This window comes from Drosophila eugracilis, unplaced genomic scaffold (assembly GCF_018153835.1).
Source record: "Drosophila eugracilis isolate 14026-0451.02 unplaced genomic scaffold, ASM1815383v1 contig_47, whole genome shotgun sequence".
NCBI lineage: Eukaryota > Metazoa > Arthropoda > Insecta > Diptera > Drosophilidae > Drosophila > Drosophila eugracilis.
In genome coordinates, this window is record NW_024573338.1 from 3,018,977 (window position 1) to 3,287,148 (window position 268,172).

The following is a 268,172-nucleotide window of genomic DNA, read 5'->3' on the forward strand; positions in this document are numbered from 1 at the left end:
GCTCCAACATACTCGTATATGTATTCCTCACGCAAATAAACACAATTCCTCCTGCCGACACTCGTATTTGTTAGCCGGAGTTTACTTAGTTGGCCCGACATGGGAATTACGGTTCGGTTCGGCTCCTCCAAATGTTTGCCTACTCCAAAGGGAGATGGAGTCTCTAAGAGTACATACATAAGTACGAGTATTATACTGCCCCCTATCTCTATTCAAATGGGAAAGTGTAGCCCAAGGCAATGACAATCAAGTCAAGGAGGATGGGAGAGGGCTGGCATCGATTACCAGGCAAGCAAATTGCAAAATAAATGTACATAATTTGAAAATTGACATTTGCTAATGATAAGCCTCTCTGTCGCTGATGTTGATGCTGAAATATGGCCAGAACTGAGAGCCAAAGAGACAGCTAGCAGCAGATGGTATGAGATGGAATTTCGGGCAGCAGCTGGTGCCTTTTGGGAAAAGGAAGGAAGCTGAATTTTGCAGGCCCTGAAACGGAAATTTTCCTCCAACGGCTCAGAAATTGAAGCTGTTTATGGTAAATTAAACCAATTGAGTGGGATTACGTTTTGCTCACTACAACTTCACCCACAACCGCCCAGTGCGACGCCTGCAAGTGTTTACCAACCGGGTTTCAATTTCATTGTCTGCCCGAGCCTGCGGCTAACGAAATTTATATACACCCATACAATACTGCCATCAAAGCCACAAGGTGTTTATGGGCTTAACTCCGGCTCTGATTTTGCTTATTCAACTGCCTCAGAGATTTGCATGTTCCACGATATTTTGGGGCATGCGACTGAGCAGGCGGATAGAAGACAAATAGCCAGCACGTTGCGGTTCATTTGGCTGTCACAACAAATGCCGAATTGATGCAAATGTAAATGGATATCGTCGAATCCAGGAGAACGCGTTTGCGGAATCTCAAGCAGAAGTCAAAAGATGAATACAAGGTTTCAGGCAACTTGATATACTTTTCGAACTCTTCAGATATTAAAATGAAGCTTAATCTATACATTTTCATGAGACACGTAGTCAGGGAAGGAAGGGTACAATGCTTGTTTGGTAGAAAAGTAACCACATTTTTGTGTATTTTTAAAAAGAAGTCAAAAGATACTTTTATGGTTTTATATTCTCCCAAACTTGGTATGCAACATTTTGCAGCACCAAAAAATAATACAGAAAATAGCATTCCCTTTGAAAAAAGAAATCATTTTTCATTTAACTGCTACCAAAAATAAATATTAGTATAAACTTAAATACTCTTTTGAATGCCAACTAAATATTTGTATTGCCTTTATCTAAGTAAGTACTCTGCAAATACACATGTTAAAGCCCCCTTTACTTCCATCGACGAACTGTTGTTGGCCCTTTTTGAAAAGTGGGCTCATAAATATGGCAGAAAATAAATCGAGTTTTTTTTCAATTGCAGGACTTGGCAAACGATTGGCAATAATAGGAGTTCTCAGAACGAGAGCAAATGCCAGGCAGCATGTCGTCCGCATTGAGAGTGCTTTTCCATGGCATTAGGACAACATTTGGATCTGGCAACTAAGAGCACAAACTAGCACCGCCTGTGGTCATTACCATGACGCTTTTGCAAAGACTTCAGGCCATGTCGGCCACCACAACCAGGACAATATTGGAGGGCAGCAGCATCAACATCGGTGGCGGGACAAAGGAACCCCTGGCAGGCGGCAAACTTCCCGTGCTGGAGGAATCCGCTTCACATGCCCGATATTTGAAATTCATAGCCGATGGGCTCATCGACGAGGGTTTGGGCAGTGCGGTGGGCAGTGGTAGCAGCATTGCCGTATCCGTCGAAGATGTAGTTGCTGGACAGGCACAGGACATTCAGGCGGGCGAAGGATCCACCGACGACGCCGATGGCAGCAGCCATTTGGCATTAGTCTTCGTCAAGTGTTTCATTATTGGTTTCATCATACTGGCCGCCATCCTGGGCAACATGTTGGTGATTGTGTCCGTCATGCGCCACCGGAAATTGCGGTGAGTCCTCCCTGTTGTGGTGGCTTCACCACACATCCGTCGACTGGACATGTGTGCTCATATGTCTAGGTTGACATTGGCTTCATTAATTTCTGGCCCTGAATCAAGTGGTGTTTTTTACCAACCACAGTTTTGGCTTCTCTTTAGTAACATACCTTGCCCTTAAACCATTTTAATCTTTACCTCAGTCTTAAATTTATTCAAACTTTAAACATACGACATTCATAAAGAGAACTTTAAGAATAAGCCTTTGCATATAGCCTTTTATGTCCCCCTTTGTTTTTGAGCAATTGCCTGAGCTGTAACCTGCCACATTGTCCACGAAACGCGGATGTTGTAGCTGTCAAGGACATGACTTAGCCTTCCAGTCGCCCATTTATTTATTTCTTTTTTTTTGTTTGCACCTTCCTGCCGAGCGATTTTGTGCGATTTGACCGCGCTCGGCTTTACGAGTAGCTTACCTCGTTTTTGCGGCCATTAATTTGTCATCATTTATCATATTTTCCATCATTTTTGCGTGTCAAGCGCACAGAACTCATCTTGTCCGCCTTCCGAGCATTTCTAGGGCGTGGATGGTTGGTTTAAGATCCAGTGGCCAAGTTAAATGCTAGATACGTGCGTAATTACATTAGAAATGTTAATAAGGGGGGAGCATAAAAATATTGTTGCCTACTTATGGGGGACGCCGCCATTGGCATTTACTTTATGGGCGGCCATATAATTTGTCAAATTTATGAATTGAGCGCCGCCTCCACATGAGATATGAGCACGTGGGCGGTTGAGGGATTTGAGGTGGAAAGACTACCAAGTAACCTGGTAGCAAAGTATGTACGTGTTTCGGCCGCAAATTCATAAGCTCAGCACCGTTGGCATTTAAAGAACCCAACATAAAGCACTCGGAGCGAGGCGACAATGGTGTAAGGTAACCCCGGGACATTCAATGTCAAGGCGCAGACTATTAAAGCAGTCCCAAGAAAATGGTTCTTCTTCCACTGTCATTGCCGTATTCCTTTTGCCTTGGAACAAAAATGAACGCATACACCTGACATTTGTGGCTGCGACTCAGGAGGATGTGGATGAGGATGAAACTGAGAATCAGAATGAGAATGAGACTGAGGATGGGGCTGAGGCTCATTTAGCCTGCCAGGGACAGGCAATTTGGGACCTGACCCTGACTACGTCTATGCCATGTTGCCGTTTTTATCTCAACTGCCTGTGCCAGCATCTTTTTCATTATTGTTGGGCTCATTGTCATGTGCGTTTTCCGCACCATTTTCACCTTTTCCGCCTCGCTAGGCAGTTTAAATCATCACGGCAAATTAGACTTAATTACGAAACAACATGTATTCCCACTTAGACCCTATGTTACATTTGCCACCATCTCGAATCCTTGTGACCAAGGCGAGTCACATTTTTTTTTGTTAGCTCATGTCCTGGATATGCCATCTCCCTGACATTTTGTGCCTGACTTTTCCGATTAGCCACACTTAACTTAAATTATTCATGTCACCCAAATCGATAAATTGGGTGACAAATTAAAGTCTGGCCCAAGATCAAGTGCAGAAGAAGTTGATGAGTTCTTTTTCCTTTACTTTCCCTATTAACTTGTGCCTGCCAGGATGTCTGTGCTGAAAGTGTCGACTCATAATTGTAATCAAACTTGACACCCATCAACCGAAACGCTTGTTCCCACGCCCACCCACTATGTAATCGGCTTTTGGGTAACGCCTCAATAACATTTTCGTGTTTCGCCTCTGATGCGGGTATTTTGCCTTTGTACTTTGCGGTGCTTTAAGCTTGCCCCTAAAGGGTCGACCTTTCGGAGCGTCTGCGGCTTGCTCAGTTTGTGGTCGTAATTAGGTTTGCGGACGGTGGTTCAATGTCCCAGTGAAATATGACAAAATGGAGAGCGATTCCTAACGAGTTTAATAGATAAAGCTAAACGAATAAAGCGCACAACGCATCTGAAATACACTACTAGATAAGCTAAAAAGTGATGGAAACTATAAAAGCATTCAGCATATATCATCCATGATTGATGCACTTTTAGTTCAGATCAAAAGTTCTTTCATTCGAAAGTTTATCTTGCATATTAAACCGTTTAGTCTGAAAGCAAAACTTTCATTTGAGAAGTTGTGGTGTTGCGAGTCAAGTCCCCGCAGACATTCCGGTTTTAAATTTGTATGCCAACCAACCCATTCGGTTGCGGTTGTATCTCTGGAATGGGGTTATGTACGCCTGATTGTTTGAAAATCAGTTCTGACGGCCGATAAACGCATTTGCTGCTCCACATTGCGTATACGCCGCGTGCACCTAATTGACTTAACGTTTTGCGGTGCCACGCAACGTTGATGATCGCTGGTGGAAGTTGTGGTGGCGTTAAGCTAATTATTAATTAACCCATTAAACAATGAAATCCACTCAGAGTACCGCCATGCCACATTAAACGGCGGTCACACGCGGCGTATGCGCAATGTGCGCCCCAAAAAGTTTTCTCAACTCAAGTTTCGAAAAGGAACGTCTGAGTAGAACGATTAGCGCTGTGAGCTGTGAGTGACTTGAAAGCTTAATGCACAAATTTAATTTGAGAACTTGGCAATCTCGATTCGAATGGCACTCAGGCAATGGCATCCATCTCTTAATGGCTGGCTGTATGGCTTCCTGCTTAGTTTTATCCCAGCTCTTACTCTCTCTCTCTCTCTCTCCATCGCCTTGCAGCATCATTACCAACTACTTTGTGGTCTCTTTGGCCGTCGCCGACATGCTGGTCGCCCTCTGTGCGATGACATTTAATGCTTCCGTCATGATCTCGGGCAAGTGGATGTTTGGATCCGTGATGTGCGATATGTGGAACAGCTTCGACGTCTACTTTTCCACCGCCAGCATCATGCACCTGTGCTGCATATCCGTGGACAGGTGAGTCCCGGCTTACTTTGACATTGCGAACTAATTTAAGTTCCGACTTCTGAAGGCATAAATATATTTTATGAAATCCATTATCTGTTTTACTTTTCCCGCAGATACTACGCCATCGTCCAACCGCTGGACTACCCTCTAATCATGACACAGCGGCGTGTGTTCATTATGCTTCTGATGGTGTGGCTGTCGCCGGCGCTCCTCTCGTTCCTGCCCATCTGCTCCGGATGGTACACAACGACCGAGAACTACAAGTATCTCAAATCGAATCCGCATGTGAGTAGAAACTTAATGCACTAAATTGATCAATTAAATATACTTAAGACTTCATTAAGGCCCCCGCAGATTTGTTTGACTCTGCCTGCATTATTTATTCAATTTTCTTGAACATTAAACTAATAGAAAATTCTAATTTAGTTTAAACGGTATCGACTTTGCCTGCATTTTGCATGGCATCAGCCACGTGGGCGTCCGTGTGGCAGCCTTTGACTTTTCCCCGACCCGCCTCAACGGAAATTGATTTATGTTTGTGTGGCTGAAGCAGTTTTACGCCTTTCAGGCTGCCAGCCGACAGGTAGCATATTTATTACTCCATTTTATTGGTTTCCCCGGCAAATACTTGCCAAGCTCCTAGGCAGTTCTCTCTGATCTAGATATATACATATATATTATATATATATCTTGCCCGTCAGCAGCTGCTACTGCCTCATTCCGTTGCGGTTATCATTGCGCAATAAAATGCTGATGTAGAAATAAATGTCGGTAATTCCATTCCCCGGGTTTTTGTGCGCGTATTGAGGCTGACTTCAGCACACGGGCTGTGCATAATTTTTGGGCTTTCCACCTGGCTGGAGGGTCCTTTTGCATAGCATTAGCTTGCGCGTGGGAGTGGCTTTAATTAGTTTTACTTGTTTATGCTAATAACTGTCAGCAGCACAGGACGCACAGAACGTCCTGGTCGTAAATCTGATTAGATGTCTTCTGGTGGCCTTTTGTCATGCCAACACCGTAATGCACAGTGTAATTGAGTTTTTATTGTCGCACTTGGCATTGCAGTAATCGCATTGCCATCGCCATCGCCATCGCAATTGCCATTGCCATTGCTCATACGCATCGTTGGCCAGGCAGCCGCAGTTGGCAATTGCGGAGCATTACGCTCCATTAGGGTTCCGCATTGTTCCGCGTCCATTTTGATTTATTGATAGTCGCTAATTGAGTTGCCCATCAAATCGGCATTTCCCGATTTCGATGGCAATTTCATCCTTCCAGATATGCGAGTTCAAAGTGAACAAGGCGTACGCCATAGTCAGCTCGTCGATGAGCTTCTGGATCCCCGGCATCGTGATGCTGTCGATGTACTACCGCATTTACCAGGAGGCCGACCGTCAGGAGCGCTTGGTGTACAGGTAACCAGTGGTCGAGTGGCCCATTCATTTGCCCGTTGCCAATTAACGCTAATTACTTGTGTGCCCCGACAGATCCAAGGTGGCCGCCCTGCTGCTCGAGAAGCATCTGCAGATTAGCCAAATTCCCAAGCCGCGACCGAGCATTCAGGTGGAGCAGTCGACCATCTCGACGATGCGGCGGGAACGCAAGGCCGCCCGTACCCTGGGTATCATCATGAGCGCCTTCCTCATCTGTTGGCTGCCGTTCTTCCTCTGGTGCGTATACTTGATGGCTTAAATTAGGCGTAAATATGGCTAATACTCTTAAGCTATGATGTTGGGCAGTTTTTAATTAAGTTTGGGTTATTAATTTAAGCCTTAAACTTATAAAAAGGAATATACTTACGTTTTTTGATCATTTACAATATTTTCCAATATTTAGGATGACTTTTTTAAGGATTTAAGTTGCTTTAAACCGTAACATTAGCTAATTTTAGGTCGAAACTTACGCCTCCTTTCCCTTTAGGTATATCGTCTCCTCGCTGTGCGATAGTTGCATCACCCCGCGCCTCCTCGTTGGCATCCTGTTTTGGATCGGCTACTTCAACTCGGCCCTGAACCCCATTATTTATGCATACTTCAACCGCGACTTCAGGGCCGCCTTCAAGAAGACCCTAAAGGTGAGTTGCGGGCTGGCTATTGAGTAATTTGCATTTATTTTCGACTTCGACATCTTGATGGGACTTTTATTCTATTCAATTTCGCTTTGTTCGGGCATCCAAAAACAAAAAAAAAACTGAATTCTCTGCACCACCTTAGACTTAGTACAGGGCTTCGGCTACTGCTGCTATCGCAAAGGAAAGGGCCACCACCCAATGCACAGAAGCGGCAGCGGCAACCATATCGACGGCAACTGGCAACACGGACGCGGCAACAGCAGCGTCCAACCGAAGAGGGTCACGTTTAGCAATTATTTTGGTAGCTATTGGCATCATGGGTGTACTGAGGAAAAACATCTCCTAAATTGGCCATTCAAATTCTAACTTTTCATATTAAAATATTATAAATATAATGATTTAATATATTTAAAGATATTAAAATACAATTTTTGTTTTTCCCAAAGAGCCTTTAATTCAATTTTTATTTAATTTTTTAAACATTTTTGATATGAACAATCTACAAAGCCAATAAGGGAACCAAGTAGTGTTTTTTCTCAGTACAGCTCTGTGTTCAGCGGAGAGTGTAGAAAGCGTAGCGTTCATATTAGCTGATTGAAATGCTTCATCTACTGGTTGCTAAGCAAGAAAACTAGCTTTTCCATTTAGCCTGAAGAACTGAAAACTCTGCACGTTCTTTGCTCAACTTGCTACTTGCTACATGCCTGCCTGCCATCGCCTGCTCTCTCCCTCTATTTCTGTCACTCTCTATCTTTTTTACTCTTTTGGATGGGTCTTGTACTATAGGCCTGGGTTTGGAGTATGAATAGGTTCTAATGCTTTCAAGGCTTTCTAATCGCTTGAACATTCTGCTTACCACTTAGCATCATATACTACCATCTACTACCATCTCTCTTTCCACGCACAGATGGCGCTAACTGTGCTGATTCGTTGCCTATGGCCCAACAAAAGCTAAGCGCGCCAAAGTATGCAACGAAAAAACAGAAAGCATAAAACGTAATATTTAAATTAAAACTGAAACCTCTTCTATATATATATATATATTCTTGTATGTGTATGCCCACACACTCACACCTACATCTTCTCCACACAAGCGTAAATGCTGATGATGAAATGTTATTCTTTCTCTAAAAATTCTCCCTTTTATGCTGCACACTTTGACACACCAGCAACACAAACACATACACACACAGGCACAGAGGCACATGGACGGGTCCTTGTTCGTCCCTTTTTTTTTAGTACGAATGCGCGGCCTTTCATTTCGTTTAGCATTTTTTGTGTGTGTGTGTGTTTTTTTTGTATTTTTTGCCCTTTCTCCCTTTAGCCTTTGTTTTTTGTGTGAAACCAAATTGTCACAGACATGTGCCGCCACCACACTGCCCACCTACCACCACCCCCTGTCGATTGTCGACCGTCCCACGCGGCGTATGCTTAACCTTTGAGTGCTGTACAGTAGCGAGCTAAAACTCTATTAAATTACATAGTATAATCTAAAGGAAAACAGCAAGGTTATTGTTCTCACTGATAGTTGTTTTTGTACATTTTCTTTTTCTTCAAACCCACAGAGCCTTTTTCCCTACGCCTTCTACTTCTGCCGACGCGGCAGGGGCCGGGATGATGACCGGGATCTGGAGTTCGGTGGTCCCAGCCGTCGGGGAACTAATGGAGCCCGTGCCGGATCCGGTTCCGCTGAGCTGCCCAACTGTGTAAACTCCACGGCTTCGTCGGAGATTCACATGAGCGTGATGCGTGCCCGCCAGTATGCCGTCAATGTCACGCCCACCACAGATGCCCAAATGCAGCAGCTGCATCCACTCTACAGCAACTAAAAACCATGGCGTATACTTGATTTCATCTCCAGTGCTTCACACAAAAACGTCTGTTCATGAGTGCGCAAGTGTTCTCTAACAAAGCAAAAAAAAGAAAAGAAAAACCAGATTGCCAGCTTACAAATAAATTACTCGACAAAAACATATCTCAAAATGGCTGCTAAGAGGGCTAAAATCAAGAATTTAACCACAAATAATAATAGCTAAAGCAAGAACAGCAACGGCAACAGCAACAGCAACAATACGACAATCCCACAGATTAAAGAAAGCCTTCAAGAACAGCAAATTGACGTGCAAAATGAATTGAAATATATAAATAGAAATATTTCGACATACACATTTAGGTGTCATGGAGTCAGGAATTTCATAAAAGAGATGTTTATAATTGCCCATGCAAATAGATATATGAATTGAGTGTTTGATATACGTATATAGAAAGCTAGATGTTAACCCAAATAAAATATGAGATATGCATTGAAATAATACTCAAAGGGAAAAAATGAAAATAAAAGTAGGTAAAGTGCAGGTTGAAGGTCTGGTTGATTAATTCTTTTTAATTTATCTTTTACAGAACGTTTCTGCACTTTATAAATATCCAAATTTAGGTTGAATATCTCACATTTTTGGTTTATTTTATTCGACTAGCGAATAAAGACTGAATATTTATTTCAATTCAGTAACAAGCAGTTTTGTAAATACTCAAAATCCTCAACCAGGTCTTAAATACTGCATTAAATCCCCCACAAATTGAATGTTATTTTATAGCAGAGTTTTCTTATTTGTTTGTATAACTCTGCATTCTGCATTCCTTAAATTGCAGTGACAAAGCTCACTTGATTCGTTCAAAGCATTAAGATAATCGAGTTCATTAAATTAAAATCAATTAAAGACGTCATAATACATAACCAAAGAGATTCATTCGTATAAACTATTTATATATATATATAATATAGAGAAAAACTAAAGCACGACTAACATATCCATTGGGTCTTTAGCCTCAACTTTGATGTTTCCCGACTCTAAGTCCACCACTGTTGTTGTAGTCGAATTAGCGCTATAGAGCTATATATATTATATACGAACTATACCTGTAGCTAAATGCGTATGTGTACCTCACTCTCTCACTCTCTCTCTCTCTCTGTCTCTCTCTCTCTATCAATTAGATGCAACTGACATTCATGGAACTGTTTTGTAATCTTTGGAGGGAGTGTGACTAATTCCTAAAAATGCTATTTATTCTCCTGCCTGGACAATCTTAACGAAGCACAATAAACTAGACTTTCAGACTTAAAGCCTTTTTAGTTAACTTTCGCTTTCGTCTCGAAAAATTAGTTGAGTATGAGATATATAAGAGAAATTATCAGTAACTGCCACGCCCCCCAGCGGCCCATAAATCAAAGGTGGTTCAGTGGAAAGCTGGCTAAAATTGTTTGCCTAAAATATCAAATCGTTGCAAAAAAAGATATATACGTTGTATATATATATATTATGCCGACTTTTTCTTACGATTCACAGTCATTATTTAAAGCGCCGGCTTAAGAGCTCACCGCCGTCGACAAATGAGAATCTCCCCGTCTCTGTCGGCGTGATTACACCTACACCCCTCCCCATTCCCTTCGCTCCTTCTATGGGCGTGTCAATATTTGCTTTATTTAACTCTCGGCACTTTGTTTAAACTGCGGAACGCCCAGGAAAAAGTTGGCAGTCAGCAGCGTTGATAACATTTGAAATGTAGCCAAATATTGTTAACTAAATTAACGTCCAACGATAAGACGTTGAAGTACAAAAAGCGAATGCTCTTTAACAGTTTAACATTTTTGCTTTTAAACTAAAATAACTTAAATATATTTATTTTTGGTTACATAAGCGATATCTTTGTTGCCACAACTGTTTCCAAGTACATTGCACTTTCGTAGGCGGTGCATCAGTTAAACGAGGAAATAAAGCAAACTGAATACAGCTGTGTTAAGATAACGCCATCTATATTTCATTTATATCACTAAATATTATTTCTAAATTTTATTGAAAAATACATTAATCAAACACAGCTGTATAAAAAAACACAAAAATTTCCTTATTTTTAGGTTTCGTATTTCCTCATTTTAATTATACCCCAAATTAGGGTATTTTTTTCGAAAAACTGTGGCACGTGTCTGTAAACCACCTGGATCACAGCAGCAATAACAATCACAACAACAACAACAACAAAATGCCATAATTAACAAAAATACGATTTAGTTTAACCGCAAATTGGCATGTCAACTCATGGGAGCATGTGACTTTGAAATAAAGGCAAACTAAAAAGTTCGCGTTAATGTCGAAAAAGTAAATAATTAAATTATGGCAATTAGGTAAAGCTCACGACGATTACAGTCGCTGGAAAAAGTATGCTGGCGAGTCATTCCATGATGCAATCTCAAGATAAGTTCCCATTACTTTTCCATGGATGACAATGACTTGAGCAACTATTAATTCTGCCAGCGACTGTATTATATGATCTTATATGACTGATTCATTTCATTTTTGACAGTGAATGTTGCTGGTAGAAATACAAAGTACCTAAGATACAACAAACATTACAAAAACAGCTGAAAGAGGCTCAATGTTCAAATGCACTCATAGTAATCGAAAATCGAAGCCAAACAAAAATTAATAATTAAATGTCCAACAGAAACGCCGGGCTAAAGCTTATTTTGTAACAAAAAATACAAACTGAGTGTCTAATAATAAAGGGTAGTCGAATAATTGTTAAATATTGTATGTATTATGCATGTTAATAGAAGTCAATGCATTAAAAAGTGAAAAAATAAAAAGAGAATTTTAAAAGCAAACCACATGAAGGTAATTACAAATTAATGCGAAATTCATATATTCATACGTAACTCGGCCGCATGGCATTAAATAAAAAATACAAATAAATGTGACAACCAGAGGCAAATGTTAATTAACTTGTGAAAAATATTTACAAAACCAAAAACAAAAAACGAACGAAAAAAAAGTAAAAGCTAGCACAGATCTTGTGGTCGATTGTCGGTCAATTTCGGAATTGTACTCAGATACCTTCCAAGTTTCATGAGCAAAAGGAAAACAAAAAGAAAAAGAAAACCCCCTCGACTTAAGTAAATGTTAACATGTGCGTTTTTCAGTGGAAACTATATTAAATTATACATATATATTTATTATACAAAGGGATATGTTTACGGTGTATGCATGTATTGTATATAGTATCTCGATACATATAAATTAATGAAATGAAGCAATTACAATCGTATGGAATAAAAGAATAAAAGTAAAGGTAATAATAAAAAGGTTCAAAACATCATATGTGTTGGCTGCCTTTCATTTTCCCATTTCCCCCCGTTTCCGTTTTCCACGACGTACAACGAACTTCATCCCAGTTCAGGTAGAGATGCGATGGATGATGGCTCGACGGTCTATGGTCGTTATGAGTGATTGTTATTGCTATACGTATCTCTAAACTTTTTCTGTATTAACTGATAGGCATTGTAGACTCTGTTAAATTTATAGCCACCAATATTCGCCAGCGATAAGCCAAGTAAAATATAGAAAGAAAGAGAAAGAAATGTGAATTAGTACAGGAAATGGCAATAAATTTCGATTGCCAATTCACCTTTCTTTCGCCGCCTTGAAGGACTTCTTTCGCTGCTTCAGACACGCCTTGTCTTGGGCGGCATCGGGATTGGGCAGATCGGTTGGCGATATCATGGTTATGTTATCCGGATGGCAGAAGAACGCTATCGAATGACGGCCACGGGCACGAATGTGTTCCTGCTCGGGTATGACCACGCGATGTTGCTGGGGGTAACAATAAAAAAGTAGATTAGACTGGGTTTCATAAATCTGAAAGGCTTAAAGGGGTTAAACCAGTGTGAAATCAATAACAATCAGGAATAAGGCAACAGGGAAAATTGTTTTCCTCAATTTCAGTTGTAAAGTAAAGTATGCTTATCAAAAACAGCTTTTAAACTGATCTAACTTGTTCAACAAATTATTCTTTTGCTTAAAACATTATTCATTCAGCTGTGCCTAAAGCAATAGTTGTGTTTAACAATGATAATGCAACATTTTGAGAGCTATTTTGGTAAAAACAAATAAAACCTAATTTTACTCTAACTTGCTGCCTAGAAAAGTCTGGTATTATAACTTAACATACTTTTTTATCAATGAGCCAGTTTAACTTTCAAACTAGAAACTAACTTCTAAAAACCACACCAACTAGATACTCACCAATGCGGGATATCGCCCCTGTGTCCAGATGTTCAAGATCTCGCCACAATTGACAAGAATGGAGCCGGGAAGATGTCCCACACGGTTCCACTTTTCACTACCTGGCAGCTTCACCTCCAGACCACCCTCCGAGTCCTGGGACAGCAGAGTGAATGTGCCGTAGTCCACATGTGGTGGACACTGGATCACTGCTCCATTGCCCAGCTTGTGCTCAAACAACTGACCATTGGGTCCATCAACCTCGTTAAGGTCGTCTTCGTCGCGGGGATTGTGCTCCGGCCGGAAGTCTGGCTGGTTGGACAGACAGCGCTGGTAGCTGTACTGGCAGCGACCCTTGATCACATCGTTCTGTCCGGGTTCGTCGTCCACTATCGGCGGATAGTAGAGCATGCGCAGGGAGCTCATGTTGTCGTGGTCGCCGGACAGCATGTGAGAGTGCTTTTCAAGGAAGAACGTGTGCGGAATGTCCAGCGAGACGGCCAGCGCCTGCAGGATGAAGCTGGCCAAAGCCTTAAAGTCCGTGGCCAGGGTGCTGATGTGGTCCGCGAATCCTGGCAGCGGCTCTTCGGGCAGATTCTGGGCGTTCAGTGTGCTTATGTTAAAGGCGTGACGCAATTCCGGTGCCTTGCCATCGAAACGCTGCTGTCCACGACTCACATAGCCGTGTTTGTCTCCATCCGTGCGGATGTAATGCTGTCGGACGTCCGGTGGGAGGTCCACAAAGTCATCCAGGTGATCCCAGGCAGTCTTAAGCTGTTCCAAGAGAAGGGAGAATATTAATTCTTATAATTTCTTTTTTTTATAAACTAAACTTATGTAACTTTATAGTTTTTATTGTCAGGTTCTAGTATATAAGAAAGCGTTAACCTTGAAATTCCATTTCTTTTTAATCTCAAGTGATATGGGACCTTGGAACTGAAACTATTTATTAAGTTCAACTTCTATCAAGCTGATATGAAAAGTATATAATAAATTTATATATATATATACTGAGATTTAAGATTTGAAGATTACTGATAACGTTTGACGTAAAATGGAGAATAAAAAACGAAAAAAACATTATCCTTGTTGAATAAATTTGGAGGAATTTGATTTTCAAATTTTATTTCATTTATGATGTTAAAAAGCAAATAACTTACAAATCTTAACTTACCTTCTCATCTGATATGCCATGGTTGACCAGCAGGGCCATGCCCTTCTCGGAGAGAGCTTTCTTCAGCTGGTGACCCACGCGGTTGACCACGGACTTGACCGGCACCTCCTCGATACCTAGAATAAACAGAATCAGGATAAAGAGAGATTAGTGGGCGTGGGAATAACCAGCGGAACTGCCACTTAATCGCTAATTGTTTTGTGGTTGCTATTTTATGGCTTCTTCGAATTGTTTTCCACCTGGCCATCATAAAGTACGAGTATGGGGTAGTGTTTATGGCAGATTGTACACTCTATGGCCAAAAGGCAATAAATAGCTGGCTCGCGAACACTTGGCCATTGATTCGAATGTCATGGCCCATTAAGAAGTGTGGCTAAGAGGCGTACACATCCACGTGCCGCCTACAAGCCCCTCACTTTGGCTGAGATAATCGTGCACTTGGAATCTCAAATAACCGACAATCGCAATGGCAGGCAAAATGCGAGCTCGATAATGTGCAATAAAGGTAAATGCAATCAATTTCAATGCAACGGCGGCATTGACAATGCACAGCGGAAAATTAAATAGAAAATATGTGCGGAAAAGCCGCAGCGGAAGTGGCGAGGATGGCGTTCCAGCCCGCCAACCATTTGGCGCACCAAACTTGTACTTTCAACAAGATAGCAGATATCTGGAAGAAGGGTTGTGGTTTTTCCCACCAGCCATGTCAGACACTTTGCTGTCGCCCACTAATGTGATCACTTACTCACCGAGGGACAAGTCATGAATGAAATCGGGGAATGCAAAGTAATTATATATATATATATGTATATATACTTCCCCGTAAGTGTCACCCTGTCACACCGGGCGTATGCGCAATCTATAAATAGGTTTCCTAGGCACTACTGGAAGTTACCCTCTGGGTGGCCTGCCCTCAGCTCCCGATTTGGTTAGTGACGCACTGCCTTCGGCCAACTGATAAGGGTAGCATTTCACAAATAATAACAATTACGCTTTCTTATCACATCTCATTCCGGGTAAGAGAGCTCTGTCGCCAGGCGGGAAATACTCGCATTGTTATTATTGTTTGCTCAACTGGTAGGCCCGATGATGTCCGGAATGATGATGAGGCGGCGGAGAGGTCAGTTGGTCGGTTAGCCGGGCGAATTGAATGATTCCAATTGACGACAGCAGCCGTGGATCGCCTTTCGTTTTCATTTAGACCGTCGGTCCAGTTTTATTATTTGTTTTGCTCGTTTTCCGTGCGGTTTTGTCGGTTTCTGCTAGCATGCAATTCAATTAGGCGGCAATTGGGATGCGAGTCGCTTTTCAATTTGCCAATTTTTGTTGTTTTTGTTTTTATTCACTTTTGAGGCAGCTAGTTGTCAGTGCTAACTTGTCGCTAATTTATCTAATTGAGTCAGTAGATGTACTCTATAGAGGAGGCCAAACCGCTTGAAGATCATCTCTCTCAATTGGGATCGTTGCTGCTGCCAGAAATTCTCGACTTGTCTCGATTTGTTTTCCCCCGTTTAAATTTATTGTGTTTTCTATTTGATTGGCGTTTTGTTGTACAAATTTATCGTTGAAATTGATTGGCTTTTATGCATTTATGGTCAGACATAAATTGCGGGCACGCGTTAAGCATTTCTATTGTTTGCTTTCAACGCCTTTTGATTCTGTATACTTGTAATTTAATTGCGATGGGCAACTGAACTCTTCTTGCACTTGGAAAAAATAAGTGAAAGTACAAGAAAATGTTTTTAAAACAAATTGAGGAGATAATTCCTTGAAGGTCTTTTTGATTTTTGTTTTCAACTTTTGTATCTATCGAAATTTCCACATACTCATGCGGGAAAAACCCCTTAAACATAATCCACAAATAGATTCCGATACCCCACTTGAGTCCCTCGGTTGAATTAATTCAATTCAATATTTATAGACCCATTTGAGCGTGTACATACATATGTACATACTCCTCTCCGATATAGATATATGCGGCCAATTTAGTTGCGGAATTTTCGCTGAGAAATATGGCTGTGCAGTATAACTTATTTATAGACAACTGAACGGCGGCTATTGGAAAGAGGCTTAAATGGGGAATAGGGGGTAGGGCAGGGAAATGCAGATGTCGGGCTAATGGAAATATAATTTCAATGGCATTGAAATATGCGGACAGAAGTCAACGGCATCGAGGTAATTGGCCAGAATAACATTATCGAATCTGAATAAAACTTAGCATCAATGTGTTGAAGGTTGCAAATTTCGTTTTGGCCAGCTGTCAATTTGATTTGTCAAGAGAACTTAATTCAAATCAACATTCTGTTGGCTTTAACTGACTGTGCTGGGGGCTGGGGTCAAGAGAAATCCGTTTAAAGCCAAGCTGGCAAATTTCTACGTATTTCCAGATGGCGACAAACAGGCAGCAAAAAAGCGATTGTGGCCATTAAACAAAGCGCCAGGCACGTCATCCAAGCCAAGAATCAACAGGTTTAAGCTGGTTTCAATCGGTTTTTGCGGCAAAAGTCCAACTACTTAACATGCTGGCTCTGCCGTTGGATCATCGTATTTCGGTAGTATCATTTATTTATTCCAAATATAAAAAACAAGGTGAGGTCCGTTGATTATGACGCTGTCGAGTGAATCCCCAAAGCCCCACCAAAAAAAAAAAAACAAACAATATGCGTCACTAAATGGACGTTTTCCAAACTGGTAACTCCGAATACTGGTTATTGGTCACCGGCTGTGTGTAAACAAAGTTGCAACCAGTGAACAAATAATTCACTCTGCTCATTGCATTCACAACAAAATCAGGTTTCGTAACTCAAATAATTGTAAATATTTTGATGCGTTTTTTTTTCGTGTTGTTGTTTGAGTTTCCGCACTCTGACTATAATGACATTGGGACCCCAATAGACCCTCATAGAAATCAAAACATTCCACAAATTACTGATTTCCAATAAATAGTTCAAAAAACTCTCGGGGCCCACGACAGCAACAAAAAAATAAACAAAACAGAGGCAAGAAAAAATCCAATTGAAGTTCCGTTGACATAAAAATGCCGCAAGGCAGCGATTTAATTGCTTCTAGCTGCTTTGGGGGTCAATGGCTTTGGATGGACGAGAAGGTCAAGAGAGTGCTTCCGCCAAGGCCAAGTCGCACTGTACTGTACTTAAAGTGAACTCGAATTACTGGGTGAGCCCTCGGCTCGAATCCACATAACCAGATAAGCAGGCATAACACTTTTCCATGGCGCATTACCCCGAGAGAAGGAGAAACTGTGTCACGTATCGGCAAAGACCCAGTTAACACAATGGGCACGGCTTCCAAAATAGGCAAATGGAAAATTTTTGGTGTGGCCAAAGAAGGGCAAAAGAAACCGCTGAAGAACAAACAAGAGACATTAAATCTGGTGAAACGAATTTTAACCCAGGTATCTTAAAGGTTATCCAAGTATCTTCTTGGTAATCTCAGATACACAAACAAAAAGTCAACATAAGCTGGAAATATATTCTTTCTTAGAAATCAGAAAGACTGCACTAGATTAGTCTACATTAATCTATAAAACTTGTAGTGATTTTTCAATGCATTTATAAATATTTATTATACACATATTTATAAATATTTATATCTCTCAAGTATTACCTATTTCGTCGACTCTGTGTCACTTTTATTATGATCTATAACAGGGCAAGTATACTATATATATATATAAATATAATATATAAATATATATAAATCCAAACCCGTACTGATTTAGAGAACAATCACTCAAAAATTACTCATGATTTATGATAGCCAAGAAATCGCAATCAAATAACAGGCTATAACAGCGTGATATTTGCCGGTTTTCATACATATACATAAGTGTTCTATTAAAAGTACTTCATAGATTAACTATCAACTTTCAATTAGTTGAGTTCACGCCATAAGGTAGAAATTGTACGTAATTTCTTAGTCAGAATTCCCCCTGGCCAACTTTGTAGATCAGATTTGCATTTTTAATTTGTATTCCCACAGAAATCCCAGCTGCCAGAGATCAAGTGTCGATTGCACAAGTCAATAATTAATTCTAATTAACTACGACGTAGTTATAGCACCACGAACGAAAATTAAGTAACTGCAATTAAGGGAGCCCAGTTAGCCTTCAACAATTGGGAATAGTCAGCCAAACAGAACTGGCAATGACTCAATGCCAACTGCACCTAATTAAGCCCTAATGACTGTGGGGCTTTCAAGTGCATCGAGAAAAACCTAAAAATATTATTTATTTTTAGACATTACCACTCAAGTTATCTAAATCTTATCAACATTATTAGAAGATTTCTATCATTTAATAAGAAGTGTGAATATTAATACAAACATTGGAAATTCCTAAGAGCAAGCAAAAAAATGTATTTATAGCCTATTAATACATGAATCATTGGATTTTTGGGAAGAAATTCTGTTTATATGGTAATTTCAATGATTAAAACATATTTATCACAAACCCACTCATATTTGTTTCTTAAGAATTTAACCATTCACGTTGTACAACATTGTTTATAGAACAAACTTTATATCCAATATAAACTTTAAGCCTGTGATTAAAAATGGAAAGCTACCCAGCCTTATGATTTTATGGCCATTATTAACTGTAGAATTAAGAGTCATATTAACATACACAGAACAAAAAATTAGTTAACAAACAAATTTATTTTTTTTCTAGAACTCCTGCAGATGTTTCATATTTCACAACAAATTAATCGTGACGGGAACTCCCTAATCATTTTCACCTTTCCGAGACAACTCGCAGTCAAGTGTTATTTTTGAATGGAAAAACTTGTTCATTGATGGCCGAGTCCCGGGCTTTTTTTCACTGTGCACGAAATGCTGCCCTAGCAACGAGTTGAAGTGCCTCTCGATCAGGCGTATGCTTTATGGAATGGGATGGTGTGGTATGTTATGGGGTGGTGCTGTTGGGATAGGAGAGGGGTACTTACCACAGTGGGCGAGATCGATGATCGGAACCACGCTGCGTGAGAGCAGGGTGTCGAGTTTGTCGTCGCTGCTCTTTGTTTTTATCATTTTGTATGTGTGTTGATTTCTGTTTTACTTTCCAGAGGCTCTTCGACGTCTAAAGTTCTTTGGTTTTTTTATTTTTTTTTTGATTGTATTTAGCAATCGAACACTCGCCGCACTTGTGCTCGCTTTATCTTTATCACAAAACTTGGAAGAGACCGGAGGGGCAACCGGGATCCAAAAGACGGAGTGCACTTCCAGCGATGGCTGACTGTATAAAACTGAATGACAGCAAGACACAGAATTCGATTATTAGACTGGTTATGCCGACAGCAGAGGAGATAAAAAACAAACAAATCGCGTATCCAAGTGTGCTTCTTTTTTATTTGTATTTTTGTTTAAATTTTCGTATTTTGTTTTTGCAACGTCTATTGTTTTTGTTTGGCTAGCGAGCAAACGATTTGACAGCGGTTTTCGGGGAAAGGGTATGGTATAGGGGGGTTTACGATCCGATCCGTAAAACGAAATACGAACGGGTGCCTAAGTGATTGGTGATTTTAGAAGGGCGCGTGGCGGACGAGAGGCGATCGAACAATCGCGACGCGCTTCTTAGGCGGAATGAGCACCCGGGTTTTCTTTTTTTAATAAGAGGGTTCCAAGTTCTGGGCTCCAAAGCTTATCGCACCTGACTGGCTACAATTTTGCCTCAGTTTACGATTTTATTTTGCAAAAACCAACTGATTGTGCGACCGGGGTGTATTGTATGGTATGCCTGAGTATGTGCGTCGCAATTAGATAAAATTTAATCAAATCAAAAATTGTGATAACTAAATTAGCACTTGTCGTTCTGCGAGGGGGGGAGAAGGGTTGGCGGTTGGGATTTTCTAGAGCTCAGTACTTGGTAAAGCACAGTTGGTATTCCAGCTTATGGTAAGCAGGGCCGAAAGGTGAGACTATCTAAAGCCGTCAACAGGTAGCCCCGTCTCGGTTTGCTTTCGCAATATTTGTGATGGCTATTAACGTGGCTCAGGTACATATGCACATACCTAAATTCATTCGTATATATATAGATACATTCGAGTATATATGTATGAGATACAGATACTCTGGTTGCGGTGTGAGTCTGTATCTTGTATCTTATATCTTGTATTTGGTATTTTGTATCTGGCAGATCCCGTTTGCCGTTTAACGGCACTCGGACTCAGGTGTGAGCCCTCCTCCCCCTCCTTCTCCTGTCTACCTTTTCACCCCCTAAAAAACAAAAAGACGAAAGAAACCGAACCAGCTGAGCGATCTCTCTGTTGCCAGGCGGCTTTTGTTCAGGAAATGCCGCTCCGCCGGATGAACAAAGTCTGGCCTTCCAGTCAGTCAGTCAGTCTGCATGGATTCGCTTGGTTTTAAGGGGTTGGGTTCGAGTTCGGGGTCGGGGTCTCAGGGGTATGGATATGAGTAAGCGTTCGCCTCGCCTTTCGTTGCAAAAACCTTATTCCAACGAACAAATCACTCACTACTCTACTTATGTATAAAAACTACTCGAGAAGCGCATATTCAGCTTAAATTTAGTGATTTATACACTGATGGGTTTTTTTGTTTTATTTTTTGCTTACAGTGAAAACTCGCTTTCTATTTTCGCACAGGTTTCGCTTTTCATCGAACACCCGACCCGACGAGACGATATAGCACCAGCAGCACACCAGTTGTTGGCCAACAATCTACTTAGTCAATTTTGGGATCGCTTTCTGATGCCTTTTTTGCACACTTTCCATCATTTTGTAACACTCACTCCACTCGCGAATTTAACCTAGATACACCTGAACTAGCGCAGAGAGGAACGGCGTCTGTCGCGACTCGTCGCGACTCAAAAAAAACAATTGCGATCCGCGATCAAATCTTCGAACGTTCGGATCCAGTTCGAAAGCGATAACATATTTATCGGTAGTTGCTGTTATGGGTAATATCGATATTTTTACATGTCCCTACGATCATTTAGGGGCTGTTAACATTTTAGTATTATAAGTAAATTATTTTTACGTTAGGTTTAAGGTAGATAGAAATGTAAAATTTAGGAATTTTGAAATAATTACAAAAATAAAACTAGATACTAAATATTTATTTATACTCTAAAAAGTGGACCTTAGCTTTATCTGAAATTTTCTATTTTCAAATGCCATAATTTATTTCATATCAAAAACTATAAATTTCATCTTTACTTAATAAAAAAGACACAATTTGCTATAATTGTAATAATTAATCATTTCCATATGGCAAGAGCTGTTATAAACTTTTGGCCCAGATTCGTTGATTTATTGAGATCGCTGACCGTAGGTGTCATTAAACTTTTTCTGTATCAGTTCATAGGCGGTGTATACTCTTAGGATCGTGAAAAGAAAAACAAGTCAAAAATGATAATATTATAAATATAATAAAACTTACTTCTCATCACTCGGTCTGTGTGATTCACCCGAGAGATCAGTGGGAGATATCACGGTCGAGTTATTGGGATGGCAGAAAAAGGCGATGGAATGTCTACCGCGGGTTCGTATGTGATCCTGTTCAGGTATAACAACGCGATGTGGCTGGGAAAAGGATACATAACAAAACAAAAGATAAAATTTAGGGAAATTTTCCAGCTAAGAGGAATAACCTACCAAGGCGTGGTAGCGCTGCTTTGTCCAAATTGATAGGAGTTCCCCGCCATTTATGAGTATGGCTCCAGGTAGATGGCCCACTCTTTCCCATTTCTCGCTACCCGGAAGCTGCACCTCCAAGCCACCTTCAGAATCCTGGGCGAGAAGGGTAAAGGTGCCATAGTCCACATGCGCACCACAACGAATAGCGCCCTCACTCTGACCCGGTTCATCATCGACAATGGCCGGGTAGTACAGCATCCTCAGGGTGCTCATGTTCAAATCATCTCCCTCCAACATCTGGGAGTGATTATCAATAAAGAAGGACGGCGGAATCTCCAAGGCTACCTCCATGGCTTTCAGTATAAACGAAGAAATGGTTTTCAAATCGTTGCATAAAGTCGTTATATCTTCTGCGAATTCTGGCAAAGACTCTTTGGGAATATTCTTGTCGTCCAGTTTGCAAATATTGTAGGTGTGTCGGAGTTCTGGGGTAATTCCATTGAATCGCTCTACTCCAGGACTAACATAGCCATAGTTTACTCCATCTTTTCGCTTGTAACGATCCTGAATTTCTGCTGGGAGATCCAAGAAGTTGTCGAACTGATCCCATACTGCTTTGATCTGTGGCGTGTACAAAGAATAAGAGAATGTATATTATACAGCCATCCCAACTCACCTTGTCTTCTGCTAAACCATGGTTAACCAGGAAAGCAATTCCCTTTTCGGTAAAAGCCTTATGCAGTTGCTGGCCAACACGATTGACGAGGGATTTGCCTGGAAACAGAGAGTGCCGATTAAAATATGCTATTGTTTATTCCTCACCAAGAAATTTAATTAATCATAATATCAGTTCATCATTAATCTCAATTACACTTGATTCTAATGTTTGATTGGGCTTATCAATGCCCTTATCAAATAAATTATGTTTAGGGATGGTGGCTTTTTTTGGGCACACCCACTGTACATAAATGCTAGTAATGTTATTCCGTTAGATTGTAATTTTTGTTTATTAAATTCAATTTATTTAAATGGGCTGGGATATGGAAACTTACCGCAGTGGGCGAGATCAATGATCGGCACAGCACTTCGCGATACAAGCGTTTCCAACTTGTCCTCTCTTATCTTGCTGTTTATCATTCTTGGTAAATAAAATCCCCGCTGAGGTAAATCAAATACGAAAAAGATTGCTTCTGGAATGGTTCTGATAACTGAGAACTCTGAATAACCGATGTGAACACGACAAGCTTCTCCGACAGACTGACCCAAACAGACTAAGGCATTTTCATTTTTCTCTAATTGCTACCTACATTTTTTCTAAGAGAATACACGGATTTTATTGCATACTTTAGGGGGTTTAAAAATAATACAGTTTAAGAGTAATTGTAGATATTTGCTGCCAAAGCGAAGTCTAAGCCAAGTCGCTTAAGAGCATAAAGGTACAAATTTACAAGTATTTATTAGAAAATTATCTCTAATTTGCGTTGAGTTCTTTACAATATGATCATCTATTAAGCGTTTTGAAATTTTCTTATTAATAATTATGCTCATATGCATTTTTTGCCAAAGCCATACATATATCGTAAGCATTGTATATCCTAAAAGCAAGAATAAAACAAAGTGTAGGAAATCCGTAAATAATTTTAAAAACCCTACTTACTTTTCGTTTTTTGCATCAGCATTTGTCATATTTAACTCTTTTGGATCAATAAGTGTTGAACTATCAGGATGACAGAAGTAGGCAATGGAACGCCTGGCTCGATGGCGACTTTCAACCTGATTGGGAACGACCACTCGATGTTGCTAGATCGAAATCATTTTGATATTGAGGTACCTTGAAATAAAGTTAATATCCATACCAATGCGTGATAGAGCTGGTTTGTCCATACAGCCATAGTTTCGCCACAGTTTATGAAGAGTGCTCCTGGCAGATGCCCCACTCGTTCCCATTTCTCACTGCCCCGCAACTTGACCTCCAATCCTCCCTCCGAATCCTGTGCCAGCAAGGTAAAAGTACAGTAGTCAGCATGGGCTCCACATCGAATTGTATTTCCATAATCTTGATCATTCACTGGAGGATAGTAAAGCATTCGCAGGGTGGTGAGATTGAAGCGATCATCGGACAACATGTAGGAGTGCTTATCAACAAAGAATGATGGATGTGCTTCTAAGGAAAGCGCCAAGGCTTGTAGAATAAATCTACCCAAGGCATTAAAGTCATCCGTTAAGGAGTTAATATGGGTGGTGAATCCTGGCATTGGCTTTTCGGGAAGAAATTCCGATTTCAGTTTACATATATTGTAAGCATGTCTTAGTTCCGGTGTCCTGCCATCAAATCGCTCCATTCCCGGGCTAACATAACCATGATTTTCTGCATCTGGAGCTTTGCTTCTTTCGTATAATGATTTCACCTTATCAGGTAACTCCACAAATCTATCGAAATACTTCCAAGCTGTCTTGATCTAAGTAGTTTTAGATTAGGTTTTTGATTATCAGGCTTTTGATTTAATTAGATACCTTCTCATCAGAAATTCCGTGGTTAATAAGCAGAGCATAACCCTTCTCTGAAAGAGCCTTCCTCAGGTTTTTAGCCACATCCTTAGGGAAGTTTCCCAAGTCTATGATTGGTACAGCATTTCGCGAGAGCAGAGTCTCATTTTCCATTGTTATTAAAAATTATCAAGGTTTCTTATCAACTGAGCTGGGGATGTTGTTATTCCAACCACAATAAAAATGAGACTGAAGCCAGTACAAAGAATGAAAACTTTCAGATGATGCGACAGAGATTGTATCTTTAGGATTTATTTTAGAGCATACTTTTAGGTAACATGAGTGTATAAATCATGTAGAAGATGGTCCACGAAAGTTATATCAAGTTGATAAAGGCAAAACATTTTTTACATATGAATCGTTTTTTATTGTTTGCAAATAAAATATAAAAAATTACATTTCATCATCATAAAATTGGGCATTACAAAGTGGGACAGTTCTGCTTGGTGGTTTCGATACAGGCAAAAGTTCAGAGTCCTCCGAATCTACACCTGCCATTCGCCTGTCCAACCTTGACTTCGACTTTCACAGTCCATAGGATAAAGTCTAATCACTAAACTATAATATTTGGTACTATTACACTATCCCAATACAGAAAGTGCAGACATCTCTTGCACTCTGCAATGGCGACTGATCCAAACAAGTACAAGTAAAGGGGCCGCTATCCTCGAACTAACAAAATACTACGAAACAAGCTTACGCAACTACAGATTGTATAATATCCATCTTGACCTATGTATAACTCTAGGGGGAGGATATGATTTGGGAATGGGGACTCGGGGATAGGGATGGGGATTCAGGGATTTGAAGGGATCATAAAAATAAATGTGCATAGCTTAAGGTAGCGCCAACTAACGTCGCTTCCTACTCCTTTTTCGCCGCCAATTTGGCCTGGGCAGCCGCCTCCTTCTTATAGTTGGCCACATAGAAGGCACTGAACATGTAGGTGAAAAGGCCAGCATTGAAGGTTAAAAGTGCGGCAATCGACTTGGGGAAGTTGCAGTTGGGCTGGAACTGAATCTGCAGCGTGTGCACGAAGATGATCAGGAATTGGACCTATCATAGAGAGGAAAATATTAAGAACAATTCAGAAAACTGAAAACGATAAACCACTTACAATCTGCAGGATGGTGATGTACTTCTTCCACCACAGATACTTCTGCACAGCGGGTCCCATTGCGGAGAGCAGGTAGTAGGCGTACATGATGATGTGGATGAAGGAGTTGATGAAGCCCAGCAAGGTTCCATGGCCACCGGCAAAGTACTTAACACCAATGAAGGCGCACACGGGCATCAGAGTGTGATGGTACAAGTGGAGGAACGAGATCTGGCGCTGCTTCTTGCGCAAGACAAAGAACACGGTGTCCAAGAGCTCGGTGATCTTGGCAATGTAGTACAGCCACACGGCACGAGCCATCTAGAATGGATGATAAAAATTATATTTAAAGTTTACAAAAGCTGAGAAGGCTAAGACTTTTATACCCTCATGGAAATGGGATCCGATTCGTAGGTCACCGGCTGGCACTTGAAGTTGTAGTGACCACCCCAGCCGCCCTTGTATCCCTCGTAGAAGAGCACCCAACTGAAGAGCACTTGGACAGCATTGTAGATCAGAAGAGTGTTCTTTAGCTCAAAAGGCTTGCGATCACGCATGTAACGAGGTCCTGCGTACAGACAGAAGTACAGGTAGGCTCCCAGGATCATGAACAGCGGTCCGGGGGCATTCGAGAGGAACCAGCTCTGAAATAAATAAATTAGAGATCGATTAAAATATTAAATAAAATATATTTATCAACGTCATGTTTTCTATTATTCATGTCTTTGCCTAAATTAATAAACAAGTTCTTTGTTTAGCTAAAGTCAAATCTCTAAAGAACCAATGAACCTCATATTTAAATTTCACCTTGAAAAAATCAAGATCAATTTTAACATAAATTGAAGTGAATATATTATAAAGAGTTGTAGAAACTGCAAGTTTTATTTTGAAAGTCAGTAAGAGTTTTACAAAGGCAAGATATATTATAAGATTTAGATCGAGAACTATTATAGTTACCCACCTTGGTTCGCAGATCCTCGTGCTCCACGAAGAAGTTGACCATCCGGTCAACAATGGTTGTCGTCTCGTTCAGTCTGACCGACATGTTGGCAGCTGAAAGTGCAGGGTAATCAAAAAATTAGTTATTATGGTTTATGCAGTATATATATGTATGTATTAGCACCTTCTCCGACCATGGATCAGTCGGTAGAAGCAAAACGCATTCGATCTGTGTTTGATTTACGCGCCGTGAGCATTTCCCTGTTAATCAACGAGGCACACAAACTCAACCTAATGCTGGCCAAGGCGAAACCGCGCCTACGCTTAGCCAGATCAGAATATACGTGGATATAAATATATATATCTATATAGTCACCGATATTTGCATGCTTTTAATTCTACTACACATTGATGTTCGTTGCGGGTGCGAAATGTCATATTAGTTGAATCGTGTAAATCAGGCGTAGCGTTGCAAATTTCGGAATGCCAATAACCTGGCCAATTCTGTTGAAGTTGCGGAAAAAGCCACCAGGCAAACAGTTTGAGTTCGTAATTTATTGTGGGTTTAATCGAGCTCTTAGAGCCAAAACTGTCCCATCAGCAATTACCCGTTGCGCGTTTAATTCTTATTTTATTTTGTTTTATTTTGTCCAAGATTATGATTTACATATTTTGTTAAGTGGCAGTGGAAACGGTAGTGATGAAGGCAACAACAAGGGACTCGCTGCGGTTTACGTGCACAGAACTGGTTTCGTGCTCATCGTTGTGGCTGCGTTAACTTGGCCAAATTAGCCACTCGTCTCCACCCCTCCCCTTTTGCTCCTCCTGCTGGCTAGTTTTTTGTTAAAGCTTTTTGGAAAAACCCAGGAAGCAGGATAGTCCAAGGACAGACCTGCAGGTTCATGTATCATTAATTTTATGCGAGACATAAGAAACCGGTTGCTTCTGATTATTGGTTTTCTAGATGATGGAAGCAGCACAAATCATTTACGAAAACGTTTTTGATTTTAAAAATGTGACAACTATCGTAAATAATGAAGAGGTAAGATATAAATAAGCTGACTTTAAAGGAACATTTTTAAGAATTACTTAAAGCCCTCTGGCTAGTATTCCTTTGTCAGCTTCCCTCCTAGCCTTTCCCTATTTAAGCCTTTGTAAATAAACCTAGAGGCAAGGACAGTCTGGCAGATTCATGCTACAAGAATTTTATGGGCATTGTTTTGCAGGGAAACCAGTTTTGGGTTGTAGTTTTTGCAACAGTTGATGATCGTGATTATCGGGCCGACCAGCCCATCCCAAAAATCCTTTAGCAATGGTGACTAGGCTGTTTCGCTGCCCGCTGATATCGGTCATTATCTGTGCATAATGGCAAACGACAACATCAATGGCTTCTTGAGGCACATCGACATGGCCAAATAGCTGGCCCAGTTCAGCTTTGTCTAACCCACTTGGCCACTGGAATCATCATTTGGCCCGGGCTTTATTAATTATATGAGCACCTGCCATCTGCGACTCCAATTCGCACTCCAAGTGAATGCCATTATCGAATTACCCAGCGATTTCTGTTCAGTCATCGCTCTTGGCAGAGCTGCGCGCCAAAAATGCATTCATTCAGTTGGATATTGAGATATTGACTAACGAGAATTTCGTCTGACTTATTTGCATTATTTCGAGTGCCTTTGCCAAGTGATTTTGCAAGGCCGGCACTTTCAATCGACCAGAGCCAGCCAATGGTGTTTTCGAGGGTGTGAAGATATATTGTGCAAGAAATCTAAGCATAATGCCTACATTCTATAGTTCCCATACAGCACTAGGGATAATAGTTAGTTATAACAGGAACTAAGCTATCAACAATCATGTGCAATATTTCATCTTGGCGTTCTTTATGCAAATTCTAAACTCGTTTTATTTGCCCGACAGCGTTAATAATTTTATAAACATTATTCCGTATGGCTGCTCCACTAACCTGTTAATGCAATTTTGAAACACCGGCAAAACTCAAATAAAATAATAAAAGCAAATATAAAATATTATATAATCAAATCAAAATGTTTGACCGGTTTGCCTCTGTCGGGCAATGAAATTTAATTCTTGATTTATTCCGCGGTCGAGGAATGAACTTGGACTTGGTTTTTGGAACTTTCGACTACGAAGTTCTTTTATGGCCATCTAACAGTCATAAATAGTTAGATAATATGTGTGGAGATTACCAGTTTTGTTTCGGGAGGCCACCGCTTCCATGTGTTTCCCCTCCATCTGGACCTTCCGGTCTCTGAGATCAGACCTCGACTCATCTCATCATTCGAATCGCTGTAAAATTTTGCATATCCATTTGCCTATTGATTTTCAGAATCGTTCGATGTTCAAATGCAAATTAGATAGTCGGACTTTATGGCCAAAAACGCAAAAGTCAGCGTTACTTTGCATATGAAATTTTAGAATTTTCTCTGTGCTTATAACACCGACAAATTCCATAAACCTTTTAACCCTTTTAGGCTACGAAAAGCTCCATTTAGTTGGACCCTGAAATCTGCTCTCGTTTTGCATAATGCTAAAAAAGAAACCGAAACATTGCGCAAAATCCTAGCTACTTTTCCAATAATGTTGATGGCCGTTTGCATGCCAATTAGCGATTGACAGTGAACGAGAGTGCGTGGCAACGACAGAGTAAATATTAAATGAAGCCAAATAATGGCTAAGTAAATAAATATATGTATAGAAATATCACCCGCTCTCAACTGACGTCACATTCCAGTTTATTATTATGCGATAATCAGCTCCACGGTTAGAAGTCGGCCGATAAATTCTAGACACGCGCCATGCAAAAGATTCGCACGTTTTGTTCTGTCGCCAAGCTGGCCACCATTTTTGGTTAGCCAAGCACATGGGGCGTATGCGCAATGCGCGGCTCATTATGCTAGGGATTTCGAAGTCGGGCTTTTATTCTATTTACAGACTTTATAGACTCTATAGACTTGCTGATAAGAGGCCGCATGGGAAGGCCTAAGCTTCGAACTAAATGGCTCGGAATGTTGAGGACGGCACTCAGAGGTAGCAAGGTGGGGGAAAATATGAGAGCACTTGGAAAAATATTAATATTAGTCAACAATATCTACTAAATATTCCAGAAAATGTATTTAGACTTTAGGGATATTAGATATCTTTTAATATTTTTTCTGTTTAATCTAGTTTTATGGCTTCTACAAATATTAAATCATATATTCATGTATCTTTTTTCGTCAAGTGTATTCCAACAAAAGAGAAGACCAATAATATTGAATTCGAAGACGGAGCGGCAGCCTCTGATCAAGCGATTGAATGGACCTAAGGCAATGGCATCGGCAACGCATTAAAAATCTCTGCGAAGGTCGCACGTTTTGAGGAAACAAAAAGCGGAGCCCCAGACCTGATCTCTTGCATTGGAGAGCAGCTTGAGATTCGTCCATATTATCCGCTCCCACAGCGGATGCGGATTTTTTCTTTTATATTTTGGGCGTGGCTAGACAAACATACATACGTTGAGCTGTAGGCTACACATATTGGAGGCGTTTTTATTATTTTATCGGTGGTTCAGTCTCTTTTCGTATGCTGATTTGAATTTTATTGGCTTAACTATTTTGCATTAGCCTTAGTTTGTGCTCTGACCTTGAACTAGTGACTAGAATGCGAGCTGCTGCAGGCGCATAAATTAATCGATTTAAGCTAAAGCCATATTATTGACTTCCGCGTGGCTTGTTTTGCTAAAACAAAAAACATTCCAGAAGGAATGTTAGTTAAACAGACTCCCGGCATTCCTCTCTGTCCAATTAACTGGATAACTTAACAAAGTTTCCATTACTACTAATGTCTGTAAGTGCTAATTGAGTCAACTCATTGGCTGTTTGTCAAGATCTAGTAATATGATGTGTGGGATACATGATAGCCAATCGATTAAATCGGATATTCATATACCTTTCCATTGAGGAAGGCGTCGCGAATGTAAATTATTCCAAGATGCTTTCTTTAGTTATTGGATTATTTAAATATTAGCAATTTGTCTTTATAAATATGCAATTGCCTGTAAATATTCCCCCAACAAATATTCCCCACATTGCACACGAAAAACAAGTCAAAGTTCGTCGCCTCAGTCTTTCGTTTGGGCAGCGACAGCGACAGAATAAATTACAATCGTAGAAAAATAGTCACTAATTGCGCATGCCACAAATCAAATCGATCGATAGGCAGTCGCAATCGATCCCCGACTGCTCTATGACGGGCCCTTCTTTTAATTATGATCAATTAGGTTCTCCAGCTGGGAAAAATACCGCGACAATTAACAACTTTTGTTCAACAGTCATCGATTGTTTCTTTGCCCAATGATCATTACCTTGTCTATAGGATATTAATGTCATTGCACTTGCATTCGCAAGAATGATTTGGTATGGCTCAAGGGTCCCCAAAACTGAACTAGTCATTCAGGTACCTCGACCCCCCCCATAAATATTCATTCTATGCGACTTCTGACCTCCAATATTTGCCATTGTCATCACCTACATCATCATAATCATCGCCATCGCCTTGTTCTGCCTGGCGAATTGTTTACCTTGCCATTATTATCAACTTTTTCTGGCCAACCTGCCTAGTGCCGCCTTGTTGGGCAAACAAGTCACTTGGAAACGCACTCGTCCGAAAGAAAGATGAAGAAATCCCCAAAACCAGATGGAAATTTGGTTTTATTTTTTTTGTTTTTTGTTTGTAGGTGTGACCGCCAGCGCATGTGACCCCAATTGGATTCAAAATATTAAAATGTAATTTTGCAGGGCGAGAAATGTCACCGAAGAGTCGCATCAGCATAAAGTATAAAGTGTATATGTCACACGGGCCGCCAACGTGCGAACGGATGTGCAGCAGAAACTTTTGTGGACCGGACCCCAAGATACCATCGTAATCTCGCTCTCCGCCTGACTAACTATCTCCGCCGGGTGTTGACGCCAAGAAAACAACAATAAAATCATAAATAAACAAATTGTGCGCATGCGTGAACGTCACCATCATCATCATCGCCTTATTGTTCCAAGGGCAATTCCAACCAAATTATATTGGTGAAAAATTGCTGGCAACTGTATGATCCACACGAAGCGTGATAAACGAATTAAGTTTGCTTTTATGAATGAATGTGGCATATACAAGACTCGTATTTCGAAATAAAAGATCAACAAACAGTCTGCCAAGCCCAATACACTTGCCATGTTCTTATCACATCGCAACTTGGACCAAAAGTATAAGAGTACAAATGGGCAAGTTGACTTTGGGATTTCCATCGATGTATACCGCTTCATTTAGCACTTCTTCTGATTGTTATTTATATCGCAAACTTGACCAGTTGTTCCCATTGTGTCGAAAATGTAACGCAAAATTCAGGGCTAAATAAGAGAGATCAGTGATGATATAATGCTGCCTGAAATTGGTTGACTGGCACACGAAAAAATAATTGTTTATAGTTTTAAAGTGATAAGATTAATGAATTCTAAATTGCGAATATTTATTACTTTAAATTTGAGTCTTGAAAAAATCGAATAAAAACTAAATTCCTGAAATATAAATATTTTTCTGCCTAATAAAAATATTTTAGAGACTTTGTTATGACTAAAAAATGTATAAAAAATCACAAACTTAAGATCCTTATATTTAAAATCCCTACTTAAGTCCAATTTTAGAAATCACACACTATTTTTTTCCCTGTGCACCAAACATTGGTAATGCAACTCTTAGTGGCAGTTTGTATCTGGTCAAGATGCGTTCGCCTTCATCTGCGAGGGATTACAATAACGCTTAAAATTGATCAATCGCTATGCGATTTACATATGAGCCACATTAGCTATATGATTGACTTGGCCCACTCGCACTCGCCTCGCCTGGCCATCTTCATCTGCGGGCATTACAGCTGGTTTTGTAAGCCCGTCTTCGTCTTTTTTTTTTGCTTCTCCTCTCTTTCATGTTATTTATTTATACAATATTTAGTTTGTATTTTTCTTTCGAATTCGTCCGTGCCCGGGTCTTTTGGGCTTGGGTGTCGTTTCGCAATGACCCCAAAAATGTCTCAAATCTTCAACAGGTTGCCATCGTGTGCGCATAACTTAGCATAAAATCTGAACACAATTTCCCATTGTATTTTGTTTTTTTCTAAAGTTCTTTAACACTTGCCTTTCTAGTGAATAAATTTCAGGAGAGCTGAAAAAAATATTGAATGGACGTCGATGATTTATTACGACACAGAACGCGGCACAAACGACGATACACTGACGCGGATCCGGCAAAGGACAGACACTAAAAGCACTTTCTGTTATCCTTCGAGGCAATATCACGCATACGCGGCGTTGTCGATCAGAACACAGAACACGAGGCGGCGACAGTTCTCGAGATCTCGAGCTCCACGAGTAACCAGCGATTACTTGGCAGTTGAGGCGCCGACAGCAGACTAAGCGATATCCGGGCCCTACAAGCGGTCTTGTAGCGATCGTATCACGGATACGAGTACGAGTGCCTCGCTTTCGGCCAAGATTCGCAGTCGCATTCGTATTCGGCCAAGATCGTTTTTAGTGCCGATGAAACACAAAACAGGTGAAAAGCAAGTGGCACTTCGCCTCGGCCAGAATCCACCTTCAATGTGCATGCTTTTAGGGCACAGTTCTAGGATCTAGCTGGCTAATTACCCATCGGGCATTAAATGTATGCAGAAAGTAATGTGAAGTCAATAATTAACTTAATGAACAACCGCCCATTTTTGGTAGGAAAACTATTTATGAGACTACATAGGTACTTCAAGCTGCGGGAATGTGGCAGTGGAGCAAATCATAACACAAGCCACTGCATTTATCATCGACTGGCCCATATGCCTTGGTGGCGGGAGTTATATGTGTGGTGTGCAAAAATGATTGTGCAATTAAATGGCCCCAAAATGCCTCCGGTCCAAAGCTTCCAGTGGCCACTTGATGGATTTCAGCCGCGTCATTCCCTCATTCACTCGCAAAGTCGCAGTTTGTTTCTCTGGTGCCTGAAAACTGCATTACCCCGCATACAAACCTATTGTGTGTGGGGCTAAAAAGAAGTCTATGTAGACGCACTGACTCCAAGACCAAATGTATGTCTGACATTTGCCACCAGTGCTAATTGCTCAACCAGAAGGAAGAAAGAAAAACCAAGTATTTGGAAAAATGCAGCCAAACGCGCCTCATTTGCTTGTCAACCGATTGCCACGACACACCCACGCATATATGGGTTTTATTATGGCTCCAGTGTGCACTTCCCAAATTCACCGAATCACCGAAATTCCATCGATTCATTCACAGATCAGTGTTGCCTTTAATCTTTGGATTCCGATTCGGCCGATGCCCAATTCGGTTTCAATCGAGCTTCCGCCATAGCGAAGGTCGTCCAAGTTGGCATGTTGGCATGCCCGACGCGTGCCCGAATCTCATTTTGGAGGCGCTCTATGTGGCGGAGCTCATTTCAATTGCAAAATATTTTTGGCAATTTGAGGAAGATTCTACGCAGCTCGTTTTACGTTAACGAGCCCCACGTTTAGGCTCATTTGAGGGCGTGCCAAACTTCCCAAAAGACATGTTTTTAAACACCCAAAATACATGTTAAGTAACTTTACCTGTACTTTTAATATATCTTAAGCCAAAGGAAGAAGCAAGAATATGATGTAGGGAGTGCAAAATCTACATTATACATTTTATGCTATGCGATAAGACTTTTATGTTTACCCATTTTAATAGTTTTATTTTATGACATTCATTCTCAGAAGTTAATAATAATGACTTTAATGCTTAATGCTTAATTAAAGAAATGAGCTATAAAATAATCTTTACACCTTATATTGCTAATACTTTAGTGTTAGATAGTATGATAGTGTGTATATTGATTTTGAATCTGGAAAAATATTTGAACATAATTTTTATGCAGTTTTCAACTAAGGAAGTTTTCATAGAAGCGACAAAGGCAAGATTTAATCAATCGATGTATTGTTTAGATACGATTTCCGTAAATTTTCCATCCGAATTTTCACTTTTGTCTTCAATACAAACCATTTCAAAGTCAATGTCGCTTGGCGGAAACAAAAGACTTCGGACACGAACTCGCGTCGATGCCCCGGAGCATCGATTTATAGATACTACTGCTGTTCATTTAACGACTCATTCGATTAAAGTTTTTTTTTTATTCAAAGCATCTTTACATTGGCAACAACAAAACGAAAATAAATAAAAACATCTTGCCAACAGTCTTTGTTAGAGCATTATACGGTTTTAATGTTTTTGAACTTGACAAGATAGCATAATTTGCATGAAAATGATTGTATATGGTATTTCTGCAAGAATAGGATTGATCGTTAGATGGTGGAGGCACAAAAAAATTCTGCCTTCTTTTGTCTTATTTTTGCTCTTAATTTAGTAAATTTTTGGTCGTTTTTGTCGCTTTTTGTGGCAATTCTTGTGCGCAATCACCGGCTTACATTAAAACTCAATTAATGCGTAACACTTTAGAGAACGCTGATGGTGGAAAGAAAAAACGCAACCAGAGCCAAATGTTGGCAAGCACCATAGTCCGAGGTGAACTGAGGCTGATTGGAAATCAATGAACTAACGAACTGGACACACAGCGGATGCTGTGCGACAGCCTTGACCATAACACTTAAACGCCAAAAACCTTCAAAGACCAGTTGCCACTTGCTGGCCTGTCAGTCAGACAGTCTGCCTTTGAGTCGCACTCTCAGTCTGCGTCTCAGTCTAAGCCTGAAACTCACTCGGAGTCTCGCAGTTAACCGTACGTTTATTGAATTTAACGCATAAAAGCAACTGCACAAGACCATTAATAAAGAGCTGGGAGAAAAAAACCGGAGCCGAAACTGGGTGGCAGTCTGAACTCTACATATACGCAACATTTTGGGTCTGACGATGTGTTCCACCGACATTGAACTGCACAAAGCACCGATATGCGGATGCTGATGCATATATCTCATGAAGCGATGACAGCTTCTCTTCCGGCTGGCCCACTGAGTGGAGTCAAGCTGGTTTCTAGGTTCCACAGATTGTCAAATTAAGTGTAATGAGGATAATTATACTACATGCTTGTATATATGGCGTGCACTGGCTACTGAATATTGTACTTAATTGGAAGTGAAAGCCCAGTTACATTTTTGACTCTTGTGATAAAACAAACTAAAGATTATACAAAAAATAGGGAGCTAAGCCAATCAGTTTGAACTAAAATATATCGCCTTAAAAGGCAAAACCATTTCCCCATCTGGCACCGATTTGTACCCACTTGATTTGCATTTTTCATACAGCGCAGGTTTCGTGAATACTGTTTTTGTGTGTTTTGCGCTCCCCTGCATCATTGGTTTTAAACATAAAATGTAAAATACTTTGGCTTTTGGTAATATTTTTAGATTTAATGGCGCACGGGGGCTGAGCAGAGGAGTCAACATGTTTGACGTGTGGATCCATTGTCATAACTTAATAGCTGGTTTATCTCTAAATAAATATATTCAATGGACCACAAATGTTGCACTTAAAAAATATTAAAAAAAAAACAATTTAATACATTAGTAAAATCAGCAAATAATCAAATTTAAACATTCAATTCAAATCATGGTAATAATTATAATAATACCAATTAGTTTTTTCCAATACCTTACTATTGTTTAGTCAATGAAAAAACATTTAAAATCATCACATCGAAACCACACTGTACCATTTAGATATGCACATGCTTACGACTCATTAAGACATTTTTAAAATATTTTTCTTCGACTTTGGTTTTCTCCCATTTTGCTTAACTTCCGAACTGATTTTCGACTTATTTGACCGAGTCATTTGCTTTTTTTTACTGCTGAACTTGAATTTTTAAAGAAACAAAACCTGCAATCGCATTTAGTTGAAAGACACGTGCCGACAGCTTGTCAAGTACAAAGTTCGATTATTTGCGAGAAGCTAAATAAAAGGTTTAATGATCTGCGGATTTGTTAATAGAAACTGGAACACGATGAAGACAATGACGACGCATAGAACACAAGGCAACGGAGAAGGAATCATATCGAGATCCGAGACTAGACCACGGCTGTTCACTTCATCAAGGGGGTCAAAGTCAATTCAGTATTCGCCCAGTCATCAGTAGCAAATACTGTGCCCTCGCCTGGCACAGCATAGTGAACTCGACTAATAACCCCGATAATGCGGATTTCTAGTTCTCTGGGGCGATATTTATGGCTAGGCATTAGGGTGATGGCAACCGAATTGCCAAATCGCAATCAGCTAATCTTAAATATAGTTTTTGTGTCAAGAAATAAAATAAATGGCTTAATAAAAATAGCACCAAACGGTCGTTTAGAAGTCTTTTCAGTTTTTTATTGTTTTGATTCGCTTTATGTTTTTGTGATAGATCTGCAATTATAATGTATATGGTGATATAATATCTTAGACTCCATACGCGCCGTTCTGCCCTCAGTGTGTGCAGGGATACGGAATTTGTGATGTGTGTGAGTAAGTGTTTATGTAACTCAGACCTCATCTAACGATTGAAATGTGTGTGTATGTTCATTACTCCATACAACCCTAACAAATATAAGCGGTAAATACTAATGCCACAACGGGATCATCTAATTGCATAACTTAAAATAGAAATTGCTTGGCTGGCTCTTCGAACTATTATAGCAATGGTAACCCTGAGCGAAAGTCATCTCGCGATGACTCCTGGCTGATGTTTTGCAATTTGCCAATTCCAGAAGCAAGCCTATTCTGTACTACAGAATTGTCATTCAACTTAGGATAACATTAAGTAGACGAATTGGAATTTTTATAAATAATGATACATATATTAACTCTACTGCAGATTTCATTCGACAATCAACTGTTTTGCTAGGTTTTTGTATGTAAGATTTTGATGATAAATGCGCCTAATTCGCGAGTTTGTGTTTCGATCCGTTAATTTTGTATAACAAGGTACAAATGCTCACCAAACGCTAAAAAGGTTGCATTGTAAAACTTTTCTAGTTCGCAATTATTTATGTATGTATGAAAATGTATGGGATTGTATGTGCTTTTTCCGATGATTGTTCCTTGGCATCTACTTCAGCATCTAAAAGGTTATTGGTTCGATGGGAACGGTACACTCGCTGTACATGACGCGGTACATGGCCATTTCCGAGATGCCGTGGTAGTGGACGAAGGCAGCCGCAATGACCAGTATATGGAATATTTGATGTGATTGGCCCTGTAAAATAATAGAATGTTAGGAAAAGTTTTAAAGGTCAAAAGACACCAAAACGCTTACCCAAATGTCAAACTTTCCGGGGAACCAGCGCTCGGGAACACGTAGGGCATACAGCAAAGCGCCAAGGATGTATAGAAGGCCTACAAAGCAAGTATTAATATATTGTCGTCAAACTTTTTTTTTTAACAAAACTTACCCATGAGAATTAGCCATCCCAGACTGGCGCGACTCATCTGGCTGAACCAACCCTCCATAATGCTATAGTGAATCGCTGGAATCACGCCGGACAGGCCAAAGCTCATGAACACGCCAGCGCGCAAGGGACGAAGTGCCGGCTCCGAGAACTTGTCCCACAGCGAGACAACGATGGAGAGAACGCCCAGCACACACACCACCGATAGGTATATCACCTTTGGCTGGTAATGACAATAGAAGCCATAGTACAGCCAAGGCACAAAGGAGCCCATGATTAGCAGCGCAATTCCACAGTAGTCAAGTCTAAAGATAAATAATTAAACAATTAATATGCGTTTAAATTAAACATCTATTGTATACGTACTTAGAAAACAGTCTTCCCATCTCTACAGAATGACAGCTGAGTGTGTGAAAGGCGAAGGAGAATCCCAAGCATACGATGGCGCCGATGAAGAAGGCGCCAAAGACGATCTTTTCCTGCGTTTGAATCTCAACCGAGGGACGCGTTATGAAGTACAATGCCACGCCAATAAAGGCGATGCAGCCCAAGAGATGTGTCCAGATGTTGCCCGTTTCCGTGTGAACACGGAAAATCGATTTGAAGCAAGCGCGGAACGAGGGAAGCGGTGGGCGGTGGCCGCGGTGTAGGAAGTCATTATCCTGCAGCCATTTGGGTAGGTTTTTATAGTGACACACTTTCCAGCTAGCCTCCCAGACCTATGGACGAAATAAAAAAGGAATTAATAGTGGTTTATGGTAATTAATTAATTAATTTTTTAAGATTATCAAACCTCCATTCAGATATAAAGACAACACAAAAAAAAAAAAAAAAAAAACAATTTATTAAAAACAAAAATTTTAACAAATCATACAACTTGACTGAGAATCTTGCAATTCGGACAATCTCTGCCAGGTGGATGCACTTCGCTTACCTTACGCACAAACTCCTCAGCCTGTTCGGCGGCATTGTGGGCCAATGCGCCCAAATCAATTTCATCGGATAGAACGCCAGCTTTCAGCACCTCCGTCATCTGTGGAATAAATAGTTAAGACATGAATGTATCCTCGTACCGATCAATATCAAAAGCTTATACTACAAGATGACAATAAATTGCTAAAAGCGAATGGGACTAACGATTTTTTTGCCAGCCTGTGCTTCGATTGTATCCTGGTTCTGAGTGCTCTTGGCTTCTTGACTGACATCCGGCTCCAGATCCGGGTTCACACGCACTACAACCTCCGGCTGGGTCTGCATCTTCAGAAGCTAACAGAGACTCGAACGGAACTAGAACTAAGTGTGCGAAACAATGAGCGTTCGTACTTTGAAGCTTCTGCTAGTCGCATACTCAGTCGGCTCAATTTGTTTAGACGTTGTTGGCGGAACAAGAAAGCACCGAATGCGTTCCGCGATAAGATAAGCGAGCACGAAACTGTCTTCTCTCCGGGCATTATCAGTACCGCATCGACGTAAATTTTTTCTGTTTTTCTAGCATCTGTCGTATAAAGGGCTATACCGAAACTTTTCGTGCTTAATCTAAGCCTGACCTTTCCAGCCAATAAGCAAAAATTGCTGATTGGCAGAGGTAAAAGCTTCCTATAATCAAGGAATTTTACTTGACAGCTTTTGGGCAGACATTATAGGCAAAGATAGATAAGGTTATACTTTTTAATGGTTTTGGTATGGTCTTCAAATTGAGCAATTGTATTTAGTGAGTCATAAACAAGAGAAATGGCCAAGATAAGGTTATAACACACTGCATGGTTATGGTACATTTGAATGTAGCAACTAGTCATTGGACCAATGCAACATTGTTATTGATAAGAGCTCGACATTCAAATGACTGCATGCGCAGTCGGAAAATTGCGACTAACAAGTGGCAGGAGATAACCACATGGTGGTTGGTCAGCGATAAGAGGTGCCCCACATGTTTTGATGATTGTAAATTGTATTTTTCCACCTGGGGAAAAATAAAGGTTGGTAACCCCAAACTCACCTCCGCCTCGATAAGCTGTGTGTCCTCCGGTGTCGAGGGAAGTGGACAACCAGCGTCGTCCTCCTCGACCAACTCGTCATCGTACTCCAGAAGGTCCAAATCATTGGGGCTGAGAGAATCCTCTGGTCCCCAGCCGCGTCGCTTGCGCAGAATCATCTTCACCTGCTCAAAGATGTCCTCGTCGGATCCTGCTGAACGCAAAGTGGCCGTGGTGGTGGTCTCTGCCTCGCCTGTCGGATTTCCTGCAAAATCCATTCCAAAGGTGGCCCTAGCATGGGTGGTTACTTCTACTTCGGCTGGTCCACCACTACTTAAATTGCCCGTCGAGCCGTGTCGCTCCAGAAGATTCGTGGCCGAGTCCATTTCGATATGGTCTCGGATCCTTTGGAATCTCGGCTATTTAATCTGTAAAAAAAACCGCGGTTCGGTCAAAACGATACGTTCGAATTTAGTTGCTCATTGGCAATGTGAAAAGTTTTTTAGTTCAACGCTAGCTTAACTGGGAAATGTGATATTTGTTTATTTGTTTATTAGTATGTCCCGATCCGATCGCTTGCTATATAGTAGCGACGGAGCGACCTTTGAATTCCCACAGAATTGACTATGTGTACATATGTACTATATGTCTGTATCTGGTTTCTATGAGTTTGTGTGTTTTATCACTTAGGGAATTAGCTGCCAATTAAATTTTTATATAAGATTGGGGACAAAGGGGAACGGGACACTCAGTGGCTTAATGTACAAGAAGATTTTCCGGAAAACCTTAATAGATAAGCTCTTGGTAACAAGGCCACGTGTAAAGGGAACAGCACCAACTGGTTTAACCCACACCTGCACTTTACTTGCGCAGTTCCCATTTTCCCGAAGTTTTAGGTAAGTGTCACAACACCACCAAAGGGTTAATCAAACGATTTCACTGGCGATTTGTCACTAATCACTTACCACTCAAAAGTCGCGCAATTGCCGTTACTCCAACGGCAGGCTTAGAAGTCAACACTGACGCGGAAAACTACTTGCTGCTCTTGCTATAATTGTATACAATCTCAGTTTTTCATCTGTTTTTCCTTAATTTTTCTGTGTTTTCCCAGTGTGGCTGTCTGCAGAAAAGGGGCATTCGCTGGCAAACATATGTTGTAGCAGAATATGCGGTCACACTTGTTCAGTCCAGCTGTTAACAGCTGTTAATCGTAGATTGTCTGTAATAGCTCTGTAAAACGATATGGCAACTCAAACAAAAACCGCCAAAATTGAAATGTGCTAACAACAAAATCGTATTGCTCCCGGTAAACAAAGTGCTTTCATTATTAGTTAAACATTGTTGGGAGCTCACAACTTTTTAATGGCGATCAAAGGTGATAATTCTACTGTTTAAATATTGGTTATTTGTGTAAATACTTGACATACAATATACTTTTCATGAGAAATTGTCGACCGTGACGAAATTACAAGACATATATTATAAGAATACAGTCTTTCTCTTTAGTTTTTAAACAATACAGTTACAGAGAAATCGTATTTTGAAAAGTTTACTTAAGTGACTACTATTAAAACCAATTAACAAAGTATCAAGAAAGTCAACTCAAAACTGGAAGTTATGAAATGGAAAGGTGGATTCCCGTGGGTTTAAGTCACTTAAGAATGCATATATATTTGCATATAGTACTTTTCCAAAACACAAAAAGCTTTTCGAAGAGGATTTAAGCATATACTGCTTTTATATATTTAAGCAATAACGAGTTATTAAAAAATTTAAATAATACAATTTCAAGTTAAGAAGTCAAAATTTATGGAGGCTCTAAATTGGAATGGCAAGTATCTCAAAAAAACTTGAAATTAATTGGGAAAATAAAATTGTATAACTTTTTAAATAGACAAAGATTTTTCTAAATATTTTGATGGTCAGGAAATATAACCAGCCATGTAGGCCTAATAAAAAGTCACTTGTTTGGCAGCCACTTAAAACCTCAATTTAATTACGTTTTAATAGCGCCCATAGAATATTTATAGCATATAAAAACTAATATTTTAAAAGTGGTTATTTTTGGTTTAAAAAATTAGTTAAAAAATAAAAAATTTAAAGAACTTGTTTGTTTCATGGGCAACCAATGAAGATGAGACCCTATTGACAAATCCAGGCCAATAACATCAATCAGCTCTCGGCGTTCTGACCAGCTCCGTCAGAAACTCGGCCAAGGAGCAGATTTCGCACAGACTAGCGACTAACTATTAACGACTAGCGACTAGCGGTATTAATCGACTATATTAATATATAGTAGCGCTGAAGTTCAGGGTCATTATCACAAAAGAGAAACGCCGATAATACGAGCTGCTTTGAATGACGAGCAGCCAGCGATAACAAATGCAAAACGACTTTTTGTTTTTGGCCCGCTGCCATGTGGCTCAAATGGAAATGCTAAAGGCCCGGAAGAAGCGATAGTGACCAATACAGCTGCAGTGCATCGACTTTGGCAAATATTTGAGAATTTGAATATTTGACCGGGTACTTAGCACGTGGGTGGAGCTCTAGGGGTCACATAATCCAGGAATCTGGGAAACTTCACTTTCAAGTGAGTGAAATTTCCCATTAATGGGGCGGCAAATCGCTTCCCATCGAAATCTGAAAATGTGTTAACTACGCCCGTAAATCCCTGTTTGCGTAAGTTAAGTAAGTGCCCGTAATAGAGTTGGGGCGTGTCGTCTACCCACATATTTATATATGAACGTATGTATGCTGCCCATTGAGTCCGTCTCCATGACGTGACAACGATAATAAATCAATTGTCTAGCGGTTTATTTAAAACCAATTTGGCCGCTTGGAAAGTGCACACAGAAAAATATCTGCGAATTCGGTCAGAAATTCATTGTTGAATACCCATACGTTGAATGGGACTCAAATCATTCATATTTTTCAGGTATTTCTTTGTTAATTAGTATTTGTTTTTGAACTGGAATTGAGTATATTTATTTTTGAAGTCTGTTATATTTAAAACATATAGTAGAATCAAATTAAACTTTGGTAATGTTTACTTATATACAATATTAAAACAAAGTAATTCAAACCCCAAATGCTAAAACCCACTTAACCCAAGTTATCACTTAAAGGTCAAAGCGTACAATAAAGATATAAACTGTTTTGTGGGGTCTCAAAATCTTGGCATATATATAATATTCATAACAGCATTCATTCTGGCACACTTTAGCAGCTAGCATTCTCTCTGAAAAGTCATCCCTAAGAATTTCAGTGACATTAAGACATCAGCCCATTACTTTTTTGCAGCTGTGCAATAGTAATTTATGATGATGAACTAAGTTTAGGTTGTCTTAAAGTATGCTGTATGTAAATATGTTTAGGGTTTTCCCATACAAAAAACAGAGAAGTTACTGAAAACTTCTGTATTTCATTTTCACGGTGTAACTTGTTGTTTCCCTCTTTGCTTTCGTTTTCTTTTTGCCGCGCTTTTTGCGATAGGATCTGCATGTTTTTTTGGCCAACCTGAAAAGGGTTAATAAACTTGTTCAAAATAAACCAAAGAAAACGCATGGCCTGGCTGCTGTCGTTAGCAGTTTTGCTTTCTTTTCTCGCCACAGACATTCGCTTTAATTGCTTCAAACTTGACCTTAGCACCAGAAAGCCAAAAACCAAAGAAAAAAAGAGACTAAAACTGAATTTTTCTAAAAAAAAAAGAACCGCGCAACTCAATTTGGCCATTAACGCGACTTCGACTTGCATCGTATCGAACCTGGCCGAGTGACGCAAAAATAAGACAAAAAAAAGGTTAAGTATACGCCGAGCGGGCCGAGCATCGACAGCGCTGCCAGCTGCGACAGCGACAGCGGCGTCAAATGTTGGCCAGCCCGCGAAGCTCGTACATTTTGTTTATTTATACAGCCGAGCGGGTAGAACTCCATATTAGTGTCTTCTTGGCGTTTGCCGCAGTCGAGTCCGAGTTTCGAGTCCGTATCTCTGAAACTGAATCTTCAGGCTACGGTCGTGTGTCAACAGTGTGTGTGTGAGCCAGTGCTTCTGTGTCTGTGTTAGCCATCTTAGCAGGGAGTCCGCCCGTGAAAAAGAACCCAAAACCCAACAGGTACGGAAGTGATTTCATAAATTTCTTTGTGGGGACAAACTCAAGGTGTACGAAAGTGTTGCATAAATTAGAGAGCCATTTTTTGGTCTAATAAAAGTGGGCCAAAACTGGATTGCCAGTTGGCAGTTACTGTCTCTAGGCCTGGCTAATTCTGCTGCAACTCTGCCACACTGGTCCGTCTGATTTTTCTCGTCGACCTTAACCCAATGCATCGTACATAGATTAAACGCTGTAAACTGGCTTGAGGAGCTGCAATTTTGCCAGTCAACCAAGGCCAAGACTCTGGCTGCAGCATTGAGGCGGCCAAAACTAAACGATTTGAACTTGTAATCGATTGCAATTCAATTTGCAGCTGCATTGACCATATGACCTTCCACTAGACATCCAGCAAGAAGCACACACACACCCACCCCCCACAACCATTTGGCGAAGATGACCACATTTCATGGTTAGGCAAACAAATTAGAAGTCGGAGTTCCCACGAAGAGACCACGGGCCATATCCGTTACAGTTTCTAACGAAAACATAGACGCCCCAAAAAGATTTTCGGGCCAGGAAAAAATCCAATTAACGGCGCAAATATTTGCCAAGTAATTAAAGGTTGTCAACGGGTCCAAAAAAGTTACCATCACATAGGTCTGACTGACTGTGCACAGGGAAAAATTTAGTGTTTAGGGTATTTAAAAGTAGTTCTGATTTAAAGTAAGAAATATTTGAAATTTTAAAAAAAAATGTGGCAATAGTTTTCAAGTCTGTTCTTAGACAAATTCATAAATAAAAAATATATATTTTTTTACAGATCTTAAAGATTTTTAAGATTTAGATCAAAAAGAAAGCATCGAACAAGTTTTGCCCTCAATACAATTTTCAAAGAATTTCTCTCAGTGTTGGTTATAGTTGTGGATGAATATGTGGCGTTTCTGCGGTTCGCCAAGTGCTGGCTGACTCGGCGCATTTTGCTGCCTCCTCTTTACATAAATGCCTCGGCTGGCAGAAAAAATTAATTTACAGCACAAAGCAAGCATGAAACCATAAAACATGTGCACTTGACACAGGCAAAACTAAATGATTAACCTGTTGCACTCTTGGAGCCACGTCGGGAAAACAATGCTTAAAGACATCGGGAAAACATGAAGTAATTTCATACCCTCTACATAGAACTTATGCCTTTTAAGAGCCACCCAATTGCATCACAACACCTTCCAGATTTTAGTCTCTCAATGGGTTAATGTATTCGGGAATTTCACATGGCTAATTGTTGTCATTCGGCGAACACTCAAGTGCGTGTGAAAATCGTGCTGCGACGCCTGTAATCTATAGAAAAACATCCGCCCCTTTGGATTGCAATCTACACAGATACATAGTTATATAATTTGTTAGGCCAAGATGAAATCTTTAGATATAGGTAGATAGGTGGGGAGCAGGTGATTGTTTACCTTTTGAAAAACATTAATATTGTTTTGTTGTTATATTATGGAATAATGTTAATTTGTAAATTATCCAAAAAACATAACAAATTGTTTAATGTCAACATGTACACTTTTAACAAGAACACTTGACCAGTGTTACAATTTTCAAAACATACTTTTCCTTAAGTTTAACATATATTAACACCATATTTCCCACCGTGTAGACACGTGGCGACATAACACGTAAAATACCTTTACCTTCTGGGCGCAATCTTGCAAAAAAATAAACATGCAAAACTTGCAGCTTTTGCTTGTGACACATTAACAACATTTAAATCGCACTAGCAACGCAGATATAGATACAGATATAGATGTATATGTAAAGACTTGTTCGCAGATGAAAGACTAATGCCCCATCGGCCTTCATTAGATTTCGAATTAGTGGCAAATTAAGTTGTTTTTGTGTTATTTTACTTAAACCTTTTATTTTTAGAGGCAAAATCGTAAAAATTAACGCTTTTTTCGGTGCTTTTCCGCACCGAGACAGACGGACAACGCATTTTGGGCATTTAGATACCATTTCGTATTAGTCACAACATTTGAAATTATGGCAAAGCCGTGTTGAAGTGCTGGGTAAACCCAGTTCCGAGTATCGAGTATCATTCTGATAATGCTGACAAGACAGCTCTTAAAGGGTACAAAAATTGGCAAAAGCTAAAAAATCAATTATGCATACAATACACATAATTTTTTATGCGTGCGCGGCAATATGTGGCTCTCTGGCTGCTTCTGCGTTTATTTTTATACAATTTATTTATGGCGGAAGACATGGGCATAGAATCTAGCCAGTGCCGGGTAAAACTTGGCCTTACGATGATCCGAAAGTGTGGCCAGAAGGTATGCTGCTTGCTTAGGGGTTTCCCAAACAAGGGCTTAGTAGGATACCAAAAGGTGGAGGGGGTGACAGGGGGATCAACGTCAGCAGCTATGAAGGCAGCCAGCGGAACACTCGCCTGACTTTCAATTGGCGTCACATTTTTGGTTCGTCTATGATCATGATGATGATGATGATGTGGCTGATGTGGCTGATGCGGCAGCCAGCTCACTTTTCCTGTCTCCAGTGTCAGTCTATGGATGCCAAGTGCCTTGCATACGAATGGGTCTGGGAATGGCTATACGGCTATATGGATATATGGATATGGGAAGGCGATACCGATTCCGATTCCAATTCCAATAGCGATTGCTTTAACCCTGACAGAGACCTAGTCTCAGTCGCTGTCGATCAGCGGTAGTCAGCACATATCAATCATACGCCGAGTGTGTCCAATTAGCGACTGTGGCAGGTGTTTGCTCTGTTCTTGGGGGCCAGGCTCTCTTCAAATTCTAATTACACGCCATGTGATCCATGAAGGGTGCTGCAATCAGATGAGAACAAAACTCCAGTCATCGGAGAATCATTATAGAGCAGGCTCTGCCTTCAAAGTACAAAAATAAGAATAGTTTTAAAGTTTGCTGACAAGTTATATTCCGATCGGTTCTGAGACGTCCCCCATCTGGATATCTTTTAGCATATCAGCTAATTATAAAAACTAATCTATATATACTCGCGTATACATATTCGAGAATCTTCTGAAGAACGAGTTCCGGTTCGAGTTGGCTAGGTCAGTGGTTAATGAAGAGAACACACCAAAGTTACATAAGAAACTAGTTCTGGCTTCCATGTAATTGAATACATTCGATGGTTCATTTTTCAATCGAAACTCTTTCCGTGTGCAATTTAAATAACAATGTGAAGCAAGAACACGAGGGCCATTTGGCCAGAACATTAAGCCAGTGTGCTTCTGTGATTTTATCTAAAAAAAACAAGACATAGAGATGCCCAGATAGATGCCAAGATGAATGCCAAAGTTAGTCTAAAACTTTAGTGCCAAGGCGAGAAATTCAAATGAAGCCTTGAGTCCGGCTTTTTTCAGGTTTCCAAGCCATTGACTTGCGGTCGTGGTTTTTTTTACCCAAGAATCTAAGATCATGAAGACATCTTTCAGCATGATTATTGATTCGCGAAGATATGTCTAGATATATAGACGTTGTCATTGTACTGCAACCAACTTAATCTTTGTCCGACTTGCCGATCTGCTGTCGTCATTCATCATTCGATTGAGGATAACTCAATAAGCGATTTCTTCGCGCCTTTCATTAATAAATCTGTGGCGTGCCTCGCCAGAAATTCCGATGCATATCACGCTTCTCGGCGAGCCGAGCGAAAAAAAACGTGCTGAGCCTCTCTAAACGTTGGAGATTTAGAATACCTTTTTTCATTCAATATTTTGGCAACGCGGCGTGCGGACGTCGGGCTGTGAATTCTCGATTTTCGGGCGAAAATTTCTAAAGATCGTAAACCTTTTTTCCAGTTGCCAATTGAAGAGCCGCAATGACGACCTACATGAAGATTGTCGAGGAGCGTATCTCCGGCCTTGCGAAAGGCGTGGGTAAGTTAAATACATATAGCAAATATTTTTAAAATATACTAAATCATTTATTCGTTTTCCAGATGAGACAGTGGACAGCTGGTTTCTGATGAGCTCCCCTGCCCCCGTGGTGGGCGTCGTCTTGGTTTACCTAGCTTTCGTCCTGAAAATCGGACCCGAATACATGAAGAACCGCAAGCCCATGGACCTCAAGCGCATCATGGTCTTCTATAATGCCTTCCAGGTCTTGTACTCCATTTGGATGTGCCGCACGGTGAGTCCATAAAAATGGAGCGTCATAATTATTCCGATTGTTACTCGGCTACCGATCCCGATTTATGTATTATTCATTTTTAATAAGCCACGCAGGAAAGTGCTTGTTAAACATACAAAATTACGGACTAGCCTGTATTTGCATTTAATATTCTAAAAGTTTAAGAGATCTTTTATAAATCTTCTATATATATATTTATATAGCTTTGGTGATGAAATTTGTTTTAAATTCTAAACGTGAGACTTTATTTGGCAATTGGCAAACTATAAAATTTCGGAGAAGCGTTGCTTTTTAATGAATGAATGAATTAACTGTTCCAATTGTAAATCTCTTGCACGTGGCTGTTAAACTGTTAATATTATATATAAAATAACTCATTCCCCTTACCTCTTACTTACAGTCCATCCAAGAGAGCAACGTTATGGCTTCTATCTTCTCGAAGAAGTGCGAGATCAACCGCACCAGGGAGCAGAATCTCACCCTGTACTCCGGCGCCTGGTTCTACTTCTTCTCGAAGATCATTGATTTGCTGGACACGACGTTCTTTGTGCTGAGGAAGAAGGATAACCAAATCTCCTTCCTACATGTTTACCATCATACGATCACCGTGCTCTTCTCCTGGGGATACCTGAAGTACGCTCCTGGTGAGCAGGGAGTGATCATTGGCATCTTGAACTCTGGAGTGCACATCATCATGTACTTCTACTACATGGTGGCCGCCATGGGACCCCAGTACCAGAAGTACCTGTGGTGGAAGAAGTACATGACCAGCATCCAGCTGATCCAGTTCGTCCTGATCCTGGGATACATGTTGACTGTGGGAGCCAAGGGATGCAACATGCCCAAGACACTGACCTTCTTCTTCGTGGGCAACACGATCATCTTCCTTTATCTGTTCGGCAACTTCTACCGCAAGACCTACAAGAAGGCCAAGAGTTTGGATGGTGGCAGCACTCGCACCACTGGCAGCAGCTTGGCCCAATCAGCATTGAGAGCCGCCGGTGGAATGGGTTGCATGCCACAGACGATGAACGCTGGAAAGCATAGCCTGCAGAATGCCCAGCCTGGAAAGGTGTACCTCGACCTAAACAACAACAGCGTGAAGCCACTGAAACTGGAATGAGATCGATACTTGATGGTATCATTGGGTTTCAGTTAGCAATTATGTTTTTTTAGCGCGGGGTTTAGTTAGTAACTCTTACCTTTTACCTTTACCATTTATCAGTAGTCTGTAGTCTGCGATGAATAACTTGTATAATGTTTATATATGCCGGGCAGGCGACGATTAAAATCCAAAAAGTAGCTAGAACCCTAAGTGTGTGAATGTGGCCAAGTTTGACTGAGTACGTGTTAATGTTTTTCTAGCCGAGTGTATGTGCATGTATGTGTGCTAGTGTGATAGAGCTTATTAATGAAATGCAGCCGTAAATCGTTTCTCGAAACAAGAAGAATTCAATAAAAACTTTGATTTTGTATATTTAATAAAAAGCCAAACTTCTTTGTCTGTTCTTTGCCGGCGAAATTCGGGTTTGGAGTTTCTGGGATTTTCGATTCTGCACGAGGCTTTTCGGGTTAGGTAACCAAAAACCGGACCCCATTGGATCCCATTATTTATGTGTCCCATAAGCACCGCAGTGCCACGCACTTCATACACCCAAAAAACAAAAATTATGCAGATCTGCAAGACATCATATATTCTTCAACCAAAAAACGTGATTAATGTCTGTCGTTTAATGGCTGAGACTCCTCTATTCTTCGACAATTGTTCTGGCATTTAGAAATAAATTATCAAATTTATTCTTAAACTTTCAATAAATTAAGATAAGATAAAGAAAGTCAATTTGAAATGTTGTTTACAACATAAATCTTTATAAAAGAAAAAATAATTGAAACTTATATCTTATTTCTTAAAACAGATTGACCTAGATTATTAACTAAGTTCAAGAAAAACATTTCAAAACTTAACAAACATATAAATTTTAGTATATATTTTTCTCTAAGTGCTTAAATTAGTACGCGTGCTGCGATGATTATGCAACATTCTGTCCCCGACCTGTTCTTTAGCCAGGCTTAGACACCCTGGCGACGGCGTTTAGGAGAATGTCTTTGCCAAATTAGAATTTCTAATCAATTTTTTCATCATCACCTTGACTCACACACATGCCAAACTCACCCCATGAAGCACCTTTATTTATGCAGATTTAAAAATGTAAATAACTCTTGTTGTTCCTTCTCGTTGGAGTCAAAGTTCAAGGGCCTGATAAAGCAGTTTGATGCGTATCTTCAGGTAGGCGTGTATCTATTAAATATGCCTCGTTTTTTTGCAAAATTTGCATAGGTCAAACTCTTTTCATGGCTTAAAAACAAAGCTCGCCTAAAAGTATGCTTCAATTTTTGAGTATGGACATTTTTCCAGTTTTTTTAGAGTTAATAAATAAAGAAGTTCTTCAACATGTTGTATCGGATATCGGGACTGATTGAATCTATGATGATCAGGCCATAAAACTGGAATAATATTGGCATATGCCTTAGCTCCGGTTGGGCCCATTGAAAACCGAGTTTTTGGCTCAGAGGTTTGCTTTGTTTTCTCGTGTTTGTGGTCAAGATCAAGGTCAAGTGCCCAAACCGGCTCTATTGAAAACTGTATATATACTGTATCCGCACATCGGATGGCCCCAACCCCACTCGAAGATGCGTTTTGTTACTTCCGCTTCGGTTCCGTTTTTGACTGATTGATCAATAAAAGTCTGTGGAATTTATCAAAACCTTATCGCCCAGCCGAAATTCAAGGTGCCTGCGAAATGAGCTCTAATGAGTGGCTGGCTCTCATGTTCTGTTCCCTCGTAAAAATTCATGAACTGGACATGCTGCATCATCACCCCATAGACCTGTTGTTCTAGCCACGCCCATTCATATTTAAATCATCATAGATCGTGATACGAATCTCTCAGCTTCCGCTGCTGAATGAATAGATCCGACTCTATATATCAAATGGTGCTTCGATTTAAGTCAGTTCCTTGAGAAAAGGTTTCCTTGAATGATTTACTTGAGGTTAACTAAGATCATGAATGGTTAGATAAGGATGGTATGGGGTGTTTCTGCTCTCTGGGGAGATTCCCCAATGTTATCTGAAAGACAAATGCTATTAAAATGGTAAGACTCTATAAATAAACATTTTGTGAACCCAAAATGATTACAGGAAATGTCTGCAAATATCTTCAAGGCCAACAAACGATTTACTTGCTCATTTTAATGGATCTTATTAAGTCATTAGGTTCAGCAAAACTATATTTAGAAGTAAAGTGTTTATGATTGGAGTGTTTATAGGTAAAGTTAAAGGAATATTTTGCAAAATTATCAAGAAATTAACTTTAAAGTACTTTGTACCAATATGATTAAAACCAGCTAGATGTAAATTGTATTAAAAATGAATGTCTTAAATTAATTTGTCTGCAAGGAGACTCTAACTAAGTGTGATTTAGTTTTTAAATATTTTCAATTGATTTCTACAAGACAGTTAATTATTTTCACACAATAAATAGTAAGAACCTTCTTCCTTGATTGAATGTTTGTGACTTCACAACTCCAAAATGTTACTTCCGCCCATTTTCCATTCATGAGACAAAGAATAATTCGTATTGTTTTTTGTTTTTCGATATTTTTGTAGAAAAAAATCTAGATTTATTTGTAAAATGTGTTTGTATTTATGGTTATGTTATTAGCTAGTTTTTCACTTGTTTGTTTTTTGTTTTTTTGTATATGGTATATGCCTACTTTACATACCACACGTATATAAAATCTAAAGAAAACACATTCGCATGCGTACCTACACTTATTTACACAACTAACGCTTCTTCTGCCTGTTTACTTAACTTAGTTCAGTTTTTGGCCGAAAGACATACGACTTCTTTCATTTGGTCCGCCAGATGCGAAACATCAAACGGAGCGAGCGATGATGACGATGGCTGCAAAAAGCAATTTCAACTGTTTGAACATTTACATAATATGTGTATCTGTGTCTCGAAAACCTCATTTGCTCAAATATATATATATCTAAATATATATATATATTCGTCTCGATTCTTATTTTTGTTTTTCTTTACGTTTTTGCGTGCTTAACGTCTTTTTGGCGGCGGATTACTTAAGAAATTAGTCAACAAGGTTGCACATAGAACATGGGTGGCTCTTAGTGGGTGATTTTTTGTTTTGTCCCGCTTTTTTTTTTGTACGAGTATTGAAGGGGGGAAGAGATTGTGGGTGGGTGAGGTTGGTCGGCGATGGCTGTGCCGTTGGCGGTGGGTGGTTTTGGCCCTACTTTCTACAACGCCTTCTGCTTCTCCTGCTGCAGTTCAATGGCCTTGTTGAGGTCCTTGGCACATCCATCATTGTTGTTATCCGCCGTCAAAGCCTTTGCCTTGGCAGCTGCCTGCTTCTTCTTGTAGGACTTCTGGTAGAAATCGTTGAACAGGAAGTAGAAGAAGACCGCGTTGGGCAGGGTGAAGCACACCGACCACCTGGGATAGCCACAGTCCGTGTAGAGCAGCTGGGTCTGGTGGATGAAGGCGCAGCAGAACTGGATCTGTAAATGGTATTTTCATGGGGTTACTAAGTGTTAGTTATGCATACCATTTCAATAAGAAAAACTTTTCTTTCTGTTTTAAATTAGTTTTTAGCTCCTTAAAAACTAAACTTCTCTACTTTCTTTGTGTAGAAAAATAAGTCTGAACAGCACTCACCATCTGCAGGTTGGTGATGTGCTTCTTCCACCACAGGTACTTCTGCATCTGGGGTCCGAAGGCGGAGAGGAAGTAGTACGAGTACATGATGATGTGCACAAAGGAGTTGATCCAGCCGATGAAGGTACCGTGTCCGCCGGGATAGTACTTGCTGGTGCCCCAGCTGATCATGGGCATAACGGTGTGATGGTAGACATGCAGGAAGGTCACCTGGCGGTCGTTCTTGCGCAGAACAAAGAAGATGGTGTCCAGCAGCTCAGTGATCTTGGCCAGATAGTAGACATAGACAACACGTGCCTCACGATAGGCCTTGGGAGTACGAGACCAATCCACTGGCTGGCATCTCCAGCTGTAGTATTGCCAGATAACGACACCCTCGTAGACCATCCACACACTGAGGACCACTTGGAAGAAGTTGTAGACAAGCAGGGTGCGTTCTAGTTTGAAAGGTTTGCGATCCTTCATAAACTTGGGTCCCCAGGACAGAACGAAGAACAGATAGAAGGCGAGGATGCCCAGAAGGGGCAGTGGAGACTTGATCAGGAACCAGTCATTGGTGCGGGGATCTACATGGGGTAAAACCAGATGATCAGTTGGTAATACTCCCAACATAAAAAGAGGAAAAAATCCCCAACACTTACCTGCCAGATCTGTGAACAGAAAGTTCCAATAGTCCACCTGCGTTGCGTTGACGGCTGCCATTTTTAGAATTCTTTGATGGCCTTCTTGCTCCCACAAAAAACGATTAATATCGATTCGATCGCTTCGATGTGAAATTCAAAAATCTGCTAAGCCTGCGTCGCAACGAACGAGTTTTGCGAAATCTGAAATAGGGGGAAGATCGGAAAAGAGTCTGGATGAGCACAAGATCTTTTCGAGTTTTTGTATTTAAGTTATGTTAATGTCATTCTCGGGCAACTAATGCCTGTGGTAGTAGTAGCTGTCTATTTCAAGTTATCTGCCTTACTGTTGCCGTGCCCAGAAATATAAATAAAATTAAAATAATAATCAAAGGCGAAGGCGAAGGAGAATAGCAACTGTGACGGTGAAATGCCGTGAAATGCCGTGAAATTATCATGTAACAGTAACAGTAAATTATATTCATTATTATGAATTAAACAACCGCAGCGCACAACAGCCCGCAACAAATTGGTGGCCACCTCATACTCATATTTGGCCCATGATGATGTTTGCCATCCATGTTGCCTCATGGCCCAGGTAAATTGGTTGCTGCCTCACGTGTTGAACGCATAAAAACCGCTCGCACACACCCAGTTGGAAGCCATGAAAATCATATTTGTGTTATTCATTTGGTTTTCAGCACTTAAGTCTCAACAGAAGCTGTTTGGTTTTTGAAAAGTGGGCACCAAGTCAAGTACTCCCGGTGATTAATCATCCCAAAGAACTTGCTCTTCGAAGGACCATTATAATATGGATTGCCAACGAGTCAAACAGCATCTAGCTATGCTAAAATAATCCACAATCACGTTCGTTGACTTGAAGACTCTGGCACTTGAACTTGGCAAAGGCCGATTAAGACAACAATAATCGAATAGCATTATGATTTCTTTGGTCGTTTTTCGAGGCTATTCTGATCAACTTCTTCTTGGTCCAACGTGAAGTGTGCGAAGTGAGAAACAAATTGAAATAATAAACGAATGAATTTTTGAGATATTTTGAAGGGCAAGCAGTTGGCCAAGCAACACTCCAGCTATCAGCCATCAACAGGTTTCTGACTCTGGTTTTCCTGACTCTCATTTCCTGCACTTCAGTTATGACCATTTGAATTTTAGACCTGCAACAGTTAGCGCAGAATGGGGCCAACAAATTGATGGCGGCTATAAGCCAAAAGGTGCTAAACACCTCTGGTTTTGGCCAAGAAAAGCCAGTTTATCAATTTTCAGTTGGATTCACGACCTTGCCATAGGTTGGTTAGGAATTTTTAGGTGGGAATTGTGAACTGTCGCATCATTTGGACGCCGTCGTGTCTGGCTGATCATCGCCAGCCAATTTGGTGGCATTTCCACTTGGTTAGTCATTTGTTAAATGGCCGAAGATGCCGGGCCTTGGCAGCGCCCAGAGCGAGCAAATAGAAAATTGTGTCACCTATTGCCCAACTCTCGAAGCCGAAAACCCGAAGGCGGTTTTGTTTTGCCAAATTCAATTATGTCGCAAAAGTTTATTGACCTTGACAGGTGGAGATCTTCATTGACCCTATAAGGCACTTGTTCTCTACTGAATGGGTTAATGTTCTAAGCCTGGATCTATGTTTGGTATGGAAAAGAAAGACTTGAAATTTTAAATGTCATCTAAACAAATCTGAGAAATTCAAACTGAGATATCGAAATAAATTATGTCCAGAGGTATATTTCCTTTACTTATGATCTGATTATCAAGAAATGTTTAATCAGAAGATTTGTTAATAAAAATCTAAGAAACTTCACTTTTGGGAACTCTAAAAGTCGATTTATGACATCCCAAGACACAAATTCTATAATTCCTCTTCTCCAAATGTTTGATCTAACTGATCACTCCGATATGCATATATATATATAGATAGTCACACACAATCGCACACACAAATGAAGAGCTTTGGGCACCTGTTGCAATCTCTTCGATTGCCGTGCACTTAATTTTTGAACGACGACAGCTTAATGTTAACACCGTGACAACTGTTTTTTAGTCTTGTTCCATCCGCTTCTTAAATGAGTCTGATATGAGGCACTATATACTGTCATATAGTATAATTTAGTATAGTATTGTATAGTATAGGATAGTGAGGGAGAGACCTTTGCTGGCATCCGCTACCCACGAGACTTGTACGCGCACTGAACTGCTCCGCCGAGTTGTACGGCGCTATGTATAAAAATTTCGTCTAAAGGTTCGATTTGGCGCTGCTGTTTCTTCGTCGCTGCTTTAAGATTTTTGTTTTTGTTTCAGTTTCTATTTCATTTTCAGTTTTAACTTTAGTTTTTGTATTTAGCCGAACTTTTGTCTCGGCTATTTGGCATCTTGCTCATCTTCATCTTTGACTTTAGCTTTTGCCTTTGGTCGAGATGTTCTTTTGTGCCTTAAAATGATGTGAATGTGACTGTGTCTGTGGATATGCATGTGTAGATACGATTCGTATACGTTATAAGCAAATGTATCGAACGATCGCGCCTGGTCTCGTTTTCCTATGATAATTGCGATGACAATGTTGATATTGTATGCGTGTTAGCCGGCATTTTGTTGCTGTTGGCCAAATTCGCTTGGCTTTTAAATGGGTTTTGTATTTGGCTTTGCAGCCTTTTGTACAATTAAAAGAATCATAAAATATTCTTCAATAGTTGTCAATTTTGATTGATTTGGTCAAAGCGATTGCGGTAGAACAAAGAGGATGCGGAATTCAATCGTAGAAGTGTGGCTCCACAGAACAAATATAAAAAAATTATAAATAAATAAGAAATAAATAACATTTTGTGCTGTTCTGAAGACATGAATTAATAAAGATATCGAAATATTTGTTTGTTTTTAACAACAAAAACTAATATTCTAAGATTACCCTAGAGTATGTAAAGTCTCTACAAAATGAACCTAATGATACTTTCATTTTCTCTCAATTAATTGGCCTTCAAACCTTTTCAAGTCATTATTGAGTGTTCTCTCAGTTATTCCTCAGCTCCCCTAGACACTTTCATCATTAGCCAAAAACCAAAACAAAAACCCTAGAAATAGTCTTGAATAACCGCAGAATGAAAAGTTCATTCTATTCTGTTTTCTCTTTCTGTTAATTCTACTTTTGTATCTATATTAAAAAAAAATAAAGCAGCTTGCTCAACCTTGACCCACTTGGAATACTTTTTCACGCTTTATCTTCATCATGAAGAACTTTAGAACCGAACCGAAATTGCGTAGGTGGTTAATAATTTCGTTGACCTTTTTTCAGGTCGAATCAGCGAAATTCTCTAGACTGTTTCACAAGCAATTCCAGAACTATTTAAAACACAAGCCTAAAACATAGCTATTAACAGTAATAAGTAGAATGATTTACAGTCAGTACTAGTTTGCCTTAAAGCGTGGAGTTCAGTCAAGGAAACTGCGTATTTACCTGGCAATTTACATACAAATTCTTGGGGCCTGGGGCTGGGCCATCGATTCTAATGACCCACAAAGATCACAGCGTATCGACTATGGCCCACTTCCGGGTCAAGACAGCAGCAATAGGCTAATGAAACCGATACAAAAACCAAAACTTTTGGCCAAGACTCCAAACCATGTCTGAAACCGAAAAAACAGAGGCTGAGGCTGGGGTCACAGTTAACTGTGTCACCGGCGAATTGAACTTGAACTTGCCGATTAGCATTATGCGTAGACTTAAACCAGTTCGAATCCGATTCGAATGCATGTGAATGTGGGTGAATGTCGACCAGCGGGTCGGCTTGGTGGGTGAATCCCTTCGATTGCCAGGAATCAATCATACGCCGTGTGCGTCGACGTTAGCCATCGCCATCGCAATCGCCATTGCCTTGTTCTTCCGGTATCTTTTTGTGACAATTTGCATGCGTCTTTTGTTTGTTTGTCCACCAGTCATATAGCCGATCATAATGGTATGCAAAAGACGTTAGTTTATTATCGCTGTCGCTGCAGACGATTCATGCGATCGATATATATGTATATAGATATATGAGGGGTGAACTGCCAGTTATGCAAATATCTTCCGCAAACATTTACATTTAGCCAACAGCCAAACGCCAAACGCCGAACTGGCCAACAAACCGTTAAACAATTATTATTGAATTTTTTTTGTATTTTTTCATGCCAAATTGCGTAGATAAAACAGACAACAAAAAAAACAGTGACAAGAGCAAAAATCAAATGTGCAAAAAGTCTTTGGCTTGTAGAATTCTTAATTGGTGATGGGACAAAACATTATCAATAATTGTGATTTTTCTATATCCAAGGGTGCCAAAGCAAGAATCGACTTCCGATTAGTAAAGCCAATCTATTAAAACACATTTTATTTCCCTTCCTATAGCTTTTTCTTAGTCGTAACATTGTTAACAGCAATTGCAAATGAGGCTCTTAAATGTTTAATTGGCCGCATTAAAGTTGTTTGGGGCTTGCCGGCTTGAGTCTCTGAGCTGGGCTTTTTCACACGCTGCTGGCGGCATCTGGATTTCGAGTTTCAAAGCTTAGCCTAAAAAGCTTATGATCGGCGATAAATTGCCAGTTTATTCAAAAAAGATTGGTTCAAATTTGTACCCGTTGAGATTTAAATTTTGAAATAAACTTTAAAAAGGAATTTGAATATTTCAAAGATTTTCTTGAGAAAAAACTAGCTTATTTGTATTTATTTTTAGGTTTTTATTATTGTTTTAAAGTCCCTAAACTTTAAAGTTTGTTAAAAGGATTTATTTATTAGGAATTTGGTCTAAATAGTTAATATTTATTAATATTAATCGTAATAGCTTTTAAAGAAGTAGTAATAATAAATAATTTAAATACTTCAGGGATTCCCCAGCTGAAAACAAGGCCAGAAAATAGTAGATCAAAGACGATTTTTGAAATCATCATAAATGTCAAAAGTACAGGGTTTTGGTGACTGTGGTATTTACTAAGCATATCTTTATACTCAACAAGTACTTTTTTTAAGTTATAATATAAAACATATTAAGTTTTTAAGAGACCTTATTAATGATTTTCCAACAATTTCTCTTCCTACAAAAATTCCTTAGAAAATATTCGCATTCACGCGACTTAATCAAAGCCTAAACCGAAAACTAATCTTCGTGTTTACCCCGAAAAAGGCATATTATTAAAAGAGAAGCCACTTAGATAAACAATGGTTAAATGAGCTGTTCCAATTAACGGATTACATGACAGGTCGACACCGATTGGGCTGTAACAGGGTCGATGCTCTATGGCCACTCATCCAAAGTGGCTTGTTACCAAGTTAATTGCGCAAATCGAACTTGTTTGCCAGCGCGGAAATGCCGGAACGTAGCGTTATAGATATATATACATTTTTTAGATCTATCTCACGAAATCTCCATCTCCAGCTCAGATCAATCGAATTTTTTGGAGTCGTAGCTGGCCAACTATCAACTACCAACTACCGTTGGCTTGCCCTTGGGAGGAACCCGTTTCGAGTTCGATAAATCGAGAGAAAAACAAAAAGATTAATTTGTGGAGAAAAAGAAATCGCACTTCCGTTTCCTGATCGATCGACGATTGACGGTGAAGCAGAAAATGCCTAAGAAGCTTAATAGATTCGTTGGCGCAAAGCGGTTTTCATTTAAATGCATAATTATAAATTCTAGTCTTGATATTTTCTGCCAGCTTTCGAAAATTCGCCGTCTGTGATTTTTTATTTTTTATATATTTATTTTTGCGCGCGCGCTCTTAACAACTGTGTCAAGTTCAAAGTAAACTTTTAATTGCTAATTGAGTGACGAGGGATCTATTCTTGGATCAACCCGCTCTTAATTATATTCACGAAAAAAAAACGATTATGTATCGCAAAGTTTTCAAGTTCAAGTCAGCGACTTGTTTGTTGCCAAGAACCTTACCGCCGTCTTGGCTCATAAACCAGAAAATAAAACACTAACTTATGGGTTGAGCTTACATTTCTGGCTCTGTATGTGTTTTGGTTAAGAAACTGGGAGCATCTTCTTCATTGACTGGGTTTGTTTGGCTGTAACTGACCAGAAACGCACACGTTTGACCAATTGATTAACAGTCTTAGCCAAACTCGGCCTCTAATCTTAGTTAGGCAAGATCAGTGGTGGGTCCAAAGGGGGTTTTTCTGGTTTTGCACATTCTGTAATAAAGAATAAAGAAAGGTTTATCAAGAAGTTATGAACCATTTACAAAACTCTCTATTTTATGAACTATTCTTATTATTACTCCCTTACTTAGTTTACCTCTTAAAGTTTCATATCCCTTTACCATATTAAAAACCAGCTTAATAACATTATTATAATTATCTTAAAAACCTTTTAAAAATGGCAATAATAATTTTAATAATGATTTTAATTTGAGTAATATTATATACGACATAGTTACTTGATAAATAATACCCCATAAATATATAATTTCCCTGCCCATGATCACATTAGCGAGCGTGACCATCGAACGTGCCATCTTCTCGGCTCTAGCAATTCTCTTTGGCCATTACCCAATCTGAATCTGTCCAGGCATCTTCTGGGTTTACCCATTCAATTAGGGCCAAAAGTGATGTGTGCGTTTGGCAAAAGTCTTAACCACGAAAATTCGAGTGGATATTGAGCTTGAAATTCCAATTCCGAATGGCCAAATCATCTGTACATGTGATATAAATATGTTTAAGTGCTTAAATTAAACTCTTGTCTCTTTTTCGAGTCGTGGCAAGGTCAGGGCGTGCTCGCTTTTCTGCACCAAATTGCAACGCAATTAAGACTAAGTACTAAAATATATATATATATAGTATATGGCCAGATCTGCAGATAAACCACCGCACAGCAGACGAAGTTGTCATGAAACATTTAGCAATCGAATAGCAGTGATTGCGAAACTTAAAATGCTTTACTTTAATGAAAAGCCTTAACCAGCGGCTGTAACAGTTTAATTGGTAATTTCTGTTTACAACTTTGATAATCAGGGGGCTGACCTACCCGTCCAGCCTTTCGAAAATATTCCGTTATCAATTAGAAAACGCTTGCGGTCAGCGGTCAATTGGTTAACCTAAAGCCACAAAGCGTGCTAAAACGCTCCAAAAAACGCCCATGATCTGACGCGTTAACACCCACACCTTACTCTATTCAGTGCTAATTAATTTATGATTGTTAATTATTGGCTACGTACACTCGCTAATTAAAATTTCTGCATTCTCATTCTTTGGGCAGGCTATTGTTACGCCACTGGAATTTGCTCGGCAATAGATTTGCTAAAAGATACTGTAAATATTATGTTATTATATATATAACTTGATGGCTTAGGGAAAAATATATAACAACTTGCTAACTATTTGTTAGAAGGAACAAAATATTAAGTAACTTTTAGGTTTTTTTATTTTAAGAAAAACTAGAAAAGTAAATCAGAATTTCAGTGCCAGAAAAATTTAGCAAAAAGCCAACAAAATTAAAAATCCATTACAAAATAAATCAAGGAAAATTGAAAAATTTTAATAATCACTTTATCAACTTGTAGATGAAACTTTACGGCTGAAATATTGAATTCTTGTCAACACCAGGGCCATTAATCAGGCGAATAATAAGCGACAAACATTTAGCATTCTGCCATAATGAACATATACAAAACATATTGATTATGAGATGAAGTCAAAGTTGTTTCGCCAATGGCAAAAAAATCTCACATTGATGAAACGGAAATTTGGCAAAAACGACGCACAAAAATCACAACAAAACTGGAGCTATCAAAGCATACATTTATCATCGAAAATCTTGGTCCGGTTGGCTGGCGGCGTCGTTGCCTTCTTTTGACTTCTTTTGACTTCCGATTAACCTAGACCTAGGCCGTGAAATACCATGCAGCTAGTCTGTTACCAAGCTCATCCACGTTTTTGTAGGAGCCGGTGAAAACGAAAAGTTAAGAGCGTGGCCAATCCGCATTCAACCGTTAGCAGTACCAACAGTAGCCGAACGTCATCCTTGCCGGCATTTTTGACTTTTTGGATTTCGGTTTTTCGTCTATGGCCCCAAACATGGCCAAAATAATCAACACAAAGGTCGAACCGGCCGGGCTGAACTTCAAAGAACAATTTAGTTGGCGTTAATTTGTCACAAAATGTAAATGGTTCTTTGGTATGGAACTGAATGGCATAATTACGGCTAAGATACCCGCATAAAGGCCTCGATGAAGGTTTGACTGCACGTCCGATACTTTACGCAATTTAATGGCCCACAAACATGGACTTCTACAGGTAACTACTACAAATTGATTATGGATCTAAGGCCATCTGATGATGACACGTTTACCAAGTTTAAACCCTTCTGGATTAGTGATGCTGATGAACCCGAGAATTTATTTAGCATATCAAGCTAGCCCAGAATCAACACCTCCAGGGCCGAAATAGACGATTAGAACAGGTTATTCTGCTTATGAGCATGAATGGGATTTACAAAAACACTCTCGGTCTCTCTCTCTCTCTCTGTTCTGAAAATAAACATCACCTGAGGTCACCCGAAGACAAGCCGGAAGTCCAGGAATCAACCTAGCTCAAGCCTTTAACTTATTTTGATGTCACAAACTAAGGCACAAATTCGCATTAAAGATCCCATTAAAAACTTGTTTTAATTGTACGTGCTTGGCGGCTGCTGGTGGACAACTCGTTTGACTCCTTAGAAAATGAAAATGAAAATAAAAACAAAAGTATGTGAATTACAAACTTTTTGCGAAGTTTATTTTCTAGAGGGGCCTTAGGGTGTAATGGGAGACGGGGTTCCCCATGAAAAGGTTTACTATTCTGTTATTAATTAATTAATTCATTTGTCTGACTCGTTTATTTTAGTAGTTGGAATTTGAAACTGCCATATCAATTAAGTATTAACTTTTATGGCCACTTTTGCATTTAAGGGATTGCTTCAACTATAAAAAATCAATTACAAATGATTAAACTAAGAACCTTGTGCTTAAGTCATTGAAAAATAATAAAGTTTTACTTCTAAAGATTTCCATTGAAAATGTATTTATTGTATGAATAAATTTATTTTAAATGTTTAACATATGTTTAATGATTGTAGTCCACTTAAATAAACACCTTTTTTACTACTTCATTATCTTGAATTTAATTTGAAATTTATTTACTTTTAGCTTTATATTTACTTTCTAGTTTAAATAAAGTTATGATTTTAGTTTTTATGAAAGAAAGCTATACGTTTCTTTGAGTTGTTTTTAAGTTTGGAATTGAAAATGAAAATTTAAATTTAAATTTTAAAATCTACTTTAACAGTCTTGAGTTGTATTAATTCTTGATTAATTATTGCTTTTTAACTACTTTTACTAACTTATTTTCATATTTTCCTTAATTAGCAAACTTAATATGCATTTTACCTTTCCAAGCTAAAACAGCTACTTAAGTAAATCAAGATATTCTGTTAATTAAATAAGAGTTTTGCAGACATTCTCAAACACTAAAGAGTTCATTTAAACATATCTCAGTGCATTGACCTATAAAATGCCGAATTCACCCTGTGAATCAAGCCACCGGCAGCGGCATTATCATTAGCTTTGAATGCTGAATGTTGAATGCCAAACGGAACATGCTAAAAAATCGAAAAAACTAGAAAACGACTCAGTGGGCCAAGCACTCGCATACACACACACACACAGAGGCCAGCCAACACAGACAGAGTAAAAAATTGCATGCAGTGCGGCGCTGACTGAACGAAACTTCCGTTGTTCTATGGTTTTATTCGGGGCTCGTTAAGTTTGCCGAAGTCGTTGCTTTACTATATATATATATATTTTTGATATCTGTAGTGTGGCTGGCAAGTATTTGGTTTTTTTTTTTTGCACAAGCGTCGTGATCGCTGCCGCTCAGTCTCTGCTCGCGTTTCTGCCGCTGCTCTGCTCCGCTGGCGCTGCGAAAAAGTTACTTTATCTTGTGATTGCTGAGAAGTTTTAGATTCAGTTGAGCATAAACATTCCTACGGTGTGGTGGTAGAATCCAGGCAGATCTGCGCGGATCTATATACATTCGATATTCAAATTGACCAATAATATTCATCAACAAACAAAAAAGTGATTTTTCTGAGCGTGCGTTAAAAACCAACGATAGAGGATTATAAAGTGATTTTTTATATAAGGCTTGAGCGCAGCATGCTAAATCCTGCGGCCAGCCTCTGACAACAACTCAGTAGAACACTGTAAAGCATCTGCAGTTTTTTGGATTCTTCAAGTCTCAAATAAAACCAAGGATTTAGAACTGAAAACCATCATCATGAGCATGAACTACCATAACTACAACAGCAGCTCGCGCTTCGACATGGTCGTGGAGATAGCCAATATTGCGCTGGATGAGTTCAAGACCCATCACATAACCAGAAACTACACGGGCCTAGTGCAGCGCTATTACCAATTGGTGGAAGAGGATTACGGCGGTAGGTGGCCAGCACTATATGGTGCATCAGTCGACTAAATTATAAATCCATAAAAATGACGAATTGCCATGAAATTGTCATTTTTTATGGCTTGCAAATCGTAACAGCACAAAAACGTAAATGCCAAACAAAATGAATACAGAAAGCAGAAAAAAAAATAAGACAATAACCGAAAAAAATAAAAGAGAAGAAAATAAAGTTAACAGACAAAGCCAAAAGCTCAGTCAAAATACTTCTAGGACAATTAAAAAAAAAGGTTTCTTGTGTGTGGTGTCGGTGTGTGTGAGTGTGTGTGTGCGTATTAAATGGCGACCTTGGCAGTGTCAATTGTATTTTTGACAATTATTAACGTAATTAAAATGTATTTACATTGCTTATCTTAGACATTTTTATGAAGCGACCGTCGACATCGACGACTTTGGTTTCGCCGTGTGCAGCTGAGCATGTATTTATTAACTACAATAGCAGCCGGAGCACTTCGAACATGCCAATTGCCACGAGGGCCTGGTCTTGTGTTCCGTTTTCCATAGGCACCTGTTGACTGTGCCCCATATTCACATTCCTGGCAATGAGAAAAGTCACCGGTGAAAGGTCAATGGCAAGCAGATGCAATTAAAAGCAGTGCAAATAGTGTTTTTTTTTTGGTTTCGTTTTATGGTTTGGCGATGCTAAACATGAGCTGAAGGCGAGTACGTTTTGCCAAAATCATGCTTACGAAGCAAAAAAATTTAGAGGTTTAGGATGTAAACAAAAGTCTAAGAACAAAAACTTTAAGAAAGTCAAAAAACTGGTCTGCAAACGAAAGACTTAGGAAACGAACTTTAAAATGGCAGAACATTTTTCGTTGATTATCCTAATTAATTTCATAGAAAGCTATAGCAAATTAAAAATGTTTTTAACTTAAGAACTTAAGATAATATTCTAACTAGTTCAACTAAACCTAGTTATGGGCTTACAGGTGACTGGTGGTAGAGCTACGACCATAATAGACTGTTCAGTGCAACAGGTCAAGAATTCCCGGCAGAAAAAATGATTCCAAGCTGCCAATGGAATACTTTCAGTAAACAACAATTTATTAAAAACACTATTGAACTGGAAAATAAATCATAACAAAGCCTTAAGTCGATTACAGTTGTAAACAACAAATGGAAAAGTTGGTACGCTCACAAATGCAAAGCTACCTGCAATTAATTTCCATATCATTCCTGGGGGTTCCTTCAGATTGCCAAGTAATGACGTCGATGTTTATTAAGAAGTGGAATAGTTCTCTTAGCTGCATGCCAGCCTCACATATTTTACAATTATTGCTCAGTGTAGTGGCGATTGTGCTGACACTTTAAACGCTGCAAGTGACAAGTTGACTTTATATTTAGCCACGATTTCATTCAGCTGGCATCGGCGAAGTGCTTTAAGCTAATGAAATGCAAATCGAAGCTGTTTCGAGTCGTCTCTGCATTAGCATAGGCAAAAACCTACAACAAAATGAATTAAAAACGAAATTGCAGCCATTAAATTAATATGAGATGTGACTAAATTTTTTGCAGATCCGCGTGCAACGCGCTTCCCCTTGATGGAGCATCCGATGTTTACCTTTGGCATGGTGGCCATCTACTTGTCCTGGGTTTTGATAATAGGACCACTATTTATGCGCGATCGTAAACCCTTCCAGTTACGCCGCACCCTGGTCATCTATAATGCCTTCCAAGTGGCCCTTAGCGGCTATATGTTTTACGAGGTGAGTTCAGAATTGGAAATTAGCATAACGATCGTCCATCTAATGGCTTTTCCTTTCCGGTTTCTCCCGAATAGCATCTAATGGCCGGCTGGCTGAACTATTATAATCTGAAGTGCCAACCGGTTGACTACTCCGATAGTCCCAGTTCAAAGCGGGTAAGTGGATATAACAACCGGTCATTCCAATTCTAAATCTAATTCGCTGTCTGATCGAACTCGCTCATCTCCAATCAAAAATTTCTATTTCGAGAGGCACGCGTGGACTTAAGGAGTCTTTGGTCTTTATTATATAATTTGGCATTTGTCATTTGGCCGGTTGGTTTGTTGGTTGCTCTTTGTTTTGGCCTCACCTTGCCGGTTTCATCTTCCGCTGTTGGCTAGCAAGTTCGTTGCCTCTGTTTTTTTAACTTTTTTGATGACTCATTAACTCCGCCAGACTCAAGAGCCATTTAGTTGGCCCGTAAAGTTCAACTCAAAGCCACTTTTTTGACCAGTCATAGCTTAGATATATACGAAAGCAACTACAAAAAATTGTTTTTAATTATGCCCCTGCGATGGCACAAAGTTCACATTCAAATCTAATGGGCAGGGCAATTAAATGGTCAGCTTCTTAATCCAAATTCTACATCTAATGGCTTTTCGAGCTGCCATTTGTTACGCCTCTCCATCGATTGTCTTCCCCCTTTCCCAGGCTACTACTCAGCATTAACAATTACATAAATAATTGTGTAATTGGAGTTTAAACTTAAATGCATAATTTTATGCCAATTTGTTTGTGAGCCACAAATGAGGCATTTAAATGTTCGTAAAATTGTAACAGCAGCAAAGGCAGAACTGAATGGGAAGGCGATTGCTTAATACTCTAAGTATTTTTTAAATAAGATTTAACATTCCTTTTTCTCTGCTAATATTTCTACCAAAACAAACTTCAGAGCAAAGATTTAAGCTCCAAATAATCGCATACTTCATTGGTATTTCTTTGTCATTGTGCTAATTCAATTTAAGACTCTATAAAGAGTATAAGCACAGCAATATCTTAGAGCCTCTAGCATTACCAGTTGGAAAATATTAGAGACAGCCACACCCTCAAGGCTGTTGACCATTGCCTATGTTACAATCAAATTAACAACATTTAAAGCGGGTCTAAACAGTTCGGTTTGTTCCGCCGTTTGTTTGCAATTTGAATAGTACTTTTGGTCTGTTTGACTTTTAAATCAATAGAGCATAAATTCTGTGAAAACCGCTGACCACACTAACCGGACCTTTTCCTACACATTCATTGATCGATTTCACATCCGCAACAAACGCTAAAAAGTCCGAAAAAAATATGAAAAAGAAAAATAAAACCAACCAAGCCCAAAAGACAAGTCAATAAACTCCGTTGGACCCTTGTGTCATTAGCGTTCGTCATCTAGTTTTATGGTCATTTCCATAGGTCCACGGCGCCTTAGCGGAGTCATAAAAGTCAGCATTGTTTACATCGCGCATACGCAGCGTGCTCCCCGGCGTTTCACTTACAAGCAAGCATAATTCTTGCTTAAAAAAATAAAGAAAATAAAAGTGTTGGGGTATTCCGAAACGAAACGCTGCGGAACGAAAACTTTGTCAATGTCATTGCGCAAGTTCTTCGGCGGTTTCTACGCTAATTGGGCACGTTGCTCGGTGGGCGCGAATTGCATAACGACCTTGCTAGGTCAACCGCACTGATACACCACTCTTTTACCATCTCCACCCCCCTTTCTGTAGATGCTCAACCTGTGTTACCTGTACTACCTGTCCAAGCTGACCGAGTTTGCCGACACCATGTTCTTTGTGCTCCGCAAGAAGTCCTCCCAGATCACCTGGCTGCATGTGTACCATCACTCGGTCACGCCTCTGGAGACCTGGGTGCTCGTCAAGTTCCTCGCAGGTTAGTTATCAATATGTTGAAATAAGTTTAAGCCATGGCAAGGTGTAATAGAATATTCCTCCTACTAATTTCCAACTCAAGCTCACTTATTCATCATCTTACTCTTACAGGTGGAAATGCCACATTCCCGAATCTGCTGAACAACTTCGTGCACGTGTGCATGTACTTCTACTACATGATGGCCGCCATGGGACCAGAGTACGCCAAGTTCCTGTGGTGGAAGAAATACATGACCGAGCTGCAGATCGTAAGTACCGACCCAAGGGGGAGGGGCGGCTCATTAAAATGGAATCAGTTCCAGCCCAGATACCGACCAGAAATCAAACGAAACTTGTTCAGAAGTCTGCACTGGCATGTGTGAAATATATTTTGGTTTTTTATTCGGACATAGATCGAAGTTAGTCGCTGTTTGGCCAGCAATTGCCAGGCTAATTTGGCCAAGACGCCGCCAAAAAATCCACAAAATCTTAAAATGCAAACCAGTTAGACCGGCAGTCGTGCCTCAGAGTTAGTCTTAGACTTGGCCAGCCTCTGCCACATAAATTGGCATTATTCAATGGGCCCAAAGGCACGCACACCAGCGCACCATCCGCGGATACCAGTTGCTTGCTATCCGTGTTTATATAGCCAAAATAAAATGTTGGCCAATGCTTCTAACTAACTGTGTCTTGCATTTGTCTAAAAATGCCGAAATGCCACTACAACGAAACAGAGATTCGGCCTCCGCCAGTAAGTTTGTTTGCCGTTGTGCTTAACTTATGGCCAAAAAGATTTTTTGGGGCCAAAGGCCAATCTCTGGGGCATCGATCGTACATTCTGAGAGATTACACAACATCGAGATCAGAAAGCAAAAGTATAATGAAACCGAAACGAATCCAGAGATTGTCGCCAATCGCGTGATCTAGATTTCTCGTTTGGTTTCTGGTTTTTCCCATCCGATTTCTATGCTGCCAATTTGGTATTGTATTAGATTGTAGTGGCTACACTTGAACGGTTCTTGCTGACCAGTCTTGGGTTTTTTGTATGTGGCTACGCATAATTGAAAGACCCAACAACAGCCGGTAAATAAGTTCCAATGCATTTCAGTTTTTTCTACTATTTATTTCTAGTTTTTCAAAAGTTTCGAAATTCTTGAAACGCATGAAAATATGGCAAGTTTAGTTTGTTCTGCTGTGACTGGCCTCCTTCGAATCGAGATTCAATGCTGTAGTTGTTATTGCCGTAGCCACTAGTTAGTGATTCGCCTTGAAGCTCTGCTCCACAGTTGAGTTGACAAACGTTCGGTGACTAACTTAAGTAGCAAGCACAGGTTTTATTTTGAGTTTTATCAAGACAATTGGGCAGGAGGAGGAGGCAAGCAGTGGGGATACCTTAGAAGATCCAATAATATATTTTTAAAAATTATCTTACACCCTACAATCTTAGAAAAGTTCAACAAGTTTTCCAGTCAAATATAAGCACTCTTAACTTAACAATTAAAACCAATTAGTGTGTTTTTCAGTCGGGAAAATGTCATGTGTTTTCATGGCGGTAATTAAAATATTTATGACTTGAGAACCCTTTATTGAAATTGCAGAATATTTTATTTCATATTACGCAAATAAAGTAGATTCTCGTTTCCATCGAGCGGTCGCCGAAAGGGAGTGCTCACTGTGCCCGTTTTATGCATCTGAGAGATCTTTGCATATGTAGGCAATAGAATGCTCATTTTGATTGCTGTTTTTATTATTGTCGTAGTGCAGTTTTCTTGATGTTTTTCCAATTGCTTTTCGCTGGGCGCTACACGGAGAAAAAAGTATTACAAGTTTATGTTTTAGATTATATTTTATTTAGTTCTCAATCTGTGAGGTACAAATTAGGAATGCGACTTTTAATGTATCTAAAATCAGGTTTGAGGTCAAGATACTTTACTTCCCTGAATTTGAATAGAAATGCAACTCCTAATTTCTTAATGTGCACATCGCTGCGCTGCACTGACATTTTTAATGAGTAGGCGAGCGCATCTTACAGATAATTTGCCTGTCAAGAGTCAGTCGTTGTGATTCTAGCTGCCTTAACAAATAAGTGTTGCCAATTGCCTGCGCAACACGTTTGGATTCTTTTTGTTCCGTTCCTGTCGGCCAATTAGCCACAAAATGCCTGACCATACATCGCATGCTCCACATTTGAGCTATGAAAGCCAGACCCAAGTTGAAGTTAAGTTCCGATTTGCCGATTGTTGTTTGCAACTTTTTTTGGCTAGCTCCGACCGCGTTTTGTTGCAACATAACATCCCCGCAAACTCGACGAGGTAGGCCAATTCCAATTCCACCAAGAGTTTGCACATTTGCGGCACCAACTACCAACGGACCGATACAACCGATCCGACCAGTTTCGATTACATTATCATTTCGTGTTCGTTCCGTTTTGCGGCAATGAATGTCGAGCGGTAGCGTTCACTTTTGTCCAGCACCGCGAGACGAACTTGCCACACCAATCGGGTGAGTGTCTATGTCGGCTATTGCCAACATATTCCAACCGGGTCGTTTCTGGCAGGTAGCCAGCCAGCCAGTCGATGGCGACCACTGGGCAGACTACTCATGCAATTTGGCACGCCGTGTCTGGGTAAAAGTCAACAAGCGATCTGCCACTTTCAATTGCCGGTGCGGCGATCCAAGACGCCAGTTCAGATCAGTCATGTTGCAAGTGCAACTGGCTTTTGTTTTTGTTTTTTGTTATTGTTGTTTGCTTGTTACCGGCACACGCACACTCACGTTCAATGATCTATGGCAAGATTGCGCAATAGTAATTGTGCAGGAACAGTGGGTCAATATGGATAGTTTCTAGTGAGTAAGGAAATAGAACAAAACTTTATAAAAATGAGGCAATGATTATTTATGTTTAATAGATTTTAATGGAAATATATTCTTAAATCCAAATAATAGATTGCAAAGGTCACAGCGGCTATAATGGAAAATATTTAAGCCCACATTGTAACATAAACCTAAAACCCGTCCAAAGACATTGCCAAAACGTGTTAGAAAGGGGCTTGTCCAGATGGCCTTACAAACTTCAGATGACAGTAAACATTTGGGCAAATAAGTTAGATTTATGGCCCAATGAGCAAAGGTTCAGTATGAAAATCAATGGCCATATCGAAAGGTCATCAACTTTTAAGATATTTAACTTTTTAAATATCTAATCAGCTAATTTGATGATTGCTTTAAACGAGAGCAAGAAATAAAAACAAAAGTTATTTCCGTTATTCGAGTACTTGAGGAACTTTCAAAGTCCTAGATTAATCAAAGCAAATCCGGCACAAACCACCAGCAAGCGCCGAGGTCAAAACTCTTAAGTAAAACGTGCAAAAATAATTTAGCATTTAATTACAAACAATTTATGGAGGAGGCTACTGCGGTTGCGCTCTAATCTTTGCATGCATCATGTGAGCTCAACAAAGAAGCTCTTTACAAACAATTTTAAGATTATTTCCTCCTAAGGCAGTTCACACTCAATAATGGCAACGTTTATAAGGAAACTGACCATTGGCTCTGTCGAAGTTCCCATAAAATCCATTTCAGATATTGCCCCATTTCCATCAATCATTTTTGTGGCCCACGGTGCTCGTGCCTCGTGCAATGAAGCATTTAAGCGTCGACGTTGGCTTTCAACGGGCCGCAAGACGCAAACTTGGCCAGCAGTTGCAGTTGCCATCTTGGCCAACAGTTGTTGCTGCAGTTGGTAATGGAAACCTGCAGCGCTTGGCTGGCCAGCGTAATATTTTGTAGGTCACCGAAAAACTGCACACTGCCGAGATAACTGCACAGGAAAAAATGTTAAAAGAGATAATAGCTATTAATAAATAAGATAAGAAGGTTAGTTAGTCTAAAGATGGAATACCCTTGGACACTTCTTAAGATGGGGTAATAACCATAATTGCATTTTCATCGAAACTCGATTGCTTTTTGTTCAGCATCAATTTTAATGGAATTCTTTTTTAAACAAAAAAACAACTGACATTCTTGATTTCGTTCTGTTTGATTTCCACCTGTGTTTTAGGCATATTACAAATTCTTTAGCCTCACTTGGCCGTTCTTCATTAAACGTAACTAGAATTCTAAATCCGAAATGCAAACCAATTGACATTCTTTGATTTTGAAGTGTGTCTAACAAGCTATAATCTTAATAATCATTCTTGAACATCGTGGGAGTGGGTGCCAACAGAATATCTTATGATCGAACAAGATCAAACACCAGAGTTAAATATAGGTTTTATGAAACACGCGCCAAGGGGTCATCAAAAAGGCCAATCGAGAGCCAGCTTGTTGGACTTGGCTAAACATAGCCACTAGAATCACGGCTAGTTAATAGCGGCATATCAGTAGTACTGACTAACACTACGGCTAAATCCAATCAATGTGCGCACATTGTGGCCGCACTGAGTGCTTTTTGATTGCCCGCCCAGCTCAAGGGTGCTCCACTGCCAGCCGTTTTATTAGCCGCATTCAAAGAGCTGTAACCCGGGCTGCAAAAAAAAAAAAAAAAAAACACTACTGATGTTTATGACTCGGCAGTAAGCGACTTGGCTAATTGGATGACGTTACAACTTCCGTAACGAAACAAGCTATCTGCCCTTCGACAGCGTCAATGACCAGAAAGAGGTGGGTCAAGTTGAGCTTTGATTATGACCTCTCGATGGAAAGGGGGCGTGTGCTCTCTTCGGAACTTTCTCAGAATTCAGGCGTAACAACTCTAGTTGCCATACGATTCCCACGACCACTTAATTTGTATGATTAACTATGACAATGCTAATCTATTTAAACCCAATATTAATATTACATCAGCGATTAAGATACGAGGTTCACTTTGGTAACCTTATCCAGAGTTCCTATAACTGGTCCATAGAATGAATTTCAAGGTTTGCTAGGGTGAAGGGATACTATAAATTTGATATATCTGAAACTTAACTTTTAATTTTGTATTTTTAAATATATTAATTCTTACTACTTTCTTAATACTTTCCCACCATCCAGGCCCAATTCGTGCTGTGCATCTTCCACACCCTCCGTGCACTCTTCAGCAACCAGTGCCAGTTCTCCAAGTTCATCTCAGCGCTGCTCCTGCTGAATGCATCCATTTTCTTCTGCCTCTTCATGAACTTTTACATGCAGAGCTACAGGAAGTCCAAGGCGGCGCAGCAGCAACTACAGCAGCAGCAGCAACAGCAACTGCCTGCCACGCCCTGCAAGGCGGACAACAACAATAACATGGCGATGCTGGCGCAAAAGCTGAAAGCCAACTAATTCGAAATCGAAATCAGTCAAATGTAGACGAAAAGTACTTCCAGGGATTGCCCGAAGGGGAAAACAAATTTTGCATAAACGGATCAGATTGGTGATGGCAACGGACGGAACGGAAGTAGTTTTGGTACAAAGGTTTCAACTAACGCTAAGCTAAGCTTAAGAGCCATAAATACACGGGCGTGCACACACATACACACAGAGAAAGAGAGAGAGAGAGAGAAAGAGAGGAAGTAGGGAAGTCCGCCTGCCAATGATCGAATACGGGGCGTATGCGCAATTTCAATTATAATTTGATTGAATGAAACCATTCGAGAGTCCCTCGCTAGCTTCGCTTGATTGCTTCGCTTCGCATTCTCGCCATCTGTGGCTGCATTCGCATGTGTAGAACCGTACAACAAACTGGGTCAATTTTCGAGATCTGCCTAATGTGTAAGTCGCCTAATTCTAGAACCTCACGAACGAAGCGCGTTTAGTTTTAAATTCCCTTAGGCTAAGTGATTATTGTAATTGTGTATAGACGATTTTGTAAATAGCCTGTTAAATGTTAATGTTAAATATTTGTAGTCCTAAGCCAACTAGTCTAACTTACAATATTCGCACGAACAAATACGGCGAGCACGAAATTAAAAGCGAAGACAAATAAAAACGAAGAAAAGATAAATATAATAAAACACAAAAACCAACCAAGTGGGTTTCTATTTGTTCTGAATTCACAGCATGAAAACAGAGCTGTGAAATGGCAGGGTCATCGTTGCGGAAGAGATCAATAATTCTGAAGCACTGACAATAGAATATCAAAATCAGAAATACCGGAATCGATGAGTTTTTTTGAGGATTTTGTTTTGTTTTTTCGTTTTAAATTGAAGATCAGAAAACATTAAAAAAAAATCATTTTTGCCAGTAATTTGTAATATATATTTACATCTATTACTTTTTATCTCGCTATAATTACGATAGTCTCTTCTTTATAGTAAAAAATTGAAAATAAAAAATCAGGAAAATAAATTTATAATTTAAAATGATTCATCGTTTTATTTTCAACAACTTGGCAACGCCGACAAGGAAATATTCTTATCAGCGGAGAAACATAGATTTTCTTATTGGGACTTTACACAGTATGCATCATATGAGCAAGGTTTGTGTCTCCGATTCATCTATTTACCAGACTTGGTATATTTTTATTTACAAAGACGCTGTCACACTAAAAGCAAGGGGACAGGCCGGAGCTTGTCAAACAAAAAGAATTTAACTCTGCTTTTTACCGCACACTACGACCAGCTAAAGCCCCCACTGACAGAATGGAGCAAATGGAAGTCGATGTTGATATGTCGGCGAAGCCTAGCACCTCATCCGCCTACGGCGGGACCAACCAACCACAGGAACCGACTTCCGAGCAAAATCCACAACCCCAGGGAAACATAATGGCTGCGGCTGGCATCAGCGGGTCGGTGACCATTTCACTGCATCCTCTGGTCATTATGAATATTTCAGAGCACTGGACTCGATTCCGTGCGCAGCACGGAGAGCCGCGACAGGTGTATGGAGCTCTAATTGGCAAGCAGAAGGGCCGTAACATTGAGATTATGAACTCATTCGAGCTTAAGACGGATGTTATTGAACAGGAAACTGTGATCAACAAGGATTACTACAACAAGAAGGAGCAGCAGTACAAGCAGGTGAGTTCACAATGATTTGCGCTTCCTCCTTTACTGTATAAATATCTATTTCCCCTAGGTATTCAGCGATCTCGATTTCATAGGCTGGTACACAACTGGCGAGAATCCCACTGCCGATGACATTAAGATCCAGAAACAAATAGCCGCCATCAACGAGTGTCCTATAATGCTGCAGCTTAATCCGCTCTCCCGCAGCGTAGACCATCTTCCCCTGAAGCTCTTCGAATCGCTGATCGATCTGGTGGACGGCGAAGCCACGATGCTGTTCGTGCCCCTTACCTACACACTGGCCACCGAGGAGGCGGAGCGCATAGGGGTGGATCATGTAGCCCGCATGACCTCGAACGAATCCGGCGAAAAAAGCGTTGTGGCCGAGCATTTGGTGGCCCAGGATAGCGCGATCAAGATGCTTAATACACGCATCAAGATTGTGCTGCAGTACATCAGAGATGTAGAGGCCGGCAAGCTGCGTGCCAACCAGGAAATTCTACGAGAGGCATACGCATTGTGCCACAGACTACCCGTAATGCAGGTGCCCGCCTTCCAAGAGGAATTTTACACGCAGTGTAACGATGTTGGACTGATCAGCTACCTGGGCACGCTGACCAAAGGCTGCAACGATATGCACCACTTTGTAAACAAGTTTAATATGCTATACGACCGCCAGGGATCCTCTCGCCGCATGCGAGGCCTCTACTATTGATATGGAAACCCTCTATTAAAGCTTCTGAGATAAATATGCGATGGGTGAATGCGATTTTATTTCAGCTGCCGAACGGCAGACTACATACGTATAAGGGTGGCATCAAGCGATATCACTTTCTTCCTGAGCTTCCAGCTCTTCTAGCTTCGTAAATTGAATTCAGATGCACAGACAACATTTCCTAGACACTTAAATAGGTAATTTCGCAGCGGAATTAGTGGTTGTAGTCGTCCAGCTTCAGGCTGCGGGCGTACTGCTGCAGGAACTCCACCTCCAGGGGATGCATCTCCTTGGCGGGAATGATGAGCGAATGCAGCGGTCCGCCCAGATCGGTGGAGCGCATCTCAAGCAGCGTGCTTACTGCGATCTGTTGCGATTCCTGACCAACACGGGCCAATCCAACACACAGTGACTGCTCGTTTAACACTGTATTCTTCTCAAGCGAATCCTTCTTCTCTACAATGGACAGAAGCTGCTGTGCCGCCTCTGCCACGGTCATGAATCGTGGTGGCATGTATTCCTTGCGTTTGCGCATCAAGGACTCCGGCGTGGGCTCCTTAACCTTGATGTCCAGCAGGCACAGTGTGTGCATATTGTGCAGGCGATTCAGCTTTATTTTATCGTAAAAGCTGTCTGGCTTCCAGGTCTCGTCCCAGTAGGGAATCGATACGGTCTCACCGAATTTGTACAATTGCAGGCCGCAGCAGCCGACGGCGTTCATGATCGAGGCATTGTGGATGACCTTGTAGGGGATGTTTTTCTCCTTGGCGCGCAAAATGAAGTCTGTGTGGGTGGTGGCGCCAAAGGGGTCGCCCACTACGAGCAGGGCTACATCGGATTCGCCTGCACCCGCCAGGATTTCATCGGCCCCTTGCTCCACTAAATCTCGGTCGGCCAGCAGAAGAGGTCGTCCGTAGAACTCTTGCTGTGTGGATTACAGACGTGATAGGGGTGGGTGCTCCACATACAAAAGTGAATCTAGATACCTACCATATCCTCAAGGCTGACGCCGAGAATCGAGGTGTACATCTCCAGGTAAACACGACTGCATTGCTTTACTATCTCTAGACCTTTGACCGTGATGTCCTTAAGGTCGCCAAGGCCAAGGCCGATTAGGTAGAACATACTGGGCGACTAATACGACTGCTCGGCCAGTGCAACTCCTGTCAAATGTTGTTAAAAGCGATTTTAAAATGCAGTCAACACGTGCCGTCGAGCGTTGTGTGACCGTCGCAAGAGCGCCGAAAAAACCTGGATTCAAAAAAATTTACTATAAATTTCGGTATGACCATAAACCACTAAAATGCGTACATTTCAAAATTCAAGGTCAAGATCAGACCATTGAATCAAACAATATAAACTTTTTATTACAAAAAATAACTTAATTTTTAATTTTACTTAATAAATCAAATATTTGGTATTATTTTTGTTCTCAGCTGTATGCTTAATATGTGTTACTTGCATACTGCACGCTCTTACAAACCTTTTTACATTAAAATTAAACGATTTAGGATTCTTAAACAGTATCCCGCTCAACCATTATTGAGAGTCTGTAATGGCAATCTCGGAAATCTTGTAATTGCAAAGTTGGGGTCTGTGGAAAAAAAAAACATTAAAATCTTAACTTTAAATGCTGCACGAAGAACGTACGTGGTTGTGGCTCCGCGAACCACGCAATAAGCAATAAATCGTTCGATCTGCAAGTACTAAAAGTTAGAAAGCCTTCTTAGGGAAATTTATTAACCGTACCATCATTTCAAAAGGTCCATATGCGGCAGTGCTTTGGAATGCCTTGCGCACCTGAAGAAAGTATTTGTGTATCTCAGCGCCCAAGTTATCCTTCCAATCGGGACACTCTTCTCGAATGCTGCGGCAATTGATGATCAGGCTGAATGTTCGGACAAGCATGAACATATCTGCTTGGCGACCACTGTTCGCCAACTGATGCCAATTGATTAATTTGGCCAACTCAAAAGCCTTGCGAGCCTTAAAAATATGATTTCAGATAGACTTCAAATAATATTTATAACTTACGGTTTCCTTATTGTCCAGTGGAATTGATTTCCCTGTGTACTGCCCCATTATGGTAAGCAGTAGAGCCACAGAAATATCGTTTCCAAGACTGGAAGACTCTACCAAGGCGGGAATAGCGGCATGCATGTCTAAAACTCTTTCCAAGCGTTCCAATCCTATGCCTGTCACTAAGTTTTCGTATAAGCCCGAGGCTATGTAGTGAATCTAAGAAGTTAAAAGGTTAATGTATACTAAATAAGAGATTCGAACCGCCCAACCTCCTCTGAATCTAGGGAATCCGCCAAATGACTGACCACATCTATAAGCATGAACCGCTCCTTCATCAGCAATAAATTGTCTCTTTGGTAAGTCATCATCATAATGGAGAGGGTAAAAAGATCAAGTAGTTGCTCCAAATACAGATCGAAACTACCTGATAAGGTGACTACAAAGCGGTCTAGCAACTAAATGAAACTGTTATAACTGTTATTAACTTAAAACAGACTGATAGCATTCACCTGTTTGGCGTCTGTAGTTTCTATTGCGTAGGAAAACCACTCCTTGATAGACGACTTCTCGAGGAAGTTCACTATGCTTTCATGATTATAGCCAAGACGCATATCGTCTTCTTCGATGAAGGAATTATTTAAAGATGTCGTAGACACATTCATTTTATATTGGCGGCAAAAATTAATGCGCAAACAAACAGAAACGAAATAAGAAAATACAGAGTGACCAGGCGATAAGGCCGAAAAAAACTGACTAACGCGGAAGCGAACGCGCTAAGACAATTTACAGTACTTTATTATCTCCACGTGCGGCGGTTTTTATACTTTTACAACGTTTATTCCCAATTCCCAATTTTAGTTAATTAACACGATTTAAAATGCCGCCTGTAAAGAAACCCAAGGCGCAAAAGATCGAGAAACAAGCTACGCCCAAGAAAACTATAGATAAAACCAAGGATGTTATATCCGGACAGGTAAGCTGCTACAAAAACAACTGTAGCTTCGGTGGGGTAACCGTAAACTGTCTCCATTTTAGCTAAAGAAAAAGGTGGCCAAGGCCAGGCCCCAAAAGGAAAAGGGTCCTGAGCGCGGTGTGATCATTGTAAAGCACCTGCCCCATGGATTCTTCGAACAGCAACTACGCCAGTACTTCCGCCAGTTCGGCCGCGTTCTCCGTGTCCGTTTGGCCCGATCCCTGCGTACCGGTAACAGCAAGGGCTACGCCTTCGTCGAGTTCGAGTATCCGGAAGTGGCAAAGGTGGCTGCTGACACCATGGACAATTACCTCATGTTCCAGAAGGTGGTCAAGGCGTCTTACATTCCGCCGGAGAAGCAGACCTTTAACTACTTCAGAACCTCCGTAAAGAAAGTCACAAATAAGGTGAGTCCACGAAACTGGCACTCATTGCAATAGAATATCTATAAAAATATCTTTCCTTTCCAGGCCGGCAAGGAGATCTACATTTCCGATTTGACCAAAGCCACCCAGCGCAGTGTGAAGAAGCAAAACAACTGGGATGAGTCCGCATGCCAGAAACGCACCGTGGCCAATCTTAACAAGATAAAGAAGTTACAGGAAAAGTACAAGGGCTTGGGCATTGATTTCTCTAACTTACTGGTTGAGCCAGTAAAGAAGTCAAAGAAAACCTCAGAGACAGCTGAGACTACTGAGGCATCCACGAGCAAGCCAGCAGCCGGCAAGAAACAAAAGCAAACGCCAAAAAAAGACATATCTCTGGAAGATTTATTGGGCAATACCATTAACGAGGACTCCGACGATGAGGACTACGTAGATGCATCCGATGATGAGTCTGAGTTAGAGGTTGATGAGGAGGAGGAGGAGGAGGAGGACAGTGACCAGGCCAGCGATGACAGCGATGAAGAAGAGGAACTGCCGCCGCCACCTAAGAAAAAGAACAAGGCCAGCCCTACTGATAAACTAAAACGCAAGCCCGGCACTGGCGGTATACAGAAAAAGAAATTAGCTCCCGCTGGCAAGAGCATCAAGAATGCCGCCACTCAGAAGCTGCAGCTGGCCGCAGCCAAGTCGCTGGCCAAACCCTTGCCCAAGGGAAAGGCAAAGAAGTCCAAGAAGTAGCTTAAAATACATTTACTATAGTTGTTAAGTAAGCGAAAACATTTTGTAAGATGAATTGTGTTAAAATATGTCCTTGTACAAACTATAACTGCGTTTTGTTGTTGCTTTCCTGCTCCTCTAGCTTGATGCGCTTGCACTTCATCCGTCGATTTTGAAACCACACCTTAACCTGCCGTTCTGTCAACTCCAAGGCGACAGCGATCTCGTAACGACGCAGGCGGGTCAAATAGTTGGAGTAACAAAACTCGGTTTCCAGCTCCTTGAGCTGCGATTTTGAAAATGCCGTGCGTTCCTTTCGATTCGTGGTTCGGTGCTTGGCTGTTTGTATTAGAGGGAGCTGAACAGCAGCTGGCTCATTTTGTATCCATTGATTGTTGGATTCGTTGTACAAATTAGTGTCTATTTTGTTGTAGTCCGTGTAGGTTGAAGTCTCACTTTGGCCGTATCCATAACTGCAGTCCGTGTATCCCTCGGTTTGATTAAGCCACGACTTTGTAACATCCTCGTAGTAACAGGACTCGTAATCTGGGTACGCGTGGGAGTTCTTCATTTCGGTTCTATTCGCTTCTAGGGCTAAGTTAATACTAAGAACGCGGACGCTTGGGAGCCGCTTATTAAGGAATCACAGCAGAGTGTGCCAGTCCGGTCTGCTATTTCACTTAGTCGCAAATGATGTGCTGCTGATATGATAATTGTGCGCAACATCTGGACCCCGAGTATGAGTGGTTATGACACCCGCAGATCGGCTTGTTGTCTTAGCCTACGAACTGTTGTCACAACAAACCCGAATCCGATCCCCCGTCGTCCGGTCAGAAACGGAAGTGGGTTGCATGAGTCAAGTGCTTTGTGCCACCAACTGCGGCAGCTATAAAATTTGAACAGACAACCGTCGGCAGGTCGTAAAAACTGGTCGGAGATTTATCTAAAAGTCGCAATTGCACGCACTTTTAAGCTGATGCGGCGGATTAATAACGGCTACTGAGCGTAGATCCCCTCGATTTTCTTGACAAAGTGGAGTTTGATATACAAATTAATGTGTGAATAAGTACGTAGCCCAGAAATGGAAAATGAAAGAAGTTTATTAGAGTACAGTGATGAATAATTGGGATCCTTCTATTCAATTGTTTTATTTAGCATTTATTACATTACTAGAATTATAATTATTATTATTTTGAAAATAAATATACGATTAGTGGAGTTATGCTATGTATTATTATTTCCTAACCATTATTTTAATTGCTTAAAGATTTTAATTAGATCTTACGGATTTTACGATGATTATAGAACAAAAACGTTAAATTACCAAAATTGAATTGAATTTCAAATTCCCGCCTTTATGTTTTTAAACTGAAACGGTATAGGATCGCTGGTTTGCGTCACCGCTAAACATACAATTAAGTGTAACTATCGGTTACTACGAAACGCAGTTCATGCTGTTAATTCCACTGCACTCCTTGTACACTGTTAACTTCCACTCCAGTTCACAGATCCAGCTTGTTAGAGAATGTAAAAAATTAATTTTTCTACTTCACATTAATAATTTAATATAAGTACTTAATCGCTGTAAAAAATATTTGTTTATTTATACAATTACGTATACGTATACAATTAAATATGGTTTAGGGTACAAAATTGTTAAAACAAAATAAATATATTTTCCAAACCAAGACTTTTTTAAATTAGTTCAATAACCGCTTCAATAATGGCGTAAAGAAGAAGATATCGATATTAATTTATTTGATAACTTTTAAATATCAGGTATGAACTTACCACTCCAATAATATTTTTAATTAATACAAATCGAAATAAGTAATTTATATAAGAATAAACGAAAAACAAATTTTAATTTGCTCTTAAAAATAAACGCTATATAAGCGATGTTTCCTGAAACTAATATGGTATCTGATGGTATTTACTGAAATGCCGGATGGTATTTTTGATCGTTATCGGCGCGGTCACACTGGTCCCTAGTACAATAGTTAAATTTACAATTTACAAATACGATGCGATAGCTCCACATTTGTCCGAAAATGTGCGGTTAAAATTCCCCGCGATCCGCAAAGCGGCGGTGAAACAGTCGAACAAAAGCGACAGAAAAAGAAACGAAGCGAGAAGAAGAAGTGAGAATTAAACAAGTTTGCGTGGAACGAAAAATTGCGTGAAAAGAAAAGAAGAAAGCCACTGAAGAGCAGATGCAATGATGGTTTATGTTTAACAAATTTGCTAAGGAGTTTCGAGTTTTTTTGAGCCCTCGTCATCCGTAAGTTCGTGTGTGTGAGTCTGCCAACGAGTGTGTGTGTGCGTGAGTGTTGTGAGTGGTTTGGAAATGAGAGTGTCGCAGTTCGAGTGCAAATGAAGTTGGCCAAGCCCAAAACGCGAAATAATTAAAGCAACTAAGAAAAGTACCCGTCGCGTGGGGATTAACTACACCCAGGGGTTAACCAAGAAAATTAATACAAAACAACAAAAGCAAAAATCCGATCGTGAGCAGGACGAAGAAGGAGACAGCCAAAATGAGCGAAGAACTGAAAGTGGTGCTGAGGCGCAGTGAGCAGCATTCCGGTTTCGGGTTTTCGCTGCTCGGAACCACTGGACCGCCACATGTCATCTACGACATCGTCGAGAATTCGCCGGCAGCCGATTGTGGAGCGGTAAGTAAACCATACCCACTCCCACTCCTCTATTTGCGTTGTCCTTTGTGTGGGTGATTGTGCTAGTGTGTGTCATTCCATTCCCGTCTGGGATAGGAGAAGTCCCACCCACCGGTGACCCCCGCCCATCTATGACTTCATCAACCACCGGGCAATGAAAACAGCAACAGCTCCCTGCTGGCCTCACTTTTGGCAGTGTTACATTTTCGTCTACAGTGAGACCTCTAAACAAGCAAACAAGATAAATGCCTAAGATGGCCTTGAGTTATCTTCGGAAACTTAACCCTTAATTGTTTTATTTCCCATGAAAACAGCTGTGTGCAAAGTAATAGTAAAGTGTCGATGCTCAAAAACGAATAACGGATACATATAAATAGAAATTAAATTTAGTAGGGATATAATTATCCCAAAATTAAATTATCAGTAACTTAACGAAATTCACGAAATTTTCGATTTTTAGAGAATGCCCTTCGTTGTAGTTAAGATTTTCTAAGAAGTATTTTTTTTTGGAAATTGTTTTTGTTTTTTCTTTGTCAAAGAAATGTCAGCGATAGTGACTTTTATGTCGTCATTCACTGTTTTCAATGTTCAATTCCAAGAGTATATCTAATATTTTAGTAAAGAAAAATGCACCATCGTTGATAAAGAAACATTTAAAACCCCATTTTATTACATAAACTATTAAATTGAAAACACCATTATTCATGACGATTTATCTAATACAAACTGCAGTCGTATCTAGATAGATAAGTACTTTTTTTGTGTGTCAGATGTGGGTTTGGGCTTTTGAAGTTGGACTGTATGCAAAACAACCCGCCCCTTGTCTGTTGATAAGAATATTTTCCACTTTTCCACGTTCTTTTTTTATGGTGATGACCATGGCTGTCTGGCGTATGTGAAAGCATTTCAATTTGCACAACGGCGAAAAGCGAAATGAGAGTCCTCCGTTGGCGTGTCATCATTGTTTGCCATCCGTGATGTCATCGTTGCTTTAATTGGTGGGACCGGAGGGGATATGTCTCTGTGGGCAGTGGAGGGGGAATACACAAAAGACAACACTCTGTATCAATTTTCTGGCTTGTTTTGCTTTTATTTACTATTTACTGTCATCGCATCGCATCGCATCTGAATGTTTAGAGCCGAGTGCAAAAGACAACAAAAGCAAGTAAATACAAAGAACAAAGTAAGGCAAATATTATTGTTTAAATGAAATGCCAATATGTTTGCTATTCAATTGTTTTTGCCCGTGTAGAGATCAATTTATTGTCAATTTAATGAAATTACCGATAAAACGGTTGTTGGAATTGTCATGATATAGCAGCATCTCCACGGAACGGCTTTTCCTAAATATTTCACCTTTATTACCCCTACCGCAGTTGATAATATAATCTTATCTTGGTATATTTCAGTAAACATTGTTTTTAAAAATAGTACTTTTTCTTGGCTATTACCTAGTCAGATTTCTGGGAATAGCTTATTTGAACGCACCCAGCGGATATTGGATAAGAATGGAGTTTACGTGGGGCCCATTTCAATTATTATTAATTCCTCTGTGCAACTCTAATTCGAAAGAAGTGCAACGCAAAGTTAACGAATCGACAAAATGCAAATGCAGCGCTATAAAAAGCCATGCAAAGACAACATTTTTAAAAATAAACTTACTTATGCCGATGCAAACACACACACATACAGTCTTACTTTGTAATTATCAGACGTGGCAACAATAAACGATTTACACGAAAACCCAAACAGAATTCTCCGGCTTTGGTTTTTAAATTTATTCACCCGAAAACTTGGTCTCGAACAAACAAAACAAAAAAAGATAAACACAAAATGCGTGAAAGCAGAGTGCAAAAAACGCGTTTGGAATTTTAAATTGTTGAAATTATTAAGTAATTCCACTCAAGCCAGGTATGACGAAAAATAAGAAAACAAATGCATCGGGGTAATTGTCTTCAGGCAACGAACTGACATGGACATATATAGCTATAGATATATATAAATGAATATATATGGATGCAGCAGCACGCACTTTTTCAATTTCTTATCGCTTTCGCTTACAAGTTGTTGTTATTTTTGTTGCCCGGCTTGTTTTGTGGTTGTTTGACTTGTCTTTTCTATCTATCTGCCGCACACTCCTTATAAAGTGGGTGTGCAAGTGTCACTTGGCACTTTCGGTATCCAAAAAACAGTATAATGACACACTCCTTAGATCGGTTTTACAAATTACTGCCTCAGTTGTCAACTGCCTTTTTAATTGAAATCTTTATTACCTAAAGTTTGTTTCTCTTTATTTTTTACATTTTTTTTTTATCAAAAACCTTTAATTTAAGAAAAAAAGTGCTCATTATTCCTCTACCCGTTTTTCTATCTATCCTTAATTAAGCAATAATTTTCTGTTCTCTAACCTTTATTCCATTTAAATGTAACACTTAATGAGTAACCAACACGTCGGTCCCTTGAGTGCAATTAATTTTACTTTTTATATGCCGTCATTCTGGTTGCGGTACAATTTTATTTTTCAATGAATGCACAAACACACACTCTCAACTGGGTGTGTACAATTTGTATGGATGTGTGTATGTACATGTATTTGTCCACGCTGTCGTCGGTTGTCTTTTGTCGCCTTCGCTTTTCCCTTTTCCATTTCCATTTTCACTTCCATTTTCTTGTGTTTTCTTCAGTTCGCTGCAGTTGTTGCTCTCTGTTTGTTGTTGTTTGCCCATGCATTTTCTTTATTTTTGTTTATTTTCCTACTTCTCCAACTTGATATATCAAGTATACTCCAAACTCGCACGACGACAAAAAAGTCTGTGCGTTTGGGAGTGACTGAGTGGCAAATTGTGCATTAATTGCTCAAGGCGAGGGATGTACTCACACATTTCATTCTTTTTCAGTTTTAAAAGCTTTTCAAAAACAAAAAATTTTACATATTTTAGGGGTTTTTAAAAAAAAATATAAAAGGAACAACCTGCCCTTAAAATACTTAAATCTTTTCCTTCATTTTCCAAGAAACCCAAGTTTTAACTTTAGTTAAATCCCACGCAAAACATTTACGATCAACTACCACATAAATAACTTGGCTGATGATGTTTTAGAAATTATTTATTTTTGTGTTTAGTCATTAATCTTTTTGTGGTGCCAAGTAATTTGCTCTCTTCTCGCCTGTTGAAAACGATTTTTTTGCCCAGTTGTTTCGAGGAAAAGAATTTAATATTCGCATTTTTTAGGGCAAACAAAAAATCGAAAACAGGAAAAAATAAAAAAAGGGAAAACTTTCAAAACATCAGATGTGTATGCTTTGCCAGATTTTTTTTCGCTGTCATTTTACGCCTCCTTCGAAATGTTGTAGCTTCTTTTGTTCTCAATGGCGTTGTTGCAAAATTCTAACGTTATGCTTAATTACTCGTTAACTGGAAATGACAAACGACTTTTCGCTGTTTGCCGCTTTTGTTGTCATTGTTCCCATTGTAGTTGTTGTTTTTATTGTTGTAGTTGCCAGTTGTGTGGCTCCGCCCGCTGCTAGTAACAAATTAATTGCCACCGACAAGTCGCAGACAACAAAAAGACAAATACGAAAGAAAAAAACGTGGAAGAAGCTCTTGGCTCTTAGCTATTTATTGATTTTCTGGCCCCTTCGTAAAATGGGTATATGCTTGCTGTTACGATCCCGATCAACGCTCTTTTCCCTTCTTTGGCAAATTGCGGGTAATGACAATTGACACGTTCAAGAAGTCAACAGCAATAACAACATAAAGTCGAGCAGGTCGGCCAACTTCAAGCTCTGAAAAGCACAATCCAACGGCAGGCAATTCACTCGATTACAATTGCGAGATAGAAGTAAATGTCAAGAGATTGGGATACCGCCTTAAACTTCTGCTTTTAATACTCTTTAAGTGGGTACTTTCAGTTTGTAGAAAACATCTGAAAATTATAGGTAATTCATCAAATTGTGAAGAGTTTGGGATATCTGAAAAGCTATCTTAGACGTGTTCTTAAGACGAGGAAAGTATCTTTAAAATATGTGATGAAAGTATCTTGCACTAAATAAAAGATAGTTAAAATGCTTTACTGCTGATTCTTAAACCTATAAGAGGCTGTGTTTTAGTTTATGCGTTAAAGAGATTATTCTTAAATCTTAAAGCAATTCAAATAGATAGTCCTTAATAGTATGAAAGGGCATTCAAATGGTTTATTAACAAATTCATACCTTTATGTGCATAAATTTCTCCCCTTTCATTCGGTTCACTTGGAGTCAAAAGTGCAAAAAAGTAGAGTAAACTCGCTTTAATTGAATTACAAAAGTAGGAAAATTGCGCACGCGTTTATTAAGTTGGTTTTCTTGGGGCTTTTTTTGCTTTCTGCTCGATGGCAGGGCAGGCCTGCCCATGCCCAGCCCTACTAAATTTAACCGGGCTCAGTTCAGTTCCATTCGACCCGGCTTTTCTTGAAGTTGAGCTTCGGGGGTGGTACTGTTCCCCCGCTTCTGGTGGAAATGGAGTGGATACTCCATGAGGAGGATGAGGATGAGGATGTGGACGAGGAGATGGAGGCCTGAGGTGTACGAGTGAGTACTCGGTGTGCGCTCCGCCGCTGCGGTTCGTTGCACGCCACGGCACAGCGAACATCAGTAGCACAGCAGCAACAGAAGCAACTACAACAACAGTCAAAGAAATAATAAGAACAATAAGTGCATAAGGCACTCAGCTAGCCAATGTTCCAGAGATGCCAAAAATAATAATGTAAACTTTTTAATGTTCAGTTGAGGCTTTAAGTTTGTAAAAAGTCGTGCCTGTTATTCGTTAAAGCGAAAGTTGCACCCCCAAAAAAGCCATAGAAATGATTCATTTAAAATATGCATTGTTATTATGTCTTAATGACTAAGTACCTACATACTTGTTAACTTGTGATGAAAACTGTAGCTCATTGACCCCTAAATTTATGACTATTTACTTTTTAATGCATCATATTCAACCAGAAATATACTTTTAACGAGATTCGTCAACTGAAATATTGTTATTAGGGAATTACTTCCAAATAATATGTATGTGGGCTTGTTTTTTACAAAATTTGAAATTTCATTATAAACCTTTAAAGTACATACATATACTTAAGAAAGTAATTAGAAATAGGTAATTGATACTTATGATTTAATCACCTGTTATCTAAATCCTTTCCAAAAGACATTAAAAGTACCTTAAACTTAGCTATATTAAGCTTTTAAACAGCCAAGTGGTCATAACTAACATACTGCCTGACTCAGATTCAGATTCAGACTCAGGCATGCAAAAAGTGTTGTAGAAAGCTTAGCGGCGAGCGGTAGCAGTAAACTTTGCGCTAAATCTCGAGCATTTATATTTGGCGTTGTTTTTTTGTTGCTGTGCTCGCTGGCTCGCTCACTCATTTATTTGCCAACTCGCTCGTTCGTGTGTGCGTCCAAGCATTGCCAAAGATGCAACAAATGCAGCACAGAGAGACGGGCGCAGTGCATCCGAGTCCAAGTCCAAATGGTGCTGCCACTTGGCGGCTGTCTGCTTGCAAATGGAGTGGCAGCACTTCTTGTCCCATCTCATCTCACCTCGTCTCATTGTTTCCTTCCTTTTTGTTGTTGTTGCTGTTTGGAATGCTCAATTAGGCGGCTTGTTTTACCCCCCTTTTAGTTGGGTATTTATTCTTCCTTCTTTTTTTTGTTGCGACTTTCTGGCCCACATTTTAGCTTAGGCAAATGCTTGCTACCAAGGCAAATGCAAATCAATAACAAAAATAAACTCTGCCTAGGCACACTGTTTAAAAAATAAAAACTCAATGAGAAAGCTAAACAGGTATAAAAGTTTCCTATATCAGATCGACTAAAAGTTTAATATATATATATTTTTTATCAATTTAATCGTAATGCAAATTGTTATCTTTATGAAATGCAGCCAGGATCAGCCCTTTTTAAATTCAAAAAATTTAAGGAAGTACTTCAGTAGAGGTTATTCTTTTAGTGTACCTACCAGTCCAATAAAACTCACACATGTACAGAAAAGTTTTTGTTTGAAAAACATTTGTTGTTAGTGTCTCTACTTTTCGTTCTTGTTGCAGTTTCATTTTTATGCGTTTTGCACAAATGCAAATCCCGCACAAGCCGCACTCTCGCATCGCCCGTAAATTCCACGGTTCCACAGGCACACACAAACATCCCGTCTATTTCGATTTTCCGGCATAGAAAGTGCGCACATTTTTCGGATATTTACAATGCAGAAAATGTAAAGTAAATAGGGGTAATAAAGCAAACTAAACATTGATTCAAGTCTGCGATAAAATAACTTGTGACGCAATCGATACTCAGCCTTGAAAATCAAGACAAAAAGAGAGCAAATTGAATTTAAAGAGAAAATGCACTTAACAGAAGCTGCAAATATCAATATCTTCCAAGGTCTTTGATAGACAGCTATATTACTTTATGAATTATTAACTCAATAGTAATGTATATTGTTAACTTGTAGATGAATGATACATAAAAATATTATGACAGTTAATTCATTAAAATGTTTTGAATAACTTGCAAACTTTGCCCCCAAAAAATTACTGCCCACTAAAAGCAACTTAAATTTGCTTACGATATAATTACTAGACTTTGCCACACAGAATATAGGGTAACATTCTAGTGAAATTTGTGCTGGCTAACATGGCAATCTTTTTAATTAGGCATTTAGAAATTAAGCAAACAACTTGCCCCAGAATCCGGAGAGAGCGCATCGAAAAAGGTTTAGCTCTGCTAAATGAGAAGGTTATTTCCCAAAACCCTATATTATAGATCTCTGTATCTGCGGTGACAGGGCGTGAATCACTCACTTCACTATCACAATCTCAAGTTGAGCCATTGGCATAGTTCTGTGCAAGTTCGCACTTTATTAACATAATAGGTTGGGTGGGTTTGGGTTCCCATCGCCGGAATTATTTAGCTAAGCGGCGTAGCGATAGCATCACTATCACCATTACCATCGCCATTCAGTCCATTCACCGACTTCCGATTCCCGCGATTACACAACACCCACCGGAGCATGATAATGAAATAAACCAATTCATGCTAATTTGTTGCTCTCCCCCTCGGTTTTTTTTTTTTTTTTATATTTGGTGCAAATATGAAAGGAAATCCACAATGAATGTGCCTGCAAGGTCGTCAAAATAAATAAAACAGCGACGGAGCGTGGGGCTATTATGGGTATTGGCTTGCTGTGTGCTCTTGATTTATTTGATCTGTTATTGTCCAGAGGCTCTGCACATGTTTATTAGTTAAACATGATAAGAGATGTCGCCCCATTGAGCTAGAAAAATAAACCCTTTACGCCATAACTCAAAGTCGTTAATTGGTGCTAGGGAAATTGAATACTCTTAAGGTTTCTAATCTAATTTTACCTTTGAACTTCCCTTGTTTATTTTCTTTAATTTTCTATATTTATTTATATTTTCTTCACTTAGCAATCTACATTGTAATTGCCAGCTTTCAGTTCTCCTTCTCTTTTTTCCACACATTTTCCCATATAATAAGGGGGTGTGATTGATGTCTAATGTAAACCCTATACCTCTAAGTACCGTGCTGAAAGACGGAACGTGTAAACAAAGCCAGGGAAACCGTGTAGAATGCAAATAGCCAAAGAAGTGGCAAAATCATTAGTCCAATAACAGGCGGTGGATTGAGTGAGCCATAGGTATACGAGTATATATATATATAGATAGGTTCCAAGTGTCTGGCTCTATCCGCAACACCCTTACATAGCCACTTGTGGGTCCACCATGACTACGGGTCTCAACATTTTTTTCGTTGAGTGCGTCATTTGTGACGCCCACGTGGAAAGCGGACTGGCGCTCAGTCTTTTTATCTGCTGCCTGCCCCAACATTGATTTTCTGGGCTCTGGCGAAAAAGAGGTTAGTGGGTTTTCCCATTACTGCAGTCTGTCAACGACTTTGCGGCAATAGACATCCAACCATCCAATATAGCCGTATAACGGTGAAGGTAGTGCACGGAACCGTACTTGACTAGGTCGTCGTCGTAGTCGCTAATACAATCAATCAATCGCCTTGTTTACCTCCACACACACAACCCAAGTGGGCGTGCTGTTGTTGCTATTGTTAATTGATATTGGTTTAGTTCGTGTCAATAAAGCGTCATTGAACCAAAATCAAAACACATACATAAACCACAAGGAGACCCCCGAAAAATACAACAAAAACAAGCCATTGTTCACTTGGCATTAATTTGGGGCTTCAAGTACTCGGTAATTGAAAGCCGAATGTGACGTGATTGCTAAATAGTATTCTGGTACACGGCCTCTATCAGCCTTAATGCGTCCACCGGCGATTATTTGGAATTAGGAATTTCCTGATAAGCTTTTCTTTATTTGCATTAGTGTCGTGTTCAGATTCCCCGAAGGTAATCCCCATAAACACTTGTTTTAGAGTAAACACGAGATTCCATTACTGCAGGCCACTTGGGAGAGTTCTGTGAACCCTTTTCCAAGTTGTAATAATACATACTTTTTAAAAAAACAATTTTATCTTTTATTCTTTAGCTGCGTTCTTGTTTTGTTCTCCTATAAGGAAGGTTTTAAGAAATTACTGAAACATGAAAAGAAATTAATTAAATAAAAATAAAAATAATGGAAAAGTAATAGAAAAAGTACTTCAATTTAAAGACTATCCCTTGTAATTTTAAGTTTGGACATCTCTTTGCGGAACAATCTTGTTGATGGTTTGTTTTTTCTCCCTGAAAGTGCAGCTTATCCTCTTGTGGTCGTATCTTCACCGCCCAGTTGACTTTGTTTTTCCTTTTTTTGAATAGGGGCATGACATTGCGGATAACAAACAAGACTAGCCGACCAGACCAAATACGAATAGAATGTGGATGGGTCGACGTTGCAGGAATGTTGGAGAAGAGCCTCTCCCCAATTGTCATTGGTGTCGTTGGATGTGAAAACAAATCAATTCGAACCAATTTCAATTTGAGCAGCCAGCGGTGCAGCAGAAGAAAAGTAGAAGAAGAGAAGAGGGGTCACATGCAACTCAGGTCAAGGGGTGCGGATGCGGATGGGGCAGAAGTGGAGGAAAACGGAGCGGCAGCCGAGTGTAACTGATTGATTTAACTTTTAACTGTGCAGCCTGCTGGTTGTTGGTTGCCGGTTGCTGGTTGCTTGACTAGCTTGACTGCCGCCTGCTCGACTCGACAACTTTGGCCCCAGGGGGCCCACTATCTCAATGCGAGTAGACAGGGAGGCTTACCTAAAAGGAATAATTCTATACTAAATTGCAGTCTGAATAAAAATATTATATATAACACAGCTAACTGAGATCTTTAAACACAAATAGAAATGATATTATGTTTAGTCACCACTAGTTAATTGGTGAACACTTTGTTGTATTATTCAGCAAATTGAGAAAGCAGGGTCTGTAAGTTAATTATTTGATTTACAGGGGCCCCACTGTATACGTATCTTGTAGCTATCGTTCACTGCTCCCCTTCGGAGCGTGAAAGTGAAATGCAAAAGCAATTTCTTTCAAGCGCGTAGCTGTGTGTGTTCGTGTGCACCTGCTGCTGGCTTCTGGCTGTTTTAAAGTGCCTAATCGAATCTCGGAGAGCTTCCACAGCGCTGTAAGCCATTAATCGCGGCTTGTTATCAAAAGCGGCGAACACGTTTCCGAAGTGGCCAAAAGTGGAGAGAAGTAGTGGTGCAGCGGCATGGTGGTTCCTTTGTCGTGTTATGCAGATGCTGCCACGGGGGAAAACATCAAATTTGCATTACGGGTTTGACTTTCTTTTTAGCCTAGAAATTGCACAAGGGGGTGGTTTTCTTTCTTTTTTGGGTGGCAACTAGCTTGTACGTTATATAACTCCTTCTTCCTGACGGAATTTTCCGGGCGGCACAATTAATTTAAGCACAGTTTTTAATTGAATTGCATCGCCGCTCGCGGCAACTGCAGCAATATGTGGCATCCACTCTCTCGCTGCACAGTTCTCTGAGTTCTCGGCTCTCTCTTACCCTATTTCCCCCCCATTTCTCGCTCTCTTCTTGGCCAAACATATGCAGACTTCTCTTGTGCAGACACAGAAATCGCAGTTTCGCCAGCGATGAAGTGAGAGCATAAATTAGTGCGACTTTTAGTTTTAATTGCCGCCCGCAATTCGCGTCAAGTGTCTCGGCAGGAAGCACACACCCAAGTTCGCTTCACAATATATATAGAAATGTATATATATACACACACCATCCTGTGCATTAATAATAAAAGTTAGGCCAAAGCCAGGAAGCCCCTGGAACTAATTATGCAATAATAGTATAAAAGTAATTTGAGCTTCTTGTGCATTTCCCATGAATAAAGGAGGCGCGTGTCGCATAACCAAAAATCCCCCGACTCCTTGGGCCTATGGCATAGCATATTTATTGAATAATCTATGAGTGCTATCCGGAGGTGAAGGTTCCACGTACCACTCAACCCCGGATACGGACACCGAAAAGCTCTTCTGCTCATTCGTACGTCAGCAAGTAAATAAGGCGCCAATGTCGTCCCACGTTGTGATTTCATGCTGTTTTTCCCCTCCGCCTATCCCGCATTTCCACGCGCGTTGCGAAGGCCTATCGAGAAGAAAATTAAAAATAGTTTACAAGTGCCGACAGCCGGAGTTTGGCTATGCCTAACATGCGAATAATAATAACAAAGCCAACTCGAGCCGAAGGAAAATCAATAGGCTTTGCGTTGTCAATATAATCGACGGAGGGGCATTGCTAGTGATTTGCCTACTAAATGTGCTTCTTTGGTTCGTTCTTCCATTGCAGGTTGAGGCCGGGGATGTCATCCTCAAAGTCAACGGAACAGATGTCCATCGCTATACAACGAAGCAAGGTGAGTGAGCTCATGGGGTATAATGGCGGAAGAAAGCTGTGAATAATTAACTCAAAACATATTTTTAAACAGTTCTCAAATGCCTGCGCCTGTCGGAACAGCTGGTAACCTTGGAGCTGAAGCGAGGTAGGTGGAAATGTATATCAATCTTCAAGGATGCAAACCGGTTTCAAACCAAACTAAACCAAACCGAATTTAACTGAACCGAACCGCTTTACCAATTATTCTCATACGATTCCTTTCATTTTAATGATATTTCTGTTATTATCTAGTCGGTTTGCATCTTAGTCTAACCGCTTTTAGTATCAATAGTTAATATTATTTTTTCTTCCCTTCAGATCCCAAGCTCAAGGCGCGGATCAAAGAGCAGCTGGCCAACACCCAGAGTCCGCATTATGTGGACATTGAGTCGCCGAATATCTACGATTACAACAGTAGCAGCACCAACTCCTCGCCGAATCACAGGCCAAACACCGGTGGTAAGGGGGTGGCGACCACTCCCTCGCAAAGCGGACTGCGCTATAAGTCGCCAACGCACTTGCCCTCACTGCGCCAGAACTCGTCGCCCCTACTGGCGAGTGGATCTACCACAACCACGACCACCGCCACGCATACGCACACCCACAGTCGAAACTCCTCGGCCAGCTCCACCAAGATCAAGGTGGTGGAGACCAGCATCACCACCTCGACCACAGGCATAGTAGGGCTTGCATCGCCCACCGGTAGTGCTGGTGGGGAGGCCACATCGCCCACCTTCCGCCCCTCACGCATTCCACAGGCGCTGACCAAATGTGCCGTACCGAAGCCCGTGCCCGTTCTCCATTCGCCCCAAAATAAGCGTCCACGGCCCTCGCAAATACCGACGAAGGCGTCTAACGGCAACGGGAACGGACATACTCCCCAGTTGCCTCCCCAATCGCTGCAACATTCGAACAGCTATAGCGGCAGTCCAGTAACCCGACAACGGTTTACGGACAGGGAGCAGGAACGGGAACCGGAACCGAACTCGGCGCCACCGCAGCCAGCAAAGGCGCCACGTTTTGAGGCTTACATGATGACTGGGGACCTGATCCTCAATCTATCACGAACACCACAAACCAGCAATCCCCTACCTGCCCAGACCAAGAAGGTAATTTATCCATATTTTGGATCTCTATTAAGATACCTTAACCAAAACATTATGCTTGCAGGTGGACAGTCTACGGGACTCACCCAGTCGCCCGATTAACTCACGTATCAATGGCGCACTGGCACCGCGTGCCTCTGGTGAATCCTCTCCCACGTCCTCCTCGTCTGTGGACTCGCCCATCAATACCAGCTCGGATTCGGTGAAGCGCGAGGCAAAACTGTTACAAAAGCAACAACAGCAGCAGCAACAACAACCTCACCAACAGCAACAGCAGCGGGACAGCATAAATAACAGCTACAACCGCAAGGATTCGCTGACCAACGATACGCTGTTGATGTGCGAGGAGCTGGAGCAGGACGAGGAGGGCGAATATGTCCTGGAAGAGGACAACAAGCAGCAGCGACAGCGCCAACAGCAGCATCGATACCGACAACAGCAAAATCAGCAACGCTACGAATACTACCAAAACGAGGACGAGCTGGAGGAACAGGAGGAGGTGGAAGAGGAACGCGAGGAGGATCAAACGCACTACGACATCACAAATATCGAAACCTACCAGAGCGGATTGGGCCGGGGAGACGAGGATGACAGCGATCGGCAGTGCCTGGTGGATGACGACGATGATGATGACGCCTACGACGATGAGGAGAATGATGCCGGTGACGAGGATTATTCGACCAACTCGCTGGGTTCAGGTTCAGCGAAACAAAGATTGCGAGCGCTAAAACAGCGGACTGCCACCCGCCAGCAGCAGCGAAATCGGGACGCCGTTGACTGCGCCGGACGTTCCGGATCGGGATCTTCATCTACCACGGTCAAGAGCGAGGCGGGCGGCCTTGGTCTGGACGAAACCTCCTTCTCAGTGCCAACATCTCCCATCTCGCTGTCGACGCCTCTAATCGACAAGGAAACGGCCAACTCTGTGCCCACCAGCCCAGAACCTAGTTCGCTTGTTCCCGAATCGAGTAGTGGCGCTGGCGCCGGAGCTGTGGTAGTTCGCCGACACAATGGGCATGTTGTGCGGAAATGTGATGCAGCTGGATTCCGCACCAGCAAGTCCGAGGACCATCTGCAGCAGATCCAGCGGGAGGGCATCGCTGCTGTGATACCTATCGACATCGATGAGGATGTGAATAGTTCATTGAACACGTTGCTGGACACGCGTCAAGACTCCGAGGACTCACAGGTGAGTCGCCGCCAGGCCTAGACACTCCCACTCCTCGCAGGATAGTCCGCCGGATAGAGCTAGACAGCGAACAGTCGAATTTTCCTTCCGCCAGATCTCCCCCAGAACACTCGACACTCGTAGTTGATGAGTTACTATCCCGCTCCCCGTTTTGAAGTGCTTTTGTAGAGTTCGGTTTACGTTAACTGGTTTCTGTAGTCTGTTGTCCATTTCTATCTATATGTGTATGCGTGTGTGTTAGCCATTGCATTGTTCTATAACCCATTCCATATCATCTAATCATCCCTAGACCTAGACCCAAACCCACTGTTTTTCTTGCTCACTTGTTACTTTGAACTTTCCTACTTAACTTAACTTACTTACTACTAAACAACTCTCTGTCTATCTTACTCTCTTGTTTCGTATTTCTTTCTTCTTTCGTTTTCTCGTTTCTCTGTTTCCTACTTTGACTCTTCTCAAATCGATTTGATATGCGCAATTTATTGTCCCCCGTGAGCTTTCTAGTCGATGGCCACTGTAATTGTAAACAACTCGTCACTGGCCTCGAACAACAACGAGGGTGAGCAGAACGACAACCGGAGCAGCAGCAACAGCAGCTCCAGCGACAACAATAACTGCAGCAGCAACATCAGCGAACCAGCAGCAACATCTGCAACTGCAACAATCACGACGACTGCAACATCAACGAGAACGATGAACTGCAGCAGCAAATTAAACTATATTTTATGCAAAAAGGTTGCCATTTGCATAGTTGGCATGCTGATTAATGTGACTTTTGATTTTGATTTCGTTTCGATTTTGCCATTTTTGATTTGTTGCCTGCGCTTGGAAAAGTTTTGTATGTAGAAGATGAGAACCTCTCGATACCAAACGCTTGTCCACAACGTACATACACCACAACACACGAACCAAATGCATACCACCCAAGTTTCTGACACTCACACAGAACAGACACCGAACGCTTTCAGCACTCGGAAAATTGTTTAGGACTCTCCTCAGAGAGATTGGGCAACGGCAAATGGAAATTCGAGATCTGACTAAAAATCCATAGAGCATAATACCGATTAACGAAAAAAACCCTTTGTTATTACTGTATTACTAATATTTGGTTTGTTGCAAATCCTAGGCATCGGATCGCGACCGGATCGTGTGGACTTATAATGCCCCTCTCCAGCCGCACCAGTTGGCGGCCCTACAGCGACAGCAGCAGCAACAAGAGCAGCAATTCCAGCAGCAACAGCAACAACTCCAGCAGCAACATATGCAGCAACAGCAGCAACTACAGCAGCAACATCAGCAGCAGCAGCAACAACAGCAGCAACTCTACGGTCAGCAATCGCATTCAAATTCACATTCAAGTTCCATTAGTTCGTCGCCCCAGCACTCGGCTGCGGGTAGTCCGGCCTCGCCCACGTCGGTTTCCTCGTCGGTGATGTCCTCGTCGGGCTCCAAAGGTGCCCTGGGCCTGGGCAGCAGCAGCAATGGTCCCATTGCTGCCGTGCATCAACAACAGCAGCAGCAGCGAGAGCAAGGCGGTCAGGTCGCGTATCTGCCCAGCGGGATTCCTGGTCTGCTGAGCTGCCCAGGCGGCGGGCCCGGGAACAATGGTGGTGGTGGAGGCATTGGTGGTGGTGGTGGCAACAACGATCAGAGCGTCTCAGAGGCCATTTCGAATATATCTAGTCCTGACTACCAAGACGACGATAACTTATTGAGTTCTCGCGATATTCTAGGCGGCATGGTACTTAGCGATCCCAGTGACTCGGACTCCACCATTCTCGTCTCGGACGCAGCCGCGCAGCAGCGCCAGCAGCTTAAACAGCAGTTGCGTGCCCAGCAGCAACAGCAGAGGGACAGGGAACGGGAGAGGGATCGGGATCGGGATCGTGAACGGGAACAGTCCGAGCACAAGGTGGTCATTCAAGTGCGTGGACTGGACAGCAACAGCAGCGGCAACGGTAACAACACTCGCTCCGAGGAGGATGGTTTCACGCTGACGGAAGGGCCGCTGGGTTCGATGACCATCGGCATGCTAGATGCCTCGCCGCCAGTCTCCGACGACGGCAGCGATGTGGAGTCCCTACACTCGTATCACTACTCGCCCAAGGCCGTGGACATGCCCTCGGCTATTCGCCTGGCCAAAAGACTGTACTCCCTTGACGGTTTCAAGAAGAGCGATGTGTCGCGACATCTCAGCAAAAAGTGAGAATGCAGAATTTAAATATATATTTTTGCAAATTGACTAAACGTTCTTCCCATTCCCAGCAACGATTTTAGTCGAGCGGTGGCCGATGAGTATCTCAAGCATTTCACGTTCGAGAAAAAGTCACTGGACCAAGCGCTGCGTGAGTTCTTGCAGCAGTTTTCGCTGTCCGGCGAAACGCAAGAACGGGAGCGTGTACTAGTTCACTTTTCCAAGCGCTTCCTGGATTGCAATCCTGGCACCTTCAATTCTCAGGACGCCGTGCACACGCTGACCTGTGCCATAATGCTGCTGAATACGGACTTGCACGGCCAGAACATGAATCGTAAGATGAGCTGTGCGGAGTTTGTCGACAACCTGGCAGATCTCAACGATGGCGAGAACTTTCCCAAGGATGTGCTCAAGTCGCTTTACCAGGCCATTAAAACCAAGCCGCTGGAGTGGGCACTGTAAGTGAAATAAAACCAATTTTAAATTATTTTATTATTTACTCATGATTTATTTCTGCAGAGATGAAGAGGCAGGTGATCTGCAGCAGCAAAGAGCCAACAATACTGCCCTGGGCAATGTGGGTCAGAATCCTTTCCTCGATCCCCCGGAACTCGCAACTGCTGTGGAGTACAAAAAAGGCTATGTGATGCGTAAATGCTGCTATGACAGCAGCTTTAAGAAAAGTAATATAAATAAGAATTTTTAGAAAGAATTTAATTAATTTATTAATACCTGCATCACAGCTCCATTTGGCAAACGCTCCTGGAAAATGTTCTATTGCACGTTGCGTGATCTTGTGCTGTATTTGCATAAGGATGAGCACGGTTTTCGCAAAAGTCAAGTGAGTAAAGAGTCATTTCTATGTGACAATTATCATCTAATATTTTCTACCTTCTTTTAAAGATGTCCGACAATCTGCACAATGCAATACGCATACATCACGCACTAGCCACTAAGGCCAATGACTACACCAAGAAGCAACATGTGTTCCGTCTGCAGACGGCCGACCAGGCCGAGTATCTGTTCCAGACCAGTGATTCCAAGGAGCTGCAGTCATGGGTGGAGACGATCAACTATGTGTGCGCCGCTATATCAGCGCCTCCGCTCGAGGGCGGCGTGGGCAGCCAGAAGCGGTTTCAGCGTCCACTCCTGCCTAGCAAACAGTCCAAGCTTTTACTAGTAAGTACAGGAAGATAGTTATCCTTTGCACAGATGCTGACTCTATTGGTTTACAGAAAGAGCAGTTGGACTCGCACGAAGTGCAGTTGGCCCAGTTAGATCAGGAGCTGAACGAGCACAAGAAGGGTCCGATTCCCAGCAAGGGTTTAGCTCTGCAAAATTACAAGGAGAAGGAGAGCTACTTGCAGTACGAGGTAATTAGTAACTAAATAATTTCAAAGAGGAATTGATTTTTAATTTAATAATTTTTTTGAAAGCTGCGTCGCTATCGCACCTATGTGAGCATCCTGAGCGCCAAGATGCTAGCTGACCAGCAGCAATTGGAGCTGCAGGCCCAACAGCCGACTCCAGCGGCGCACGAGGAAGAGGCCGACACATTCCCAGTGGGCAACCCCGCCTGCACGACACCCACGCCGCAAAGTATTAACCAAAAGGATCAGCAGAAGGAGCCGCACCAACAGCCAACGAACAGGTACAGTCAGCAGCAACGCCCCAGCGGCAGCAGCTCCTCGTCCTCCGGCCATGTGCAGCAGGACATTGGCTGACGCGTAATGGGAGTTTTCTCAGCTTGTGTGGTTTAAGCGATCGCTCCGATCCATTTGTTCTGTTCTTTTCATAATTAGCTATATGTTTCCTTCTGTTTTTTTTCGCTTTCGTTGTTATTTTGTGTTGTGCTTTCCCAAGATTTCCTTACCGTTGTGTTGTTCGTCCCACAGTGCGCCCAGAATTTCAGTGTCGATCAGTGCGACTTACCGCAAGGTGTTCTGGGACTCCGTTGGCTGTTGTGTTTTGTTATGTTGCTGGCATTACTGTTCGATTATCACTGTAATGACATAATTTCATTTTGTAAATATATTTCGTGTGTGTTTCGTTTTTGAATTTCGCCTGCGTCATATTGCCACATCCCCACAAATACAAGCTTTAATTTTGAATAGTTTTAACTATGATACGTATAACAATAACTGAATCCAGACTTAAGTGTTGCGCGTAGGCAATTAAAACCATGAGGCGACAGAGAGATCCCTAATGTAATTAGTTCTTATGTGAATAATGGTTTTATTTTGGAAGCAACCACAACCACACAACATGCTGTGAAAACTCAATGAACAATTCGTAATCGATAATTAGGAATTTAGAAATCCAAACGTTCGACCGTTTGAAACGATTTAAAGTCAAGATTGGAAATAGTTAACTATAGAAAACAGTTTTTTGTAGCACTTGTAGCAATCCAAAGTTTTGGCGTTATATGTATACAAACCAAAAAATATAAATTTAGAAACGAAATTGAACGAAGAATTGTAGAAAACACAAATGTGGTTCATTAGTAGAAAACGTTTACGTTTAAACCTAAGCTAGAGGCATTCAAAATATACATGCAAAATAACATAATCACAAGCGAAAATAGCATTATACAAGTTTTACAAACCCGAGCACACATCCAACAGATAGAGATACAATTTTAAGTAGACAAAATCAATTAAGCCATCCCACACCAACGCACTACACTAATTGCTGGTAACACGGATGTACCATAAAAACTCATGCTAACCCGACGACATTTGGTGACCCCGACCCTTAGGTGAACCCAAAGCAGTTGCCGTTACTCGTTGCCATTCCGTTACCCTGTTCAAATGCGTTTACCACGTTCCAACCAAATGAAAAGCAAAACCCAAATGGAAGAATTCTTCAATCTTACAGATGGTTCGATGTCTTCTGCTGCTGTAGCCCTCTCTGGCGGCACATGATCCATTCGAAAAGCTATTAACCAACTTAGTCTCTTGCCAAGATTTAGCATCAATCACAGCACACGAAGCACCACTCCAGAGGCTAGTGCTCCACTCCAAGAGGTCCTCCTTGTAAATGCCCTGACCCGTACTGACCGACAACCTGTCTTAAATGTGAGCAGGCCTAGGCCAAATCTCAATGTTAATTGTTAACTCTGCAGTGTCTAGCTTGGCTTAGTGCGAATCCAAACGAATATCCACCATCTCAAACTCTGTTTTTTATTTCCAATCACAATTGCTAATCTTGCTTATTGTTTTACACTTGCAGAAAAGAGAAGAAAAAGAAATAATTACGTTTTGTTTCGCTCTTGATTTCGATCATTTCAAAACTCGCATACCAACACAAACACCTTCACCACAATCCCCGCCTTCTGGCCATTTGGTAAGTGCCATGCCCAGATTGAATTTTGCCATTGATCCGACTTATGCATGTAACTATCTTTTCTCTTCCCACCAGAGAAGCAGGCGAATGAATGAATTTGATTAGAATACTCCGAAATGCCAAGCTGCCTCAGCCGGGAACACAGACAGATCACATCCACAGAACCACTCACCCACTCGCATACTCAGCACCACACACGCCAAGCCACTACCACCCACTACCCACTTACACTCAAGCGTTGCGGCTGTGCCGTGTCTGCCACTGAAGAAATTCGGAATTTGTGCACTTTCAATTACGTCAATCCCATTGGGGGTTAAGAGGGAAATATCATTTGAGATAATTAGACTACCGACACGATAATTAACGAGGAAGAGTTTTACGTTTAAAGGTCGTCCATCAGAAAATATCGGCATTATCTTGAATTCAAGACATTGATTTCATTCGTATGAAAGCTAGTTATCCAAAGAAGGATACTCGGAATCGGTTTCATATGTTTTAAAGCTAAAAAATTCGATTTGAATTATCGTTAATTTTTGCTTCGCCAAAGATTCTGCTGGACGGCTGTTTAGGAACGAGAATAAAAACTGCTTATACACATAGACTTATTATTACAAGAGTTGATAAACAATACTTACATCATTACCTATGCTATCATTATAAATGATAAAAATAAATTATAAATTATTGAACAATATCTCTATGCAACCAGAAGATGGAGATTATCGGCAGTAACAATAACGCAATGAGAACGAGGATAAGAGCATTAGCACTAAACCTAAGCAATTACTACCATACCATGTACGACTTGTTTTTTGGTCTTTTGCGATTATCATTATCACATTAACTGTGTAGGTACACTTTCTCCAATATTATGTACGGATTAATATATTTATTTAAACAATTATCGGTTGATTACGCGACATGTCCATGTAGCTAGAATATGAAATTAATATCGATTACGGGGTAATGAGAGAATGGAGGAAACAATAAAATTAAATACATCATATATTTTTGAATATATTATAATTATTGTATTGTGTAATTATGTAAATGCAGAATATATTACATTGTTTATAATAATTTTTAACAATTACTACTGAAACGGCAATAAATTCGAAAATACAAACTAAACTAAACTAATCTACAAAAGTGACAAAAACTTGCCTGCAAACCAAGCGCCTAAACGTATGCATATTGTATATTTATTTAGTCAAACATTTTAACCGACTTACAAAGGGCATCACTTAGTTTTTAAAGCAATACCCTTTCGATAACAATTCACACAAGCATTCAATTGAGTAAACTTTTGGCGAAAAGGGAAACAAGAAGACGAACGTGGAGACGGTGATTTTTATGTGAACATTTATTACTAAATGATAAGCTTTGAGTAAACTTAGGAAAGCCGTTATACTATGCATATACACATATATATATGAACTATATATAGTATATATGAATGCTCATGTGAGCAACCAAACAATTACGATATGAATCATTAAATACTTCCGAAAGCATTAAACCGCCAGCATTTTATCTTTAATCCTCCGTTTTAAATGTGAACGATGTATCCGTTTCCATTAGCATATTTTCCAAACGTAGTCCCAGCTGGCGTCGCTGCAAGTCAACCTTTACCACAGATGACACTATGCGATCTCCTATGCTAAGCTGGCTGTTTTTCATGTTACTATTGTGTATAAGGCCATCGCGATCTACTCCGACGTCTACGAAGGCACCAAACTGCGTAACATTGGTTACGGCACCTGTTAATACATCTCCTATGCTTAGATCATCCAGACGCGTTAGGCCTTGTTTAAAGAGAGGCCGCTTGTCCAAATCAGCTCGATAGTCCTGAAGCAATTCACGTTGCAGGGCAACCAGTAGAAATTCCAACTGAAATTACGAATTAGATTTATTTAAAATATATTTTCATGGTATGTGTCAGTATGTATCTTACCCGCTCCATTGGTAGCTTGTGCTGCTTGGCTATGCGATCGAGTTTTGCCTCGGATTCAGCAAACTGCTTAATGGTTGCTATAAAGCCTGCCTTGCCCACATCTGACAGCTTTAGTTCACATTCACTTACGATACTGAAAGCACAAAAAGTTAGCTGATAAGGCTTTAAATTTAAAAGTAACATTATGATCGCCGATCTGAAGCGGAAATATGAAGAGAGGTGGCATTATCCCCCCAAACCGTCACCGCCCAAGGTAAAGTATGTTGCTTGTGGAAAGGTACCCTTTTACGGTCAAAACGAAACGCCGGTGTATAAGCCGTGCTGGCAGCATCCGCTTAACGCTCCGGATAATGCTCGCTTCGGAGTTTGCTGGGAGTACCCGCCAGAGCGCTACAAGCGTCGACCTCTTCCGCCTCCATGTCGCGGCTCTTCCATTCCTCTCCATTTGCTAAAGCCTACATTCGATCATTGTAAGAACATCTACTCTCGGTATGACTTTAAATTGGAGAAGTGTGTGCACGAACAAATCCTTGTCGTCGACAAAAAACTCAAGAAGCTTAGGAAGCAGCTGACGAAAGCTAAACCCTTTCAGATCGAAAGGGTTAAAGAGATGCGATACCATGGAGTGCGCTATCGCATTTTAGCCGGTTCCACCGGATGCACAAAGATTTATCCCGAGTATCTTAGCCGGATGACCGAGGAGCGGGAACTTTGCGAGTTTCAGAGGGCCTACAATCTCGTTAATCAATCCAAGTAAGTAAGTTTAGAATTTACAACCTTTTATAATTAAAAAACCGTTAGCACTGATTTGACAAAGTTATTTCTGGACATGCGTGAATCCAAACAAGAGCTAAATAAACGCCTAGCCAGGATAGATCGGTCTTTAGATAGTATATTTCTGCAAGATCTAGATTCGGTGCTTCAGATAATAGAAGACTTAAATACCTTCTTTTTTGGGGTGGTCGTGAAGCTCAAGACCTGGGCAGAATTAATGGACCCAATGAAGGAGCACTCTATTGAAGACTACCTGGCGCTTTTGAGTCAGGAGTTTGACTTCAAGAGTTTCATGAGGGCCGGGATGGAGAACTGCACTTGTAAACGGTGCGACAAAAAGGATCCCTTGAAGCCGTATCTCCCATGCTGGTGTCAATACCATGAATCAAGCGATGAAATTCCCCAAACTATGAAGTTCGACGATAATTGCCCTAAAAACATCTCTGTCAAGATCTCGCAAAGCGATAGTGATTTTGTCAATAATTCTAGTGACACCTCCCAGTTAGTGAAAGCGGCCAACGAGAAGGCCAGAATTGCAGCGGAACAGGCGGATTAAAGTGCTTTATAATGTGCTATTCAGTTTCGTTTGTTGGCTAATAAAATTCTTTACGGATTGGACTTACCTTTCTGCAACCTCATAGCTCTCCGGATGCACCCAAGTACAGTCTAAGGGGTTTTTAAGTCGTCCACCCACGCTCAGTGGTTCGATGCGCACAAAGCCGGCGCATTGTACAAAGGTTTTTTCGCCTATGGTTCGCACTGAGAGCAGATCCTTTCGGGACTTAAAAGGTCCATTTTGTGTTCTATATTCGATGATCTTTTCGGCCTTCTTCTCCGTTAGACCAGCAATGTGCCTATATAGTAATAATATCGTTATCATATAATACGTTGGACTTTTGTCGTTTACTTACTTAAGCACACTTAAGCTGGCTGTATTGAGGTCCACGCCGACAAAACTGACACATTCGGAAACAATATCGTTCAGCGATTCTGTTAGAATCTTTTCCGAAATATCGTGCTGGTACATGCCAACTCCCAAATGACGAGGTTCTATTTTCACATACTCACTAAGCGGATCATTTAATCGACGAGCTATGGATACTAGGGAAAAATTGTAATTCTTATTTATTTGTCTTCATTTGAGACTAACTGAAGTCCAAACCTGCACTCCGTTCGTTCGTATCCATTTTAGGAAACTCCTTGACAGCCACATCACTGCAGGAGTAGACAGAAGCACCGTTCTCATTAACGATGCTGTATCGAATGCATTTGGCGTCTAGAATGCCGGCAGTGAACATATCAGAAAGCCAGTGTTCTGTTGAACGGCATGCAGTCCCATTTCCCAAGGCAATAATTTTGCAGCTTTAAAACAAGGGCGTTATTTAAACGGACTTCGAAAATCGATATCAAAATATATATACTTGTGATCAGAAAGCAACTTAATTAGTTTTTCCTCGGCAGCTTTTTTATTGGACCTGACACCATGAGGGTAAATAACACCCGTGTCCAGCACATCGGCCGTCTCGGATATAACCGCTATTTTGCAGCCATTTGTGTAACCTGGATCTATACCCAAAATACGCTCGCCTTTTAGAGGTGACATCAGTAGCAGTTGCTTTAGGTTCTTCGCGAACACATCAATAGCTGCCTTTTGGGCCTTTTCCTTCAAACTGGTTCGAATTTGCCTGCACATTAACGGCTGCACTGTAATTAGTTATTAATTACGAATACTTATGTTTAATTAACATTTTTCTTACATTTCTTTGAGTAGCATTCTTCAAGCGATTTTGAGAATACCTCCCTCCTTAGAGGATACTGGAGTCCTTCGTTCATGTACTGATCTGTTATAAACCGCATTAGATCTCGTTTAAGGTAATCGTTTGTATCTAATTTGACTGAAAGGAACTTGTTCTTCTCCGCACGGTTGATGGCCAACATTTGATAGGGTTTTATGGTTTGAACGTCACATTGAAAGTTGAAGTAATTTTCAAACTTTGAACTGTCCAATTTTTTGTCTGCGATCCCGCTGGATCCTTTGCTACTGCTTGCTTTACTTGAAGTAGATTTAGAAGACGACGATTCTTTGGTCTTACTGCATTTCAGGATTACGCGATGAACATTTTGTCTGCAATGAGATTATACTTATATAATTAAAAATTAAGGTTTAGCTAGTTGATTGGTTTCTTTCAAAATAGTTGTTTGGTGAACATTGATCATTAAAAATCGTAGCTTACAATCTCCGAATCTCTTCCAGAACATTTGTATTTTTGCTAATGTTGTGAATAATAATGTTGCAGATTCCAGTCATCACAAGTGCTTCCGTAGCCAAGGCCTCGTTTTTGGGGTCTACAATTTCTGAGAGGTTTACTTTAGGGGCTGAGCCGTAAAGCAATCGGTCGGCGTGTTCTTCCAGGCCCAAAGCTTTGGCCCGTTCCGCCAAAGTTCCCTTACTAGCAGGCTTGTAAGGCGCGTAAAGGAACTCAAGTTCTTCGTTAGTTTTAGCGCACATCAGCTCCTCTCGAATTTCTCTATTTAGGACATTTTCACGGTCCAACTGACCAACAATGTGCTCTGCCTTTTTTCGCAGATCCACGATCTCGGTGTACGTGTTTCGTATATCTCTTAGACGATCTGGAGCTATATGATCCACTAGATCTCTACGGTATCTGCAAGTATATAAGGATTAGCAGTAAGTGCGAGTATATATTGATTACAACAGCCCACCTGCATATAAATGGAATGGTGTTTTCGTTCTCGAAGAGCTGCACAATATTGCGTGCTGCCTGCGGTTGTATGTTCTCTGTTTCGGCAAGAAGCTCATGAATGCTCCACACCTTGCGGCGCTCCCAGAAGGAGCTCCGCCCAGTGGTTGAGCTGGATACAGGTCCCTCTGGTTGAGTCTTCGCTGATAAGGGGACCACGTCCTCGTTATTGTACTCATTAGAACAAGCATACTCATCATCTTTATCCTTTGCGGCACGCTTTTTCTTGGGATCTGAAGCTTGCGAGCTCTTCTGTGTTCGAGCATTTCGTTTGGTCGAAGTTGAGGGTTTATTTTGCACATCCGGGTCGGCATTGACCTCATTGGGACAAGCATTTTCGTTTTCTTTTTCTTTTCCGGCGCGCTTTCTTTTGGGAGCTGGTGCCTCAGAAGCAGCACTCCTGGATGTTGGCCACCGCTGACGCCTAGTGCTGGAAGGCATAAACGTAAGCGTAGAATCCTTAAATAGGTCGTAAGGGCGGTACATACCCGCCTGCCTGCGCATCTGCTGCACGATCTATCCTGCTGTTCTTTGCCTCTGGCGGTCTGTAATCATCGTTTTCCGAAAGATTCACTTCCTCATCCGAATCGCTGACTACAACTACCGCCGCTTTTGCAGCTGCAGCGCGTCGAGGTCTTGTGGACATTTTAAATTCAACAAGTCAGTTAAACTAGGGTCCACAAAGCAAAGGTCTCCTTGATGCTGAGTTTTTGTTTATTTTCGGCAAAGCAACAGGTGGAAGCTGTTAGGTAATATTTACAGGCGTATATATATAATATTTCACAATATCAGTTGTAAACATTTACACGTTTTAAATATTTTCAAAAAGGGAAATGAAATAGGTTCAATAATATGGCGTGCCCTAGTTCAACCGGCAAATTATTAAATACTCGATTAAGTGCAACAGCTGATGGGGGCGCCTTTCGATAACGATAGCAAATTATCAGCTGCTGAAGGCGGTTTTGTTTTTATAGCTTTCTTCTTTTGGTTAATTTATCAATGAAAAATGCTTAAATATGCATTTCAATGTGGAGCAATACATACTAATATGTACCTTTGGCACCTGTCCAATCAAATCTGCAAGCGTAGTTATAGTAGCAAGATCAGGAACATAGGAATTTTAGCGCACATAGATGCAGGTGAGTGATACTAAAACAATACCTTTTTGCACTGGGGTTTAACTGATAAATAATTACTTTTTAGGTAAAACAACGACCACAGAACGCATGCTCTTCTATGCGGGAAAAACACGGGCTTTGGGAGAGGTGCATCGGGGTAATACGGTTACCGATTACCTAACTCAGGAGCGGGAACGCGGCATAACAATATGCAGTTCGGCAGTAACCTTTTCTTGGAATGACCACCGGTAGAGCTTTCTATTCTTGCCTTTCATTTTACTTATACCCTCCATTCTAGCATTAACCTTTTGGATACACCCGGCCACATTGACTTCACTATGGAGGTCGAGCAATCCCTATATGCCGTGGATGGTGTAATCGTTGTTTTGGATGGCACCGCTGGCGTAGAGGCGCAAACAGTCACCGTGTGGTCGCAGGCGGACAAGCACAAGCTACCTCGTCTCATATTCGTCAACAAGATGGATCGTCCGGATGCAGACTTTGAAAAGTGCGTCAGCGATCTGAAAGACAAGCTGGAAACGCAGCCCGTTTGCTTGCAGTATCCTGTAAAAGACGAAGATGGAGTATTGGGTATTAACTATTTTTAAGATTTCCTTATAGTTTATATAAATTTATTAATATATAGCTATCAATGATGTGATTACATTGGAGAGGATAAGTTGGCAACAAAAGGATTTGGGACGCAGTTACGAAAATGTAAAATTAGAGCCATCAGACGATCTGCGCCAGCTGCAGGAAAAGCGCAACGAACTAATTGATAAATTGTCAGGATTGGATGACGAACTGGCCGATGTGGTGATCAGCACAGAAAGCTTTGACAATGTGGATAATGGCCTTATTCAAAGAGCTCTTCGAAGGGCTACCAGCCAGCAGAAAGTGGTGCCCGTATTACTAGGATCTGCCTACAAAAACGTTGGCATTCAACGACTGATGGATGCTGTGAACACTTATTTACCGGCTCCCGAGGAACGTAACCAGATCTATGACTGCTTTGGGTAAAACAATGATGTTGAATGAGATATCATTCTGTACTAAACTTTACTATGCAGAACAGAAGTGGCTGGCAAAGTCTTTAAGATCGTGCACGACAAGCAACGTGGTCCATTGACTCTGGTACGGATTTTAAGGGGCGAGATCAAACGAGGTATGCGTTTGATTTCCGTTCGTGGTCAGGCCGAAGTTGTTTCAAAACTATATGAGCCTTTGGCCGACGAATATCGAGAAGTCAGCGCTGTGCAGTCTGGTGATGTTGTGATATGTGCTGGTCTTAAGGTAAGCTACATCTTATATAATAATAATTAAACGCCTGCATTTAATGGCTCTTAATAAAATATAGTCCACGGTGACGGGAGATCTGCTGACCTCCAGCCACTCAGCTTTAAAAAATGCTCAGAAACGTTTAAAGCAAAGCCTGGGTGCTTCTGCACTGAAAGAGGATGATGATGAACTGGATGAATCAAACGAGTTGTTTGCCATCGACCCTCAAATTCCCGACGCCGTATACTTCTGTTCCATTGAACCTCCTAGTGTATCCTCACAAACGGCCATGGAACAGGCACTCAAGCAACTGCAAAGGGAGGATCCTAGCCTGAGAGTCAGCTACGATTCCGTCACTGGACAGACAGTGCTTGGTGGAATGGGAGAGTTGCACATGGACATCATCAAGTCACGTATTCTTAGTGAGTACAAAATCGATGTTGATCTGGGTCCTCTGCAAATTGCTTACAAGGAGACAATTGACTCACCATCGTTAACTACGCTAAGTGTTGAGAAGGAAATCGCTGGCAGCAAGCAGAATGTCAGTATTACTCTGGAGTTGGTTAAGAATCAAAATGAGTTATTTAGGTAGTACCTAATGGCTATTATCAAGAAAAATTAATATAATATTCGTTTTTCCAAAAAAGTTTAGATAAGTCACCAGAAAACTTGCCAAACCTCAACACGCTGCGACCGCGTATTCTTCAGGTTCTTCGGAAGGGCTCTATTAGTGCTCTGGAGCGAGGACCTCGCGTTGGTGGTCAAGTTGTGGAGACCCAGATTCGCCTGCACAGTGTCAATATTGGACGCGGCACAGCAGATTCCTTTGTCATGGCTACGGCAGCTCAGTGTGTCCAAAAGGTAGGGTAGAATGGTTATGGTTATGTGATTTACTAATATTATCAATGCCTTCAAAGCTGCTAAGCATGAGTGGAACTAGACTGTTGGAACCGATTATGTCCCTTCAAATTGTGGCACCTAGCGAACGCATTTCTGGCATTATGGCCGATCTTTCACGACGACGTGCGCTAATTAACGATGTTCTACCGAAGGGTGATAGAAACAAGGTATATATTAAACGCATAACTTTTTAGGACTTTCACTAAATCTACCTGTTTTAGATGATACTGGTGAATGCTCCCCTGGCAGAGCTTTCCGGTTACTCAAGTGCTCTGCGCACAATTAGCTCTGGTACAGCCAGCATGACGATGCAACCATGTGGTTTCTCTTCCATGAACTCTGCGGACGAATCGCTGGCGGAGCTAAGGTCCCAAGGCCTCGAATAGATTCTAGTACACCAAAAATTGTTAATTAGTTGTACTTCAGCAGGCGATCTTTCAACTGTCAGGCGTAATTATGTGTTTGTATATTCAGCCCAACAATAGATATTTTTGTTTACCAATACATGTCGGACCTATATTTCGTTGTTAGTTTTCAGAATCGGGCCATAACACAACATTTTTAAAAAGTGTAAAAAATTTGCGTGAAAGATTTAGTTTCTTTTTTGTTAAGCGCTAGGCGCAACTATGGCGTTCTCCACGCAGAAAGAGTTCTTTCACGTTCCGTTTGGTAATGAGACATATGAGTTTGAGTGCGTCGACGCATGTGTGAAGTTGAAGACCTATCCATCTACAATCGACGACAGATCATGGTCAGCAAACGAGGAGAGAAAGTCGCAGTTTGTAGCTGATTTGGTGGCCTGCAATTCACCGATAAAGAAGCAAGGAGAAGGTAAGCCTCCTCCCATAACTCCACGTGGTCCTGAGGATGAGTACGGAAGTAACTTGGTGGTGAACGACAGTTTAATAAATGCCGCCGATAACACAATTGGTCGCATGCAGGATCTGATGATAAAGAACAATATTCTTCAGAAAAAATTAGCAGATTCAGATGAAAAACTCAGGACAGCCAATCAGGAGAGTGATGAAATTAAGCGGATTATGGATCAACGATACGACCCGGAAAAGAGCAAGGCCCTCAAAAATAAAATAAAGCAGTTGGCCGATGACAATAAGATAACTCCTCAGGACGAGAAGGAGCTAAATGATCTACAGGCGGCCATCGACGACATGAACAAGGCACATGACATCCTTGAGGCGGAGAATGCTAATCTTAAACGACTGATCGATAAGCAGTCAAAGCGATGCAAGTTGGACAGCATTCCAATTGATCCGGAAAAGAGCAACGACATCCCTTATCTACAGAAAAAGATAGACGATTTGGGCAAGGAGGTTGCTCTACTGCGTCAGTTCGAGGACGAAGTGATGAAAAGGTGTGCCAAAAAGTGTGGTTCCGGTGGTGGTGGTGGTGGAGGTTCAGGCCCTGCTGGTTCAGGTGCAAGTCCTCCTAGTAAGGGCACCTTTTCCCCAGATACTGATGCTGAGAACATCAAAAAGATTCTAGCCGACCGTGACGCCCTGCGGAAAAAGTGCAAAGAATTGGAAGAGCTAGAAGATAAGGTTAGCCAGTTGGAGGAAAAGGCCAACGAAGCGGAGTGCTTGACGAACAACCTCCAAGACAATATCCAGCAACAGTGTCAGAGCTTGCAGCAGATGCATTGCGAAATGCAGGAAATGCAGAACTACTACGAAAACGAGGTGGACAAGGCAAAGGGAAACGAGGAGATATTGAAGGTGGGCTCAAAAGCTCTATATAATTATGTGATTACAAAATTCGTTTATCCTTTTCAGTGCCGGTGCAAGCAAATGAAGCAGGAACTGGTGGCTGCAAAATGCGCCGTCCAGCGGGCACAGTGCCAGCAAATGGAGATTGAGGTTCTACGAAACGAGTTGCGGAAACGGGATATAGCTATCAACGCATATGACTGCCAGTACCAGCAGCTTCTGGTGAGTAGACAGCAAGCCGTTGAATTGGATTATCATTTTGCCTGGTGATTGCCCCTCAGCTAAAAGCCAAGATGTTCAAGAGCGCTGGCTACCGTTTCCTGGACGACCTGCCACCCTGCAGCGAAAGTTGCGTAGATGGTCCCGAAGAAGAGGACGAATAGTTGCATTCATCCAAACCGAAATACCTTTTCCTTTTTTCCAGAAAGTGTCCAAAATCACAATAACATTAACTGCCATTGATCGAAATCCATAGTTTTATGAAATTAAAACATTCATGCAATCGTAGTTGTGTCTTTACTATTTTCATAAATAGTGGCATTCTATATATTATATTAAGTGTACATTCTTTTACAAAAGTAACGGATTTTCTTTTAAATGTAAAACCTTTTGAAATTTATCGAATGCTGCTGGTGAAATCACGATAACGTTTTGTTTACCTATTGGAACCTATCGAATTATCGCTGTAATCACGTTTGCAAGCAGGACGCGTTAGTGCATTTAGGTTAATTCTTCAAAAGTTTGTTATTGAGGAGTTCCCTATTTATATAATAAATAAAATACGATGGAGAAGCTTGCGTCGGCTAAAACGTGTTTTAAACTGTTACAGGTGACTGGCAAATAAATAGATTAATCATACACATTCCTATTAACCAGGCTTTCATTGCTAATCGCAGGTTATGCCCGCAGTGCAGCTGGCGGCCTCTCTTCCAGGTGGCCTGGGTGTTTTGGCTCCTCCGCTACAGAATATGATCCAAATGCAGCAGGTGCGCCACCGACAGACCAAGCACTGGAAACCCGAGTTCAAGCGCTTGCGCAAGCTGAAATTCGTGAAGATGGATCTTCCAAATTTGCGCGAGAAACAGGAAGACATTAGCAAGGAGGAAATGCGCAGTCGGATGAAGGAACGTGGTGTCTTACCGCCACGTCCATGGATGGAGCGCCCCTTTCACATTAGCTGCACGGGCGGCATATTCGAAGCTTATGTTCCTCCCGAAGGCGATGGCAAGAAGTCAATCATCTCGACATCGGGTGCCAAGCAGAAGCTGGAATTCCTTGAGAAAAAGTCGAAGAGCCTAATGGCTGTACGTAAGATTCGTTCCTACGAGGAGAGTTTTAGCACCGACGAGTTTGGGTCCGAGGCCCAGGACATCTATATTCAGGCCCACACGCACATGGCAGCCAAGGAAAAATATAAGATCCGTGAGTTTGTCAGCGAACGTTGTTATCCAGAAATGATGCATAACGTTAAGGACAAAACCATTCGGTGGAAGTTCCTCCAGTCGCTAGAACCACCTCGAGTTGTTCATGCCCGTGTGACAGAGGTGATTACCAAGGAGAACCAGTTCGCTCAGGTCACTGTGCGCTTCCACAGCCAACAAATGCTGGCTATCTACGATCGTTTTGGCCGGCTGATGCATGGAAGCGAGATTCTTACCAAGGACGTACTCGAGTATGTGGTGTTTGAGAAGCACATCTCTAACGAGTACGGTAAATGGCGTCTGCACGACAAGATCATCCCAGATTGGCTGCCGGCCAAACAGCCGGCTCCCATTACATATCGCCTTATTGAAGATGTTGAAGAAGAGCCCCCCAAGGAACTAGAAGCCGGTGAGGAGGCGAAACAACTGGAATCAAGCAGCGAACAGCCCAAGGAGCAACTGCAGCTGGCCACTCCTGTTGAGAGTCGTGCGAAACCGTCCCTGAGCATTTGATTGTACTTTTTGTGGGCCGCCTGGCGGCTCAGAAGAATGCGCGTTAATGTTGTCAAATGATTTTGAGCCGCTGTCTGGTTAAATTATAATTTTAAAAGTTATTATTTGCATTTTGATATCTGATGGTTTTTATTTAAACATTTTTTAAGAAAAGATCTGGATCTGGATTCCGGGGGGCTTATTTAACTGAGATAAAAATTTAGCTATTCGAAGCCTAATTTTATTTTATTAAGAAAGTGGTGCTGATTGTATTCTGATTTTTAATTACCTCTTATTTTTAAAAATGTAAGAAATTGAAGTTCTTTTAGTGCTTAGTGCTTATTTTGATCGGATGGCCCGCGTTTACAAAATATTTGAAAAATTACTTTGATGGTTATTGATAAAATGCATATTGACAAATTTGTTGATACTGATAAGATGGGAAAAATCCTAACGGAAAATCAGTGCAATATTCGTTAAGATGTGTTAATTGTAACACCATTTAAATAAACTAATAGATTAAAAATAGGAAAAACTACACCAATTTCACGCAGAAAAATAAAATTAATCCATTTACGCATACGAGTAATTTTATGTCTGTTGTATATTTATACAAAATGTACTAAAACTAAAGCTTATTTTTGATAGTTATAAATACAGGCTTTCATACGGTAGTTTGTCATGGAGTTTTTTGGACATTCAACACGAAATAGTATATGAAGTATCAATAAATAGGGAACATATATATATATATATACAAGCAAGATCAGTAAAGCCATTTCAAATGCGTGAAGCACCCATATCACACGAAGCTGCTGCTAGGCTCATCGAGGTAAGCACACCGTGAGCCCGCCTCCTCTAGAGACTTTCGTCCCATTTCCAGTGGTATTTTGCTCACAAACGTTGCCGGTTTGTTGGCTTCTTTGGATGATGTCGGCACTTGTTTGCTGGGAGAGAACTTGTTGCAATAGTTGCCCGTAGTCTGGCTTACGGTCGCACCCCAGTTGGAGGGCTTTATGGGCAGCACCTTTGGCTTGGGCGGCAGCGGAGGCGGCGCTTTGGCAAATTCTGTTTGGTCCTGCGTAACGGCAGGCAACTCAGTCTCTAACTCCTGATCCACCTTCATAGGCGACACGGGCTGTTGGCTACGTGTGATTGACAAGCGTGGCGCTGGCTGTGGAATTTCCGTGGGCGATGCTGGTACCTTGCTCACGGGACTCAAATTGGCGCGCACCTTGCGTAGCTTTGAGACAGCTGCGCTGAGATTCTCCTTGTTTTTTAGGAAATCAGGCAGATCAAAATTTATCTCCGTGCCACGTTGATCCTCCAGCCGTGCAAGCTGTGCTCTCTTCAGGCCCTCGAGTAGTTCATCTGTAATTGGAAAAAAGAAAAAATTTAGTTTTATATTCTTCGTCGGAGGCACGGCAAGGCAACCCACCTTGGTGCTCGGCTACTCGCTCCGTCACCTGCAGCTTCACGCCTGCCTTTAGCTTGGCTATAATCGGCTTCTTGGGGTCAGCAGCCGCTTGAGTTGTTGTCGTCGCCTCTTCGGATTGCTGACTGCTAGTGGACTTCTTCTTGAGCTTGGGTAGTTTGCTGCCTGGAATGTTGCCACCATCTCGCTGCTGGCGCCGCATCCGTTCAAACAACGAGGAGGATCCCTCGGAGGGAGCCTCGTTGGACTTCATGGAGCACAGATCGACAGGGCGCGACTTTTCACTGGCCGCCGCATCTGCAGCCTTGCTGGCAAGCAGTTCGTTAAACACTTTGTTTGTCAACTCATCCAGCTGACCCTGCGGCAGAGGCTTCATTGGTTTACTTTGCTTCGGCGGCATGCTACTGCCGCCGCCTACCTGAAAATCCGGATTGAGCACGATGCGCAATCGCTGGCCATCGGCCATGGTTACGGGTTGATTGAGGTTCAGTGGGGCCTGAGTGTCCCTCATGATCACCTGCACCTGCTCCATTTTGTAGTTGTATTTGCTGAGTATAGGCCGGATTACCTCGTGAAGCTGCTTCTTGGGTTTGCTCTTCACCGAGATAACCTTCGGGTCGGGCAGATCAAGCTTGAAGGCCACCCGCCGCTCGATCAGCACCTCCTTGCCGGCTAGAATTTGTGAAGGTTGTTGCACATCGATGGATTTGGTGCTGCCCTGGAACACTATGTCGTAGTAAGGATACACAAGGTTCCTCTTCTCCAGCAGGCGTTCCACCAACTCCCCGACTGTTTCACCAGCTCTTGTCTGGACTATAGTAGTTGCTCCATCGGTAAGTATCACTCGACACAACGAACATACGCTCTCAACGCTGGCTCCTTGTCCGCCGGTAGCTGTGCCCGCATCAAAAGAGGACAACGATGATCTAGAACTGTGCAGATCACTCATAGAATTCTGCCCGGAAACTAGCTTCAGGGAAGCACAGGTGAGTTGGGCAGGTGGAGGTACTGGTGGTGCTGGCATCAGCGAATTTTGGAGGTCAGCCATTATCTCCGTGCGATCGCGGGATTTACTCCGCGTCTTCCGGTGCCAGGGGAGCAAACTCTTGCGCCTCCGGTCCTCCGCATTGCTAGCCGATTTTTTGAGCTGTTAGGAGAATTCGGTTTAGTGGGATGACCAGAAAAATACTAATGAACAACTTACCTTAGAGAAGGCACCCACGTGAAAATTTGTCTTGAGCAGCTCGTCCAGATCCATTCCGCTGTAGGGCAACGGCTGGTTCTTCTGCTCAGCCTCCACGCAGCTTTTATATAAGTCCGAGCGAATGAACCGCTGATAGCTGTCGAACTTCATTAGCTTGAAGATCTGCTTCTGTGCCGGCGCAAAGATGTCTGGATCGGCGCCGGCTAGCTTCTCCTCCGTTAGGCTGCGTGCCTGTGAGTCCACATTAACTGGATCACTGCTGCTGTTGGCCAAGTGCTTGCCAAAAATCTCACGTGCCTGAACGACTCGTTCTGCTTCAGATTCCAACAGACGGTAGCGTTCGCAGGCAGTCCAAAAGTAGATGTTCTCAGCAGAGAACTCCGTCTTCAGGAATTCAGAGAAGGTTTGCATTCCGGCGGCATCCTGCAGCATCCGTTCAAAGGAACCACCCCAGCTGCTGGGACAGCCGTGTTCCTGGGCTGCTTCCTCAGCTGAAGTTACGGATACGGTAACGGCGGAGGGCGGTGCTGGCGTGGTTAGGATCTTGGGCACTTGCAACAGACTTAGCTGATGCTGGCTGCGCGTTGACTTTAGATCTGAGTCCAGCATCAGTGTTTTGATGTACATGTCGTTGTCGGAGGCGTTCATTGAGGCAGTGCGTCTCACAGGCGACGACTGACCTTGCATTTGCTGCTCTTTGGCCACCTTGTCAGAGCGGGGTGTGCGAAAGGAAGATTGTCCCCAGGCTCGGCGGAAGGGCGAGGCATTGGCGGGCAGAGCGCGATTCTGGAAAGGTCAACAAGAGATATGGGATTATAAGCAAGTTTCTTAATGCAAGTAAATATATGTAAGAATACTATTAATAAACCGGACCTAAAATGGACTACAGCTCCAACAGAACCTTATCTTATATTTTTGTTAAGAAAAAATGGTTTCTCTACCGATATCATATATGATAATTACTTAGAAATCCTTTGTTTCAATTAAAATGAACTTGTTACAAAAGCATGGTAGAAAGAAGACATCGATTCATGGGCCATTCACAACTACAAATTGCGGGCATCCAGAAGAGACTGTCATTATCATGGTCAGACGGGGTACGATAAACTTTTGAACTCCTCGAGTCCAGCTCATAAATTTGTTTGTGTGACGCATGATGAGTCTGGTTCCCCTTTCTAAAAACTATCTTTTCGAATTGTGTGTTAAGACATTCTGGAGTGGTTCTATGGGAGTTGTTTCGAGGCGAGTTCCCCTATGCTGATGATGATGATAATGATGGTGGTGGTGTGGTGCCCCATACCCATCTACTTAGTGCACTTGGAGCTACGATAATCGCTGCTCAAACTGACAGAGAATCTCTAGTCGCATAGTGGTCATTGTATTTGTGCATTTCCCACCGACTTTTCGTTTAACGACAGCTTTGTGCGCCATCCCCTTATGGCAAGAGATTAATGAATTCCACTCCTAAGCCCATCATTCTATTCAGATCTCAAGTTTCGCAGAAACCATAACTCACTCCCAGCTCAAAAAACACAAAACAGAAAACAACAAAAAATACATTTGTTTTGTCGCTAGCGCTGATTGTTATAGATAAAAGAGAAATTTTCAAACATTTCCGGTTGGTTTTAGCTTACTCTCTATATACGAACCCAAAAAGGGGAAAAGCAATTTTCATCCATTTTTGTTCATTAATAGAAACCAATTTGTATCGAGCTGGGCAAGTTCATTTATACAATTTATAAATTCGTTCGACACACGCTATCAATTGAGCAGATTGAGATGAAATGACATTTATGTAAGTTGCCAAGTGAATAACTTTTCTCAACTATGTACGTATTTTTATATTCAAAGATATGCCATTTCATCATCTTATGAACATTTATTGTGACGCAAAAGATATGACAGACATATGTATGTACATTATGCAGTTGGATATATACAGAAAGCCTTATCTGTCTGGTAAGAAAAGAAAACTAAAATATATAGGTCAGAAAGAACAGAAACACACTTTGAAACTACTTAAGCTGCACTTGGATTTTGTTTTTTTCTTGAAACTGGGGCCTGAAATTTCAAAAGTTCTCCAAGTGCCGTAAAACAAGCTGACAAACACTCATCAAAATCAACGAGTAAAAGCAGCGAGGCGAACATAAATCAACGCTGATTGCCAAACAATAGGAGGAGACTGCTGGTGGAGATCGGGGGCTCGTAGTCGGTAAGTAGGAAGTGAGCAATTTGCCAAAGAAAATAATTAAAATAAATAAACGGACGGCTAATTCACAGATTGTCGACTTTAAGTTGAAACTACGAAATCGAAATGGTTACAAAGACAAAGCAACCGAATTTACTAAGAGACTGAGTCGTGCAAGAATGAGCAATAATTAACTTAAACCACTAAGAAATCACAAAGAAAAAAAAACACCGAAAAAAAACCAACAGCAATCGCCATTCCGTTCCGTTCACTGGCTGCGGGGTGGGGCATATTTCTCCGCTTCAGTGGACACTGACTTGGACATTTTCCGGTGCCGCCATGGTGGGTACGTTCACATCCACATTCCCATTTACATGGCCGCTGCGGATAGCACTCTCTTTCTGTCTCCACATATTAAACCCATCATTGGGCACTGAGAAAATTAAAACCATTTTAATCAAGACTTAAAGTTTGAATTTTTTGAAAAAACAGATCGGAATTCCATTGAAAAGTCATAATTAATTTATGTGCATTGTTGTTGTATGCTGATCGTAGAAGATAATACATTTTCTCTCAGTGTATTTATAGACTCCGCTCAACTCTCTGGTTTGGCTTCATCTTCATTGCTTGCTCTCCAACCGAGTGCCAAGTCATTGAGCTGAGTTTGCATTTCGAGGCGGCGGCGGAGAGCTGAAAGCCAAACAAAGTCCCACGAGTGAATTATCCGCAATGGGTTTCGTCTCGGGTTACCACTCTTTTGCGCCTGGCCATAATATAATTCCTCTATATGCATAACCCGATCCCGAATACCGATCTGCAACCTGTCGCCTATTGGGGTGGCACTTAATTAGCAGGGCTCCGGTAATTGGATTCTGGAGCCAATGGAAACGCAACGGTCTGCTGGACATAATGGAAAATTGAGATCCATCGAAGGGTTTCGCTTTGGTTATTCTTTAGTGGGGCGTCCACATTGGCGGCGTGGCGATATGATCCATAATCTGGGTGCCCCCCTAGACACTTGAGAATATCACGTAGTCTTGTTCGGGCAACCCACCCGTATGTCGCACCCTTCCCAGTTGTTTCGAGCAAATATCACGCATATCTGTTTCTTGGGAAATACATTTCGGGGCGATAAACAGGACGGGCCAATATGATATCAACTGTGTACGTATGACGAATAAGGTTTTGGGGGTCTTATTCAAAAACTCAAATATTTGTCTAGACTTCCCCGAAGTGTGCCAGAAATTCAGAGAATTTATGACAAATCATAACCGCCCTTATATGTTTGAGTACACGTATTTTCTGTACACATACAGCTGCGGTCAGATTAATGGCACGACCAGATGTCATTAATAAATGGCAAATCGTTTGGATCTACGCCTGAAATCGAACATATGGATTTTATATCTTTTTCAAATTTATGGGGAAGAACGTAAAAATATTGAGGAACGAATGCTTTGCTCATTGAACTTTTAAGACTTCAAATATATTATGTATATTTTCTTTATGTCGTCAGTAAAACAGGTTATGGACTAGTTATATTTTAAGACCTTGAGCTAGTTCTTATTAGTTAGTTAGTTCTTATTTAACGAGCATGTATCTGAACTTATGTACATGGCTGCTCTGCAATAAATTTCCACCTTTTAATAAAAAATATAACGAGATGTACTACATTATAGACCTAATAGAAATACAAAGAAATTAAATTCTTGTAGCAATATTTGAATGACCTCTATTGTGGACATGAGTGTGCTGCACACTCCTTATAGAGCCAACAATGAAAACGAATCTTATCTGGCAAAGGCCTCCAATTCAAAATAAAGCTGAAAGTGGGCGGCTTGGGGGTGGCTCATGCAAGAAGAGAAAAGAGGAGAAGAAAGGCAGAGATAGAGACAGCAAGTCTCATTTAAAATGCAAATGATAAACTAACCATAAGCGTTGATAAACCTGTGGGTCTGGCAGAACGAACCTTCAGATTCTTTGGATTTCTTATATTTTTGCGGCTTTTTCAGATTTAATTACTTTTTTTTATAGGTTTTTCTTATTGTGGTATTCCAGGCCCAGGTGTGTTCGTGTGAGTGCGTGGGCAAATATAATGGCAGAAAGCGAAAACGTGACGCTTTTGTCAACTGGCTTTGTCTTCACTTTCGCACTGAAATTCACTACTCGGCACAGCACTTCACTCTTTGGACTTTATGTAATTGCTTTATTTCACTTGGAAGTACTTGTATCTTTTGGAAAATTGGAAGCCGCACGGAGAGCCGCGAACCCGACGATTCAAACGCAAAAGTATCTGTGAAGTTTCCGAGGTTTAGCCAGCAGCAATGTTAAGATTCGAGATTGTGCTAACAGAGAATGTTAAGCATTGAATGTTAATCACAGTGCAACTGAGAGCGAGAGCGGGAGAGGACAAATTATTAAGAAACGATCGTTGGGGAATTTTTTGGAGTAATTTAGTAAGTAGTATTACTTAGAGTAATAATATATATTTAGTTTACGATAAAGACAGTGTGAGTAAGAGGATTTACAGATACAAAACAGAGGAAGAGAGAGTACGATCTTGGCGCAACAACAGCTGGCTTAACAGTTTGAGGGAGGCAACAAAACTGGATTTCGAAATTCGAACTCGACTATGTATATATGTATGCATGTATGTGCCGCTTACTCATTTTCAATGGGAATGAGAATGCCTTTTGTTGTTGCTATTTCTTTTTTGGTGGCTGCTTCGTACATTGCTCTTTGTTGTTATTATTGTTATTGTTATTGCTTTTGCCTATTTGCCTGACACCGGCTGCTGAAAATTGCTTTTGTTGTTTGCTTTGCTGCTTATGAATGAACAGCACACACAGATGCAAGTTTGCACAGCTTGTTGTGGGTGTGCTCGTTGTCTCTCTCTCTCTCTCTTTCTCATCAAATGACGCATGTTTTTGTTGTGCCTTAATTAAATGTTTTTATATATTTTTTTTAGGCTTTTTATCCAATTAATTAAGTTGCTTAGCGCATTTTTGGCAAATTTTACACAACAAATGACTCGTTTGCCCATTTAAGTAGGCAATGCAATTGGATTAATGAGGCAAAAACATTTGTAGTTTGCAAAAAACACACTAAATAAATTGCTCTAAAAATAGCCAAAACACGCTGGCAAATAAATTAAGCGATCCCCCTTCCAATGGTGTAAACAAAGAGAGCCCCAGACAATTGGAATAATTAAAATGCCCAAGCAAAGGCAACTGGAATGCGGGCGGCTTGCGTCTTTGTTGTTGTTTTTGTTGCGCATTTGGTTGATAAATTAAGCAATTTGCAGATATACAAAAGTAAGGATAGAAGAAGAGATGGGGGCCATGGAAAGCTGTGAAAACGCGTGGAAGACCCCCTATCTGCGGGCAATTTCCAGATCATGTGAGCGCTGAAAAACTCTTTAATTCTTTTTGCTACGTGTGCTGTTTTTTTGTCTATAATTTCACAGTTGTTTATGATTTGTTTAGCTAATGGCACAGAGCAAAAAAAAATAAAGGGAACGATAATTTTCCACATTTTACGCACTTTGCTCTGGTTTGTGTCTGCGATTTGTGCGTGAGTGAGCCAAATTCAGCCAATCTCCATCTGTTCCGTTCCCAAATCCACAAATGCAACAACAAGCAGCGTTTTACATTTGTGAATTACAGTGGAACTCCGATGGGAGACATTTCTTAAGTCGGCTTTTCTCATTTATGTTTTATTTTAATATTAATTTGTATTATTTTCTAACTAATAATGTGTTCATAATGTTTATAATAAATATGTTGGCCATATTATACCTCCTATAAAACTTGAAATCACTTTCTGTAATCAGTTTGAATTGCAAAATAAAAGACCCAAATCTTCTCAATCCTTTAGTATCAAACTTAACTTATGAGAACATCTTTTCTCAATGATTCCAATTGTTCAGTTACAATAGTTCTCCTGTATTTCTTTTTTGAACAATTGCGCACATTAAATTAAATATCCGGCATGCTGCTTATTTCCAATGCTTTTTTTCTGGTTTTTCATTAATTTTATGGAAGATAATGCGGGTCATATGCGTTCTGAACGCTCCAGGCGGAAGATATACGTACGAGTATTTATTTATATATGTATACAGGAATCATACGGATATGTGGATTGAATTTTTACAATTCCCACATACGTTTTACGACTTTTATACGGCCCAAAAAGTGTGGGCAATTCAAAGAGAATATTTACTTAATTTCTTTATTGATCAATGGAAATGGTAAATACATCGGCGTGGGCTATTTCCCCACTTGGCAACCGACGGGGCAAATGATGACCAATGGGGCCCATTGAAAAGTGAAATGCGGCACGCGACGCCCATGCAAATGCGATAATTAGAAAGTCATTATGGCTGGCAAGTGTTGGCCCAATTTGGCATCAGATGGGGACATCTCCACCCGAGGTGACACATTGCATACATATCGGTAAATGTCTCATTTAATCGAAAAGTCTACGCAGTATAAGGAAGTGTGATGAATCACTAGCTTAGCAGCTACAACATTTCGGATTCTTTACGAATTCTACAAAAAAAATGTCTTGTTACTCATTAAGGAAACTATTATTCATTCAACAAAAAATAAAAAAAAAATAAAAAAAATTTTGTTTAATATTTTCTGTTTAATCAGAAAAAATTATTGAAATATAACAAATTTGTGAGTGTTATTCAACAAAATCTCATAACTCGTATATATCTACCTCTAACTGACACCTGTTAATCGTAACCTTAAAATTCCCTTCCTCAATTTCAACCCTGATTCTGGCCAGAATTCCATGTTGATGGATTTGTGGCTTAGCAAACAGATGCGTTTTTATTGGCAATAAACTAAAACTAAATGGCTTAATTCCAGTCAGCGCACATCTAGAATGCATCACACAGTAAACACCGTAAAATCAACGAGTTCAAAGATCACTTGGGGATCACTTTGGGGAATTCGCTGGAAGCCAGGTGCCGCCATACGGACAACCATCGATGGTTTTTACGGACACGTATTCATGGCAATTGATTGACGACGACTCTAGCGTAAATAAACAGCTTCCAGTGAAAAAATTATGAAGAGTTTGACGTAAACAAATTCAGAAACAAATCTTTTGGGAACGGAAAGGAGTAAAATGTATCGAGGCGAATCACATTGGCGCCAGCTGGGGAAATACACTCAACAAAACTTATTTTTGTTTATTTTTTATTTTTATAATTTTAATACTTAATATATAAGAAAAAGTAGAGAACGAAAATTTTTGGAAATTATAGCTTATAAATAAGAGTAATACACATTTCTAAATATAAGAAGCCATGAAGCCATGAAGCTTATGATCTAGTTTAGGAGGTCAAGACAGTCTGCTATGTTCGTTATATAGTCTGTCTTAATACTTGTTATGCAGTCTTATAGTCGGCCCTTACGTAATATCTTTCACAAACTTCAATGTTTTGATATTTTTCGTAATATGTAATTTGATAATAGTTTGGTTGAGTGTATGCCCAGGCGGTTAATCCCGTTGGGATCTGAATGGAATCTAGAAGTGACTCACGCGAATGACGTTGGTGCTGTCGCGAAGTGGCGGCGGCTTGCTGAAGTCCATCTGCTGTACTGCTTCCGGATCGCTAAGCGATCGCCGCAACGTGGTCACCGAAGCCCTCTTGGAGTGGAAGGAACCGCGTAGGAAACGTGCGAATTCACAGGCAGCATTCTTTCCCACTCGACAAACTGCTCGTGGTGGCGTGACCTTAAAGCTGGGCAGGAGTGGGGCATGCATCTCGAAGGAGGAGTCTGGAGAAAGATTCCGACTATTGGAACTGCCCGATTGGGAGGTCAGATTTGAGCTAGCCGAGCTGATGCCGTCGTCATGTTCCTCCTCATCATCGGAGCTGGTGGGAATTTCTCCGGGAACAGCCAAAGGCAGTGGTTGACAGCCAAGCTGTTCCTGCTGATCCCTGGTCACTCTGATCAGTACTGGGGAATCGGGACGACTTTCCTCTGGCTCAGGTTCACTTAGTTTTCTGCTGCCACTTCTTCTTTTAGTGGCTGAACTAAAGAACTGCAGCACGCGCGAGGCACTGCGGCAACTCCGGCGCTCCGCCTGGACACGTGCCATGGCCATGGGTGGTGGCATCAGATCCTCTGCCTCCGCGCACCTTCTGGCCAATGGGTTAACTTCCTGCTGCTCTTCTTCCTTCACTGTTTCTGGTAGGATATTTATTTGCGGTGAGGCACTGCGTCTGCCACTGGCACTGTGATAGAACTCCCTAGCCTTGCGGCAGATGTAGGGTGAGCTAATCTTAGACTTGGCTTTCGGTGTGCTGGCTTGTCGCTCCTCGAAATCCTGGACAAACCGAGCTAACTGCTCGCGATCCAACTCCGTGAGACAGCGGTGACGGACATGTTTGGGTGTGGAACCAGCCGAGGATCCCGGATGGATTCGCTTGATCTCAAAGCTGCTGTCAAAGGTGCCGGAATCATTCAGTTGACTCAGCGACTGAACAAAGCGCTCCACCATGCTGGCTATGCCTTCTTGGTTCCTTGCGATGGGTATTCTGGAGCAACTGCCTCGATTATTTGTATTGTTCATGACGCGCACTTGCCTAAATGGGTTTAATTTAATTTGATTATTATTAGCACTTTAAAAGCTCTCAAACTGAGCAATTAAAACGCAAAGTTCTTGGCTGGGAGAAAATACTCCCAATATTTGATTTTAGCCACGTTCACGCTGTTTGACTGTTCGCGTACGACTGAATTTCCACAACCAAATGGCCGACGAAAGGTAAACTTTTCCGCGCAAGTGGGGAAAAGCTATGCAAATTCGAGAATGTATCTCTCTGGGACGCCTGCGCCCTCGAGCCACTAGACTTCTTCAACGTTGAGTAAGCACTTTTTATACATTTTTATGGACTCTCTATACCGATTACTGCTTTCCTCAGACGTGCGATTCGCATGTGGAATAACTAAAGACTGACGGAAATTGTCACTTGTCAATGTATCTGTATCTGTGGCTGTTAATCGTGATTCCCGTGTGGTGCGTCACCTAATGTGGCCTATAAGAAGGAAGGAGAAGATGCCAGTTGGTTTACGCAATCGAAGAGTGTGGGTTCAAATGCGTTTATATTAAAAAATAAATCGAACCTCATAATCCAAACAAAAGAGAGAAATGTTTAAATTATGTTTATGGCTAAAATATTTAGAACACAACTAATGGGGCGCACATAAAAAGAGCTCTTTACTCGCTGCTTTCCTCTATCAGCCAAAGGCATCTGGCAATATAGCCTCGACTAAAGTCAACAACAAACTTTCTTATCAATATTTGGGTATCAAAAATAGCTTAGAAATTCCCGTGTAAACAGCACAAAGAAAACTGTGACTGCGCAATATGAGAGCCAAGAACTTAATAGCTCTGACCCAAATGTATAAAATTCATATACAGTGCCGAACTAAATTTTTGGCACAGAAGGCTTCATGAACTTTAGGGCACGATTTCTCCCCTTAAAATTGAGATATTTAAATAAACCAAAATTTATACATATAATGTTATAAAAACATAACACGACAAAGTTTATTTCAACTTTTTACCTTCAATGGTTGATTTTTAAAAATTAAATAACATAAATAAGAGGTGAATTTGGCTGAACAAAATTTTTGGCACACTTATTGAAAAACTTAAAAATTAATGAAAATAACTAAAATTAATACTTTGTGGGTAAGCCATTTTGTTTTATAAAGGCTTCCAACTGTCTTGGCATCGAAGAAACGAAATTTTGGGTTGTTTCTGCCCCATTATTCTGCCCCTTTTTCTATTAGAGCCACCTTCAGCCCGGAATTTGTTTTTATCGCGCGTTTTTTAACGCAACTGTCCAGCTCCTTCGCACAAATCTTCAATGGGATTGAGGAGGATGCGGCAGAGTACGTTGGACGTTATGTGCGACCCACATACGCACATCATAAGCCGTATGCTTTGGGTCATTATCATGCTGAAATGAGAATGATGGTGGCAAGTTCAACTTTTCGGCACTTTTTTTTTAATTTCTTTTTAAAATATCTAAATAATACTTTTTGTCCATGATGCCTTCTATAAACTCCAGTTAGCCGACCCTTGAAACGGACAGGCAGCCCCACACAACAACGCCTCCACCACCATGTTTCACCGTCGATACAAGGTTATTTTTCTGCAGCTCAGTATTCGGTTTTCTCCAAACGCGTTGCCCGCCATCAGATTGGAAAATTTTGATTTTGCTTTAATCCGAAAATATTACGTTGTTCCAAAAATCAATTGGCTTCTTCAAATATTCTTTCGCATAGTCTAATCGCTTGTTCTGATTCCCTTTTGATATATCTGGCTTTCTTCTAGCCACTCGGCTATTATAATTTGCCTGATGAAGGGTCCCTTGCACCGTTATTGGATGAATTTCTTTTCCAAACTTTTTTTTAACTTCTGCTGCGATCGGAGTTGAAGAAATTTTTGGGTCCACCTTCACCATTTTCATAATGTGGGCCTGTTCCCGGGCGGTCAAAGCCTTGGGTCGTCCGGTGTGTTTTGCGCTTTCCAAAGAAGAAGCTCCCTTAAACGGCTTATGATGTGCGTATGTGGGTCGCACATAACGTCCAACGTACTCTGCCGCATCCTCCTCAATCCCATTGAAGATTTGTGCGAAGGAGCTGGACAGTTGCGTTAAAAAACGCGCGATAAAAACAAATTCCGGGCTGAAGGTGGCTCTAATAGAAAAAGGGGCAGAATAATGGGGCAGAAACAACCCAAAATTTCGTTTCTTCGATGCCAAGACAGTTGGAAGCCTTTATAAAACAAAATGGCTTACCCACAAAGTATTAATTTTAGTTATTTTCATTAATTTTTAAGTTTTTCAATAAGTGTGCCAAAAATTTTGTTCAGCCAAATTCACCTCTTATTTATGTTATTTAATTTTTAAAAATCAACCATTGAAGGTAAAAAGTTGAAATAAACTTTGTCGTGTTATGTTTTTATAACATTATATGTATAAATTTTGGTTTATTTAAATATCTCAATTTTAAGGGGAGAAATCGTGCCCTAAAGTTCATGAAGCCTTCTGTGCCAAAAATTTAGTTCGGCACTGTATGTATCAGCAGAAGGTGCACGAGAATCGTGACCACTCAGGGCTATGTTATCTTACTGAAGTTCTTAAGGGTAACGTCAATTCTAGGTTTAAATGGTACCCAGTCACTGGAAATACTCCATTCGGTGACTGAAATCAAGTCACATTAATGCCTAGAATAGAGTTTTCCAAGAAGTTTTGCCATGAAGGAAATATCGTCATAAAAAAAACTTGATTCATTGTGGTTTCTATATTGAAACATTAAAAAATTTAAACTTTACAATTTTTATTATGATGGTTTCATCTTGATTGTGGAATATGGTCTGACTTGGGGAATCTTGTTTTTTCTAGATTATTAAGAAAAAATATTATTTCTCTGCATTTTAACTCGTGACTAACTGAATTGAGTAAGCTTCAATGACGACAATAGATCAAAGTGATTTCTCGTACTGCGACTTATTGTTCTCGCCACAAAGTGTGACATCATTAAGAGAACCGGAATCAATCAACAGAAGAAAGAAGAATTTTTCCTCCCCCAAGAAAAGTGATTAAATTCGATGGCTTTTTTTGTGAAATTCGGGGAAATTCCACAGGAATCACGGCATGTGTAATAAATCTGCAAAACTGTCTGGGGCTATTCCGTTGAATAGGTCAGAATCGGAATATTGGCCCCCATCGACTATTTTTGGCATTTAAGTGGAAGCCAGCAACAAATTTTTTCCTTCGCTCTTCGATTTTTAAGTAGAATAATTATTGGCGTGAATTGCTGTGTTCGTTTACACCAAAGGCAAATAAATATTGCACTCGTCGTGGGCTGTTTCAATGGGGAATTTTCGTGGGGAACAGTCGAGCGGCAGGCGATTAATTCTGAATAAAACTTTGCGTTTTTATGGCACAGTTGGTATTTGGTATTTGCTTAATTTCATTATTCTTTACAGTTTTTCAAGTGTTCTGGGGAAAAGTTTATAAAAACATTCACGCACACCCACTCGGTATTCATTATGAAAATTTGTCTTGCGGGAAATACCGCAAAATCATTTTTTTTTGACATTAGAAAACGCTAGCGTTTTGTGGGCGTTTCATTGGCGATTTTCTGGTTCTTTACGCGGTTCTTGATTATGACGTCGATTGGGGATTTTATTTGTTTGATTATTTTCCATATCAAGGCAATGAAACGGAATGGTTTTCCATTCGTATGATTGTGTGCTGTGGAATTTGCAAAAGTTTATGAAAAGAAGAAAACATTTCCATTTTCATTTTTTTTCTTTTTTTCAACCTTAATTTGTATATTATTTAGCACATTCTATTTTTGGGGCTAAAAACACAGAAAACAGGCCACCAAAGTTCAATTGACTGCCTGTTTTTATTTATCCAGCCAATATTTGATGATGGTGCGAGATTTTATATTTGGGAGGCGTTGATGGATTTCACTGTAGATTTTTGAGTCCAAGGTAATTATCTTTCAGGTAAACATGTAAATCGCTGTGAATCACAGCGGGAAATTGCTTTAGTCTTTTTGTAATTTTTTCATTTTATTTAGACACAGATGTCATGTGATTGTCATGATTTTAAATCAAGTTTTTTAACTTTTGTTTTGTTTTTACTAGATACATATTTATCATTCTTTGACGTACACTTTAGAACTGTGGTTGCCAGTTAATTGGCCCAGTTAACTAGGTAATTTAAACGTATTATTTATTTAAATAAACTTGAATTTCGGTTTTCATTGGGTAACCAAATACGTTGTGATCGAATGAACTGCGCTCGATGACTGACTCAGAGTTTCTGACCGATGTTCGACGTTTAGGTCGCTGTTAACCTGGCTCAAATGGAAAACAACAACAACAACATGTTGCCCATGGCAATAATAAGCAGCTGAGACAGCTACAACGCAGCTGTTGAAGCGGCGCAACAAGAGCGAGTGAGAGAAAGAGAGCGCGTGCGCGCGTTTTTTTTTTTTTTGGACGCGGGGCGGTTTACATGCGGTTTCAGCCGCTTTCGCCGTTCTAGCTCTTTGTTTTTGTTGTTGCTGCCCGCCAGGTTAGTCACTAAAACCTGAACATAAAGACCGACATCGGGGTGGAAAATGATCGGCAGAGTCAGGTGTTTTCCTAGCACTTGCTGAATGCATAAATTTGAAACTGCAATTAATTTTATAAGCAGTGTAAATCGCAAAGTGATTTGACATTTTTTTTTTAAGATATAGCACTTTAAAAGCTTTTATAGTCTTAAACCTAAAATAAAATTATTGATTCGTTACGAGTCATGCAATACTAAAAAGGCCTATTGCGAAAATGTTAATTTGTTAATATAAGTCAGTAAAGGTTATAATGACAATAATTAAAAGTTTACGTCGTCATAAAAAGAAAACAGAAGTGCTGGGAGAAACACAGAAGAATATCTCCTTTCGACTCCGAATTTATATACCTTAAATAAAATATTGTTGTAAAGGTTTTTCAATATATTTGATTATACTGGAATCTTAAAACCAAAAATCATTTTGATCAAAGGCTGTGTGTGTCGCTTAGAAAACAAATGTTAAGTTTGTTTTAGTAATCGCCGTATTTCTTTGACAAATAAAAGCAATTGCTAGATTTCTTTTATAATGATGTGTTCCTCTTAACAGATTTTCTATATTTATAGAAAAGATTTACTTTAATGACAGATCAGATCCGTAGTGTATCATAAGATCGCCTAGGGCCCTTTTTTTGTCTGGGTTTTTTCAGACAACTGCTTTGGGTCATATCAATTGGCAGGTTATGTGCCTGGAGCGCAAGGTGTTTATTATTAGCAGCATTTTGGCATTTCTGACGTACTTCGGACTGCCCCGTACTATATATGTATGTAGCTCTTATTTTCGCTGCTATCAAAACATGGAAGCACAAAAACAATCGCTAGCGCACACACGCGGTTTATGTTGGATCAGCTAAATATAATGCATTTTAAAAATAAACATTCTGTTTGTCGTTTGCCATTTGTGTTTGGCCTTTGGCATTTGGCGTTTTGGGTTGAGTGCTATGCCAGTCATACTGATAAGACCACCGATGATCGCATCCGCACAATTTTAGACAATAATTTCCAGCGAAAATTACATGTCTGACGTATCTGATAGATACATTTGGCTAGCTAGTTTTGGAGGTTTTTCCATTCCCACAGCGTCAGCTGGCAAATACGTTATGTACCACGAGGGCCTTGGTAATAGAAGTAGCATATAGAGGTTGAATCGTGGTTAGTCTTTGCTCAAAAACTTAAATTACCAAACGAAATCAACCTGCCAGATAGCTAAAAGTCAAGACTTGTATTCACTTCCCATGACGATCCAATCCACTGGCCAGGAAGGAAGAGAAGTAACGTTCATTTAGCGACTCACCCCTGATCCTTGCTTTTCCCCTCTTTAATTCCTATAGCACGAGGGTTGTTTTCTTTTGCACCTGTGACGGCATGTGCCACTCCACCTTTTCAATGGAAAACCACGCTGGTTACCGCCAAAATGCCGTCAGACTAGAGTCAACCTGTTGGAACACCCGGTCAGACCAAAGTATGTCCCCGATTGCGTGTTTAAAAATGGTTTGAAAATAAGTCAAGTCACCAAAGTGCACTTGACGTGCTCTACTCATTAGCCCCCAGGTGGTTATCGTTTTGAAAATCTTTATAACTAAACTAACAAGCTTAGAAAGTACTTGCTTAGTTACTCCAACTTAATTAATTTAATTTACCCATTAGGTTACCTAAATATGTTGGTAATAAACATTACGAATTTATCAGATATAAAATGATGGATGGATTTCTAAGTACTATATCAACATGATTCGATATTAATAGATGTTATTATTGATTATCTTTGTGTTGATATTTTGATTGAAGTTTGGGAAATATTTGTGATATATGATGTAAAAAATGCAAAGCACTCTTAGGCTAGCAATGAAAAACAGATTTGGGTCACTCTTTAAGCAGTGTTAGGAAAGATCAACTGACCTTAAGCAACCGAAAACAAAATGTAATCAGGGTAATAAGCATTAACACTCCAGCAGGTGTCACATATGTGTATATATGCATACAGATCAGCAAACAAAAAGAAGCACTGTTTGCTGATTGCGGCCATGAGAAAAGAAATAGAGCATTCTATCTATGGTGTAAGAACGTGCTGGCTTGAGCAAGCAAAACAAAGCTCCAACGAGATTACTAATTTCAAATAGTATACTGTATTTTGAAAAAATATTTTATTCAATTCTGGTGTGAATTCTGGGGGGATAAGGAACGTTGTGATATTAGGGTGAATCGTACAGAGAGAAGTCAGCCAACCATAAAACTGAACAAACATTGTACTAGTAACGTACACAAAATGTGACTAATATATAATTTATTCCATAAAGGCGATTTCAAACCTCTCCCTAATAACACATGACTTGGGCATAATTAGTGGTAGATTTCCCAGTCGCTTGACAAGTTTGTGTTTTAGGGGGAGTCATCGATCAAGCGGCAACCGATAAGTGTGAGATATATCCACATGTTGTCAGCTTACCTCGATCTCCTTCTCCTCGGAGTACAGGCCACAAACGAGTTCTCGAAATGACATTTTTGCATTGAGATGGCTTTTGTTTGCCTGTGTAAAACAATTGAACTTGCAATTTGTACACGCTGTTTTCTTATTTTTTCTTTCTTTTTTCTTGTTTTATTGTAATGAGAATTTATTTATATTTATTTCAGTCACAACTGCTGACGGGGGCTCCTTGAACTGGCGTTGAACTTTTTATGGAGCAACTTTTCGCGACGGTAATTTTATTTATTTTTAATATTCACATATGAAACAAAATCAAATATTGAACAACAAAAAAACACGAACTGCGAGCGTCGAAAGTGAAACCGCCACAATGGGGCGACCAAATCGCACAAAATCGTACAAAATAATCGCGTGTTGTCAAATCGAAAATCAAACTAAATTACGAATAACCATCGGGAATTGTTAGGATGGAGATGTGGGGTGGTCGGCGGAGGAGCGAAAAGGTCAGCCGACGTCGACGCCATTAATTGCTTTAGATTGAATTAAGCCCGCGAAGCAGAGGAAACGGCGGCGGCGTCGACGCAGCCGCTCGGGAGGAGCTCCAAACGCTCGGCTTCAGTCGTGACCTACGCCCATGACGTCATTCCAACGTAGCACTTTATTTTTAGGAGGCGATTTCCGCTCTTATCACCCATGACGCGGTCGATCCCCCATATCCAGATAATACCGATCGAAGCTACAGTGTAACAATATCAGCACGGCTGTAAATACAGCAAAGTAAAACCGCAAGACGCGAAATTGGAATCGGATAGCAGAACCGTGGCCACCTATTGCCAATGCCGCACTGTGACTACTAACTAAACTCCGGGTAAACGGACAAAGGAAACGTCAATATCTGGCCCAGCGAAGTCCAGAGAGTGTCGGAGAGTTTTTGGCCCCTTATCTGGGTGGGGGAGCCCAGAGAGGAGTGTGGAGCGATAAGCTACGCGGACGCAGGTAACTTGGAGCGGCGGCCAGGTAAACTGATTTTTGCCTGCGCACAGGAACGGTTCAAAACCGCTGAGGGTTCTAATTCTTGACCGTAAATATTAAACATTTTTATAATCTTGAGAATGGGAAGGGAAGCGTTGAGTGCCATTAACTATAGATATATTTTCTATATCAATAATCTCTTTAAAGTATTATATTGCTTTCTTAAATTTAAAACCTTTGCTAAATAAGTTTCTAAATAAACGAAATAAATAAAAAATTCCACTTACCCCCAAATCTGGTTCACTGTTTGTAGCTTCTATAAGGCAATGTGAGGACGAAGAGGCCGATAGGCTGGTTCGACCCTTGTGAGATTTATGTAAATTCTGCAGGCTGGCCCATGTATCCATTGGCTGGTCGATACATGCCCCGTTTACCGAAGACTGCACACTATCGATGGCCTCAAATCCAAGGGAGTGCCGTGATCCTGGTTGACCAAAAACTTGGGCACTAAGCTTGTGTGGCGTTGTCGGCGTCTCCAAAATCAAAGATCTGCGCATCTTGCGGGGCACACAGGCTGGATGGGCAAATGTGTGACCATCATCCAGAGAAGGAGCAGCAGAATGTAGCGAGATGTCATCCATTGAGGCCACTGCGCCTAAGTGACGAGGTGAATCGTCCACAAAAAGATTCAGAACATCATCACAGGAGCGAGTGGACGTGAGATTCGTGGCAGGACTCTTGAGAAGATTGAAACTCGCCAAGATATTGGGTCGGCGCAGCGAAGAGCTCTCTGGCGGTGATGTTAAAAGAGCAGCATGATCGGGCATGGCCCGTACAGTCAGTCGGTTATCCGGGATTCCCACTATGCCCAGCGGACGAGCTGGCGCTGGGTAAGCTGGTGGCCCAGCATGTGCTCCTCCTGCTCCTCCAGCACCCAGAAAGTCCACTACTAGAATTCGATCCGAAATATTCGTACAGTCGTTGTTGAACCCAATCCCTGAATCCGAATTGGAAGTTGTAGTGGAGATCTCGCTGTGGTTCGATGGCTGCGGTGAGTGAGCAGCTGCTCCTCCAGCAGCAACAGGTCCACCCACCTCATAGTCCGCCTGATGACTTCGACTAGCCGGTGGCAGAATTCGCATTGTATACATGCTTCGCACTAGGTTCACCACATACTCCGAGTTATTGGGGAACTCTAGGCACAAATTCGAAATGGGATCCCTGGTGCACTGCAATCGGAACTCATGGGCCCGCTGCAAGTGCTGGGCATGCTCAATCAGTTTGGTGTCGATCACAAAAACATGGCAGCTGTGCGAGATGCTGATGTGGCCAGCAGCTGCACCGCTGCCAGCACTAGGCTCGTACTCCTCCTCGATCTGGGTGTTGTGCACAGCGCTGGTCACTAAACCAAAGAAGCGATTCTCACTCTCCGACGAAGAGCTCACAAAATTGAGCCTGGCCGAGGAGTACGTGGCCAACACTCCACCACTAGCGCTCTGTAGGCTCAAGCTATCTGGAGTGATGCACATCAGCACTATGGTGGGTTGTCGCTTTTCCTGGCGGAGCTTCCGTATACACGACCTCACAGTCTGGAGCTTGGAGCTATGCGAAATTTGCTTCGGCATCTCAATAGTTCCTAGATAGCCCACAATAACGCGATATTCTAGTGCAGCACTGCCCACAGCCCGCACCATTGCACTAACATTAGCCACATCCGCTGCTTTGGATAGATTGGCTGTTAGAGGAGCATCCTCCAAAACCGGTCTTAATGTAAGATGATCAGGTGATGACTTTGATTTCTGGGGTTCCACAGCCTCTGGAGGGTTTAACTTCTTCTGGGGCGAGTTACGCAGTCTGTGAAGTTTCGCCTTATGGTGAAGAAACCTTGGCTTGTGCCTCAAACTGGCGGCCAGAAGTTGGCCCCGCAGCGTAGCGTGGGCGTTTTCCTCATCCGAGCTGTCCGAGTAATAGTTCTCGGCAATCTGCATTCGTATGCTGCCAAAAGAGTTGCCTATTAGCTGGACCACGGTTTCGTGTGGCAACTTGGAGACATTCAGACCATTGACAGAGATGAGAAAATCGCCGGATCGTAGGCCAGCTTGTTCAGCTGGAGAGCTGCTGATGATGCAGGATAGCCGGCAAGGTTGCTGCCCAGAGATGGTAAAACCAAATCCATTGTAACCACGTCGCACTTCCACAGTGCGGATGCCATTGTAATTGTAGTTAGGACGCTTCTTGCGACGTCGCTGGTGTTGTTGGGTGTTCGATCCCGAGGGCGTGGTTGAGGCTGTTATGCTGGAAGATCCAGTGGCCACAGCAGGTGCCGGATCCTCAGCTACAGCTGCTCCCGTACTTGCTGCCGTGGAGCCACTTGCTCCTGTTATGGGCAAAGGCGGATGATGGTGATGCATGGCGCTCTGATCACTGGTGGGAAAATGAACAATGCTAAATGGAAACTACAAGCCAATCTTAACCCAAATCTGGACATACGCATACCTTTCTCATGGATGGAAGCTGCAACCTGGATTTCTGGAAATGGAATGCGGTTTCTGTTGCTGCCCCTTTTCGGATGATACCCCCTCTCGCTCGCACCTGTGCGTCGCCTAAACCAACTATGTAATCAATGGCACACACACAGACGCACAAACTGCCAGGCGTATTTTGTTGCACTTTTCTAGGCCTTTATTTACTTGTTTGCCAACTCGCCATTGGGTGGATCCTCATCCTTACACAGTTAATGACTTCGTCTTTACTTTTTCAGACATATTTGTAGCAATTGAATACGTTTAATATGATAATTAAAATTTGTGTCTAGCCCACAACGCGCAAGCGTAACTATGATGTTTTTACGATGTTATCGATATATTTACAATGTTTATAAACATCGATAGTGTTTAGTTGAGTATTCAACCCTAAATGCTTAACCAAGACACGAACCACACAGTGTTGCCAGAAATCACCAAGCTAAGTTTTGGATCAGTTAGCTTTTGTCATTTAGCGATTCCGTCGGTTACTTTTCGATTTAAAGGAAAGCTCTTAACGCTCGTCCTTTAAAGTCCTTCTGGCGAGCTTCCATCTGCGTAGAATATTATTTGTGTTTGGCCCACGCCGTTGGCCACCATTTCAGTTACATTGGGACTTTCAAACGAATTGGTTGAACGCGCGCATTCAGAAACGCTGCGAAAGTGTTGAAATTAATTTTTGAACCCGAAATCAGCAGTTAAATGGCTTGAGTGAAATATAAAGTGTTATTGGACATCAAATCGAAGTGTTCGAAGTTGTGGTGGAAATATGGTTAAGGATTAGCCTAAGCAAGGCCTGCATAAGTGACCCAGTGAGCCAGTGTTGGACCAAAGACATGTTGGCAAGGACATTACGGACAAAGAATTGTGCCAATAGAAGAATGGGGGATGTTGCGGAAACGGAAGTGCCAAATTGAAATGCCATTTAAGCCAGGCGAGCGGCGAGCGATTTGCCCGACTTCGTTTACGGCTCATCCGGATTCGTCTGGTCTGGTCAGAGCACTCAGATTTCTTTAAGGGAGGGGCATTGGTGGAAAGTAGTACGGGGTTGGAGAAAAGTGCGATCCCCAGACGGCACTTGGCGTCGTTCTTGACATTGATTATATTCATGAGGCCAAGTCATAAATTCCAGCCCGACTGTTTACGAGGATTCTGCTCCACTCCCCCGATCCCCAAAGATGTTGCTAGCGGAGTGCCAATAAAATCATTAACTGTTGCAGCGCATTAAATTCATGGCCCAGACGATGCTGCCGTTATTCAGGCAGCAAACATTGTCATAAAACCTCGAACCCCATTCACGGGCATATTTCATCTCGATTCGATGGCCCACCTACATCCACCATCCACCATCCACCATCCACCTCTTCTCCTAATTGCCGAAGGTCCTGAGTCCCGAGGGCGTGTGAAAAACTATTAAAAGGCCGTTGGGCCAAGCATCCTGGGCCATAATTAATGGCGACAATGACTTGATCGGCCGATAATTAATTTATCGTCATTTATATTGCCAAACTGGCACACACACATGGTCACCGGTTGACGATCCCCCGGGAGCTCGTAAATTGTCCAGAAGTTTGGATTCCTCTCAGTTACTCCATCTCCTTCTTCTGTAATTGAGTTTAATTTCTGGGCCAGCGAAAGTTTTCTTTGGCAAGCCAACTAAACCCAACCAAGTTTCAGTTCAGTTTGCTCTATTGTATTATCTTGGCTTTGGCTTTGGCTTTGGCCCGCACATGTTTCCACATAGTTTGGGCCACAAATTAGTTTGGCAGTGGATTTGGCTGGCCACTCGGCTACTAAGCATTTGCATTCCATTCGACAGACTTCCCCCACTGTTTTGCCAAAAACTATTTTCCTACTAAAAAGTTGCCAGAAAAGTTTCTAGTTGGCGACAAAGAAATCAATTGGAAATGATTGAAACCTAATTTCCCAAATGGACTGAATACATAAATCAATAATTTAGGTGTTTTCGAAGGTGGGCATCGTCAGAAGCACCTAGCTCATTAGTTGGCAGTTAAATGTATTTAAGGGTTAATAATATCGATCCATTTGATTTTCGATTAAGGGAATGCTTCTCCACATTTCATGTTCAAATGCATTTATTAATGTTCCTATTGTTTGGCAGGTACTTCATTTAATGGCCATTAATGAGAAGCTATATTTGTATTTATTTATGGATTTGATTTGTTAGTCCAACTACTAATCCATTAAGGAGAACTGTTCCTTTCTTTTAAAAATAAAAGTTTGCTTAAGAAATAAACTAACCAATAGAAATTATGTTTATCGAATGAAATGTCTTTACAGTTTTTATATACAGTACGCATTCAATTAAAGTGCATAAAACGTCACACTTTGATTGAATTTTTTCAATATACGTATTTACACTTGCTGACATCTCGCATTTATGGGAGATCAAATTGTAAATCTCCCCTATGCCATCAATATTTCAGCAAAAAAATAAACGCTTTCGCTTCAGTGGACCGTACTGAACTGTTAAGGGCAGTAGAACTATGCTGATAGGTAGCTTTATAGGAATATCTATATCGACTGTCCCATCTGATGGACATCCCCAATCGCCTCGATTAGGTTATTATGCTGTAACTTTCTCGCAATCTTTTTGTTGGGAAATTAATAGGAAAATACGCGAATTTCATTGGAATCCTCGAAAGCTCCAGCCCTTTTTTTGATTCCTTTGGGTCCATCTTTTTCTCTCTGACATCATGAAACATACTTTGTTGGCCTTATAGCCAACACTTTTTGTGGCCCTAAGTCGGCGTCCTTGTCTTGATTTCAGAAATTGTTTTTACCCACATTTCACTTGTTCGCCAAACTTTCTGCATTGCGCGGGGTAAAAAATTGACACAATTTAAACTTTTCTATAAACAAAAGCAATGCAGAGCAGCCAAACAGAAAAGGTTAGCCAAACGAGCCATTTGTTCCTGCTGCTGTTTACTTTCTTTTTTGCCCTTTTTTCCTGAATTTTCCCCTCCATTTTTAGCTGCTGTGGTTTTTCTTTGGTTTTTTTTTGCTTTGCCAGTTTATTACATCACACGCACACACACAGGCGAATGCTGCCGGGTTTTTGAAATTTGTCAAAGGGAAAGGCAGCCCAAAACTCTCGGTTTTGTGCTTTATTTTTCCGCTTTTGGTTTCTCAATTTCCTTTAAATTGCGCACATTTGAAACAATTTGCCATCAACTAGCGCCCACACATGCACTTTTATTTCTTTTTTTTTACAACATTCTGCTGCATTCTGCGGCTTGGCAGAGATTTATGCAGGCTTTTCATAAAGCTGACAACATGACGTATGATTAATATCGCTGCCTGTTTGCTGGATTGTTATTTTGCTGCATTTAATTAAATCTGCGAGAGATGATTAAGTGCTCATTTCGCAAGCAAACCAGCCCTCAAAAGTGTATATATAAATTGAAGTACTTACCTACATGAATATGGTATATTGCTATTTCTGGGCTCCAGCTCCTTGACAACTAAGAGTAATTGCTATTGCCACTAAAAATATAAACAAGGAGCACTAAAATTATACCAAGTGCCGGCAAGGACAAAAATGCATACTCGTATACTATATACATGCGACATGTTCTCAATAAATTTGTGCATTTCATGACAATGACGTCGCAGGCGATGCGTTCCGAGGACTTTCACTATATATATATATAATATATTTTATATGGGTGTGAGTTTGTGCCTGGTTGACATTTCTTGGCCTTTTTTGCTCTGCCATATGTGCGAAAATGCCAACGTTCATAGCAATGCAATTAATAAGGATTGCTGCTGCTGGGACAGACTTTGTATTTAAAATGATATATGCAAAATGGATTTTGTTTTTGGCCATTTAATAAACGATATTGACGTTTTATTGCATTCATTTTGATAATCTAGCTAAGCTCAACTAAGCAAACTGTCACAAAATGGTTTACAATAAAGAGATTTAAATTGAATTTTTTTTATATGCAATTGAAAATCTTTAAACTGATTTTATTTTGTATAAATTAAATGCTAAATAATTTGTAGATCATTACTTAATATTGGCTATTATTTATTCTGTTTTTAAAAGCAATATTATTTTAGCTATCGTTTCCCTTATTATTTTAGTATTTACTTAGCATCCCGAAACGAGCAGCTTTCAGTTTTAATTGATACAAACGCTTTATTTACATTCCATTTTTTTCGCCTCTTCATTTCACTTTCAATTTGTATTTATAGGCCAACAGAGTTCTCTTCCATTTTATTCATTTTTCCTCGTTTTTATGCAATATGAATTGCGGACGCCAATTAGAGTGACATTTTATTGTGCCTTTGTTTTGTTGCGGTCCGTTTTTAATTACACGTTTCACGTTTATACTTTTAATTACGGCTGCTAATTAAAGATGCCAGCTAAGTGAAACAATTTCCGGCTTAGATATTTGAAATTGCAGAAAAGGAGGAGTCGAAGGTTTAATCATTTCGACTGGCATTACTACCGAGAACCTCAGTCTATTAGTATGATATCCTTGGGGCTTATCGCAGTCTTATTACCAATTCGGTAGCTCTGTCTGCCCTACTTTTATGCTTGATTAATGCCCGAGATGTGCATTGGATTGCGCCGGGATCTCCGGCTAAGACAATGGCGAAAGGAGCTTGGAGCTTGGAGCACGGAGCCCATTGATTTGTGCCACCTGGCTGGGGAAATGGCCTCGGTTTGCCCAGCGGAGACGCATCGTAAATCATCAAATGTGAAAGTCGTGCTGGCAGTTACCAACCACCCCTCCCACCTAATTTTTCCTGGTCTTTCCTAAGGTTCTTCATTTTTTTTTCTCTCTGACCCAATCCGGCGATTACCACCGAACTGCCGGTAGCGATTTTATGGCTCTTTTTTTATTTTGGCAGCAGAAAGTTTTTCCCTTCGATTCGTTGTTCGTTATTGGTTACAATTGGAAAGTTGGCTGACTCTTTATAGGCAAATTTCTTTTTTTCCATTGCCAAAAGGTGTTTGGAGGGCGAATCATAAAAAAAGTTTGCTCTCCTTCCTTATCCGCATTCGCTTCCTTTTCTCATTCTTCTTCTTCATCATCATTATTATTATTATTTTTATTATTATTCTGCTTGCTTTTCATACACGTACAACAACGGAAACATTCATTCACGCGAACTAATGAAGTGTCAAAAATGGGCGCCCCGAAAAGTGTGCTACGCTTTTCTTGCTTTTTAAAAATATTTTACAGTCGGATGGGTGAGAGTGTGTGGGTGTGTGAAGGTGGGCGCCCTGTGACCTTGGACTGTAACTATGAGTGAGTGCCGACTAAAATAGCTCCATAATGCCGAGGCGGGCGGTCCATAAGTGTGTGTTTGTGTGCAAATGTTTGCAGTTGAAGGCAAAGCGCGAGCAAACAAAAAGCAATTCCTGATATGGATGGTACTTAAAGTCTGTCCAGATATAGCTATATACATATATGTATATATAACCCGAACTAGCGTAATTCAATCGCCTTCGTGCCATCTATTCAATTTGTTTTTTGATTTCGCTTGGCTGCAGCTAAATTACAATTACAATTACAAATACACTCGGTTTTCCTTTATTTTTAGTTGTTTCCAAATAAGAGTCGAGTGGAAATGCAGAGTCCTTGCGGTTCAAATTGAACGTAATTGTCTTTCGCTTCCTATCCCATCCTCTCTGGTTTCCTTTGATGTGCTCTTCTCGAATATGTTGTTTCGTTTGCCATGTTCTATTTTGTTTTGCGGTTGATTTGTGTATCTATTTGGATTTACAAATTGTTTTTGGCAGCACACAGGGAAATTCTGCATACCTCGCAGTATTTGTATTCATGATTGGCTTAAAAATATTATAACTTTTATTAATATTCAAATAAATATTTGGTAACTATCTATATCTTTACTAAAATTTCAGAAAACTGAGGTAGTTTTTTTTAAGAAAACTTTTTCTGTATATCCTGCATAGCTTAAAACTTACAGCCCAAGCACCTTCTTTTCTTGCTGTGCATTTATAGGTCCTTCCATCGATTTGGTTGTGTAAGCGTCGGTGGATTGGCTCATAGGGAAATTACATTTGTAGGTCGTTTAGGCTCGACGCCCTTCCTTCGCATCGCAGACTTCGCACATGGCCCTGTCAATATTTGCCCAACTTCAACGCCAAACTGTATGTCGAATACCCAGGAATCCCCCGCCAAAATCCTAAGAGAGCGAACAAAAAAAAAATCTGTACGTCTGTCATTTTTTTCCTGGTACTTACGGCTTTAATGTGGCCCAAAACCAAACCCAAGCCCAAACCGATGCTTGGGATTTGTTTACTGAAGCGCGAATCTGTTTTATTTTTTGTTGTCGTGCGTCTTGGTTTTTCCCACCGCCCAATCCGGTTTATCTATCTCACGTGTTTGTAGGATATTTGCCTTTGAGGGGATTTCCCCAATCAATTTTTTTTTCTTTCCTATTTTTTTTTTTCTTTTTTTTTGCTGGACAGGAAAGTCCTGTCTATCTGCCGTGTTGCGTTTGCCAATTTGCGTTTAAGCAAAACCTTTGACCGACCGACAATGCCAATCAACACGCATACGCCGTGTGGCCGCTTGCCGCGCGTGTGTCTATTTTATATACCGCTCCCATTTTCTCAATTTGGTGAATTTACGAGCTGGCAGGCCAGTTGATCCTTGGCCATATTGTTGTACAGTATTTAGCATAAATGCCCATTTGCTTGATTTCAATACTCGCTCTGTGGGTGTGTACTTGTCTGGGCTTAGATAAAATTTAATTACAAAATGCAATTTACTTTTTGGGCCCAGTCAACTGAAGGGTTTCGAAATTGAGTTTTAGGTTTGGCAATCGAGAGAGAGATATCTGGTAAATTGCACTAGTTCGTGGGGATGGAATATGTAAACATACAATCTTGGCTCACTTTAATTTTACAATTATGCTAACGCAGGCCAAAATGGAAATTTCGTGTTTGTGTTTGTCTTTGCCTTTTCATTATTGAAAGTACTTCGCCGTTGTTGGGGTTAAAGTGAAACATTAATTGTGTTTATCTCAAATGGCATTTTCAAATTGCTTTTGCGGCTGTTTCAATTAGTCTGTCAATTAACACTTTTCACCAAGGGTCAGGAATTAGACATTCAGTGTGCTTAACCCCAAATTGGCCAGCGTTCATCAATCGTCTAATCACTTCTTCTGCCTCTGACCCAACCGCAGAATAATTGGCCACTTTCTGGGTAAAAGAGCAATGGATTCTTCTCCAACCCCCCTAACAACAGAGGTCAAATTGTCAGTTCACTCACAGTTTGCCTTTTGGCCAAAAGGGCAGACATCATTGCCGGGAGCTGGCTAATTATATTTACTCCCGAAGCTACACATTACAGCAGCTCCACTATAATTTCGAATTGCAGACAGAAACTGGAAAAAAAAGCTTGGAATACGGGATGAAAAAGAAAAAAGGAAGAGCAACGCGGCGTATACGCAATGTACTTGTAATGTGTTACGGCAATTCATTTTTTGATTAGCCGCGGCGAAATTGTTGGCAGCGTAGAAAGCTAGATGGGAAAAAAAAGGAAGGACGAAACAAGGAAAATATTGCCGAGGGCCAGTGGCCGGAATAATAAAGCCACAAATAATAAACAACGAAGCGTGTCCGCGTTCGTGTCCTGGCTTGTTGTCTCCATGTTCCTGTTTGCTACCGTGTCCTATGCCATTTCGTGCCCTCGTACTCCTCCTCCTCTTTCTTCAGCTCTTTCCAGCTGGTCTTGCAGTCTGAAATTTCAATTTAAAAGCTTGTAATTTTTCAAGGACCTCAAACCCAAACCCTGCTACTGCTCCTTCGCACGGATAGACAACGTTTGTATAGAGGGTGGGACATATTCATGGGGTCTAGATGGCCTGGTTGTCACCGCGTTTCAGCATCATCATCGTTGCGCATATGTGTGTGACTGGCTGGCTGGTTGGCTGGATGGCCTTCTCCAACAGAATCCCCAGCATTCATTCACTCATCCATATTGAATAGACACAGTAAAAGTTGGCCTAAGAGAATTTTTCACGAGTCTGCGAGCAGGCTTGAAGGTTCGAATACGCCTGCGAAATTTGAAACTTGAAAGTTGAAAGAAATATGCTAATCGAATTTCAAAGAATAAATTCCGTTTGCGTAGGCACTTATGTCTGTTCTTGGGGATAAATGTTCATAGTTGACATTTCGTGGGACATTTAACTTTTCACTCAAATAAGGGAGCAGTTGTGCTTATTTATTGCCAAAGTTGAAAACTCAAAGAAATTGGTCAGTTCCACTTTTCACAAGAAGTTCGTTTGGCTATCTTTCTGTTTGTTTTTAAGGAAATTAAAGAGAGAAAATAAACTTTGGCAAATAAAATTTAAAGGGAAGAAAAAGGAAAGCATAAGGAAGCTTTTAAAGGCGGGCTACATAAAATGGCATGAATGGTTTTATGGGTTTCCCATTAAAGAGAAATCAATTTGCTTTTTTAAGGACTTAACGATCGTAAAGTGAACTTTACGAAACTTATCTTTCTTTAATAATTTAAAATATCATACTTCTTGTCACCTAAAATTAAGAGAAATCCCAACTAATTTCTCTCCTAAATACTTAGTAAACTAAATGAAATTCTCTTAATTGCTAATTGCTTATGCAAACTATGCACTTAGCTGGTTTTCACTGTCCGGTGTGTCAGATGGGCTTGTTGTTGGCCACCGTTGGTTGGCTTCTTTGTTGGCTTGTTTGTTTTTTGCCAGCTGCATGCAGCCAGCCATGAAATCTGTGCAACCTTTGCCCGCCCTGTTCCCTACACTCCATTGCCTTACTATGTCATAGGGCTGAATGTCCTGGAGCCGAAAGCTATTTGGTGCTGGCTGAAACAAAACTAAATACCTTGGATGTGTGTGTCAGTTTGTTTTTTTTTCTGCCAGTCAATGGCGGCATACAATTTCAGCTAAAAGAAAACACAACTTGGCAACTTGAACCATAAATGTCGGCCGAGTCAGACGAAAGACAAAAAGACAAGTGCCCCAACAACCCCTGGCGTATGAATACACTTCAAGGCTGGCATTTTCATGGCTGGACGCCCGAAAATGAAAATAAAATGCCGACAACACTCATACGCCCCGTTGTCTAATATGTGTCTAAACCATCGAGCTTCTATTTAGTTTCCCTCTTTTATTTTCGGTCTACCGTCGCAGCCTAGTTCTAAAGTCTATGGAAAACAGGAACCCAAACACCTCAGTTCATTCCATCCTGCGGCAAATCCCAATCCTCTTAAGGCGTCGCCTTGTTAACATGTCGCATTTCATCCGCATTATTAACGCTCATCGCTCGTCTTGGCATTCTTTGTTTTAACGGCTTTTGTTAGCCCGGCTATTTACACTGGAAAATTGTACTCAAGTGCTAATATTGTGGGCCGTAGAGAGGCGTAGATAAGGCCCATAGCCATACATTTTGCTTAGCCGACTGAGTGCTGAGTGGCAACTGACTTGATATGGCCAGACAATGCCAGACGAATAACAAAAACTGAATATGGGGCTGGCGGCAGGTCAAGTGGGAGGTGGGGCAGCGTAAGCTGGGAAATCAGGGAAAGAAAGACGTATGTCAGTATCTGCAAAATATACATACAGCCTGGGGGCCAGTCTACGGAAAACAATGGACTTCAGAGGCCATTTTTTGGTTAGGGCGTGTATTGGAAGAGTGTTTGGCTTTGGATAAGCAGTTTGGCTGAGGAGGAGCAGACAAAGTCCTGCCGTGGAAGCCTCTCATATTTTTTTGGTGTCTACGTGAATCACTCTAAATACTTCTCACAATTCGATGGCTGAGAGCTGCGTTCAAGATAAACTAGCCACAAATTTTGATGGAAAAGGCTTTCTGGTAATGGAATTTCTGAAGGCACTTTAAGAATTATTTGAAGCTGTATTGATTTTTGAGTTAGGTTAAGTTTAGAAATTTAACGCTGTTTATTAACAGCTTTGTCAGCTATTAATGTCCAATAATCCGAGCTCTTATATTTAGATCGAAAATAGTTCTGATTTAAAAATAAACAAGGGTGGTGAAGGTATTTTTGCTTGTTAAAGGGGAAATATATTGTAAGCATAGTCCTTAGTCATCTTTTCTAAGGTAAGGTTCTTAAATATTTTTTAAAAGAGAGCAAAACTTGTGCCCAGTTCTTGAAATTACAATAATAAAAGAGCGAAAATTTGTAAGTCAAAATACCGTCTTAAATCAGCTTAGGCCAAATGCCATTTTGGTTGTTCCAGACAAATTAGAGAGAAATTACCCGAACGTCTATCCAATCTCAACCTCCTGACCCACACACACACTCTCAGCCAAGTTGCGGCATGTTGACAATTAGTCCTTTAAATTAGGTGGGCGGGCCATTTGTGCCACCTTCTGCGTTCCTGTGGATGCCCCTATTTGTGTTTCTCTTGCTGTTGCTGTTGTTGTGTGGCGCTGAAATGAAATTGATTGTACTTTTCGCTGCCCCATCGGGAAATCTAAAAGGGGGGTTCGGGAGTTCAGAGGTCGGTGTTAATAGGTGTGGGCATGCAGTGTGATTACAAGGCAGAAGCTGAGCAGCTCGTTAGCTTGAGGTGCCTTTAGGTATTTGCCTTGTGGCCAGCGGACAATGAGACGCAAAGCCAAGTAATTAAGACAGTGACAAACACTCAACGGAACCACTTTAACAGGAGTAATGAGTGTAAAAGAGATGGGAATAAAATAAAGGCAGAGAGTAACAGAGAGAGAGAGACAAGGATAACGATGCAAAGGACAAAGGTCAGCGAGCCACTTGGCTCGTGTTTATGCGCCTTTTATGCTGCAACTTCATTAAATTTTACTTTTATGAGCGCAAACAAATCGTTAAAAACATCTCAAAGGCTCTTGCACAATGGGGGCCACGCCCCCAAGCCACTCACTCCAGCTCTTTTCCCTCTCCTCTTCCACCCCACTTCACGAGCAGACAGTTGGGCCGGGAAATGTAGCCAGTCGGACAACGGTTCTTTTAATTACTTTCTGCATAAATTTGCACTCATTTCCGGCCCTCGCTCACTCTCTGGAGATGTCTGGACCAGCTGGGCACTAAATGGGAAACAAATTTGGTGGATACAGTCAAGGAAGAAAAACTAGTTTTAGTAGCTACTAAAAATTCAAGAAGAAACTTGCAATGTTCTTACCATTTTCCCGTTAAGTATTATTTAATATTGGCTTTTTAAGTCGTTTAAGTTTTTATACATAAATTATAAAACTCCTTACATATTTTTACCACTTCTGAGTTTTTTAATGTCGACGAAATTCATACTAAAACATGTAAATCTATAAATTCCAATTTTTAACTCCCTAAAAAAAACCTGAAAGTACTTTACAAATTTTTCCTAATATTATTACAAATAATAATATCCTAATAATATTACAAAGTCCTAGCATTTTGATCACAACTGTAAGCTGCGTACTTATATGTTTGCTTTTCAGCTTAGCGCTTTGTTGTGCCGAATAAAAAATTATGCAAAGGAAAAGTGCAAAGGCGAGAGTTCCTCCAAAATGTTGGCCCATAAAGGGAGTTGGAAGGGTCCTGGTTCGCGTTCGCATTCGCTTTATGCCAGGCACTTGATGGCAGAGCTGGGTTCTTAATGCTCCAGTGGCACCTCCTTCACCCCCACCGCCATCAACGCACATGTGCGAGTGTCCTTTGGGTGTCCTGCTACAAGTTGGTATGTTGTTGTCCTGCTCCTGGTTTAGTCCTCCGCCCCTTTGGTGTTCGCTGGCAAATTGTTATTTAATTATGGCATCCTTACGCTGCCCCCTAATGCCGAGATGCTGGAGTCCTAGAGTCCTAGAGACGACCACAACCGGTCACGTTCTGGCGTTCCGGTAATGGCGAATAAATCAACAGCGGAAGCGTTGCAAGTGACGTGCCACCGATGTGGTTGTGGTTAGCCCAGCTCCACCTGTCCGGGATGTGTCGTTTATCGTCCTTTTCCCCAACCGCTAGCAGCAGTCGCAGCAGCAGGACTTGGAGCGCGAAATGATTGACTTTAAAGTCAAATTGCGCAATCTAAGCCAAAGGCAACATCCTCGAGCGTGCCGGAAATGGCTTGCAACATGGGCACAGACACGGTCTTTTAGCCAGGAACGCTCCCGGCTTCCAATCAGCGTCGAAGCTTGCCATGACATTCAATTAACTCGATGCCAAGCGAGGGATACCTGGGCGGAGGGGGATAACGTTTCGGAAATTAATCCACGTGTCAACTCCTGATGGTGCTCAAAAGGATACTTCAGCTCTGTGGGCAGCAAGTTCTATTCGTGGTTTGTTTTGTTTTCAAAATGGAACTGGAAAACCATGAAATGTTTTTTTCAAAGTTCAACCTTAAAGTTTTCCCTTGGAAAAAAATTTCTAAAAAAATTCAAGATTAAATCTAATTTTTAGAAACATAAATTGATTTACACAACTTAATTTAAACCTAGTTGATGTGTAATCAATCCAAGCATGAAGCAATTAAATTCTCGACGATAGCTAGACAGGCCTGAAGTCTCTATCCATCTCCTGATTTATCCTTGCTCAACTTTTTGTCTATAGTCCGCGCGTGACTCTGACATCCATCTGGTCTTGACAGCTTCCGGCTGTGATTATCAAATCAAGATATAATTGCTTCGATGCCCCATTGCCATTACCCTTATCAAGAATAGAACAGTTCCAGCAATTATTTTCTGATTCATGGCAGCTCATCAGGAATTCAGTTGACCAGGTTCCAGGTTCCCCCAACGATGACCCAAATACAGCATCATAATCATTTATCAGCAGTCTCGTTGTCTGTACTCAGGACTTAGAACCCTGCCAAGGATAGGTAGCTATCAACGATTTGGCAGGAGTCGTAAATAGTTTTCCGATTTTCAGTGAGTAAATAAGTCAATATTAAGTTAGCCGATAAGTCGCCTTTTGTGGGATGTCCCTCAATTGAGCTTCAGTTTTGTGGCTGCGCAGCAATTTCTTATCCTTTATCAAGGAGACTGTCGTACACAGAGCACAGCTGACTGCCTGCCTGTCTGTATGTGAATTCAAGTTTGAGTCCTGAGTGTGCTGAAAATGTTTTCAAAATCCACTCAAGCTCACTTAGAAGTCACCACCAACGACAGCAGGTGGAAAATGTGGGTGTAACGTTGAGACATTCAACTTTATGCTGTGAGCATTCTCAGGGATTCCCAGGGATTACCTTCTCTACCCTCCTCTCCTTGTGCACACCAATAAACTTGACAGTTAATCCGTAATTGATCTGGAAAAAGGTACGATTATGATAATGAACCTGACAATGAGAATGCTGATGGAACTGAAACTCAAACTGAAATTGACATTTTGAGGGAAGAATTCGAAGAGTGACCAAAAAGTAAGACCCCACAGTTTATGTTGCCATTCTGATTCTGGTTAAAGTCGCATTCGGAAAACCACATGAATTTAAATTTTTATTTGACAATAATAAAAGAAAGGACGTGTCAAGACAAATGTCCTTGGTGGGTGGCGGTAGGTGGCTGGGGAAATTCGTTTATGGAAATGCGTAAAGCGACGAAGAAATTCGCAACTTACCTAAGCAGCCATAACAGCAGATCATAAATAAAACAATATCATATGAACGCTTATGGAGCGTGTGTTTGTGTGTGCGTGTGTAATGGTTTTGGGGGGCAAGTGTGTTAGTGGGTGAAAACCCGAATGGGTGGCACTGCGACATGTAAGCAAAATGTTATTTGCTTCTTGGCACGCAATTGTCTGACAAAGCAACGAGGCAGCTGGGAGCACGTGCAGGTCCTGCCAGGATATGTAAATCCACGCGTGTGTGTGCATAGATATAACCATGTTCCATGTTCCATATACTATACTTTAGTTCCTCATTCTTCTCCTCCTACCAAGAAAATGGAGCAATAGTGCAATGGTATTAGTGAAGCCAGTGTAAGGACCAACCCCTCGCAGCGAAGGCAAAAGCCAAAAGTGAGAAATCCAGCAGCCAAAGGACTACGCCAGGAGCATACAAAATGCCAGCCATGGCGCAACTTGTCATAAGCGGCACTGCCGGCTTACAAGCAAAATAACCAGCCAACAAAAGGACACCAGCGAGAGCAACTCAAGCAGCAGCAGCAGCAGCAGCCACAGCAGGATACGGGAGACAAGTCAGGAGCAGCAGGAGCAGAGGAGCAACACCACCACCATTACCAACAAAATGGAGCCAGATACTGCAGCAGGTCCTGCGAAGAAAAGCGGCACCACCCTCTCCGTGGATCGGGCCGCCTTCCTCCTGCTGCGCGTCAGGAAAGTGTTCAAGAAGAAGCGACAGCAGCGCAAGGAGCGACAGTAAGTCGAATGTTTGCCATTACTTAACAACCGCCGGGGGGTAATCGCGGATTTCAGAAAGGGCAGAGGGGGGAGTGTTAGTCGGGATTTGCCGGATTTCCCAAGCAATGAATTGTCAGCCAGCCGAAGGCAAACAGAATTAACAATCTGTTTGAACGGCGGATTGAAAACGGATTGGACCGCAATCAAAACCGATTTAGTTGCCAATCAATAAGCGCGGTCCGAAACTAAATCTGGTTTTAGGAGGTTTTGTTATTTCAATTATTTATATTATATTTGGGAGGTCATACTTAATAGTTATTACATAGTTAATAGTACTTGAATTGTTAAGATTATGATTTTATTTTGAAGTTAAGTTTTGTTAAGTTTTTCTCATTTGCAAAACAAACAAGTTGCACTTCGAAGTATTTACAAACTGTAAACTACAATCCAATAATCCAATGAATAAAATACACATTTTCTGAGCAGAGAATGTTTAAATACGTAATTACATTTTCTATTTTGCAAAGCCGACTATTTATTTATATTTTTGATGATTTTTAATCCCAGCTTTTGCTTTTCTTGCTTGCTTTGAGTATGCAAAATGCGATTTGTGGAGTTTATGGCTTAGAACAACATTTAGAGCTCTAAAGGCCTCACCATTGCCAACCCTTCAATAAATACCCCAAAATCTTCTGTTTTAAGACACCCAATTTGAAAACTCTTGAAAGACTTTTAAACTTGAAAATGCTGGCACTCCCGCAAAAAGCAGAAGTCCCTAAGGAAATGAATAGAAAGCAGCTTGCATTTTTGGGGGCATTTAAAGTTTTTTTTGGCAACGCATTTGCAGGGGCGGATGCAGCGTTTGAAGGACCCTCAAAAGTAGCTGATAAATAGCTCGTGGAGCCCGAGAGGCCAAGTGTTTTTGGGGAGCGTTTGGGCGTGGCAAAGGTGCCGATGTGGGCGTGGCAAACCAATCTCAATTCCCATGCACGTACTGCTGCCATTGCTCATTTGTTTGCTGGTAGCGAAGGAAGCTGGGAAGAGCAGCTCGTTAGAGATTCGCAGCAATGTTTATCCGCAATTTCAGTAGCTCTTGCTCTTCAACGCAGTTTATTGCACAGTGGGTGGGGCTGGTGCGTGTGCTGCACGAAGAAAGAAGGAAGAAGAATTTTCGAAATTTCTTCTATATTTTTTCCCTTTGGCCTGGCTGCATTGCGCCGTAATGAAAATGCTTTTTATAGCCTTAGCCTGGCATTCGCATGCTCAACATTTGCTTAAGGAGCTGGGAACTGCCGAAGAATGCCAAGCGGCAAACTCAATTAGGCACGAGCAACCCGTTTCCGCGTTCAAGTTGCCTGCGGATGTTCAAGTAGGTACGCTTAAAGTTCACTCACTTGTTCTTAAGTTCATGGAACATGTCAGCCTTCTTTAACCCCTTTTAAACGGGGCGTGGCCGTGGCTGGGTGTCCCTTTTTGGGCTGAAAAAAGGGTCCGCCTTCCGATGATTTGATTACATGAACAACATTTGCTCTAATTATGCACGCACATGTAAACACAGCACAAATGCAATTACACTACCCTTCTGCTCACGCACACACAAAGACTGAATGCCTGGATTACAGGGCGCACACAGTGCGTATGCGTAATTTGGCAAAGCCTTTCGGCTTAGTTGCCCTTTTCACACACAAATGACGCTCGAAATGCGACAGGAATGTTGTCGTATCTGATGTTAATATGCCTGATAACCAAAGAACTTCATTAGTTCTCGTCCGAGATGCAAAGGGAATTCCCTAACTACAATATTCAAATAGGGAAATGAAGATAATCGCTGGCAAGTAATTGAATCACACGACTGTCCATGTGTTAATCCTTCCCTCAAGAGCAGTATTTCATATCCACATTCTGGAACTTGGCTCATTAAATAACACCTCTTCATTATCGGGCTGTAAACTTTTATGCCAGGCCTCATCTTAAAGCACTTTGCCCACCAATTCCGGCAGCATGTTAACCTTTTTTCACTCCTTTACTGGATGATCCCTGCTACTGCTCCTGCTCTGGCCCGTGCCCCTTTGGTCCTTGGGTAATGTACGATTTACGGTTACGAGTATTTCACGTCAATTATGTAGATCCGCTTTGAGTTATGTGAGTGGGCTGTGCCACGGGGTCGCTCACCGTCATCTCCCAACCGAGAACCTTCTTTTTCCCGGCTTTGTTGCGTTTTTTTGGAGCTCCCCTCTGTGCGACCTGTAACAGCTTGCCTTTAGTGGGTGCCGTGGCATTATTCTCGCATATATGTGCGCCTTTGTGCTCGACACTCAACACTCTGAAAGCGCCGCCAGCAAAAACCTCAAACCTCTTAGCTGCACAGCGAAAATATATTTGCCACCAAATTAGTCATTAATTTTGGTTTACGCAGATTCGCTATATCCTATCTGGCAATAACATAAATCTCAAACGGGTCAGATAGTAAGGTCATAAAATACCTAGCTTAGAACATATGTCTCTGCCAAGATTTTATATAGATAGAAATCTGAAAAATATTTATAAAATAATTTAGATTCTTAGAAAAACGAAATCAAGACGTTTTTTACAAATTTTTTACCCATTTCCCTGAGTGTACCATAAAAACAAAAGGGTGCCGTCGTGGGCCCTTCACAACTTTAACTTATTTCACTAAAGCATTATATAATTTTGCCTTTATTTATGTGTGTGGACATTGTGCTGTCTGTGTGTGTGTTGCTCTTTTTTGGCAGCTTTAACTATTTTCTCAAGTTGTCCGCTGTTGTTGCGTCGCACTCCTTCGGTTGCAAGGACGCAGATAAATTGCTTACATGATTCTTTTGCCTTTTGGTGCAACTTTGCTGCAGTTTTGCTACCATGATGGAACAGAACTAAGTGCGGGTGCAGCTTTTTGCCATGGAGAGGGAGAGAGAGAGAGCGAAAGAGAGAGCAATTGAATGTGTTGTCCCTTGGCTGGGATCTTGTAAATGCCTCTGGGTGAGGAAAACTTTGCTGATTTCTGTTCGTTCGGCATCGCCCTCCTGCTATCATCAGCATCAATATTGCATGAGGGGCGAGTAAGGGCGGGTAGCCCTGGCAGATATTCGGGCGCCTTGGCAAAATGTCAAAGTCAGAAATAAATCAAATAAAAAGTTTTCCATTTTTTGTTAGCATATACAGCAGCTCTCTCGTGCTCTTTATTTTTTGCTGTATTTTTTATTATTGCATGCAGATATATGTATAGTTGAAGGTGGGGAGAGGTGGTCGGTTTTGGGTTGGTTTGTGTGGAACTGTTCCATCAGATTGACAATTGCCAGCGAAGGACCAGAAGGACAGACGCATCTGGTGTAGGCGTCAAGTTGAGAATCGAGTTCGAGTGCCAGGAATTCAATCACACACATCAGCCTGCAGAAATTGCGAGAGAATTGGGAAAGGGAGTAAGGGGTTCGGTGGAGGCGGGGGAGGCGGTGTTCCTGCCAGATGTCACAGCCACCGTATGATATGTGAGAATGGGGTTCGTAGGGCCTGCGAGGTGTTGAAAGTAATTTCCACACAACAATCAAATGTAATTCACATGCGAGCGCAAAAAAATGCGCAAAGCGACAGCTGACAATGACACTCTTCCCAACGCACAGTGGGTGCAAGCAATAAACAAATTAAATTGTAGGAATTCTAGGCTTGCCATTGATATGAACTATGAGTGAAGATCTAAAGACGAAACACATTTTGTAATCTACATTTTGGTTTAATTTTAGTTTCCAAATAATTTGTTTTACTTTCATTCCTTATCCTCTCTTTTGTAGTTTTATTAAAGTGAAAACTTAAACAGAAACTTAAAATAGAACTTAAAAAGTTTAAATATCTTTTCTAAATTCAACCTAATCCGTAGAGCCCTTTACTATGTTGAGTTCCTAAGCTGATACTCGTAAAAATGTCATAAAACAGAATAGGATTTTAGCCAAATAACCCTTTCCCCAGGCTCAATGTGCAAGAAGAATATGCCCCAGAGAAAGAGAGAGAGAGAGGGCCGGAGCAAAGAATTCCATAGGGGGTGGTGGCGTAGCACATGCAAATGAAACGGAAATGGCATGGAGCTGTGCAATGAGAACGGGAAATAATTGCATTTACTTGCTGACACTCCCGACTCGTCGCACTTAATAAATAATAGCATTAACTTATTATTGTCACTTTCTTTGGCTCTTCCGCACCCTTTACCCATGAGTTTCTCTCAAACCCTTTTTATCGTTTTTTCTCTCTTTCCATTTCAGAGCCCAGCAGAGTGGCGCCACGGCGGGTGGCGGTGCTGGCGGTGCGGGCGGTGCAGGTGGTGGTTCCGGGTCACAATCGCGACCGGGCAGCCGCAAGCTGCCGCCGCCATTGTTACGGTCGCGCACACTACCCGCCATCATTGTGCCAGGACTTCCGGTCGTCTCGCTGCACACGGATAAACAAACATTTCAATTGGGTGCGTAGCATGCCACTGTGGTAGCAATGGGTTAATTATATTGCAAAAAAATCTCATTAAAAAAACAACGTAATTTCTTTGCACATCGATCATGAGACTGAGAGACTGCAATTACTCAAAAAATCACATTTCATGGGTTAATGTTGCATAAATAATTGCTTTAATTGTAAGGATTTTTCAATAATTAATGGGGTAAAGTCAAGAGAATTAATCTTCTGCTTAAAAGTTGTTTAAAAATTGAAAAAAAAAAAAACTACAGTGAATGTACAAATTTGAGAATTTTTGATAGTTTTTAAGATAATTTTCTACCCCTAATAATTTAACCACAACTGTAAGCATACGCGAAGAGTAAATCAGTTTAATTAAGATAACTTTGGTTTGCAAACAGAAATTGATTTATGATGGCTATGCCTAGAATCAGGCCAAGGCCATTCAATATAATCCCCATACGTGACTACATATAAATGCATTTTCCTGCTTGTTCTGAGAGCTTTTAAAGGCTTATTTGCCACCTCGAATACCAGCACTTCAATCCTTTCATTGTCTGGCTTTTGAATTACCTTTTTGCACAGGAAAATCATTTTCCGGAATTTTCACTCAAGAGTATTTGAATAGATTTTCATGGCAACATGACCAATGTCCAGATTCGATTAACTAATTGACCAAAGGGTAAAAACAGTTTAGAAATATTTTAAGCGCTGGAAAGAGAGCTACAAAAAAGGTGATTATATTATTTGAATAGAATTAAAAGGCTTCAGATATTTAAACCAAAATGTAAGATAAAATATTTAATAGGAGTTTTAAAACCATTCCTCTTAATGCTCCAACTACTACTACTACCACTGAAATAATCCGATTAAATTCAATGCTTAGCAAAATTCAAATTTCTATCGTTTTCCTTTGAAATCGAGCAAGCCTGAAAGGCTGCTACACGGAATGTTATCTTCCTGGAAAAAACTGAAAGGCTAAAAGAAAGTATGATTATAATGAAAGCGCTTTGCACACTTTCCTCTGGCATTGGCACATGTGTGTGGGTTGTGGCATGTTTGCGCCAGCAGAATATGTAATTAAGAACTTTTGACAGGTTTTCAGTACAAGTTATGATTAATATAATGAAAGTGCATTTAAGCCGCACACGCCAAAGTATCTATGTATCCATGTAAATATATATATAGCTTTATCTGATTTCCCATTTTATACGCCCAAAACATGCACACACACACACATACAGAGGAGCGTTTGCTGGGCAGCAAAAGCCGCAGTGGCAGCGCCAGCGGTCATCGTTGGTCGCTGCTCACACGTGCCACCAACAACAGCAGTAACAGCAGCAGCAACAATAATACCGCAAGCAGCAACAACAACAACAACACACATTTGGCCAACAACAACAATACTTTGATGGTAAAATCATTGAATTTGCCAAAAGACGATAGCAATTTGGTCTATCGACGAAAGTCATCGGGCAGTACGCCCCATCAGCATCAGAGCACGCACCACCACCACCAACATCATCATCATCATCATCAGCAATTGCAGTTGCAGCAGCATCAGCAGCAATTGCAGCAGCAGCAATCGCATCTGCAACACCTGGGGGACAGCTCGCTGTTCCAACTCTCCGATGACTTCGAGTGCCACGCAGATGGATCCCTGTTGCTCAGGTGGGTATTTAGAGAAAGGCATCTGAATTGGCCATTAATTAGAGATTGGTCAGCTTTGTTTGATCTTTTAACTAGCCACAGAATTAAGTTTGGTATCGGGGATAACAGCATATATCCTACTTAACAAAGCTAAAAAGCTATAAATTATTAAAATGGCAAACAATAAATATATCTTCCAAAGTCCATAATATATTGCCAACAGAAACACAACAAACTACTTTATCTAAATATCCAGTAGCCAAAAAGTTCTGAATTATTACAATAGCTTTTAGGGGTCAACTTTGTATTATCATAAGTAAACTAAGTAATAACAGTATAAAAGGAGAGAAGAGTGGAAAGTTTTGAGCCTATAATTTAATAACTTAACTAGTTCTGAAAGAAATTAATGTTATTGTGTTATCAAAAAAACATCCAACATGATTTTTATCAACAACAAATGAGGATTCTATACTCTTTTAGCTAAGATATTAAAGTAAATTCCAATCACTGATTAAGTGCCTTAAGAGTTTTCCATTTACACATCGACTTTCTGACTTATAGAAGCCGAGTTAAGTTTGTAGAAGAATAGGAATTTCAAAAATAAGCATTCCAATACAATTTTATATCCATCTTAATCTTGGTAACCTTATTCTATATTTCTCTTAGCTTCAAAGCATACTTCAAAGTACCTTTCTCTTCCACAGAATTCCCGCTCCCCATGTGGTGGCAGCGCGGGCCTATCGCCTGGCAGCCCGAAAACGAGCAGCTGCCTCCTCGGAGGCATCCACACCAATGGCTCGAGAGAACATCCTCCACGAGATACCACTGGTGGAGACAGCCAGCTCAGGATCCGGCTCTGGATCTGGATCGAGCACGACCTTCACGCGACTGGCCAAATTGCTGCATCAATCAAGCGCCCTGGCAGGCAGGTCCAATCTGCAACCACCGCCGTCGGCAGATAGTGCCGTTCAGAGTCTGGGCCGAGGATTGGGCTTGGGTCTTGGCGAGGAGGCGCCACGTCGTCTGTCCTGGGAGAGGTGCGTATACGTAATTTACAGCATTCCCCCGCCTTTTGGCCACCGCATTTGTGAGTGCGACATGTCTGCGTTGTCAACTTTCACCTTGACTGGTCTGGTGGCGAGCGCTGGTGCAATTAGCTAATTTCATTTACGCCCTCCAGCTGGGAAAGCTGATCTCGGTCGTGTGTCTCCGAGTCCGCCACCTAATGGCCAGCCATATGAGGTTGGTTGGCTGGCCAGAAGGATGGACGGACTGGGATGGTTAGCTGGTTGGACGAACTTGATGACAGGACAGCAGCTTGGTCTGCGTTCGAGTGCCGCATTTGTCTTCATTCGTTACGGTTCACGGCAGGCTAATGGAGACACATGCAGTCGCAAGATTAACACGCCCGAGGCAGCACCACACCTCTTATCCTTTACCTTGCCCCGGCTGGGAAGGATGCTGAGCTTAATTAACGTCACTCCCTCTACACGATAAGTTGCACAAATCAAACCACAGCTGGCTAGCTTGCAGGCGGTATTAGGTGGACTTAAAGGGGTCTATTACCCTGAAAGCTAAGAGCACTGTCAAGGGGAAACCAATTAAGTAATAATATCTACAAGACGGCTTTAGTAATAAGCTGGGGTAGATATTGTGTTTGGTTGAAATGATTCTAATAGTTTTGATTATTTTCAATTGCCTTGGCTTGTTGAGGAGATTGATTCATGGTACTGTTCCATGCTGCTCTCTTATTTTTATTTAATCATCTTTATTAACGATTAATTCATCCGAATATTTTTTATTCAATGCTAGACTTAGATTGAGAGAATGGATAACGATATACAAAGCCTAAAAGACAAATATAAGTTTTTAAATTAATACAAATTGAAAGCACTAGGGAAATATTTCTTTAAATTCTGTAAAGTGCTTTTAAAAGCGATTATATAAAAAGACACCAAAAACGAGGAAGCCAGTTCTTCAGATGCTTTCCGTCTGAGCAGTTCTTCACGCAATAAAATGCCAAGATTAGAAAAACATTTTCTGTACCTATTTTTGTTATGGGTTTTGTATAGTGAAGTTAAATCAGAGGATACCTCAGAAACCACCTGCCGCCTTAAGGACCCGGTACTTCAATGTGGTGCCTATTGCTTTGGCGTATTTTATCCATTAATTCAACACAATGAGAAAGTTCTGCATTTGTGGTACATAATGGCTGGCAAAGTAAACGAAACAGAAATCAAGTTGGATAAATTACTTAATGAAACTAAAACTGTAGTGGAAAGTCAGGCTAGGTTGAAAACTCAATTTCTATCCATAAATGAAACTGTAAAAAGCATTAAGATTGCAATGGAAAATAAGGAAGTGACTTGGACTAAAAGCATACCTCCATTTTTTGAGCTCTTTGGCTCAAGATACTTTCGAATCGTTGAGGAAGAGAAAAACTGGACAGATGCTGCCAGGATATGCCGTGAAATGGGTGGCTATCTAGCATCCTTTCAAAACGAAGAGGACTTTAAGGCCATCAGTGAGAAATGCAGAAATCAACCTTACTGGCTGGGCATCAACAACCGGGCTAATGTGCACAACTTTGTATCCGAGTCCTCTGGCAAAATGGCAAAATATTTAAAATGGAGATCCGGACAACCCGTTTACCACGCTGATAGGGATTTCCGCTACGTTTATATGGCCGATGGCAAAATGAGCGTTTATACACATTTGGGTTTCTATTATTTTATTTGCCAGGCAGATGAAGTTTAGTTTTGGAAAATAAATATTAAATTACAATTATTTTTAGCAGCCTTTTTATAGCTGCAAGTTGAAGTTTTTTAGTTACATTTTATTTTCTCATTTAAAAATCACAAGAAATCAGGACTATAAAAACCACCTTTAATTATAATAAATATTTGTTTTTATGCCTACAAGCTGCATAATAATATAAGTAGAACAAATGTAATGCAAGCTGTTTAATTTGTGGTTTAATTTGTGTTTTGGTTTTACAACATTAAATAATTGAGAAGAGGTTTAAATGTTAAATTAGTTTTGCTAATTTTAGACCAATGCTAATTCCAAATTCACAAGCTTTAACGTGTTTGTGGGTGAATCAAACTGTAGTCCTGATTAATTATGTAAGCACATTTATCGACGTGCAGTACAAAAGGAGGAAACGCTTTGGCCAGACCAGGCCAATATCACATGTCCCTGACGGGATTAAGCAATTTACGAGCGGAAAGACTATGCCTTGAACTCTCCTCCCCTCTCTCCCGTCTCTACTCTGCACTTTACTTCACAATGGACCACTTGCCGTTGACCATGGTCAAGAGTGTAAAATCATTTTGGCAAACAAGCCGCAGGAGGTACAGAAGGACCTTCTGTCCTTTCCACCGAACACTGATTGCAACGCTTCGTGTCTGTCTTTCTCTTTCTGACAGCCAGTACAGGACACAGGATATACTGTACTGGCTATACTAAGTTCTGCGTTCTGTGTTCTGTGGCGCAACAACGTCACTTCACCCATGGCACTGTTTTATGTGTTTAAACTTTGATATTTTAAAATGCAAAAAAAAACCGAAAAACCGAAACAAAAGGAGTCCGCTTTTGGGACGGGTTATGGCCAGCGTTGTTGTTCTGTTCTGTTTGTATTGCGTTACGTTGCTAAATTTAGAGCCAACGAGCTTGTACGCAAGTAAAACAACGTAAATGGCAAGAGTAGAAGCCAGCAATGCGCATAATAATAACTGCAAAGCTCGGCCAAGATGGAGTGAGTGGGTCCTTGGCTGGGTGGGACAGGGAAACTCCCCCAGTTAGGGTCTTAGTTGGGGTTTTTTTCCCCAGTCTTCACTGGCTTAATTGTGAATGCATTATTCATGAAACAACAGCCAAAGACAAAGATGGAGGCGGTCCATCTAAAGCTTCAACATTTTAAGAAAGTGAACAGGGAAAGCAATATTGTAGTCGACCAAGGGATATCTGCTACTTCCTTAGTGATAGAAAATTAGAACTTGGCGAGAGATTGAGGCAAGAATAATATTTTAAAGTATTCAAATACGTGAGAAACAAGAGAAAACCTTTACAAAAACACAGATTTAAGTTGAATACACATTTTTATTTGAGCTCCGTTGACACGTTAAATTAATTTTAATAAAATTTCAATCGGCAATAAATTTCCGGTTGATTTACTTCCACAAAAAGGCAGACTGATTGTAAAACAAACGTTGTCATACGCAGAAAAGGCAATTCCGCTAATGGATATGGATTTTTTAAAAATAATCAGAAGTTGGCCAACTAGGTTTTTAAATTTAAAATCCAATATTAAACATTAATACTAGAAGTTTTTTAACTTTATATACAGATTTAAAGAGAAGGCAGAAATGGCCTAAAAAGGCTTTCAAATAGGTCATCAAAAAACTTTAATAAGTAATAGTTAAAACCCCAGTGACTTGGCCCTTCTTATTATTTCCTCTTTTTGGAACATATTTGCCTAATTCTAAAGCTAAAATCTATCATACCCCTGTACATTACCATCAATGGGTACAAGAAGATGGAGAGGACGCGAAGCGAAGCCAATAAAATCGTGTCCTGCCACCTCCAGCTCCACCGCCACAGTCGTGATGCTGTGGATAAAGTTTTGTGCGTCTTGTCGCCGCTGCTCCTGTGGCAGAAGGAGCAGCCACTAAACTAGCTGGGACAACAAGATGCCACTGGAAGTTCGAGTAAACGAACCATAACTGAAATTGCGCATACGTCATGTGCGCCATGCACACACCAAGAAATGCCACCCACACAGAAACACAAATACACAGACACACAGATGCGAAAACAAATACAATGACAAAACTCATTAACTGGGTTTTCGTGGGCGGCGGCAGGTTATGTAGTGTAAAATTTTATAAATTGCATGCGGCTTCGCGGAACAGAAAATAAATAAAAATACAAAAAGTTTAGCTAAAAGCCTCGACGAAGTCGGCGACTTGCTGATGTCAACATCAATTTGTGAGGCACGGCCGCCATTCTGTTTCTGATTTATTTTCAGTTTCACTTTGTGTCCTTTGAGCGGGGGTCTGTATTTGTGTGTGTGAGTATGAGTATGTGTGAGATCGGCATAAAAGGTCGGAAAATGCGAGTGGAAGCCCCCGCTATGATGATGAGCGACAGACAACAACCAAAAATTTGCCAGATGTGACCCCGAAAGAGTCGACTGGTTGGAGTTGGCCAACAGTCATTAGGCCTAATGTGTGGCTCATTTGACCGGGGCCAAAAGCATACTCATACACACACACACCCCTATAGCCAAAAAGGATATCGATCCAGAGTTAACTAACTTCTATGTCCCAATGCACTTTTCACTCACATCCAATTACTGTGCAGGCGACACTAAGCCATGTCCCAGTCAATTGTTTTGAGGCTGCCAACCCACATCTGAATCAACTGCCAGCCAGTCCCCATTAAGGCCATTTTCCACACTAGGTTGACAGCTTCTTCGCCCATCCTAAGCTTTAAGGAGTTCTTCAAGGACGTGCCAGAAAATTTCTAGAGTATTTCACTTTTACCAAAACGAACTTCGAAATATTTAATGCCAGGCAAGGATTGTGTGCGTAAATGTGTCACTTGTTCTTAGCACATTTCCGGAAAATCACCTATGATGTGGGGGGGAGTTGTGTGTAAAGTGTAAATAAGGAGACCAAATGACAGACAAACTGGGCAGGGAAAAGACAGTCCCACATTAGAAAATGCCAAAGAAATGTACTGAAAGAAAAGGAAAGTCTTTTATCGAGGTTTTAGATTTTTAAAGAATTTTTCTTCAAATATTATAAATAAAAGATTTTTTTTTATTATATTGACAAGTTTAGAAACTTAATGTCTTATATAGAATTTTCTCTAAGTACACACGCCATATACTTTCAGTTCACCAGTTTTACCTGCCAAATTTATACGACCTTGCCAAGTCAAATACTCTTGACTGTTTTGTTGATTTTTGCGATATATAGTATCCCTGGGCCAAGGAAAACACAGGCCAAGTTTGCTTGGCAGAGCACTTGACTTATTGCCACCAGTTGGCAGTTGGTTAAAGTGCTTGTATGCATAAGTTAATAACAATCATTATTATCGACAGCTCCTACTTTAGATGCCGTCTGTTGCCGCCATATCCAGAGTTACATTTTGAGGTTTCCTAGCAAACAGGCTGCAATCTTATTGCTGGCTTAGGCCAAAGAGAACCGACAACTGAGAACTTGAGGCATATGGTCGCCTGTCATTTCTCATCTGCATCGCAGGCCAACGTCTACAATGAGGTTGACAACTGGCAAGGGCACAACACGCCACAGTAGCAAGTCAAGTAGAGCTAACTAGGGTCTACTTTGCCGCCTGTCGCCTGCCGTGAAATGTGTCTGTGGCTTGGGGGGTTTCTTATAATTCTTTCGTCTTCTTCTCCTTCCCCAAACCAAAATCAACCCCTACGCAGTCCCCAGTCACAACCCCTAGAATTCTGTAGTCAAGTCCCAGCCATCAGCCATCAGCTATCAGCGACGATGACGAGAATAAGTTTTTGCACCACAGTTTACTATAGGATGTGAAGGTACACTTAGGAGAAAACAAGCATGGTCTAATTTGTGATGGAATAATACTGTTCTTAGTGATAAGAATTATGTTATATAAACCCAATACGTTCTTATCATTACTTTGATAAAATGCCAACTTTATCTTAAAAGACACCCCTGCTTTTGCACAGTGCAACAAGGGAAATGGCTGCTTGATGGGAAAAGGGTTTTTCTTTTGGGGTTGGGGAAGCACTTCGTTTGTTGCTTAAAAGCGTCGTAATTTGATTGAATTTGCGTTGATTAAGCGTATTTAGCTGTTGGCAAATTATGAATGTGTTTAATTGCAAACTCACTTAATTGTCTCATGGGGGTAGGGCAGAAGTTCCAAGTAAAAGACGGAGATCTGAAAGAGAGACACTGGGTTTATTATGGTTTCGGATTAACAGAATTAGCGAGTGTGTGTACGAATGCATCCAGCTACAAGGAGGGATCCTCTGTGGCAACCCCTGGACCCATCCACAGACATCACTCAAATTGACTTTACGAGGGGCGTTGAGATTGCCGACAGCTTTTGCGGTTTTAATTGAAAATGTTGCGCATACGACATGTTTTACTCACTCACACATCCGAAACTCATATTAATATATGAGCTTTCATTGGAGGACAAATTGGTTACCAACTCGCTGGCATAGAGAAAGTTCAGCCCAAGGTTGGAGCGTGCTTAATGTGGTCGAGTTTCCCCAACTTGACTCTGATTATGCAAATGCTGTAAATGAGCAAAAGTGCGTCGGCAGGGGCAACTCAATTTGTGTGCTGCTTGCAAATTAATTCAGGGTGGTGTTGAAAACATAGCAAATATATAGTATGATGCAGCAAACGGCAAAACAAAGTTCGCAACTAAAGTTCACTGTGCATTCACATCATGAATCGCTATCCAGCCAGCTAGGCAGCCAACCCGTTTCCCGTTTTCCCAAGCAGTCAGCAAATTAATCCATTACTAGGCCGCCAAGTGGACCGTAAATTGCAGTTTACTCTGACCCATCAGCCAACATCACCCACCTCGATTTGCAGGCCATAAACTTGACCAGTCATGGGCAAAAGCGTGCCAGCAAAATGCCAAGAAAAGTGAGGAAAAAACGCAGAAAAGTGTTTGACTTGAATGAAGAAATACGCTCGACCGGCTACAAACATGCGTCAACTTTGTCAGCATTACCCGCAGCAACACATTAGAGCCAGCTGTCCGCTGTTGTGCCTGCACTTAGCGCAAAATGTGGCTAATAAATATAAAAGTAATACAGATTTATGCTAATCGAAATAGGTCTCACAAAATAAACATTAAAGTTTATACTCCTGAGTCGAAAATGAGTAAGCCCTTTCTCTTAAAGTCAAACCTAAAACTAATCTTTTGTTTTAGGGCTAAAAACTACGAATGATTTACCGAAATCATATCATTTTTTCTCCGTGATTTCGCACAGCAGTGGCGACACTTTTCCCGCTGCCCCGACGAGCGGCTTTCTCCTCTCTTGGCGTGGCCATAAAAAAGTGGACACATTATGGCAACTAGGCCGGCCAGTGACCGCAGCGGCACTTAATGGTCTGCGGGCAGCTCATTAAAATGTCAGACAGCGTGAAGTAATTACGATACTCTGCAAGTTTGCACTTGTTAGAAGAATCCCCAGCCATCCTCTAAGGGAATCTCCACCAGAATCCATTGAGTTGCTCATCGTGTTTCATGACTTTGGTTTATGTGTTTCCCTTTTCCTATTTTTATTTTCTTCTTGCAGGCGCAAGGACAGCAGTGCTCTTCAGCGTTCGGCCAGCATCGACTCCTTTGCCGAGATTGTGTTTAGCGAATCGCCACGCACCTCACTGGCAGTCACGGGGCCAGGTGCCACCTCCGGAGCTGGTGCCCCTTCGCCATTCAGCAAACGTCCTTCGGCCAGCAGCCTGTACTCCACCTCAACGTCCAGCTCCTTCGGCTCGCAGGCGCAAGCACAGCTGAATGTCAATTACGGTGACTCGACAGTCGGATCCGGATCAGCGGGTGGACCGAGCTCAGGTCACCATGGGGCGTCAGGTGGAGGCAATGGGGGCAGCAGTGCCAGCAGCAGCCGGCGTGAAAGCATGCTGAGTCCCTCCTCTACGCGCCGCTCCAAGCTGACCAGAATCATAAACGGTGAGTGCGGCAAATCGGATGCGGAATCCACAATTTCTATTTTGTTGCCAGGCGATGCGTGCCATATCGATGGATAGTGCTGGGAACTATCTATCTAGTTTTTTTCCTTTTTATTTATTTTTTACAGGCATATCGAATTCGTAACCTTAATTGCGGTTTTGGTTGCTGTCTTAGGGAATAACACTGTTCATATGTTCATTTAAGATGGTTCACTTAAAACTAAATATATTGATAAACAAACTAGTACACAGTGATATTTATAAAACATTATGATACATAGCGGCTTACAGATATGAAAATAATTATAAACAAATTCAAAGGGGGTTTTTGATATCAACCCTCATATAAATATAGAAAAATGAACTCATAATGAACTATCAATATAAAGATTTAATTAAAACTTAACGAGTTATGGCTTATGATTTTACACTAAATGGATGTCCCATTTAGGAGTAAATTAATATCTATAAGTAGTGACTGACAACATACAAGCTCTTAAGTACAAATTACCTATATAAAAAGCACATATTATACCTTTCCCATCACTGTTGAGTTGAAAAGTGAGCTTCCTGACCAGATGGGGAAATGGAAGTGGACGGAAAGAGCTCATCGTTCTAGTCATCGGTGGCTTATTTATTTCGATGCAGCCGGCTGATTGAAATTCAAATGCGCACTTCAGTTTTCCGGATGGAAAGCCGGGCAGGCGCGGTATTAAATCGATTGCCACTTGGGGCCAAGTGCTCAAGGCTCAAAGTCTAAGGGATTGGAAATCACAGAGAGCCGTATTAAATCACAAAATCAATTTAATGCAACGAACCAGAGAATCTGTGAAAACTTTTCTTAAAGTTACAATATTTAGCATTGAGGACGACGATGAAAACAAACTTTTAAGGCCTTAAAATTCTCGACAGCCGGTGTAAAGGTGAAAACTTGTGCTGTTGTGCTTCGTGGTTCAATCGGTTGAAATAGTTACTAGAGGTAAAACCAAAAGTTGTTGAAAATGCTCAAGCGGCTTCCTCTTAACAAAACTTCATGACCAAACTTTTCCTGGAAGTGCTCTTCAAAGCCTATCGGAGTGGAAGGAAAGAAGAAAAGCTGAAACAAGTCTACGATTAACACAAATCAGTAAACGAAGAAGAATATTAATGCTTTCAAAAAAAAATACTTAATTTAACGTATGATAATATAGTCACCTTTTTTTGAATGATTTACACTTCAGAAAACCCGAAACGTTATATGTATTTTTTAAAAGCATTCATATTTTTATAATATTTTCCAAACTGCAGTTCTCAATTACTAAATTGATCAATTTATTTCAATTTTTCCTGTGTAATTATATCGCCTTCTTCAAGAAATTGCTTGAGATAAATACTTAATAAAGTCGAGCTTCCTCTCCCAGCCTTCGAAACAAGGGATAAGGCTTTTGCTGCGATAGCGAAAAATAGACTTTCTGAGAGAGTGATCTCTTCTCTCCCACTCACTATCCGCTTTATCGCTGCCCCCCGCAGAGAAGCTTCCAAGCTGCAACGCCACTCAGAGTGACGAACTTTTAGTGATGACAGTTTAGCTTATTTTGACTTTTTCTTAAGGTTTTAAAAAATATTTCATTAATTTATTAAAGATCAGGTGATTTACATTCACATTCCGTTTTACGTTTGCTGATAAACATAATTCTATTTAAAATATTTTGATAAAAAACTAGATTTATACACAAGTCTAGCTAGTTTTTGAATACCCACCGCTTAATAAAGCCGATTTCTTGGAAGCACTGCGATTAACTGTGAAGCGCTGACCATTAACGGCCAACGCCAACGCCAATGCTGACGCTTACGCCGACTGCGACTGCGACGCTAGCGCGGGCTGACAACAACGGTTACGATCGCAGGCCCAACAACTGACTTTGTTTTTTCTCCGATCTCCATGTTCAGTCCACGATCGTCTTTTGAGCGGAGAGCGTAGAGCGCGTCGGCGTCGCGAATAAGAAAATCCCATTCAGTCGTTAATATTTTGAAAAGCGCTCCAATTGGTGAATGTTATAATCCGAATTCGGATCCACTAGATAGATCTGCTATTTTGTTTTGAAAGTGCTGAATAAGATCCCGGATTTCTGGTGAATTTGTGAAAATCGTGCAAATGAAAAAACGCGTCTCTTTGCGTTTTGTTTCTGCTTCGCTTGCTGCTCCTGCATGTGTGTGTTAGTGTATGTATATTCTGCTACCTGTTTGTAACATAGCTGTGTGAGTGTGCGAGAGAGAGCGAGATCGCCTTGTTGGTGTTACCTGCTCGAAAAGAGAGAGCAGAAATGTGAGTGTGTGCGTATGTTGTGCTGCCTGCTTAAGAAGTGTCAAAAAACTAAAGGCGTCGCTTTCGTTTTAAAAAGAAACGTAAAACCCAAAACAGTTTTTAAACTAACAAAAAAAACACAGTAAATAGCTTCGAGCAAAGAGAAATTCATGATGTGATGTGTGTGTGATTATTTGCAATGTTAATTAAATATTACGTGCTAGTAAAAACTGCAATTTGCTGGGAGACAGTTGGGCTCTAACGGTAATTGGATTGCATGTCCAACTTTGTGGGAGCCGCAACAACAATTGCTCCGGCTGAAAGAAAGAGAGGGGGCAGCGAAAGTGAACTTTTGCTTTTGCGCCAGAGAAGGACGGAGAGACAGTGGGACAGGGTGAGAGAGCAATTTACTCACGTGTCTATCAAACTGTCTCCCTGTTGATGCGTCTTCTTCTTCTTCTTCACTGCTTGCCGCCCCCCTTTTTGATGCAACATAATTATTTACACTGGAAAAAAATAATATTGCCCTATAAGAAAAATGTTGGAATTTTATACATTTTTAAAAAAATGGGAATTCCAATTTATTATAACAAAATTTTTGTTCTCTCTCATTGTGAGATAATGTTTATAATAACAAGCCACTTTGACCAACTGCGACTTAAAAACACTCAATCGGATTTCAAGATATTCTTTCTGTGTACCCTCGTCTCTCGTTCGCACTCACACAGCCGTAAGAAACTGCAACTGTAAAAAGCTTTTCGCAAGCCGACCAATCTTTGTTGTTGTCTCATTTGTTGTGTTGTTTTCACAGTCGACGTTTTCATTAAAGTGGTTTGTGCAGCAATTTTAAATACGCTCCCCGCACAATGAACAGGTAAGCTCACGCACACATACTTCACCTTTAGTACACACACACACAAACATACACACAACAAAAACACACACTTTTACACAAAGGCAGCCTCTTACTTTGTCGTTGTTTTTCAAGGAAGATAAGTAGAGAGGGTGGAGATGGGGGTAGAAAAATATGCAACGACATGAAAAACTTGAACTATTGCAACATTTTTGCGTTGTCTTGGCTTTTGTTAACCAAGGTTTATTCACACCGCAGGAAAGTCAAAGTTGTCGGCGTCTGAAAGGAAAAATGTTTCATCTGTTATTCGGAAAAACCCACAACTATAAATAATAAAAAAAAATCTTGTCAGCTAAGTTTTTCATTTTTTCCTCTACTTTTTCCCAAATGCATGTTGTGCCTTGCGGTTAGTTTAACTGCAATTTCTGCAGTTGACAGCTGCAAATTTGGCTCAGCACGCAATTTTCCTAGGCCACCAACCAACTAACTCGGGTTGCCATTTTCCACCCACTTTGCAACCAATTCAAGCTGAAGTTCACGCTGACCATTAATATTTCAACGGTTGTTTTTAGCCGCCATTTCTATCTCGGTTCGTTTAGCAAAACAAACCCGTAAACCCCCTCAACATTTCCGCCCATAAAGTTCAAGTGACGTATGCGACTCTTGTGTTTCGTATTTTCGTTTGCCCATAAAATAATCCAAAAAATAGTGAATGACGAAAGTTAGTGGTTCTTAAGCCTGGAAAAATATGTTATTCTGGGTCTCAATGCACAAGGGAAAATCTACCAAAAAGGGGAATATTTGTACTTTCTTTAAGAAAGATTTAAGTCTCAACTAAAAGTTCATTTTGTAGATTGTGAATTAAATTTTAAGAATTAAAAGAATTTGATATGTGATAAATCATACATCCTTTTTTAAAAACTAACAAATTATGAAGTAACGGGCTAGTCACCATTTTCCCTCAGTGTAGCTAAGTTCTGCGATCCCGCATTTACCTGAAAGAAGACTTTCGGAGGGTTGGCAAAAGGTGTACCCACCTAAAGCACTTAAGTACGCCCCGCAGGCCAAAGTTTATGTTTGCGTTTTGCTATTCTATTTTATTTGGAGTTGGTGCACTTATTAAAAAGTTTTAAATGTTTGATTAAAAAAGAATTCATCGCAAAATTTGTTGTGGCACATCGCTGGCAACTTTTACCAATTCCTTAAGTTTGTTTACTTTTAGCCTTCCGTCTCTGCTTCGAACCAACCGTCTTTTAGTTATCGCATTTGTTGGTTTTGGCAGCTCAAAAACTTGCGCAGCTCATGGCTGAAAAATAAACATAAGCAACAGAACAACAAGCTGGGCCAAGATATCAGTTGTCGTCGATGTGTATTGTATAATATGTCTGTAGATAAGGTTTTGAAAACCCCTATAGGTGTGTTCCCATTGATTAAGGTAGAATGAGAGATTTGAAACGTTGGACATTGTTTGCAAAATGGGGGAATAGCGTGACTTGTGCTGTAACGAAATTTGAATAAGAACCACTTTTATAGCCCTCGAAACGGTTCGAAAACAATAGAGAGCTCTGTCAGCCACCTAATTCATCGTATGACAAATCTCATTTTTCAAGCAGTTATGTATGCAAGCCGTTTAGCCATTTTTCTTCGGCTTTCATTCAATGGCTTCATTAGCACCGGATCTAGAACGACCCCGCCCACGACTGACTCATTAAGTTCCAAGAAACGCTAATTTATTGAATCTCTGCCTGTAATAGGAGCAACTCTTTAAAAGGCCTTCGCATCGATTTTCAAATTTCCCAACGAGCTAGCAACCAACGAATCATGCAAATTGTAAAGCTAAAATGGTCTTCAGTCAGAGCCATCAGACCTTTGGAGCCCTCCACCCCCCAGCTCCCATGCTTAACCCAGCTGACCTTAGACTCTTCTCCGGTTACCTAAAAGCTATGTCTATAGCTATTCTCATTCCATTGTCTGTGCCAGTGCGGAGGGGCTGTGGGTTCTCTTCGAAATCGCTTTACAAAGCAGATAAGCAAAGTGAAATCAATCAAAAGACTTTTTATATCAAACAATATAAATGAAATGCTTTGCCGTTGTCGTTATAGCTGTGATTCTCTACATATCTTCGACGGCTGAATTGAAGTAGCGTTTGTCACGTTTGTCACAGAAAGCAATGAGCACGTAGAACCCACACGGCGGACCACCAATACCAATCCCAATCCCAATCCAAATCCGAATCCCAAAACACGGTACCCGGACGGATATCCAGAGTTGGTAGATACAGATACACACACATATGGGAATGCAAATGAATGGCTATGGGCTATGGGCGGTACATATGTCAAATACCCTGCTCTGTGGCTTCCGCAGAGAAAACTTGAACGACTTTTGAACTTAATGCCATCAAAGGTCACACGAACAGGCAGTGGGACACGCACTCGTGGTAGTGAGTGACCCAAATGTGTCGCTGGAGCTCAGAGCTCTCTTACGGGGTAAACTTGTTCTTCGACGGAAATTGTAACAAGGCGAAAGATTCCGGGAAGCCCCTGAAAGAAACGCAATACCAATTTGTAGTACGAACTTTAATTTAGAAAAACGTAGCAAAAAACGTGAAGTACTTAGCTTTTTATTAAATCACAAAAGTCAGAGAAATACGAAATGTTGCTTCTCACGAGAAGAGAATTTTCTTTCAATTTAAAACTTAAAACGCATTTTATTGTTTTTTGTTGCTTATTTTTTGTACATAAAAGATAAATTTAAACGTTATGAAGACTTACAATGACTAAATGTATTATTTTTAATATAAACCGTATAATACTTTATTATCTGAATCGAAAACGCTTAAAAAACTTTTGTCAAGGCACGAGTAACTTTCCAAAGCAAACATGCTGAAATTCATACTATGTTAAATTACAAAACTCTAAAGGGACTTACCAAAATTAGTGAGTTAAAAGTTCGTTGTTGATTTTTTGACTTTTTCTGTATGCGTATTAAAACCATGTTAATAGTGCATTCCCTTCCTCCAACCTCTCTTCCCATATCCCGCATAAACTTTTCAATTTGCGGCCCAGAAGTCTAAAAACCAAAAAAAAAAAGCCCTGAGATCCCTTTATGCACGACAGATTTGCGCCTTGACCCCGCTCAGGAGGAAAAAAGAGAAATCCCACAAAAAAAAAAAAAGTCAGCGGCAAAAACTTTGTGCAAATCGCGCTGGATTTACATAATTTTAAATGCTGGCTTATTGGTTTGTGTTTGTTTCCACAGCGGATCAGGCGGAAGATGGCAGACGGCAGGGGAAAATGGGCCAGGAAGTTGGGCGAGTCCGAGTGACCCGGTCGAAACGTTTATTGCCATTTTGGCTTGGACTTTTTCCTCTTGGCTTTCAACTGAGAGTGTGGGTTTTTTTTTCATTCATTTCTCAGTTGGTTTTCTTTTTTCTTTTTTGACTCTGTGATAGCGACGAGGGTCCAATTTGCATATCTGATTAATATGAATACATTAGTTTCGTGATTTGGCACAGTAAACCAATAGAATTAAATGCGTTTGCTGATTGCAAAGACAAAGGTCAAGCCAAAGCCCGACATCCCGCAGAAATGAATGCCTTTGGGGGTCTGGTTACTTAAATTCAATTAGCGTTTCCGCTGAACTCCTCATAATGCGATTTGCACTCGAAATCAGAGACATATAAAATATGCTTTTTGTTTGCGCCTGTCTGCCAGCCTGAATTCTCTGCCTTTTTCCTCATTTCCAACTCAAGACTCCAGACTCGACTCGACTTGAGGCACACACACATACTATAGAATGTTCTCCAGAGCAGCTTTTTATTGAGGAAGCAGCAAATTTATTTAAATTAAGTCGAAAATGCTTGGTTGCTCGCTCGCTTGGCTGCTTGGCAACTTGTCTGCTGCTCGTAAGTAAGTTTGCTAAATGTGTGGTAGATTTGACAATAATTGTCACAGCGCAGAATGTAAGATTAATTCTGCATAATTTACGGGGGTTTTCCAAAGAGGGGTGTCCTGCCTGCCATCCTGACTGAGAGTAAACCCCATTATTGGGACTCCCTTGTCGTCTCCATTAAGTGGATTATGTTGTTTTGTCTACTCTGGAGGATTGTTGGGGGCCCATTGGATGACCTCTATCCCGTCCTTCTACATCATCTCATTCCTCGCTAAAGCTGTCGTCGAGAGCGTTCGCTGTGATTTATGTTGGGCAATTTTGTGCGGCGTAGCTTCATAAATTTTATTATCCTGCAATTGCAAAACCGACTGCCCAGGGCACCCACTCTTGCCTCCAGCCCCCATCTGAAGCATTTTTTTCGTTACTGTCACTCTCTTTTTTCAAGTTTATGGGTCAGCAAATTTTATTTATTGCACACCCTCAATTGACAGTTTAGTTTGATTTGAGCGGGGATGGACGATGGACCTAACTCCCAGATATTATCAGTTAAATAGCCCTAAGCTGATGTGCTTCGCGAAGGGGGGCAGTGTCAGTCATAAACAATATTTACAATGAATTTGTCATGATTCATAGTAAAGTATAAACACTCTTTAGTAATCTCTACTCAACTTTGACGAAATCTTAATTATAACTTTCAATTTTCTTTACCGTATAAAAAAACTTAATTACTGAACAAAGCAGCAGCAAAAATATACTCTTAAAAGATAATAACATATTATTATTACATACCATTAGATTAAGTCATGAAATGCTTAATTTTCAAACAAAGAAAACTGATCTGAGAAAGCTCATATGTAGATTTCTGGAATATGAACTCAAATTCTCTTTAAAAATTGTTCAAGATTCAAATTTCCCAAACAGATAAGCATAAATAACAAAGACAAAGGAATGTGATTAGGTTTAGCTAACAAATACCAAAGGTATTAGTTTACAGTTTGGGAGTGAATCAATTGTTGATATGTTTACTAAGCCAGAGTTGCAATATGAGTATAAATCTATGATAAGCCTGACTCACCGCCATGCCCTTCGTCACTGACCTCGCCCAAGCGTTTAAATATTAATAGATGATTTCCGAGACCCTCTAATTCCAAGCATTTTCGAGGAGCCAAGTGGCTGTTGACAGTTGGACCAAAACCAGCGTGCGACACTCATTCACATGGGACAATGTCTAAAATTAGCAAACAAATGGAAATCAAACAAAAACCCACGCGCGTAAATATAAAAGCAATTTGAAAAATGAAACCAGTTTCGGTTCGATTGAGGAGAGGGCACACACATTACAGATTCATCTTACGTTTTTCGGTGTTCCAATTAGTTTTCCATTTTACTGCCCTGGAGCATTTTGTGAGGCTAATCAGGGTCTGACTTTCGACGACTCCTAGACGCGACGTAAATTTCATTTCATTCCATTTGTCTTCATTGCCTGGGGCGACGACGGCGGCTACACCTATGTATATAACAGCCGCCGACGACGACAGACATCGATAAATCAGGGCCAGGAATCGAACACAGCAGCCGCAGGAGTGGCTGCATTTGTCCTCCAAGGGTACCTTCTCCTCAGCTGATTTGTTTTTGCTTTACGATGCTTGAAATACCCGATAATTGATTTTACAACACCCTCGTGCTCACCCTCATGACCGACGACTGAAAAACAAAAGCATCCTTGGGAATTTTTCTGGAACCGCGTCAGCTTAAGCGAGTTTAAAGGCAGGTATATGTAAATGCGGCCGTCTAAAATTAAACCAAAAGCGCGAAGCCCAGTAAACAGGGATCAAGTAGATTGATATTTCCTGAAAATATAATCTAGAGGGTAGGTAGCGAGTTGGCAATCGAGTGAGGGAGAGAAAGAGAGTAAGGTGAGCTACCTAAGCGGCCCTCTGTATAGGAAGTATTTAAAGTACAACTGCGGGCAAAATACTAGTACACAGTCTTAATTCTTTTTTATAATTTCTTTAATTTGTTTACCCTGCTTAAGCACACTAGTGCTATGAGTCAATTCATTTATGCGATCAATTATGTTTTTAATCTTATCTAATCTAGTCGCGTTTATATGAAACTAGTTAGTCACTGATAATGCTATAAAATTCCACTTCTATGAGAAATTTATAGTGTAGTTTTAGATTATGAGCCGCAAGTTATGTTTCTTCTTGCGATTTCCATTCGAATGCTACTTAACTGACCTCAACTGTAAATGGAGAGATCGTGAGAGATAAACAGGAACAGGGAGAGCCTGTCATGAAGAGAGCCTGTGAGTTGAGTATTTGCTTCTGAATCACATCCCGAAACCGCTCTCAGTTTGAGTTTGAAACACGCGACGCGCACAACGGAAAATCCTGGCATAAAAACCCAATCGATCGAAAAACGGAAAAACTCAACATAAGGAGGACATACCTCCCTAGAGAGAATCTAATTCAGGGAATATATCATAATAAAAAACCAAAACAGAGAAATAGTGCAGAACTAAACCAGTTCCAGTGACCAATGGAGCGTCGCAAGGCTCTCAGTTCGTATGCCAAGTTGAAGGACCAGCAGGAGGCGGCGGCAGTAGCAGCAGATATTATGACGCCGCAAAAGGATAATGAGAGCGGCGACACTCTGCCCGCATTGCGCCGCTCTCACTCCGTCCGTTCCTCCCTTCGGAGGTTAAAAAACAAGCTGCACAGTCCCGCCCTGCCGATGCAGTCTCCTTTCAAGCTTCGCACCCAGCTGCACATGCGCAGTCGCAGCTCTCGAGGATCGGCCACCTTGGACAAGAGTAAGGCAGTCAAAGCACTGCGCATGCTGGGCGATTTGGATGCAGTTGCTGTTCTGACCACCAAAGTGAAAGGCAAAAAAGAATTTGTGCCACTGAAAAGAGATATGAATTCGGATTCTTGTGACCACGGGGAGTTGGGCATTGAAATGCTTATGTCCTCATTGCCAGTGGGTGCAACGCTGCCCAGGAAGGCCTGCAAGTTGCTCCAGATTCCCGAGAGCTACTGCCGAAAGATGGATCAGGCACCGAAAGCCACACTCGACTCAGATCTGGAGAAGACTTTAAGCGGTGAGGAATCTAGTTCCGTGTTGGCGGATATCACACTACATGCCCAGCAGGGCATTTATGGAACGACGCGCATGCGCACGGCCACAATTCGGAAGCCGATGCCTTACCTGAACAGTCGTAGGTGTCCTTTAAGCCGTTTTATCTAAATCTTTGAAAGAACTTAGAAGTGTGATTTAAAATAAGTAAAGAGTAATGTGAATGTGAATTAAATAATAAGTTTGATAGTGTTTCTGGATTACAAATTGTTAAGGCTTCAACATTCTAAGAACTAAGGCAGGGGAAATACTTAAGAGACAAAAATATTTGTTCATCAAGCCATTCAAATCCTCGAAAGAGCTGAGGGAATGTTGATTCTGTGAAGCCGAAATTCTACCTGAAATCTTGTAGGTGCCCCCTTTAATCCTCTTATAAAATTTCTTTTGTTAACCAACTGAGATTATGGAACAAAAAACAAGCATAAAAGAGCTTCACAAAAACACGAAAAAATATGTTCGTATCCTTAAAAAGAGAAAATGCAAAGTGCGACCACTTAAAGTGCGTTTTATGCGAACAAAGAAAGCTTTTCATCGTGCATTTCCTTCTAGCCAATAAAACGGACATTTGGTGCCAGCTTATAAAGCGATTCAGTGGAAGTTTGTGTATATCCCAGTTATGTTTTGATGACTTTGTTTGCGTTTCGCCAAACTCTTTTATTGCATATCCATCAAGTTTTGATTTGAGATTTTTATAGCCCCGCAAGTAGGTCATTGAACTATTCCGAATGGTGTGTGTCACACGAAAGGCACGGCAGCTGTCTTTGTCTATCTCAAGGGTAGGGTTTCCCAGGCCAGATATCCCCGTGCGCTTTATCATTACATCACAAAGCGATTTTTCTTAGTAACTCGTTTGCATTTGTCTTTGCCATGAATTCCATTTGTTTACAATAACCATCGGTGAAGCCCGTTAAAACGAGTGGGATATTCGAGATGAGGAGGATGAATATTCATTTCAAGAGCTTGCATAAAAACATAGATATACAAACATATATATAAAGCAGACTGCACACATGTGAAGACAGTAAAAACTGGCTTAATCCATGGCCAAAACGAGTCGTTAATGTTGTGTGCTCTTGCAGATGCTACCACAGCGATAGCACTAAAGTCCCCAATATGACGCAGAAGCTCCCGATGAGCAGCTGTCTGCGTTCTCCGGCGGTCTTCGTCCGCCAGAAATCGTTTCACACGCTCAACGAGCTCACCAGGTTCTGTCAATTGAAAGTGTCCCCACATCGGGTACCCAACGCCACCTCGACAACATCACCATCATCATCGCCAGCAGCGGTGCAACAACAGCAACGTCGCCATAGCCACTATGCCATCGATGGTAAGAGAGAGATCGGTAGTTCTCTGGCTGCCCTTAACCCGTATATATAGGAGAATCCCCCATGAGGGGTAATTAAAAACACAGAGCCACACCATATCATCATAAATGCTAGCTCTCACACAACCCATATACATATATATCTACCAGATCTATCAGCGAATTAAAGTCAATTGAATGAAAATTGGTGGGTGGCTGGCTTCGCTGACTGGGGTGGGTGGGTTCGTTAATTCGGGACCAGGTGGGTTGGCTGCTTCATGGAGACCTCACTTAACACACTCCACACACGCTCTAAAAACAACAAAACACACACACTCGAACAACCAACATACATACTTAGCTTGCATCCACAGCGAACGGTTTGCGCATAATTAATTTAATTGGCTTTGGTCATCGGCAACGGCATTCCCAATTGCATAGAATAATAGCGGCGGCGATGAATAGGGGAGAGAATGGCATTAATGTTTAATATTTAATTAATCGCAAGCAGAAACGGCAATTATTGTAATTTAATTGCATTCTACTCACACAAAACGTGGTGCTTCTGGTCATATTTCCCATTGTAAATATTTGCATAAACAAACACACATACCAAATACACACATCTGCGTTTAATTTCTATTTATCCTTTTATTTGATTTCCATTTTTGCATTTAATTTGATTTGCCTTATTTATTGTTATTCAACACAAATCACACACAGACAACATATTGCCGCAAGATAAACGTGACTGTGACATCGATAGTGTCAGGCTGCGGGAGAAGCCGAGTGCCGGCAATAACAACCAGGACAACTATCCCACCTACTATCCAGCTCCATTGCTGTCCACCAGCCGCTGGTCGGAACAGTTGACGCAGCATGCAACGGTAGCAAAGTTACGGACAGCCATCTCCTGCCACTCTCAGGATCTCAAGGAAATGGAATTCCTTCTGCCACATACGCGAACCGAATCGCAAAACAATTCCCAATCCCAGCTGTGCATCTCACGGCACTCACAGCCTAAGAATGCCAAACTACGGGATGATCACGACGACACGGGTTCCTCTGAATTGGATTCACCGCCCTTGGGAGATGAGAATGCCTCGGCTAATGGACAACTTTCCGTGCACAGGCAATCAGTGCAAATGCGCAATAAAATCCCGGGGAACACACCTCATCCGCGGGCCAGTAAAATGTCCAAGAAACAGCTGAAGTTGGCCCAAGCCCAACTGGACAAACTGACGCAGAGCAATCTGCATTTGCATGGTATGGCTCATAGTACAATCCCACATAGGTTGGCACGCATCGCCTCCGTTTCTAATCTTCTAAAGCTGATTATATAGACTTAAATAGGGTTTTTACAGACTTCTCATTCGGTTTCCTTTATTCACAGCTCTGTTCTCTGCGGTGGAGCATGGTCATCTGGAGAAGGCGCGCACTATTCTAGAGTCCACCGACGTAGATGTTAATAGGTGAGTTATATTATTCTCAGTAGAAGTGGATATATACCTACTAAATAATTATTTTTTGTAGCATCAATAACGATGGACTATCTGCTCTAGACCTGGCAGTCCTAAGCAATAATCGCTCGATGACCAGAATGCTTCTCCAGCATGGCGCTATGGAGGGCTCTCAATGTAAGTGAGAGTTAATTTATCTTTCGAATGTTCTTTTCATCGATCCATCTTAATTTCCAGTTTCCGTGGACACCATTGGCACGAAGCTGAACGGCTTGCTCAAGGACGCGGAGTCACGGATTCATGATCTGAATGGACCGGAGGGTCTATGCCCGCCCATGTTTGCATCGCGTCCCTCCATCTCGAGCATCATAATTGGTGAGTGGTCATCGAGTCAATTTAAGGGTGCACTTAATCACCATTTCACTCTATTCCCTGCAGGCAATTCAAGCGCCTCGGTGACCGGCTGCACGGGCAGCGAGGTAGAGAAGCAGATCGGCATCTGGGAACGTCGCGTGAAGGGATTGCGTCGCTTGCAGCTTGGTTGGGATCAGGCCAGGCCACCAGATGCACCAGCCTCCGTGGTTGTCGATGTCACCGGCGACAATTCCATCAGTGTACAAATTCTAGAGCCCTTCGAGGGGGCCATCGGCACGAAATTCAAAGGTAAGCCGCAGGAACGTCAAGTGGCGGGGACAGTCGGCGGCTCATGGGAATGGGACTTGTGTCTGTGGTTGGGCTGTCATGCTGCGGTCGAGAAGTGGTTCTTGATTCAATTCGCGGTGTTTGTCTGATGGTACCTTTGCCAAGCGAAGTGTCTCTTATATGGCTTATGAATAATTAGTTTTTAATTGTGGGAAATTAAATGCTAGCATGCTGGTTTATTTTAAATAGCTTGCAGGTTGCCCAAAAATAAGGAGACATAAGATTTATTATATATAAAATACAAAAGATTCCTTTGACTCCTTTCAGTTCAATGGTCCACCCGCGCGGACTTCAACAACGTTGTGGGCGAAAGTGAGTTGCTGGAATGGATCAGCTTCCATGGCACAATGGGTGCCCAGTGTCACATATCGGGCCTCACCCAGGGTCGTCGCTATTTCCTAAGAGCAGCCTGCGGTAATGTCAAAGGATGGGGTGCCTATAGAACCTCGGTACCGGCTAGTGTGGTGCCCTCAAGTGAGTTGAAATATATACCTCAATCAATGTTATTTAATTTAACTCTTTTGAACAGCTTGGAGGGATTTGGACAATCGGGAAGATCGATTTGTAGGTCGCCATCGCATCCTGGACAATCTGTTCACCGCCGTGCGGTTGGCTAGACCCGCCGACGTCTCCGAGTTGACCTTGGATCCTGCGAGTGCCCAAAGGCGTAATCCCAAAAAGAAGACCACAATCAAGCAATTGTTTTCGGTCACCTCAAAGTTTCAAAAGACACTGAGACGGTAAGCAGTGCAGAGATTGCTTAATAATTTAGATTATCATTTATTAATTTTCCTTTTTCCCAATACAGCGGCATTTACTTCTCTTGTATTATCCACTGCGACGATAAAGTGCTGGTCACCAGTGAGGATTTTCCGCCAGTCATCGAGGTAGACGAATCCTATCCCAGTGCCCTGCACATGGATTACTATTGGTTGATGAAGGTGGCCTGCACCTGGGAGGATGTAAAGTCCCTGCGTTCGGATATGGAGCGTAATCTCACCTCCGCCGTTCACTTCCGCACGAAACTTCTTTCGGCCGTCTGCCAGATGCAATCAGCGTTGGGCATCACGGATTTGGGTCAGCTTTACTATAAGCCACTACGGGATGCCCAGGGCACTGTGGTGCTGACCTGTGTGCAATCGGTCAAGAGTCAAAAGGCCGTCTCTATCCTAAATTCCCGATGGCTACCAGTTAGCAAGCTACAGAAAAAGTTGGGCGCTCTGCACGAGGACTACACTATCAATGAGCTGCTCATCTCCTCGATTGGAGATCAACTGCATTACCAACAGGCAGCGTTGCAACGCTTGGAGCCTGGTCTTTACTTGGGTTACCTTAAGATGCAGTGCTCCATGGACCAGATCCAGGTGGTGGTACCCGTGAAAACACCAAATGTTCTGCCCCACTGTAAAGTACGGGAAAACAGTCATATAACGGCCGAGGAGTGGCAGGTACTCCATCGTTGCAGTAGCGACCCTCTTCGCCTGCCGATGGACTTTAGCTCTCAAGGAGGGGATTCGGCTTCCGGAGGAACTGCGACTACAGAGGTTCAACGCCTATTTTTGTACGATCTCACCAATGCAATGCACAAACTTTTCGCCAACATGAACATCAAGATCGCTGATGCAACCACCCACCGGTTGTACGATGTCGAGGTAATTGAGCACAGTCCGGATATTAGTTTCCTGGTGGTATGTCCATCCGCTGAATCGTCGTGTGCCGTACCTGGCCAATCGGAGTTACTGCTCCAGAGGGACGATTTTGCCAGCTTGAGTATTCAGGCCTTTGAGATGATTCACCTGCGAACTTATCAGTCGGCCATTATTCAGAAGTACGCTCGATTATCCTGCATCCTCGAATTGGACACTGCCCTGGCCACCCATGCGCTTCGCGAGGCTTTCTCCAGCAGTGAGCTGCAGGCGGCTAAGGAGCGTTTGGCTACGCTGCAAGAGTTGAGTTCCAGTCTAACGATTGTGTGGAAAAGTGTCCGCTGGCTAATGGATGTAGTGGCATATGCAAGAAACAAAAACGCGCAGCCCTCTTTGGCGATGAGAGAAATCTTGGATTTTGCCCAGCAACGACAAGATGAATCGGTAGCGACATCAACGGCTGGTTCCACCAGTAAACAGCTTCTACAGCTGCCTATTCGTGAGAGCAAATTTTCTAAGACTGGCCAGGGAAGAGGAAGTTGGCCAGGCCCGGGAACTAATGAAGATCCTGCACAGAGCAAGCCAGAACACTCGAAATCGGAGCAGAATCTGGAATTGAGTGCAATTACTCCAGTGGAACCTGCGACCAAACAAGTTCCTATACAGCAGCCTCCCCAGCAGCAATCGCAACAGCAACATCAACTTCAGCAACAACTCCAGCAACAGCAACTGCTACAAGTTTCCGCCACCAGCGAGTATGCGGGCTCCATTTGCTCGGAAGTATCCTTCAGAAAGAATAGTGGCGACTCCATGAGTTCTACATATACGTCTCGAAGTTTCTATTCCGCCGTGGATTCAGCCTCAGATGGAAATAGCACTAACAGTGTGTTTGCTATTCCACCATCGCGTTCTGACGATACTTTGGCGGATGCACTGCGCCACTCACAGGCAGTGGCTGCCCAACGCAAGCGAACCAGCTCCAATATCGGATCACATACCAATCCCCTGATCACTGTACATAGCTCCAATTCTGCTCCGTATTTGGCTGGATCCAGTGTTTCCTTGAGAAGCGGCAACGGAGCCTTCGCTACTGACTTGGAGCACAAACCACTGAAGCCAGCGGCAAAGGCAGCTTCCAGCGCCAATCTACGCGAGGGTGGACCTTATTTAAAAAGCACTCTAGCTGAGCTGCGAGCAGTGGGAGGCGAGGATCCGATAGCCAGTACCTCGAAGGCCTCTTCAACTAAGAGCTTGTCACGCCAGAGCAGCGAAGAGGATTCGGCTAGTTGTTCCAGTCTCAACGCAGAGCAGACACCGGGGATTATTCAAGTTTACACCGCCTACAATACGGGATTGGCTAGTGGAACCAGCCTGAAGCTCCATGTGACACCCAAGACGACGGCCCGCGAAGTGATTAATTTGGTGGTAAAGCAGCTCAACATGGCCGTTGTGCTCAAGGGAAACAATGGCCCCATCTACGGACCTGAGGTACTGGAGAGCTTTTGCCTCGTGGCGGTGATTGGCGCTCGGGAACGCTGTCTTCGAGATGACTTTAAACCACTGCAGCTGCAGAATCCGTGGAAGAAAGGACGGCTGTACGTTCGCAAGAAGCATGAGCTTCTGGCGGCCATCGAGCACTCCAACCGGAAATCGCATTTGATCTGAACAATCGGACCCAAGTCTCACTGGAATGAAAGAACTATCGTAGAAGTTAAACACCTTATGTAGCTGGTGGTGCAAGGAGATCTCTAGAGATTTAAAAACTTAAGATTTAGGTACCCGAAAGTAGGCAAATCGTTTGGTTTATATACCTTAAATTTTGTATTGGAAACTTCAGAGATTTATCTGTAATCCGCGATTTTTGTATTATCCACATTGAGTCTTGTAAATTTTGTTGTGTGTTTAAGTTTTTGGGTTTCCCCCAATCACAATTCCCAACTCCCCACCCTCACCAAGGGCAATGATCGTTGACCAATTCCCGAATTAGACTGAATTACTTATGTATGCTGCAACGGCAAACAGATGAAATTGTATTTGAAATGGTATTATATTTTGAGTAGTTATACATTCGACATTACCTAAACAAAAATTCACACACACGAATCGGACAAAACAAAAACATATTGTTGTTAGTTGTTTTAGAGAGTAAAGAAGATAATGCCCGTACATAAGTAGTATGTATGTTACATAAATTTTATGCGTGCATCAATGTATTTTATTGTATGTATTTTGTAGTTTAGTGAAAGAAATGTTTTGATTGTATTTTTGTGGCATTTTTAGGGTCACATTTTTTGATCTAAATGTTAAATCGGTAAATACGGAACCGGAACACGTATAAAAATCAAACCAAATCGATGGCGAAACTCAAAGAACAGATGTCAATATGCATTTTAAGTGTCACTCTTGATGTCTTCGATGTGCGTACGTGTGTGTGTTCTTAAATATTGCAATTCCATTGGATTAAACAATTAATTTAGCTGTAATCAATTGCTTAGTATGTAAACAAAAATCACCGCAACAAAAATGATAATGAAAAACGGAGAATATTTTTTAAAAATATATTGGCACAACTGTATGTTGAAAAAAAAAATAATAGGCAACTGCAAATTGAAATTCAAATGTTTGTATTTATTAAATGTAGCAACGATGTTTCCAAGTCCGTACCCTATCTATTCCACATCAGCAATTGGCTCGAAAAGAGCTTCCTACATAGTTGATAATCCTAGTCTCCCACTTCCACAATCTACTACTCAACTGTTGGCCCACTTAGAACCCAAGTACTATTAACGTGGCTATCTCAATGTGCAAAGCCGTATGTGTCTATAAATAACTACTCTACTCTGTACTCTCAATAGGAAATACCATAAGTAAATTAGAGGAAATTCTTCAGATACACGTATTTGTTGTGAACAACCGGTAGACAAAGAAACTATTTCATTGTCAAGCTCATGATGTCCCAATTAATGTTTATTTCCCATTGGTACGACAAGTCGAATTTAAATTGGAGTCGCAGGTCGTGAAAAGTATACATTTTGAATCTTATGAGAAACTAGACGAGAACACTTACTTTAAAAGAATGTGCAACACAGAGTCCATAAACACAGAGATATCGAACTATTTAAGATGTCTACGACCAACAAACGATTTTTGTAATCGCGTTATTTTCTTGGTTTTTTTATGAAATGGCGATGAAGAAGATTTTTGATACATTTTTTACTATATGGTTTACCAGTCCTAGGGCTCGACAGCAAACAGCAACGAACGTAGCTAAGTTTTTTGACCACAGAAGAATATGAATATAAAATCCCATTGCGTTCAAATACAGCCCGGTTTCAGAATTGTATTACCGCCACCCAATTGCCTCGATTCGATTCGAATAAAAATGGTCCCCGCAGAATGGTCGAACGAACAACGAATGTAAACAAGTTCCAAACTGAGTGGCCAGCCAGTTTCAGTTTGTTAATTCGGAATGCCAATTAAACGATTTCAATTGTCAGACAAAGTGTCCGTCCCCAGCAAAAGAGCGTTTGGTTTTTCGAATGGAGCTAAATTATACAGAGTATTATTTTGAATTGCGATCCAGTGAGATTAGTTTTTACGATGCAATCTAATTGTAGCTGTAGCTAATTGTTAATGGCCTACAAAATAAAAAGGCGAAATGTAAATGTAACCAAAAGCATTGAACGAGTCTTTTCCGCATATGAACATGAAAAACACATCAACGCCAGAAAATTCCTGTAATTAGATATATACATTAATATATATAGATATATAAATAGAAGATGAAACTTATCAAGTGTATCTCAGTCCAATGTCAGTACATTCATTTACGACATGACATTATCGACTACCTGTGTACATTTTTGGTGTGTTAATGGCCTAAAATATATACAATATACTCCCGATAATAAAGGAGCTAACAAAAATGATGGCAACTAGCTTTGGTAAGGATAATGTGGGTACGAAGCATTCAAAGAATATTCAATTAACTTAATAAAGACTCAACAGTTGTTATGGTGTAATAATCCCAACGGTGTGTTTTGCATTTGGGTTGGGTTTTAAGAAAGTTCTGGAATGTAGATAAATAAATGATATACAGCTGAAAGTGCAAAATCATTCTCAGTAAGTCAGCCGGAACATAATAACATACAGCTGAAAGTGCAAAATCATTCTCAGTAAGTCAGCCGGAACATAATGATGGGCCACATTTTATACTCTGGAAGTGGTGTATATAGTCTCTACATTACGTATACGCCCAGTGTGGTGGTCGGCTGATCAGGCCGCTTATCAAGCGGCACTGCACTTGGATGCGATTTTGTCTTACAAAACTGGCAAAAATAGCTAATAATGATAACGAGCTGATTACGGCGGCTATAGTTATAACATTTCACCAGTTGTCAAGATAATGCTCGTATATTTGATTGTATTCCAGAGCCTTCTTTCCAATTTTTTCAATTGTTTGAGCAACATGTTGCTGATGTTTATTTTTAAAGCCTCACAGATGCGTCATCGTTTTGTACAAATGCTCATTTAGTGACGAAACGAGCTCGGAGCTGTAAAGATCGGGCAAACAAGTTATATTGAGTCAGCTCCAGCTATCTCTCCTAGCTCATTCTCTCTTCCAATTGGGGATTTTGGAAACATACCAGTCATTCTATACGGAGAAACAACACGATAAGTGTGCTTGGTGTTTGTATTTCCCTTGCCACATACCCATTCCATCTATTTATATGAGTATCCAAGTTTTTTTTTTATTAAGATATACACATTCGAATCGGGCACATGGTCCTTGAACTTTGCCCCGAAATTACATGGGCCTCTTGGCACCCACCTTTTACTGGCCATGCTCATTAATAAACCATTCGTCCACGAACTTCCTCCACTTGACAATTAAATGCCTCACTTACGGGCCTTGCCGCCTATTTTACCACCACTTCAATCTCAAATCTCAAATCTTGACTCACTCCACTCGTTTACGTCCGCTGTAAATTTTTCCTACTGATTAGTTTGTTTCATTCTGACAGATTCCACATTTTTGGTTAGCATTCTCGTTTATTATTGTTGGATTTATGGCCTGTGATTGGTTGTTGCACCTTTACCAGCGCTGATACCATCTAAATCACCAGTTATATATTTAATATATCTGTCGTTATATACAATATTCTAATCAAATGCGGGGCTTTTTTGTTTCTTTATATTATTTTCGGTCGAATCGTCGGGCGAGTGGGTCAGCCACGTGATGTGGATGGGTCGTCGTCGGGCGAGACGCGTCTGCCTTTAATTAGATTTGAGTCCCCCAGAAGCAGAAGCCTAGACAGCGATTAGAGGGGCCAATAACAAGTCACTACAAGGAAATCGCCAAGAGTACTACTTGTCTGCGACCAGAGCTTATAAATTACACCAGCTGGACGGATACTTAATTTATAACCAAGGCATTCAAACCGGTTGGGGTTCGATTTGCTGACCCCCTGGAATCCAGTGACACACAATATCCAATTGCCGATTGCCGTTTTTGAAACGCTTTATATTCAGAATACGTTTTGAAAAACCGTTTACAGTAAAATCAATCTATCGGCGCCGAATTCTCAATCGGGGTTTTGTATAACAAACAATAAGTACACCACTGTACACAGCATACATTACAAACATTAAAACTATAGCCTAGCATCTGGATGTGGGAGTTATTTAAACTAATTACTGGAGCGCGAGGCGCCCACAATGTATCCCTTGGCGGTTAGGACGCCTCGGCAGCGTACATGCACCTGATAGCGCAGTGTCCAGTCGATTGTATAACCCGGCGCCAGTCCGGCGAATTGCTCCTCGGACAGCAGAAGCTCAGGATCGCTGTGCGTGTTCAGTTGAATATCGTGGGCGGTGCAGAACTCCTGCAGTTCCGGTGGCACCACGCAGCAGGTTGATAGATTGACCTGTGCAATTGTCGGTGCCACTTCAGCGCTTTTGTGCAGTTCCTCCAGAGCTGCCGCATCCAAATCGGCAATGCCCAGCTGGGTTATCTGCTGTTTAACGGCGTACTGCTCTAGAGTTTGGTAGAGTTTCTTTAGATCCGCCACTCCTTCTTCTCCGTTGCGCTGGCTCCATTTGCTGGCTTTGCTGATGGCGATGCCCTCGGAGCAGGGCGATTTTGCCTGGACTCCGCCTGTTGTGGCCGCCGGCGTTGCGCTGGCAACGGCATTTGGGTGGTATGCCAACACCACATTGTCCACGTGCGTCACACTGAGTATGTTTAGCACTGCCTCCACCGCTTCTTTCACACACTCTGTGGAGTGACGATTGAGGAATATCTTGGCACCGATGCTGATCTCATTCCGGCCGTTCTCCGTCAGCCGGGTGGTCAGCTCCTGGGTGGCCCGCTGCACACGGCCATGCAGCTCGTCGATCTCCTTCTCCACCACCACGCGCTCTACATTTGGATCACTGTGGAGCGTTATCTTTAGGCCGTCGTAGAGCTCCTCGTTCGATTTGCGCTGGCCCAGTTCCGTGGTAATGATGTTGCCCGTGCTAATCACCACGTTCTGGTACTTCTTCGTTATGGTCGGTATCATGGTGACAAGTATTCTCCTTTTTTGGTATCTGCTATTTCCGCGGCCGTCAAGACAAGTGCAGCCTTCTCAGGTGGGTAAAACGCGTGTGTTCTCGAGCACCGACCGCCAGGCCACTTAAATACACTTTGCACCGAAATGTGGGGAGAGAAAATTTTGAGTGAGAGAAGCAATGTTACTGTTGGTATTCGATATTCGATTGAACCTCGATTATTCTATCGATATAACGCAAGGGCTGCAAAATTACCAAAATATATTTAAATTAAATTAAGGTACTTACCTTATGGCCTTAGGATAGCTCAAATGAAAAATATTATTTATTAATTTCCCGCTTTAAAATATTTTTGAGATCGAAACCGCTTAATAATATAAAATATGGTCATATCTAGTGATTATCCTAACGGTCGTAAGCTGTCAAAAATGACAGCTTTTAAAACTACAGCTAGTAAGGAAATATTTATTCCAATTCAGGCGAATTGCTTAAAAAACTGTGATGTGTCGCAGAGCTGTACGAGAATGGCTGGTGCTGCTTACCATGGAGATTTACATCGGTAGATTCCTGGAAAGGGGGTACGACAGTATTGCCCATTGTAAGCTTATTGTCGTCAGTGATCTTATAATGCTGGGAGTGGATAATGCCACACATAGGAAACTATTGCTCGACGGAGTTCAATTCTTGATCAACGCCCCTGAAAAATTCATCTGCATGGAACCATGTGAACTCCACTGTCACCTCGAACCGGAATTGGATAGCGTCATCGAATCTGCTTCCTTTAAAAGCTTTGACAGTTTTAATTTCATAAAATCACCTGATAAAGCAGAATTGGATCCCATTATGTCGTCTATTTCTTCGCTAAAGGCTATCAACTGGTCCTTCAATGAGGAATACAATAAGTTAATGGCAGAAGAATTTGCAGGGTCACCTTCGAACAGATCGACTTGCAAAAAAGTAGAAACTGAGACCGAGGCATTCGACACATAAGTCACCCATATTGTAATATTAGGAAGCACCTAAAATAAATATGATGATATTTTGTTCAAAACTTTTTCAAAAACCAAACGTTATCATTATTAATATCTTTATTTACTTTTAAAAACCAATGGAAACTTATATTTTTCTGGTTATTTAAATTAGTTTTTATAAAAGTATAATTAACAAAGCGTTCATGTTTTAAATGCCACGCTGAAATTAATGAAGATCCTTATGGACTTTGAATAAATATTAATTTATAGGGACCAACAAAAAATTGGTGAGCGTATTCCAAGAAACTCTCGTTCCTCGGGGTCTTAACAAAAACTACCTTACTTAAAGGTAATTAAAGGATTTAATAAGGCGTTCAACAAGTATTTGATGCCTCTCATCAAATCCTGGAGTCGAGCATCCATGGGAGAAGCAGCTACCACCCGTTCAATACTGGCTGCTCTCAGATCTGGAGAACGGCAGTTAACACATTCTATGGTCTTCAGTTGCACTTGCACGCTGTCGGCCAGGAGCCGTGAATTGTGCAATGTTCCGTAGAAAAGAACAACATCACCTTCGGTCAGGAGTCTGGTGAAATTTCCAAAGTTATGGTGAGCTCGAAGGATCACATTGGTGGAAGAGTAACGGCCTAGCAGACGGGCACTTTTCTTAGTGCCCACTTTCACTAGCAGCTCATACTCGTAACGATTCCACCGCTGCAGTGTGCAACTACCACTCTGCGCCTTAAGCGTCTTGATAACGGTCTGCCACTCCTCACATTGGGCATCTAACTTTGGATCGCAAATGAAATGCTGGGATATATTCTCGCCGTGCACACAGCGTAACAGCCTACCCAGCCACACTGGCAGATAGTTGGCAATAACATCTTCCAAAATGTTGGACACCCGCGAGATTTCTACTTTAGTAACACTGCCCTCCCAAGTCACTGGCATTCCATTCAGATGGGCACAACGAAGCTGAGCCTTGATCTTATTTGGTTGCTCGTTGACGGGTTGGGCGCAAAGTGCATGGAAACGTTCCCATGGCAGGGTATCCGTCTCAGAAAGTGAGTTCAGGCCCACTCTGGGCATGGCATTGAAGCGGGGTGTATCCTTGAAACTGGACGTCATGTAGGGAAAGACCAACAAGCAGGCTGTTGTAACTGCCATGATAAGCTGAAAGAATATATGTCCTTATATGTAATATTTCCATTTCTATAAAGGATACTCACTTGTAGCATAGTAATGTACTTTTGGGTGGCTCGGTTTAAAGCTAGGACACAGGAGAGCACAACCACCAGTCCGCAGGCGAGTGCTGTGCTGCCCCAGCGGAGTTGCTCGCTAGCCAGTCCCAAACTATCAATAGCCACAAAGACAGGAACAAGAAGAGCCACGATTCCAAAAAGAGGAAGGAACAATACAATTCCAGCCAAGCCGAGGGCTGCCCGCATCACTCCAAACATGGTGGCACTCTGAGAAGTGGCGATGCATACCTGTAACCAACTGAGAGTAACACAATGCGGGATGAGGTATGTGTAGACTCCATGCCAATGTGAGCGCTTTGCCATCATGACCAACAGCAGGGGAATGAACAGATACAAGGCTGTGCGGCAATTCAGGCAGAACTCAATCCCATTGCCAATGACAAAGGACGAGAAAGTGGGTACTCGTAGGTCCAGAAAGCGCCAGCGGGTGGACACAACCTCGTCCATTTCGTACGGATACTTGGCAAGCACATTCACGGCAAAGGAAACGATCACTAGCCAGTCAGGCAAGAGGTGTGAGGAGGCGTAAATCGAGACGGCCATGGTGAGGAAAGTGAAGGTTCCAGAAATAATGGTCAGCTCTGAGTGCGGCAACCAGGCGTCGGTTACCAGCGGGTACACGATTAAGTTGCAGATGAAGGCACAGAAATAGTACAAGTATGGTTTCATATTGTTTCGTAGAAAACGCTGTTCCGCAATGTCCGCCTCGATGTTTTGATCCCCATAGCTGAGAAACAGACCCGACCATATGCGAAAATCCACGAATTGCTGTTTCGTCTTAAGCATTTTACACGTGGCCCAGATCATCACGCTTAAACTGAGGTAATAACTGACCAGAGGCAGCATATGACGCGTACTCCACCAGGATAGGGCCACGAGCACACTACAGCGAACACTCAGCGGAATGACGTTGGGTATGGACACAATCAGGTTAAGCAGGCGGTGGTAGAAGAGAGTAAAGAAGATGAGCGGGTGGAATATCATTCGGTAAAAGCAGGGCACATGATCCAGGCTCCTCGGATCTGGCACGGACAAGGTGAGAGCTTCATTAACGCTTGGCATCTGTCCGGCACTATAGTTGGAAGCAGCCGAAACGAGATGCGCCTCGGTTATAAGGCGGCGTCGGTCCACATTGGCAACGTCAATTGTAGGCACATCCTCTAGGGGCTCACATTCCTGCTCCTGTTCTCCTTCGCTACTTGACGATGATCGGTCGTCGTCACGTCGACGACGTTTACGTTGCAGATTGTAGATGCGTCTCATCTTTCGCTCTAACTGTTTCGGTGTAATGTGCTCATTGCCATTTGACAAGCAAGCGAAGAGCTCTCGGGCTGCTTTTCTCGCCGCCCGTTCGCCAGGTGTCATTGCCAGGCAGCGGCGGACTTCGTCTGCATTATCTGCCGTAATGCCGCTGCCATCGTTATAGCACTTGCGAAGTAACTTTGCCGCATCCTCGTGTCCATTGTGTGCAGCACTCACCAGCCAATTGACGGCTTTCTGGTTCTGATTGCCTTTGGGAAGATTGGGCTCTAAAGGGGAAGTAGGAATTTTCACAAAGTACAGAATCTCTCAAAGATATGTCCTCACCTATGGCGTTGTCAAGCAACTCTTTGGCGAGATCGTATTGCATCTGCGGACATCCCTCCTCGGCAATATGATTCTTAAGCTTGTTCAAGGAGGCGCGATCTGCAAGGGATTAAATCTCGATGTTTGGAATGTATTTCACAATGGGCTTTGGGACTTACCTTCCAGATTCCAACGCCTGCGCTTGGTGACACCTGTCGGCTCATTTTGTGTCCAGGTGGCCATGTATTATGGTTTTTTCTTTTTGTTTACAAGAAGCTACGAAATTCCTATACCTTCAGATCCATAATGTCGTGACTGTTAATCGATAAAATAAGCAATTGTAATCAGCTGTGACTTCGATATTGCGCCACGAGCTATCGTCTATCGATACGCACACATGCCGGGTGGATTATTTTTTGTCGCAAAATAGTTGTTTATTATTTGTTTATAAGTGATTCCTAAATAACCACCAGCTCAAAATATGGACAGAAACTTGCAGAAGCAGCTATACGGCGTGTCTCGTGAGTCCTCGCCCAGTTCGCGGAGATATAGCATGCCGGCAGCTTCTGCGGACAGCACACGAAAATCTTTTTTTGGCGGCAACGCCAATTCTTCCCAGCTCCCAGGAAACCTCAAAAAGACAGCTTTGACCAATAGGTGAGTTTTTCTGACCTTTTAGGAACTGTCTAATGATAAATAAATTTTCGTTTCAGCCGGCTTAGTTTGTCTGTACGCTCCACTCAGTCCATTCCCGGCATCCGCTCCGATTACAATTTAGTGGAAAGCTTTGGTTGCCCACTGCCAGTGGTGGTCAACGAAGCCTTAACCTTTTCGGGGCATGGATCGGACACAGTAACTGCCAAAGTAACTCAGAATGGTTGGGCTTGGGTAAAGGGATCAAGAAGATCAATTTCATGAAGAGCATTAATGATAAGGTTCTACATCTTCCAGGTTGTACAAGGTAGACGCCTCTTGATATGGCAATACAAAGACACTTCGAAGTCTGGATCTCCACCTCGTGCTGGAAAACCAGGAAGACGCGGAGGCCTGGCCCAGTGCAGGGAACTTACTCTTCCGTACAGCGATCTTGGCCACAAGAGCGATTTGATTAGCGTTTTCCAGACGGAGGGCCAGCAAATGGCATCCTGTATTGCAGTCTCTGCCACTGGAGAAGTTCGCTACTGGTCGTCCATCGCACATGACGGAAACTCAGTGGACCTCTCAATCTTAACCGGTCAGGAGTTTGTCCAGTTGCTGAATCTGCCAACACAGCAAGGATACCTAGCCGTTACTACCACCTGCAATCTGGTATTTCTTCGGGTAGGACTTACCAATGGGCGCTACTCATTGCACCACAAGACCATCAAGCCTGCTACTAGCTTCCTCGGTGGTTTTGGCAAGAAATTTGCCTCTATTTTGATTGGCATGAACACGGGAAGCGATAAGGATCAGGTTGGTAAATAAGCTTCACAATTTTAAACAATCCTAAATATGAAATATTATAGACTTTGGTTGGCATGTGCTGCGAGAGCAATTCGGAAAGTGGAGAAACAGTTGTGGCAGTGCTCTCGGATCGTGCAATACAACGCTGGATTCTTTCCAACAAGGGCAACACCGAAAACCTTTTGTACGAAGATGTGGAGGTTGTGCGAAGGATACGGGAAGAGTTTAAAACCAAGTTCTGGAATGTTCGTCTTCCAGCAGACAATGTGGAAATTGAACTGCATCTGCTCGACTTCCACTTAGTGAAGAACAAGGCTTATATTCTGGCAGGAGCTGTTAATGCTGCTCATGCTCCACAAATGTGCTACGCCCTGGGTAAGAATTATAGTTTAACAATAAATAATGCATAACACATATAATGATTTTCTGTTTTCAGTGACAGGAAGCGCTCAAGCAGAGAGCATGCTCCTGGAGTCATTCACTCCTCTAAAGATTAATAAATTCTTTAGTGCTAAAACGGAGGAGGATTGCCTCAGCCTGCGTTTCGTAGTCGGCAGTAGTCACATCTATCTGTACACACCCAAGATAGTGTATCCACTGCACTTGTCCAACTCCGTGCCCACAGCAGAGTTGGAGGCGGAGAAGATCGAGTTCCATCTGCATGACGATCGAATTCTGAGCGCCGTCATCTGCAGTCAATTGCCATTGTTCTTTAGCCGCACACACGGATTAGTTTCTATTACGCCCAGCGATTTCGACGGTACCGAAATGATGAACATGAGCTCTTGCAACACGCCAGATTTGTTCGCCCCTACTTCGTTCGATGCTAGCTTCGGACCTTCCGATCAATCTGCTCTGACTGGTAGCACTAATAACCTTCACCTATTTGAACTGGATCCGGATGAAATATACAATGAACTTAGCGATGAAGTGGGCCAACTAAAAGCCGCCTTCCTTTACAACTTGAAACGAAACAACAATATGGTCAAAACAATTGTGGGTGAGCTGCTACGCAGCGTTACTGAAGCCGATCCGAATGGTGCACCCATGGATGCCTACAAGCTCGATAGAATTGTTATTACCATCGCTGAGGACTTGGCCGAAGATATTCCAATAGCCGATCCTCGCTGGGATCAGGCTGTCGGAGACCAGGAAAGTAACCGGCATGCAATTGGCAGTTCGCGTTCCATGCAGATTGTCAATCAGTTGAGGGATAAGATCGTTGCTTTCCAGCATTTTATCACGTTTCTTCATTCGAGTGGAGTTTGGGAAAAGGTATAAGACCATAAATATTGATTCAGATTAGTATTTAAACAAAATTTCCCTTTCAGTTAAACGCCATACCTTGCGGAAGTCATTTGCTGAAGCCCACCAGCTTTATTCTTTCCGATATTAGCGAAAAGATAATAGCTGCCATGGCTTTGCGTTCCCTGCAATCCAAATTGCCCAAGCTAATAGAAGAGGCTATTGAAGCCACCGTTGCGTTATGGGATGAGAAACCCCAGGGCAGCTTAACTTACCAAGACATTTTTTATGTGAAGCTGTTGAAGTTTCAGAGCGTATTTGAGGCGTTAGCGGATATTGCCGATGATCGGATTGCTGCCCAGAGTCAGACAACCGTATCTGTGGCCCACTTTATCAACGAAATAAACTCCATTGTCCTGGATGTTCTGGGTCAAGTATTTAGGCATAGGGAGCAGCATGCCAGTAGCTTTGGTCTGAAAAACGACCAACTATCGTCCTATGAAAATCTTCCTTGGACAGCAATGGCTGGAGGCGCAGGTGTTCGTGACACTTTAACTCGCCTTATCGACATTAGCGTTCGTTACGGCGGTTACTGTGTTAGCGAGTCAGAGCTCAGGCAGCAGTTGTACCAACAGATATACGAACTTGTGGATCTGGTGCTAGACGGGCGAAGGACTTATTTACAGAGCGTTCACGACTCAGAAAAATGCCACGTGCTGCAGCAGCAGTTTGACGCTCAACGCAGGGAGCTCATCTCAGTACTGAGTAAGAAATGAAAATCAGTATTTATGAGTAATATCTAAAATCGATTTTTTAATTTGCAGTTAAAGATCGGCAATATGAGTACGCCGCAAAGCTGGCCGAAAAGTACAAGGACTTCCAGAGTCTCGTAGTGATCTGCGATGAGACCCAAGACAAAGAACGCTTAGACGAGTACACTCGTAGATACGAGGAGTTTTCACAGTATGCCATCAACTGGCATCTGAGACAGAACCGGCGCGGTGAGGTCTTCGAGCGATTCAAGGGCAACCAGACCGCGCTAGCTCAGTTCATGCGGGACCACCCGTCCCTGGGCTGGATCCAGTTAATATTCAACGGTGACTTCGAGCGAGCGGCCAAGGTGTTGTACGAATTGTCACTATGCGAAACTGAGTTTGTAGCTCGCAAGAAGTCTATGTTATCGCTTGCAAAATTGGCGGCCTTCGCAGCAGCCGATTCCGATTTAACTGCTCAGGTAGAGAAGATCAATGCAGATCTAACGCTGGTAGAATATCAGTCTCAATTGAGCCATGACGTATTGCAAGCCTTTGGTTTCGATACTATCGAACAAAAGGTTCTTAAAGCAGAGGAGATTATCAATGTATGGTTTTGATCATGATGTTTATTCGAAATACTAATTATTTATTCACAGCTTAATATTGCTGAGGAGAACGACACAGCCACCGAGACTGAGTTCCGTAAAGCCCTGGAGCTTCTGAGTTACGTGGAGCAGCCCTACGATATGCGACACAAGATCTGGTGTGCAGCCATAAAGCGCGATAACTGGACGGATTACGACCCAAACAATGGAGTGGATTACATACAAAGGTTGCTCTTCTTCAGGATCATTGAATTATCGCAGCTTATGGGGCAGGAGACTGAGAACTTCTTGCCACCGATGGAAGATTTCCTTGAAAGCTGCGAACTGGGCGATTTGCCACAGGAGAAAGCGTTCCAGTATTTGCTGAAACTGACCTACGAGTATGTGGCCGACATGTACAGGCAGACAGATGATATGGAAGTCTAATCGTGCACCTCACTTGTCACTTATTAAAGTTTACGTTAAGAATTCAAGATGATGGTTGGTGTTCTTGGACGGCGGACAGTTGCCTGCCTTGTTGTTACGTCGCTCAAACGCTGGCATTATAATATATTATAAACTAAGTTGCTTTGTCACAGCGAGACTCTGCCGGCGAAAGTATCTGAAGTGTGGCGAGCGGGGAGCCGGAAGCCAGCTAAGTGTTCGGGCAACTTTAGAGTCGGCCTGGTCCGCAGCTCTGCTGGCTGCATTTGCTTCCAGTGCGCATCAGTTTAGCTCTGATCATGACGGACGAAACAACTCCGCTTACCGATGCCGTTGCCAGTGGTTCAGGATATGTCATCCTGCCGCCGTATCAAGGACCCGACCGTGTCTTTCCGGGTGGTGTTTCTCCGCGTTCCCGGCGCAACAAAATGCGACAATTTCAGTGCTGCATGGGCATCACCTTTATGTGAGTGCGTTTCTAGGATATCACAATGTGAACATTAGCGGCTTTAAGTTTAAAGCTGTGTCCATCCAAAATAGGGTGTTTTTTGACTCTTTAAATTTTGTGCCCTCAAAGGAGAAATTTAAATCAGTGAGAAATCGATTTGCTAACGCCCCCTCCAACAGGATATTCAATACCCCATTACTAACCCACTGTGACCGTTTAGTCGCGACTAACCACACTATATTAACCACAAAGTGATTTCACTTTCCCGACCGCAGAGCAATTGTACTCACCGCCTTGTGCCTGGCGCTGGTGTTTAGCGATTCCCTTGGTGGCGCGGATGGGGGACCCAGCTTTTTCTTCGTGGTCAATGGATCGGAAGGAGAGTTGCCGCCAAACCGACCTCTGCCAGACGAACCGGCGGCAGATTGGGCCCTCAAACAGGCGGCACTAGGTCATCATGATGGGGCCCAAGCGGTTAGTGCTGGGATTAAAGCTCTAGGAGACCGGGAAATACTCGAGGAGGGTCTGCAGCCCAACGAGGTGAATACGCCGGCATTTCGACACTATCGTTCCCTGAGCACAAATCCAGAGGCAAGAAAACTAGCAAGACGTGGCTATGTGGAGAACCAGGCCACAATGGATATAGCCAAGAAATTTAACTATACTAAGCAGCCGGGTCGCAGCAATATTGGCTGGGGTCCTAAGATAGTACTTCCCGATCCTACAGTGCTTCGTTTGGATTGTGATTTCAATACTCGCTATAGAAGATCCACAGGGGTTTGTAATAATAAAGAACATCCTAGGACTTATGGAGCCTCGATGGTTCCCTACCGCCGCATGGTCTCACCAGATTATGCCGATGGTATTGCTGCTCCCCGGGCTAGTCATAATGGTCATTTGCCTCCCGCTCGCCAGGTATCCCTAAAGATTCATCGTTCCAGCTACGAGACAGATTCGAATTTTACGGTGATGCTGGCAGTTTTTGGTCAGTTCATGGACCACGACATCACAGCCACATCCCTAACTACTTCTCAGGAGGGTGAGTCCATCGATTGCTGTGTGGCTGCCACCCGTGAACAACACCCGGAATGCTTTCCTGTGGACATCCTGCCCGACGATCCCTACTACAAGCAGTACAATATCAGTTGCATGAATTTTGTGAGATCTGCTCCAGCGCCAACAGGAAGATTTGGTCCGCGGATGCAGCTGAATCAGGCCACGGCTTTTATTGATGCCTCCGTGGTCTATGGTAATCTGGAGCAGCGGCAGAATCAGCTGCGCAGCTTCATAAACGGCTCGCTGCGGATGTATATCATGGATGATGGTCGACAATTGCTTCCCATCTCCTCAAATCCGGCAGATGGATGCAATCGTGTCCAGATGACTCGCTTGGGAAAGTACTGCTTTGAGTCTGGCGATGATCGGGCCAATGAGAACCTTCTGCTCACATCTATGCATCTGCTATGGGCCAGACACCACAACTATTTGGCTAGACAACTGCAGGAAGAGAATCCTCACTGGGAGGACGAGCGACTGTACCAAGAAGCCCGCAAGATTTTAGGTGCCCAAATGGCTCACATCACTTACAATGAGTTTTTGCCAGTGCTGCTTGGCCAGAATCTCAGCGAGGCTAAGGGTTTGCTACCTTCCAAGCACAATCTAAATGCTCCGGACACTTATGACCCGGAGGTGGATCCAAGCATTGCCAATTGCTTTGCTGCAGCCGCTTTCCGGTTTGCTCACACTCTTCTACCGGGTCTGTTCAATGTCTCGCGGGATAATAGTAGTCCCGAGGCCATGGAACTGCACAAGATGCTCTTCAATCCATTCTCCCTGTGGGCGGAACATGGCATTGACCATGCCTTAATGACAGCAGCCAATACGCCGGTGATGCAAGTAGATCGCTTTTTTTCTCTGGAGGTTACTCAGAAACTATTCGAAGGCACCGCCGAGGATAAAGTGCCACTTTGTGGACTGGATCTGGTTTCTTTGAATATTCAAAGGGGAAGGGATCATGGGATACCCTCGTATCCAGTCTTCCGACGCCATTGCCGCCTTCCACCAGTGGACACATGGGAGCAAATGTCCCAAGCTATAGACAATGCTACCTTAGAATCCATCAGGCAGATTTATAAGTAAGTCAAATCGTACTCCATTAGCTTTATTTATTAAGGCAATCTGCCTGCTTTCAGATCTCCGCAAGATGTGGATGTCTACACGGGTGCTCTGAGTGAACCACCACTGGGAGGAGCTATATTTGGACCTCTGCTTAGCTGCATGGTATCTGATCAGTTCCTACGCCTTAAGCTGGGCGACTCGCATTGGTACGAACGGAAGATGGGACCTCAAAAGTTCACCAAAGGTAAGAGTCCTTAAAAAAACCATTTCACAGATGAATTCTAAATAATTCTAATCTTTCGATAGCTCAACTAGCCGAAATCTACAAAACCAGTCTGGCTGCCATCATCTGTCGCAATTCCGATGGTATAACCAAAGTAAGAGAACATGTAATGCAGAGACTTCGGGACAAGGGCAATCCCCAAGTGAACTGCCAGGACTTGGAAGGATTCCATTTCAATTTTGAACCCTGGTCTGAGAATAATCATCCAAGCAAACTGCACAGTACAGGAATGAGTAGGGGATCCACCTTAGTTAGGGTGATGTCCAATATTACGACAAAGGAAAAACCTCGAACCGCCAATGTAACCCTTCATATTGACAAACATATCTAGTAAGGTAAAAATAAAATAATTAAAATACTACAGATTATGGTTTAAATATTTGACTCTTTTAATAATAAGGAAAAAAGATAATGATCATTACCAAACTTCATTGATTAAAATTTCATATTTTGTAGGTACTAAGATTGAATGAATATCGAACTGATAAAATGTTAACTTGTAAAGAGTATGAGTACAGTTCGATTAAATTCTATAGGGAGTAGTATTTTAAGAGAGTTGATTTTATAAAGAGACGTTTTTAATATAAGTGCAAGTCTCTTTGATAAATTTGTTCTAGATGATAGACTCTGAACTGTCAATTAAAATAATAAAGCCAAAAGTTATTAATTGGCATGTAATTATGTTTTTGGTTGACTGGTTTACCATTAAAATTAAAATTTCACTTGGTTCTCTTTGTTTAGCGTACATTAATAGAATATAAACAATATTACAGTACTTTTAACATGTGACCAAAACTGTATTAAGATATTATTGGAATTTATGTTTTTTTTACCACTATACCTTGATGGGGTAATATAAACGTAAATAAATATATTTTATGGAGAAATACATTTAAGCCGGTTGTTACGAAACTATAAATAAGCTGAGATCTCTCAACATATTTTCCTGCTTATATTGTTATAAATGATATTCAAAGGGCAGTTGGATTACTATGTAAGAAATAAGAGAACAAACTGTTTTATTGGGAAAATTAAAATAAAATTAAACATATAGTGTAATAAAAATAAATTATACAAATTATAAATAATATAACATAAAATAAACTTAATTTTGTTAAAATACAGACTTGTGCTTCTTAAAAGCTTACTGCTGCCTTGCCCTTGCTGGGGTAAAGCTCCCATAGGTGAGTTTCACCACGGTGGCGAAATTGATTATAGAGAACTGCTCTTTCGGAATAGAAGAATAGATTATCTTTAAAGAACTATAAAGTTTAGAAGCCCCAATATTCGGACTAATTTCGCCCTTATAAAAAGACACACAGCTTGTTGATAGCCAGTTATAATGAGATTTTCTTAGAGCAAGGTTCTACCTTATTAAGTTATTACAATCGGTGGATCATGTTTACGTTGATTTTACTGGCCGTGTCCCTTGTGACCTTGGCCTGGTTCTACCTGAAGCATCATTATGACTTCTGGGTGCGTCGCGGATTTCCATTTTATAAAAAATCCGGAATTCCATTCGGATGTTTGGACAGCGTGTGGAGGCTAGAGAAGAGTATGGGACTGGCCATCTACGATGTATATCTAAAAAGTAAGAAGCGCGTCGTGGGAATCTTCTTGCTCTTCCGTCCGGCTGTTCTGGTCAGAGATGCTGAACTAGCTCGTCGTGTGCTAGCCCAGGATTTTGCTAGCTTCCACGATCGCGGTGTCTACGTCGATGAGGAAAAGGATCCTCTGTCGTGCAATTTGTTCGCCCTGCGTGGCCAGAGCTGGCGATCTGTAAGGCATACGTTTTCCCCATGTTTCACCTCCGGAAAGTTAAAGGCCATGTTTGGTACCTCCGAAGACATTGGTGACAATATGGTAGCATACCTTCAAAAGAAGGTGCCCGATCAGGGTTCCGAAGAGGTGGATTTGAAGAATGTGATGCAAGACTATGCCGTCGACATAATTGGCTCGACCATATTTGGCTTGGAAGTAAACAGCTTTGAGTATCCGGATAACAAATTCCGGAAACTGGTGACGATTGCAGCAGTGAAGAGTAGATTTAATGCCTTGCTTAATATGCTGATCTTCCTAGTGCCCTCGTGAGTTGCGATTAAGTTAAATATGGATTCATTTATCTAATGATTTAATCCTGTAGTATGGCCAAGATTCTGTTCAGATGTGGACTTAAAAATCCAATTATGGTGGCTATGTTGGAGATGGTCACGGAAACCGTCGAGCACCGAGAGAAACACGGCATTGTCCGCAAAGATCTGTTGCAGTTACTCATCCAGCTAAGGAACACGGGAAAGATTGAAGAGAATGACGAAAACGCCTTTGGCATCCAGAAAACTGGTGATGGTAAGTGCTTACAAAAAAGGCATTCAGAATGGCATTGACTGAGATATTTATTATTTTTAGGACACATTAAGTCACTATCTTTAGAGGCCATTACTGCCCAGGCTTTTGTTTTCTACATGGCTGGTCAGGAGACTACTGGATCGACTGCAGCCTTTGCTCTCTATGAGTTGTCCCAATATCCAGAGCTTCTCAAGCGCTTAAAGGATGAAGTTGACGAAACTCTGGCCAAGAACGATGGCAAGATCACTTATGATTCCCTAAACAAGATGGAGTTCATGGAGCTTTGCGTGCAGGAAACAATTCGCAAATATCCAGCTCTTCCTTTCCTGAATCGTGAATGTACCAAAGATTACACTGTACCCGGCAGCAACCACGTCATTCCCAAGGGAACCCCTGTCGTCATCTCTCTGTTTGGAATTCACCGTGATGCCGATTACTTTCCGGATCCCGAGACATTCGATCCCTATCGATTCTCCGAGGAGAGTCGCAACTACAGTCCAACGGCTTACATGCCATTTGGTGAGGGTCCCAGGATTTGCATTGCCCAGCGAATGGGCCGTGTTAATGTGAAACTGGCCATCATTAAAATCCTCCAGAACTTCAATGTTGAGGTGATGAGCAAACGTGAATTGGAGTTTGATAGCAGTGGCATTACCCTTGTGCCCAAACATGGAGTACGAGTTCGTTTGTCCAAGAGATTACCCAAATTAGCATGAACATTCAACACTGTTGAAGATACGCGAGTAAAGTGGCAATAAATTCACTTTGATTAGTTTGATTGGCTTGCCAATAAGTGCCGCCTATAAAATTGATAAACGATTATCTTAAAAAAAGTTCAAAAAAAAAATGTCATTGTAAATTCCAGAATAAACCAGTTACGATTTTCTATAATCAAAAATCTTAAACTAATAATTTCGGTCTCATAGTCAATGGATTTCCTTGGAAAGCCAATAACTTTTACTTGCGTTATATGGTGTTCTTGGTTAAAGAGTTGTCTCTTTAACACATTTGTTTCAGTGCATACCTCCTTAAGTATCAATTATAATAATAAAACCATTATCTATTAATTTAAGTATAATAACATATTTGACTGACTGGTTTGCCATCGCGAAAATGTCCATGTCATTATGGTTTAATATTTATATTTTCCATTATTTTTGGTTGGCGTATTACAGTATACCTACTTTCGTTTGTAATATTAATAAATAGTTGTAGTACAATACTTTTAAAATCTGAAAAAAATATTTTAATAGTATCCAAACTTACAAATATACCACTATTCATAAAAAGATTAAAATAAACAAAAATATATTCAATTTTATGAACAAAAACATTTAAACCGGTTGTCGCGTAAACAAAACTAAAGAAAGCTAAATCTCTTATCATATTTCTCTGTTTATATTGTTGTGGACAATATTCAAAGAGTAGTTCGACTGCTATGACAGAATTTTAAGAGCATGGTATCGACAAAGAGATTTAACATTACTGTTCACTTTTATTCAAATCCAACAAAGTAGTATGAAATAACTATATTATATGATGAAATTATAAGGTTAACGAAAGAATATTTAAGGCACGTTTTCTCATTGTGAAAACAAATTTTTGATTTATTTGACTTTTTGTGTAGTTGTTCCAAAAATGTAATCATGAAATTTCAGATCGAAATCTGAAAAAATTTTAAAATGTACAGGCCAAGTGAAGCCAAAACTTTAAAAGAGTGTTTCTCAGAACCATGTTTCGTACCTAACGGAATTGAGGAGACGGTCACATTTTTTTAAAATATTCTTTCTATAATAAATGAACTGCAATTAGCCAAATATTATTAAAAAAATAATTAGAGAAGAAAAAATTCGAAAATTCGATTTTTTGCCATGATCATAGTTTTTTAATAGATAATACGATACATATTAAGAATGTGTTTGGTTTTTGTAACACAAGCATTTTCGGTAGCAGGACACTTAATCGCAGACATGCCGCCATTATTGGGCGCCCCAACCCCACCTTTTTTTTATTTATTAATTTTAAAAATTTTATTCACTAAATAAATATATGTTCATATTCAGAAAAAATGTTCAGCATTTTAACTTTAACCGTTTTCCCAAAAAAAAAATTTCAAGAAAGTGCGGATTAAAAGCTTTAAATTAAAAAAAATAAATAAGTGCTTTTCACCATGATTGTCCACAAATGTATGTATTTCTCGCATTTTATAAGTATTGAATTCTTATCTAAGGAGAACGATAATGTCGGAGAGACCAAAAAATCGCACAAGTTGTGCACCTATATAAGGGAAATCAGCTTGTTAATAGCCAGTTACAAAGAGGCTTTTTTCAATAGAGGTTCGACCTTAGTTATTGCAATCGGTGGATCATGTTTACGTTGATTTTACTTGCCTTGTCGCTCGGGACAGTGGCTTGGTTCTACCTGAAGCACCATTATGACTTCTGGGTGCGTCGCGGATTTCCGTTTGACAAACAATCCGGAATTCCATTCGGATGCTTGGACAGCGTCTGGAGGCGAGAGAAGAGTATGGGCTTGGCCATCTACGATGTCTATCGAAGGAGTAAGGAGCGTGTCTTGGGAATCTACTTGCTCTTCCGTCCGGCTGTACTGGTCAGAGATGCTGAGCTAGCTCGCCGTGTGTTGGCCCAGGATTTTGCTAGCTTCCACGACCGAGGTGTTTACGTCGATGAGGACAAAGATCCTCTCTCGGCAAATTTATTCTCTCTAAGAGGTCAGAGCTGGCGGTCTATGAGGCAGATGTTGTCGCCATGTTTCACCTCCGGAAAGTTGAAGGCCATGTTTGGTACCTCCGAGGATATTGGTGACAAGATGGTGGCATACCTTCAAAAGAAGTTACCCGAACAGGGTTCCGAAGAGGTGGATTTGAAGAAGGTGATGCAGAACTATGCCATCGACATAATTGCCTCGACAATATTTGGCTTGGATGTAAACAGTTTCGAGCATCCGGACAACAAATTCCGGAAATTGGTTACGAATGCATCAGCAAATACTAGATTTAATGCCTTGTTTGGTATGCTAATCTTCCTAGTGCCCTCGTAAGTTACACTTGAATATGATTTGGATTCATTTATCTAATGATTTAATCCTCTAGAGTGGCAAAGTTTTTGTTCAAAATAGGGCTTAAGAACCCAGTTCTTCTGGCCATGTTGGAGATTGTTAAGGAAACAGTTGAGCACCGAGAGAACAACGGAATTGTCCGTAAGGATCTGCTTCATTTGCTCATCCAGCTGAGGAACACGGGCAAGATTGAAGATAATGACGAGAAATCCTTTAGCATCCAAAAGACACCCGATGGTAAGTGATTACGAAAGTTACTTTGATTGGTATTGACTGAGAAATCCATTATTTTTAGGACACATTAAGTCCCTTTCTTTGGAAGCCATTACTGCTCAGGCTTTTATATTCTACATCGCTGGCCAAGAGACTACCGGATCAACTGCAGCCTTTACTATCTACGAGTTGGCCCAATATCCGGAACTGTTGAAGCGATTGAAGGATGAAGTGGAAGAAACTTTGGCCAAGAACGATGGCAAAATCACTTATGATTCTCTACACAAGATGGAGTTCTTGGACCTGTGCGTGCAGGAAACTCTTCGCAAATACCCAGGTCTTCCCATCCTGAATCGTGAATGTACCCAGGATTACACTGTACCAGACTCCAACCACGTCATTCCCAAGGGAACACCTGTTGTGATCTCTCTGTATGGTATTCACCGTGATGCCGAGTATTTCCCAGATCCTGAGACATATGATCCCTACCGATTCTCGGAGGAAAGTCGCAACTACAATCCCACGGCTTTTATGCCATTTGGTGAGGGTCCCAGGATCTGCATTGCAATGCGAATGGGTCGTGTTAATGCCAAACTGGCCATCATTAAACTCATCCAGAACTTCGATGTCCAGGTAATGGACAAACGTGAATTGGAGTTCGAGAACAATGGAGTTGGGCTGATCTCCAAACATGGAGTACGAGTTCGTTTGTCCAAGAGATTACCGAAATTACCCTGAACATTCAGTACTGTACACGAGTTAAGTGGCAATGAATTCACTTTGGTTAGTTTGATTGACTTGCCAATAAGTGCTGCCTATAAATTTGATAAATGATTATCTTCAAAAAAAGCTTAAAAAAATGTCATTGTAAATTCCAAAATAAACCAGTTTTGATTAAGCACTTCATATTTCCTATTATCTAAAATCTTAAACTGATAATTTCGGTCTCATAGTCAATGGTTTTCCTTGGAAACTTGCAAGCATATCTTTAAGATATATTTATTTTGAGGATTTCTTAACCTTTAAAAATGTACTGTATAAATGATGAAATTTTGACTTCAAAGTGTAACAGTACAGATTAATTCAGTTTGATACGGCGTATTTTAAGAGAGCATATTTTTATAAAGTGTTAACTCATTTGTTTCAGTGCATAGACCCTTAAGTATTAATTATAATAACAAAATCATTATCTTAAAATATACGTATAATAACAAGTTTTACTATTTTGCTTGTCATCGCAAACATGTCCATATTATTATTGTTTTGGTTGTCGTATAACAGTATAATGTAGTTGCATATGTTCGTTTGTAATCCAAAGAAATATAACAGTATTACAATACTTTTAAAAGCTAACATTCCACTGTATACCACTATTTAATAATGTTTAATAAACAAAAATATATTCTATTTTAGGGAGAAATACATTTAAACCGGTTGTCGTGTAAACAAAACAATATAAACAGAGAAATCTCTCATCATATTTCTAAAGAAAATATTCAAAGAGCAGTTGGAGTGCTATGACAGAATTAATTATTTAAGAGCACGGTATTAACAAAGAGAATTAACAGTTGTTTCTGTTCACTTTTATTATGAAATTATGAAATAACTATATTATATGACACTTCATCATAAAGGGTTAACGAAATAATATTTAAATTTTTCATAGGGTAAATTAAACTAAATTTTATAATAATTAAACAAAACTGCGGATTAAAAGCTTAAAATGAGAAAAAACTAAGTGCATTTCACCACGATTGTCCACAAATGTATATATTTCTCTTTCAGAGTGTATAATTCTTATCTAAAGAGTACTATAATGCCGGAGAGAACAAATAATCACACGAAATTTTGCAGCTATATATAGGGAATCTGCTTGTAGATAGCCAGTTACAAAGAGACTTTCTTCGATTGAGGTTCAACCTTAGTTATTCCAATCGGCAGATCATGTTTACGTTGATTTTACTTGCCTTGTCGCTCGGGACACTGGCTTGGTTCTACCTGAAGCATCATTATGACTTCTGGGTGCGTCGCGGATTTCCTTTTGACAAACAATCCGGAATTCCATTCGGATGTTTGGACAGCGTCTGGAGACAAGAGAAGAGTATGGGCTTGGCCATCTACGATGTCTATCGAAGGAGTAAAGAGCGCGTCTTGGGAATCTACTTGCTCTTCCGTCCGGCTGTACTGGTCAGAGATGCTGAACTAGCTCGCCGCGTGTTGGCCCAGGATTTTGCTAGCTTCCACGACCGCGGTGTTTACGTCGATGAGGACAAGGATCCTCTGTCGGCCAGTATATTCTCTCTAAGGGGTCAAAGCTGGCGGTCTATGAGGCACATGTTGTCGCCATGTTTCACCTCCGGAAAGTTGAAGGCCATGTTTGGTACCTCCGAGGATATTGGTGACAAGATGGTGGCATACCTTCAAAAGAAGTTGCCCGAACAGGGTTCCGAGGAGGTGGATTTGAAGAAGGTGATGCAGGACTATGCCATCGACATTATTGCCTCGACCATATTTGGCTTGGAAGTAAACAGCTTCGAGCATCCAGACAATAAGTTCCGGAAATTGGTGTCGATTGCAAGACCAAATAATAGATTTAATGCCTTGTTTGGTATGATGATCTTCCTAGTACCCTCGTAAGTTACACATAAATATGATTTGGATTAATTTATCTAATGATTTCATCCTCTAGAGTGGCAAGGTTTTTGTTCAGAATAGGATTTAAGAACCCTGTTGGTCTGGCCATGTTGGAGATTGTCAAGGAAACCGTCGAGCACCGAGAGAAGAACGGAATTGTCCGCAAGGATCTGCTTCAGTTGCTCATCCAGCTGAGGAACACGGGCAAAATTGAAGAGAATGACGAGAAATCCTTTAGCATCCAAAAGACACCCGATGGTAAGTGATTACGTTACTTTAATTACTACTTTAATTGGTATTGACTGAGAAATCCATTATTTTTAGGTCATATTAAGTCCCTTTCTTTGGAAGCCATTACTGCTCAGGCTTTTATATTCTACATAGCTGGGCAAGAGACTACAGGATCAACTGCAGCCTTTACTATCTACGAGTTGGCCCAATATCCGGAACTGTTGAAGCGCTTGAAGGATGAAGTGGATGAAACTTTGGCCAAGAACGATGGCAAAATCACTTATGATTCTCTACACAAGATGGAGTTCTTGGACCTGTGCGTTCAGGAAACAATTCGCAAATATCCAGGTCTTCCCATCCTGAATCGTGAATGTACCCAGGATTACACTGTACCAGACTCCAACCACGTCATTCCCAAGGGAACACCCGTTGTGATCTCTCTGTATGGTATTCACCATGATGCCGAGTATTTCCCGGATCCTGAGACATATGATCCCTACCGATTCTCGGAGGAGAGTCGCAACTACAATCCCACGGCTTACATGCCTTTTGGTGAGGGACCCAGGATTTGCATTGCAATGCGAATGGGTCGTGTTAATGCCAAATTGGCTATCATTAAAATCCTCCAGAACTTCGAAGTTGAGGTGATGAGCAAACGTGAATTGGAGTTCGAAAACAGTGGAATTGCCCTCATGCCCAAACATGGAGTACGAGTCCGTTTGTCCAAGAGATTACCCAAATTACCATAAACTTCCCTCCCTGATGAAATACATTAGATAAGTGGTTATAAATTCATATTGATTAGATTGAATAGCTGCCCGTGCAAAGTGCTATTATCGCTTACAAATACGATAAAGGATTACCCTCATTGTGAATCTAAAAATAAACCTCTAATGTCGCACTTGCAATTTTATAAAATTTGTATAATGAAATAACAAATACTTATTATTAAATACCTTTTAATATTTCATGGTTTTCCTGTGATAACCAATAATCTTTACTTGCAAACATGACATACTTTTAAGTTAAGAGTCATTATGAATATTTATATGTTAATTATTTTTTTAGGTGCAACAAATCGGTTGGCCTTTGAAATACATTGAAATTGTTAAGGCCTCTTATCGCTATCATAAATTGGCAGTGATAGGAGAACCCATAGCGATTACTAATACCACACAGAGATACCTTAAGTTAACAAATCGTGAATATATAAATTTAGGTAGAAGGTCTGGAATTTGATTAAGTATTGCTATTTTTTGTTTAATGCATCTAAAAAAAAGATTTTTATATTTCCCATAAATATAATATAAAAAATAAACAAAAAATGTTTCTTGTTTCCAATAATTCTAATCAATTTTCCGCTTTGTCAAATGTCTAGATTAAATCATGAACATAATGAAAACCTTACCAGACAAAAAAATCAATTCAAGACATGAAAAGTGAGGTCAACAATTTTTATTGATTTCATGCCAGTGCTGTAGAATCTTTTGCATTCTAAAGAAATACAGATAATGATAATATATACAATAACAAAACCAGTGCGGTAACTATCCAGTTAATTTGTCCAGTATTTTCCAGTAATCCGATTGTGGAAATTAATCCGACTTAATTGTTTTCACGTTCCTCCAACTGTTGCAACTCCTTCTCATTCTGCAGCATTTTCTGTTTGTTCTTCTGCCGGAAGATTTCCTTGCTGGCTTCTTTGATGGCCTCAAAGATTTTCGCCTGCGACATGATTTGCTTTTGTACATTTTCCACAGCTGGTTCGGCATTGATATCAATCAAATCACTTAGACCCTCAGATAAATACTCATTGTTATAGGGTTTATCTTCGACATCATTACGTTTGAACAGTGAGAATGGGGGATATGAGGGGTAAGTACGTTTGCGTCCACATCCTGTAATACTTTTGGCTTAAAAACTTATAAATAATATTATTTTAAATTTAAGTTACCTGTAAATGCATTGCAAAATGGACGCTTTTCGTACTTCCACTGGATAACGCCACTCAGCTTGTGCTGGAAAAATATTACAATATAATAATTTTAATTAATATTGTATTAAAAATCTGTCACAGTATAAGATTGTAATGCTTTAAAAATTATAAAAAAACTCAATTAGACATAAAAACCTCTTCATAAACTTTTAGTTTATTAAATTATACAGTTAATCAGTGTTTAGTTTCACAATCATAACAAACATTTTACAAAGCTTTTCGTAAAATGACTCCTCCAAAAACTGCTTAACGTTATCAACTTAGATTAAAATTCATTGGACCTTTGATTAATAACTCACATTCCGAGTGTGTGATACAAAATAGCATAATTATGAAATAGCAGTTAACCGAATAATAACTCACATTTGCCATATTATTCCCAACGCTGTTCTCCCTTTCCAGCGAAGCCTGACAGGAGAGCAAGCAAACCAAGAGAGCCACCAGCCTCAAGGATATTCTAATGGAAGTTCTCATGGCGAAACAAGTTTGACGTTACTGGGTTTTCAGAAGGGATACACTTAGCAACCGAAGCGCTTAACACTCGAAACTGAAATGAAAGTAGCCGCAGCTTGGGCCTTGGTCAACATCTCGGCTACGCAATGTGAGACTTGTTGCTTTCAGAATGCGACAGGACCTCCAGCTGCGCCTAGAATGTATTTTGGTTGCCACTTAATAGCTTTTTGTGTTTTTCCCGACCTTTCCCAGTGATGTTGCCCCCGCATAGCTCAATATTGCATTGACGTTTGAAGGATGGTCCTTGCCCTTGCAGAGGGTAATAAAAACCACTGCAAATTGAATTTAAAATGAAAATGGAACTTAAAGAGGGAGAACTTTATAGATTTTTTTAAAATTATTTCTACCAGTGTAGCTGCAGTGGCTACATTTCGCTCGTGAGCAAAAAGAGACAAGTGTCTATTTATAAAGAACCGATCCCAAAAATCCGAGAACACACTCACAGATGATCGCTTATACGAAATAGAAAGAGCAAGTGTGCATTTTCCGAAAACTTTTCCTCACACTTCCACGGGACTTTTCCGAACAAACAGCGGCAATTTCGAGTCGATTCTCTAAAGAAACGGTTCGCGTGCTACTCGATCTCCGGAATTCAATGAAAAGTTGTAAAAAAGTTGCATGATCTGGAAAACATAGGCGGTATCTTTGGAATTTTGAGTAAACAAAACGTATTGCCAAAATAAAAGATATATAATTTTGTGCCCTAGTTGAGTTTTTGAGTTTTGTTTTTTCGACTTTACCGACGAATTTTTGTCGAAAGTAAAGGAATTTCTGTGTCACTTCTACTAAAATAGCATGTGAGTAATTTGGAAATTTATAAATTAAGCAAATTAATGAGCATACCTAAAATTTTAATTGGATTATGACAAAGCAATTTCTGTCATCGGAGTCCGGAAAAATTGTGGTGGAAAATCGTTTATATCACATTGCATGCAATTTCGTGTTGCCAGTGTGAATCTTCTGTACCTTGTTTTTGTCTACGTAAAGTAAAAAAAACCTAAAAATATCTTGGCTATTTTGAGTTTTCCTCAGTTTTACTGTCACACTTCGGTTTGACAACTTTTCCTCTGTCCTCTGCCTTCTGTCCTCTTCACCAAATTCTATCGCCGGCTACCGCTTTTCCCTTTCTTTTCTTTTGTTTTCTGTTAATTAATCGAGATTCCCTCGATTAATGCTTTTCCGCTTCTTTGTTTATATGAAACATCAAATTCCTTGCATATTTCTTCTGCCGAAATTGTAAACATTTCAGCACGCCCAAGCGGTAATTTGTGCTGAAAATTACAACATTTATGAACGTATGAGAGCGGATCGTAAAAAATAATTTGGTATAAAAAGTGAAAAGCCTTGCAATTTGATGGCCCTGTCGAGTGACGTGGCTTGTGCAGCAAAATGTTTGTTGTGGCCCCAACATATGTATATACATTCATTTATTTTTAAGTATAAAATTTATTTTATTAATTTCCTCACCCGTCTATTAATAGATCGGAGATGTCAGAGCCCGCAGCCCAACAACAGCAGCCGCAGAATGGCAAGGAGCGATCCAAGTCCACGGAGGAAAAGGAAATCCCACGCGAACCGGCGTTGGTCCTTAAAGACATTGATGTAAGTCTAGAATAAAAAGAAATTGTATTGAATTATAAGTAAATCTAGCAATAGTAAATATTACAAAATGGCTGGCTTAACAAATTATTGAAAATTTAAAGTTTATTTAAAAGCTTTCCAGATTGAATGTGGTAGAAAGTATTTTAACTATACAAATTATAAAAATTTTATCCAGTTTTATATAGACAAAAGAAATAACTAGAATAGTTTAGATAGAAAATAATTATTTTCTTTCTGTGTAGATGACAAGCAAATTTTCATAGTGCCCATATATATATTCGAATTATTCAACAAAAATTATTACAAATATAAGTTCACGTCTGGCCATTTGAAGCTGAAACAAAATGAAATAAACTAAATAATTTGGCCATAAACAAATACAATCTTGGCAATATGTTTGTAAACAAAAAATTCCATTAAATAGTTTGACAAATGGGAACATTATCATCTTAAGACGACATTTATTTTAGATTTATTACACCTACTTATGATATCTTTAATCATCTTTCTTATTTTGTCACAGATTAAGACTGAACTAGAGAGCCTAGTAAAGCTTCTGGATGGCAAGATCTACAAGGAGGAGGAGGTGGCCATGGAAGAGCTGCATCAGTATTTGATTGAGGACGATGGCTCCTGGGCATTGGGCGATAACTTCCTGGTCTTTGTGCAGCGAGTTCTGCGTGATAATCAGGCTTTCTCCCCAGACACACGGATACACTTGATCCGCACCCTAGCTTATGCAGCCCTTAAAGACGATGTAATTATCATTCTGCACCAGGATCGCAGGGATCACACACTGATGAACTATGCCCAGGACATAGATAAGCAGACGCCCGAGGAACAGCAGGCCTGGGCCATGTTTGTGAGTTCATTTTGGAAGATAATATAGTAATATCTTCAACTTTATGTTAACTCTATCTTTTTATCAGATGTGCAACCTCTTTGAGAATCTGGGTCCCTCTGAATGGCTGTTGTACATCTCCGAATGGGAATACAATGGCCAGACCATCTCCAACATCAGAGTGACCACCAAGGTGGCCGTCCACTGCATCCTCTCCAATTGCCCGCAGCTGAAAAACATTGGCAGCATGATCTTGTACAACATTGCTATTAAGGAAGTGAAAACAGTGGTAAGTAAGCTAAGAAATCCCAAATGGAAGGTATCTTAGGGATATATATATTTCTAGGTTTTCGATGACATTGCCGTGGAGCTGGCCATGGCCATTCTTCAGTTCTTCCAGAGCAGTCCCAACGAAGACCAGATTTTCCGCACATTGAAGGCCCTCGCCCGTTTCCTTGAGGTATTGACCTATATTCTGAATAGCCAAAATTGACAGCTGTCAAACATCCGCATATTTTCCTATTCTTCAGGTCTCACAAGATGTGCCGATGATCATTCAAATGATTGGACCGCATCCAAAACAATTCGCCGGCAAGAGCGAGCGTGTGGATGAGCTGATAAAGATCATTAGTCGCAAGGTGCCCGCCTAAGGGACACTTCCAAAAGAGAAAAACATAACCATAGTTGCCCTTTTTTCTAATATATATATATTCTAGACCCTCACTTTTGTAAAGCATTTTAGCGGCTCAATAAACATTTGTACCCCTTAGAAGAAAGTCAACTACATGGCGGCATCGCCACAGCAGAGTTTGAGGAAGGGAAATCCATTGCCTCCACTGGCTCGTAGTTGAAGCCAGTGCTTCTGGTTGGAGACGAACATCTCCGAGGGCAGCTGAGTGTCCTGAGCGGAGGTGTCCTCTGCAAAAATAAGACACAACCTTACCAAAAAGGATCTATTTACTAAGATAAAATTTTAACTTACGAGCCTTCTTGTCAAACTTGGGCGATTGGGTAATGGAGATCACATCCTCTGGTTTTCGTAGGAGTATCTTGCCCACTCCCTTACACATACGTAGCACCTCATGGTTGCTCAGCTTCTCCAGTTGCTCTTCATCCAACAAAGTGCAGGCCAGGATCCACTCACGCACATCATCGAAATCATTCAGCAATCGAACTGCTCCATTCACGCTAAAACGAATGCGTTTCTGGTAGATAAAATCTAGCCAGGCTTCGCAAATAAGCTTGAGGATCAGTTTAAGTATTACAATGTCCTTGGTGGCACGTATGGTGGGCAGATAGATCTCGTCCAGCACATAGCCCACATAGAGACTCTTCTCATCGTTGTTGTACACCTCGCGCTGCCAAAAGCTGGCGGCGGGAAAGCAGAGCGTAAAGTTAGCCAGGCTAAGGACGCGGCAAACTGATGACAAAATCTGAACACACTCATCGGTGGTTTTCTGAGGGTTTATATATAAAATCTTATTATTATACAGTTCCTACAACTTATATAACACTCACCTTTAGCTTGTCTATATTGGCGTTGACCTCGGCGATGAGCTTGGTCCGCAGAGCAACGCAAACCAGCATTAGAATATCGCTCAGGTCGGCAGTGAGTTTCGGCAGTTGAAAGGTTATGAAGACATTCAGGCATAGCTTGACATCGTGCTCTAAAATCTGGAAGAAGCGATCCATTTTCCACTCACAGCAAAGAAGCTTGGCCTGCTCGAAGACCCACAGACGCATCGAATGCACCGAATGATCTGAAAATTGGCAAAGAAATCAGAATTCTATTTATGGTAATGATTCAATCACGATCTTACCCAGCCTATGTAGTATGGGTATCTGCTCAGCCACTGGCAGCAAGCTGGAGTTATTGTGCGCCTCTAAATTGGAGAAGTATTGGTTACTCAGGTTTACTAGGTTGGCGAAAATACTAATCCATACGGTGCCAGTTGGGGTACCAAATTCCTGAAGAATTTATCTTTATAAATGATTAAATGTATAATATTAAAAGTTATATATTACATTCTTGGGACAATCGCGATATTGTTCAGCCACCACATCCACCAGGCGGTTAGTGTTATTGGAAGATATTAGAGTGAGGCGGAAGAGTTGGTCCCAAATGTTATTGCAAACGAATCCTGTAAGGATTTCGCCAATACCTCGAAGAGTTGAGAAAACAGGTTCGGGAATATCTAAAAAAAAGTAAAAAGTTTGGATATCTTTTTATTGTAGAATAATAGTGCTTAAAGATTACTCACCATTAACACTCTGATGATAGAGCCAACTGCGGATGGAATCTATATGGGTAAGACGATAGCAGGACACGGGATTATCTATCCACCATAGCAATATGTGATCCAATATGATGCCCACATAAGACCAGAGAAGTCGCAAACCCTTGACAATATAAAGATTCATGTCCACAGGACCTTTTTTGCCATTATCTGTTAAAGATAGCAAAAATAATAAGTAGAAGATGAAGTAATTTAAAAACCCACCAAAAATAGTTGGACTAATCTCCGTGGCCTTGGCTATCAACTGAGCTATAAAAACCCTTTCCTTCTGCAAAAAACTCTCCGTATGCTTGCAGCGAAGACTCTGGTGGTCATGATCTTGGACTTGGAGACTAGCATCGGCCATCTGCATCTGCATGGACTTGTAATCCTGAGCAGAGTCACAATATGGTTGGTAATCGCCCGCGGCAAAGGAGATGTTTAGAGTGCGTAAAATCTCCAAGCTCGAGGAAGTGGACTCCAGATTCTGCTGTTCCCGCCAGGCATCTTGCTCGCCCATGTTGAAGAGTCCAAAAACCAGATCCAGGGCATTCTGTTCTACTCGAGTTTGGGCCACCAACTTTTAGGAAATAGTTTATAAAAAAGTTTCGAATAAGGGTTTATAAAGGATTCAAACCTGTAAGACATATCCGAAATCAATGGACTTCAGAGCCAAGAGCAAGGCAGGATACATATTGCTGCAGACATTGGCGGGCATTTCTTCCTTCCTCTTGCCACCCAACTTGGGCTCCTCCTCTAGCTCCTCTTCACCTGGTTGGCTATCCACCTCTACTGGAACTACAGGCTTCTCCACCTTCCGACACTTGTTGTATAATTGAGTAATATGCAAAGCCCAATTTAGCCACATCTCCGACTGCATCGCCTTCCGGAGCAAGAAGCTTAACTATTAGAGAGAGCAGGTTAATCCAAATCTTGGATTATGGAACACACGACCTACTGTTTTCTTAAGCACAAAAGTAAGTTGGCAAAAACGTCTGTCATTCAGATCCATAATCAAATGGAACTTCTTCATCAGCAGCTGGTTGTAGGGACTCCTCTTGATCTTCTTTGAGAGCGATTGAAAGTCAGCATTTTTAGTCTCGTCCTTGAGATTCCAGTACTGCTCCACCACCCGCTCGCACTCCTCCAAGATGGTGTCCTTAGAGGTGTTTTATGAGCTACCAATCTATCTTTAGAAAGGTTAACCACTTACATGTTCACTGAAAATCGCCGAATTGACATCGATCACAATCCTCTTGGTAATCCGACGCAGCTCCAGGCCCAATTTGCCGATTTCCGCGAACGTGTGCATCGGCTGGGATTTGTTGCGGCAGTACCACTTCGGGGTGGTGCTCATTTTCGGTGGGGCCTGTCCGCCGGCGGCGGAACGACGGCTACCTGCCCCCCTACTCCCTGCTCTGTGGCTCCCTAACTCAACCTGTTTTTTTCTAGACAAATCGCTTTTTAATTATTGTGTCTCCCAGGCACGCATCCGCACATCCGTCGACCCGCGTCTTTCCTATTACCTAAAGCCTGGCTGAATGCAAATTTTCCGTCTGTTGGATCGATGCCAGGTCTCGTGACCCCCGCAGCCAGGCAACGCACGCATCTGACAGCGGGTTGAGACCTGGAAAGAGCAGCGCCAGACTCACCCAAAAAATTTGAGGGGGCGGTGAAGCTCTGATTCGTGGCACCCATGTGCGCCAGCCCATTTAACATCATCGACAGACACGCATTCGTCAGGCTGCCCTTCTATGCAAATGGGTTATGGGGTCGAGTGTGGGAACCCCAAAGAAACAAATGCTTTTCTAGCGATGTCATAACCAGAAACGTCTCAGTAGTCAGTTTGGCCTCGCGAACTTCATAGTAGTATATATGTACTATAAGCTGGTGGTGAGATAATAATTACTTTGACAAACTAAAAAAACAAAACTTTCTACGAGTATATGGTTAATAAAAGTTTATTATAATGGTATATACATAACTGACGGAGACCAGTCGTATACGTAATATTTGATAAACTGCAAGACCAGTCGTATACGTAATATTGGATAATCTGCAATAAACTGTGTAAAACCGATTTCCTTAATCAAACGAACTAACTTTTAAATAACTATTTATTACAATGAAATAAGAGTTACAGTGAACAAAGATTAAATGAAACTGGACAATTTTGGCACATCTTCCGGACTAAACTAAACTTGACTGTCTTCCACTAAGGCGGCGGTATTGGTGACAACCTGGACTTGGGCTTGACGCGGAGCTTTATCCTCTGTGGTGTTGATAAGAAAAGCCTTGGAAATCCAAGAGCATATCAGTAGAAGGATAATAAAGACATGGGACACCAGAAGACGATCCAGCGATTTGCGCACATGCTGCCAGGATCCTCGATTGCTCACATCGTAGCAGAAGTACAGACTCATAGTGTCATTCATCAGGAACAGGCAGATGAAGATGGAGCGAGTATTCTTCCGGGCAAAGGATACCAAGGCATATATGCACGACATAACGATTATTGATGGAATAAATATCTTCAGGAGGATAAAGGCCGCAATCATGTGAAATTGAAATTGAGGGAAGAACAGTCGTGAAGTGATGGGTTTGAATGTAAAGTTAAAAAACCAATGGCCAGTTCCAAAGAAGGATACATAGAAATACAGCAGAATGAGAGCAGCATAGCGATAGGATAGCCTCAGGTGTTCCAATGGACTCACGCGTCTTTCAGCTCGATTCTCATCTTGTACTTCAGTCCCATTCGGCTCACCATCTTCATTCGAATTCCTATCCTTATTGTCCATCGGTTTAGTGCTCTCTTCGTAAAGCTCAAAGCCCAGCACAAATTCGGTGACCATAATCTGAACAAAAAGCGAGGATATCGATACAGTCAGCATTATATGAACCGTAAGCATATTGAACATGATCAGCTCCAGGCGTCGCTTAAACACTTTTGTTCCACTATAAGGAATCGATATGAAGGCATATGCAAGATATGACCAACATGCAGCGTACACGTAGGTGCAGATTGTCTGATCTTCATCCCACTGATAGATTCCATATGCTGCTGCCATTGACGCTGCAATGTTGATGATCCAAACACGCATGGCATGATGATGTCTCACAATCAAAGGACGAAGTACTGATAACACCATACTAAAGTACACCCAGTAACTTTTGTCCACATAATCCCCGATAGCGTCGGTAATAAATTGCAAACTCTTATTCTGCTTCACCACCAGAATTCCACTCAGCATCACTACCAGAGTAAGCCAGAACAGTAACTTCAAACTGGGCCTAAAGAAAGCCCTTCGATTGTTGAGGCACACCATAATGAAGTAGAGAAGACCAATGTGACTCTTGTGGAAGGCCATTAATACAAGGAGGACAGCTGGTGCAATGATTCCGATTAGATGAAGTATAGGATACTGGCACAACGAATTACATCCCATGGGACGTTCAGCCAAGGCCAAGATGAGGATTCCTAAGGGGAGCAACAGATAGAAGGCCGTCAGGTAGGGAACCTTTTGCAGTATCAACAATTCCACCAGCACCATTCCAATCAAGCACATCAACAAAGTCATCCATGAATAAAATCCTCTCTTTTGAGATCTCGGTTGGATGGACTCCCGGGTAAGTTGCATCAGCAGAAGGTAGAACCAAACTAAGTAGGAGGCAGTGGTGGCCACTAGCAGTGGCATGTTATAATACTCATTGTAGTATTCCAAACACTCTTGAGCCACCTTAGCTATCTTTTGGCTGATGACCAGAGCCTGATCGAAGTGTTCCTTCTCCATCAGGAATTTCACTTTTACCATATAGCGGTCAATTTCCACCGAGTTCAGATTTTCAAACTTGGGCAGGCACAAATACAGAATGCTTTCCTCATGACGCTTTATCAGAATCTTGGCCTGACCCAGAAGCTGCATGGCATTCAAATGCATAGCTTGGAGTTCGTACTGGATGCTGGTATTCAGGAATCCAAGGGGCAACAGTGCCATGTTGTTCATAGGAGGTGGAAGACCAATCAAAGCGGACATTAGTGGTGCCAGTTGCGTCTGTTCCAGTTGGTAAAGAGGCAGAGTACGACCATTGCTATTAACATTAAAGCTCTGACCAGGATCCGGGGCCAAGTGATTAACACCAGCTCCCCAGAGGATGAAGGGGGTTTCCACTTCTCGATCTCCTGCACCACCATGTTGTCCTGAAATTAAAGGTTAGATAGAAATTGATGAAAAACTATATCACTCACCCTTATCATTCATCCCATGATCGGATGTTATCAGATAAGCCGTGCGACTATCGTTGAAGACACTCTCGAAGAGCTCATAGGTTTCCCGGATGCACCTTTGGGTGAAATTAAGCTTCTCATGGAAAGATGCACCGTAGGGCGTGAAAACGTGGCCAGCTAGGTCAATATCTGGTAAATATATATAAAATACCACCGATGTTGCATTCCGCAAGGGTCGAACATTCTCCTCATTGGTCAGAAAGATACTGGTCTTATTAAAAATCCACTCATCCAAGTTATTTTTGCCCGAAATGTCCGACTTGGCAAACGTTTGAAAATGCAATGGAGCCCCACCGGTTGGCAAGTGGGTGAAGACTTTGGCAACCACATCCTGAGTCCATCCTATGGCTTTTCTGCTCCGATTGAAGACTGTATCGAAATTGGATGGATTCCAGCCAAAGTTGGTAAGGGCCGCTGCGGGATCTTCATTAAAGCCGCCGAAGATGGCAATATGACCTGGACGGGTCACAGTCGGCGGACAGGCACGGGAAATTCCCACTAGACCTTGATTAAACAGCTCCTTCAGGTCTGGTACCGCACTGCAGTTATTTGCCAGAACAGACTCCGCTCGCAAGCCATCTACAACGAAAACCACGACTCGGTCCGCCGGTGGTTTAAAGCCAAATTCACGGAGTGTACTTAACGGTTCGAGACCCGACAACACGGTCGATTGAAAGTAGATACTCAGGATGGAGCCCAGCAGCAATATATGCACCACCAAAGCCTGAACACTCCACATTTTCCCAATAAAATGTATGTATGTGTGAACCTCCTCAATATATAAAAATGTATACAATGAGTTGTTTGAATGAAACTTGAATGGTTTGAATATCAAAGCCTTCCCTATTTGAAATTTAAAACAAGAACAGAGCATTTTCAATATATCCGGCAAGTTTATTGATGTAATTAAAGATAGGTTTGATTTTATACGTTGCTGTTCTTCTTGAATAAACGAACTGTAAATATTCAACACACACATTCTGCTTGATCTCTTATTTATCATCTATACTTATTCTCTCCTCTGTACACATCAACATCTGGTTTTGTTTTGCTATCACATTGAATTGTTACATTTATAGTAGTAGTTGCTGCATGTTGCCTGCTTAAAATCTTTAAAACACGTTTTAAATTTCATCTGAAACATGTAGGTAATACACGTCAATTAACAAGTGTATCCCAATATCTGTAGCTATAGCTGCTGGGGTCTCTAAATGTGGACTGTGTGTTTTTTGTTTGCGGTTTTCTGGTGTGTGTATTGGTTGTGTGTTAATTGTGTGTTATGTTCGAGGGGTCAAAGGGGATGTAGAAGCACACATTTCGTATGTAAACTTTCGCTGAACTTGAAGTGAATCAACTTTGTCGTCATCAAAGCGCTTTTTTCCTGTTTGTATTTTTGTTTTGTTTTGTTTTTTACAAAATTAGACTTAAAATTGCTTGCGCTTCTCGTAACTACACATTAATTTAGTGGTTGTTGCTTAGTTCCTTGTTCTCTCTCTTGTTTTATCTCTCGCCAGTGTCCTTTTTTTTTGTTTGTTTGTTTGTTTTTGTTTTGAGTTCTCGAAATACATAATACATTTAAAATATATAGAAATAATATTTGTATACATATAGGTATATATCTGCATCATCTTTTCACGTATAGTAAAATATATGTATAATGTATATATATTGTATATATATAGATCTGTATGCACTATGCCTAACCACGCCTATATTCACTTTTTCGCACTTAATCCTCGGTAGTAGTTTCTGTAGTAGTAGTAGTAGTAGTAGTATTTGTATCCTGCAGCTCTTCGAGAGTTGGAATATCGTCTTGTAGTTTTAGCACTTGTAACCTTGGGTTATAGTGCCCGGCTAAATAATATGTATCATTGTTATCGTATATGGATTGATATTGCTTCGAATCGGCACCGAATTTGTCAAAGTAACTGCCAAACTGCAGCACCTCACACCGATGCGAAATGGTCTGCACATCGTTCTCATCCTCGTGCGGCGATTCAAATAGAGCACCCTGTTTTCAAATAAATAAATAATGTTCATAATTTTGTATGAATGAATAAATTCATAATCAAAACTTACCGGAAATTTCAATTTTGGACAGCCGGTCGTCTCCTCCGGATGATAGAACCACGCCACTCGCACCACCTTATTGCCCGTGGTCGTTTCCCACATGGACTCAATGCGACCAATATAGGGTCGATCTGGCCTGCCCGTCGATAGAAATACTGCACTGTCCCCGACCTAAAATCATTCGACATAACATAACACATAAACATAATTAAATATTGTTTTGTATTGAAAGTGGATTGAATGGCCGTACCGTGATAGTCTCCTTTCCCCTTTTGATTGTTTTGTAAAATTGCTTTCTGGCGCGTCCCTTGACGCCCGCCTTGCGATAGGCGGTACCATACCAACCCCATAGCTGCCGTTCCGGCAGGAAAGCAGCTATCTTGCTGCTTCCCTTGGAGTTGTTATGCTCGACCAGATCGTCGCCCTTGGCCTGCAAACAAAAAGTGGACTATTATTATTTCAACCCTTATATACCTTGTATAACCCTTGTTACTGCAATCAACTACAATTGTTTCCTTATCAAGTAACTCGGATTTACAAATATTATTCCAACCATTGTTGGAAAAACAGCACAAATGGTAAACGATGAATAACGAAAAAGCTTATTAGCAATTAGAATTTTAAAAAGACCAGCAATGTTAAGTCGTCGGGTAAATATTTGTTTTCATTTAAGGATTAAATTTATTTAAATTAAGCCTGTTAGTATTCACAGCCCTTACTTACCTCATCGGATATCTCTGACATGAGATTGGATGCGGTTTCCTCTTCTATCTCCAGCTGCTCGGTCTTCACTTTGACCTCCACCTTGACGCGATTTGCGATTGGAGCTGGTGCTGATGACATTTCTGTCGCTGGAGCCTCTGCTGCTTCTTGCGTTGCCGCTGAAAAGTCCTGTTGTACTACCTGTTGCTCCTGTGGTTCCTCGCTACCATTCTTGCGATGATGTTTCTTGTGCTTCTTGCGTTTCTTGTGCTTGTGGTGTTTTCGAGCAGCATCCTCTGCACTGACACCCTCGCCAGATGCTGCAGGATCTGTTCCACCATTTGTAGCCGTGGCTGAATTAACGCCATTGTGAGCCTTGGACATCTTTTTTAGGCTTTTCTTCAGCCGCTTTTTCTCACTGCGCTGCGTGAACAACTCCATTGTGGCGGTCAGCGAAGTAGTATTATCGCTACTCATCCCCAGGCTGTGATGACTGTGCGAATCCTCGCAGCCGGGCACACTTAAATGGTCCTGCGAAACTACTCCGGGGCCACCATCTACACCGCGCAGAGCGTTTCGCTTCTGCTTGCCTACTGAGTAGAGGGGATTATCGTTGTACTCTGTTCCAAGTAGTTGTATGGGAAGGAGCAGGAGCAGGAGCAACGAAAACAACAAAGAAGTAAATAAGGAGCCACATACACAACAAACTAATGATAGGACAGAGGGCCGTGGTATAAAACTGGCATGCCCACAGGACCACATTACCCTGGGCAGCAGTTTAAACCCACGAAAGTTTGAAGTTAATACAAACCTGCTATGGGATAATCGCTAAGTAGCAATCGGATGTTCTGCAAGCGGATCCTGCCGCTATCGCCATCGTCAAATTCAACGCTTACAAAGTCCGGCGCTGTCGTGGCCGAATTCGTTGCGTTGCTGATCGTTCCATCGTCAACCTGCTCGGAGTCGATGGCTCGTCCAGGATAAAGGCATCGATATTGCTGACTCCAATAGGCACACAATCGTGTGCCCACTGGCACACTCTCCACGCTCTTCGGCGCCACCTCGAGGATCTATAAACATTAAAACTATTGAGTAAAGTTGGAAGTTGGTTGGTAGTAAGATTCTACTTACCGTATCCTTGAGTATATCTTCGCGCGACATCACATGCGACTTGTTGCCGCGCTCGCCGTCCAATGTGATGGAGTATACATCCGGTGGACGCAAAGGCTTCATCACTCCCGCATAGAAGAGTCCACCCATGTCGGTAAGGACTCGCGTTTCATCGCGATATAGGTGCTCGCTGGTCAATTGCAGTTCCCGATCAATGCCGCTAACGCGACGTTTTGCCTCCGTAGCCGTAGATTGCTCAGAAGCGGCACCACTGGCGATGGCCTTTATTTTTCGCTGCTTCCGCACTGCAGAAGCCGCCTGTTTTGTGGAGGGTGAACAGGAAGCGGAAGTCGCAGAGGTAGTTGGTGCAATGGCAACGGCCGCGTCCAGAGCACTTGGCTCCAAACGGACAAATGACGAGGTACTCGGTGAGCTGCTTGTAGGCAAGGGATTAGGATCCGGTTGGGGTTGTTGCAGGGACGGCGGTGGGGGGAACGAGTGCGTCTTTTCCGGGAATCTCAAGAAACTGGACGCCTGAAGGTTACTGCTCGAAAACTTCGGGAACTTGTAGTCGCGCAGCGGTGATGAAGTACTGAAATATGAAAATGTTATTAGGTTTTGGAAAATAATTATTAAAGTCTGAAAGTTCCTTACCCCAGGACACTGGACAGAGTCATTTGTGGCTGTTGCAAAGCTGGTGTGGGCTGCGCCACCTGTTGGACTGCCTGCTGTTGTTGCAGTTGGAGCTGCTGCTTGGAGCACTTCTTCTTTTTCTTGTGCTTGGATATCTCATCCAGCTTTCGCTTCTTCTTTCGATACTGCCGCGTGACATCCGCCAGTCGCATACGCATACTGTTATCCATGATGCTGAACACCTCCTGGCCAAAGCGCTGAGCGTAACTGGGATCCAAGGCGTGGAGGGCATTGCGCAGCTCCGACTGCAGCTGCTCATCCTGCAGGTCCACGTCCTCCTCGGCCTGACATGACAACTGCTGGCGGCTGCTGCTATGGCGCCGCTTCTTCTTGCTCTTTTTACTGCAACGTGCGGACTTGCGGCTATCGCTGCCTGAGGACTTGGAATGTTTGTGCTTCTTGCGCTTCACAGGAATAGGCTCTGTCACGGCACCAGCCGACGTAGATGGCAACTCGATGCCCTGCATCGAGGGAAAACCGGGCGAGCTTAATGGCATCTGAAAGGAGGAGGAAGAGGAAGGGAAGACGGATCCCTGCGATTGTCCGAAAGCAAAACAGGACTTGGCCTCAAAGACAGGCGGCGTCGTTGCTGTCGTGTTCAGAGTCTGCGGCGTTGGTGTAGGCGTTCGCGACGAGGGAGTAGCAAAAAGACTGCTGCCCTGGACAACCTCCTCCTGGATGCGTTGCTCGGCCAGGGCACACAGAAGCTTGAGACCTCCCAGAGGTTCCGGCGCAGGCGTAGGGTCCATTTCCAGAATGGGCGGCGTAGGTTCTCGGGGCATAAGTTCCAAAGGCTGCACCTGTGGCGGCTGTTCCACATGCTCTACAGGTTCCTGCTTTACTCGCACCAAAGGCTTACTATTGGTGCTAATGTTTGAGAGCAGTTCCAGACCGGTCAAATCTTCAGGGGCTGCCTGATCAGCCTGCGTGGCTTGGGACATCATTTCTATGGGTTCCTGGGGAGTCTGCTCGGCCGACTCCTCCTGGCTGGCACTGGGTATGTCACTGGGTTCGGTCTGGGTATGGCACTCGGTCGGCTGGGTATGGCTGGCTTCACTGGGCTTGGTAAGTTCCAGAGGCTGAATAAGGGAAGGAGGTGGAAGGGATTCCACTGCAGATTCCTGTGGCTTCGGTGGACCCGGAACGCTTTCGTCTTCACTGCAAACAGGCGTGTCTGTCTGTATATTGACATCCTGCATTTGCGGTAAAAGTTGTGTTGATCCCGACACCGGAATTTCCGCCAGGCGGGGTGGTGTCTGCGGCGTTAGCGGTGCATGCAATTTGTAGTTCAGCGCTGCTTCATCACAAGCCGCCGGCAGAGGCATAGCAGCGGGCAACTCTCCACCGTTGCCATGCATCGAAAGGTTGAGCAATGCCGGCGTTGGCGTAGCCATGGTACCCGACTGGAAGAGGTGATGGGGTGTTGCATGACCTAAGGAAGACGGCTCCATAGTGGCCGAGGTGGGCGGCGTGGGCAAGCGCATCAGGTTCAGAGCCTGTTCCTTATCCCGCGCCGCCTCGAGCGGCACTAGAGGTGGTAATGCCAAAGGCATGGAGTACTCCTCCTTCATTCCTGGTGGCGGCAGGGAAAGGAGTGATGGGATTCCAGGCTGTCCAGTGGCCAAGCTAAGAAAACGAGAGCTACTCGCACTTAGACTGCTGCTGGAACTCAAGCTGCTGGCTGCATTCCCACTTTGCGTTACTCCCGAACCGGCGGCCAGACTCAGGTTGATGGTGGAGTTAGTTGTGGTGGTGCTGGTCTGTTGATTGCTGTGCTGGCACATCGTCGAGCTGCCAGTCGCAGTAGCCGCGGCGGCCAAGTATAACTGCAGGGTGGAGGCATACGGTGTTGTAGTGTTCAGCGCCTGGTGACCGCCCATCGAAGGGAAGATGAAGTTGGGCAAACTGGACAAATTCGGCGTCGGCTGCAGTGAGGCAGCTGCAGCGGCGGCGGCAGCAGCAGCAGCAGCAGAGTGTCCACCAGGTGCCGGCGCCTGGGGGATGTAGGCCGAGGGCCAGACGAAGGCCGCCGCAGCCGCTGCCTGCTGGAACGGATCTGTGGGCGTTAAGAGGGGAAAATTTGATATGCCTGCTGTGCATGGACGCGGTAGCGATTCAGTTTGGAGTTTGTCGGGGGAGGAGAGGCAGAGGGAGAGAAGCGCAGTTTAAAAGCATGAATTAGTTTTATTTTGGCGAATCGAGTTTCGAAATCAAATTAACCTAGGACACCTAGGAGGGTGCTGGCATGCGGAGTGCGTATGTGAAGGAGGTCGTCGCCGATCCTCGGACTGACTTACCGAGCGCTGTTGGGCCGGCCGGCAGCAGCACCACCTGTCCGCGACTGGCCTCCCGCGAGTACTGAAGGCCCACCGTGGCGGGCGACATGGAAATCACTGATTCAATGGGTAATGCATCTACAAAAACGCAACGGAAAAAGAGAGAACCAAAATAGAGAGGAGGAGACAGAGTGTGACAGAGAGCTCTGATTCTTTTTATGGGATCTTTTTATGGCATGCTCTGGATGGTGGTCAACTCACTTGGATACTGCCAGAAGGTGGAGGGTGCTCGGTTCACACCTGCTGCACTTAGAGCCAGTTCCTCTGCGGTGGCTGTGCCGGTGGTCATCAGGTCTCCGTTGCCCGTAAAGTACAAATTGCCGCAACTTGTGGCACCTGAAATACCACAATAAAAAATAAACTTTTAATTTTTGGCGCTTTTTTTTCTTCTTACAAATTGAATTTCTGTAAAGGATTCGCCCTGCCAACCTCTTCGTTTGACGTTCGTTTGTTTAATAAACTTTCGGGCCTGCCGTGTAACTTTAGTTGTAAGCGAAGATGTGTATGTATACGTGAAATATTGCAGTGTCCTTGAACTATGCATTTGGTGACCGCGCGCGCCCTTCCATCCGCCCAGCACCACCCACCATCCACCCACACATCACACAATCGTGTGTTGGACTGACTACGAATATATCCCACCCCCAGATCTGCGGCTGGATAATTTTACAAAAATTCGATTAAAATGAACGTGATGTTCTGTAATTGCATTACATTAAAAGATCTGAATTTGGGAAACCCACCACCACCCACAAATGCGAATTGAATGAATGACAAGTATTCGACTGAGTTGGTCCACCCATCTCCAAAACGCAATTAGAGCTACATCTTGTGACAAGTGATTTGTTTCGGGCAGAGGAACTACCCAGCAAACGTTTATAAATAGCCTGTGACTTTGCGCAGCCATAAGGGTGGGAGGGTGTAAAGAAAAATATAATAACTAAAGCCATCACAAAAGGCGACTCTGCCATATGGTAGTGTACCCAATCCATTTTGGCGTGTCATGTTGCTAGGTCCTGTCCCATTCACGGTTGTCGAGTACAACTTCTTCCTGGGGTTTCTGCGTTTCCAGTTTCCTCTAGTTTTCCATCCCATCCCCTAGAAACCAGTCGAGCATCCATCCATCCATCCAGCTAGAGAGCTCGAGCATCCCTTGTGGCTGCTCTTGCCTTCCTTGTTCCTGGTTACCCCACCGACAGATCCCAGATCCCTATCCTCTTTTAAGCACCGTTCCCCTCGAGCAACAGCCACTGCTAACTTGTATTGAAAAAACACCCACCCGCGCACCAACCATGAGTAATATGTCTTTAGATTCTTGCTCGGATTTACCTCCGCCTACCACCCCCACGCGAGTTTGGAGCTTGAGATTCGGTGGAGCGTGATAACGTAGCCGAAGTCCTCGATGCCCTGCTTACTGCTGAACCATGAGTAATGCACCCACTTTTACCAACTTTATAAGGGTTTATAAAGAAAGCTAAAGTACTAGTTCGTGACTGGTAGATATAGAAATATACTATATAAAATATAATTCCTCAATCGCAACAAAAGTGGGTTTTCTTTGGATTTTTATAACAGCTTTTAACTTGTAGTTTTATATAAAGATAAAAATAAAAAGTCCCCAACGCCACTAAGTTGTTTGTTCTTTGTGAGTTCGATTTATCAGCTTATCAAGTGCTTTTGCTTTTAAAAATAACTACATGGTAAATACATAGACTTTTTATATATTTTCTGTGTAAATTTGAGGTTCTTATATTTATAACTCAGTACTTTATCTTTCTATAAAGAAAGAACATAAAATTCTGTTAATAATAAAATATTTCCAATATCCGACATCTGTTTGTATTTTCTGCTATCTGAAGTGGAAACTAATCCAGTATTCCTTTCCAAGATCGTAAAATAATCAAGTCAATGGTCATATCTGCTTAAAGAACCATTAGCAAGCTTTAAAACTAATCCCAAAAATACAATCTGACGACCGAAAAACACACCCCCAAGACACGTAAACATATTTAATGTGCCATTCGAAAGAGCAATTTGAAGTCGGCCAAAGGGAAAGTCAAAGCCTCCCTTCTACACATTCGCAATGTGTTTCACTTTCATTTTATTTCCGCTTTAGAAGTTCGTATGATTTACCACCGGGTTTCCTTCTACTTGCAAGGGAGGGTGCAGGGAAACGGGTAGAGAATCTCTTTTGAGTCAATTCGGTGGCTGTCACAACAACGACAGCCGCACAACAGGCGGCCATCATATGATTTCTGCCCTCTAAAAATCGTACGGGGTGATTTTACGTCGGAGACGACACCCTCGGCTTTCACTCACTAAAGGAATTCCGCACAACGTTCAACGTTCAACGTTTGTTGGCAATCTTATTAGTGGCATAATTGAACGACGTCCACGTCCTAGTAATATAACCATCGTATAACATTGCCTCTTGGGAACGCGAACGCGTCGTTCATTAGGACCGCTCAAATCTGGTGCCTCAATTGAATTATATGTCCAGAAAGAGTACACAAAAAGAAAATAATCTTATACGATGACTCTTAATTTACATGCCACTCTAAACAAACGGTCCAAAATTTCAAGATGTTATAAGAAATATTAAAAAGATATTGAAGGAAAGTCGAAAAAAGTATAGATAATTTTAGCTGTTTATAAATACAAAATCTCTAGAACTTTCTAATGTCTTTCCGAATGGGGTGTTTACGAAAAAGATCAATATGCCAATAAGAATTCAATTAAAATTTAACTAATTTTCTCACTGTGTAGCTTGACACTCACCCAGGTCAGCGACGCGTATGCCAAAGCAGTTCATGTCCTTGTTAAGTGTTGGCTGCAGAGGCAACGTAGCGGGGGTGTTTAGAGCCGGCACCAGGGCTTCCTGCGGCCGTTTCCTGGCCACGGCGATGCCAATGGGGACAGAGTTGCCTGATAGAATAGTTGGTATTAACCGGTGAGGGGGGCTCTTGACCAATGGTTGTGGGTGTCACCTACCTGAGGACTTTTCAAGTTCCGAGACCTTCGGCGACGGCGCCTCTATTTTAACGAGGGTGGTTAGAGTGGAGGAGGACATGGTCTTGGAGGAGGCGGTCATCGAGGCGGAGGATAAGCCCTGATGATGCACCTGATGCTGTTGCTGCTGCTGCTGTTGCTGGCAATTGTTGGAGCTAATCTCGGACACCTGACAGGGTTCCCTCTTAATCTGTACAAAGGTGTACGACGAGTTCGTCTGCTGGTGGTGATGGTGTTGCAGGGGAGGAGCCGTTGCTGTCGCAGAGAAGCCTCCAAACTGGTCCAGATGTAGCTGGGCAGGATGAGCAGCAGAATGCGATACAGATGAAGTTGTAGGCACCAAAAAAGTAGCCGTTGCGGTGGTGGCGCTCAAAACATCGGCGGCACTGCTGCTGGCCCCAGGATTGAAGGTGGCCATTGGTTAGCTTCGGTGCACATATATTGCTCTCTATGGATCTTGTGGCTATATCTATTTAGCTATATATCTTTACGGCCACGACTAAAAACTAAACGTCCATTATCCGCACACTCACACACGCACACACGGACGCACACACTCACACACGCACTAGCACTGGCCCACACACACACGCACACAGTCTACATTTTTACAGGTTTTCGCTGCCTCTTTCGGATGCAACATTGGCTACTGGGCCTGCGGCAATTCCCCGTAAACAAATGACATAATCCAAAGCGACGCGACGCCACTGGGCAGTCTCTATATGTGGACAAATCCGTAGCACCCACTAGAACAAGTGTGGTTGCCCAAAATAAAAACCCTGTGCGATCCGAGATCTTTTTTTTTGTAGTGGGGAGGCGGAGGCGCGACTTTCCTGCTGCGTTGTTTCGTTTTTCCGCGGTTTTTCCAACTATATATCACACACTGGCTATAAAGCTGTTGGCCAACGCGCGATCTGTTGCCTTATTTTTGTTTTTCTTTTGCGAATTGGAATCAAAATCCTCTGGAGAAAAGTCCACGGGACGGACAAAAAAGAAGCAGCGAATTATGTTAAGTTAACAGCGGCTTAACAGCGACTAATCGATTTTCATTTGTGGATTGTCGATGAATCACCCTCAGGCGTTAGGAAATTCTCAAACGACCGGTTTTACAATCGGCATTTGTATTGACGATAAATTAAAAGGGCGCGAATTTTGAAATCACTGTTTACCTCACGTAAAATTGTATTTATCTTTTTAATAATAAAGACATTTGGAAAAATATTAGATTAAATTGAAATAAAAAACATCTCTTAGATGAAGCATCAAGCTTTATTTACCATCATATAATAACAAATAACGGTCAGTTAGAAATGCACATGGAACGTGGAATATAAAAGTTAAAGCAATCACTAATCCAGCATTTTGCGGATCATATAGTTTAAAATGCCACCGTTCTTGTAGTACGTAATGTCCACCTCGGTATCGAAGCGCAAAGTAGTCTCAAAGACATTACCATTGGCCTCAACTGGAATCTTCTGACCTGGACTCAGCTCACCCTCTGGAAGGACAATGTTAAAGACCTCCCGGCCACTTAGGTTGAGGATTTCGGCGTTTTGACCCGGCAGGAATTGTAGCGGAATGATGCCCATGCCTACAAGATTAGAACGATGAATGCGCTCATACGACTCCGCGATCACCGCCTTAATTCCCAGCAGGAATGGACCCTTGGCGGCCCAATCGCGTGAGCTTCCACTGCCGTAGTCCTTGCCCACCACCAGAACAAGGGGCGTTCCCTCCTCCGCATAACGCTCCGCTGCATCGAAAATATCCATCTCTTCGCCACTGGGCAGGTGAACGGTATTGGGTCCGGTTTTTGAGGCCAGTTTATTGACCAGGCGGATGTTAGCAAAGGTTCCGCGCGCCATCACTGCATCATTGCCACGCCTAGAGCCATACGAATTGAAGTCCCGAGGTGTCAGACCGCGTTCCGACAAATAACGCGCCGCAGGAGACTTCCGGGCAATAGAACCGGCTGGCGAGATGTGATCGGTGGTCACTGAATCTCCAAGCAGCAGGAGACAGCGAGCCTTCTCGATGCTTTTTAGTTTGGGCAGCTCACGGGTCATGCCCTCAAAGAAGGGCGGTCGTTTAATATAGGTGGACACCCCACTCCAGGGATACAACTTGCCATCAGACACCTCCAACGTCTGCCATTCTTTGGATCCCAGCTGAATTTTGCCTGTAAAATGATGCGTTACTGTGTAGTTTTAACATTTCTCGAGGCAGTAATACTCACTGTAGACTTCCTGGAACATTGCGGGAATGACGTGTTTGTGCTCCACCTCCTGAATCTCGCTGCGCGTAGGCCAGATATCGCGCAGGAATACCTTCTTGCCATTGGCATCTACGCCCAAAGGCTCCGTTTCGAAATCTATATCCACGCGCCCGGCAATAGCGTAGGCAATTACCAGCAGTGGACTGGCCAAATAGTTGGCTCTAGTATTGGGATGAATTCGACCCTCAAAGTTACGATTTCCCGACAGGACTCCACAACACACGAGCCCATTTTTCTCGATGGTGTTGACCACGTTCTCATCAAGCGGGCCCGAGTTGCCTATGCAGGTCATGCATCCATAACCCACAATGTTGAATCCCAGCTGTTCCAGAAAGGGAATCACTCCAGACTCTCTGAGATAGTAGGTAACCACACCAGATCCAGGGGACAATGAGGTCTTGATATAAGGTGGAATACTTAAGCCCTTCTGCACGGCATTCTTTGCCAAAAGGCCGGCTCCCAACATCACCGAGGGATTGGAAGTGTTTGTACAGGAAGTAATGGCCGCAATCACAACAGATCCATGGCCTATCGTGTAGCTCTTGCCATCGTCCCACTGAAACTCACCACTTGCAGATAAGGCACTTGGCGGTACGGCGAATCCCTTGAATCCCACGGGACTGATAAGGCACGACTTGAAATCCTCGCACATGCTGGAAACCGACACGCGATCATGCGGACGCTTGGGGCCCGAAACCGAGGTAACCACAGTGGATAAATCCAGGGTGATAGACTACGCGAGAAACTTTTAACAAGTGGTACAATATAAGCATGAGTGTTACCCACCTCTGTGTAATGGGGGTCCTGATCCGCAACGGCATAGTCACGCAGTTGTCGAGTAGCCTTTAGATACTGTCGGATGATATCAATCTTCTTTTCAGAGCGATCTGTTAAAAAAAATCCATGAAAGATTCAAGAATAACCAAGTGTAATAAAGAATACACTCACTGGTCTGCCGCATGTAGCTAAGCGTGTTCTCATCAATTGGAAAGTAACCAACAGTAGCTCCATATTCGGGGCACATGTTACTGATAGTGGCACGATCAGCAATACTTAGCTCCGCCACTCCGGGACCGTAGAACTCCACGAACTTGCCCACGACGCCCAGCTGACGTAAATGCTTGGTGATAGTCAGTACGAGATCAGTGGAGGTAGCCAGAGGACCCAGTTTTCCCTCCAGCTTATAGCCAATCACCTCGGGTAGCAACATGGATATAGACTGGCCTAACATCACAGCCTCTGCCTCGATGCCACCAACGCCCCAGCCCAACACACCTAAACCATTGATCATGGTGGTGTGGGAGTCGGTACCTACGACGCTATCAGGATACAGGATCTTCGAACCATCCGTGGAATCGTCGGTCTCAAAGACCACTCGGGCTAGGTACTCCAGATTAACTTGGTGAACAATGCCAGAACCGGGTGGCACAATCAGCATATTGTCAAAGGCACGGGCTCCCCATTTCAGGAAGGTGAATCGCTCCCTGTTGCGCTGGAACTCCAAGGATTCGTTCTTGGTCAATGCGTCCGAGGAGCGAATAAAATCAACCTGAACGGAATGATCGATAACCAGATCTGCGGGGCAGATGGGATTAATTTTCTCGGGATCGCCGCCCAGTTCGCGTACTGCATCCCGCATAGCAGCAAAGTCCACGACAGCGGGAACACCAGTAAAGTCCTGAAATTTTAAAATCCCGTTTAGAAAACATATATGTAAGGCTTGAGAATCACCCACCTGCAATATAACACGTGCTGGCTTGAAGGAAACCTCCACATCGCTGGTTTCCTGCTTTAGCAGGGGTGTCCATCCCAGAATGCTCTGCACGTCCTTCTCCAATACATGGAAATTGTCGCAGTTACGCACCGTGGATTCCAGCAGAACGCGAATGGAAAAGGGCAGTGAATCTACGAAGGAAAAAAATCTTAAAGATAACTATAACAATAATAAAGACTAGCATGACTATTCACCATATTTATCATCAATAGAGGGTAGATCAAAATACTTGTAGATGCTGCCGTCCTGGGAGAACGATTTCTGGAACTTGGCAAAGGGATTGACACCTGCAAGAGAGACGACATTAGCTTTTAGATCAGGTACTTTAATTTAAATCCCACCGGAGCCGGACATGGTGGAGCAATTGGACAGAAAACCAGGCAAAATGTGATAGAGTTGAACACGTGATAAACTTTTACAAAACAAACGATATTCAAGTTGTCAAAAAGCACGCTTACAGAATTTTAAATTTCGAGAGTTTTCAATACATATATCAAAGTATTCACTATTTATAATGTCAACCAAGTTCAATTGTGATTTATTTTGATTGTTTAATTTATATATTACGAAATTGTTAATTCAAACAACTGAGAACTTAATTACGATAAGCAACACGAGACGTGATCATCACTAATTTGAAAATTATTTTTTTATCGATAACTGGCCATCACAACAAACAGCTACACAGTAAATAATATTGTATGCAAAAACTATATTCGTAAAATATATAATTTAACATTAGATAAAAGTCTAAATAATACTTTTTTTTCAGAATCCATACTTTATCAAGAATACTATAATTCATATAAACTCAGCCGTATATAATTTATGTATTTCTGTAGTTTATTGTAATAGTTACATATTAGGCTTATTGTAATGTCACGTAATATAATCGGTATCTGTTATCTATATAAATAATATGTATAGGGTTATCATCTACAGCTGCGTTAGGAGCAAAGCCGGGTTATTGGCGCAAGCAATTGGGCAGCGGGGATAACAAATGGACTCCTACAGGTAGATGCGCCGCAGGTCCTTTGGCGTGGTAATCGAATTGCACTGCGGGCACAGCTTTCTAGCTCCAAGAGTTTGCAGCCAGCACTGCTCGCAGTGGACGTGCCAGCAGGATACGGAGATGGCGGGATTCTTGTAGTCATCGATGCAGATCAGGCATTTGTACCTGCCCTGCGCCTGCTTCTCATATAGCCGCAATTTGGCCTTCAGCGATTCGATAACCTGCTGCTGGTTCTGAGAAGCGGATCGCGTTGACCGCGACGTAGATGGCTCCTCCCTGGTTGGTGGCGCCTCCATATGGTTGCTGGTAGTGGCAGTCTCTTGTTCGGTGGCTTCGTTGGAATGATTGGCCTTGGGCCCATCGCTCGACGAGATTAGACGGCGAACATAACTGGTAACATCGGCCTCGGAAACATTACCCTCTGGGTCTTCTTTTACCAACGGAATCACATCACCCTCTCCATATTGCGTTGGCCCGTAGATGTGCGTGTCATCCTCGTCCACATTGAGATCCTCGTCTTCATCATCCTGCGACTGGTGGCTGCCATTATATTTAATCGTCTGACCTAGACCCAATGCGGAATAGCCTCCCTTCACGAGTGTAGATACACGGATGCGCTTTTGGCCTGCCCACTCATACTCCTCGTATTCCTCGCTGTCCTCTGAGTCATCGCTGGAATGCCGCTCACCATTGGCCTGTCCATTTCGACGGCTCTGGCGCAGGCACTGATTGACATGCTCCTGAATGTTGGATTGCGGAAAGTTAGTATTGCACACGGGGCAGGTGGGTTGACTGGATTCTGGAGCTGAGGGCGGAGGTGCTACTACAGGAGGCGGAGGTGCTGCCGCTGCCGTAGGTGGTGCACCCGGGGATGCCGGACGCTTTCTAGTGCGCTGACGCTGTCGAGCCTGTCGGTTGCGCTGCACTCGCTGGAATACGCTCCACGGCTGTCTGCCTCCCGATCCCGTTCCGGTTTCTGGTGCCGCGGACGTTGCCGTTGACCCTGCAGACTGAGCCGGCGAATTGGCAACGGTGTTGTGTAAGCGCTCCATCTCTACTTGACAGTGATCGGCCACCTGACTGCGCTTGATCTTAACGTCGCATGTGGGACAGATCACGTCGTCGTCGCCGTTGCCGGTTAAGTGCTGGGTGAAGTTCTCACCGTTAGACACCATATCCGTAGCCATGGATTCCTCGGGTAGCTCACCGCGAAATCTATAGGATAAACACTGGATCTACGGCTTGTAATGAATGTTGTTTTGTTCGATAATCTATCCAAGCCACGCGACGCCGATTTCATACATTCTCGTTTTGCATCCAATGGTCACACTGTTTTTATGGATTTAATGTCCCGGGATGAGCAGTGATTGTTAAATCCGATATACATCGGATCATATAATGTTATTAATGTCGTACGTGTTTCTAAAACAAGTCAAGTACTTTAATATGTAACTTATTTTTCTATATAAAAAATAATATTAAATTGTTTGGCAAAAATAATAGTATTTTATATAAATATATCAACAAAAGTGAATATCGTATTTCGTACCATTTTAGGTAATCGATAGATGCACGACTTTTTTCGCTAGTGTCAAAAAAACATCGATTTTTGTTCCAGCTCTATGAGGGAAGCAAAACATTATTATTTTCGTCGTTTTTATTTTTTGATTATATAGAAAAGTCAGTGGTCGAGGAACATGTAAAAGTGAAAAGCGACATAGCTTTTTTAAGCAGTTTGACAGTGAACAGGTAAAAACGAAGAGCAACGAATAATTTGGCGAAAGTGCCTAGCAGACGGCGAGAGTGTGAAAAGGCAGCGAAAAGAGAATAGAGAAAAAATATAGCAGTCAGATTCGTGGGCGTGTGTGTGTTTGTGCGTGTGACATATTGTTATAAAGAAATTTCAAAAACAAACGTAGTAGAAAAGCAGAAAAACAACAATGCATCAGCAACAACATCAGCATCAGCACCAAAGCAACCTTGCTGGTTACAACAACAAAATGAACGTCTTGCCCAATTACACGCTCAGCGGAATGAGCTCCTTTGATGCCGAATCGCTACCAGATTATTCAGAATTTGATTCCGAATCGGTAACTCTGGACTATTACAAGGAAAGGTATATTTCTGAACTTAAACAATTCGCATTTTGTTTTGCTTCCGTTTTCCCTCAAAAAACACACACACACACTTACATATATTTACATATGTATATGTGGAAATACCCTCGCCCTTGTCATTGTTGTTGTTTTGCATTTGGCCGTTTGCCCCAATTTTGCCTGCCGTTACCGTTACGTTCTATATAGCAATTAACCGTTATGATCCTGTTGCCATGCCACTCACCCACACACACACAGAAACACACATACCAGCACACAAAGTCCATATTCGCTCATCTGCGAAATTGTTTCTCGTATTTTGTTTTTATTCAACATTTCTAGCCGCTATAAATAAATCTATATTATCTCTGTCTGGTCCATCGAAATATATCTCGCTATTCGTTAGACGCTTCAGCTATGTAGTTCATAGTATGTTTATACATACATACGTATCTTTGTTAGCGTATCTGCATCTTGAAGATATTAAAAATTGGGAGGGAAACGTGCGAATTTGTCAAGTCGAGTTTTATATACCCTAGTGACTTTTTAAAAGAATGGGAAATATATAATTTAAATTTAGGTACAAAAACTGCGTTATTGAAAACGATAAACCTTTAAAGTCGATAGTATTCAGGATGGGCAAACTGATCAATATGCTGATCAAAATATATGTGAAGTCAGTTAGGGTATAACAATGCGAATGGATAATTAGCATATCGGTATTTCCAGCAATAAAATTGCTTAGTTGCAGTTGCCTCGCAGCATAATTTATGTGGGGGCTGCACCTCATCAGCCCCAGCTTCCGTCTTTTGTCATTTGGGGTTACCCCCTCACAGACTCAAATATTCCGCCGCGCTTCTGTCTGTCACAATAGAGCGATTTTAATTTAAACAATCCGAAACTCATTCAACTGTGGCAACGCATTGTTTTCTAAATTGCAACAGTTAATCCATGACATACAATGGTGCCTACAGTTGTGGTCAAGATAATATAGCTTATTCTGGGGTATTAGACTTAAAAGAAGCTTTTTAGTGTATGTTTCACAACGATAAACTTGAACCATTTTAAATAAATAAATAAATTTAATGTAATAAATTTTAATATTAATCTTAATATTAGCTTCTTTTGTTCATTAAAACCTTTTAGTTTGTCCTCTGTTCGTTTAATTGCCATTTGCTGCAGGTTGATTTGGAATATCTCGTAAGCCCTTAATAGTGTCCCATAGTCTTTTCGTGGTGTTGTTGCTCGAGTTGTTTTTGCATGTTGCTGGTGCTTACTTAACTGCCTTGATGTAAACAAACACACATGTCGTACGAACAATGTGCGCAATTGTCGCTCTAATCGAATGTCAAAAACTTTTCTTTTTCCTGCCCCGCTAACAAACAAATCCACCCTTTCGTAATACAGATGTTGAACGGGCTGCTTCCGCCAGCAATTTGAAATTCGAAACGCATTGGAAAAACCTCAGCGCGCAAACCAAAAGCAATAAAACGCCAATTGAAGCATTTATATTAGATTGTTAAAGCCAACCGGCGTAGCATTTATTCGCCTGCCCCGAAAATAAAAACAAAATAAAAACCCTTCCAACATCCCATTAAGCAAAACTAACCAAGAAACGCATTGAAACGCATTCCAATTAGTAGCTGCGGGCAGCACTTTGCCTGCATATATAGTCGTTAAGGTGAGTTTAACTGGCTTTCGAAGCTAGTAAATATATTCCTCCCCCGGAATTAATATTAATTATCACGTATGTAGTGTTCTACGTCCACCAGCGGAGAAAATGGCGCCAACAACAACGATTGAGACCATCACAATCACGAGGCCGCTTAAGGTATGCACTTGGCTTCAAGTTTAAGATTGGTTAATCAATATCTCTGTGCCACAGGTGATTGCATTTATATGCGGAGTCATCGTGGTTGCCTTGATGATCATGGCCCTGGCATCTACAGATTGGCTGATGGCCTCTGACTGGCGGCAAGGTCTTTTTGTCCACTGCATCGAGGATGATTCGGTAGCGCCGCTACCATTTAATATCCAAGATCCGCCAGGATGCTATTGGACCCGAGATGTGGGTATGTATAAAAGGGATTTAGGTTAGATTGAACTACATTCATTCTAATTGAACAAAATTTGTTATTTTAAACAAGGTTACATTAAGGCCACAGCTGCTCTCTGCATTATTACCCTGATAACGGACGTCATTGCCACAGTACTCACAGGTCTTGGCCTCCGGACGCAAAATCATAATCTAAAATATAAGTTCTATCGTATAGCGGTATTGGTGATGCTTGTATCCTGTAAGTAACGAACCAAATGTATGAGAGAATCAAATACTAAACTTATTTTACAGTGCTGGCCGTGCTGTCCGCTTTGATCGTCTATCCCGTGTGCTTTGCCGGCGAGCTTACGTATGGTATGGGTATGATTAGTAAACTTTGTGAGAAGAACTTTAAGAAATACTTGTTTTTAAATATTTTAGCTAATCGGCGAGTCTGGGAATTCGGCTGGGCCTATGGCGTTGGCTGGGGAGCGGCCATCTTCCTGTTCGGGGCCGTTGTCCTGCTACTCTGTGACAAGGAGTCGGAGGAGATCTACTATAAGGAGAGGAAAATCGTACATGAAAACCAAATGCGCGCCTAGGCAAGGCCGCACGACCTGCCTGACGTCGTTCTGTAGACTAAGTATATAGCAACCAACCAACAACAAGAACAACACACACAGACACATAGATTTCGATTTAAATCAGACTCAAGAACAGAAGCAATTTGCAGCTAAAACGAATATGTTATAATTATGATTGTGTATATCATGACCATTTCAAACCAAAAAATCCGTAGCCATCAACTACCCCACCCACCCACTACAACCATCTCATAGTACTCGGCATTTGTTTAGATGAGGTTTCCCCAATGAGTTTATTTTGTGTTCGTTTCGAAAGGTAATCGTAGACAAGCCACAAACACACGACCCACATCTATCATGTAGTCAGTCAGACAAGTCAGTCACATGTATGTACGTCTAGGAATTCTGAAAAAGCTAATCGCATTAAACAAATCCCCTCACTCGTATATACAAATTGCATGCCCAATGAGTTCCACAAACATTGTAACCAACTTTTAGAGCTTGCTTTTCCGTAGAAATCAGTAAGGAGAGCAAGTGCCAGTTGAAATTAGGCCTCTTTACAATATTGTACTCATACTCAGCTACATATAGATAGCAATGTACTCCACATGTATCTCAAAACCTAATCGTGAGCAGAATCTAAATTAGAATTTTTATATGTACGTAATCGAGAGAAGACTAGGTAACCACGACATATTTAGCACAATGTCCCATCGTCATTGTCAACGTTTCATGCCGATTACGCTTTTATAATATTTTCTTTTAGTGCTCTATGAATCCGTTTCGAATATTTTAAATTACATATGTGTTTGTCCCAGTTGTATTGTGCGACTAACACTCATTGTACTCGAATATGAGTTGCTCTTTTACCTTTTGTAAAATAGTTTAACCAAACTGTCCAGAATGTCCCCGAGCCGTTCAGTTATCGTTTAAGCCGATTTTTAAGTGTATTAATTCGTTTTTTGTAAAAGTATCTTTTGTGTAACCACCTATTTTTTAATTATTTATTGATATATTTGTGTTCTTACCACACTCGAAAACATATCACATGCAAATGACAAACAATAAAATGTTTATGACACCTTTTGTTAACACTTTAAGATATTATTTTATTTGTATTTTTTAAGGTAAACTTCCTGGTTAGGTTAGGATAAGATCTAATTTTTTTAATTGAAAAACAAGCATAAGGTATGAGTATTGGCGATAACGCAAGAACTATATTTATGCCATCCTTTTCAATAATTGAATTGTTATCCCATTAATTAAAACATTCATAATTCGTCCATAAAATCTCGCAAATCATCTAATTGTCGCCTATTTTTGGATTTGGTTTCGTTTGTTTTTGTTATTTAACGAGAACATTTTGATTACACGCCGAAATTAAGTAAAGCAAATGCAACCAAAATTAAATGCGACCTAAATTACAACAATACAAAGGGAAATATATATGCTTGAACATCCATATATACATATATATGAAGACATTGAACAAATCGTAGGCAGGAACGTGCGGTGAAAAAAAAGACGAAACGAAAACAATTATAGCGAGTATAAAAACAACAATTATACCAAAACCAATTGAATTAAATAAACTATGCTTACATACACGCATGTTTATATATATATAAATATATATATAGATATATATATAAGTTTAAAGTATGTAACATTTATTAAAAATGAAAAACCAAAACAAACCTATAATTAACGAAACAATTATACTCCAAAACAAAAAAAACGAAACTCTACGAAACGTTACAGTTTTCCATTGTGTAACTAACCAACTCATGAGCGAGGATCATTTTGTTTTTAACAAGCAAGCAAAATATATATACAAACACACATATAAATATATTTATTAAAGCGTTTTAACATTTAATTTTTTTAAATTTACATTCAATAGATAAAAGAAAAAAACAAAATTAAAGAGATTAAGTAAAATTATCAAACGTATTGCTAGTGATCCATATACTGTAAAACATACGTATGCCTAGATCGATCATATTTTATAAATTCCCTTTATGCATAGACACACCTATACCCGCAGCTAACGAAACTAACAAAAACTATTTGTATTTCCGCAAACTATACTACAGTTCACTGGATGTAACTTTGAATTGAATGAATATTTGGCTCCCCAATCCCAGCTAGAACCCATCCCAAGACCAACCTATCCGCATAGTCCATACAGTAATCCATACAATGTAAATATTTCAGGAGAGTTTTCAAGAAAATAAAATAGTGTTTAACGTTCACATAGATAAATGTTTATTATTGACAAATATGGTAAATTGATTATAAAGTTGGCCACTGAAAGTCAATTGGATCAATGGGACCTGCTTCACTCACAAATTTCCTCATGATATAAGTAACCAGTTCCATGGAATGCCTCTTTTGAGGGTCCACGTTCCAACAAGCGCTTAATATACTAATTATATCACCAGGGCAACCGGGCATAATATCTTCAAAAGAGGGCCTATCACCTTAAAAAAAAAGATAGATTAAGTATATTTAAAAGGGATTAATTAATCTCTTACTACTTGCCTCCGTTAATAGCCAGTTTCAATGCATAAGTGCCTCTATGTTCTTCTAAAGGCGTCTTGCGCGATAATATTTCCCAAAAGGTAATGGCCCAACTGTGAACATCACACTTTTCATTATAGTGACGACCTCTTAAAACCTTTTGAAAGAATGTAATAAGCTATTGTCAGCTAAAAAAACTTAATGTTCACAAACCTCGGGTGCTTTGTATCTACAGGTTCCCACATCAACCGTCATCGATTTGGATAGGTCCACGACTGTTCCGAAATCGCAGATCTTGAGTCGGAGACCCTTTAGATATATTAATGAATTGAGTGGCTTGATATCGCGATGAATGACTGCATTGGGTTTCCTAGCATGTAGATAAGCTAACCCCTGCAAAGCACAAACATTCGCATTATTTCGCACCAGAAATTTGCTTATCAGACATACGTAATACCTGAGCAATCTGGAAGGCCCAGTTGAACGCATGAGCTAAGGTATAACTTGGTTTGCTATCCGCTGTCAGAAAGCTGTCCAGATTTCCACCATCTACATACTCCATCAGCAAATGAAAGGTATCCTCGTGCCTGGTTATACCATGGAGCTGAACTATATTTTCATGGCTGACCCTTGAGAGCTGTCTAACTTCCCTCTCAATTTGGTTGTGTTGACAACCTGGACGTATTTTCTTCACAGCGATCTGAAGATTTCCCCAGTCGGCTTTAAATACACTGCCAAAAAATCCTTGACCAATGAGCTAAAATGAAGGGTTTTTCTTAACAAAAATCTTTTTATATGCCTTTTGTACTACATCTCCAATTTTGAGTTCTTCGTAGGGAATTTCCTCCACTGCCGCACTCATTCTTAACAAATTCCAACTTATCACTAAACTCTGGCAATTCTATGTGCGACAAGGGGACTGCGCTTTAAACTTATCTTTAACTTTCTTCGGATGACGTTTATCGCTAAACATCGATTTAATATCTTATCTACTTTGATTATATTCCAGACAATCGGTCAGTTCAGTTTCACCCACCCATATTAGAAAAAATATATCACTGTGTAATTCGACCATATACAATCTATTCGGGATTTATACAAAAGATATACTTAAATCTAAATAATGATCATTAAAACTAATGAAACACAATTGCAGCGATGACTCTTTAGTCTTTTTTGGCTATTAAGCCCTGCTTTTTGAGCTGGCGCAAAGCGCATTTGGCCGCGGTACACTTGGCAATGCGATAGTTGCGCCCGATGCCACGGAAGGTTCCTTTGCAGAAGACATCCACGGTAACGCGCACCCGTCGCCCATCCGCCAGCTTCTCGGGCTTACCGAACTTGGCTGTCTCCGGTTCTAGCTCGAGGAGTTCCCGTATGGGCGACTTTGGCACTGAGTTGCTAAATTGCTCAATTTCCGGACTCATCATATTGCTATAGACATGCCACACCACATCTAGGGACATGTTGGAATCGAGAAAGATGGCACCTGCTATCGACTCAAAAACATCGCCCAAAGCCTTGGGCACCTCAACGTCCTCCGCATCATCGCACTCTTCCTCGGACAGCAAGTAGTACTAAAACAAGGCAGACCAATAAATAATGAAACTGTAAGGAAGAACTATAATTTACCTCCTCACTGATGCTGTGACCATTCTCCTGCTGGATTCTCACGAAGCGATCAATTACATCGTTAAGACCCGGCGAAAGATGACGGAAGAATTTGTGGAAGCCATGGCGTACTGCAAGGGAGGCGAAAATTGTATTGTTCACCAGCGCTGACCGCAAATCCGTTAAAGCGCCTGGCGAATGCTGGCGGGGATCTTCGTATAAATGCCGTGTTATAAGGTAATCCAACACTGCGTCACCCAGAAACTCCAATCGCTGGTAGCAATCCGTCAGTCGATTGGGAGTATAACTGGCATGTGTCATGGCTTGCAGAAGGTAGGACCTATCTCGGAATTGGTACCCCAGACTCTCCTCGAACTCCTCAAAACCACTTAGCAGTTGGTCCAGCTCCTTCGAGGCGTTGGGGGCAAAGTGTAGCAAAGGACTGCGTGGCGTCGGCCATGCGCCATAAACCGTAACCATTTTATCCGTGTTTGACCTCGTGCTTCCTGGTATTCGTTCCTCCTCGTTTGCAGCCTCCAGTTGCTTGGTGAATGGTAGCACTCTTACACCCAGCCAGGCCATAAAGAGTAGTGCTCCACGCGGACCGCACTCAATGAGATAGGCTCCAATCAGTGCTTCAACGCAATCGGCTATGGACTTATCCGGAATGCTGTGCTGCGAAACGAGATTGTAAGGAATGAAGCAGCTAAAATCATTGCAGCTGTCATTGGAGTCGTCTAGCTGGCCATTCTGGGCAGCTCCAGTCTGCTCCAAGCCCAATGCTTCGGCTTTTTCTCGAACCATCTCGCAGATTTGTACGCTGCTCAGGTTTTTGATATCCAACAGATCGGCCAGTTTCCAGTGATGCGTTGGGATCTTTGCTTCTATGAGCGCCTTTTCCAGTTCCTTGGGCACGTAGTAGCAGGGTGGTAGCCAGTTATCGTGCGGTTCAAACTTTGTGGCTATCATGTACTCGCCCAGCCTCTTGCGCCTTCCCAGGCGATAAAGATTAAGATTGGCCACCTGCTTGGAGCGCAGGTGACTAAGCTTGCCCTCGTGTACGTTTTCGTAAGTAATATACAAATAGGTGGTAATGGCGTATTTGAGAAAAGAATCACCAATGGTCTCCAGGCGCTCCAGATTAATGCCATCGTTGGCATTGGACATGGTTAGGGCCTGCAAAATTATGCTGGGACTGGGTCCTGGATGGCCCACTAGATTCGGTTGACGATCGAAGCTGAATCCCGCAGGAAGTATCGATGATGAAATGTCTTTCTTGGGAGTTTGTGGCTGAATTTCTTTTCTATCAAACCGAAGTTCCAGCTGTTTTGCTTCCAAGTTCAGTCGATGATGATCGTTGTAGTTGTCAAAACTATCTCCGCATCCCAAGACGCTATAGGTCTCCGGCTCATGCCGAGACACCCAATCTGCATTTAGATTCTCCAAGTCCGACAGCAGCAGTTCGCGTCTATCACCTAATTTTTCTACTATCAGCTCTTCTTCTACATATGGTAGCAGCTGCTTTAACAGCTCTATCATCGAATCCTTGGCAACCCGAGCTTCAGTGGAATCACTTCGTTTCAGAACCAACTGCTGGTCGTGGGCCACCAGCATACCGCAGCTTTCAATCTCTGTCTTAAGTTTAGCTATGGATTGTTCGTATTTGCCACTGGGAATTCTTTCCTGATCCTCTTCCTTCTCTTGTTCGAAGTTGAATCCAATCAACAGGTTCTTTGTCTCCTGGTATTGCCTCTCATTAGCATTCGTCGCCTGAATGATGGAAAGCTGTTTTTGGCGCTTCTCCACTTCTTGAGCTGTTTCGATGGTCTCCGCCTCGTTCTTGGAAGTAAAAGCAATGCGACCGGCATCAATGTCATCCGCCACATTGTCCTCATCCGAACTGTAGTTGTGATGCATATAATTTATCGGTCCTCCATTATCATCATCGTCATAGCTGGAGCCCAGCGAATTGTCCGAATCATAATAGTTGAATGTTGGCTCTGCTGGAACTTTTCCTTTGCTTTTTCTGCTCTGTTGAGGCTGACTGTGCTTCGGAGCCTTAAAGCTACCTTCCTCATTGCTCACATCCCAAAACGTTGGTGAGCCATAGCGTGTCTGTTGATCACCTGAAAGATATAGTTTGGATTATTCCTCATTCTGCTTGGGTTACAAAAGAAAACTTACAGAACTTAACGTTGGCAGGAAGAACTGGAAGGTGAAAGGCATCATCCTCTTCATCGTCATCTTGATTAAAACTGGCTATGTCGTCGGCCATGTCATTTGACCAAGTGCCTATCTCAATAAAATCATCTGCCTCTTGTAGCTTTTGTTCACCCTCAATAATAAGTTCGATGGCACTCTTCTCCACTTTATCGACTTTTGAATCCTCATCTTGCTCGGATTCTTTTTTTCCTGACTCATTTTTATCATCGATTAAGTCTTTACCATTGACTAAAGCCTCCTTAAGGGAATCCTTCTGTTTAGACTCCCGCGATTTCTTCAACACTTCCGATAAACTCCACCCAAAGTCCAGCATGGGCCATTCGAAATCCTCCTCCTCGATCTGCTGCCTTCCTAGCCCGAGATCCTCAGAAACCTGTTTCCGAATATCGTCAGCCAAGAGAAGTCCATTGATGCGGTATAAGATGCAGGGTAGACACACGGCAGTGCGCCACAATGAGGCCGGAAAAGGATGCACAGTGCACAGCTCCGGCACTAGAATCTGCTTCTGCTCCAGATTCTCGCGTTTTGCCCTTTTCGTCTCCTCAGAACTGGTGGGCAGTGCTACGCCTTTGCGATTCACATATCGTGGGGTAAGGAAGTTCAAGCGAGCACTTGTGTGATCCACGTCCAACAGTGGCTGCGAGGCATTCTGTATGGTTAGACCATACTTGACGAGGTAATAGTGCTTGAACGTGCGGTAGTTGTCGCCAGGAAAGCAGCTAAGTGGTGAAAGATGTGGACATATCTCAGCCACATAGAAATATTGCGGTTGATCCTGGTTGCGATACCATGGCATCACTACGGCATCCTGGAAACGTTGAGCATCAAACTCCTGTGCCTGCCGCTCCTCATCGGGCACTGCCTGAGGCATTGTATTTCCATTGGCCTGGATTAGCTCCAAGAATTTCCAGTCGATATGCTTTTCACCCTGTGTCGACTTCACTGTGGGCACAATGAAGACACAGTTCTCGGTGGAGTCGGGATCGAAGAGCATGAGGAACTTTTGTAGCCGTAGTACATTGGTGAATGTGTAGTTCAGAAAACCGTTTATGCACTCAATCTGCTCACTGGTTAGGATTACGCGATCCTTGGCTAACTCCAGAGAAACCTTCACTTCACCGGAACGTGTGAATATCGAGAAAGCACTTAATTTCGGAATGCGTTTGGTGGTGAGAATGCCAAAGCCCTGCTGGGAGTCTTCGGGTGGATAAATTTTGCGTCCGCGCGTATTTTGCTCTTCCGGAATTGGACACTGAAGCGTTAGCTGGATGAAATATAGATAGCATGGTGCACCTGCCACCGGACGGCAATCGCAGAACTCGGAAGCAATGCGTTTGTAATAGTACTGACGCCTTTTAGTCGTTCCGGGACGAGGTTCATCGCTAAGCTGGACAATCTGCTCGTCCTCTGGCTCTAAATCGAAACACTCCCAATCTGGTTCCAAGGCGCGGAATCCCTCTTTACCAATAGGCTGCAACTGGTCGTCCAGTTCACCTATCCTATGTAGCTCAACACATGCCTGCAAGGCTGCCAGTCGACGAGCCAAAGTCTGAGTGGACATCGGTAAACCCTACAAAAAAGATTATTAAAATGCTAATGTTCCTTTATGTTGACGATATTTTACAAACTTACCACAATGTCGTGCTTCAATGGCGAGTTAATAGGCAATCGGAGTGTGTACTGAAACAAGATCACCCCAGCTCTTTCGGTTCGAGTGCAGCGCCACAAGGCAGTCAGCTTTGTGAAGGTGTCACTGGGCAGACGAGCGCAGTACTTGTTGACCAGGGCTATGGCACTTCCGAGATCCACGGAGGCACCGGTGAGGAGATGCGGCTTGGGTCGATATGCCGCCAGGCAGGCACTGAAGCGCTCTGCCTCTCTCTGCTCCTGCTCTGGTGGCTCTGTGTTAGCACATTTGGACAGCAGCATCTGTTCGATCTCGCGATACTGTGCCATTTGATGCACCAAGTCTTTGGTGGTGTTGGCTAATCGATCAACGGTATCTATTTCGGGAGTGGGATTATCGGTAAACTCTATGTCGGCTGGTAGTGCCAGTTCACACCGAGCGCGCCTGGATTTTCGTTCCGTACTGCTCTCACTTGGAGAGGTGTTACTCATGCTGACGGCCTCGTCGCTGGAATTACTTGTGTCCAATAAAGCTGTAGACGGCGATTCGTCCTGGATCTCTTGCAGCTTGATGTCGCATGCCGTTGGCGGCTGTTTACTAAACACTTCGGGATTTAGAATTTTCACTGTTCCGCGGGTCGTACCAAAAGTATACGGATCCGAGCCGTAAGAGTTTGGCATTGCCGAGTCATCCGAGTCACTGTCTGCCTCTGTAGTATCTCCTGTTCCAGATGTCCCGCAAATGAAGCGATGACTTTGATCACTCAGTTCCACCGGTCCTACAGTTGGGCTATCGTAATTGGGTGCCACAAGGATTACATGATATGCAGGCGCTGCTCTGGCACGACCTTTACACTGAACATAACTGCGATAAGTGGTGGGCGGATCCCAACGCACTACTAGATTGCACTTTGGCACATCAATACCCTCTTCTAGTACAGAAGTACCGATTAGTACATTACAGTCGTGCATACGGAATCGTTTGAGCACTTCCTCCTGTCGTCGGTGCTCTAACTCAGCCTCCTTGGGCTCCGTGGTAGGATCAGCCACTCGGTCCGTGGTGTACTGACAGCGTAGGAACTTCAGATCGGGATCACGTTTACTTATTTCCGCCAGCAGGTCAAAAAGCACTCTCGCCGTATGGTTCTGATTGCAATAGATCAGCGCACAGAGCGTATCGCTGCCATCATGTTGATCCCGGTGGTGACGTCGCGTGTACACTCGTCTGCGGGTTCGGGGTTGGCCACTGGTAGAAGTGCTGGCAGTTTTAGCCTTCGTCTGGGCAGATATATGAGCTACACGAGAAGTGTTTTTGGACGGCTGTTTGTCATCTGACGTATGGAGAATCTGCTCGAGATTGGCCACTAGGGCTCGTGTCTCCATGGTCTGTTGCTCTATTTGGTCTACCACCCGGCACTTGCTTTCCAGCACTTGTGAAAGTCGGTTAAAGTCCGCTTGATCCACCTGTTGCCGCATCCTGCGTAATCCATCGGCCTGTGTGTGCACCTCTTCCGGCTTAAAGCACCGCAACGTCTGCAGCAGGCGTCGCACCTTGGGGCTAGAATAGCGTTCAATGGTCTGTCGTATATCTCCGCTAGATCCTTGATGCCGTTGGAACGCGTGATCGCAGAGTGCGTGCAGTTGTATGAGGGCTGTGCTCACAAGACAGTACAGCAGATAGTGCCGTTCGTGCGGAGTCTTAACTTTCAGCTTCTCGTTGGTGTGATAAAAGTGCTGTGCAGCCCGATGGGTGCACCATGGTCCCATCTCGTGCAACACGGCTAATAGTGAGTTTATGACGTTCAACGGATCCACCTTGGGATCTGGTATGTCTGTAATTGATAAATGACTAAGTTAATGAACGATATTTTACTTGGATTTCTTAAAATTACCCTTCAGTTCCTCCATAAATTGGTCTGTGCCGTAGATCTCATAAGGGTCATATCGGTGATCTGACAGAAATGACTTGTGAGTATTAAGGACGTCGGCCAGCACCAGGGACAGCTCGTCCAACTCAAAAGGGGCGCACTGTACGATATACTCATGCGGCCGGGAACAGTATCGGAGCACAGTGACGATATCACTTGCAGTCTCGATCCGGCAGAGCACATTTCTCTCCAGGGTGGCCAGCATGACACTCAATTGTTGCAGCTCACATCCGGCGCTGTGCAGTGGTCCAGCCAATCCGAGAATGCGTGGCCTGTCCACCGGGGCGGCCGGTAGAACGTACTCCTCAAAGATCGGGATTATTCTCTGATAAACTGCACTATCGTGACAATCCTCCAGCACAATCAGTTCTACGTTGCTCAGCAACAGTTCACGACCAAGGAGCAGGCTAAGAAATCCTTCTGGCCGTAAGATGGACACGTGATAGTCCGTCCAGCAGTGGTCAAAGGGAATTTGCATGTCCGGCTGCTCCTGCCACACCCTCAGGTCCGTCAAATGGGTAAGCATTGTATAGATAGAGCATGGTTCAGTACTGGCCCCCACCTCGCAACTTAGGTAGACACTGACCCGACCACGTTTTCGACCGCGTCGCGACAGTTCCTGGAGCAGCTTGAGGGCTATGAATTCCTTGGAGCTACGATGGCCCAGACAGATAATCGTGTTCCGCTCGTAGGCGGCGGCCAACAGCTCCACCTGGAAGTCGCGCGGCGTGAACACGGTTGTGTGCAGGTTGTTGTCGCACCAGTGGAACGCCATCGTCACCAGGGGAATCACAAAAATCGTGCCCGGAGAAGATTTCAGAGAAAAATCTTCCAAAGCCGGCTACTGCCAACATGCCAGTGTGACCATTGGTTAGGGTTCGGGAAGAGGGTTTTATACCACCCTCCACCCTTCACATTGCATTTCTTTGGCCACACTACTTTCTAAATTAAAAATACTTTGCGCCTTGTTATTGTTTTTCCTCGATATTAAGGTGCAAAAAGGTAATATTTTGTGAAATCGTTAAGGTATGTCACTTAATACCCATATAACTTTACCCTCAGATTTCCAATGCGACGTTCAAGGGCACCTTCAATCCGTCAAGCCCGTAAGCGAGAGAATGAAGATCGAGATCCTCTAAATGAATCTTGCTCCTGGCCTAGTAATAATGAAACAAGCGATTGGGGGTCCTCCAAGGGATCCGAAAGCCTGGGACCCCGAGAACTCAGGACTGGCGACAATCCCCTTAACGAAAGCCGCATCTTCCATGTGCTCTGGCGCAATCAGACTACCAAAAAACACAAGACTTGGACTGGCAACGGTACCCTGGTGGTCACTGGATCTGTAGTAACTCTAAAAGATGACACTGGCAAAGTTGTGGACACAATGACTTGCTTTAAACAGAGTGATCTGAAGGAGAATGATGAACTGGAAATTGGTAGTAAAGATGTGGAGGTCCAGGAGGAGATAAAAACACTAGAAGAGTGCGTTGCCCAGCGTAAGCTGGAGATTGCTAGTTGGTGCCAAAAAATTGATGCCCGAAACGGTAATATGGAAACATCTCAATCTCCTGCCACCAATACTCCCTTCAGATCCCATGTGTTGAAGAAGATTAGGCGTGATGATAACTGCTTGGAGATACCGAATCTATCGACTTCGAGATTCACCGATCTTAATAAAACGGATCCTATTCCTCATGAAGCCAGCGAATTTACAAGGAAGAGAATTAACGAAGAAAGCTCTTTGGAGAAAGATGAGACGGGGTTCACCAAAACAGAATATCTGTGCCTGCTAGCTCCAGCGGATCTTCAAAAAAAAGTATTGCATTCGCTCGCTGAACATATTAAAAGTTCCAATGTGGTAATTTGAACCATTTGCACACATTTATGAGTCTGTTAATACATTTTCAAATATGCCGATGCATTTCAGGAACCTTCTGTCGTTAAGGAAATGGTTCAATTGGTCTGTGATCATCCCGTGCTCCTTAAAACCCTAGCCGAGGAATCGAAATTTAAGGAACTAATCCAGGTGATACAGCCCCAATTGCCGCCGTGGTCAGAAATGGGACTCTACGACTCCGCTAAGTTCGAGTTTGTGCATGTAATGCTGGATCATTTGGTGGTAGATCGAAGCGAGAAATGCTGCATATTGGCGAATAGTGCTGATTGTTTAAGATTGGTTGTGGGCTACTGCCAAAGCTATAATTTGGATCATGCGCAGCTGGATAGTCTCCAAAAAGTTTCTCTTTTCAACTCTCTTGGTGAAGAGGAACCAATGGTTGGCTTAGTTCTGAGCAGTGACTTACCAGAGATTTACTCTCTTCGCTGCAAACACCTCATCATTTATAATCACAATGCTAGAGAGGAAGCAAATCAATTGTTGGCTGTTGGGGAAATAGACACTAAAATCTACACACCTGTCACATCTGGAGGTTGTCCGGAGCAATTACAGTTCTATAGACGACTTAGTCAAAATGCACATGATGATTCTGTAGACGATCTTCGGAATTACATAGATGGACTGATCCCAAGCACTATATATGTAGGTATCCGAATTTTGCATTTTATAAAACAAGTACTTATTATTATTGCTATTCCTTAGGAGTTGGCCACCTGGACCAAGATCGAGCCACCTTATAACAATGATTTCTTAGAGGTATGGATTCTATAAGTTTTCTCAATTATTGTTATAAATTTATATGTATATTTTACAGGAAGCCGCTATCTCGGATAGTCTGGAAAGCATTCAGCTAGTTTATTCAAGAAAAATGAGAATGAAAACTTAAAAAAATATTACAAAATAATTAATAGTCAACATTTTCTGTGGATTTCTTATCCTCTGTATGAGTAACGAATATAACCCATTTGATTTTACCTTTCATTGGCGAACTTTACTTCTCATGACAGTTAGTTCGTGTTAAATTTAAAATGTCCTGAAGTTTGTCAAAGCGAGCTGAAAAGTTATTTTCTTCCTTGCTGTAAATGATCTCGCTGCAGGTGATGGGGGTTCCCACTGAAAAATACTTCTCTAGACCATCGATCTGATTATCGGTTAACTCGACTGGCAAACCTTTAGTAAATACAAATCTTATAGCAATGATAAGTATCTTAGGATCACTATTTACCGATTAAAATCAGTTCTGCAGTTAATATAGGGAAGATGAACTGCGGCGGATACGGACGTATGTCAGTGACGTGGGTTGGCACAATGTTCCCGTAATCTATAAACAAAATGCTGGGATATCCATCGCCAACTAATTCCAAGGAAAGACCGCGACACCATTTTCCCTCGTATTTAGCTATACAAAGCTCATTTTTTCTGATAGGAAGGGATGATTAAGTTGAATTCGATTAAAATAAACTGTAGGTAACTTTACGGTGGAGCGTAGGTTTCTGACTTTGCAATCTTTTCGCCATACTTCTGTATGTCCAGCTGCATTTTGGTGACTTCATATGAGAGATCCCGGGGAGTACAGTAGATAAATCCGTACTTAAGGAATGAGTTGTCCATCACAACTATATCAATGTTCATGCCTGCGGGCAAAGGGACTTGGGGAAGACACTAAAACATAATATGTTAATAAGAAGTGATTTTATGATATTGTTCCATTTGTTGTTTAGCTTACGTCCTCCTTATAGCCCAGTTCGGATATAGATGGCTCCACAGGAGTCATTATGGCCTTTAAAAAATGGTTCAAGTTGCTATGTGAATCGTTCTCCGTCATGACCACGATTTGTAAACCCTTGCTGAAGTCATACTCTCGAGTCGAGTATTTGATAACAAAAACTAAAGTCTGGTCCATTTCATATATAATTTCCCTAATACTGGGACCAACAAAACGCCCTGGAACTCCGCGTAATTGGACAGCAACGGGATAGCAAGGCAGACTTGCTAGATAGGGGCTACAGTCGTACAGATTTTTCATTTCCGTGACTTCAACGCTGCCAAAGTCTATGCAGACCACATAAATGTCCTTGTCATCATTCACATTGAGCACCATGGCGCGAGAGATATTTGTCTCAAACTTATAGAGCACAATCTGTCCACAGACCGGCTTAGTCTGCAGCTTGTGCGCCGTTTTGCCCAGCATCATTACTTCAGTGAGAATGGCGTAATAGGCGATATCCACATGAATGTCTGCCGAGCGAACATAGACCACATTAGTCTGCTCGAAAGCAGTGATCTTCACTTTGGATCCAGAAGGAGGCAATCCGGTCTTAGGGAACTTTCGGCCAACTTTCGCGTCAAGTTTAAGAAGCTTTCCCGTGCCGCAAGAATCCTTGTGCTGGTCAGCCACATCTGCTAGACATGACGCATTGCAAAATGGCATCTTGCAAAGCTTACACGAAGTATCCGTCCAGTTTTGGCAAGCAACACATTTAGTTACTCCATCTTCCAATAGGTTTTCGGCTTTAACCTCCTCGGATGCGGAAGCAATTGACCTAAACGATTGATAGATTTGTCGTTAGCTGGAGCATAAAAAAATTTTAGATAAACGAACACTGGAATGGTTCTTCCGGACCGAAAGTGTAGAATGACCTGTGATATCCTTGTTTCGTTCTTCAAATTATAGACATTGTGGCGCTCGAGGGCAAACTCGTACTTAGCACTGAGGTAACGCCGAATTGTATCCTTTTCGGCTAACAGTGATCCTTTATGGTAATCATCTTTTGTGACCAACGGAGTACGAAAGAACTCCGGATGTTTTTGTCTGCCGGCCGAGATGGGAAACTCACGAGAGTCAAGATTGACAGGGGAACGTTCAGTTGGTGAGAAGGCTGGAGCCAGATCTTTCATTGGTTTGGTGCATTTCAGAGGTTCATCTCGCTCCATATGGTGCCGACCAGTTATACATCTGATAAGATTTGGGTAACGTTCCACGCGAAGACGAGCTGCCTCTAAGGATCTTCAACATTTTATTGTAAAAAGTGCTGATTTTGCATAAACAAGTTTAGACCTACCCAATATTAAGAAAATAAACAAAGTAAAGGTTTGAAGATCTGCGGAATTCCAAATTCTGAATGACAGCGCGTCCAAAGAAGTTCATCAGCATTCTTTCCGTCACATAGGGGCTGCTCTTCGGAACCATAAAAAATGGAAATTTCGTCTGCTTGGGGTCACGCACCACCTTTTCATCTTTTAACGGAGCAGGTGCCTCATCGATCAGATTCTGCCCCGACTCGTTAGTATACATGTTCTGCATTTCTTCGTAAAAATCTTTGCCCATCGGATCAAAACCGGACCAGTCCTCCTCGTAAGACTCCATCGTTTTAAGATGTTACTACAAATACGGATCCACCGAATGGTTCGAATTCACCTGGATTCGAATTGCACTTCTACCGCGTGGAAAGAGTGTGGCCGCTCGGTAACTTGATAACTGTAAAAGCTAAAAGTACCAGAATTTTACAATAAATATTATCAAGGTAGAACCTGCGTGTCAAATATCCGCTTAAAGCGTGATGGCTTGTTTTTTTAATTCAATAATAAAAAATTAATAATGAAATGATATTGACAGAAGTAATATATACAATATTTAATCTCAAAACCTCATACAGCAATAGTCGTTGGTATATTTAAGCAATAAGAAAAAGGTCACACTCGTAAGAGAAAAAACCCAAGCCAGTTAAAAGATAGTAAACAATCCTCGCAAAGTACAATAAAAATGGTTAAAAACGAGCCCAACTTTGTGGTGGAGCGCATCATTGACAAGCGAATCACCAGCGACGGCAAGGTGGAGTACTACATCAAATGGCGAGGCTACACATCGGCGGACAACACTTGGGAACCGGAGGAGAATTGCGACTGCCCGAATCTTATACAAAAATTTGAAGAGTCCCGTGCTAAATCCAAGAAGCGTGGCGAGAAGAAACCTAAATGCGAAGAGATCCAGAAGCTGCGTGGCTACGAACGTGGCCTTGAACTGGCTGAGATTGTAGGTGCCACTGATGTCACGGGGGACATAAAGTATCTAGTGCGCTGGCAGTTCTGCGATGAGTTTGATTTGGTGCCCAGTAGCCAGCTGACGGAGAAAGATCCGCAGATGCTGATTGCCTACTTTCAAAAGATGGCTCCATATGACCGACACATATCGCGGAGAATGAAGGGCGTCCCGGAGGAACTGCGTTTGGCGGCTTCACGCACCAGTTATCCTCACATTATCAGTGCTCCCGTTGAAGTTCAGCCGGAGGTAGATCAAGCGGCAGAGTTGGTTGGCCATCTCGGTGACATGCCCCAGGTTGAACAAGTTCAACCACAACATCATACCCCCATGGATCTTGCTGATGATCCCGACGATCTGGCAAGCGTTTCCTACTCAATTCCGGTGCCAGGCGTTGGCGACATTGGCATCGATGTTCCAATGGCTGAGAACCAATGAGTACACCAGCAGATTCATCTGCTCAATGTTTAATCTTAGCTCTTAAGTTAATCTTTATGAAAAGCTATCTAAAACCGCTGGGCTCGTCCAGATTAATGTGACCCAGCTGCCCAGAGCGAAAGAAGTGTATAAACTTCCTAGCGGCCGCCAATAAATTAGTCATCACTTCTACCCTACCGTCGTACTGTTTGACTTTGTGGAACAGCTCTTCTCGATGGGCGTACTCTGCAAGCACAGCGCTAATATTATCACTGGGTCCAGAGCTTAGCTTTAACTTTTCCACGTAGTCGTATTTGCGATGACTGTTTAACCAGAAGAGTAGGTAATCCGCAATTAGATCCTCGCCCACAATGTGATCTGGTAGGCACCCCACTAGGGCCAGTTTCATGCCCATCTCATCATCTTTTATGGAGGGTTGCAGTATTCCAGGTGTGTCGATCATATAGACAGGTGGATTCTCTTGAATTTTGATGCGTTCCCCTACGGAACGAGTAATTCCCGCCTCTGCTCCCACACGTGCAGCGCTCTTCTTTTTGAGATGCACATTCCTGAGGACATTGATTATTGAACTCTTCCCCACATTGGGCACACCGATGATCATCAGATTGTTCTCAGTTGATTGGGTTCGATTGAAGCGACTACTCTCGCCCACGAGGCGTGTGGCCAAAGGCAGAATGTCCAGCACGCCATGATTTCGTTGATCCTTGCAATTGGTAAACAGAATATGCTTGAGTTCGGGCTGCTGTCTCCTTAACTGCTGGAGTACATTCTTCTGCTGCTTCGCGCCCAGGAGATCGACTTTGTTCAGGACCAAAATATGAGGTTTAACACCACTTCCTGGGGAATATTCCGTATTAAGTCTCAATATTGGGTTGCTGATTTACCCACCGGTGATTGTGTCAAAGAACTGTGAGTTCCTGCCTGCCACTGGTATGCGTGCATCGTGTATTTCCACTATGCAGTCAACATTTCGCAGTTTTTGCTGGATTTGGCGCATTCCCTTTGTCATGTGACCAGGGAACCAGTTAATACGCTGTTTCGCTGGCAGACGAAAGGTATTGCGGAAGGGATTCAACTGAGCTGCCATGATGCGGGATCCATGTAACGCTATCAAATCAAAAATAAAAACGTATAACAGCTGTTGGTCAGTGACGTAACAATTGACCAAGGGTTGTGAATTGTGAAGGGGAACACTGGTTCACGGTTCTTTTAAAATTAAAATTTAAATGCATTGTTTTAGGTTTTTATTTTAATGATATTGGAGATATGTATATCAGAATAAGTATACGTTTTCTAAGTATTTAAGCAATAGAAGCTTTTCCATGACAAAGAACTTCAAAAGTACGTAAATGAAAAGTCTGGATGTGGAAACACTGGCTTGTTTAAAACAAGATTTGAAGTAAATTTTTGAGCGCTACAGAATCCAAATAAAAAAACAAATAAATTTATTTTATTTTAGGTTATAAAAACGATATAGCTGTACCGCTCTTTTGTTAGAGACCTCGAGCAAGCCCGGCTCCAGTTGCACTTTATAAGTAAGCAACTGAGCGTATTCGGTTAATAACTTGCGCCAATAGCATTGGACGTCCTCCATTCGAAGGTGGAGCCATATAAAATGGTGTCCCCTCTCCGCAATCTCCTCCGCCAAATCATCGTGATCGCGTAGATACAGAATCAGCTCCGTCAGCTCTTCCATGTTGGCGTCGCTAGCCACGGGAACGTAGTGCACCCAGGGCTTCAGTTGGTTGTAAAAGAATTCCTGCCACAGGTCGCCCACATGGAGCACCAACGAGCGGCAAAGTAGGATGTGCCTCAGGCGGAAACTAGCCGTCACACCCCGGAAGTTAAAAAGGTACTTAAATCGACAATGCTCGGCCAAAGGCATTTCCTCGGCGGGATCAGAGTTGAGCTCATGGCCATCAGAATTGTACGCCACATGGAGCGTATACTGGGCATCGACCAAGTCTGGACATCTGCGGGAAAGCCTTACAAGTTTGTCGCGCTCCGGGGAAGATCGTGAGCCTCTGAAGAAACCAATGGATTGCTTGGCATCCCAGGAAATCTTAGCAGCTTTGGCAGCCAAGTGTTGACGCATCCAGTCCCAGCGACCTACACCGTGGGGATAATGCTGCAGGATTGGACCCGAGGTGGTCCAAAATGACCATGCAGGATACATGATGTCCAGGTGACGATTCGTAGTTGAGTAGGAAAATACTGGTCCACTTAAGCCGGACAAAAAATGCACCTGGGGCCAGTCACGTACATTGAGAACAAATTCTAAATTGGGCAGATCGCTGGCAATCTTTAAGAGAAGGTCTTCCACGTCGGCACATCGCTTCGGGTGCGAGCAGTTCGCCTGACGATAGATGCGACCACGGATTACCTGATAATAAGTTCCCAAAAGTTTGGATTGTTTCATCATCTCTGGGGTGATACCCTTGTTCTTATAAGGCTCCATATCTTTTTGGATGGTCTGGGCATGGCAAAGGCACTTAGGATCCCCCGGTTCACATGGTCGATAGGCCGCCAGGGATTGCAAGATATGCGGCACAAAGTCGTAGCTGACTGGAGAATATACATAAATAATCAACAAGTTAATTTTAGAGGAAACTTGCTTACTATTGTATTCCGGATACTGGACTGTATTGCACGTATCCTCGGCGATAGACCACGCATTCGGAGCGCAATACAGAAGCAGGGCTCCCAATAAAAGATAACTCCTCCTTAAGGTTAACATTATATTTTTGTAGATTTTACATGCTTTCCAAATGTACCTAAACAAATTTTGAGTCTTAAAACAAACGGTTTCTGAGTTTCATAAATTAAGGCTCTAAAAACATTTTTTTTTATTTTGTTAAGGATATTAGAGATATGTAATTTGAAAAAGGAGGGAAAGATGAGATTTTCTTTCTTTTAGAAATAAATACTTTTATAAAAAATCAATTAAATCTAATAATCGTTTAACGTAATACCAATTCAAATACATACGATAGTTTCCTAGTCTTTACAGTTCATTCCTAACGGGAGCAATATAGATTAACTGATCTTCCGGCTTAATCTCGTACTTCAGCAACTTCACATAGCTCTTCAGCAGTTTCCGCCAGTAGCACTTGATATCCTTCATGCGCAGGTGCTCCCAGATAAAGTCGTATCCTCGCTGTGCGATTTGCTGAGCTAGGTCGTCGTTTTTCTTGAAGAAAGAAAGGATTTCCTCATAATCCTGCTGACTGGGGTAGCTTTTTAGTGGCACATAATGCACCCAGGGCTTCAGTTGGTCATAGAAGAACTCCTGCCACTCGTCGCCCACGTGAAAGACCAGCGATTTGCAAAGGAACAAATGCTTTAGCCGGAAACTGGCGGCCACTCCTCGAAAATTAAACAAGTACTTGTATTTGCAGTGATCCTCGAAGGAGACCTCATCAGCGGCTGGAGCATCAAGGGTATCTTTGGGCGATTTCCATCCTTGGTTTTTCGTGTATTGAGCCTCGACCACCTCCGGATTGCGACGGGAGAGCAGTATTAGAGAATCCCTCTCGTCAGAAGTGCGAGAGCCGCGAAAAAAGCCCAGATCGCGCTTTTGGGACCAGGGAATAGCAGCCGCCCGCTTCTCTAGTTTTTCGCGCATCTGATCCCAGCGTCCGATTCCACGTGGATGAAGCTTGGTGGCCGGTCCTCCTGCCCAGAATGTCCATGCTGGATACATAATATCGCGGTATTCTTCTGTCTTGGAGAACGAGAACACCGGACCGCTAGCAGAATTTCCCCAAGCGGCATTAAGTTGCGGGTAATCCCTGGTGTTTATTATCAAGTCCATATTAGGTAGCGTTGGCACCAGCGGCAGTAGAAAGTGTTCGATGCCTTGGCAGCGGGCTGGGAACATGCAGTTGGCATCCCGATACAAACGATGTTCGTAAATTTTATACTTCGTGCCATATCTCGAAGAACTTTCGATCATTTGCCTGGTGACACCTGTTGACTTATAGGCCGCTAGGTCTTTTTTTAAAACAGGTGCATGGCAGGAGCAGTCGGAGTCCTTGGGATCACTGCTGCAAGGCTTGTAGTCGGCATAAGCTTTCTCGATCTGCCTACGTATTTTGAAGCCAACTAAAATCAAAATACATTTTTAAAACTTAATTAAATCAAAGCTGGCAACAAGTTGCTTACACTCATCCTGATTTATTTGGTCAGGTTCACTTTGCCCACAAGTTGTTTGCTCGGCACTGCAAAGTCCATCGTCTTCTGCACATCCTTTACTCCCAAAACTTATAATAAATGTTATTAATAAATGAATAATTAGCATTTCTGTAAATGTAAACAAATTGCAAACAAATGCGGCGTCAGCAAAAGGGTTGCCAAATGTTGCGGATATTATCGATAGGCATATTTTCGGATTGAGATCAATTCTTTGAAAACATTTTGTGTGAAATTTATACCACCTGAAAAGCAATTCAATTCAAGCAATTTCAAACTTGTTTTAATATACTCTTAACTATTAATAAAACACCTCTAAATAATGTTTTATTTGTACAATTAATTTCAGTGCTTAGCAACTCTGGTTGCAAAGCAGTGATTCAACTGTTATTTAATCAGGGTGACCATGTTTGAATATTGCAGGCAAGCTCTTCAGAAATAAACTCAACTTTGCATGGCCAGCTATGAGACGGTTACCCGAAGCAAGTAACTGTTCCTCGAGTTTTACTTTTCCACCCCGTGTGGACACACTGGCCGCTATAACCATTATAAAAAAACCAACAAGAAACGTCGAAAGTTTTCTCCGTGTTTAAAGCCATCCAATAGCCAAATTACTAACGAAAACGACGATTTGCAATTGGCAAATTATGCGTGCGGCACCTAGTGCTATCGAAACCACGTAAACCCAACGAACGCGAGTGTTTTAGACCACCTGCAATTGAAACAACCACCATTGTACATAATTTACACCAACAATTTTGCAACTACAACAACAACAAAGGACGCCGCGCTAAAAGAGAGGTTGACATAACTGCAAAAAGTAAATTGTATTAAACAGTGGTGGGCAAAATAATAAAACCCGCAAATAATAAATCCCAAAGAGTAATTTTGGCAACGAAAAACTGAAGTGGGAGTGGCACTTGCAGAAATGCTGTTGTTTTGTTGAGAGACAATTGCCAAAAAAGCCCATAAAAAAATTAACTAAAAAAGGTAATACATATTGTTATTTATTTGCAAATGTGTATATTTCTTTATAAACGTATGTGTGGGCGTATTGCGAATAACAGTTAATTGAGCACTCATCGATTTTTTTGTTAGCCCCTTCAATGTGGCTCGTAAAAAAGGCAACTTAAATTCATTTCACCTCACGATCCGATCGCCAGATAAAAACTAGAAAAAAACCGTTGGAAAAGTTGCCAGCCGTCGTCATTAAGTTGATTTGCTACCGCCGCTGATGCTGCGATTTAATTTACCCATTCGCCTGGCATTTGGATTGCTTTCGAGCTCCAGTTTCCCATTCCGTGGCATTCCACTTGGATTTTTGGTTTTCGGTTTCCCATCGTCAGATTTTCCTCGCCGAAAATCGTATCGCTTTCATTTTCACATTGGTCAGCGGCATGTTTTTATTTTGGGTCCGCGACCTAGGGTCGTACCTCGCCGTCCCTTCCCCCTCAGGCGCCCGCCCATCAAACCACCTGACTAATTATTGTTGAGTTATTAACTTGATAATTATCGCTAGCCATGAGCGAGGGGCACCGCAGGAGTTCTGCAGTACAGGAAAACTTCCGTAATTTGAAATCATCAAAAACGTTACACTCTTTTTGTTTTCTTATTATAACTTCATTGTTAAAAGAGTAAGAAATTTTATAAAAAAAATTAGAAAAATTAGCTGATAAAGATAAATTATAGAGTAAAAGCTGGTAAGAAATATTAATCAGATCTTCATGAAAAAGTCAAATTACGGAAATTTAACTGTAGCGTTGCTGTATCTTGCAGTGACTAAGAAATAACTTTGATATCTTTGAGGTCTTTTCGTTAAACTCGTTTGGAACACTATATCGAAATACTGAAAAAAACAAAATAAAAACACAAACCGTAATCCGAGCTTGGGTATGACAAAAGCTTTGCTTTGTTTATGGAAATACATATCGTCATAATCAAGCTTTTGGCTCTGAAGTCACACGTAAATCTCTGCGCATTCAAACGTATCGATGCGCGGCGATTGGGACCCTGACTATCTGGTAGTACGCTTTTCCAATCAATGGTTCTTGGGAGAAAAACTACGACTCATTCATTTGCATATCAATGGCGTGGAACCCTGCGCCTCTAATGACTCTCGATTGAATTTCAATTTTTGGGTAACCTTTTACGTTTGTGTAATGCCGGAAGTTGTTAGAATTTCTTGTATCGATTACGTATTGATAATGATCCAAGATTGTTTACAAAGAATAAAGTCTGCTACCGTTGGTCGGTGGCCAACTTTAACAGCTGCCATTAGCCGCAGTCACGCAGTCTGGCCCATACATCAATTATGTATTCCTTTGGGCAGGCAAATGACTCAACCCCCTCAGTCCAAAAACCACCCACTTCCACAAAACTCCCACTCCACGTTTAACGTTGCATGCCTAACCCAACCAAATGATTCATCAAAATATGGCATAGGCAGGGTTTATGCAGATTCTTTACCTTTATGTCAGCCAAGTGGCTGTAACACATTTTCATTATGCTCTTTTTTCGCTCCAAATTTCTCCCTCTCAATTTGTATGTCTTTTCCTGGCTGTCGAAGTGCGCCTGCGCATTGGAAAATCGTTTTTTCCAGAGCGGTAACTCTTATGTTGAGAGGTGTGTTGAATTTCTTATTGTCAGGGTTGGGCTAGCTGTGCATTTGGGAAGTTATTTTGACATAACTTTTGGAATGGCTATTTAAATATAACGAACAGAAGTTTGGTCAAACATCTTGTCACCTTGTTTTGGCAAAGTTAGAACTAAAAATCACTAAAAATATTAAAATTTGTTGATCTGACTTCATGGATAAAAAGACTCGAATTCTCTTCTAACTGATACAGCACAAAAATTAGTTTTTTTAGCGGTACCTTTTGTTTTGACCATTTTAAGCCTAAAAGGTGACAAAAAGTGTCTTATAATAATGATAATAATCTCCCTAACAGTTTTCACCTCTAAGACAGATTATGCTTGGGAATTTCCCCGTCTTGTTAATTCAATTAAGCATACTTTCTTTCCCTGATGATTGAAAGTTGGTTGCCAAGAAAATATATCCATTTCGCTGCGCATTGCATGTCCAGCTGTGTCAGCACTTATGGGATTCTTTGATGTTTCGAAACTGGCCGTCCGTAGATAATTTAGTACGAGCACAAATTGCGTGCCTGCTGGTGGCTGGCTGACCGCTGACTAGATCATTAGCTCATCTGTTGGCAATTGTTAGTTAATGGCTGATACTGTAACTGCATTAGATATTGTATGATGTTTGTGTCATTAACCTCAGAGTGGAACAAGTTTCCTGCGCTCGCAGCTGGAAAATCGTTTGCGTTTGGCGGTGACTTCTAATCTGCATAGAATGCGGATCGTCTTTGAAATGTCAACCCCAGCAGTAGAAACCAGTTATCCAATTGCCAGTGGGCCAAACACAACGATTGCTAGTAACTCACAGTGTGTTTTGGGCGCATGCGTGACCGATCGACAGTTGGCTCTTTTTGTTTTCCTTCTCTGACTGTTTACTTTTGGGTTATTGATCGGCAAGCGCACGATTCGATTTTCCGTCCGGCTTATCAGCACGCAGGCACACATAAACACACACACACCAATGGCTAATGCCGCGGATCTAGTCATGGGCTCTGTGTCATGGAGCAGTCGGCTATCAGCACGAACACAATGCTCCAGTTTTCTGACTGGGTTGGCTGACTCTCTGCCTCACGCTGAATATCGCTCTCCGGAATAACCATCGGATATTGCTGTTCCGAATACTCTAACAGTGGGTTGCTTGTTTTGTTTGGAGATTTTGGATTTACATTTAGTGGTATTTGTAAAATCTCAAAAATAAACATTTTTAAATTAAACAAATTTTTGTAAAATTGGAGAAGTATATTTTAATCATATAAAAATAACCACTTAGAAGCAGACACATGTAAAAAATGGATTTAAGCTTTAACGTCAACTTTCTAGAGAAAAGACAAAAACTGAAATTAATCTTTTGGTTTTATTATTTCTTGATCATTCATTCAAAGCCCCCAATGGTCTATCCCATTTTGGAATTGTAGCTATCTTGGCTCCCTTAATTAAAATATTAGACATAATTTTGGGCATCCGTGATCATTATTTTATAATTTGCCAACAAATTTTGTAATTTATTCAAAAATGAATAGCTTTTTTTTTGTAATTGTCTTGCTTTTGGTCTATGCTGTGATAGGCCTTATGCGAGTAGAAGAGTTGGCCCACTGTATATAGAAGGCCTGGGGTAACTGGCTCTGCCACTGCCACTGCCACCGATTTATGCTGCGCGGCCAGCAGAGCCAGCATAACGGGCGGAGTGAGATGAGAGCGCCGAGCCGAGCGCCCAAATGAGTTACAAACCAGCGCCACACATCGACGGTCGACTTTGCTCCGCTCACTTTGCTCGCTGGCTGAGTGACTCGTGGTTCGGTCGAAAATCGCCTTATCGTGTGTATCCCCCTGCGGAATTGAAATTGGAAGTGTATATACGCATTATATATAGTTACCCAGTTGGTTATTCTTCTTTATTTAAGTGCGATAAAAAACATAAAGCTGGCCTTAAGCATTTGTTTTGCTTGAGTTTCTCACGCGACTAATTACCAAATCGATAAGTCCTTAGCTAAGGAAAGAGTTCCCAGCCCTTCCCCCTTAAGGGAAACTCACCACACCCACTAAAACCCTGAATGTCACATTTCCAGAGCACCAGCGTAGAATGCATTTCGAAATGATTTTTATGTGAGCAATATAAATTACAAGTGGCTATTTTGTTTAACTGAATCACTCTTCGTCAAGTGAAACGCTTTGTGTTTGTTTTTGTGCATAAGAAATTATCAATTGTTTACGCTTTATCGCTGGAACAAGGCCTACGCAAAGTATATCATATATATACTCTTATATGATGGATACAGTCACTATATATATGGATTTTCCTTCATCGATACACAAAGATTTACATTTTGCAAAGGTAAAAATGAGTTTCTTATTTAATATAGATTTAAAATATATATTTGCCGAGGCATCCACAAGTTTGTTTTGGAAAATCGATTTTTTTGAGAGAGAGAGAGAGAGAGTAGGCGCTGCTCTCTTTCCGCCTCTCAGCTGATTGTCAAGGAAGAAGTGGGTAATGGGTGGTGGTGGCGATGGTGTTCCAGCCCCTTTTCCTTGACATGCTACCTTTACCCGCAGATACTTTTCTTTTTGCGTGCTGTGTGCAATTGATTCCGCTCCCCAAATGGATCGCCACTACTGAGTCACTGGCCCACACTCTCCAAGATGTAGTTTCTCGATGGCAAATATCGAAATGGCCACGTTGTAGCAATATCTGCCAGCTGGCGGAAGAGGGTTGTTCCATGCGGTCGGCAACGCGATATGAATATATTGGCCACCCTCTGAGCCGGAAAACTTTCTGCAAGGCAACCCATTTGGGCCTTATTTATTGGTTCTTAGTCTCCTGAACACCCCCATAGGTTGCAGTCCTGTTAATTAAACACGTATGCAGTATTTATGGAGTTTCAATAGTTATCAGATTGCCTGTCACACTGAAAACAATCTTTTGTTTATTGTGTTTAACGAATATTTAACTTCTTTTACTCATATTACTATCTGCCACAAGAATGGGACAACTGTTGAGTGATGGTGTAAATTTTCAAGAACTTTTGATATTATATAAGTAGATAAGATTGACAGCTTAGTAATATTATTAAGAATAAAGCCTTACGAGTCATATTTGATGGGGAAAGTATATACAAATTTCATGATTATTTCACATTATGATATAATGATGTCACAGAAACCAGTCAGGCAACCAGTTCTTATATGAAAAATACAAAATTAATAAGCAAAATCTATGGCATATTCAACATTTTGCAGCCCATGGTGCCGGCTTTAATTTGTAATGCCTTAGAATAATGACAAATTGTTTTTGACAAAACTAAATATGGGCGCACCTAAGCTTCATACCATACTGTGAGCCAGAGAATTCAATTGACTGAGAAATAAATTTCATTACTTATGGCTTGCCAAAGTCGCATGTAAAGTATTTATAACCTGTACATATGCACTGTGAATAAATGGAGGCCATATATGAGACAGGCCAGAGGCGTCGCCCACATGCGAAGTTTGCCGCAGAGATATAATAATAACTCTGAAGCAATATGTGCCGCGATATGTGAGTTCCTCAAGCTTCGGTCTCGTTTCTCTGTATCTTTCGTCTGTCTCCCGTCTGTTGTCTTGGGCATAACGTAAACAGTTTTAAATTACAAAAGTGTTTGCACCCAGATTTCCTCTGATATATGAGATCCAAGAGTCTCCCTTTTATCTTATATGTAAGGAGAAGTGGTTAAGATACCAAAAACCTGTCCATATCATCAAGTGTTTTGGATATCATCACACTTTTACTGCCGCCTGCAAAGAGGTTTTCCTTTGTATAGAATTTCCCCATCACTGGCACACCTGCTGGCCATTCATTGCATTGGATTGATCTGTTTTTGGCCTGTTTTCTTGGCCACATTCAAGATCAATTTGTTGGAATGCCAATGGACATGTGTAGAACCACTTAGTAAGGGTATTTCCCGCTCGTACGCTGCCATTTGTTTCTATGAAACTAATGTAAAGACATTTTCAAAATTTGGGTTAAAAATGTGTGAATGAATTATTGAATCGCTCCTCAAACATTATAATAGAACAAGCAGACGTGCCCGGGGGAATCGGCTTTTGGGCCGCTTGTTTCTGTTTTGGAGTCACTTGGCATAGATTGGTAATGCCACTCGAAGACCCACTGGCAGTCAGGCAGACCAGACAGTCAGATAGTCAAATAGTCAGATAGATAGATAGGGGGCAGGAAACTGGGTCATTTGCCTAGCGTCTGTCTTGTTTAAATACTTGCGCCTGATTTATTGGGGACTTTGTAAAGTTGATTAATCAAATTGACTCGTGCGCGGCATTTATATTTCTATTTTCCGTATTTCTCGGCTGCACTTTTTCCTATTTTTCTCACATTTTCATTTAAGTTTTTCGTTGGTTGTGTTGTCAAATTTATGGCCCCTTAAGAGTCTTTGCTTGCGTTGATATTGTGGAATTATGTTGCATAAGTTATGCACAATCTGCGCCATTGTGTCTGTAGATAAAGCTTCATTAAGTCGCTTTCAAAGAAAAAAACATAGAAACCGGAAAGGATCTAAGAAGACCGCACCTTTTTGTTAAATCCGCTTAAATGCGTAGGAGTTTCTAGGCTGCTGTTCTTCATAAATAACATTCTTTAAGCCCATGAAAATCCACTGAATATCCGATGACCAGTGGCAGTTGAATAACCCGTAACTTCAACCTTTGATTACCATATAGAAAAGCCTCTTTTGCATCGTTATTTTTTATGGATTATCTGGTAATTATTGTTATTGGCTTTCTCACAGCTTCCGTTTCTTGCATTTCTTTCACTTTTTTGCTGATTAGCAAGCAGCCAGCAACAAACGGAGCCGACGACGCCGATTTGATGGCCGTTGTCTCGCCAAAGTCTAATAATTGTGGGGGAAGCGAGATGCTCAAAGGTGCCCGGGGGCAACGTGGGGCTGCCAAGAGGGCAGACATTTGCTGGAATTCCGCGTCACTTTATTGCCGTTGTGCGAAAATTTTTCCCATTTGTTTTGTGTGGGGGCTCTATAATGATATACCCAAGACCATGGCATCTTTTTTCCTACGAATGTGAATTGAAAATTACTTTGCTGGGCTCTTATTTTTTATTAGGTTTTTTGGTTTTCTCTTTTTGTTTTTTTTTGTGTCTCTTTAAGCGATTACAAAACTTCCACCATAAATTATCGCTGTAGTCGTTTTTTTTGTTTTTCTCCCATGACGCATCGAGACGAAAATTTGTATGCCATTTTTGCATAGCTGTAATTGATGATACGCTCCAAGAGCTTACAGAATATTATGCACCGGCCATGGTGCACTTCCGCTCTATTTGAAGTCAATGCAATGACTGAGTGAAATAGATAAAAAATGAGGTTCCATGAGGTAGTAAATTGGGTCGTTAAATGCTTTTGCACAGTCTTTCCGCCAAATTTACAAAAATAAAAGCAAAAGAGCGTAAATTAAGTTAGTTTAAATAATTGCAATAACTTTTCTGCATTCATAATTGAGATCAGTAAAAGGTGAATGAGTAAATTAGCTCAATAAGTTCAATAAAACAATTCAATTGAAATGAAGGGTCAGACAATGTCGCCTTCTATACATGCTCTCAATTTAAAAACTGCTTTGCCTCTGCTGAGTTTAGCTAATAATTTTTCTCAATTCTTTTGTCATTGCAGGTAAGCTTCGTGTTAAACTAAACGGAAATGCGTATACGGCCATGGGCAATCGATTGACAGACAGTTCAAGGTCGAGGGAGCTGCCCACATCCGATGGATTGGGTATTAATGAGTGGCCATATCTCTTACGGAATCGGTTTGAATGGAGCGCTGCGTGCTCGAGTGCTTAAATCGCAGACCAGGCTGTAGACACGTCGAGCTCTGGGCTCAAGAGCTTCGATTGACATAAAAACTGCGAGCCAGCAAGAACTTCAAGGGGGATCTGACTATTTAAAGAGATCTGTTTTTTTTCTCCGTAAATGCAATCAATGCGTCCTTAGGTTTTAAAGTAGGTGTCCCGCGAATGAAAGAAAAACTGGTATTACTACTGCCCACACTCCAATCAACAACTCCACTCTTGACTTACTTTCCAAGTATTTTATTTCCGTCTAGTCATCATCAGTAAACCAAACACTTGTCCCCACTATTCATCGGTGTGCCCAGGGCACAGCCAAATTCTCGACCAAACTCTGCAGAGTTACTCAGCGGTCCATTGACATCCCATCTCTCCGGTGTGTGCTGCATTAGAGGCATCGAGTCTAGGATGGCGTCCTGGTTATCCTTTGCCCAGCATCGTGTCTGTGCAAAGTATATGAAAAATAGCTGAGTGTTGGTGTAATTAAGCTCCGGCAGAGTTTCCTTCGCCAAGAGCAGACGCAGCTTATAATCCTGTTGTTCCAGCCAAGCCAGATATGCGTTGAAGGCCAAGTTGAGACCGCTGCTGTCGGCAATAATCTCTCTCAGCCTGGTGGCATTGCGAAATTCGTTAGGGTCATTGTACAAGTAACTACTGTACTGGGCACGCTGGCATTCGCTGACATTTTGATAGCCAGACATGGTTATCTCGTTCCATTGAGATGTTGCCTGCGGATAATGGTTCCATCCCTCGTCGTCGAATGCCTGGACTAACGCACTGGCCAAACGATGACCCAGTAAAGCATATTTCAGCGCCTTGGGATAATTGTAATTGTAGTAGGGAGCCTGTAGCAGACCCCAACCCACCAGGACCATTTGCTGGCGGGGAGATAAAGCAGTTCGCACCTCAAAAGCATCTAGACCGTCTCCATCCTGGCGGAAATTGTTGCCCTTCAGGCCTTCGAATTGCTGATGGGAACGATATCTTAGAGCAATCTCCAAACGACGCCAATAGTCTTCAGATTTCTGAAACTGTAGATCGGAGAGATCCAAACTCTGGTAATCTGGCCCCGACACTCGATATTGCGAAAGTCTAGTTCTGGCTGCCCTTCGATCGTTCTCGTCCATCCAATCTACGCGGAATTGCTCTTCGAGGGCTTTAATAACATCGCTAAATACAGCGTCTAGATCATCTTTGGCATTATCGCGCTGGACATGGCGCTGGAACATGTCGCCAAGGACCTGGGGAAACAGGCGTTGTGTCATCAAGACGCACTGGCGGGCACGTTGCGAGGGAGCCTCCTCCGGCGGCTGATTTAGTTCGTTTAGGGCAACGTACATAATATAGCCACCAACGGTGATGCGATTGTTGGCCCTAATAGTCTTTACCAGATGCCTTACATATTCCGGTGACCTCAGATAGACGAGAGAATTGTATTCAGTCTCTAGGACTACCTCCACCAACATTTTGAAGTCCATCTGATTGCCCATCTCGCTGGTGAGCTGGATAAGGGTCATTCCTATTTTCTGGCGACGTAAACGATCTTGGCCAGTTCGCGAACGTGCTATGTAATTGGGAGCCTGCATGGAAGGTTGGTAGTCTTCCTCGTTCTTTTGGATATCCTGCACTCCCCTTTGCTTGCAGAGTTCAAACTCAAAACGGATGATGTCTCCGGCAAATCGTCCTGCTTCCCCTGTATCCATGCCAAACCAATCCCGCAAGTTCTCTGTTACCTGCTGCTGCATTTGCTCATAGACCTCACCTTTCACTTGAGCATTACTCGTGGCCACGACATTGCAGTGCTCGGCGGGTATTATAGTGAGCTTGGGTTCACCAAAGTATATACTCTTGCCCTGCATATTCTGCAGATTTAGATCTATTTCTATTCCCAGAAGTATGTCCAATCCGTAGTTTCTTTTAAATTCACCCATTGTTTGGACCCACTGACGATTATGCTGCCAGTTCGAGTTGGGAACATTACGTAATCCTCCGTTATCCTTGAGTATTTTCATTAGGAAACGACGTCTCTCTTCGGCATTGGCTTCCACGGCCACGCAAGATTCGTAGAAGGCTCGAACTTTACGGACATTCGCCATAGTGGGACCACTATAGCTATTCGGATGATGTTGTGGTGGCAGTGGCTGGGTGAGAAGTTGCTGCAATTGCTCCGAGATTTTGGTTTCCATCACTTGCTGGGCGGTGGCCAACTCACCCGGACGAAGCTGTCGTCTATGATAACGACCCCACTGACCGCAGGCGTATTCGAAGAAATCCGTACAGGGATCGACGCTCAGGTTCATGTACTTTTGTACATCCGTTGCCATTAGTTGACGCACCATCTGTTCCTCACGTGAATCTGGGAAGTTTCCACCCATCGGCATGCGATTCATGTTGTTAT

General features: G+C 41.8%; 46 protein-coding genes across 72 annotated transcripts in view; 20 read left to right on the forward strand and 26 right to left on the reverse strand.

Annotated features, from left to right (window-relative positions):
* The first annotated feature begins 1,434 nt into the window (after nucleotides 1–1,434).
* LOC108115640 (octopamine receptor beta-1R) lies at nucleotides 1,435–12,136 on the forward strand. The gene is made up of 7 exons (XM_017227193.2): nucleotides 1,435–2,007; nucleotides 4,726–4,923; nucleotides 5,028–5,199; nucleotides 6,193–6,329; nucleotides 6,402–6,584; nucleotides 6,835–6,988; nucleotides 8,551–12,136. The coding sequence occupies exons 1-7, from the start codon at nucleotides 1,589–1,591 to the stop codon at nucleotides 8,812–8,814; spliced, it is 1,527 nt and encodes a 508-aa protein (XP_017082682.1). The 5' UTR covers nucleotides 1,435–1,588; the 3' UTR covers nucleotides 8,815–12,136.
* LOC108115642 (UPF0676 protein C1494.01) lies at nucleotides 11,977–21,078 on the reverse strand. 2 transcript variants are annotated; one of them, XM_017227194.2, is made up of 6 exons: nucleotides 20,803–21,078; nucleotides 19,177–19,476; nucleotides 14,216–14,331; nucleotides 13,063–13,815; nucleotides 12,446–12,630; nucleotides 11,977–12,327 (listed from the first exon to the last, which is right to left on the reverse strand). In XM_017227194.2, exons 2-6 carry the CDS (start codon nucleotides 19,259–19,261, stop codon nucleotides 12,258–12,260), a joined length of 1,209 nt encoding a protein of 402 aa, XP_017082683.1. In that variant the 5' UTR covers nucleotides 19,262–19,476; nucleotides 20,803–21,078; the 3' UTR covers nucleotides 11,977–12,257. The 2 variants fall into 2 exon arrangements, with proteins under 2 accessions (XP_017082683.1, XP_017082684.1); XM_017227195.2 differs by having other exon boundaries at nucleotides 20,979–21,071.
* A 267-nt stretch (nucleotides 21,079–21,345) lies between these two features.
* Nucleotides 21,346–23,093, reverse strand: LOC108115643 (UPF0676 protein C1494.01). Its single transcript, XM_017227196.2, has 5 exons — nucleotides 22,878–23,093; nucleotides 22,502–22,599; nucleotides 21,844–22,446; nucleotides 21,629–21,771; nucleotides 21,346–21,565 (listed from the first exon to the last, which is right to left on the reverse strand). Exons 1-5 carry the CDS (start codon nucleotides 22,960–22,962, stop codon nucleotides 21,499–21,501), a joined length of 996 nt encoding a protein of 331 aa, XP_017082685.2. The 5' UTR covers nucleotides 22,963–23,093; the 3' UTR covers nucleotides 21,346–21,498.
* Nucleotides 23,094–23,262: 169 nt separating this feature from the next.
* Nucleotides 23,263–24,536, reverse strand: LOC108115644 (2-oxoglutarate-dependent dioxygenase htyE). The gene is made up of 4 exons (XM_017227197.2): nucleotides 24,340–24,536; nucleotides 23,682–24,284; nucleotides 23,483–23,625; nucleotides 23,263–23,420 (listed from the first exon to the last, which is right to left on the reverse strand). The coding sequence occupies exons 1-4, from the start codon at nucleotides 24,484–24,486 to the stop codon at nucleotides 23,357–23,359; spliced, it is 957 nt and encodes a 318-aa protein (XP_017082686.1). The 5' UTR covers nucleotides 24,487–24,536; the 3' UTR covers nucleotides 23,263–23,356.
* Nucleotides 24,537–24,715: 179 nt separating this feature from the next.
* LOC108115645 (elongation of very long chain fatty acids protein AAEL008004) lies at nucleotides 24,716–32,882 on the reverse strand. Its single transcript, XM_017227199.1, has 5 exons — nucleotides 32,591–32,882; nucleotides 26,430–26,521; nucleotides 25,855–26,112; nucleotides 25,490–25,789; nucleotides 24,716–25,428 (listed from the first exon to the last, which is right to left on the reverse strand). The coding sequence occupies exons 2-5, from the start codon at nucleotides 26,511–26,513 to the stop codon at nucleotides 25,237–25,239; spliced, it is 834 nt and encodes a 277-aa protein (XP_017082688.1). The 5' UTR covers nucleotides 26,514–26,521; nucleotides 32,591–32,882; the 3' UTR covers nucleotides 24,716–25,236.
* Nucleotides 32,883–36,773: 3,891 nt separating this feature from the next.
* LOC108115698 (adiponectin receptor protein) lies at nucleotides 36,774–40,960 on the reverse strand. Of its 2 annotated transcripts, XM_017227268.2 has the most exons (7): nucleotides 40,792–40,960; nucleotides 39,850–40,254; nucleotides 38,788–38,886; nucleotides 38,220–38,572; nucleotides 37,857–38,158; nucleotides 37,721–37,800; nucleotides 36,774–37,660 (listed from the first exon to the last, which is right to left on the reverse strand). In XM_017227268.2, exons 2-7 carry the CDS (start codon nucleotides 40,210–40,212, stop codon nucleotides 37,526–37,528), a joined length of 1,332 nt encoding a protein of 443 aa, XP_017082757.1. In that variant the 5' UTR covers nucleotides 40,213–40,254; nucleotides 40,792–40,960; the 3' UTR covers nucleotides 36,774–37,525. The 2 variants fall into 2 exon arrangements, with proteins under 2 accessions (XP_017082757.1, XP_041675102.1); XM_041819168.1 differs by lacking the exons at nucleotides 39,850–40,254; nucleotides 40,792–40,960 and adding an exon at nucleotides 38,991–39,125.
* A 2,817-nt stretch (nucleotides 40,961–43,777) lies between these two features.
* On the forward strand, nucleotides 43,778–49,582 carry LOC108115570 (elongation of very long chain fatty acids protein 7). Of its 2 annotated transcripts, none has more exons than XM_041819179.1 (4): nucleotides 43,778–43,937; nucleotides 47,758–47,835; nucleotides 47,898–48,088; nucleotides 48,489–49,582. In XM_041819179.1, exons 2-4 carry the CDS (start codon nucleotides 47,778–47,780, stop codon nucleotides 49,209–49,211), a joined length of 972 nt encoding a protein of 323 aa, XP_041675113.1. In that variant the 5' UTR covers nucleotides 43,778–43,937; nucleotides 47,758–47,777; the 3' UTR covers nucleotides 49,212–49,582. The 2 variants fall into 2 exon arrangements, with proteins under 2 accessions (XP_041675113.1, XP_017082565.1); XM_017227076.2 differs by lacking the exon at nucleotides 43,778–43,937 and adding an exon at nucleotides 46,859–47,007.
* A 2,243-nt stretch (nucleotides 49,583–51,825) lies between these two features.
* On the reverse strand, nucleotides 51,826–55,677 carry LOC108115733 (elongation of very long chain fatty acids protein AAEL008004). Its single transcript, XM_017227306.2, has 4 exons — nucleotides 55,614–55,677; nucleotides 53,466–53,648; nucleotides 52,825–53,390; nucleotides 51,826–52,667 (listed from the first exon to the last, which is right to left on the reverse strand). Exons 2-4 carry the CDS (start codon nucleotides 53,524–53,526, stop codon nucleotides 52,407–52,409), a joined length of 888 nt encoding a protein of 295 aa, XP_017082795.1. The 5' UTR covers nucleotides 53,527–53,648; nucleotides 55,614–55,677; the 3' UTR covers nucleotides 51,826–52,406.
* A 7,728-nt stretch (nucleotides 55,678–63,405) lies between these two features.
* Nucleotides 63,406–73,513, forward strand: LOC108115697 (elongation of very long chain fatty acids protein 7). Its single transcript, XM_017227267.2, has 6 exons — nucleotides 63,406–63,905; nucleotides 65,450–65,640; nucleotides 65,715–65,795; nucleotides 67,386–67,548; nucleotides 67,659–67,795; nucleotides 72,561–73,513. Exons 1-6 carry the CDS (start codon nucleotides 63,746–63,748, stop codon nucleotides 72,828–72,830), a joined length of 1,002 nt encoding a protein of 333 aa, XP_017082756.2. The 5' UTR covers nucleotides 63,406–63,745; the 3' UTR covers nucleotides 72,831–73,513.
* A 517-nt stretch (nucleotides 73,514–74,030) lies between these two features.
* On the forward strand, nucleotides 74,031–75,250 carry LOC108115714 (COP9 signalosome complex subunit 6). Its single transcript, XM_017227286.1, has 2 exons — nucleotides 74,031–74,506; nucleotides 74,565–75,250. Exons 1-2 carry the CDS (start codon nucleotides 74,129–74,131, stop codon nucleotides 75,207–75,209), a joined length of 1,023 nt encoding a protein of 340 aa, XP_017082775.1. The 5' UTR covers nucleotides 74,031–74,128; the 3' UTR covers nucleotides 75,210–75,250.
* On the reverse strand, nucleotides 75,246–76,447 carry LOC108115715 (diphthine methyl ester synthase). The gene is made up of 2 exons (XM_017227287.2): nucleotides 76,200–76,447; nucleotides 75,246–76,134 (listed from the first exon to the last, which is right to left on the reverse strand). The coding sequence occupies exons 1-2, from the start codon at nucleotides 76,332–76,334 to the stop codon at nucleotides 75,424–75,426; spliced, it is 846 nt and encodes a 281-aa protein (XP_017082776.1). The 5' UTR covers nucleotides 76,335–76,447; the 3' UTR covers nucleotides 75,246–75,423.
* Nucleotides 76,448–76,521: 74 nt separating this feature from the next.
* Nucleotides 76,522–77,972, reverse strand: LOC108115710. The gene is made up of 6 exons (XM_017227281.2): nucleotides 77,741–77,972; nucleotides 77,501–77,686; nucleotides 77,244–77,447; nucleotides 76,959–77,195; nucleotides 76,860–76,906; nucleotides 76,522–76,803 (listed from the first exon to the last, which is right to left on the reverse strand). Exons 1-6 carry the CDS (start codon nucleotides 77,891–77,893, stop codon nucleotides 76,749–76,751), a joined length of 882 nt encoding a protein of 293 aa, XP_017082770.1. The 5' UTR covers nucleotides 77,894–77,972; the 3' UTR covers nucleotides 76,522–76,748.
* Nucleotides 77,973–78,014: 42 nt separating this feature from the next.
* On the forward strand, nucleotides 78,015–79,416 carry LOC108115709 (MKI67 FHA domain-interacting nucleolar phosphoprotein). Its single transcript, XM_017227280.1, has 3 exons — nucleotides 78,015–78,204; nucleotides 78,267–78,611; nucleotides 78,675–79,416. The coding sequence occupies exons 1-3, from the start codon at nucleotides 78,109–78,111 to the stop codon at nucleotides 79,326–79,328; spliced, it is 1,095 nt and encodes a 364-aa protein (XP_017082769.1). The 5' UTR covers nucleotides 78,015–78,108; the 3' UTR covers nucleotides 79,329–79,416.
* LOC108115711 (homeobox protein Hox-A9a) lies at nucleotides 79,411–80,020 on the reverse strand. Its single transcript, XM_017227282.2, has one exon. It carries the CDS (start codon nucleotides 79,876–79,878, stop codon nucleotides 79,411–79,413), a length of 468 nt encoding a protein of 155 aa, XP_017082771.1. The 5' UTR covers nucleotides 79,879–80,020.
* A 1,269-nt stretch (nucleotides 80,021–81,289) lies between these two features.
* On the forward strand, nucleotides 81,290–102,231 carry LOC108115617 (PH and SEC7 domain-containing protein). 6 transcript variants are annotated; one of them, XM_017227163.2, is made up of 15 exons: nucleotides 81,290–81,979; nucleotides 92,792–92,858; nucleotides 92,931–92,984; nucleotides 93,197–93,987; nucleotides 94,049–95,173; nucleotides 95,678–95,908; nucleotides 96,300–97,375; nucleotides 97,439–97,825; nucleotides 97,887–98,050; nucleotides 98,111–98,208; nucleotides 98,271–98,546; nucleotides 98,603–98,740; nucleotides 98,804–99,018; nucleotides 100,599–100,712; nucleotides 100,788–102,231. In XM_017227163.2, exons 1-14 carry the CDS (start codon nucleotides 81,842–81,844, stop codon nucleotides 100,618–100,620), a joined length of 4,782 nt encoding a protein of 1,593 aa, XP_017082652.2. In that variant the 5' UTR covers nucleotides 81,290–81,841; the 3' UTR covers nucleotides 100,621–100,712; nucleotides 100,788–102,231. The 6 variants fall into 6 exon arrangements, with proteins under 6 accessions (XP_017082652.2, XP_017082649.1, XP_041675076.1 ...); XM_017227160.2 differs by lacking the exon at nucleotides 95,678–95,908 and having other exon boundaries at nucleotides 96,300–96,501; nucleotides 96,907–97,375; XM_041819142.1 differs by lacking the exons at nucleotides 95,678–95,908; nucleotides 100,788–102,231 and adding an exon at nucleotides 100,245–100,444 and having other exon boundaries at nucleotides 96,300–96,501; nucleotides 96,907–97,375; nucleotides 100,599–100,711.
* On the reverse strand, nucleotides 102,058–107,074 carry LOC108115619 (S1 RNA-binding domain-containing protein 1). Of its 3 annotated transcripts, XM_017227165.1 has the most exons (11): nucleotides 107,009–107,074; nucleotides 106,691–106,944; nucleotides 106,165–106,632; nucleotides 105,675–106,106; nucleotides 105,198–105,565; nucleotides 104,862–105,144; nucleotides 104,603–104,802; nucleotides 104,352–104,541; nucleotides 104,064–104,294; nucleotides 102,667–102,799; nucleotides 102,058–102,602 (listed from the first exon to the last, which is right to left on the reverse strand). In XM_017227165.1, the coding sequence occupies exons 2-11, from the start codon at nucleotides 106,846–106,848 to the stop codon at nucleotides 102,249–102,251; spliced, it is 2,817 nt and encodes a 938-aa protein (XP_017082654.1). In that variant the 5' UTR covers nucleotides 106,849–106,944; nucleotides 107,009–107,074; the 3' UTR covers nucleotides 102,058–102,248. The 3 variants fall into 3 exon arrangements, with proteins under 3 accessions (XP_017082654.1, XP_017082655.1, XP_017082653.1); XM_017227166.1 differs by having other exon boundaries at nucleotides 106,165–106,626; nucleotides 106,691–107,068; XM_017227164.1 differs by having other exon boundaries at nucleotides 106,691–107,068.
* On the forward strand, nucleotides 102,815–104,080 carry LOC108115622. Its single transcript, XM_017227170.2, has 2 exons — nucleotides 102,815–103,419; nucleotides 103,468–104,080. The coding sequence occupies exons 1-2, from the start codon at nucleotides 102,851–102,853 to the stop codon at nucleotides 103,994–103,996; spliced, it is 1,098 nt and encodes a 365-aa protein (XP_017082659.1). The 5' UTR covers nucleotides 102,815–102,850; the 3' UTR covers nucleotides 103,997–104,080.
* A 79-nt stretch (nucleotides 107,075–107,153) lies between the features above and the next one.
* LOC108115620 (ribosome-releasing factor 2, mitochondrial) lies at nucleotides 107,154–110,002 on the forward strand. Of its 2 annotated transcripts, XM_017227167.2 has the most exons (9): nucleotides 107,154–107,341; nucleotides 107,406–107,568; nucleotides 107,619–107,911; nucleotides 107,967–108,336; nucleotides 108,391–108,613; nucleotides 108,678–109,186; nucleotides 109,246–109,459; nucleotides 109,516–109,665; nucleotides 109,720–110,002. In XM_017227167.2, exons 1-9 carry the CDS (start codon nucleotides 107,209–107,211, stop codon nucleotides 109,882–109,884), a joined length of 2,220 nt encoding a protein of 739 aa, XP_017082656.1. In that variant the 5' UTR covers nucleotides 107,154–107,208; the 3' UTR covers nucleotides 109,885–110,002. The 2 variants fall into 2 exon arrangements, with proteins under 2 accessions (XP_017082656.1, XP_017082657.1); XM_017227168.1 differs by lacking the exons at nucleotides 109,516–109,665; nucleotides 109,720–110,002 and having other exon boundaries at nucleotides 109,251–109,320.
* Nucleotides 110,003–110,124: 122 nt separating this feature from the next.
* LOC108115621 lies at nucleotides 110,125–111,729 on the forward strand. The gene is made up of 3 exons (XM_017227169.2): nucleotides 110,125–111,231; nucleotides 111,289–111,444; nucleotides 111,504–111,729. The coding sequence occupies exons 1-3, from the start codon at nucleotides 110,125–110,127 to the stop codon at nucleotides 111,603–111,605; spliced, it is 1,365 nt and encodes a 454-aa protein (XP_017082658.1). The 3' UTR covers nucleotides 111,606–111,729.
* Nucleotides 111,730–111,906: 177 nt separating this feature from the next.
* Nucleotides 111,907–113,257, forward strand: LOC108115624 (probable 39S ribosomal protein L45, mitochondrial). The gene is made up of 2 exons (XM_017227171.2): nucleotides 111,907–112,051; nucleotides 112,119–113,257. Exons 1-2 carry the CDS (start codon nucleotides 112,007–112,009, stop codon nucleotides 113,154–113,156), a joined length of 1,083 nt encoding a protein of 360 aa, XP_017082660.1. The 5' UTR covers nucleotides 111,907–112,006; the 3' UTR covers nucleotides 113,157–113,257.
* Nucleotides 113,258–113,721: 464 nt separating this feature from the next.
* LOC108115616 (regulator of G-protein signaling loco) lies at nucleotides 113,722–135,387 on the reverse strand. Of its 7 annotated transcripts, none has more exons than XM_017227149.2 (5): nucleotides 135,017–135,384; nucleotides 132,808–134,944; nucleotides 115,775–116,560; nucleotides 114,574–115,717; nucleotides 113,722–114,506 (listed from the first exon to the last, which is right to left on the reverse strand). In XM_017227149.2, exons 2-5 carry the CDS (start codon nucleotides 134,929–134,931, stop codon nucleotides 113,938–113,940), a joined length of 4,623 nt encoding a protein of 1,540 aa, XP_017082638.2. In that variant the 5' UTR covers nucleotides 134,932–134,944; nucleotides 135,017–135,384; the 3' UTR covers nucleotides 113,722–113,937. The 7 variants fall into 7 exon arrangements, with proteins under 7 accessions (XP_017082638.2, XP_017082641.1, XP_017082640.1 ...); XM_017227150.2 differs by having other exon boundaries at nucleotides 114,365–114,506; nucleotides 114,602–115,717; nucleotides 135,017–135,387; XM_017227152.2 differs by lacking the exons at nucleotides 132,808–134,944; nucleotides 135,017–135,384 and adding an exon at nucleotides 131,570–132,228.
* Nucleotides 135,388–148,879: 13,492 nt separating this feature from the next.
* Nucleotides 148,880–164,297, forward strand: LOC108115567 (probable serine/threonine-protein kinase DDB_G0272282). Its single transcript, XM_041819167.1, is given in 7 exon segments — nucleotides 148,880–149,360; nucleotides 153,611–153,807; nucleotides 155,039–155,465; nucleotides 156,149–156,481; nucleotides 163,762–164,163; nucleotides 164,165–164,229; nucleotides 164,281–164,297. Coding segments are annotated over 7 exon segments (1,572 nt in total). The 5' UTR covers nucleotides 148,880–149,229.
* A 1,755-nt stretch (nucleotides 164,298–166,052) lies between these two features.
* Nucleotides 166,053–183,457, forward strand: LOC108115650. 3 transcript variants are annotated; one of them, XM_017227206.2, is made up of 11 exons: nucleotides 166,053–166,353; nucleotides 167,248–167,310; nucleotides 175,401–175,648; nucleotides 176,348–176,890; nucleotides 177,018–177,096; nucleotides 177,158–177,261; nucleotides 177,322–177,459; nucleotides 177,523–177,747; nucleotides 178,054–178,260; nucleotides 178,316–178,526; nucleotides 178,595–183,457. In XM_017227206.2, exons 2-11 carry the CDS (start codon nucleotides 167,303–167,305, stop codon nucleotides 181,095–181,097), a joined length of 4,266 nt encoding a protein of 1,421 aa, XP_017082695.2. In that variant the 5' UTR covers nucleotides 166,053–166,353; nucleotides 167,248–167,302; the 3' UTR covers nucleotides 181,098–183,457. The 3 variants fall into 3 exon arrangements, with proteins under 3 accessions (XP_017082695.2, XP_017082693.2, XP_017082694.2); XM_017227204.2 differs by lacking the exons at nucleotides 166,053–166,353; nucleotides 167,248–167,310; nucleotides 175,401–175,648 and adding an exon at nucleotides 173,474–174,403; XM_017227205.2 differs by lacking the exons at nucleotides 166,053–166,353; nucleotides 167,248–167,310; nucleotides 175,401–175,648 and adding an exon at nucleotides 173,475–174,286.
* Nucleotides 183,458–184,928: 1,471 nt separating this feature from the next.
* On the reverse strand, nucleotides 184,929–186,152 carry LOC108115652 (glutamate--cysteine ligase regulatory subunit). Its single transcript, XM_017227207.2, has one exon. The coding sequence runs from the start codon at nucleotides 185,993–185,995 to the stop codon at nucleotides 185,123–185,125; it is 873 nt and encodes a 290-aa protein (XP_017082696.1). The 5' UTR covers nucleotides 185,996–186,152; the 3' UTR covers nucleotides 184,929–185,122.
* A 303-nt stretch (nucleotides 186,153–186,455) lies between these two features.
* Nucleotides 186,456–187,083, forward strand: LOC108115600. The gene has a single exon (XM_017227126.2). The coding sequence runs from the start codon at nucleotides 186,486–186,488 to the stop codon at nucleotides 186,972–186,974; it is 489 nt and encodes a 162-aa protein (XP_017082615.1). The 5' UTR covers nucleotides 186,456–186,485; the 3' UTR covers nucleotides 186,975–187,083.
* Nucleotide 187,084: 1 nt separating this feature from the next.
* On the reverse strand, nucleotides 187,085–190,092 carry LOC108115721 (wolframin). The gene is made up of 4 exons (XM_017227294.2): nucleotides 189,963–190,092; nucleotides 189,805–189,903; nucleotides 188,185–189,746; nucleotides 187,085–188,128 (listed from the first exon to the last, which is right to left on the reverse strand). The coding sequence occupies exons 1-4, from the start codon at nucleotides 190,024–190,026 to the stop codon at nucleotides 187,295–187,297; spliced, it is 2,559 nt and encodes an 852-aa protein (XP_017082783.1). The 5' UTR covers nucleotides 190,027–190,092; the 3' UTR covers nucleotides 187,085–187,294.
* A 77-nt stretch (nucleotides 190,093–190,169) lies between these two features.
* LOC108115699 (nuclear pore complex protein Nup133) lies at nucleotides 190,170–194,304 on the forward strand. The gene is made up of 8 exons (XM_017227269.2): nucleotides 190,170–190,440; nucleotides 190,497–190,671; nucleotides 190,735–191,235; nucleotides 191,289–191,601; nucleotides 191,663–192,501; nucleotides 192,558–193,236; nucleotides 193,296–193,831; nucleotides 193,883–194,304. Exons 1-8 carry the CDS (start codon nucleotides 190,265–190,267, stop codon nucleotides 194,255–194,257), a joined length of 3,594 nt encoding a protein of 1,197 aa, XP_017082758.1. The 5' UTR covers nucleotides 190,170–190,264; the 3' UTR covers nucleotides 194,258–194,304.
* Nucleotides 194,305–194,399: 95 nt separating this feature from the next.
* On the forward strand, nucleotides 194,400–197,464 carry LOC108115700 (chorion peroxidase). The gene is made up of 4 exons (XM_017227270.2): nucleotides 194,400–194,720; nucleotides 194,978–196,837; nucleotides 196,895–197,064; nucleotides 197,127–197,464. The coding sequence occupies exons 1-4, from the start codon at nucleotides 194,554–194,556 to the stop codon at nucleotides 197,432–197,434; spliced, it is 2,505 nt and encodes an 834-aa protein (XP_017082759.1). The 5' UTR covers nucleotides 194,400–194,553; the 3' UTR covers nucleotides 197,435–197,464.
* Nucleotides 197,465–198,363: 899 nt separating this feature from the next.
* On the forward strand, nucleotides 198,364–206,909 carry LOC108115688. Its single transcript, XM_017227256.2, has 9 exons — nucleotides 198,364–199,190; nucleotides 199,247–199,449; nucleotides 199,510–200,156; nucleotides 201,784–202,505; nucleotides 202,562–202,764; nucleotides 202,823–203,476; nucleotides 204,620–205,373; nucleotides 205,430–205,632; nucleotides 205,699–206,909. Exons 1-9 carry the CDS (start codon nucleotides 198,502–198,504, stop codon nucleotides 206,352–206,354), a joined length of 4,731 nt encoding a protein of 1,576 aa, XP_017082745.2. The 5' UTR covers nucleotides 198,364–198,501; the 3' UTR covers nucleotides 206,355–206,909.
* Nucleotides 206,910–207,001: 92 nt separating this feature from the next.
* On the reverse strand, nucleotides 207,002–208,134 carry LOC108115690 (cardioactive peptide). The gene is made up of 3 exons (XM_017227259.1): nucleotides 207,965–208,134; nucleotides 207,560–207,623; nucleotides 207,002–207,503 (listed from the first exon to the last, which is right to left on the reverse strand). Exons 1-3 carry the CDS (start codon nucleotides 208,073–208,075, stop codon nucleotides 207,211–207,213), a joined length of 468 nt encoding a protein of 155 aa, XP_017082748.1. The 5' UTR covers nucleotides 208,076–208,134; the 3' UTR covers nucleotides 207,002–207,210.
* A 482-nt stretch (nucleotides 208,135–208,616) lies between these two features.
* LOC108115732 lies at nucleotides 208,617–211,338 on the forward strand. The gene is made up of 6 exons (XM_017227305.2): nucleotides 208,617–208,911; nucleotides 209,596–209,716; nucleotides 210,240–210,578; nucleotides 210,646–210,846; nucleotides 210,904–211,017; nucleotides 211,088–211,338. The coding sequence occupies exons 2-6, from the start codon at nucleotides 209,603–209,605 to the stop codon at nucleotides 211,205–211,207; spliced, it is 888 nt and encodes a 295-aa protein (XP_017082794.1). The 5' UTR covers nucleotides 208,617–208,911; nucleotides 209,596–209,602; the 3' UTR covers nucleotides 211,208–211,338.
* Nucleotides 211,260–214,190, reverse strand: LOC108115730. The gene is made up of 10 exons (XM_017227304.2): nucleotides 214,047–214,190; nucleotides 213,792–213,992; nucleotides 213,471–213,737; nucleotides 213,059–213,413; nucleotides 212,819–213,004; nucleotides 212,583–212,752; nucleotides 212,378–212,525; nucleotides 212,076–212,317; nucleotides 211,540–212,014; nucleotides 211,260–211,475 (listed from the first exon to the last, which is right to left on the reverse strand). Exons 1-10 carry the CDS (start codon nucleotides 214,188–214,190, stop codon nucleotides 211,339–211,341), a joined length of 2,325 nt encoding a protein of 774 aa, XP_017082793.1. The 3' UTR covers nucleotides 211,260–211,338.
* A 749-nt stretch (nucleotides 214,191–214,939) lies between these two features.
* LOC108115665 (GPI ethanolamine phosphate transferase 1) lies at nucleotides 214,940–218,121 on the reverse strand. The gene is made up of 2 exons (XM_017227228.2): nucleotides 217,080–218,121; nucleotides 214,940–217,031 (listed from the first exon to the last, which is right to left on the reverse strand). The coding sequence occupies exons 1-2, from the start codon at nucleotides 218,119–218,121 to the stop codon at nucleotides 215,029–215,031; spliced, it is 3,045 nt and encodes a 1,014-aa protein (XP_017082717.2). The 3' UTR covers nucleotides 214,940–215,028.
* A 362-nt stretch (nucleotides 218,122–218,483) lies between these two features.
* LOC108115664 (protein winged eye) lies at nucleotides 218,484–228,060 on the reverse strand. 5 transcript variants are annotated; one of them, XM_017227226.2, is made up of 11 exons: nucleotides 227,021–228,060; nucleotides 226,808–226,954; nucleotides 224,231–224,365; nucleotides 223,991–224,107; nucleotides 221,655–223,749; nucleotides 221,022–221,592; nucleotides 220,702–220,960; nucleotides 219,912–220,510; nucleotides 219,439–219,618; nucleotides 219,198–219,359; nucleotides 218,484–219,129 (listed from the first exon to the last, which is right to left on the reverse strand). In XM_017227226.2, exons 1-11 carry the CDS (start codon nucleotides 227,454–227,456, stop codon nucleotides 218,848–218,850), a joined length of 4,983 nt encoding a protein of 1,660 aa, XP_017082715.1. In that variant the 5' UTR covers nucleotides 227,457–228,060; the 3' UTR covers nucleotides 218,484–218,847. The 5 variants fall into 5 exon arrangements, with proteins under 5 accessions (XP_017082715.1, XP_017082713.1, XP_017082714.1 ...); XM_017227224.2 differs by having other exon boundaries at nucleotides 221,655–223,782; XM_017227225.2 differs by having other exon boundaries at nucleotides 219,912–220,483; nucleotides 221,655–223,785.
* A 228-nt stretch (nucleotides 228,061–228,288) lies between these two features.
* LOC108115701 (cytoplasmic aconitate hydratase) lies at nucleotides 228,289–231,676 on the reverse strand. Its single transcript, XM_017227271.1, has 7 exons — nucleotides 231,429–231,676; nucleotides 231,282–231,374; nucleotides 231,049–231,218; nucleotides 230,262–230,991; nucleotides 230,100–230,200; nucleotides 229,275–230,046; nucleotides 228,289–229,217 (listed from the first exon to the last, which is right to left on the reverse strand). The coding sequence occupies exons 1-7, from the start codon at nucleotides 231,439–231,441 to the stop codon at nucleotides 228,388–228,390; spliced, it is 2,709 nt and encodes a 902-aa protein (XP_017082760.1). The 5' UTR covers nucleotides 231,442–231,676; the 3' UTR covers nucleotides 228,289–228,387.
* A 231-nt stretch (nucleotides 231,677–231,907) lies between these two features.
* Nucleotides 231,908–233,431, reverse strand: LOC108115571 (E3 ubiquitin-protein ligase Rnf220). Its single transcript, XM_017227078.1, has one exon. It carries the CDS (start codon nucleotides 233,284–233,286, stop codon nucleotides 232,096–232,098), a length of 1,191 nt encoding a protein of 396 aa, XP_017082567.1. The 5' UTR covers nucleotides 233,287–233,431; the 3' UTR covers nucleotides 231,908–232,095.
* A 270-nt stretch (nucleotides 233,432–233,701) lies between these two features.
* LOC108115655 (transmembrane protein 47) lies at nucleotides 233,702–237,917 on the forward strand. 3 transcript variants are annotated; one of them, XM_017227214.2, is made up of 7 exons: nucleotides 233,702–233,848; nucleotides 235,603–235,876; nucleotides 235,951–236,026; nucleotides 236,081–236,267; nucleotides 236,343–236,492; nucleotides 236,546–236,614; nucleotides 236,675–237,917. In XM_017227214.2, exons 3-7 carry the CDS (start codon nucleotides 235,976–235,978, stop codon nucleotides 236,833–236,835), a joined length of 618 nt encoding a protein of 205 aa, XP_017082703.1. In that variant the 5' UTR covers nucleotides 233,702–233,848; nucleotides 235,603–235,876; nucleotides 235,951–235,975; the 3' UTR covers nucleotides 236,836–237,917. The 3 variants fall into 3 exon arrangements, with proteins under 3 accessions (XP_017082703.1, XP_017082701.1, XP_017082702.1); XM_017227212.2 differs by lacking the exon at nucleotides 235,603–235,876 and having other exon boundaries at nucleotides 233,702–234,215; XM_017227213.2 differs by lacking the exon at nucleotides 235,603–235,876 and having other exon boundaries at nucleotides 233,702–234,215; nucleotides 236,546–236,608.
* A 1,144-nt stretch (nucleotides 237,918–239,061) lies between these two features.
* On the reverse strand, nucleotides 239,062–240,217 carry LOC108115654 (mitogen-activated protein kinase kinase kinase 7). 2 transcript variants are annotated; one of them, XM_017227210.2, is made up of 5 exons: nucleotides 240,152–240,217; nucleotides 239,798–240,097; nucleotides 239,554–239,733; nucleotides 239,362–239,497; nucleotides 239,062–239,300 (listed from the first exon to the last, which is right to left on the reverse strand). In XM_017227210.2, exons 1-5 carry the CDS (start codon nucleotides 240,200–240,202, stop codon nucleotides 239,113–239,115), a joined length of 855 nt encoding a protein of 284 aa, XP_017082699.1. In that variant the 5' UTR covers nucleotides 240,203–240,217; the 3' UTR covers nucleotides 239,062–239,112. The 2 variants fall into 2 exon arrangements, with proteins under 2 accessions (XP_017082699.1, XP_017082700.1); XM_017227211.2 differs by lacking the exon at nucleotides 240,152–240,217 and having other exon boundaries at nucleotides 239,791–239,876.
* Nucleotides 240,218–240,403: 186 nt separating this feature from the next.
* Nucleotides 240,404–247,574, reverse strand: LOC108115653 (endoribonuclease Dcr-1). Its single transcript, XM_017227208.2, has 5 exons — nucleotides 246,693–247,574; nucleotides 244,807–246,632; nucleotides 243,136–244,744; nucleotides 240,973–243,077; nucleotides 240,404–240,917 (listed from the first exon to the last, which is right to left on the reverse strand). Exons 1-5 carry the CDS (start codon nucleotides 247,501–247,503, stop codon nucleotides 240,507–240,509), a joined length of 6,762 nt encoding a protein of 2,253 aa, XP_017082697.2. The 5' UTR covers nucleotides 247,504–247,574; the 3' UTR covers nucleotides 240,404–240,506.
* Nucleotides 247,575–247,639: 65 nt separating this feature from the next.
* Nucleotides 247,640–249,604, forward strand: LOC108115729. The gene is made up of 5 exons (XM_017227303.2): nucleotides 247,640–247,730; nucleotides 247,791–248,586; nucleotides 248,656–249,267; nucleotides 249,328–249,381; nucleotides 249,440–249,604. Exons 2-5 carry the CDS (start codon nucleotides 247,798–247,800, stop codon nucleotides 249,509–249,511), a joined length of 1,527 nt encoding a protein of 508 aa, XP_017082792.2. The 5' UTR covers nucleotides 247,640–247,730; nucleotides 247,791–247,797; the 3' UTR covers nucleotides 249,512–249,604.
* LOC108115728 (protein vreteno) lies at nucleotides 249,457–252,217 on the reverse strand. Its single transcript, XM_017227302.2, has 6 exons — nucleotides 251,688–252,217; nucleotides 251,228–251,632; nucleotides 250,352–251,168; nucleotides 250,103–250,287; nucleotides 249,851–250,044; nucleotides 249,457–249,795 (listed from the first exon to the last, which is right to left on the reverse strand). The coding sequence occupies exons 1-6, from the start codon at nucleotides 251,990–251,992 to the stop codon at nucleotides 249,617–249,619; spliced, it is 2,085 nt and encodes a 694-aa protein (XP_017082791.1). The 5' UTR covers nucleotides 251,993–252,217; the 3' UTR covers nucleotides 249,457–249,616.
* A 91-nt stretch (nucleotides 252,218–252,308) lies between these two features.
* On the forward strand, nucleotides 252,309–253,273 carry LOC108115687 (chromobox protein homolog 3). The gene has a single exon (XM_017227255.1). It carries the CDS (start codon nucleotides 252,389–252,391, stop codon nucleotides 253,100–253,102), a length of 714 nt encoding a protein of 237 aa, XP_017082744.1. The 5' UTR covers nucleotides 252,309–252,388; the 3' UTR covers nucleotides 253,103–253,273.
* On the reverse strand, nucleotides 253,116–254,246 carry LOC108115686 (mitochondrial ribosome-associated GTPase 1). Its single transcript, XM_017227254.1, has 2 exons — nucleotides 253,991–254,246; nucleotides 253,116–253,939 (listed from the first exon to the last, which is right to left on the reverse strand). The coding sequence occupies exons 1-2, from the start codon at nucleotides 254,187–254,189 to the stop codon at nucleotides 253,167–253,169; spliced, it is 972 nt and encodes a 323-aa protein (XP_017082743.1). The 5' UTR covers nucleotides 254,190–254,246; the 3' UTR covers nucleotides 253,116–253,166.
* A 285-nt stretch (nucleotides 254,247–254,531) lies between these two features.
* Nucleotides 254,532–255,855, reverse strand: LOC108115684 (O-glucosyltransferase rumi). The gene is made up of 2 exons (XM_017227253.2): nucleotides 255,722–255,855; nucleotides 254,532–255,667 (listed from the first exon to the last, which is right to left on the reverse strand). Exons 1-2 carry the CDS (start codon nucleotides 255,837–255,839, stop codon nucleotides 254,553–254,555), a joined length of 1,233 nt encoding a protein of 410 aa, XP_017082742.2. The 5' UTR covers nucleotides 255,840–255,855; the 3' UTR covers nucleotides 254,532–254,552.
* On the reverse strand, nucleotides 255,827–257,437 carry LOC108115683 (O-glucosyltransferase rumi). Its single transcript, XM_017227252.2, has 2 exons — nucleotides 257,267–257,437; nucleotides 255,827–257,206 (listed from the first exon to the last, which is right to left on the reverse strand). Exons 1-2 carry the CDS (start codon nucleotides 257,400–257,402, stop codon nucleotides 256,107–256,109), a joined length of 1,236 nt encoding a protein of 411 aa, XP_017082741.1. The 5' UTR covers nucleotides 257,403–257,437; the 3' UTR covers nucleotides 255,827–256,106.
* An 8,564-nt stretch (nucleotides 257,438–266,001) lies between these two features.
* Nucleotides 266,002–268,172, reverse strand: part of LOC108115606 (endothelin-converting enzyme-like 1) — a 2,566-nt gene continuing 395 nt past the window's right edge. The window contains exon 1 of the mRNA XM_017227138.2: nucleotides 266,002–268,172. This exon is cut by the window's right edge and continues 395 nt beyond it. Coding sequence (XP_017082627.2) covers nucleotides 266,038–268,172 — 2,135 coding nt within the window. The 3' untranslated portion in view covers nucleotides 266,002–266,037.

Excerpts from the sequence above, each read along its gene's own strand:
- LOC108115617 (XM_017227163.2), top strand. The coding sequence starts at position 81,842 with ATGAGCGAAGAACTGAAAGTGGTGCTGAGGCGCAGTGAGCAGCATTCC. Across the intron at positions 81,980-92,791 it reads CGGCAGCCGATTGTGGAGCG|GTTGAGGCCGGGGATGTCAT; the intron begins GTAAGTAAACCA and ends CTTCCATTGCAG. Across the intron at positions 92,985-93,196 it reads AACCTTGGAGCTGAAGCGAG|ATCCCAAGCTCAAGGCGCGG; the intron begins GTAGGTGGAAAT and ends TCTTCCCTTCAG.
- LOC108115683 (XM_017227252.2), bottom strand. The coding sequence starts at position 257,402 with ATGCTAATTATTCATTTATTAATAACATTTATTATAAGTTTTGGGAGT. Across the intron at positions 257,207-257,266 it reads CCAAATAAATCAGGATGAGT|TTGGCTTCAAAATACGTAGG; the intron begins GTAAGCAACTTG and ends TTTTGATTTTAG.
- LOC108115640 (XM_017227193.2), top strand. The coding sequence starts at position 1,589 with ATGACGCTTTTGCAAAGACTTCAGGCCATGTCGGCCACCACAACCAGG. Across the intron at positions 2,008-4,725 it reads ATGCGCCACCGGAAATTGCG|CATCATTACCAACTACTTTG; the intron begins GTGAGTCCTCCC and ends ATCGCCTTGCAG. Across the intron at positions 6,989-8,550 it reads CCTTCAAGAAGACCCTAAAG|AGCCTTTTTCCCTACGCCTT; the intron begins GTGAGTTGCGGG and ends TCAAACCCACAG.
- LOC108115729 (XM_017227303.2), top strand. The coding sequence starts at position 247,798 with ATGCGACGTTCAAGGGCACCTTCAATCCGTCAAGCCCGTAAGCGAGAG. Across the intron at positions 249,268-249,327 it reads TGATCCCAAGCACTATATAT|GAGTTGGCCACCTGGACCAA; the intron begins GTAGGTATCCGA and ends GCTATTCCTTAG. Across the intron at positions 249,382-249,439 it reads ATAACAATGATTTCTTAGAG|GAAGCCGCTATCTCGGATAG; the intron begins GTATGGATTCTA and ends TATATTTTACAG.
- LOC108115571 (XM_017227078.1), bottom strand. The coding sequence starts at position 233,286 with ATGGCTACGGATATGGTGTCTAACGGTGAGAACTTCACCCAGCACTTA.
- LOC108115715 (XM_017227287.2), bottom strand. The coding sequence starts at position 76,334 with ATGTTCTACCTAATCGGCCTTGGCCTTGGCGACCTTAAGGACATCACG. Across the intron at positions 76,135-76,199 it reads GCGTCAGCCTTGAGGATATG|CAAGAGTTCTACGGACGACC; the intron begins GTAGGTATCTAG and ends TAATCCACACAG.
- LOC108115621 (XM_017227169.2), top strand. The coding sequence starts at position 110,125 with ATGGCGTTCTCCACGCAGAAAGAGTTCTTTCACGTTCCGTTTGGTAAT. Across the intron at positions 111,232-111,288 it reads GAAACGAGGAGATATTGAAG|TGCCGGTGCAAGCAAATGAA; the intron begins GTGGGCTCAAAA and ends TATCCTTTTCAG. Across the intron at positions 111,445-111,503 it reads GCCAGTACCAGCAGCTTCTG|CTAAAAGCCAAGATGTTCAA; the intron begins GTGAGTAGACAG and ends ATTGCCCCTCAG.
- LOC108115664 (XM_017227223.2), bottom strand. The coding sequence starts at position 227,456 with ATGGCCACCTTCAATCCTGGGGCCAGCAGCAGTGCCGCCGATGTTTTG. Across the intron at positions 226,955-227,020 it reads GGAACTTGAAAAGTCCTCAG|GCAACTCTGTCCCCATTGGC; the intron begins GTAGGTGACACC and ends CTATTCTATCAG. Across the intron at positions 224,108-224,230 it reads CACCTTCTGGCAGTATCCAA|ATGCATTACCCATTGAATCA; the intron begins GTGAGTTGACCA and ends GCGTTTTTGTAG.
- LOC108115622 (XM_017227170.2), top strand. The coding sequence starts at position 102,851 with ATGATCGCCGATCTGAAGCGGAAATATGAAGAGAGGTGGCATTATCCC. Across the intron at positions 103,420-103,467 it reads AATCTCGTTAATCAATCCAA|CACTGATTTGACAAAGTTAT; the intron begins GTAAGTAAGTTT and ends AAAAACCGTTAG.
- LOC108115688 (XM_017227256.2), top strand. The coding sequence starts at position 198,502 with ATGTTTACGTTGATTTTACTGGCCGTGTCCCTTGTGACCTTGGCCTGG. Across the intron at positions 200,157-201,783 it reads TGTCCAAGAGATTACCCAAA|AGGTTCGACCTTAGTTATTG; the intron begins TTAGCATGAACA and ends TTTTTTCAATAG. Across the intron at positions 205,374-205,429 it reads ATGATCTTCCTAGTACCCTC|AGTGGCAAGGTTTTTGTTCA; the intron begins GTAAGTTACACA and ends TTCATCCTCTAG.
- LOC108115698 (XM_017227268.2), bottom strand. The coding sequence starts at position 40,212 with ATGGACTCGGCCACGAATCTTCTGGAGCGACACGGCTCGACGGGCAAT. Across the intron at positions 38,159-38,219 it reads ATGGGAAGACTGTTTTCTAA|ACTTGACTACTGTGGAATTG; the intron begins GTACGTATACAA and ends ATTTATCTTTAG. Across the intron at positions 37,661-37,720 it reads CCGGAAAGTTTGACATTTGG|GGCCAATCACATCAAATATT; the intron begins GTAAGCGTTTTG and ends ATTATTTTACAG.
- LOC108115570 (XM_041819179.1), top strand. The coding sequence starts at position 47,778 with ATGACGACCTACATGAAGATTGTCGAGGAGCGTATCTCCGGCCTTGCG. Across the intron at positions 47,836-47,897 it reads CGGCCTTGCGAAAGGCGTGG|ATGAGACAGTGGACAGCTGG; the intron begins GTAAGTTAAATA and ends TTCGTTTTCCAG. Across the intron at positions 48,089-48,488 it reads CCATTTGGATGTGCCGCACG|TCCATCCAAGAGAGCAACGT; the intron begins GTGAGTCCATAA and ends TCTTACTTACAG.
- LOC108115701 (XM_017227271.1), bottom strand. Across the intron at positions 230,201-230,261 it reads TAGCTACATGCGGCAGACCA|ATCGCTCTGAAAAGAAGATT; the intron begins GTGAGTGTATTC and ends TTTTTTTAACAG. Across the intron at positions 229,218-229,274 it reads AATGTTCCAGGAAGTCTACA|GCAAAATTCAGCTGGGATCC; the intron begins GTGAGTATTACT and ends ATCATTTTACAG.
- LOC108115645 (XM_017227199.1), bottom strand. The coding sequence starts at position 26,513 with ATGTCGGTCAGACTGAACGAGACGACAACCATTGTTGACCGGATGGTC. Across the intron at positions 25,790-25,854 it reads CGGATCCCATTTCCATGAGG|ATGGCTCGTGCCGTGTGGCT; the intron begins GTATAAAAGTCT and ends CATCCATTCTAG. Across the intron at positions 25,429-25,489 it reads ACATCACCATCCTGCAGATT|GTCCAATTCCTGATCATCTT; the intron begins GTAAGTGGTTTA and ends TCTCTATGATAG.
- LOC108115733 (XM_017227306.2), bottom strand. The coding sequence starts at position 53,526 with ATGGCAGCCGTCAACGCAACGCAGGTGGACTATTGGAACTTTCTGTTC. Across the intron at positions 53,391-53,465 it reads TCTGTTCACAGATCTGGCAG|ATCCCCGCACCAATGACTGG; the intron begins GTAAGTGTTGGG and ends TACCCCATGTAG. Across the intron at positions 52,668-52,824 it reads ACATCACCAACCTGCAGATG|ATCCAGTTCTGCTGCGCCTT; the intron begins GTGAGTGCTGTT and ends TACCATTTACAG.
- LOC108115732 (XM_017227305.2), top strand. The coding sequence starts at position 209,603 with ATGTCAGAGCCCGCAGCCCAACAACAGCAGCCGCAGAATGGCAAGGAG. Across the intron at positions 209,717-210,239 it reads TGGTCCTTAAAGACATTGAT|ATTAAGACTGAACTAGAGAG; the intron begins GTAAGTCTAGAA and ends ATTTTGTCACAG. Across the intron at positions 210,847-210,903 it reads TTAAGGAAGTGAAAACAGTG|GTTTTCGATGACATTGCCGT; the intron begins GTAAGTAAGCTA and ends ATATATTTCTAG.
- LOC108115684 (XM_017227253.2), bottom strand. The coding sequence starts at position 255,839 with ATGTTAACCTTAAGGAGGAGTTATCTTTTATTGGGAGCCCTGCTTCTG. Across the intron at positions 255,668-255,721 it reads CCAGTATCCGGAATACAATA|TCAGCTACGACTTTGTGCCG; the intron begins GTAAGCAAGTTT and ends TATATTCTCCAG.
- LOC108115699 (XM_017227269.2), top strand. The coding sequence starts at position 190,265 with ATGGACAGAAACTTGCAGAAGCAGCTATACGGCGTGTCTCGTGAGTCC. Across the intron at positions 190,672-190,734 it reads CTCAGAATGGTTGGGCTTGG|GTTGTACAAGGTAGACGCCT; the intron begins GTAAAGGGATCA and ends TACATCTTCCAG. Across the intron at positions 193,832-193,882 it reads AAGCAGAGGAGATTATCAAT|CTTAATATTGCTGAGGAGAA; the intron begins GTATGGTTTTGA and ends ATTTATTCACAG.
- LOC108115644 (XM_017227197.2), bottom strand. The coding sequence starts at position 24,486 with ATGGAAAATGAGACTCTGCTCTCGCGAAATGCTGTACCAATCATAGAC. Across the intron at positions 24,285-24,339 it reads ACGGAATTTCTGATGAGAAG|ATCAAGACAGCTTGGAAGTA; the intron begins GTATCTAATTAA and ends AAAACTACTTAG. Across the intron at positions 23,421-23,482 it reads GCTGATGCAAAAAACGAAAA|GATATACAATGCTTACGATA; the intron begins GTAAGTAGGGTT and ends TCTTGCTTTTAG.
- LOC108115709 (XM_017227280.1), top strand. The coding sequence starts at position 78,109 with ATGCCGCCTGTAAAGAAACCCAAGGCGCAAAAGATCGAGAAACAAGCT. Across the intron at positions 78,205-78,266 it reads AGGATGTTATATCCGGACAG|CTAAAGAAAAAGGTGGCCAA; the intron begins GTAAGCTGCTAC and ends TCTCCATTTTAG. Across the intron at positions 78,612-78,674 it reads TAAAGAAAGTCACAAATAAG|GCCGGCAAGGAGATCTACAT; the intron begins GTGAGTCCACGA and ends TTTCCTTTCCAG.
- LOC108115643 (XM_017227196.2), bottom strand. The coding sequence starts at position 22,962 with ATGATAAACAGCAAGATAAGAGAGGACAAGTTGGAAACGCTTGTATCG. Across the intron at positions 22,600-22,877 it reads CATTGATCTCGCCCACTGCG|GCAAATCCCTCGTCAATCGT; the intron begins GTAAGTTTCCAT and ends CTCTGTTTCCAG. Across the intron at positions 21,772-21,843 it reads AGCAGCGCTACCACGCCTTG|CCACATCGCGTTGTTATACC; the intron begins GTAGGTTATTCC and ends TCCTTTTCCCAG.
- LOC108115616 (XM_017227149.2), bottom strand. The coding sequence starts at position 134,931 with ATGCATCACCATCATCCGCCTTTGCCCATAACAGGAGCAAGTGGCTCC. Across the intron at positions 116,561-132,807 it reads ACAGTGAACCAGATTTGGGG|AATCGCGCTCTGCCCGCCAA; the intron begins GTAAGTGGAATT and ends TGACCTTTCCAG. Across the intron at positions 114,507-114,573 it reads GCGAGTAGCCGAGCACCAAG|ATGAACTACTCGAGGGCCTG; the intron begins GTGGGTTGCCTT and ends TTCCAATTACAG.
- LOC108115686 (XM_017227254.1), bottom strand. The coding sequence starts at position 254,189 with ATGGCAGCTCAGTTGAATCCCTTCCGCAATACCTTTCGTCTGCCAGCG. Across the intron at positions 253,940-253,990 it reads GTTCTTTGACACAATCACCG|GAAGTGGTGTTAAACCTCAT; the intron begins GTGGGTAAATCA and ends AATATTCCCCAG.
- LOC108115652 (XM_017227207.2), bottom strand. The coding sequence starts at position 185,995 with ATGATACCGACCATAACGAAGAAGTACCAGAACGTGGTGATTAGCACG.
- LOC108115665 (XM_017227228.2), bottom strand. The coding sequence starts at position 218,121 with ATGATAAATAAGAGATCAAGCAGAATGTGTGTGTTGAATATTTACAGT. Across the intron at positions 217,032-217,079 it reads TCATGGGATGAATGATAAGG|GACAACATGGTGGTGCAGGA; the intron begins GTGAGTGATATA and ends CTTTAATTTCAG.
- LOC108115654 (XM_017227210.2), bottom strand. The coding sequence starts at position 240,202 with ATGAGTGCGGCAGTGGAGGAAATTCCCTACGAAGAACTCAAAATTGGA. Across the intron at positions 240,098-240,151 it reads AAGAACTCAAAATTGGAGAT|CTCATTGGTCAAGGATTTTT; the intron begins GTAGTACAAAAG and ends CCTTCATTTTAG. Across the intron at positions 239,498-239,553 it reads GTAGATACAAAGCACCCGAG|GTTTTAAGAGGTCGTCACTA; the intron begins GTTTGTGAACAT and ends TTCTTTCAAAAG.
- LOC108115624 (XM_017227171.2), top strand. The coding sequence starts at position 112,007 with ATGGAGAAGCTTGCGTCGGCTAAAACGTGTTTTAAACTGTTACAG. Across the intron at positions 112,052-112,118 it reads CGTGTTTTAAACTGTTACAG|GTTATGCCCGCAGTGCAGCT; the intron begins GTGACTGGCAAA and ends TGCTAATCGCAG.
- LOC108115642 (XM_017227194.2), bottom strand. The coding sequence starts at position 19,261 with ATGATAAAAACAAAGAGCAGCGACGACAAACTCGACACCCTGCTCTCA. Across the intron at positions 12,631-13,062 it reads AGGGGCGATATCCCGCATTG|CAACATCGCGTGGTCATACC; the intron begins GTGAGTATCTAG and ends TGTTACCCCCAG. Across the intron at positions 12,328-12,445 it reads TTCAAGGCGGCGAAAGAAAG|AGTCTACAATGCCTATCAGT; the intron begins GTGAATTGGCAA and ends TAAATTTAACAG.
- LOC108115714 (XM_017227286.1), top strand. The coding sequence starts at position 74,129 with ATGGAGCAAATGGAAGTCGATGTTGATATGTCGGCGAAGCCTAGCACC. Across the intron at positions 74,507-74,564 it reads AGGAGCAGCAGTACAAGCAG|GTATTCAGCGATCTCGATTT; the intron begins GTGAGTTCACAA and ends TATTTCCCCTAG.
- LOC108115653 (XM_017227208.2), bottom strand. The coding sequence starts at position 247,503 with ATGGCGTTCCACTGGTGCGACAACAACCTGCACACAACCGTGTTCACG. Across the intron at positions 246,633-246,692 it reads ATTTATGGAGGAACTGAAGG|ACATACCAGATCCCAAGGTG; the intron begins GTAATTTTAAGA and ends TATCAATTACAG. Across the intron at positions 243,078-243,135 it reads TCCTGCCAACGTTAAGTTCT|GTGATCAACAGACACGCTAT; the intron begins GTAAGTTTTCTT and ends TATATCTTTCAG.
- LOC108115728 (XM_017227302.2), bottom strand. The coding sequence starts at position 251,992 with ATGGAGTCTTACGAGGAGGACTGGTCCGGTTTTGATCCGATGGGCAAA. Across the intron at positions 251,633-251,687 it reads GTTTATTTTCTTAATATTGG|ATCCTTAGAGGCAGCTCGTC; the intron begins GTAGGTCTAAAC and ends AAAATGTTGAAG. Across the intron at positions 251,169-251,227 it reads TCCGGAAGAACCATTCCAGT|GTCAATTGCTTCCGCATCCG; the intron begins GTTCGTTTATCT and ends TCAATCGTTTAG.
- LOC108115730 (XM_017227304.2), bottom strand. The coding sequence starts at position 214,190 with ATGAGCACCACCCCGAAGTGGTACTGCCGCAACAAATCCCAGCCGATG. Across the intron at positions 213,414-213,470 it reads ATTTCGGATATGTCTTACAG|TTGGTGGCCCAAACTCGAGT; the intron begins GTTTGAATCCTT and ends ATTTCCTAAAAG. Across the intron at positions 211,476-211,539 it reads CAAGTTTGACAAGAAGGCTC|AGGACACCTCCGCTCAGGAC; the intron begins GTAAGTTAAAAT and ends TTATTTTTGCAG.
- LOC108115711 (XM_017227282.2), bottom strand. The coding sequence starts at position 79,878 with ATGAAGAACTCCCACGCGTACCCAGATTACGAGTCCTGTTACTACGAG.
- LOC108115697 (XM_017227267.2), top strand. The coding sequence starts at position 63,746 with ATGAGCATGAACTACCATAACTACAACAGCAGCTCGCGCTTCGACATG. Across the intron at positions 63,906-65,449 it reads GGTGGAAGAGGATTACGGCG|ATCCGCGTGCAACGCGCTTC; the intron begins GTAGGTGGCCAG and ends AATTTTTTGCAG. Across the intron at positions 67,796-72,560 it reads ACATGACCGAGCTGCAGATC|GCCCAATTCGTGCTGTGCAT; the intron begins GTAAGTACCGAC and ends CCCACCATCCAG.
- LOC108115619 (XM_017227165.1), bottom strand. The coding sequence starts at position 106,848 with ATGTCCACAAGACCTCGACGCGCTGCAGCTGCAAAAGCGGCGGTAGTT. Across the intron at positions 106,633-106,690 it reads GCAGATGCGCAGGCAGGCGG|CACTAGGCGTCAGCGGTGGC; the intron begins GTATGTACCGCC and ends TATGCCTTCCAG. Across the intron at positions 105,145-105,197 it reads AGAATGCTACTCAAAGAAAT|TGCAGCCGTTAATGTGCAGG; the intron begins GTAAGAAAAATG and ends AACTAATTACAG.
- LOC108115700 (XM_017227270.2), top strand. The coding sequence starts at position 194,554 with ATGACGGACGAAACAACTCCGCTTACCGATGCCGTTGCCAGTGGTTCA. Across the intron at positions 194,721-194,977 it reads TGCATGGGCATCACCTTTAT|AGCAATTGTACTCACCGCCT; the intron begins GTGAGTGCGTTT and ends TCCCGACCGCAG. Across the intron at positions 196,838-196,894 it reads TCCATCAGGCAGATTTATAA|ATCTCCGCAAGATGTGGATG; the intron begins GTAAGTCAAATC and ends GCCTGCTTTCAG.
- LOC108115620 (XM_017227167.2), top strand. The coding sequence starts at position 107,209 with ATGCTTAAATATGCATTTCAATGTGGAGCAATACATACTAATATGTAC. Across the intron at positions 107,342-107,405 it reads TTTAGCGCACATAGATGCAG|GTAAAACAACGACCACAGAA; the intron begins GTGAGTGATACT and ends ATTACTTTTTAG. Across the intron at positions 108,614-108,677 it reads TGATATGTGCTGGTCTTAAG|TCCACGGTGACGGGAGATCT; the intron begins GTAAGCTACATC and ends AATAAAATATAG.
- LOC108115721 (XM_017227294.2), bottom strand. The coding sequence starts at position 190,026 with ATGGCCACCTGGACACAAAATGAGCCGACAGGTGTCACCAAGCGCAGG. Across the intron at positions 189,747-189,804 it reads GTTGCTTGACAACGCCATAG|AGCCCAATCTTCCCAAAGGC; the intron begins GTGAGGACATAT and ends CTTCCCCTTTAG. Across the intron at positions 188,129-188,184 it reads AGTACATTACTATGCTACAA|CTTATCATGGCAGTTACAAC; the intron begins GTGAGTATCCTT and ends ATATTCTTTCAG.
- LOC108115655 (XM_017227212.2), top strand. The coding sequence starts at position 234,040 with ATGCATCAGCAACAACATCAGCATCAGCACCAAAGCAACCTTGCTGGT. Across the intron at positions 236,493-236,545 it reads ATTGGTGATGCTTGTATCCT|TGCTGGCCGTGCTGTCCGCT; the intron begins GTAAGTAACGAA and ends CTTATTTTACAG. Across the intron at positions 236,615-236,674 it reads CGAGCTTACGTATGGTATGG|CTAATCGGCGAGTCTGGGAA; the intron begins GTATGATTAGTA and ends TAAATATTTTAG.
- LOC108115690 (XM_017227259.1), bottom strand. The coding sequence starts at position 208,075 with ATGAGAACTTCCATTAGAATATCCTTGAGGCTGGTGGCTCTCTTGGTT. Across the intron at positions 207,624-207,964 it reads TTGGGAATAATATGGCAAAT|CACAAGCTGAGTGGCGTTAT; the intron begins GTGAGTTATTAT and ends ATATTTTTCCAG. Across the intron at positions 207,504-207,559 it reads ATTTTGCAATGCATTTACAG|GATGTGGACGCAAACGTACT; the intron begins GTAACTTAAATT and ends AAAGTATTACAG.
- LOC108115687 (XM_017227255.1), top strand. The coding sequence starts at position 252,389 with ATGGTTAAAAACGAGCCCAACTTTGTGGTGGAGCGCATCATTGACAAG.
- LOC108115600 (XM_017227126.2), top strand. The coding sequence starts at position 186,486 with ATGTGTCGCAGAGCTGTACGAGAATGGCTGGTGCTGCTTACCATGGAG.
- LOC108115710 (XM_017227281.2), bottom strand. The coding sequence starts at position 77,893 with ATGAATGTGTCTACGACATCTTTAAATAATTCCTTCATCGAAGAAGAC. Across the intron at positions 77,448-77,500 it reads ATTCCCTAGATTCAGAGGAG|ATTCACTACATAGCCTCGGG; the intron begins GTTGGGCGGTTC and ends TTAACTTCTTAG. Across the intron at positions 76,907-76,958 it reads ATGGACCTTTTGAAATGATG|ATCGAACGATTTATTGCTTA; the intron begins GTACGGTTAATA and ends TAGTACTTGCAG.
- LOC108115650 (XM_017227204.2), top strand. The coding sequence starts at position 173,725 with ATGGAGCGTCGCAAGGCTCTCAGTTCGTATGCCAAGTTGAAGGACCAG. Across the intron at positions 176,891-177,017 it reads GAGCAATCTGCATTTGCATG|CTCTGTTCTCTGCGGTGGAG; the intron begins GTATGGCTCATA and ends CTTTATTCACAG. Across the intron at positions 177,097-177,157 it reads ACCGACGTAGATGTTAATAG|CATCAATAACGATGGACTAT; the intron begins GTGAGTTATATT and ends TATTTTTTGTAG.